The sequence below is a fragment of the Salvelinus alpinus genome, chromosome 30 (genome assembly GCF_045679555.1).
Source record: "Salvelinus alpinus chromosome 30, SLU_Salpinus.1, whole genome shotgun sequence".
Taxonomy (NCBI): Eukaryota; Metazoa; Chordata; class Actinopteri; order Salmoniformes; family Salmonidae; genus Salvelinus; species Salvelinus alpinus.
In genome coordinates, this window is record NC_092115.1 from 12,015,327 (window position 1) to 12,224,089 (window position 208,763).

Below are 208,763 nucleotides of genomic sequence, written 5' to 3' on the forward strand. Positions count from 1 at the left end.
TACTACTGTTACTACTGCTACTACTACTGCTGCTACTGCTACTACTACTACTACTGCTACTGCTGTTACTACTACTACTGCTACTGCTACTTGTGTTGCTACTACTACTGTTACTGCTACTACTACTACTGCTACTACTACTGTTACTACTACTACTACTACTGCTACTACTACTACTACTGCTACTACTGTTACTACTGCTACTACTACTGCTGCTACTGCTACTACTACTACTACTGCTACTGCTGTTACTACTACTACTGCTACTGCTACTTGTGTTGCTACTACTACTGTTACTGCTACTACTACTACTGCTACTACTACTGTTACTACTACTGTTACTACTACTACTACTACTGCTACTACTGTTACTACTACTACTACTACTACTACTACTACTGCTGCTACTGCTACTACTACCTCTACTAACATCAATGAGTAGCACTCACTGGAGAAATAAGAAATTTCGGATTGATGTGTCACGTTACAAAATTATTTTATTGCTAATCCCATTCATACAGTTGAAGTCGGAAGTTTACATTCACTTAGGTTGGAGTCATTAAAACTTGTTTTTCAACCACTCCACAAATGTCTTGTTAACAAACTATAGTTTTGGCAAGTCGGTTAGGACATCTACTTTGTGCATGACACAAGTAATTTTTCCAACAATTGTTTACAGACAGATTATTTCACTTATAATTCACTGTATCACAATTCCAGTCAGAAGTTTACATACACTAAGTTCACTGTGCCTTTAAACAGCCTGGAAAATTCCAGAAAATTATGCCATGGCTTTAGAAGCTTCTGACAGGCAAATTACATAATTTGAGTCAATTGGAGGTGTACCTGTGGATGTATTTCAAGGCCTACCTTCAAACTCAGTGCCTCTTTGCTTGACATCATGGGAAAATCAAAAGAAGTCAGTCAAGACCTCAGAGAAAAAATGTAGACCTCCACAAGTCTGGTTCATCTTTGGGAGCAATTTCCAAACGCCTGAAGGTACCGCATTCATCTGTACAAACAATAGTACGCAAGTATAAACACCATGGGACCACGCAGCCGTCATACCGCTCAGGAAGGAGACGCGTTCTGTCTCCTAGAGATGAACGTACTTTGGTGCGAAAAGTGCAAATCAATCCCAGAACAACAGCAAAGGACCTTGTGAAGATGCTGGAGGAAACAGGTACAAAAGTATCTATATCCACAGTAAAACGAGTCCTATATCGACATAACCTGAAAGGCCGCTCAGCAAGGAAGAAGCCACTCCTCCAAAACCTACGGTTTGCAACTGCACATGGGGACAAAAATCTTACTTTTTGAAGAAATGTCCTCTGGTCTGATGAAACAAAAATAGAACTGTTTGCCCATAATGACCATCGTTATGTTTGGAGGAAAAAGGGGGAGGCTTGCAAGCCAAAGAACACCATCCCAACCTTGAAGCACGGGCGTGGCAGCATCATGTTGTGGGGGTGCTTTGCTGCAGGAAGGACTGGTGCACTTCACAAAATAGATGGCATCATGAGGTAGGAAAATTATGTGGATACATTGAAGCAACATCTCAAGACATCAGTCAGGAAGTTAAAGCTTGGTCGCAAATGGGTCTTCCAAATGAACAATGACCCCAAGCATACTTCCAAAGTTGTGGCAAAATGGCTTAAGGACAACAAAGTCAAGGTATTGGAGTGGCCATCACAAAGCCCTGACCTCAATCCTATAGAAAATTTGTGGGCAGAACTGAAAAGGTGTGTGCGAGCAAGGAGGCCTACAAACATGACTCAGTTACACCAGCTCTAAGGAGGAATGGGCCAAAATTCAACCAACTTATTGTGGGAAGCTTGTGGAAGGCTACCTGAAATGTTTGACCCAAGTTAAACAATTTAAAGGTAATGCTACCAAATACTAATTGAGTGTATGTATGACATGGAATTGTTACTAGGATTAAATGTCAGGAATTGTGAAAAACTGAGTTTAAATGTATTTGGTTAAGGTGTATGTAAACTTCTGACTTCAAATGTATGTAGGTCTCTGAATAAAATCTCAAGACATTCAGTCAGTAGTGCATTCATAACAGTATGGAAAAGTAGCGCCATCTGCTGTCCATTTCTGTCATTACAGAGTACAATGAGTTGTAATGTGTTTACCACACATCCAATACAAAATCATTGGAAAACAGTTATAGGTCAACAGTCTTGCTTTGTTTTAACCTTTTGTCAATAGGGGGAGCTGTTAGCATTATTTTTTTTTTTACATTTCCAAATTAAACTGCCTCGTACTCAATTCTTGATCGTACAATATGCATATTATTGTTATTATTGGATAGAAAACAGTCTATAGTTTCTATAGGAGTTGAAATTTTGTCTCTGAGTGGTACAGAACAATTTCTACAGCACTTTTCATGACAGGGTTCAGATTTCAGAAATTTTTACCTCTGATCTGGGGTCTGTTTATAAGGCCACAGTGAATGCTATGAAGAAACCGACACTACCTACGTCTTCCTCTGGGTGTCTGTACGTCATCACGTTTTCAATGAACTCTATGGGACGTTCACAGCCATTATAAATGACAAAAATGTACAGAGACCCCTCTTTCTCAACGTGCGCCTCAAGCGTGAAGGCCATCGGACCTGCCTCGTTCCAAATCGTTTTCTAACCAGCAGTATTTCTCCGGTCATGTTTTCAGTCGTTATAGTTGTTAAAAACATCATAAGGTAGTGAATTTTAACCGTTTTATAGCAATTTATATCCGTTTAGTGCGATTCTGAGGAATTTATTTGTCGTGCACTTTCTAGCTTTGGGAACGTTTCGCGGTCTCGGTCGTTGTTAGTGGACATTTCGAAGGACAGAGGACATCTATCGACCAAAAGACGTTTATAACATAGAAAGGATACATTGCCCAAGAATATGATGGAAGATCAGCTCAAAGTAAGCAATATTTAATATGATAAACCGTGTTTCTGTCGAAATATTTTAAACGCATACATCGCCATTTTGTTTGGTATAGCTTCACTTGGCCAACCCTGTATTGAAAAGTAAGGATAATTTTAAAAATGTAAATCAGCGGTTGCATTAAGAACTAATTTGTCTTTCGATTCCTGTCAACCCTGTATTTTTTAGTCAAGTATATGATTAGCTTTTAATTAAACTAGATCACTCTGATAGATGACGTCAGACATATTGAGGCTTGATTTCCTAGTATTTTCATTGTGTAACCACGGTTTTGTATGGCTAAATATGCACCTTTTCGAACAAACTGTATATGTATGTTGTAAAATGATGTTACAGGAGTGTCATCGGAAGAATTCTGAGAAGGTTAGTGAAAAAATTAATATCTTTTGGCGGTGGTTACGTTATAGCGCTCTTTGGCTGGAATCGATGCTCTGGTAACGTTGGAACATGTAGTATGCTAACTTATCGATTTATTGTGTTTTCGCTGAAAAACGCTTAGAAAATCTGAAATATGGTCTGAAATCACAAGAACTGGGTCTTTCCATTGCTATGCTTTGTCTATTTTTATGAAATGTTTTATGATGAGTAAATTGGTCATACACGTTGCTCTATCTAGTAATTCTAGTGGATTTGTGATGGTCGGTGCAATTGTAAACTGTGATTTCTACCTGAAATATGCACTTTTTTCTAACAAAAACTATCCTATACCATGAATATGTTATCAGACTGTCATCTGATGTTTTTTTTTATAGGTTATTGGCTATCAATATCTTAGTTGAGCCGAATTGGTGATAGCACCTGAAGGAGTAAGAAACTGATGGAGTTAGAATAGTGGTGTATTTTGCTAACGTGTTTAGCTAATAGATTTACATATTTTGTCTTCCCTGTAAAACATTTTAAAAATCTGAAATGGTGGCTTTATTCACAAGATCTGTATCTTTCATCTGGTGTCTTGGACTTGTGATTTAATGATATTTAGATGCTACTATCTACTTCTGAAGCTATGCTATCTATGCTAATCAGTGTGTGGGGGGTGGGGGGTGCTCCCGGATCCGGGTTTCTGAGGCAGTAAAAGTTTTAAGAATAATGCATGGAAATAAGTAGTTAAATCAACTGTCGGGTTTGTCTACAATGGATATTGATCATAATGAAATCCATTTTTAACAGTATAGCTCAATATTTTACTTCATACAGTATTGAGATTAACATGCAACATATTGCTGATAGTAGGAAACAGTTCAATGTAAATGCACTGTATATTTACTGTAAAGATTCTCTCTAGCTGAAATGCCCCGAGGGTAGCGGTGCCGACCTCAAGACCAACTACATTGTCTTTCTTTGATATTTCAATGAGTCTGATGACACAGCTCTCCTTCCTGCTGCACATAGTACAGCTAGTATAAAGCAGAGTCAGAATAACAGATATCAAAGTCACACATTACGATGTGAAGACAAAAAAAAAACATTTAACACACTGATAGAACATCTTCCCCCAAATGTTGATTTGATTTATTTTTTATTTTACCTTTATTTAACTAAGTCAGTTAAGAACAAATTCTTATTTACAATGACAGTCTACTTGTAAAGCTCCCCCCCCCACCCCCCCGGCCAAACCCTCCCCTAACCTAATACCATACCAGGGGCATAACAGCCATGTTTACAGTACCAGCAGAGCAATCAACCCATCCACCCAATTGGTGGCATTTTATTTGTAACACGCTTTCTCAAAAAACTTTCTCATGGACATAACAGGGATAGACCAAGTCCTCAAGGGCCGCAGTCCTGCTGGTTTTTGGGATGTCCCTTCGTGGCACTTATTGCGTCAATTCATGTCATTGATTGCCATTTGCCCAGGTAAAAAAATTGGCAATTGGATCAAATTTAAAGGCGAGAACAAAAACCAGCAGACAATATCGCCCCCCAGGATTGGAGTTTTGCACAGCTGTCATAATAACACACACACACACACACACACACACACACACACAGTATTTAAAGAAAAAAAAATCCTGTCCAGGAACAAGAAGTGAAGAGCTCAGTCCAATATCATTGACCTCACAACCTGATCCTTAGAGGCCCAAGAGGGAGAGAGGAAAACAGACCGAATCAGACGGGCGGAGGTGAGAGATCTTCATCTGTGTCTGAAATAGCACCTTATTCCCTACTGTATAGTCCACTACTTTTGGCCAGAGCCTAGTAGTCAGCGACTAACGCGACCAGCTGACCTCAGTCATTACTGAGCCAATAGGTGACCAACACAAAGAATGAGAAAAAGAGACAGAAGGAGAAGAGATAAAGAGAGACAGAGGGAAAAGAGAAAGAGACAGAAGGAGAAAGAGAGGAAGACGGAGAGAGAGACAGAAAAGAAGAGAGACAGAAGGAGAAGAGAAAGAAGACAGAATGAGAAATAGGAGACTGAAGGAGAAAGGAGAAGAGAGAGAGAGAAGGAGAAGAGAAAGAGAGACAGAAGGAGAAGAGAAAGAAGACAGAAAGAGGGACAGAAGGAAACAGAAAGAAGGAGATAATTGACCTAAGTTGTGGTATAAAGAAGGGCTCTATATACAGTAGGAAGAATGGCTCTATATACAGCAGGGAACAGGGTACCATTTGGACATGGACATTCCTTGTACTGCGACATCTATGTCTTTGAGTCCATCCACGGGGACAGGGTAAGGGGTCTCAGACAGACGTCTCAGCGTGTGTTTGGTGGGCCTGGAGAAGGGCTGTGATGTCAACGTGGGACCCCTGCTGCGCTACAGACAGTGCCGTGCGACCACGCTGGAGGAGGTGGAGACGAAAAGAGGGGGATGAGAAAGAAAGAAGAGAAGATCAATACTTGAGGTATGCACTATAAATCATTGTGGGTATGCTAAGTCAGTATTTCCTAAACCTCTCCTTGAGTAACCCTAGCTATTCCACATTGGTATATTCCTGAACTAGCACACCTGATTCAACTACTGAAGGGCTTGATGAATCAAGTGTCATGGTACTGAAATGGGTGGGAGTACTGCAGGAGAGGTTTGGCACACACTATACTTAAGTATGCAACCATGCTAAACGACAGTAATATTTTAAAAAACGTGAGAGAAAACGGTATAGTGCACATTCGCCAAGTGAATAAGAATTGATTCAATGAACACTGAGGATAGGCTGGAGTCAATTCAAAGCAGGAGGCCCTAAACTGAGAGAGCTTCGCTCTTATTCTCTACCAGTCTACGGGGAGAATTGGACAGCGTGGAGGATTTCCCTTTTATTTTTGCTCTCTTTCCCTACAGATTTAGCGGATTAGTGATTAGCTTGTCAAAGCCCGGTGAGGTTTGCCTCAACAATAGGCTTCATTAATCCACAGAGAGCTGAGTGCTAGCTCTATTATAGAACAGCCACGCTGTCACTCTAAGCTCAATGAGTCAAGGGCTGCATCCTAAACTGCACCCTATTCCTCGTTTAGTCCACTTCTTTTGACTAGGGCCCATAGAGAATAGGGTGCTATTTGGGACTCAAACCGGGGTATTTGGGCTTTCGAACGCTTTCAATGGCCTAAGCTGCTCTTTCAGCAAAGTCGCTAATTCTAGTGAGAAAAGAGGACTGACATCCTGTTAACATTGAGTCTTATAATGGCAACATAATTGACTTGAGATGGTTGATAATTCCCCCCCAAGAGTGTAGTTTGTAGTCTTGTTCACTAGGTGGCGTAGGAGCAGGTTGTTAGATGTATTGTCGTCTCCTGAAGGTACCGTTGGCCTCGTGGTGAAACCTGATGGCCTCGTGGTGAAACCTGATGGCCTCGTGGTGAAACCTGATGGCCTCGTGGTGAAACCTGAGGCTTTCAGGGGGTGGGGGATTGTGTGTGTGTGTGTTCTGTAGTGTATCCATCCAGCACTCACCCTGTCAGTGACGCTGGTGTCACACTCGGCCGCTTGCAACAGCAGCCGGGCGATGTGTGTGTGGCCCCTCTCGCAGGCGCACACGAGGGCCGTGGCCCCCTGGCAGTCCTGGATGTTGGTGTCGGCCCCGCAGCGCAGTAGCAGACGCACCATCAGGCCCCGGCCATGTCTCACTGCTAGCATCAGAGCTGTTTGACCCCCCTGGAGGGAGAGAGACAGGCAGAGGGATGAGGAGGGCCAAGAGAGGAGAATTATCTCGGCATGCAGAGCTGAAACAGATTGGCCAGGAGGCAGTTTGGGCAAGTCCATCTTTAGTACAGAGGCTGGTCTTATAGGACAATATTTTGTAGTGTGTTTAAAATAGAGAGGGAAATGATGCTGGCGTGGCCCATGGGCCAGTTAAGACATGTTATTATGATTTCTGCGCTGAAAGACTCCATGCTACTCCCCTGTGGTTCAGTTGGTAGAGCATGGTGCTTAAAAACGCCAGGGTTGTGGGTTCGATTCCCACGGGGGACCAGTATGAATTGTATGCTCTGCTAAAATAGTCAAATGTAAATGTGTGAACCAGAAATTCCCAGTGCTGATTTTTGGTCCTAGTCCGGCCATCAAAATAATTGGTGGGAGAAGAGAGACGTGCAGTGATGGAGAGAGGGCTGGATGGGGAAAGGGGCATGAGTTAGTGACTGAGATGGAAGGAAGAACAGGGTGAGACGTTGTGAGGAAATGGAGGAGACTGAGGCACTGTGTGTGAGAGGACAAAGTCCAGGCAGCAAGGGAGAGGAGAGGACAGAGAAACATAGGTATTCATTCTCCAGTACCGTAGCCTGGTTAAACCCCACTATGACAGAAACACAAGGTATTCATTCTCCAGTACTGTAGCCTGGTTAAACCACACTATGACAGAAACACAAGCTATTCATTCTCCAGTACCATAGCCTGGTTAAACCACACTATGACAGAAACACAAGGTATTCATTCTCCAGTACTGTAGCCTGGTTAAACCACACTATGACAGAAACACAAGGTATTCATTCTCCAGTACTGTAGCCTGGTTAAACCACACTATGACAGAAACACAAGGTATTCATTCTCCAGTACTGTAGCCTGGTTAAACCACACTATGACAGAAACACAAGGTATTCATTCTCCAGTACTGTAGCCTGGTTAAACCCCACTATGACAGAAACACAAGGTATTCATTCTCCAGTACTGTAGCCTGGTTAAACCACACTATGACAGAAACACAAGGTATTCATTCTCCAGTACTGTAGCCTGGTTAAACCACACTATGACAGAAACACAAGGTATTCATTCTCCAGTACTGTAGCCTGGTTAAACTACACTATGACAGAAACATAAGGTATTCATTCTCCAGTACTGTAGCCTGGTTAAACCCCACTATGACAGAAACATAAGGTATTCATTCTCCAGTACTGTAGCCTGGTTAAACTACACTATGACAGAAACATAAGGTATTCATTCTCCAGTACCGTAGCCTGGTTAAACCCCACTATGACAGAAACACAAGCTATTCATTCTCCAGTACTGTAGCCTGGTTAAACCACACTATGACAGAAACACAAGGTATTCATTCTCCAGTACCGTAGCCTGGTTAAACCACACTATGACAGAAACATAAGGTATTCATTCTCCAGTACTGTAGCCTGGTTAAACCCCACTATGATAGACACATAAGGTATTCATTCTCCAGTACCGTAGCCTGGTTAAACCACACTATGACAGAAACAGAAGGTATTCATTCACCAGTACTGTAGCCTGGTTAAACTACACTATGACAGAAACATAAGGTATTCATTCTCCAGTACTGTAGCCTGGTTAAACCCCACTATGATAGACACATAAGGTATTCATTCTCCAGTACCGTAGCCTGGTTAAACCACACTATGACAGAAACAGAAGGTATTCATTCACCAGTATTGTAGCCTGGTTAAACCACACTATGACAGAAACAGAAGGTATTCATTCTCCAGTACCATAGCCTGGTTAAACCACACTATGACAGAAACACAAGGTATTCATTCTCCAGTACTGTAGCCTGGTTAAACCACACTATGACAGAAACACAAGGTATTCATTCTCCAGTACTGTAGCCTGGTTAAACCACACTATGACAGAAACAGAAGGTATTCATTCTCCAGTACCGTAGCCTGGTTAAACCCCACTATGACAGAAACATAAGGTATTCATTATCCAGTACTGTAGCCTGGTTAAACCCCACTATGACAGAAACATAAGGTATTCATTCTCCAGTACTGTAGCCTGGTTAAACTACACTATGACAGAAACATAAGGTATTCATTCTCCAGTACTGTAGCCTGGTTAAACCCCACTATGATAGACACATAAGGTATTCATTCTCCAGTACTGTAGCCTGGTTAAACCCCACTATGACAGAAACACAAGGTATTCATTCTCCAGTACTGTAGCCTGGTTAAACCCCACTATGACAGAAACAGAAGGTATTCATTCTCCAGTATTGTAGCCTGGTTAAACCCCACTATGACAGAAACACAAGGTATTCATTCTCCAGTACTGTAGCCTGGTTAAACCCCACTATGACAGAAACACAAGGTATTCATTCTCCAGTACTGTAGCCTGGTTAAACCACACTATGACAGAAACACAAGGTATTCATTCTCCAGTATTGTAGCCTGGTTAAACCCCACTATGACAGAAACACAAGGTATTCATTCTCCAGTACTGTAGCCTGGTTAAACCACACTATGACAGAAACACAAGGTATTCATTCTCCAGTACTGTAGCCTGGTTAAACCACACTATGACAGAAACACAAGCTATTCATTCTCCAGTACCATAGCCTGGTTAAACCACACTATGACAGAAACACAAGGTATTCATTCTCCAGTACTGTAGCCTGGTTAAACCACACTCTGACAGAAACACAAGGTATTCATTCTCCAGTACCGTAGCCTGGTTAAACCACACTATGACAGAAACACAAGGTATTCATGCTCCAGTACTGTAGCCTGGTTAAACCACACTATGACAGAAACACAAGGTATTCATTCTCCAGTACTGTAGCCTGGTTAAACCCCACTATGACAGAAACACAAGGTATTCATTCTCCAGTACTGTAGCCTGGTTAAACCACACTATGACAGACACATAAGGTATTCATTCTCCAGTACCTTAGCCTGGTTAAACTACACTATGACAGAAACACAAGGTATTCATTCTCCAGTACTGTAGCCTGGTTAAACCCCACTATGACAGAAACACAAGGTATTCATTCTCCAGTACTGTAGCCTGGTTAAACCACACTATGACAGAAACACAAGGTATTCATTCTCCAGTACTGTAGCCTGGTTAAACCACACTATGACAGAAACACAAGGTATTCATTCTCCAGTACTGTAGCCTGGCTAAACCACACTATGACAGAAACACAAGGTATTCATTCTCCAGTACTGTAGCCTGGTTAAACCCCACTATGACAGAAACACAAGGTATTATTATTTATTAAAGCTATATTATTCTCTGTGGAAGAAGCCTGACACACCATTGGCCTTTGGTGCAGATTCATATAGTTTATAGCTATATGAAAATCTATTATTATTCTGAACAAATAATCACTACACAGGTCCAGTTTACTGTATATTGATGATCCATACACTACATGACCAAAACTATGTGGACACCTGCTCGTCCAACATCTTATTCCAAAATCATATCATGGGCATTAATATGGAGTTGGTCCCCCCTTTGCTGCTATAACAGCCTCCACTCTTCTGGGAAGGCTTTCTACTAGATGTTGGAACATTGCTGCAGGGATTTGCTTCCATTCAGCCACAAGAGCATTAGTGAGGTCGGGCACTGAAGTTGGGCGATTAGGCCTACTCGTAGTCTACGTCCCAATTCATCCCAAAGGTGTTCGATGGGGTGGAGGTCAGGGCTCTGTGCAGGCTGGTGAAGTTCTTCCACACTGATCTCGACAAACCATTTCTATATGGACCGCACTTTGTGCATGGGGACATTGTCATGCTGAAACAGGAAACGGCCTTCCCCAAACTGTTGCCACAAAGTTGGAAGCACAGAATCGTCTAGATTGTCATTGTATGCTGTCGCGTTAAGATTTCCCTTCACTGGAACTAAGGGGCCTAACCCGAACCATGAAAAAAGCCCCAGACATTTATCCCTCCTCCACCAAACTTTACAGTTGGCACTATGCATTCGAGCAGGTAGCTTTCTCCTGGCATCTGCCAAACCCAGATTTGTCCGTCGGACTGCCAGTTGGTGAAGCGTGATTCATCACTCCAGAGAACGTGTTTCCACTGCTCCAGATTCCAACGGCGGCGAGCTTTACACCCCTCCAGCCGACGCTTGGCATTACGCACATGGTGATCTCAGGCTTGTGTGCCGGCGGCTCGGCCATGAGTTGAGGAGAGACTAACTGCATCACTTATTTTTTTATAAGAAACATTAATGTGTTGAAAATCCCAAATTGTTTGCATAGTCAACTGACACATCGCTCTGACAGTTGATTTGATTTGACACACACACTTACCCCACCATGTCACAAGGGGTCTTTTCACAGTCCCCAAATCCAGAACAAATTTAAGAAAGCATACAGTATTATATAGAGCTATTATTGCATGGAACTTCGTTCCATCTCATATTGCTCAGATAAACAGCAAACCTGGTTTCAAAAAACAGATAAAGCAACACCTCACGGCACAACGCCTCTCCCCTATTTGACCTAGATAGTTTGTGTGTATGTATTGATATGTAGGCTACGTGTGCCTGTATAACAATGAAGGTGATGTAGTTCTGTCCTTGAGCTGTTCTTGTCTGTTAATGTTCTGTATTATGTCATTCTGTATTATGTTTCATGTTCTGTGTGGACCCCAGGAAGAGTAGCTGTTGCTTTTGCAACAGCTAATGGGTATCCTAATAAAATACCAAAAATACCAAATAACATGGAAACTCCCGACAAACAGTTATTGTGCTGATGTTTCTTCCAGAGGCAGTTTGGAACTTGGTAGTGAGTGTTGCAACCGAAGACAGACGAATTTTACACGCTACGTACTTCAGCATTTAGCGGTCCCGTTCTTTGAGCTTGTGTGGCCTACCACTTCACGGCTGAGCCGTTGTTGCTCCTAGACGTTTCCACTTCACAATAACAGCACTTACAGTTGACCGGGGCTGCTCTAGCAGGGCAGAAATTTTATGAACTCACTTGTTGGAAAGGTGGAATCCTATGATGGTGCCACGTTGAAAGCTTTTCAGTAAGGCCATTCCACTGCCAATGATTGTCTATGGAGATTGCATGGCTGTGTGCTTGATTTTATACGCCTGTCAGCAACAGGTGTGGCTGAAATAGCCAAATCCACTAATTTGAAGGGGTGTCCACATACTTTTGTATATATAGTGTATGTAACTCTGAAATATCCACTATGGATTTTGTATCCATTCTTGTCTATTGCTTTGGAATACTGAGATGCTTGGTCCTACAGTACAATATGTACCATATAACAGTGTTAGTATGAGGTGTGTATTTGGTGTCTACAGAGGCAGTGACAGTGACCTGGCTGGCTTGAGCATTGACGTCCCCCAGCTCCATGAGCCTGCCGACCACCTCCATGTCCCCAGAGCTGTCCGGGGCCGTCAGGGACGCCAGCATCACCGCTGTGTACCCCGCCTTGTTCTGAAGGTCCACCTCACAAACACCTGCAGAGGGAACACACACACATTTAGAAACGTGTATTGGACCTTCATGTCAACTTGTGTTTTTGTAGTATTGTTTCAAGAGAGATTATAGATACAATGTGGAACCATGTAGATACAATGTGGAACCATGTAGATACACTGTGGAACCATGTAGATACCCTGTGGAACCATGTAGATACCCTGTGGAACCATGTAGATACCCTGTGGAACCATGTAGATACACTGTGGAACCATGTAGATACACTGTGGAACCATGTAGATGCACTTTGGAACCATGTAGATACACTGTGGAACCATGTAGATACACTGTGGAACCATGTAGATACACTGTGGAACCATGTAGATACCCTGTGGAACCATGTAGATACACTGTGGAACCATGTAGATGCACTGTGGAACCATGTAGATGCACTTTGGAACCATGTAGATACACTGTGGAACCATGTAGATACACTGTGGAACCATGTAGATACACTGTGGAACCATGTACACTACCGTTCAAAAGTTTGGAGTCACTTAGAAATGTCCTTGTTTTGAAAGAAAAGCACTTTTTTTTTGTCCATTTAAAATAACATAAAATTGATCAGAAATACAGTGTAGACATTGTTAATGTTGTAAACGACTATTGTAGCTGGAAACGGCAGATTTTTTAAAACTTCTTAAGAAATTAATGGAATATCTACATAGGCGTACAGAGGCCCATTATCAGCAACCACCACTCCTGTGTTCCAATGGCACGTTGTGTTAGCTAATCCAAGTTTATAATTTTAAAAGGCTAATTGATCATTAGAAAACCCTTTTACAATTATGTTAGCACAGATGAAAACTGTTGTGCTGATTTAAAGAAGCAATAAAACTGGCCTTCTTTAGATAGTTGAGTATCTGGAGCATCAGAAAACAGAGTTCCTCTGTCCAGTACCTGTGTTCTTTTGCCCATCTTAATCTTTTCTTTTTATTGACCAGTCTGAGACATTGCTTTTTCTTTGCAACTCTGCCTAGAAGGCCAGTATCCCGGAGTCGCCTCTTCACTGTTGAGACTGGTGTTTTGAGGGTACTATTTAATGAAGCTGCCAGTTGAGGACTTGTGAGGCGTCTGTTTCTCAAACTAGACACTCTAATGTACTTGTCCTCTTGCTCAGTTGCGCACCGGGGCCTCCCACTCCTTTTTCTATTTTGGTTAGAGCCAGTTTGCGCTGCTCTGTGAAGGGAATAGTACGCAGCGTTGTACGAGATCTTCAGTTTCTTTGCAATTTCTCACATGGAATAGCCTTCATTTCTCAGAACAAGAATAGACTGACGAGTTTCAAAAGAAAGTGCTTTGTTTCTGGCCATTTTGAGCCTGTAATGCTCCAGGTACTCAACTAGTCTAAAGAAGGCCAGTTTTCATCTGTGCTAGCATAATTCCAAAAGGGTTTTCTAATGATCAATTAGCCTTTTAAAATGATAAACTTGGATTAGCTAACACAACGTGCCATTGGAACACAGGAGTGATGGTTGCTGATAATTACGGACAAAAAAAATTGCTTTTCTTTCAAAAACAAGGAAATTTCTAAGTGACCCCAAACTTTTGAACGGTAGATACACTGTGGAACCATGTAAATATCCCATACAGTGAGTTCTTAAGTACACTTACCGTCCTACCTTCACCATTCTCATAATAGTGTAATCACACACACAAACACACAAACACATACACAGTGGTACCTACCTGTGTCCAGTAGCAGGCTGACGACGGGGTAGTTGGTGTGAGACACGCTGTAGTGCAGCACTGTGTTGCCGTTGTCATCTGCCATGTTAACTAAGAAGGGGAGGAGCGACGGCGTGGCCGTCCTCACCTCTCTGAGGTACACAGACAGCGTATTGGCCAGAGAGTCCTCCTCAGCCGCCACCCGGAACCAATGCTGGAACAGCACCACCAGGCCACGCCTCTGGGGAACAGACGATAACCGGGGAGTGTTAGTTCGGGGCTGGGACAAAAGCCTGCACACACTGTGGCCCACCTGGACTGGAGATGCCCTGCCATAGACGCTGATCTAAGATCAGTTTCCTGTTTCCCCCCCAAATGGAGGATAAACTGGTCCTATCTGAAGACTTCTATCCATAACCCTTGGATATTTTAGGGAGAAAATGCGTACAGCACATAGACATGTTAACGACGCTAACAGCAGATAGACATGTTAACGACGCTAACAGCAGATAGACATGTTAACGACGCTAACAGCAGATAGACATGTTAACGACGCTAACAGCAGATAGACATGTTAACGACGCTAACAGCAGATAGACATGTTAACGACGCTAACAGCACATAGACATGTTAAAGCAGATAGACATGTTAACGACGCTAACAGCAGATAGACATGTTAACGACGCTAACAGCAGATATACAGGTAACTGCCAAAATAATGGAAACACTTCGGTAAATGAGGGATATAAAGTATAATGAAAGCAGGTGCTTCCACACAGGTGTGGTTCTTGAGTTAATTAGGCAATTAACATCCCATCATGCTTAGGGTCATGTATAAAAATGCTGGGCAGGCCATTATTTTGGTTACCATGGCTATGCCCCCATAGGATGACAACACCCCCATCCACAGGGCACGAGTGGTCACTGAATGATCTGAAGAGCATGACAACGATGTAAACCATATGCCATGGCCGTCTCAGTCACCAGATCTCAACCCAATTGAACACAGTCAACAAAACCACCAACAAAACACCAAATTATGTATTTCCTGGTGGAAGACTGGTGTCGTGTCCCTCCAGTAGAGTTCCAGACACCTGTAGAATCTATGTCAGGGTTCATTGAAGCTGTTCTGACTCGTGGGGGTCCAACTAAGACACTTTATGTTGGTGTTTCCGTTATTTTGGCAATTACCTGTACATTTTAATGATGCTAATGAAAGTAATGAGGTGTATAACTATGCTCCTCTTCATTAAATGAAAAATGACACAAATGATTTCATCTTTAACACACTGTGTTTTGGTAGTGCCTGCCTTATCTGTGTTGACAGCCATTCATGTTGAATAAGGCTTGTGTAATTAGGTTGTGCCTATGTCTAAGTGTATTTCTGTACCATGCATACCATGTCATCATTGGGGTTATCCATGTTATCCATGTGATCGTTGACGAAATGACATGCTGCTATGAACTCCCCTTCTACAGCCTCCCTATGAGGACACAGAATCATCAGTCCAATTCATATACTCTCACTAACGTCAATAAGTTACAATTAAAGATCGTCATGACACTATTCAAAATTAAAAAATGTATATGCCAAAACAACTGGCCAATCATCAAATTGTATAATTCATGAACGAAATACAATATACTCAGTTCCCCTCACCTGTCTTGTTTGGGATCTGTGTTTGGATCTGGTTCTGCTTCCATGGGTTCCTCTGGTGTTGTGTCTGTCTTGTTATGTTCCTCTGGTTCTGCAGCTTCCACATCCCCACCACTATCTGTCTGTTCGTCTGGTTCTGCAGTTTGAGTAGTCTGGTCCATCGAATCGGTTCCTTCCATCATCTCTTGACCTGGGCTTGGGTCTCCCTCTTTCTGGTCTCCGTGGTTGGAACCCCCATGGTCTGCACGTTTCTCTGCCATCTCCCCAGGGGGGAGTTGTCCTTCTGGTTGTTGCTGTAGGGCTGACATGTCCTCCTTTGCATGGCTCTTACGGTCCAAATCCTCATTTGGTGTTGTTTCAAAGCTAAATACATATCAGCAGGAACCAATGTGTATTAGAAATTATATTATACTATTAGAAAAAAAGGGTTCCAAAAGGGTTCTTCAGCTGTACCCGTATGATAACCGTTTTTGGGTTCCTTTTAGAACCCTCTGTGGAACCAAAAAAAGGGTTCTTCAAAGGGTTCTCCTATGGTGACAGCCAAAGAACCCTTTTAAGTTCTAGATAGCACCTTGTTTCTAAGCGTGTACAGCCATCCTGACAATCTAGCCATGTACAGCCATCCTGACAATCTAGCCATGTACAGCCATCCTGACAATCTAGCCATGTACAGCCATCCTGACAATCTAGCCATGTACAGCCATCCTGACAATCTAGCCATGTACAGCCATCCTGACAATCTAGCCATGTACAGTGCCTTCAGAAAGTACTCATACCCCTTGACTTATTTCATATTTTTTGGTTACAGCCTGAATTCAAAATGGTTTAAATATATATTTTTCTTACCCATAATGACAAAGTCATTTTTGCAAATGTATTGCAAATGAAATACAGAAATATCTAATTTACGTAAGTATTCACACCTCTGAGTCAATACATGTTAGAATCATCTTTGGCAGCGATTACAGCTGTGAGTCTTTCTGGGTAAGTCTCTAAGAGCTTTCCAAACCTGGATTGTACAATATTTGCACATTATTCTTTTTTAAATTATTTTAGCTCTGTCAAGTTGGTTGTTGATCATCGCTAGAAAGCCATTTTCAAGTCTTTGCCATAGATTTTCAAGCCAATTTAAGTCAAAACTGTAACTACGCAACTCAGGAACATTCATTGTCATCTTGGTAAGCAACTCCAGTGTACACTGAATGGACAAAACATTACGAACACCTGCTCTTTCCATGACATAGACTGACCAGGTGAATCCAGGTGAAAGCTATGATCCCTTATTGATGTCACTTGTTAAATCCACTTCAATCAGTATAGATGAAGGGGAGGAGACAGGTTAAAGAAGGATTTTTAAGCCTTGAGACAATTGAGACATGGATTGTGTATGTGTGCCATTCAGAGGGTGAATGGGCAAGACAAAAGATTTAAGTGCCTTTGAACGGGATAGTAAGTGATAGTAGGTATCAGGCACGTCGGTTTAAGTGTGTCAAGAACTGCAACACTGCCTGGTTTTTCACGCCCAACAGTTTCCTGTGTTTATCAAGAATGGTCCATCACCCATAGGACATCCAGACAGCTTGACACAACTGTGTGAAGCATTGGAGTGAATGTGGGCCAGCATTGCTGTGGAATGCTTTCGACATCTTGTAGAGTCCATTCCTGACGAATTGAGGCTGTTCTGAGGACTACTCAATATTAGGAAGGTTTTCCTAATGTTTTGTACACTCAGTGTATATTTGGCTTTAGGTTATTGTTTTAGGTTTAGGTTATTGTCCTGCAGAAAGGTGAATTTGTCTCCCAGTGTCTGTTGGAAAGCAGACTGAACCAGGTTTTCCTCTAGGATTTTGCACATGCTTAGCTCTATTCCGTTTCTTTTTATCCTAAAACAACTCCCTAGTCCTTGCCAATGACAAACATGCCCATAACATGATGCAGCCACAATCATGCTTGAAAATATGAAGAGTGGTACTCATTGATGTGTTGTGTTGGATTTGCCCCAAACATAATGCTTTGTATTCAGGACATAAAGTTAATTTCTTTGTCACATTTTTTGCAGTTTTACTTTAATGCCTTGTTGCAAACAGGATGTATGGTTTGGAATATTTTTATTCTGTAAAGGCTTCCTTCTTTTCACTCTGTCATTTAGGTTAGAATTGTGGAGTAACTACAATGTTGTTGATCCATCCTCATTTTTCTCCTATCACAGCCATTAAACTCTGCAACTGTTATAAAGTCACCATTGGTGTCATGGTAAAATCCCTGAGCGGTTTCCTTCCTCTCCAGCAACTGAGTTAGGAAGGACGCCTGTATCTTTGTAGTGACTGGGTGTATTGAAACACCATCCGAAGTGTAATTAATAACTTCACCATGCTCAAAGGGATATTCAATGTCTGCTTTTTTTAATGTTTTACCCATCAACCAATAGGTGCCCTTCTTTGCGAGGCTTTGGGAAACCTACCTGGTCTTTGTGCTTGAATCTGTGTTTGAAATTCACTGCTCGACTGAGGAACCTTACAATTATCTGTAAGTGTGGGTACAGAGATGAGGTAATCATTCAAAAATCATGTTAAACACTATTATTGCACACAGAGTGAGTCAATGCAAGTTATTATGTGACTTGTTAAGCACATTTCTACTATTAAACTTTAGGCTTGCCATAACAAAGGGTTTGAATACTTATTGACTTAATAAAACATTTCATCTTTTCATTTTTAATTAGTTTGTGAACATTTCTAAAAACATAATTCCACTTTGACATTATGGGGTATTATTGTGTGTTGGCCAGTGACACAGAATCTCAATTGAATCTATTTTAAATTCAGGCTGTAACACAACAAAATGTGAAAAAGTCAAGGGGTGTGAATACTTTCTGAAGGCCCTGTACAAGGGGTTTTCAGAGCTAAACGCAGACTGTACCAAACTCGAGTTTCTGCACAGTGATATCGTTAGCTATAAATTGGTCATAAATTCAGAGGGTGATGCTCAAGTTAGTTATTTGTTAACAACATAAAGGAGACTAGTGTCTTACCCTCCGTTCACACCAACAAAGTGGAGGTTCTTTGACATCCGAGCACTCCCATTTCTCTTCATGGTGGATTTTGGGACTGGGAGAGAAATCGCCAAGATTAGGATTGCAAAGCTACTGGTAAATGCTATGGTAATCTATAGGAACTCTGGTAATTTATACTTGAATAACTTTAAACAAATATATTCACATCTATTATTAATATTGCCAATGAGTTTCTAGTACAGAGGTTCCCAAGCAGGGGAACTAGGACCCCTGGGGGTACCTGGTCTATCCACAGGGGGTACTTGAGAACACTCATTAGACCATAGGCCTGCTGGTAAAATGTACATGAGGGGGTACTTCAGGGGTACTCCGGGCAGAGCAACATTCAGTTGGTGGTACAGCAGGCAAAAAAGATTGGGAACCACTGGTCTGGTGAATAGGCCATAGAATTCAAGAGAAAATAGCCTACTTAAATGAACAAAAAGCATCTAATGAACAATGGCATTATTTTCCATTAACTATGAAACTCTTCCAACTAATGACTTCTTTCACATCTACCACCAGTTTGGCGCCAAAACATTTACAACAAAGACATATTGACATGGTAATACAAAAACAGTATAAAGGATATTTCGTGCTGAAAGTCTCATATTAAACACCCTATGGTATTCACTAAGTTGATGGTTTATATTCATATTTAATATGTGATGAGGCCACACAGAGGGACAGAGATAATTACAGACTCATGTGATAAGGCCACACAGAGGGACAGAGATAATTACAGACTCATGTGATAATTTAAAGTACTCAAAAAAAGGCCACTAGATAAAACTCCTAAAATACCTTGAAAGTTACCACAATTCTGGTTGTTTACTGGTAAACTTCAGAAGTTTCCAGTAATATACCCTCCCTTTGCAACCCTGGATGAGACGAAAGCATTTGTTTTAAGGCGTAGGAGCTGTTAAATCACACGGTCCCACTTTGAATACAGCAACGGCCAAACAAACAACAACAACTAAAGGGTTGGTGAAGCTCGAACCCCTTTATAAAAAATACATCATTGTAAATGCTTTGCAAATGATTGTCGTTTCAGGTGGGACCAACCACACACAGTGTGACATGGTAATAGACAGTCCTTAAACATACTCCATTATACATGGTTGGTAGCCTAATAACAATGGAACTCTATGTGGGAAGTTTGATAATTACATATAAACTGTATTTATGTTCATTTCTTTGCTTTAATAAGACACATGAGTCTGGTGAGTTGTGTCCTCAGCAGCATTGAATTGTCTTTAGCACGAGAACAAAATAATTTCCCTGTAATTATGACCAAAGTGCTAGTATAAAGGTAGAGAAGGGAAGGACTTGTAGGAACTGTAATCATTCCAATATGGCAAAATCAAAAATCTATCATGAATAAAGCCAGGACAACTATAGCCATTCATTTACATTGCATGGTCAATTGTGGGTCTCAATGTGAGAGAGGCAAGGAAAGTTGTCTGTAAGTAGTCTCTGACATGGTAATGGGATTTGTGTGCAGTAAATTCCTGTCATTGACTCATAAATCTGACCTAATCTTTCATGCTAGACGGAGAAATAGCTCAAAGCTATGAGTTAAATGTGCTGACGTGACGTGAATGGTGTTTCAAAACCATTGGGAATCGATTGCGTTGCATTATGACTGTGCTTTGAAATTCAAATGAGTTCGAAAATGTCTGATTTATGAAAGACAAAAGAGCTCTGTTCTATAAAATAAACATTGGATTTCAATTTGCTTTATAAGGAACCTGAGAAAATGATTCCTTGTTCCAAATAATTTTTATTTTTATATTTAATAAAAAATATTTATTGTCAATGTAGACTGTCGATTGTTTTCCAGGTTCCCAGTCCTAGATCAAGTCTTCTCCTGGACTAGAAAGCACTTTCAATGGAGATTCTTCATTGAGCATACTTTTTAGTCCAGCAATAGGCTTAATCTGTGTTCTGGAAATCAACCCGAAAGATCTGTGAAAATAGGCCATACCTCCTTGAGAAACATCTCTGTCACTGGATCCATGGTTGTAGTAGGAGGAAAGAGTATGAACCAGACTCATCATCTCCTCCTGTAGTGAATTGACCTTGGGGTCTGGGTGCTCCAGGGCCTTGCCTCCCTCTGGTGATGTCCCCCCACACAGACACTCCCACTGCTGTTCCAGGAGACACTGGATCCTCCTTATGTGGAGGGCTGCCACAGCTTGATCCATGCTCCCTGGGGGGGCTTCCTCCTGGGGCATGTGCTCCATGGGTACTGCTAGGCCTGGTTCTCTGACGGAGCAATGGACCACCGTTTTTGAACTGTGTTGACCAGCTCCAAGACTGTTCGCTTGGGCCTCCATCATGAAAGAGGTAGCTGCAACACAAACCTGATCATCTTCTAGGTCCTCAATCTGAGTGCCAGGGTTTTGTCTATTTGTTCTAATGGTCACTGTATTTGTCGACAAAGCTTCTCCTACATTCAAACTTTCTCGAATGGATGTACCATGCACACCTGCTAAGACCCACCTAGAAGAATTCTCAGTCTGTTTTTCATCTTGCTCCACAGGGATTCTTTCTGCTCTCCCCCAGTCCCCAGTGTTCCTGATCAGCTGGCACATCCTCTCATCGTTCCTCCGGCCCTCCTCCTGCTGTTCTCTCAGTAGCACGGTAGCCTTCTGGAGGTCCAGGCTGCTCTCATGAAGCCTCTGCTCCAGCATGGCCACTTTGGCCTGCAGAGACGTCACTGTGAGAAGCTCATCCAGGTCTGTGCTTGTCCTCCACTCGTGTGTCTGGTTAGAGTCATCATCGGTGATGTCATTGTTGGCGAGGAAGAGATTACTCTCTTTCCTGGGTCTTTTGAGGTCAGAGGTCACGTAAGAGTGGTCTTTGGCCCTGTTGGAGAAGGTTCGGGATGCGGGTTTGGGGTTCAGTTCAAGACGGAGCATCTCCCTCTCCTCCTGCAGGATGTAGATCTGTGCCTTGAGCTCTGGGATGACACGGACCTCCTCCTCCAGCTTGCCCATGTGCTCCAGGGCTTCATTGAGGCGGCGGAGGGTTCCAGAAAAATCCTGTTTGGACGGACAGTTGGACAAGCGGTCCAGGGAGTAAAGGATGTCTTCCGTGGAAGTGTCCCTTCCTCCGAGACGGTCTCTGGAGCTTCGGAGACTGGCCGGGTCCTCAGTTGACTCTGAACCTTTCCTTAGCAGGACGGTAAGAGGCAGGCTGGAGGCCCGCAGGAGATTGGGCCTGATGTGCTCCCCCAAGGGCTGCTCATCAAAGGCCCTGATACTGGCTTCCATCTCTGCCACAGACTTGTATCCTCCAGGGGAGGCTGGCCATCTGCCATCATAAGCCCAAGAGCCATAGCCTTGGTGGGGGTCGGGGAGGCGAGACCTGGAGGCCAGAGCTCCAGTGGAGCCCCAGGGGTTAGACTGGTAGCCATGCCCAGAGAGGTTGAGGTTCCTGGGGAGAGTGCTGGGCCTCTGCCCCCTGCTCCGGCGCTGGATGGGGACTCTCTTTATGGTGTGGCCCTTCTCGATGTCGTCCACGTACTTGAGGAAGTCCAGGTCCAGGCGGAAGCCATAGGGCGTCTCCACGGAGTACGGAGGAGGCTTCCCCTTCACCCTATTCTCTGGGGCTTTGGGCCCATTTCCTAAAAAAGGATTGCAGAGTTTCTATACTTGTTATCATAACATTGATTCATAATAACCACTACAGTGTGTGGAGCATAAATGTGTTTAGGAATTATCTAACAAACATTTTGTTCCATATAACTATCAAAAAGGTAGCCAATTTTCATTGATACATTTGATATATTTGTAAAGCTGTTACCATTTTGTTTGTCCGTCATTGTCAGGCTTCAGCTGTGAGCGTTGTGTTTTAGCACATTAGGTGTCTGTTGGTAGTCTGAGTGCCAGGCAGTTTCTGCTCGCTTGCCAACTTCTACGGGCGTTGAGACTCTTTTCTCGTGATGGTCAGCAACTTGACTGCCTGGCAAGAGACAGCAAACAGGACAGAGGAGGAGGGGGAGAACATTTGTAGATTATTGTTGTTAATGTCTCTGTTCTGTGTTCTAATCTCTGTTCTGTGTGTTCTAATGTCTCTGTTCTGTGTTCTAATCTCTGTTCTGTGTGTTCTAATGTCTCTGTTCTGTGTTCTAATCTCTGTTCTGTGTGTTCTAATGTCTCTGTTCTGTGTTCTAATCTCTGTTCTGTGTGTTCTAATGTCTCTGTTCGGTGTTCTAATCTCTGTTCTGTGTGTTCTAATGTCTCTGTTCGGTGTGTTCCAATGTTTCTGATCTGTGTGTTCTAATGTCTCTGTTGTGTGTTCGAATGTCTCTTTTCTCTGTGTTCTAATGCCTCTGTTCTGTGTGTTCTAATGTCTGTTCTGTGTGTTCTAATGTCTCTGTTCTGTGTGTTCTAATGTCTCTGTTCTGTGTGTTCTAATGTCTCTGTTCTGTGTGTTCTAATGTCTCTGTTCTGTGTGTTCTAATGTCTCTGTTCTGTGTGTTCTAATGCCTCTGTTCTGTGTGTTCTAATCTCTGTTCTGTGTGTTCTAATGCCTCTGTTCTGTGTGTTCTAATCTCTGTTCTGTGTGTTCTAATGCCTCTGTTCTGTGTGTTCTAATCTCGTTATGTGTGTTCTAATGTCTCTTCTGTGTTCTAATGTCTCTGTTCTGTGTGTTCTAATGTCTCTGTTCTGTGTGTTCTAATGTCTCTGTTCTGTGTGTTCTAATCTCTGTTCTGTGTGTTCTAATGCCTCTGTTCTGTGTGTTCTAATCTCGTTATGTGTGTTCTAATGTTTCTGTTCTGTGTGTTCTAATGTCTCTGTTCTCTGTGTTCTAATGTCTCTGTTCTGTGTGTTATAATGTCTCTGTTCTGTGTGTTCTAATGTCTCTGTTCTGTGTGTTCTAATGCCTCTGTTCTGTGTGTTCTAATCTCGTTATGTGTGTTCTAATGTCTCTGTTCTGTGTGTTCTAATGTCTCTGTTCTGTGTGTTCTAATGTCTCTGTTATGTGTGTTCTAATGTCTCTGTTCTCTGTGTTCTAATGTCTCTGTTTTGTGTGTTCTAATGTCTCTGTTCTGTGTGTTCTAATGTCTCTGTTCTGTGTGTTCTAATGTCTCTGTTCTGTGTGTTCTAATGTCTCTGTTCTGTGTGTTCTAATGTCTGTTCTGTGTTCTAATGTCTCTGTTCTCTGTGTTCTAATGTCTCTGTTCTGTGTGTTCTAATGTCTCTGTTCTCTGTGTTCTAATGTCTCTGTTCTGTGTGTTCTAATGTCTCTGTTCTGTGTGTTCTAATGTCTCTGTTCTGTGTGTTCTAATGTCTCTGTTCTGTGTGTTCTAATGTCTCTGTTCTGTGTGTTCTAATGTCTCTGTTCTCTGTGTTCTAATGTCTCTGTTCTGTGTGTTCTAATGCCTCTGTTCTGTGTTCTAATGCCTCTGTTCTGTGTTCTAATGTCTCTGTTCTGTGTGTTCTAATGTCTCTGTTCTCTGTGTTCTAATGTCTCTGTTATCTGTGTTCTAATGTCTCTGTTCTGTGTGTTCTAATGCCTCTGTTCTGTGTGTTCTAATGTCTCTGTTCTGTGTGTTCTAATGTCTCTGTTCTCTGTGTTCTAATGTCTCTGTTCTCTGTGTTCTAATGTCTCTGTTCTGTGTGTTCTAATGTCTCTGTTCTCTGTGTTCTAATGTCTCTGTTCTCTGTGTTCTAATGTCTCTGTTATCTGTGTTCTAATGTCTCTGTTCTGTGTGTTCTAATGCCTCTGTTCTGTGTGTTCTAATGTCTCTGTTCTGTGTGTTCTAATGTCTCTGTTCTCTGTGTTCTAATGTCTCTGTTCTCTGTGTTCTAATGTCTCTGTTCTGTGTGTTCTAATGTCTCTGTTCTGTGTGTTCTAATGTCTCTGTTCTCTGTGTTCTAATGTCTCTGTTCTGTGTGTTCTAATGTCTCTGTTCTGTGTGTTCTAATGTCTCTGTTCTGTGTGTTCTAATGTCTCTGTTCTGTGTGTTCTAATGTCTCTGTTCTGTGTGTTCTAATGTCTCTGTTCTGTGTGTTCTAATCTCTGTTCTGTGTGTTCTAATGTCTCTGTTCTGTGTGTTCTAATGTCTCTGTTCTGTGTGTTCTAATCTCTGTTCTGTGTGTTCTAATGTCTCTGTTCTGTGTGTTCTAATGTCTCTGTTCTGTGTGTTCTAATCTCTGTTCTGTGTGTTCTAATGTCTCTGTTCTGTATTTATCAAACGGTTCTGCACCTGGAGCATGTAAAACACTGTTATTTTCACCATGATTTTATTTTTACCATTTTGAAAAAATAAGGAAATTCGACAGGGTAATTGATATTTACAAAAGTGGTTATTAAGTAACCTTCTGTTTACATAACCTTTTGTATCATTGTAATTCATACTGAATGCACTAGGGCCTACATTTTTGGAACTGGTGGACTTGTGGTTTCCAAATGAGGACTCGCCCTGGATTTTCGAGTGGACAGCTCATCATGAACTTGTGGCAGTAACATTGATTACTCACTCATTCACTCACTCACTCACTCACTCACTCACTCACTCACTCACTCACTCACTCACTCACTCACTCACTCACTCACTCACTCACTCTCTCACTCTCTCACTCACTCAATCACCTGCTTCATCCATACATCAGAATTAACCCTACTGACTTGCGTAGAACAGTGGAAGGCCTGATGTTCCCTTGATTATATCAGCCTTGGCATTTCTAACACACCGGACCATTATTTTCCCTGAGGCCCCCATTATTAGCCAGATATTGGACCAGCCCATCTGGTATTTTCCCGAAATGCCAAATGGCCAGTCCGCCCCTGATTATAGACCTTCAGTCCAAATACAGATCTCAAAATAACTCCTAGACGGTTGGGACCAATAGCCAGGGAACCCAATACACTCCTACATATAAAAATGTCTCTCCTACTCTCTTGCCCTCCCTCTTTTCTTCCAGTGCTTTCTCTCTGTTTCTCTTCCTCAATATATTTCTCTCCTGTTATCTCACCTCTCTTCTCTCCTTCAACTCTCTTTACTTGTTATACATTCTCCCCTCTTGTCCTCCCGGCATCTTGTCTAGTCTATCCTGACCAGCCATATCTACCCATCTCACTCTTCTTTTAGTCTCTTCCCAAGCTTCCTCCTTCCTTCCCCTCTATAACTCTAAACCCCCCCTCTCTCTCCAGACCCCTCAGTGGGTAGGTTCTAGACTCTAAACCCCCCTCTCTCTCCAGACCCCTCAGTGGGTAGGTGTTAGACTCTAAACCCCCCTCTCTCTCCTGTCCCCTCAGTGGGTAGGTGTTAGACTCTAAACCCCCTCTCTCTCCTGTTCCCTCAGTGGGTAGGTGTTAGACTCTAAACCCCCTCTCTCTCCAGACCCCTCAGTGGGTAGGTGTTAGACTCTAAACCCCCTCTCTCTCCTGTCCCCTCAGTGGGTAGGTGTTAGACTCTAAACCCCCTCTCTCTCCTGTCCCCTCAGTGGGTAGGTGTTAGACTCTAAACCCCCTCTCTCTCCAGACCCCTCAGTGGGTAGGTTCTAAACTCTAAACCCCCCTCTCTCTCTCCTGTCCCCTCAGTGGGTAGGTGTTAGACTCTAAACCCCCTCTCTCTCCTGTCCCCTCAGTGGGTAGGTGTTAGACTCTAAACCCTCCTCTCTCTCCTGTCCCCTCAGTGGGTAGGTGTTAGACTCTAAACCCCCCTCTCTCTCCTGTCCCCTCAGTGGGTAGGTGTTAGACTCTAAACCCCCTCTCTCTCCTGTCCCCTCAGTGGGTAGGTGTTAGACTCTAAACCCCCCTCTCTCTCCTGTCCCCTCAGTGGGTAGGTGTTAGACTCTAAACCCTCCTCTCTCTCCAGACCCCTCAGTGGGTAGGTGTTAGACTCTAAACCCTCCTCTCTCTCCTGTCCCCTCAGTGGGTAGGTGTTAGACTCTAAACCCCCCTCTCTCTCCTGTCCCCTCAGTGGGTAGGTGTTAGACTCTAAACCCCCCTCTCTCTCCTGTCCCCTCAGTGGGTAGGTGTTAGACTCTAAACCCCCTCTCTCTCTCCTGTCCCCTCAGTGGGTAGGTGTTAGACTCTAAACCCCCCTCTCTCTCCTGTCCCCTCAGTGGGTAGGTGTTAGACTCTAAACCCTCCTCTCTCTCCTGTCCCCTCAGTGGGTAGGTGTTAGACTCTAAACCCCCCTCTCTCTCCTGTCCCCTCAGTGGGTAGGTGTTAGACTCTAAACCCCCCTCTCTCTCCTGTCCCATCAGTGGGTAGGTGTTAGACTCTAAACCCTCCTCTCTCTCCTGTCCCCTCAGTGGGTAGGTGTTAGACTCTAAACCCCCCTCTCTCTCCTGTCCCCTCAGTGGGTAGGTGTTAGACTCTAAACCCCCCTCTCTCTCCTGTCCCCTCAGTGGGTAGGTGTTAGATTCTAAACCCCCTCTCTCTCCTGTCCCCTCAGTGGGTAGGTGTTAGACTCTAAACCCCCTCTCTCTCCTGTCCCCTCAGTGGGTAGGTGTTAGACTCTAAACCCCCCTCTCTCTCCTGTCCCCTCAGTGGGTAGGTGTTAGACTCTAAACCCCCTCTCTCTCCTGTCCCCTCAGTGGGTAGGTGTTAGACTCTAAACCCCCTCTCTCTCCTGTCCCCTCAGTGGGTAGGTGTTAGACTCTAAACCCCCCTCTCTCTCCTGTCCCCTCAGTGGGTAGGTGTTAGACTCTAAACCCCCTCTCTCTCCTGTCCCCTCAGTGGGTAGGTGTTAGACTCTAAACCCCCTCTCTCTCCTGTCCCCTCAGTGGGTAGGTGTTAGACTCTAAACCCCCCTCTCTCTCCTGTCCCCTCAGTGGGTAGGTGTTAGACTCTAAACCCCCCTCTCTCTCCTGTCCCCTCAGTGGGTAGGTGTTAGACTCTAAACCCCCCCCCCCTCTCTCCTGTCCCCTCAGTGGGTAGGTGTTAGACTCTAAACCCCCTCTCTCTCCTGTCCCCTCAGTGGGTAGGTGTTAGACTCTAAACCCCCCTCTCTCTCCTGTCCCCTCAGTGGGTAGATGTTAGACTCTAAACCCCCCCCCCCCCTCTCTCCTGTCCCCTCAGTGGGTAGGTGTTAGACTCTAAACCCCCCCCCCTCTCTCCTGTCCCCTCAGTGGGTAGGTGTTAGACTCTAAACCCCCTCTCTCTCCTGTCCCCTCAGTGGGTAGGTGTTAGACTCTAAACCCTCTCTCTCTCCTGTCCCCTCAGTGGGTAGGTGTTAGACTCTAAACCCCCCTCTCTCTCCTGTCCCCTCAGTGGTTAGGTGTTAGACTCTAAACCCCCCTCTCTCTCCTGACCCCTCAGTGGGTAGGTGTTAGACTCTAAACCCCCCTCTCTCTCCAGACCCCTCAGTGGGTAGGTGTTAGATTCTAAACCCCCCTCTCTCTCCTGTCCCCTCAGTGGGTAGGTGTTAGACTCTAAACCCTCCTCTCTCTCCTGACCCCTCAGTGGGTAGGTGTTAGACTCTAAACCCCCCTCTCTCTCCTGTCCCCTCAGTGGGTAGGTGTTAGACTCTAATCCCCCTCTCTCTCCTGTCCCCTCAGTGGGTAGGTGTTAGACTCTAAACCCCCCTCTCTCTCCTGTCCCCTCAGTGGGTAGGTGTTAGATTCTAAACCCCCCTCTCTCTCCTGTCCCCTCAGTGGGTAGGTGTTAGACTCTAAACCCCCTCTCTCTCCTGTCCCCTCAGTGGGTAGGTGTTAGACTCTAAACCCCCTCTCTCTCCTGTCCCCTCAGTGGGTAGATGTTAGACTCTAAACCCCCTCTCTCCCGCCTGTCCCCTCAGTGGGTAGGTGTTAGACTCTAAACCCCCTCTCTCTCCTGTCCCCTCAGTGGGTAGGTGTTAGACTCTAAACCCCCTCTCTCTCCTGTCCCCTCAGTGGGTAGGTGTTAGACTCTAAACCCCCCTCTCTCTCCTGTCCCCTCAGTGGGTAGGTGTTAGACTCTAAACCCCCTCTCTCTCCTGTCCCCTCAGTGGGTAGATGTTAGACTCTAAACCCCCCTCTCTCTCCTGTCCCCTCAGTGGGTAGGTGTTAGATTCTAAACCCCCCTCTCTCTCCTGTCCCCTCAGTGGGTAGGTGTTAGACTCTAAACCCCCTCTCTCTCCTGTCCCCTCAGTGGGTAGATGTTAGACTCTAAACCCCCTCTCTCCCGCCTGTCCCCTCAGTGGGTAGGTGTTAGACTCTAAACCCCCTCTCTCTCCTGTCCCCTCAGTGGGTAGGTGTTAGACTCTAAACCCCCTCTCTCTCCTGTCCCCTCAGTGGGTAGGTGTTAGACTCTAAACCCCCTCTCTCTCCTGTCCCCTCAGTGGGTAGGTGTTAGACTCTAAACCCCCTCTCTCTCCTGTCCCCTCAGTGGGTAGATGTTAGACTCTAAACCCCCCTCTCTCTCCTGTCCCCTCAGTGGGTAGATGTTAGACTCTAAACCCCCTCTCTCTCCTGTCCCCTCAGTGGGTAGGTGTTAGACTCTAAACCCCCTCTCTCTCCTGTCCCCTCAGAGGGTAGGTGTTAGATTCTAAACCCCCCTCTCTCTCCTGTCCCCTCAGTGGGTAGGTGTTAGATTCTAAACCCCCCTCTCTCTCCTGTCCCCTCAGTGGGTAGGTGTTAGACTCTAAACCCCCTCTCTCTCCTGTCCCCTCAGTGGGTAGGTGTTAGACTCTAAACCCCCTCTCTCTCTCCTGTCCCCTCAGTGGGTAGGTGTTAGACTCTAAACCCCCTCTCTCTCCTGTCCCCTCAGTGGGTAGGTGTTAGAATCTAAACCCCCTCTCTCTCCTGTCCCCTCAGTGGGTAGGTGTTAGACTCTAAACCCCCTCTCTCTCCTGTCCCCTCAGTGGGTAGGTGTTAGACTCTAAACCCCCTCTCTCTCTCCTGTCCCCTCAGTGGGTAGGTGTTAGACTCTAAACCCCCTCTCTCTCCTGTCCCCTCAGTGGGTAGGTGTTAGACTCTAAACCCCCTCTCTCTCCTGTCCCCTCAGTGGGTAGGTGTTAGACTCTAAACCCCCTCTCTCTCCTGTCCCCTCAGTGGGTAGGTGTTAGACTCTAAACCCCCTCTCTCTCCTGTCCCCTCAGTGGGTAGGTGTTAGACTCTAAACCCCCTCTCTCTCCTGTCCCCTCAGTGGGTAGGTGCTAGACTCTAAACCCCCTCTCTCTCCTGTCCCCTCAGTGGGTAGATGTTAGACTCTAAACCCCCCTCTCTCTCCTGTCCCCTCAGTGGGTAGGTGTTAGACTCTAAACCCCCCTCTCTCTCCTGTCCCCTCAGTGGGTAGGTGCTAGAGTCTCTGGCCTCCAGGGGGACCACAGTGACAGCCACACTCAGCCACAGACCCAAACAATGTCAGCTATGCAGTAAACAGAGAAACACCACTGACTGAACAGTCCCGCTGTGAATGACGCCCGACACACACGCGATAAGCACAATAACAGACTTGCACACACACACACACACACACACACACACACACACACACACACACACACACACACACACACACACACACACACACACACACACACACACACACACACACACACACACACACACACACACATACACACACACACACACTCTCCCTACATACAGAACATACTGTGCATACATTCATAAAGATCACTTACATACATGTGCATACTACTGTAAATAAACTAAGATAAACTGGACTGTTTTATCTCCATCTCTTCATTCAAAGACTCAATCATGGACAGTCTTACGGACAGTTGTGGCTGCTTTGTGTCATGTATTGTTGTCTCTCTACCTTCTTAATGTTTGTACCATGTTTTGTGCTGCTACCATGTTGTTCTGCTACCATGTTGTGCTCCTACCATGCTGTGCTGCTGCCATGTTGTGCTGCTACCATGTTGTGTTACTACCATGTTGTGTTGTCATGTGTTGCTTAAATCCCAGGCCCCGTCCCCAAAGGAGGCCTTTTGCTTTTTGGTAGACCGTCATTGTAAATAAGAATTTGTTCTTAACTGACTTGCCTAGTTAAATAAAGGTTAAATAAATGTAAAAAAATATATACTGTGTCAATGGTAGGTATTGACATACAGTTCTTGTTACACACACACAACACACAACCTGTGACCCACAACAATCCACACCACAACCTGTGACCCACAACAATCCACACACCACCCGTGACCCACAACAATCCACACCACAACCTGTGACCCACAACAATCCACACACAACCTGTGACCCACAACAATCCACACACCACCCGTGACCCACAACAATCCACACCACAACCTGTGACCCACAACAATCCACACACAACCTGTGACCCACAACAATCCACACACCACCCGTGACCCACAACAATCCACACACCAACCTGTGACCCACAACAATCCACACACAACCTGTGACCCACAACAATCCACACACAACCTGTGACCCACAACAATCCACACACAACCTGTGACCCACAACAATCCACACACCACCCGTGACCTATTCCTTATTCCCCAGGCTACGCACATCATCGCTGACACCAATTGCCCCCAGTATAACCAAACAATACAAATCACAGTACAAAGGTAGATGGAGACTTTGTGGTGCCAGGCCTTTTCACTGAGATGAAAGTCGTCTTTCAACACCTGAGAAGACCCGGAGCTGTGACAGCAGAGTGTATAAACCAGGGCACGTAATCTTAATGTTCACAGGTGACTGTTGACACAAATCTGTAGTATCTTCAATGGGGTGAAACAAACAGAGACATCTCAGGAAGGAAAGAGAAGGGGACATGTCAATGAGAACAAACTGTCTCAGGAGTTGGTGAAGAGAGAAAGAGCAGCGTGTTGACTGAGACGCTCTGTTACCTCTAAGATACTAAACTGTCTCAGGAGTTGGTGAAGAGAGAAAGAGCAGCGTGTTGACTGAGACGCTCTGTTACCTCTAAGATACTAAACTGTCCAGGATAAGGCCGCTGTGTGAAGCTATGTACTGTACATAACTGTTCCCATTGTAACGGGCTTAAACAAACACATAGACCTCCTCAAGCGGTTCAGATGTCTTGGCATAACGGTTAAGGTGTTGGCTTGACATTTGCTGGATCTTGGTTCGAGTCTTGATCGGACTACCCCCCCCCAAAAAAAATTTGCCTCACTATGGTGCATAGCTACATAAAGCACTTAAACTGTGGTGTATTAATGGGTTTCACGTTGTTTCACAATATTGTTTTGGACTGATGCCCAACTGAGCATTCTACTCAATGCATTGTCAATGAGCGCTGAGGAAGATTTCTTGGCCCTCAAAGCCTTTTCCCCATTTTAAAGCTATTTGAAGAAAGAAGTCTCAATATTTTTCATGGGCCATTTTGGGGCCAATTTGAGGGCTTTGTTTCTCTTCCTGTTCCCACCACTGCTCTGTCCTGTGTATAAATGCATTGGTTTCTCCTCACATCGTTATAAACCTCGGAAAACAACAATCTCCAGCCACAGCATTCTTGACTAAAAACCTCAAATGAAATGTGAACTCGTGACACTGTTAAAACGGTCGCCTCCCTAAGACGATATGTTCTAGAACACGAAGGCCGTCATTTTAGTTTCTGGTTTTAGATCCATAATGGGGACACCGACACGTAGTTTAGATTTCTGTTCCTAGAACACTTTGAAGTTAGCCTGGTCCCAGATCTATTTGTACTAACACCTATAATGTATGGTGACACTGACCATTGTTGGCAAGCACAAACAGATCTGGGACCAGGCTACATACGTTGCTACAGTAAGACAAAGGGTTGGGAATTGGGCTCTCAGACAAGTTTTGTGGAGAATGTTGTAGAAGACATCAAGCTGTCATTAACATATGAGTCCAGAAGATTCCTGGTTTCTCAGCTGTTCCTGGACTGATTCCTCTGATAAGATCAGATGTTTCTCTCTCCCTTTCCTTAAAGAGACAATCAGCAGTTGAAACAGTAACAAAGCAAAACAGGAACCGCTACTGGTTCACTATAAAGCTGAGGGATGAAACTGGAGAAATGGAACCACTCTCAAATTCATAGACCACTATGGATGCAAGGACTGACCATCCATGATATCAAAATGATCGTTTTAACCATGTTTAGAGGATTTTTAGTGTTTGTTTACATTTACTTTGTCTACAAACATTGGAGTAAAACAGGCTTATATTCTGGATTCTGATTGGGTACGACTGTTGAACTAAGCTCATGAGCCATTTATAAGTTATATTCTTCAAGAATCAATGGGTACATTTAATTAATTAATTAGTCCAAAAATAGATGTAGCTACTGCAGATTGACCCTTTAGCTGTGGTGGTGTGTGTGCATTTTATTTGTGATTCACTCTGAAGTGCTACTTACAAAGTGCTGTGGACTGGAATGAATGAATGAATGAATGAATGAATGAATGAATGAACGAATGAATGAATGAATGAATGAATGAATGAATGAACGGTTCCATTAACAAAGCAACCCACTTGTCCATCCAGGTGATTGTTTTCTCTTCACTCACGGCACCCTAGTAGGTAGAACAGAAGGTCACGTGTTGGTTTTGCTCTGTAGTCAGTGTACTAGTTACAGGCATGACTACAGATGCATCCCAAATGACCCCCCTTCCCCATTTGGTGCACTACTTTCAACCCGTAGGGCTCTGGTCAAAAGTTGTGCACTAGATAGGGAATAGGGTGCCTTTTGGGACGTACTCTACAACTGGAGTGTGACTTTCTCTGTTCTGTTGTCAGGAAAAGGGATATTTTCTTCCTCCAGTGTGGCCATGCTGACTATGTGGTATTTCCAGTACATAACTCCATTCCTTGTCTTCTATTTGGACTTGGTTTAGAAACTCAAGCCAACGTGTTGGACTCCAACCGCCCCTACCCAGCCACTGTCTTTCTCTTCTCCCAACTTCCTGTGTCTGTCACTCTCTCACACACGCACTCTTTCTCTCCCTCCATCCAGTTTGATTCCCTGTGGTTCTGTAGTGTTCTCTGTGTTCTAATGTCTCTGTTCTCTGTGTTCTAATGTCTCTGTTCTCTGTGTTCTAATGTTTCTGTTCTCTGTGTTCTAATGTTTCTGTTCTGTGTGTTCTAATGTCTCTGTTCTCTGTGTTCTAATGTCTCTGTTCTGTGTGTTCTAATGCCTCTGTTCTGTGTTCTAATGCCTCTGTTCTGTGTTCTAATGTCTCTGTTCTGTGTTCTAATGTCTCTGTTCTGTGTGTTCTAGAGAATTTTGACCATTTGGATCATTCTGCTATCTCTTCAACATTTTGAGGCTTTTGCTTTTGACATGGACTCTGCCTGTTCATGGACTCTGCCTGTTCATGGACTCTGCCTGTTCATGGACTCTGCCTGTTCATGGACTCTGCCTGTTCATGGACTCTGCCTGTTCATGGACTCTGCCTGTTCATGGACTCTGCCTGTTCATGGACTCTGCCTGTTCATGGACTCTGCCTGTTCATGTACTCTGCCTGTTCATGGACTCTGCCTGTTCATGGACTCTGCCTGTTCATGTACTCTGCCTGTTCATGGACTCTGCCTGTTCATGGACTCTGCCTGTTCATGTACTATGCCTGTTCATGGACTCTGCCTGTTCATGTACTCTGCCTGTTCATGGACTCTGCCTGTTCATGGACTCTGCCTGTTCATGGACTCTGCCTGTTCATGGACTCTGCCTGTTCATGGACTCCGACTGTTCATGTACTCTGCCTGTTCATGGACTCTGCCTGTTCATGGACTCTGCCTGTTCATGGACTCTGCCTGTTCATGTACTCTGCCTGTTCATGGACTCTGCCTGTTCATGGACTCTGCCTGTTCATGGACTCTGCCTGTTCATGGACTCTGCCTGTTCATGGACTCTGCCTGTTCATGGACTCTGCCTGTTCATGGACTCTGCCTGTTCATGGACTCTGCCTGTCCATGGACTCTGCCTGTCCATGGACTCTGCCTGTTCATGGACTCTGCCTGTCCATGGACTCTGCCTGTTCATGGACTCTGCCTGTTCATGGACTCTGCCTGTTCATGGACTCTGCCTGTTCATGGACTCTGCCTGTTCATGGACTCTGCCTGTTCATGGACTCTGCCTGTTCATGGACTCTGCCTGTTCATGTATGTGGATGATGATGCCCTCTTGGTTTTACATTAAAACGAGAAGACTGTTGAAAAGCCCTTAAGCAGCCAACTGACTAAAGTCAGTAAGTGGTTTAGGCAAGACAGAATGTATCCTGGTTCCAAACACAAAGTGAGAAACTCTTCCAACTTCTCAGTCAAGTGTAAAGAAGTAGTTGTGAAGGTGAAATGCCCTGTTCCGTACTTGGGATGTGAACTGAGCCGACACAAGACGGGTGAACTCATGGCTCTGACGGTCATTGGAAAGGTTCACTCCAGTTCCTGACAAGAGTAGCCAAGTTCCTGGATACAGAGACTATGAGGACCCTGGCAACATCTCTGATACAGTGCCACTATGATTATGCTTGGCTCAGTGGCATAACCAAAAACCTGAAGGACAAACGTCAAAACGGCCCAAAACAAACTAATGAGATTTATACTCAAGATCAGCCCTAGGATGCTCATTGGTCCGAACCATTTCAGGGAACTGAACAGGCTTCCAGTTGATCTCTGGGTGGTGCAGATCAAACTGTTGATGGTTTATACATGACCTTGCCCACAAGTTACCTGTCTGGTTGTCTTCATTTCATTAGAGACTCTCGTAGCCATCACACCAGAGCCAGAGTTGCCAATATCAGACCGCTGTGCTACAGGAGCCTGGATGTAAAAAATCTCTTTCCTTAATAATGATGCAGAGGAATGGAATTGTGTACCAAACCATATAAAATCTATCCCATCCACACCAAACCATATAAAATCTATCCCATCCACACCAAACCATATAAAATCTATCCCATCCACACCAAACCATATCAAATCTATCCCAATCATACCAAACCATATCAAATCTATCCCAATCATACCAAACCATATCAAATCTATCCCAATCATACCAAACCATATCAAATCCACACCAAACCATATCAAATCTATCCCATCCATACCAAATCCATACCAAACCATATCAAATCCATACCTTAAGAAATGGTTTATAGGCTAAATGCTTTAAAACTGCACAGCCTAAAAGAAAGTATAATTGCTTCAATTAACTTACTGTTACTTGGTAATCTATTTTATTCCTTTAACTGTTTCCTCCCTGTTGATGAAATGTATTTGAGATGTATTTTGTTTGAGATGTGTATATTTCCCCAATGGAAATACGTTTTAAAACTTTTTTTGTGTCATCCTCAATGGATTTAATGCCATTGTACTGTATCCACGTGTGTGGTTGTATTGTGTTTAAAATGGTCAAATAAATCAACTAAAATAACCACAACAGGGTCTCAATCTCCTCTCCGTGTGCAGCAGGACATGGTGCTAAAGCCAATAGGATGAAACAGCTGCCAGTGGGGCTTTCATGCAAGGAAGAAAAACAACATGGTATTTTAAATGGTTAGGCTAAAATAGAAAGTGTGTGTGAGTGAGTGTTTGTGTGTGTGAGAGAGAGGGGTGTGGTAGACATCTGACCTCTAAAAGTCGACTGTCTATCAGACAGTCAGATGAATAACTGTAAAGGCTCCAAGTCCAACCTGTATACCTGATTCGCTCGGACAACTGAATATCCCTTTGCTATCTACTTGTTATTTAAATTCTAAGTTTAAAATGACCCATGTTTAATTAAAGACAATTAAGGACAACATACATATATTCTGAAACATACAACACCTACAAGTATTATCCACCTTGTGATGTATTATAGTACAAGCAAGCAGCAGAGAACGGGAAGAAACAGCCATGTCCAACTTTCCCTTACCTTTTACCAGCTCTGCCCCTGCTTGTTCAGAGTGTTCTACTGTAACCTGATGTCAGAGTGTCCACTCCAGTCTGACTTCCAGTACTTCTCCAGTCGCTTCTCTCAGCCCAGCTTGTCTGAGTCTGTCTCCTAGAGGGAGGTACCAACAGGGAGAATGGGATGCCGGAGCTGCTTGGCAAATTTAGAATCCTCTCATAGCACAGGCTGTACTGTTGTTGTGGGGATGGGTTTCAGAGCATGCCATTCTCCCTCTGTCCAAATAGACTGCGGGTGGGGGCCCACACTGAACAGCCACACCCACGTTATTAGATATCGACCAATAGGAGCTTGCAGGTGGGGTCCTTCACTCAAAGCAGTGGACAGCAGCTCACTCGAGACCCGTGCTGCTGGATGTGAGTTTTCAAAATAAACTCCCCTAGGTTGTCAGTAATGTGTGTCTCCTACAAACAAGCACACTTCTATTTTAACTCGCCTCATGGCACTTCATCTACCCAGGCCAAGAGAAATATAGTCCTCCCAGCAATAGATGAAAACTGGAAAAACGAATTACCATCTCAAAACCGAAATACTGTACTTAAACGAGTTTGTTCAAACTAACAAAACACCTTATTGACAGAGTCAAAATAATATTCTGCTCCATTTCATTACACAGAAAGAGACGCCCATGGAGCAGTAACCACAGCATTTCACTTTCACCGCGTTCCTAACACGTATAGAAAAGGAATTAGCAAAGAAAGGCTCCTTTTCCATTACACACGCCGACATCTGACTCTGAAAGGGATTGTGGTTTAACTGGACCAAAGCACTGCTGAATGTCTACATACTGCCGCATACACAACAGAAAACTCTGAGCTGCCATAGCTGGTCTGCAGAAATGGACTGGCCATAGGGCAGTTTGTGCAAATTCCAGATGGGCTGGTCCATTTTAGCCCAGTGGACCAGTCTAAATTACAGTTTTGTGCAAAATGATCATTATGTGGCTAATAATGGTGAGCCTCAAGGGAAAAAACGGGACGGTGTGTTAAAAATGCCCAGACGGATTTTTGGTCCCAGTCCGCCCCTGCAGGTCTGGGCAGCTACAGTATAAAGGGAAGAGTTACCGTTACTTTACTGTGGTAAGGAAAGGCATACATAAAAAATGTGAATGTAGGCTAGTTGAAGATCACTCTCTCTTGATTAGTACTAAGACTGCAAATCATGTAGATGTTTGTTTTTACCTGTATAAATCCTTGTTCTACATCTTCGGGACATGCACTGTATTTTGGCCTGCAGATAGGTAGCCTAGCGGTTAGAGCATTGGGCCAGTAACCAAAACGTCGCCCGTTTAAATACCCAAACAGACAAGGTAAAAAAAAAAAAGAACTGTCAATATACCCTTGAGCAAGGCACTTAACCCTAATTTGATCTAGGGGTGCCGTACCCTGTAAAACAATACATTTAGCTATGACAATAAAAAAACTATCTAAAATCTGTTCCATGTCAACTTTCCCCAATGCTTATATTGTTCATTTGTCAAGACTGCCCTCTAGTGGTGAAAGGTGATCATCACATAAAGGTTAGGTTAACGAGAGCTCCAATTGGTGCTTTTATTGCGTGCATATTTGATATTGGTGACGGTACCTAAAGCTTGCAGGTATAATACTGTATAATGTGTTTTAAAGCATGTATGACCCTTTTATAACGGAGGCTTTAAGTTAATGTCTTACTTTGAGATTTTGTTGTAACTTTCCAAAACCAGGAGATTTTGTTGCATGTAGTGTTGCGTAATTTGCATAACTGAAAATATCTAAGTAGAAAAACATGTTTATCTAAGTAAGAAATATGTTAATCTAAGTAAGAAATATGTTCATCTAAGTATGACTGAATTCACTCCATAAACATGTATCTATTGGAAGTGATACACAATCCATAGGACTGTGCCATTGGGGTTGACAGTCATGGCAGACTGCTCATTTGATGTGCATTATGTAACTCTATGCTACTGTAGGTCAGTGTGGTTATTGGTCCCTATTAGCAGTATCAGTATAGCCCTCTATGCTACTGTAGGTCAGTATGGTTATTGGTTTCTATTAGCAGTATTAGTATAGTCCTCTATGCTACTGTAGGTCAGTATGGTTATTGGTTTCTATTAGCAGTATTAGTATAGTCCTCTATGCTACTGTAGGTCAGTGTGGTTATTGGTTTCTATTAGCAGTATCAGTATAGTCCTCTATGCTACTGTAGGTCAGTGTGGTTATTGGTTTCTATTAGCAGTATTAGTATAGTCCTCTATGCTACTGTAGGTCAGTATGGTTATTGGTTTCTATTAGCAGTATTAGTATAGTCCTCTATGCTACTGTAGGTCAGTGTGGTTATTGGTTTCTATTAGCAGTATTAGTATAGTCCTCTATGCTACTGTAGGTCAGTGTGGTTATTGGTTCCTATTAGCAGTATTAGTATAGTCCTCTATGCTACTGTAGGTCAGTGTGGTTATTGGTCCCTATTAGCAGTATTAGTATAGTCCTCTATGCTACTGTAGGTCAGTGTGGTTATTGGTTCCTATTAGCAGTATTGGTATAGTCCTCTATGCTACTGTAGGTTAGTGTGGTTATTGGTTTCTATTAGCAGTATTAGTATAGTCCTCTATGCTACTGTAGGTCAGTATGGTTATTGGTTTCTATTAGCAGTATCAGTATAGCCCTCTATGCTACTGTAGGTCAGTGTGGTTATTGGTTCCTATTAGCAGTATTAGTATAGTCCTCTATGCTACTGTAGGTTAGTGTGGTTATTGGTTTCTATTAGCAGTATTAGTATAGTCCTCTATGCTACTGTAGGTCAGTGTGGTTATTGGTCCCTATTAGCAGTATTAGTATAGTCCTCTATGCTACTGTAGGTCAGTGTGGTTATTGGTTCCTATTAGCAGTATCAGTATAGCCCTCTATGCTACTGTAGGTCAGTGTGGTTATTGGTCCCTATTAGCAGTATCAGTATAGTCCTCTATGCTACTGTAGGTCAGTATGGTTATTGGTCCCTATTAGCAGTATCAGTATAGTCCTCTATGCTACTGTAGGTCAGTGTGGTTATTGGTTCCTATTAGCAGTATTAGTATAGTCCTCTATGCTACTGTAGGTCAGTGTGGTTATTGGTCCCTATTAGCAGTATTAGTATAGTCCTCTATGCTACTGTAGGTCAGTATGGTTATTGGTTTCTATTAGCAGTATTAGTATAGTCCTCTATGCTACTGTAGGTCAGTGTGGTTATTGGTTTCTATTAGCAGTATCAGTATAGTCCTCTATGCTACTGTAGGTCAGTGTGGTTATTGGTTTCTATTGGCAGTATTAGTATAGTCCTCTATGCTACTGTAGGTCAGTGTGGTTATTGGTTTCTATTAGCAGTATCAGTATAGTCCTCTATGCTACTGTAGGTCAGTGTGGTTATTGGTTTCTATTGGCAGTATTAGTATAGTCCTCTATGCTACTGTAGGTCAGTGTGGTTATTGGTTTCTATTAGCAGTATTAGTATAGTCCTCTATGCTACTGTAGGTCAGTATGGTTATTGGTTTCTATTAGCAGTATTAGTATAGTCCTCTATGCTACTGTAGGTCAGTGTGGTTATTGGTTTCTATTAGCAGTATCAGTATAGTCCTCTATGCTACTGTAGGTCAGTGTGGTTATTGGTTCCTATTAGCAGTATTAGTATAGTCCTCTATGCTACTGTAGGTCAGTGTGGTTATTGGTTCCTATTAGCAGTATTAGTATAGTCCTCTATGCTACTGTAGGTCAGTGTGGTTATTGGTTCCTATTAGCAGTATTAGTATAGTCCTCTATGCTACTGTAGGTCAGTGTGGTTATTGGTCCCTATTAGCAGTATTAGTATAGTCCTCTATGCTACTGTAGGTCAGTGTGGTTATTGGTTCCTATTAGCAGTATTGGTATAGTCCTCTATGCTACTGTAGGTTAGTGTGGTTATTGGTTTCTATTAGCAGTATTAGTATAGTCCTCTATGCTACTGTAGGTCAGTATGGTTATTGGTTTCTATTAGCAGTATCAGTATAGCCCTCTATGCTACTGTAGGTCAGTGTGGTTATTGGTCCCTATTAGCAGTATTAGTATAGTCCTTTATGCTACTGTAGGTCAGTGTGGTTATTGGTTCCTATTAGCAGTATTAGTATAGTCCTCTATGCTACTGTAGGTCAGTGTGGTTATTGGTTTCTATTGGCAGTATTAGTAAAGTCCTCTATGCTACTGTAGGTCAGTGTGGTTATTGGTTCCTATTAGCAGTATTAGTATAGTCCTCTATGCTACTGTAGGTCAGTGTGGTTATTGGTTCCTATTAGCAGTATTAGTATAGTCCTCTATGCTACTGTAGGTTAGTGTGGTTATTGGTTTCTATTGGCAGTATTAGTAAAGTCCTCTATGATGCAGAGGTCTCCTCTTGATCGAGAGTTCACAGACCTCAAACTGAGCTGGCCTCTTTCAGCAAGAAGGACCAATCACAACTTCTCTTACTAGAATCCACACCCACAAAAGGATTACCTGTCGGTGTAGTATGTGTTGCACTATCCAACAGTTACTATAGCAACGATTCTACTTTACTGCAAAGGTCTATGCAGTTTAGTGTGAAGTCCTGTCGTTTCAGTCAAGGATCAAATATGTTCCATATTTACTTGTCTCTGTGTATCCTTTCCCTGTCCTTACACATTTTTAAATACACAATTATAAATATATAATAATATGAATTATGTTATATAAAATATTTTGGACCTCTCATATTGGATAAGCCCGACTACCAAATGTACCTTACCGTATTTGGAGCAAAAGGGTCCTCTTGCTAGCTGGTATTACCAAGATTTCAAGTCAATGTCTGTGTGACTGTGAGCCTCAGGTAGTGTCATAGCTTACTGCTAGATAAATCACCCGGTGTTGAATGTCAAGTGATGCTGAAACCATAAGTCACTGTGAATGAGGTAGGGATTGTCTCAGGGACAATGGCAATGTAGTATTTGGCCCTGAAAGTTTGACTATGACATGTGAGTTATGATTCGTTATGTATGAGAGGTGATGCAATATGATTTTTTGTTTTAAAGCCATAGTCTAATGACTCACAGAATATGGTGGGGGTTGGGGTCTTGCAGAGACAACCATGTAATATTCTCCACAACTAACATTTGATGATCTACACATCAGACCTGAGTTCAATACAGTATTTGTTTCTTTCAAATACTTAAGCGGCACTTTATTCCATTTTAATGTTCCCAAATTGGTGAGGCAGGTAGCCTAGTGGTTAGAGCGTTGGGACAGTAAGAGAAAGGTTGCTAGATCGAATCCCCGAGCTGACAAGGTAAAAACCTGTTGTGACTGTGAACAAGGCAACTCACTGTTCCTAGGCTGCCATTGTAAAGTAAGAATTTGTTCTTAACTGACTTGCCTAGTTAAATAAATATGTGAACTGGCACTACCGACTTAATAAAACAAGTATTAGAAACAAATCTAAATAACATGTTAACCCAGGTGTGCTTTTATTTAAACATTATTTACCTAGGCAAGTCAGTTAAGAACAAATTCTTATTTACAATGACGCCCTGCCAAAAGGCCTCCGAGGGCCTGGGATTAAAAATACAAATACATAAAAATATAGGACAAAAACACACATCACAACAAGAGAAACAACACAACACTACATAAAGATAGACCTAGGACAACAACACAGCATGGCAGCAACACATGACAACACAGCATGGTAGCAGCACAACATGGTAGCAGCACAAAACAGGGTACAAACTTTATTGGGCACAGACAACAGCACAAAGGGCAAGAAGGTAGAGACAACAATACATCACACAAAGCAGCCACAACTGTCAGTAAGAGTGTCCATGAGTGAGTCTTTGAATGAAGTGATTGAGATAAAACTGTCCAGTTTGAGTGTTTGTTGCAGCTCGTTCCAGTCGCTAGCTGCAGTGAACTGAAAAGACGTGTGACCCAGTAATGTGTGTGCTTTGGGGACCTTTAACAGAATATTACTGGCAGAATGGGTGTTGTATGTGGAGGATGAGGGCTGCAGTAGATATCTCAGATAGGGGGGAGTGAGGCCTAAGAGGGTTTTATTAATAAGCATCAACCAGTGGGTCTTGCGACGGGAATACAGAGATAACCAGTTTACAGAGGAGTATAGAGTGCAGTGATGTGTCCTATAAGGAGCATTTGTGGCAAATCTGATGGCCGAATGGTAAAGAACATCTCGCCACTGCTACACAGATGACATGGACAGGAACATGATGAAGCAAAACGGGTTTATAGGGGGTGATTGACAGCGAGGACAGAAACGTGACATTCATCACTGGTTGGGCTTGAAACGTGACTTAGCGATTGCTCAAACACACATTGGCTTTGGTTTGATTAGCAAGCTGTGTCTACTGTAGATGTGCTGTCTGGCGAAACTGTTTGACTAGTAGATTATAAAAAGCCACTGTAGACTCATATAGCCTGGCCTCGGACAGTTCAAGGGAAACCAGTTATGGACTGTCAAGCTTGTGCCAGATAAAACGTTATCTTACTGAATCTTTCACTGAGTCTTCAAATACAAAATTAGCTTTAAATTCAAGTGTGTAAAATCAGATTTTCCTCCACGAGACAATTCTAAAGCCCCGTTTATTGTCTACATAGATAAAGCTCACAACACAATTAGCTACTCAAAATGACTACGTTGCCTAGTTGCGTCACATTACACTGTGTTCCAGCCTGACTGAGCTACCAACAGAAAGCATATATGGGGCAAGAGTAGCTTGTCTTGCATCACATGAGGCACATGGTTCCACAACCAAAAGTCAAAAGGCTGTTGGCAACCATGACTGGAGTTTATTTTTTTTTTGCATAGCAGTCAGTAACCGGGCATTTTGCGTAGCTAGTTGCGTTTTTCTCACATAGACTATAAACTAGCCTTTATGGTCACTGTCAGGTTAACAGGCACTTCATTTGAAGTGATCAAGCAAAATGTATGGCAACAATGTGTTACTCCTGTTGACCCGTTCCAATGTACTTCTCCGCCCTGCCCCATGAAAGTATCCCAAACTCCAGCACATACGCCCACGCAAACATATGCGCACACACACACACACACACACACACACACACACACAGCATAGAGGGTTAGAGCCCGCTCCCATCCAGAGAGTGACCAGAGACAAGGGCCTCTGGTTCAACACAGGGGTGAGGGCAGTGTTTGCTGTGTCCACACACTAGGGTTTGATGTCAGACCAATCAGTTAACATTTAACAGAGGGACCTCTGGAGCACTGGCAGTTCTTATGTTGCATCAGAGTTGTATATTAGGTTGTATGTAGGTTGTATGTAGGTTGTATATAGGTTGTATATAGGTTGTATGGATCAAAATCACATCAGCATTACTGTACAGGTAGCAGTATTTGCTGTATCAATATCCTATTTTCTATTATACTGGGTGGTGGGAGCCCTGAATGCTGATTGGCTGAGAGCCGTGGTATATGGGATCGGCCGTGGTATATTTTTACTGCTGTAATTATGTTGGTAACCAGTTTATAACAGCAATAAGGCGCCTCAGGGGGTTTGTGGTATATTGCCAATATACCACGGCTAAGGGCTGTGTCCAGGCACTCGGTGTTGCGTCGTGCATGTGAACAGTCTTTAGCCGTGGTATACTGGCCATATACCACACCTCCTCGGGCCTTATTGCTTATTAAGAGTAGAACCAGCCCAGGATGTAATCCTAGCTGTGTAAACTTGTATTTTTCTGCAGATGATTGCATGTATTAATTTACTATACACGATAGAGATGTATGACCTCACCGATGTTTTAATCAGCTGTTAGAGCTAGAATTTTTCAAGGGAGTGTGATTTAATTACTAAATTTACAAGAATTTCAGCGGAATTGATGGCGCCTCTGGCATATACAGTGCATTCGGAACTTATTCAGACCCCTTCCCCTTTTCCAAATTATGTTATTAAGTTATAAAATAAATAAAACATCTCATCAATCTACACACAATATCCCATAATGACAAAGCAAAATTAGGTTTTTAGAAATGTTTGCAAATGTATTAATAATAAAAAAAACTTTAATACCTTATTTACACAAGTACTCAAACTGTTTGCTATGAGACTCAAAATTGAGCTCAGGTGCATCCTATTTCCAATGATTATCCTTGAAATGTTTCTACAACTTGATTGGAGTCCATCTGTGGTAAATTCAATTGATTTGACATGATTTGGAAAGGGACACACCTGTCTATATAAGGCATGTCAGAACAAAAACCAAGCCATGAGGTCGAATGAATTGTCCGTAGAGCTCAGAGACAGAATTGTGTCAAGGCACAGATCTGGGGAAGGGTACCAAAACATTTCTGCAGCATTGTAGATCCCTAAGAACACAGTTGCCTCCATCATTCTTAAATAGAAGAAGTTTGGAACCAGCCAGACTCTTCCTAGAGCTGGCAGCCCGGCTCAATTGAGCAATTGGGGGAGAATGGCCTTGGTCAAGGAGGTGGCTAAGAACTCGATTGTCACTCTGACAGAGCTCCAGAGTGCCTCTGTGGAGATGGGAGAACCTTTCAGAAGGACAACCATCTCTGCAGGACTCCACCATTCAGGCCTTTATGATAGAGGGGCCAGACGGAAGCCAGTCCTCAGGAAAGGCACATGACAGCCCGCTTGGAGGACTCTCGGATTAGGAGAAACAAGATTCTCTATTCTGATGAAACCAAGTTTGAACTCTTTGGCCTTAATGCCAAGTGTCACGTCTGGAGGAAACCTGGCACCATCCCTTACGGTGAAGCTTACGGTAGCGTCATACCCAAGAAGACTCGAGGCTGTAATCACTGCCAAAGGTGATTCAACAAAGTACTGAGTAAAGGGTCTGAATACTAATGTAAATGTGATATTTCTGTTTTTTCTTTGTCATTATGGGGTATTATGTGTAAATTGATGAGTAGAATAAGGCTGTAATGTAACACATGTGGAAAAAGTCACTTTCCAAATGCACCATTATTGCTTGCAAATACACTAAATATACAAAAGTATGTAGACATCCCTTAAAATTATTTCAGCAACACCCGTTGCTGACAGGTATATAAAATCGAGCACACAGCCATGCAATCTCCATAGACAAACATTAGTAAGAGAATGGCCTTACTGAAGAGCTCAGTGACTTTCAACGTGGCACCATCATAGGATGCCACTTTTCCAACAAGTCAGTTCGTCAAATTTCTGCCCTGCTAGAGCTGCCCCGGTCAACTATAAGTGCTGTTATTCTGAAGTGGTGTTGTCTAGGAGCAACAACGGCTCAGCCGCAAAGTGGTAGGCCACACAAGCTCACAGAATGGGACCGGCAATTCCTGAAGCGTGTAGGGCATAAAAATTGTCTTCTCGGTTGCAATTCTCACTACCGAGTTCCAAACTACCTCTGGAAACAAAGTCAGCACAATAACTGTTTGTCTGGAGCTTTACGAAATGGGTTTCCATGGCTGAGCAGCCGCATACAAGCCTAAGATCACCATGTGCAATGCCAAGCGTCGGCTGGAGTGGTGTAAAGCTCGCCGCCATTGGACAATGATCCAACTTTCAAAACAAGTCCTTTTTGGCTAGCCACAGAAGTCAACTAGCTAGCTAGGTAGCTAGTTTTGCTTTCTAGCACATTCCCTAATTTATTTGTAAACAATTAACAAGTTAGTTAGCTACCACATGTGCTTGTCAAAACTGTCAACAGAGTAGCTAGCAAGCAACAAGATATGCCAAATAACAGTCTAAAAGCCACTTGAGGGAAAATAAATCAGATTTGACCGTTCAGACACAAGTCGCATGGCCAGGAATCAGAGGTGGTTTGAAATGGGGCTTGAAATATCTTATTCCATGTGCTTTTTGGCTGTTCAGACTGCAGGAAAAAGAACAGATTCGAATCCGATATTTAACCCCCCCAAAACAATGTGTCACTTCAAACTGCCAATTTGAACAAGGCTTTAGAATCACTGTACTGCACTTCAGTAGCTTAATTTCCTGCAACTCTCCCAATGTAAATGTTATGAATGTCTATTTCAAAATAAAGAAACTCCAATCAGATATAATAATTATACACTGTGGTTGTTGATAATTGCGTGCCATGTTTAAGTCTAAATATATTTGGACTTGAGACTTAAGATGCTTTCTGAGAACCAACAAGAACATCTTATTTGGTCTTCCATGACGATTCCCCGACTGGCACACGGATGTGGCAATTTTGGAATTGGCATCGATGGTGGATTCTTGTACCAGACTGGCACACCAGTGTTTTGAACTGAACATTCCGATTGAATGCATCACACACAGCTGCCCACTCAGTTCTCTTCTTTTGAATTTCAGAATTTGAATTTCAGAATAGAACACTGAAATAATAGTCAGACTCCAGTCATTTCAAACAAAGTCAACTCATGAAAGAGTTAATAAGCTCTTTGTAAATTGGACTCGTGAACGCTGCATCCATATTTGTAGAGGTAAAATCAGTTGAGACCGAGTAAGTTAATAATCAACCTCATCCCAGGCAGCCTATATAGTTTATTAGCTCTGTGTCCTGTGGTGTCTTTTCAAGGGAAGAGAGGACTCAAGGGCCAGCTCACTACCAACACCTTGAAGGTCTCAAGACAGAAACAAACAACATAATGAAGCTGACGCTAACCTTTCTGTTCCTTCTTGTGGCTTTTTGGCCCCTGGTCCTCTGCGCCAAGGAGGAGTCCATGTCCAAAGACTCTCCTCTCCCTCAGGTTCCCGCCGTCGAAACTCGCTCCCGCTTCGCTGCTCTGGATGACGTGCGCCTCCTGGCCAACGGTCTCCTCCAGCTCGGCCACAGCCTCAGGGACTTCGTCCATAAGACCAAGAGCCAGATAAACGACATCTTCCAGAAACTCAACATCTTCGACAGCTCCTTCAACCAGCTCTCCGTGCTGGCCAGCGAGATCAAGGGGGAAGAGGAGGAGCTGAAGAAAACCACAGTGGTGCTCAAGGCCAACAACGAGGAGATACGGAACCTGTCGCTGGAGATCAATTCCAAGGTGGAGAGCATCCTGCAGGAGCGTAGCCAGCTTCGGAGCAAGGTGGGAGGGCTGGAGGTGAAACTGAGCGGCCTGTCTCAGGGCCTGGTCCCCGCCGAGCAGCTGGCTGAGATCAACTCACTGAAGGTGAGCCATTCCAACCTGACCTTAACCCATGGGGGGGGGAAATGAGTTGAACATAGTGTTAAAGCTGATTAAGATTCTCCCAATACTCACTGCAATATCCATGTAGAATACTGGTGTGGTAAGATACCAAGGACAAGGTAAGATTTATGGGGAAATTTTACAAGGTTTTCAGTCACTTCAACCAACCTCAAGAAGATACATTGACCAAAGTCACCTTTGGTTCTAGGGATTAGCCTACTCCCTAACACCACTGTAGTACCAGATAGAACTGTTGAACCCTATAAGGATAAATAGTCCTGTCTGGAGAAATGACCCATCCCTGTTCCCCCATGTGTCTCACAGGATGTGATCCACACCCAGGAGAGGAGCATCAGTGAGCTGCTGAAGGCTGTGAGAGAGCAGAGCGACCAGCTCGACCACCAGAGGAGCAGGATGAAAACTCTGGAGGTGACGGTTGTTATTTGTACAACATGTAGCTTGAGTCTTACAGTCTTACAACCACGACAGCAGGCAAATGACTATATTTCTATGTTCAATCCATTATAGTAAAGATACTTATTTGGATTTATATATCACCAGATGCTCAAAGGGCTTTACATTATATGGGTGAAACTCACCTCATCTACTATGATTATTCAGCAGGTTGACGTTTTTTTGTCATGAATCTTGTCCTGGAGGCAGAACCGAGCGATTTCTGCTAGATGGGCCAGCTGCAAAGTTAAAATTGTAGTGTTTATAGTGTAATTATAGTGTACTTTTTTTTTTTTTTTTAGGTTAGAGGTAGGTTTAAAATCAGATTTTATGACTTTGTGAATGTGCCAGCTAGTGACCACTCTGCAGAGCTGCCTCCAGAACAAGAATCATGACTAAAAACACTAACCAGTGACTATTCACCTCATCTACCGTGATTATTTTTGTGTACGCTTCTATTGTGCAGAGCGACAGAAATGACTGCTTGTACCGTAACAACACTATTCCTTCTCATGTTCAGCTCACCTACAACCCTTTCATGCAAGACACCATTGAGAAACCATCTGACGACTTCCAGTCTGTCCCGCCCACCCTCGCTGGGTATTTGACCAACACCTCCACCAATGGCAGTTTGGACATGACGGGTAAGGTGGCTTAAAAGGGTCATGATCATTTGTTTTTATTTCTATTCCTATTAGCCGCTACTCTTTCAGGGTCCCTACATAACACAAGGTCCACACTAAAACACAATGTTTGAGGAACAACGGGGCTTCTGCAAGGTGCTGCTGATAGACTGTAAAATATGGTTGTGTCACAGATCTCTCATCAGACTGCAGTGAGCTATTCAACAAGGGCGAGAGAGCCAGTGGAGTGTACGCCATCAAGCCCAACCAATCTGAGCCCTTCATGGTCTACTGTGACATGGGTGAAGGTAAGACAGACGAGTAGCGCCAATGCTCCCATTGAAGTCTGCTGAGGGGAGGATGGCTCTTAATAATGGCTGGAATGGAGTGGAATGGAGGGAATGGACTGGAATCAAACACGTGAAAACCATGTTTTTGATACCATTCCATTTTCCACATTCCAGCCATTAGTATTAGCTGAAACCTTGTGTACTAATGTATATTTATTGATTTGAAGTTAAGCATTTCTTCTTTCTGCAGATGGAGGGGCTACGGTCATCCAGAGAAGGAAGGATGGGTCGATGAATTTCCATCAGAATTGGGAGAAGTATGAAAACGGATTTGGAGACTTTCAAGGTGAGTGATGAAGTTGTGAGGTGTAATGTGTACTTCCCATGACCAGTGCACCAGACCAGTCACCTCACGTATGTGTGTACAACTTCAGCACTGAGCCTTATTGATTTGTCTGTGTCACAGGAGAGTTCTGGCTGGGCCTGAGGAAGATCCACTCCCTCGCTAGTCAAGGTGACACTTTCCTGAACATCCAACTGGAGGACTGGAAAAAGGGCAAACGCTTCATTGAGTACAACTTCTCTCTGGATGGACCCGAGGCCCACTATAGAATCCACCTCTCACAGGTGTCCGGAAATCTGCCTGACGCAATGAGCAACCACACCGGTATGATGTTCTCCACCAAGGACCAGGACAATGACAAACTTGAAGACTCCCACTGTGCCTATACCTACACAGGTAAAGTGGTGGGGAGTGGGGAGGATGTTATGGGATTTTATGGATGCATGGTTTATTGTAGGGCTCAAGTACAGGGTTTGTTTGAATGAAAGTGTTTAATTTAATCTAATTTATGAAGCATACGATTTAATGGAACATTAGATTGAATGGAGATTGCTATTTTTCACACCAGCATCCAGTTTAACTAATCCGATGGGTTTTTGCAGGCGGCTGGTGGTTCAACGCTTGCGGAGACACCAATCTGAACGGGAAATATATCCACGTGAAACCCAAGGGACGGTCAGAGCGTAGGAAGGGAATCCACTGGAAGCCAACCCGAGGGTCCTCCTACTCCCTCCGATCCACCCAGATCTCCATTCGCTCCACCCCTGCCGCTACCTTCACTTCAACCTCCTCAGAGACAGGCAATTTCAGCTCAGAATGAACACCAGACATATACCTCTGGATAGAAACAAGACATTGACCAACCTTTGGCAAAAATATGTGATAAGTCTCTGACAACAAGGCCTTAAGGAGATTTAGGAGGTCAGTTTAGTGAGTCTCTTCTGTCGACTGCACAGTCGGACCAAGCTGATTGAATAGGACTCTAAATCTGTGTCTCTAATCCACAGTTTGCCTTATAGCTAGTCTGAAAGGGATTCACTTCTCCTCTTCAGCATTAAAGGCTTTGGGACACAAGGAACCAAATTAATTGTCTTAACATTTTTATACTCAGTTTAGCGTTCTAATTTTGGGGTGAAATTGTTCGACAACATCCTCGTTATTATTACATGCATTTGAGGAATCCTCTATGTAACTGTATTTCAGACTGTATTAATGGCGGATGGTACTCGTACCTGAGATCTGCGCACAAACCTCATAAATATGCAAAAACGTACATCATTCTTTTATGTGAAAATTTGAGTTGAGCGTGCAGATTTTACTGTAAGTCTGAATACAACCAGGTATGAAGTGGTGAGGAGCTGGATGGACAGCACACAGGCAGCCACCTGAATAACAGCAGTTATCACCACTTACTGAGTCACATTGACTCTCAGCACATATGTACTGTAAATACTGTATTTTTAATAAATAAAGCATATTTATGACTACTGGTGTGGTTCTGTATAATTATCCTCGAAAGACTACAACAGTCGGTAACATGACTGTCCAAATGAACAAATCATTTGATTTCTAGCCAGCTCTTACAGCCATGTTCCAAAAACATTGTCATTCAAATGTCTATCTGTAGCTGTTAATAGCTATACCTGTAAATATAAAAGTATTACAGTATTATTACTACTCAATAAAAACGTTCTTGAATGGACTTATCAGAGGCTATGGGAGGGATAAGAGTATCATGATCGGCAGAATAAGTTAAGCCTGGGCACCAGTCTGACTTCGTGTCATGTTTCACAATGACATGAGTACAAGGAGTGGTATGTTAGCTAAACAGACTGGTACCCAGGCTAGAACAAGTTGGTTCCTTTACGTAAACTGAGAGATGGCCTTTAGTGAGGGTACGACAACATGGTGAGTGTCTGACAGGAACCTTTTGGTTTTCCTCTGTTCAGCCTTGACCTGAAAAACATCACATATCTCACTGACCTCTGATGCAATCAGACCTACAATTTTAAAAAAAATCTTAAATCAGGCTAATGAGTGGACATAATGTAACAGTAGTGTGTAACGGATGTGAAATGGCTAGCTAAGCTAGTTAGCGGTAGTGCGCGCTAATAGCGATTCAATCGGTTACGTCACTCGCTTTGAGACTTGAAGTAGTAGGTCCCCTTGCTCTGCAAGGGCCGTGGCTTTTGTGGAGCGATGGGTAACGACGCTTCGTGGGTGACTGTTGTTGATGTGTGCATAGGGTCCCTGGTTCGCGCCCGTGTCGGGACGAGGGGACGGACGTAAAGTTATACTGTTACAAGTGCACTACAGCACTAGTCGTTTTTCACCCAAAACGTGCACTTGGACATCAAAGCAGCTTTCAACTGAGCTGTGGCTAGAAATAGTGTTTTGTCTAACTGGAAGGTCACAAGAAACGTTGAAAGGCTTTAAGGCAGGTCACGACGTTCATAACGTTTGGGAATTATGCACAAGCCTTTCAAAACAAACCACATTAGCCCCAGGAGGCAGTATTGTATTCTACTCTCTGAGAAGAAGTTGACCCTTCACACTGGTCTGCGATAGTATTACCAGCTTCTAAACCCAGAGGAGCAACACTGCGAGACGTACAGGAACGCTTGGGAAGCAGACTCGGCAGACCAGACCGGGGGTTTGGGTTTTGAGAAGTCAATGAGAAGTGAAATATTCTTTGTTCGTTGTTAATTTTCTCAAACTCTAAAGGCATAACCTAGATTTGCGCCAATGTCTTAAGTAGCTAAACATATTACTCCAACCTTATGAAAGTGACAAACAGACACGTTTTCATTTTCGTATTCTTAAAAATGTTATATCGAACTTCATCGCCTTTCATTTAACGACTTGCACATGCGCACGTCGGCCCGAGACGACCGTGAGACCTGACTACGTGTTTCTGTGCATGAGTTTAGCCAACGTCACCATGACATCACATACAAGCGCGATCGGGGATTTCTATTGGAGAAGCAGTTTCTGCCGAACTTCATACTGTACTGTCTTTGGTATTACCATCACAAATCAACACTGACCCTGAATCAGTGCTTAGGGTCTCTCTTACTGGAGACAACAGCCCTGACAGTGATCCCCCTGCACATGTGTGACCTAAGGAGCGTCTTCAGTTACCATCTGCCTCTGCACACATACTAGTCTCCCTGGTTATTTTTGGACCCATAGCTTCCCCCTACCAGCCCGTGAAATACTGGGCGTGGCTAAGACTTTTCCCTCCCGTTAACCCTGTAGTATATTTCATGTGACTGTAGTATATTTCATGTGTTTTTACCACAATGACTGTAGTATATTTCATATGTTTCTACCACAGTGACTGTAGTATATTTAATGTGATTGTAGTATATTTCATGTGTTTCTACCACAATGACTGTAGTATATTTCATGTGACTGTAGTATATTTCATGTGTTTCTACCACAATGACTGTAGTATATTTCATGTGACTGTAGTATATTTCATGTGTTTCTACCACAATGACTGTAGTATACTTCGGTTGGCTAAGTATAACCACCAGCAACCATAGCCTATGGATTTCACATGTTAAAATCTAGAAGTGAATATTAAATAAAATACAATCTATACCATACACATTAAGTCATAAAATGTGTATAACTCCAAGCTATAGTGGCTTTTTTCAATAGCTAAAATAGGCGACCACAACAGAGATACTAACCTGAAAGACCTGTGTCATCTTGGCAGGTTGGTCAGCTCGTAATTGGTCATCACGGGATCATGTCCACACCGGCGGTTTCCTGTGTGATCAGGAAGTACAAGGCCATCGGCGGTATCATCCTCACTGCCAGTCACAACCCCCGGGGGATCCAATGGAGACTGTGGCATCAAGTTCAACACTGCTAATGCAGGTACTGTAACCAGAGAATAGGGAACAGTATGAAAGGTTGTTAGCCAAGAGCATTACAAGATAAGATAGAGACATTTCCCACAAGTATCATGGTCAGTGATGCAGATATTTGACACTTTTGATACAATGTCATTCTATATCAATAATTGGTGACTTCAGAAGCACAATTTAATAGACTAGAGCAGCACAATTAAGATCAACACAAATGAGTGCCCTTGTGTAACACAAGACCTGAAGTCTTGCTTTTTTGTTTGAACCAACCTAAGCCCAGCCCAGGAGGCAGTCACTAACAAAATATCCCTGATCAGTAGATCCATAGAGGAGTACGCCATCTGCCCAGAACTCCGGGTAGACTTGGCTACCCCGGGAAAACAGATGTTTGACCTGGAGAACAAGTTTAAACCCTTCACAGGTGAGCACAAACACATCGCTCATAACATTGACAAGAGTTCTAGAGAAATAAACAGGTACCTGATGTTTGAATAGAAGGAAATAAACTGAATTCCTTGTTGGCAGTTTTAGAGTAGGCAATAGAAAAAAAACTCACTTACATACTTAGGCTAGAATTCAATAAAACTTGCACTATAGAAAAACGAATAAAAACATTCCAAGTTTGCAGTGCAAGATCAATGTGACTTTTTAAACAGCATAGGTTCTGGTTTGATTGAATCTGGCCACCGAACATTGCCTCTGTGTTTATTCTTTGAACTGTTTCCCTTCTTGGATTTCTGAGGATCTTTGTCTTCTCACAGTGGAGATAGTGGACTCGGCGGAGTCTTATGCCAACATGCTGAGGAACATCTTTGACTTTGCTGCACTGAAGAAGCTGTTGTCTGGGGAGAACCACATCAAGATCCGTCTAGAACGGATGGAGGTTAGGAATCTAGCGTGCCAGACCTTCCAGCTACAACGTGTAGTTGGAGTATATGCAATATTTAGAGAGCCACTCGTCTGGCTATGAAACATTAGGAGGTAAGAAGAAGGCTGCTCTATTCCGATGTACAGAACATATAGTTATACCGTTTCTATACGTGCAGATGTTGATATCCATCTTAGGTTGAATCTAATGTCACACAGTGCCACCGTAAAGATGAGCGGAGCAGGATTTGTGAGAGCAGCAGCCTAGTTGAGAGTTCAGCTGTTGTTTCCAACTGTCTGTTACATGTTCCAGTCTCTCAGGAGAGAGGGGAGGAGGGGTTTACACAAACTGTCTGTTACATGATCCAGTCTCAGGAGAGAGAGAGGAGGAGGGGGTTACACAAACTGTCTGTTACATGATCCAGTCTCTCAGGAGAGAGGGGAGGAGGAGGGGGTTACACAAACTGTCTGTTACATGATCCAGTCTCTCAGGAGAGAGAGAGGAGGAGGGGGTTACACAAACTGTCTGTTACATGATCCAGTCTCTCAGGAGAGAGGGGGGAGGAGGAGGGGGTTACGGTCTGTTACATGATCCAGTCTCTCAGGAGAGAGGGGAGGAGGGGGTTACACAAACTGTCTGCTATGGAAAAATCAAGCTACAAAAAAAATTCTAAACTCAAGCTGTTCCTAGAACCATATCACCTCCCCTGTGATAACACTCATTTAGCAGACGCGCTTATCCAAGCGCTTTTCTCAAGGGCACATTGACAGCTTTTCACCTGGTCGGCTCAGGGATGTGAACTAGCCCAACATTCTTAAATACTAGGCTATCTGCTGCCAACTGAACACCAGGGAAAGCACAGGACAAGACTCCATGTGTACCTCTGTTTAATCATCAGAGGTAGGTACCAATGTGAAGAGGATACTGTGTGAGGAGCTGGGCTCCCCTGCTAAATCTGCCATTAAGTATGTCCCCCTGCAACTCTTTGGGGGTCAGCACCCTGATCCCAACCTCACCTATACAGCTGACCTGGCTGAGGCCATGAGAGGTGGCCAGCACCATTTTGAAGCAGCCTTTGATGGTGACGGGGTGCGTGTTCAATCAACCAATAATTTAACGGTCCTTTTAATAATGATCACCATTGCAAGTAATCATCTTTAATTTGTGAATTTGTCATTATATAGAAAAAATAAAATATCAAAGTGCTTAAACAGGCAATGAGGTTTACAGCAGGCTAAGCTGACACAACTGCAAATCTACTGATAATCTATATTTATTTATCTTAGTTATATTTCATCCAAGACTATTACTAAAATAGTACCCATCAAGGTACAAAAATCATCAGTGAATTTCTTTATGCATCTCAGACTGTCTGAAGACTTCAATCACAACTTTAAGGTTTGGGGTTGGATGCTTTGAATTGTATTCAGATGCTGCTAACCCCTCTCTCTCTTGTTGCCTGACCTCTAACCCCTGTCTGGTTTTCCAGGACCGTAACATGATCCTGGGTAAGCATGGCTTTTTCGTCAACCCATCAGACTCGGTGGCTGTCATCGCTGCCAATGTTTTCAGCATCCCCTTACGTCCAGCACACAGGGGTGTGAGGCTACGCACGCAGCATCCCCTTACGTCCAGCACACAGGGGTGAGAGGCTACGCACGCAGCATCCCCTTACGTCCAGCACACAGGGGTGAGAGGCTACGCACGCAGCATCCCCTTACGTCCAGCACACAGGGGTGAGAGGCTACGCAAGCAGCATCCCCTTACGTCCAGCACACAGGGGTGAGAGGCTACGCACGCAGCATCCCCTTACGTCCAGCACACAGGGGTGAGAGGTTACGCACGCAGCATCCCCTTACGTCCAGCACACAGGGGTGAGAGGCTACGCACGCAGCATCCCCTTACGTCCAGCACACAGGGGTGAGAGGTTACGCACGCAGCATCCCCTTACGTCCAGCACACAGGGGTGAGAGGTTACGCACGCAGCATCCCCTTACGTCCAGCACACAGGGGTGAGAGGTTACGCACGCAGCATCCCCTTACGTCCAGCACACAGGGGTGAGAGGTTACGCACGCAGCATCCCCTTACGTCCAGCACACAGGGGTGAGAGGTTACGCACGCAGCATCCCCTTACGTCCAGCACACAGGGGTGAGAGGTTACGCACGCAGCATCCCCTTACGTCCAGCACACAGGGGTGAGAGGTTACGCACGCAGCATCCCCTTACGTCCAGCACACAGGGGTGAGAGGTTACGCACGCAGCATCCCCTTACGTCCAGCACACAGGGGTGAGAGGTTACGCACGCAGCATCCCCTTACGTCCAGCACACAGGGGTGAGAGGTTACGCACGCAGCATCCCCTTACGTCCAGCACACAGGGGTGAGAGGCTACGCACGCAGCATCCCCTTACGTCCAGCACACAGGGGTGAGAGGTTACGCACGCAGCATCCCCTTACGTCCAGCACACAGGGGTGAGAGGTTACGCACGCAGCATCCCCTTACGTCCAGCACACAGGGGTGAGAGGCTACGCACGCAGCATCCCCTTACGTCCAGCACACAGGGGTGAGAGGCTACGCACGCAGCATCCCCTTACGTCCAGCACACAGGGGTGAGAGGTTACGCACGCAGCATCCCCTTACGTCCAGCACACAGGGGTGAGAGGTTACGCACGCAGCATCCCCTTACGTCCAGCACACAGGGGTGAGAGGTTACGCACGCAGCATCCCCTTACGTCCAGCACACAGGGGTGAGAGGTTACGCACGCAGCATCCCCTTACGTCCAGCACACAGGGGTGAGAGGTTACGCACGCAGCATGTCCACCAGCCCTGCACTGGGCAACTAACACCTCGGCCTGGCATTATCCAATGAGAAAATGAGCCATTGACCATTACTGCATCTCATCCCGTCTCAATAAATAACAAACTAGTGGACACAGTAAGGTTTAAATGTACAGAATGATCATAAACTGTAATCATGTAAGATCACCAACAAAAAAAACGAAAAGACTATATCCCCATCTCGTAGTGTAGCCAGAGCGATAAAGATCGAACTCTACGAGACCCCCACGGGGTGGAAGTTCTTTGGCAACCTGATGGATGCAGGCAAATGGAGAAGAGAGTTTCGGCACAGGTAGCTCATCAGTAGGTCCAAATGTCCGGAACTAGTTACCAGAAGAGGTGGCTAACACAGCAAGAACCTCAAGCAAACCTACACTGTTTCTATCATGTCAGATGCTGACCATATCAGAAAGATGGACTTTGGGCCGTGCTGGCATGGCTGTCCATCCTGGCAGCGAGGAAGTAGAATGTGGATGACATCATGAAGGACCACTGGCAGAAGTTTGACAGGAAAGTCTCTACCAGGTGAGTGTGAATCTCTGGTGACCTCTGGTGGTCAAATCATATAATTGCAGAACTTATTTCTGAATCCCCACAAGACTTTCTCAGGGCCAGGGAGTTGTAGTAAGGCAGGCTAGTGCTGAAGTCTGAGTGAAACCTTGAGTTGTATAACAAGCTGAAAATGAAGTCAAAGAGACACTATGCCTGGAAAGAAAAATGCCTTGCAGCCAATAGCCTGTTCCTGCTTGAACAAATTACAAAAGGAGTTGGGCTGCAGAAACAAAGAGGCACACAAGCAATGCAGCCAAAGCTCGTGGTTTTATCTTCTGTTGTGCTGTCTTGGGCAGGTATGACTGTGAGGAAGTCGACCTGGATGCAGCCGTTCAGATGATGGAGGAGCTGACGATGTTGGAGAAGGCCTTCTTAGGCCAGAGGTTCGCAGTGGGCGAGAAGCTCTATCAGGTGGAAAGGGCCGACAACTTTGAACACACTGACCCCGTAGACAGGCGCGTCTCCAGAAACCAGCTGGGGAATGGGGGTGGCTGTTTTGGCGTGCTCACAGAACTGGACATGCTATAAGTCACTTTGGACTTATAGGATATAAGAATGACATCTTCTGTAGCTACTGTAGGAGTCTCCAATACTTTTTAAAATGTACTTTATTAACTGGCTAATCTTGTCTCTGTATTGGGTTAAATGCGGAAGACACATTGCAGTTGAATATATTCAGTTGGACAACTGACTAGGTATCCCCCTTTCCCTTTCCCTATCTGCAGGGCTTGAGGATAATATTCACAGACGGCTCGCGGGTCATCTACAGGCTCAGTGGAACAGGGAGTACGGGGGAAGCAGTTCAGGTCTACATTGACAGCTACGAGACAGACCCAAACAAGATCTTCCAGGATCCACATCAGACAAAGGATGATTCAGAGATTAGATCTCACTGACCAAACTGTGGTGTTTCTGAGACTATCATCATAGAACATGAGCATGTAGCTACATACTAGTGTATAACCTATGTCCGTGTGTATGTGTGCCAGGTGATGCTGGTTACCCTGGTTACCATAGCCCTGAAGGTCTCACAGCTTCATGAGAGGACAGGCCGCACACATGATTGTCCCTTACAACTCCCCTGCCACCTCCTAATAAAATAGTCAAACGACACTGTCTATCCCCAATCCTACCTTCACTTAGATGGCCCTTTAACCCTCTATCAATAGCATCTTTGTGCGATTTTGTAATTTTCCGATTACCCCAACTCAAAACACTCACCACAGGTTCACATTGAGCAAGAGTGAACTGTACCAAAACTAAAACGTGATCAACTTCTTATTTAATTGTTGTCATTAGTCAAATCCCACAAGGTATAAAGAATAGAGAGTCTTTCATAAATGGGTAGCCTAATGAGTAACCTAAATCATTATATCATCAAAATGAAACAAGTGAAAAATGCATCCCAAACAGGAAAACGTATAAATTCTGTGTTCATTATAATGTGATTTAAAAGGCAACCTGCAGTTAAAACAACAACGATGCGCCAACACGACAACTTTTTTTTTTAGGTAAATGGCTTAGAGATGGAGATGGAGAACCACTCTCAAATTCATAGACAGAGCTACAGATGCAAGGTCTGACCATCCATAAGATCAAAATAATAGTTGAAGTTATATGTGAAGCTATACAGTTAGTTTACAATTACGATGTCTATAAACAATGAAGTAAAACAAGGTTATGTTTTGGATTCTGATGGGGTTAGACAGTTGAACTAATGCCATGAGCCATTAATAAGTTGTATTCTTCAAGAATCATTGGCTGTATATCACTCATTTATAAGTCAAAACATGGATGTAGCAATCGCAGATTGCCCCCTTTAAGACGGAGCTTGTTATAGCGACACTAGAAGCGAGTGAAATTGGCTCCATTCAAAGCTGTTCTTCCCACCAAATTGACCGACATGTTGCTTGACAACAGCTTCCAAACATTACATCACCTTGCTCCATTGTTCTCTTGAATAACAATATGTCTATGCGTTGCGCCAGTGTAATATTTGATCATTTCAGACTATGAAAGCATGCGTTTGTTCTATGAATGATTCGCACATACAGTTGTCAAATTGTGAAGGACCGAGTGAAATCCAATGATGCACACCCACGCTCACTTGCTGCGAAAACAATACCTCAAACTGCAGACAGCGAATCTAAAAGTGAGTTTTTAGAACTTTATTTACAAGTATGTTTTATGTATCCATCATATATATCTTAAGATTTTAGCTTATTCTGTGTGCTCATCAACAACAAAAAATCTCTCACAGGAAACAAGCGTGTAATCATGTCACCTTCAAATAACCAGTGAAACACTAAAAGTTATTTTATTTCTTATTTCTTTAATGACAAGGGAGTGGAGGCCAAGCCAGTAAGTCACAGCCTGCTTGAATGGGAGGCTAAAGTGGAAGGACTGAAAGACACGTTGTGGGAAGGTGTGATATGGGCATGAAGTGTTCAGCGTTTACAAAATAATATCGACGATGATGATCAGCTACTGATGATGATTACATGCGGTCTACATTTAGGGCTTGGTGTCTGAACTACCAAAAGTACATTCTGGGGGGGAAGCCATTTTAATTTTCAAATATTTCCGTTCCATAAGGTGCTGTTTTGCTGCTGACATTGCATTTCACTGAGGCTTACAACTCTGTCCCTCCAACTGTCCAATTCAACGCCATCCCTTTCCACCCCAATGGTGAGTTGCTGGCAATAGATATTACCAATGAAAAGTGTCATAAAAAAGGAAAAGTGTTTAATTTCCCCCTGTACATGTCTGTTGTGATTGAAGTGGACAAGGACACAGGAAGCCCATGTATCCCCTGCCTGGACAGCGAGTGGAACCCCAGCATCTCAATCAGCAGTATTCTTCTGAGCGTCCAGGTTTGCACCCATTTTACTGCACATTTTGAAATACAGCAGCCTGGTCTAGATGTAACATAGTAAATGTAAAGCCAGGACACTCAAATTAGTATGATATGTTACGTTTGGTAATTTAAAAAAAAACATAACCTTTATATAACTAGGCAAGTCAGTTAAGAACAAATTCTTATTTACAATGACGGCCAAACCCCAACGACCCAATTGTGCGCCGCCATATGTGACTCCCAATCACGGCCGGTTGTGATACAGTCTGGAATCGAACCAGGGCCTGTAGTGAAGCCTCTAGCACTGAGATGCAGTGCCTTAGACTGCTGCGCTACTAGGGAGCCCCCCATAAGACAGAAGGTTACTTAAGGCAAAAATGAAAGTAGGGTGGTTAGTTGGAACAGATGGCTGGGCGTATAACAGGAACATCTAGCAACCCAAAGGTTGAGCATTTAAATCTCATCACGGACAACTTTAACATTTGAGCTAATTAGCTACTTTGCATCTACTTAGCATGTTACCTAACCCTTCCCCTAACCTTAATAACCTTAATAACCTAACTCTTAACCCTAACCCTTAACCCTTTAACCCTTTAACCTAACTCTTAACCCTAACCTTAACCCTAGCTAACGTTAGCCACAACAAATTTGTTAACGTATTGTAGGAATTGCAATTGATAACATATCATATGAAATGTAATTCGTAACATATCATATGAAATGGATGATGGACATCCACAAATTCATACAAAACATAACATATCATGCTAATTGTAGTGTCCCAGATGTACGTTTACTATGCTACGTCTACCTCTGAGTCCAGGCTGGATACAGAAATGTGTAGTTTATTGTGATAAAGATAGAACTATTACATACTCGTTTTAAAAAAAGCACTGCCACTTGCAGTGTTCATAGACCCATACAGTAGTAGTAGTGTAGTAATATCAAGTCTGTGTGGTCTCCTATGTCCCCTCTAGACCATGCTGTCCAACCCAGTCCTGGAGGGAGCGGTGAACCCCGAAGCTGCTGACATGCTCTGGTCCAGCCCATCCACCTACCACCGTGTGGTGCTGGACTGTGTCAGGGCCAGCCAGGAACTGGAGAGTGAGTGAGCACCACCTAGTACAAGGATTAGCTATTGGTTACATTGGGCTACGTTACAAAGCTACACTGTAAAAAAAAATATATATTATTGTACAATTGCAATAGGATTGTGAGTTTGCTCAACAAAAAGTTTGTGTGTGAAAATGTTGTTGAGCAGAAAGACATGCAATAATTCCCATAAACGTTTATAGTACTGTTAAGACACAAACAGCAGCATTCTTTTTCAATGCTTCCTATTGGTTAGAGAGGAACATTGGAGGCGTTCTGCTCCTATCAGAAAGCAGAGTTCATTACAGCATTACAGAAACGGTGCTTCCCTGTGTGACCAGGAAGCCACTGAAGGTGTTGTAGGTATTAGTACTGTCATAGAGTCCTTTCCCTGAGGGGAGACGTATGTAGACCACACCCCAATGGTTCGGCTCTAGAGACAATGCCTTTGAAACACACTTACCACGATGGTCAGTGCGTACATAATTAAATACAACACTTTTTGGTCATCATGGAACAGGCCTACTCTCATGGTATTCCCAGGCAGTGAATCTGAAGTAGTAGACTCATCTCACTGGTGCTGGGAACATAGCAGTTATTGGGTTATAGGCCGATCCAATGTTGGTGATTACTCTCTTGTAGATCAGTTGGGTTTCAGTATTGAACGGTCCTACAGTTCCTGAATCAGTCAAACCTGCAGAGAACATATTGTCTGTGTTCTCCCTCTTCAGCTCCTCCTCCACCTCCTTCTCATTGGCTGACACTCTGTCCTCCATGGCTGTGTTCTCCCTCTTCAGCTCCTCCTCCACCTCCTTCTCATTGGCTGACACTCTGGCCTCCATGGCTGTGTTCTCCCTCTTCAGCTCCTCCTCCACCTCCTTCTCATTGGCTGACACTCTGGCCTCCATGGCTGTGTTCTCCCTCTTCAGCTCCTCCTCCACCTCCTTCTCATTGGCTGACACTCTGGCCTCCATGGCTGTGTTCTCCCTCTTCAGCTCCTCCTCCACCTCCTTCTCATTGGCTGACACTCTGGCCTCCATGGCTGTGTTCTCCCTCTTCAGCTCCTCCATGTTGTTCTTCTGGAGCTGCAGTTCAGTCTTGGTGACTCTCCTCTCTAAGTGCTGTCAGCTACTTTGTCCTGCTCCTCCACCTCCTTCTCGCTGGCTGTCACTCTGGCCCCCATTGGCGGACAGTCCAGCTGCTTGGGCTGTGTTCTCTGTCTTCAGCTCCTCCTCCACCTCCTTCTCGCTGGCTGTCACTCTGGTCCCCATTGGCGGACAGTCCAGCTGCTTGGGCTGTGTTCTCTGTCTTCAGCTCCTCCTCCACCTCCTTCTCGCTGGCTGTCACTCTGGTCCCCATTGGCGGACAGTTCAGCTGCTTGGGCTGTGTTCTCTGTCTTCAGCTCCTCCTCCACCTCCTTCTCGCTGGCTGTCACTCTGGTCCCCATTGGCGGACAGTTCAGCTGCTTGGGCTGTGTTCTCTGTCTTCAGCTCCTCCTCCACCTCCTTCTCGCTGGCTGTCACTCTGGCCCCCATTGGCGGACAGTCCAGCTGCTTGGGCTGTGTTCTCTGTCTTCAGCTCCTCCTCCACCTCCTTCTCGCTGGCTGTCACTCTGGCCCCCATTGGCGGACAGTCCAGCTGCTTGGGCTGTGTTCTCTGTCTTCAGCTCCTCCTCCACCTCCTTCTCGCTGGCTGTCACTCTGGTCCCCATTGGCGGACAGTCCAGCTGCTTGGGCTGTGTTCTCTGTCTTCAGCTCCTCCTCCACCTCCTTCTCGCTGGCTGTCACTCTGGTCCCCATTGGCGGACAGTCCAGCTGCTTGGGCTGTGTTCTCTGTCTTCAGCTCCTCCTCCACCTCCTTCTCGCTGGCTGTCACTCTGGTCCCCATTGGCGGACAGTCCAGCTGCTTGGGCTGTGTTCTCTGTCTTCAGCTCCTCCTCCACCTCCTTCTCGCTGGCTGTCACTCTGGTCCCCATTGGCGGACAGTCCAGCTGCTTGGGCTGTGTTCTCTGTCTTCAGCTCCTCCACTAGCCTCCATGTTCCTCAGCTCAGTCTTGGTGACACGCCGCTCCACCACCACTGGGTGACCTTACCTCATACCAGGTCATTTGAATGTGTCACTGTAAAAGGCTGTGTGTTAACTCCATGTGTTATTCAGTTGAAGCCCTTCACCCTTTTTGTTCTTACTGGTGGTTGATTTGCATCCTGCAATGTCTTTGCTGATTTTCTTCATTTTGCACCATGAATTTTGGCTACTTTACATTCCACTGTGTTTTGCATTTTTCTTATTGAGTAGAAGAGTCTGTGGTTTCACTTTCAGTCTTCAAAGATTCAATTATTTCAAATGATTTACTGCTGGTAAGGGTGGGATGCCGCTAGTCTATTCTAAGATAAGGCTATCATATCCCATCTCACACTGAGTGGTGACAATGATCTGTCTATTATCACCACCTCCCCTGTAGGGAATAGGAAAGCTGTGCAGTTGGACTCACAAAGCAGGTGAGAGAAATCAAATCAAATGTTATTTGTCACATACACGTGTTTAGCAGATGTTAATGCGGGTGTAATGAAATGCTTTGTGTTTCTAGTTCCGACAGTGCGGCAAAATATCTAACAATTTCACAACATATACCCATATACACACACATTTGAAAGGAAGGAATGGAATTAAGAATATGTAAATATATCACGAGCAAAGTGAATATTTCCACTTTCCATGTGCTCATCTCTTACATTTCCAGAATATTTTTTATCTTGGATTCCCTAGATTGATTATTTAATTCACAATGATACCACAGACATTACAGTATTATATTCTGTTTTATCCTCTTTTTTTGACATGACACATTCAAAGTGAAATCATTATGAATTTCTTGCATAGTATCATGATAGTACGATACTCTTGATTACTGTAGTTACAGTAGTTTAGTGTAATATTCTCTGGTTCATGGCTAAATGTAACGCCTCCAGGCTCGTGAGGAGAATCCCTTTTGAGGATTATCTGAAGACATGGACAAAGATGGCCACCACTAAAGCTGGCTCGTGGATGAAGAAGGAATGTATGTCTTTCTATCTATCTAAATACATGCACTCCTCATGACCTTGGAATGTACATTAATCAAATAAAATTGTATTTGTCACATACACATGGTTAGCAGATGTTAATGCGAGTGTAGCAAAATGCTTGTGCTTCTAGTTCCGACAATGCAGTAATAACCAACGAGTAATCTAACCTAACAATTCCACAACTACTACCTTATACACACAAGTGTAAAGGGATAAAGAATATGTACATAAAGATATATGAATGAGTGATGGTACAGAACGGCATAGGCAAGATGCAGTTGATGGTATAGAGTACAGTATATACATATGAGATAAGTAATGTAGGGTATATAAACATAAAGTGGCATAGGAGTTAGCACTGATAGGCTTGTAACAGGCTATCTGTTGTTGTATTCCAGCCCTGGAGGATCTCATCAAGTGCCCTGAGACCTTTGCCATGTATTATGGGTCACCAGGCAAGGAATCTCCCATGGGCACACAGTGTAAAATGTAAGTCTGTTGACTCTGAAAGATAAAGAGGAGCAGTAAAAATAAGAGATTACCTCTTGGCTTGTAAGATTGCTGGTTAAAACACATGTCTGATTTCCCATAGCGGCTGCCTTTCCTAAATATGAGTGGGTTTTGCGTCGACTTTCCAGAATTCAATGTGTGTTTATAAACCATACTATACAAAGGCAACATGTCACTCATTCAGATGTGCTCTGTGTCAGGTTCAGAGCCTTAATAACCAGATGTGCTCTGTGACAGGTTCAGAGCCTTAATAACCAGATGTGCTCTGTGACAGGTTCAGAACCTTAATAACCAGATGTGCTCTGTGACAGGTTCAGAGCCTTAATAACCAGATGTGCTCTGTGACAGGTTCAGAGCCTTAATAACCAGATGTGCTCTGTGACAGGTTCAGAGCCTTAATAAGCAGATGTGCTCTGTGACAGGTTCAGAGCCTTAATAACCAGATGTGCTCTGTGGCAGGTTCAGAGCCATAATAACCAGATGTGCTCTGTGACAGGTTCAGAGCCTTAATAACCAGATGTGCTCTGTGACAGGTTCAGAACCTTAATAACCATATGTGCTCTGTGACAGGTTCAGAACCTTAATAACCAGATGTGCTCTGTGACAGGTTCAGAGCCATAATAATCAGATGTGCTCTGTGACAGGTTCAGAACCTTAATAACCAGATGTGCTCTGTGACAGGTTCAGAACCTTAATAAAAAGGTGTGCTCTGTGACAGGTTCAGAGCCTTAATAACCAGATGTGCTCTGTGACAGGTTCAGAACCTTAATAACCAGATGTGCTCTGTGACAGGTTCAGAGCCTTAATAACCAGATGTGCTCTGTGCCAGGTTCAGAGCCTTAATAACCAGATGTGCTCTGTGCCAGGTTCAGAGCCTTAATAACCAGATGTGCTCTGTGACAGATTCAGAACCTTAATAACCAGATGTGCTCTGTGACAGGTTCAGAGCCTTAATAACCAGATGTGCTCGGTGACAGGTTCAGAGCCTTAATAACCAGATGTGCTCTGTGACAGGTTCAGAGCCATAATAATCAGATGTGCTCTGTGACAGGTTCAGAACCTTAATAACCAGATGTGCTCTGTGACAGGTTCAGAACCTTAATAAAAAGGTGTGCTCTGTGACAGGTTCAGAGCCTTAATAACCAGATGTGCTCTGTGACAGGTTCAGAACCTTAATAACCAGATGTGCTCTGTGACAGGTTCAGAGCCTTAATAACCAGATGTGCTCTGTGCCAGGTTCAGAGCCTTAATAACCAGATGTGCTCTGTGCCAGGTTCAGAGCCTTAATAACCAGATGTGCTCTGTGACAGATTCAGAACCTTAATAACCAGATGTGCTCTGTGACAGGTTCAGAGCCTTAATAACCAGATGTGCTCGGTGACAGGTTCAGAGCCTTAATAACCAGATGTGCTCTGTGACAGGTTCAGAACCTTAATAACCAGATGTGCTCTGTGACAGGTTCAGAGCCTTAATAACCAGATGTGCTCTGTGACAGGTTCAGAGCCTTAATAACCAGATGTGCTCTGTGACAGGTTCAGAGCCTTAATAACCAGATGTGCTCGGTGACAGGTTCAGAGCCTTAATAACCAGATGTGCTCTGTGACAGGTTCAGAACCTTAATAACCAGATGTGCTCTGTGACAGGTTCAGAGCCTTAATAACCAGATGTGCTCTGTGACAGGTTCAGAGCCATAATAACCAGATGTGCTCTGTGACAGGTTCAGAACCTTAATAACCAGATGTGCTCTGTGACAGGTTCAGAGCCTTAATAACCAGATGTGCTCTGTGACAGGTTCAGAGCCTTAATAACCAGATGTGTTCTGTGACAGGTTCAGAGCCTTAATAACCAGATGTGCTCTGTGACAGGTTCAGAGCCTTAATGTATGGTACCGTGCACCAGCCTAAGAAGACCGAACCAGTGAGTGAGGGGAGACAGGCGAGGATGGACCAAATGAGAAAGATTTACCTCCTCTACAGAACACCAGGTACGTCCATGATGAATTCAGTGTGTGTGTGTGTGTGTTACTTTGAGCAATGACAGAGCCCATCTTTTGTGTGTGTCCTTGTAGACATGCTGACCCCTCAGGTGAATGTGCAGAGAGACTCCATGGCCACCAGGGGTCTCTGTAGAGCACGTGACAGACAGCAACAGGACCTCTGGGAGAACGAGGTGGACAAACTGGTGGCCTGGACACACTCACTGTCATTCGAGGAGTTGGAGGAGGAGTGATGCCTCCACGTGCACGTACATACACGCCTTGCAATTGGATACACTTGTCCAATAAAATTTGAAAACTTGTACTTTATTATTATATATACTACTATTATTATCTATATTATTATCATCAATATCATTATTAGTATTGGTGTCCACATCACCAACGAACTATCATGGTCCAAACATACCAAGACAGTCGTGAAGAGGGCACGACAAAACATTTTCCCCCTCAGGAGACTGAAAGGATTTGGCATGGGCCCACATATCCTCAAAAGGTTCTACAGCTGCACCATTGAGGGCATCCTGACCGGTTGCATCACCGCCTGGTATGGCAACTGCTCGGCATCTGACCGTAAGGCGCTACAGAGGGTAGTGCGAACGGCCCAGTTCATCACTGGGGCCAAGCTTCCTGCCGTCTAGGACCTGTATAATAGGTGGTGTCAGAGGAAGGCCCATAAAATTGTCAGAGACTCCAGTCACCCAAGTTATAGACTGTTTTCTCTGCTACCGCACGGCAAGCGGTACCGGAGCGCCAAGTCTAGGACCAAAAGGCTCCTCAACAGCTTCTACCCCCAAACCATTAGACTGCTGAACAATTCATAAAAATCGCCACCGGACAATTTACATTGTTACCTATGCACAGTCACTTCGCCCCCACCTACATGTACAGATTACCTCAACTAGCCTGTACCCTCGCACACTGACTTGGTACCGGTGTCCCCTGTATTTAGCCTCGTTATTCTTATTGTATTACTTTTTATTACTACTTTTTATTTTAGTCTACTTGGTAAATATGTTCTTCTTCTTGAACTCCACTGTTGGTTAAGGGCTTGTAAGTAAGCATTTCACGGTAAAGTCTACACTTGTTGTATTCGGTGCATGTGGCAAATAAAGTTTGATTTGATTTGAGAGTGTAGGCTGTAGAAGGACTGGGAGAAGGAGTGGAGCTTAGCCAGTAAGGGTTTGTAAGTAAGGGTGAACCAGTTCATTTGTAATCTGCTTGTGAGGGATGGTAGGCCAAACTGGTCATAGAGAGAACAGTGGTGGGTGTGGTAGGGGGCTACAGTGGGAGAGAACAGTGGTGGGTGTGGTAGGGGGCTACAGTGGGAGAGAACAGTGGTGGGTGTGGTAGGGGGCTACAGTGTTGGGTGTGGTAGGGGGCTACAGTGTTGGGTGTGGTAGGGGGCTACAGTGTTGGGTGTGGTAGGGGGCTACAGTGGCTAACCTAAATGGCTGAGTGGTACAGTGTCCAGTTTTCAATCCAGCCTACATTTGTTTTCCTATTGTAAAAAATATATTGCTTGTTATCGTTTGACAAGTGAGCTTTTGTCTGTGCTTTCTGTCCGTCTTTGTCGGCTGTGTTTTCATCCATCCATTCACCCGTCTATCTGTCTGTCTATTTGGATAAAAGTGTCTGCTAAATGGCAGAAATATTATGATATGAATTATATTATTTAGGGATGCACGATATATCAGTGAACATATCGGAATCGGCCGATATTAGCTAAAAATGCCAACATCGGCCCGATGTCTAGTTTAACGTCTGTGCAAAACCGATGTCAAAGCTGACGTGCATACCTATATAACGTAGGTAGATGATGTAATGACGCCACGTAAAATGTAGCGCTACACGTGCAACACAGCATTCCTAACCTAACCCACAATGTCTGCTGTGTGGATCGAGCAGTCAACAAGTCCAGCAGTCATTTGAAAGAGGAAGAACATTTCAGCGAGACAACTCAAAGGTGAAATCCATTAACGCCAAGATAATGGAATTCATTTCCCTTGACAATCAACCGATCTCTGTCATGGGTGATGTTGGCTTTCGCCGACTGGTCGGGCACCGGTACGCACTACCAAGTGCGCTATTTTTCAGATGTTGCCCTACCGGAGTTACACAGTAATAGCGTCACTGCTATTAGCTTCACGACTGACATTTGGACTAGCGATATCAGCCCCATGAGCATGCTGAGTTTGACAACACAGTGGGTCGTCGAGGATTTCGTACTGAGGAAAGTCGTATTACATGCTCATGAATGTGATGGTTCTCATTCCGCTACTACCATTTCAACAGCGTTTGAGAACATGTTTGAAACATGGACACACTAGCTAGCTCCATTCTAACAACTGACTGGAGAAATAAACTCATCAACTGTGTCTGCAGCCGACGTGATACCCTCTGTCATGTCCTCCGACACAGGCTGTGAACAAGCGATTCGGTGGCATTCTCTCTTTACTGTGTCGCCACCATGCTCGATGCTATGTACAAGGACCGATACTTCGATGCAGACAAGAAACAGGGTTTACGTGAAATGTTACATACACAGCTGGACAAGATGGAAACGGATGCAGTGACAGTGCGCACCGAGGAAGAGAGGCCACGGACAGACAGAGCTGAAACTTCACTGCTTGACATGTATGATGAAATCCTGTTTGAGAATGAAACGACTGAACAAATCAACAACGAAACAGCACAGCAAGTAAGTGAAAGAAATAGGTTTTGATTACGTTTTACTGGTAATGGGGACATACGTAAATGCCAACAAAATAACTTTTTGGTCAGTATGGTGTGTGTGTGACCTTTATTTAACTAGGCAAGTTAGTTAAGAACAAATTCTTATTTACAATGACGGCCTACACCGGCCAAACCCGGAAGACGCTTGGCCAATTGTGCGTTGCCCTATGGGACTCCCAATCACGGCCGGATGTGATACAGCCTGGATTTGAACCAGGGACTGTAGTGACGCCTCTTGCACTAAGATGCTGTGCCTTAGAACGCTGCGTCCATGTGTGTGTGTGTGTGTTAACTATTTAACTGTACTATAATGCTTAAAAGGCCGCTAAAATTTTAAATATCGGATTTCATTTTCAGTTTTTTTGGCAAGGAAAATATGGGATATCGGTATCAGCCAAAAATGACATATCGGTGCATCACTAGTATTATCATCTATCCATCTATGTGTCAGCTTTGTCAGGTCAGACAGACAGTCCATCTCCTCCGTGCCTCTTGTCCAGCAGCAGCTTCAGCTTTGTCAGGTCAGACAGAGAGTCCATCTCCTCCGTGCCTCTTGTCCAGCAGCAGCTTTGTCAGATCAGACAGACAGTCCATCTCCTCCGTGCCTCTTGTCCAGCAGCAGCTTCAGCTTTGTCAGGTCAGACAGACAGTCCATCTCCTCCGTGCCTCTTGTCCAGAAGCAGCTTTGTCAGGTCAGACAGTCAGTCCATCTCCTCCGTGCCTCTTGTCCAGAAGCAGCTTTGTCAGGTCAGACAGACAGTCCATCTCCTCCGTGGATCTCGTCCAGCAGCAGCTCCAGCTCTGTGATCAGGTCTTTGAACTGAATCCTGTTCTCCGGGGAACTCTCCCAACACCTCCTCATCAGAGAGTATACCTGCACACACACACACACACACGTGCAAAGACCAGAGACCAGATATAAAAATCTTCAAACTTTTTTGGGGTCGGGAAGCATAAAAAAATGTATATCCTGAAAGCTAGGGGTCAAAATGTTGCTATGATAACACACCTGGGAAGACATGTTTATCCTTGTGGATGCAATTTTCCTTTTTATGCTGATGTACATCGGCTTTGATAACGAGCAACCTGCTCAAAGCCATTAGATATGCAGGTTGTTCTATTCCTACTCATTCCTATTGAGCATCGTTATTTTTATACACGTGTCAGAGCTTAATTTGATCACCCTGTTGTTGCAAGAAATTTCCTGCAGGAAATGCAAACGTAGTGTATTCAAGGTTTAAAAAGGCTTCTAAAGTTTTTAATTTCCACTTTCAAAATGTCAGACTTGATTTGTCCTAACAAAAAATGTATCAACCCCTACAAAAATGTCAGTCGACTATAATCCACATAATAATTCCCATTTCATGTTGCTGTATGATTATTTTCCTGCTGTGAGAAACTGGTCAAATTAAGATCCTACATCTGTAGAGTAACACTAGTGACTTTCTATTTAGAAAGGGTGCTATTAGCTTTGGGGTATGGTGAATTTGCTCCTAGACACTGATCGTGGGTCAGTTAAGCATTTTTTCTCACTAATGATTAAGGTTAGCATCGGGAGAGGGGAAGCTGATCCTAGATCTGTACCTAGAGGAAACTTCACCCCAGAGTATTAGCTTTCAGATGAAAGAAACGGAACGACTACAGCCTTTGGTGAGCAGGTTAAACCATTTCCCAGAGTTCTCTTACTGCATCTGGGCAGTGAGGTGGACAGGGCAGCCTCCTGCCGGCCATCAGCACTTCCACCAATCGGGTGATATTCATCTGACCCTGGTTTGGACGAAGCATCTCCAAGAATACCTGTGAACAACCATAACACATGATCAAAACCAAAACAGATGAAACACTGGCGCTCCAGTTCTATCCCTACCAACACCACAGTCTTTTCTCCCAAACTATACACTTATGCATTCCTCCCATGCATTTAAAAGCATTGGATTGGTACAAGCATGGGGAAGGAGTTTCTAGTAATTTCCTTTCAAATCCATGAAGGGAAGTGGAAAAGTGCACCGCTCAGAGTATTGAACTTCAGAATGATTTGACCCCAAAACAGACAAACGCTAGTTTAATTAACTAAGACTAGGATACATCTCATCAGAGACATCTTAACAGGTCTGGTATCTCATCAGAGACATGTTAACAGGTCTGACCCCTGGTATCTCATCAGAGACATGTTAACAGGTCTGACCCCTGGTATCTCATCAGATACATATTAACAGGTCTGACCCCTGGTATCGCATCAGATACATGTTAACAGGTCTGACCCCTGGTATCTCATCAGATACATGTTAACAGGTCTGACCCCTGGTATCTCATCAGATACATGTTAACAGGTCTGACCCCTGGTATCGCATCAGATACATGTTAACAGGTCTGACTCCCGGTATCGCATCAGAGACATGTTAACAGGTCTGACCCCCGGTATCGCATCAGAGACATGTTAACAGGTCTGACCCCCGGTATCTCATCAGATACATGTTAACAGGTCTGACCCCCGGTATCTCATCAGATACATGTTAACAGGTCTGACCCCTGGTATCGCATCAGATACATGTTAACAGGTCTGACTCCCGGTATCGCATCAGAGACATGTTAACAGGTCTGACCCCCGGTATCGCATCAGATACATGTTAACAGGTCTGACCCCTGGTATCGCATCAGAGACATGTTAACAGGTCTGACTCCCGGTATCGCATCAGAGACATGTTAACAGGTCTGACCCCCGGTATCTCATCAGATACATGTTAACAGGTCTGACCCCCGGTATCTCATCAGAGACATGTTAACAGGTCTGACTCCCGGTATCGCATCAGAGACATGTTAACAGGTCTGACCCCCGGTATCTCATCAGATACATGTTAACAGGTCTGACCCCCGGTATCTCATCAGATACATGTTAACAGGTCTGACCCCTGGTATCGCATCAGATACATGTTAACAGGTCTGACTCCCGGTATCGCATCAGAGACATGTTAACAGGTCTGACCCCCGGTATCGCATCAGAGACATGTTAACAGGTCTGACCCCCGGTATCTCATCAGATACATGTTAACAGGTCTGACCCCTGGTATCGCATCAGATACATGTTAACAGGTCTGACTCCCGGTATCGCATCAGAGACATGTTAACAGGTCTGACCCCCGGTATCGCATCAGAGACATGTTAACAGGTCTGACCCCCGGTATCGCATCAGAGACATGTTAACAGGTCTGACCCCCGGTATCTCATCAGATACATGTTAACAGGTCTGACCCCCGGTATCTCATCAGATACATGTTAACAGGTCTGACCCCTGGTATCTCATCAGATACATGTTAACAGGTCTGACCCCTGGTATCTCATCAGATACATGTTAACAGGTCTGACCCCTGGTATCTCATCAGAGACATGTTAACAGGTCTGACCCCTGGTATCTCATCAGAGACATGTTAACAGGTCTGACCCCTGGTATCTCATCAGATACATGTTAACAGGTCTGACCCCTGGTATCTCATCAGATACATGTTAACAGGTCTGACCCCTGGTATCTCATCAGATACATGTTAACAGGTCTGACCCCTGGTATCTCATCAGATACATGTTAACAGGTCTGACCCCTGGTATCTCATCAGATACATGTTAACAGGTCTGACCCCTGGTATCTCATCAGAGACATGTTAACAGGTCTGACCCCTGGTATCTCATCAGATACATGTTAACAGGTCTGACCCCTGGTATCTCATCAGAGACATGTTAACAGGTCTGACCGCTGGTATTTGTCAAATCAGTCAAGTTTAAGGAATTTGTATTAACATATTTTCATAGTAAGGTTAACAAAGAGACAAAGTTCTTTACCGTGGTAGGACTGCTGCTCGTCTCACAGTAGGTCAACAACTCATAGAGGGTCACTCCGAAGGACCACACGTCAGACGCAGGGTAAAACTTACAGTCCACCAGGCACTCAGGAGCGTACCTACAAGGCAACACATGGGTTAAGGCACACCGTAGCAAAATGTTTTGCAACCGAAAATGAGCGTTTCTTATTGGACAAGTCCAGGTAGTTCCTTCCTGTTTGTTTTCTTCCGTTGGGTGCCAACTGCCTAACGAACACAACCAAGGTTAATATGTACATCTTACATTACGTTTTAGTCACTTAGCAGACGCTCTTATGCAGAGCAAGGGCACATCAACAGATTTTTCACCTAGTTACCTCAAACCTGACATTGTGCATATGCTGTTCTTTTTTTTTTTTAAACTTGAAACATTACAGACAGTGCCTATAAAGCCATATTTAGGCTACATTATGCAGTTTACCTTTCTACATGTTTTTATATGTTTTTAACAGGGATTCGAACCAGCAACCTCTCAGTTACTAGCCCAACACTCTACCGTTAGGCTACCTGCCGCCCATGTGAGTTAATGTAAATACAATGAGCCCCATCCTGTTAACATCATAGGACCGAACATCAGAATTGAATCTGATCCCCTTGACTTTAAAAAATGTTTTTGCATTACAGCTTTATTCAAAAATGTATTCAATCAATCTACACACAATACCCCATAATGACAAAGCGAAAATAGTTTTTTACATAAGCATTCAGACCGTTTGCTATGAGACTCAAAATTGTTTTAAAAATATTTGTATTTATTTATTTAACTAGGCAAGTCAGTTAAGAACAAATTCTTATTTACAATGACGGCCAACCCGGCCAAACCCGGATGACGCTGGGCCAATTGTGCGCTACCCTATGGGACTCCCAATCACGGCCGGATGTGATACAGCCTGGTTTCCATTGATCATACTTGAGATGTTTCTACAACTTGGAGTCCACCTGTTGTAAATTCAATTGATTGGACATGATTTGGAAAGGCACACACTTGTCTATATAATGTTCCACAGTTGACAGTGCATGTCAGAGCAAACACCAAGCCATGAGGTTGAAGGAATTGTCTGTAGAGCTCCAAGAAAGGATTGTATCGAGGCACAAATCTGGGGAAGGGTACCAAAACATTTCTGCAGCATTGAAGGTCCCCAAGAACACAGTGGCCTCCATCATTCTTACATGGAAGAAGTTTTGAACCACCAAGACTCTTCCTTGAACTGGCCTCCCGGTCAAGCTGAGCAATCAGGGGAGAAGGGCTTTGGTCAGGGAGTTGACCAAGAACCCGATGGTCACTCTGACAGAGTTCCAGAGTTCCTCTGTGGAGATGGGAGAACATTCCAGAAGAACAACCATATCTGCAGCACTCCACCAATCAGCCCTTTATGTTAGAGTGGCCAGATGGAAGCCACTCCTCAGTAAAAGGTACATGACAGTCCGCTTGGAGTTTGCCAAAAGGCACCTAAAAGACTCTCCGACCATGAGAAACAAGATTCTCTGGTCTGATGAAACCAAGATTGAACTCTTTGGCCTGAATGCCAATCGTCATGTCTGGAGGAAACCTGGCACCATCCCTACGGCAAAGCATGGTGGTGGCAACATCATGCTCTGGGGATGTTTTTTAGCGGCAGGAACTGGGAGACTAATCAGGATCGAGGGAATGATGAACGGAGCAAAGTACAGAGAGATCCTTGATAAAAACCTGTTCCAGAGTGCTCAGGACCTCAGACTGGGGCGAAGGTTCACCTTCCAACAGCACAACAACCCTAAGCACACAGCCAAGACAACACAGGAGTGGTTTTGGGACAAGTCTCTGAATGTCCTCGAGTGGCCCAGCCGGAGCCTGGTCTTGAATCCGATCTAACATCTCTGGAAAGACCTGTGCAGCGACAGTCCCCATCCAACCTGACAGTGATTGAGAGCATCTGCAGAGAAGAATGGGAGAAACTCCCCAAATACAGGTTTTTGCTTTGTCGTTATGGAGTATTGTGTAGATTAATGAGGACAAAAATCTATTTAATCAATTTTATAATAAGGCTGTAACGTAACAAAATGTGGGAAAAGTCAAGGGGTCTGAATACTTACTGAATATACATAAAAGTATGTGGAAAACCCTTCAAATTAGTGGATTCGGCTATTTTAGCGTATATTTTAGTGTATAAAATCGAGCATAGCACGTAAAAATAATCTGTTCTCGGTTGCAACACTCACTACCGAGTTCCAAACTGCCTCTGGAAGCAACCTCAGCACAATAACTGTTTGTCGGGAGCTTCATGAAAGGGGTTTCCATCGCCGAGCAGCCACACACAAGCCTAAGATCACCATGCGCAATGCCGAGCGTTGGCTGGAGTGGTGTAAAGCGGCCATTGGACTCTGGAGCAGTGGAAACGCGTTCACTGGAGTGATGAATCACACTTCACCATCTGGCAGTCCGACAGACAAATCTGGGTTTGACGGATGCCAGGAGAACGCTACCTGCCCCAATGTATAGTGCCAACTGTACATTTTGGTGGAGGAGGAATACAGCATACAATTACATTTTAGACGATTCTGTGCTACCACCTTTGTGGCAACAGTTTGGGGAAGAACCTTTCGTGTTTTAGCATGACAATGCCCCTGTGCACAAAGCGAGGTCCATACAGAAATGGTTTGTCGAGATCAGTGTGGAAGAACTTGACTGGCCTGCACATAGCCCTGACCTCAACCTCACCGAACACCTTTGGGATGAATTGGAATGCCAACTGACTGCGAGCCAGGCCTAATCGCGCAACATCAGTGCCTGACCTAATGCTCTTGTGGCTGAATGGAAGCAAGTCCCCGCAGCAATGTTCCAACATCTAGTGGGAAGCCTTCCACGAAGAGTGGAGGCTGTTACGGCAGCAAAGGGGGGACCAACTCCATATTAATGGCCATGATTTTGGAATGAGATGTTCGACGAGCAGGTGTCCACTAACTTTTGGTCTTGGAGTGTGACACCAATAGCAATTAAATCGACTGGGATCCAGGCTTTAAAATGCACCTGACCTCATGTTCTTCACATTGATTTGGGAGACAACTATCATGTTAAGTTCTAGGACCTGATCTTGTCATTCAGTGGAGGCTGCTGAGGGGAGGACGGCTCATAATAATGGCTGGAACGGAGCGAATGGAATGCCATCAAACACATGGAAACCATGGAAACCATATGTTTGATGTTGTTGATACCTTTCCACTGATTCTGCTCCAGCCATTACCACGTGCCCGTCCTCCCCAATTAAGGTGTCACCAACCTCCTGTGTTGTCATTCTATTTGTACATTGCTCACCAGAACACAGGGCTGTCGGTCTCCTCTCTGACAGTGTAGTAACTCTTGTCCTCCTTCATGCTCTTGGTCAGGCCAAAGTCTCCGATCTTCACCGTGCTTTCGTTCTCCACCAGAACGTTCCGGGCCGCCAGATCCCGGTGGATGAACCGCTGGGATCCCAAGTAATCCATTCCCTGAGAGAGACACACACATCTTCACTTGTTTTTATAGTTTGTATATTTGTATTGCTATTTACCTGGCAGTCTTGTGCTTTCTATGAGTCTTTGAAACATTTACCACAACATTCCATTTGGTACTAGGCAACAGTTACCAAGTAACAGAAAGTGCATTTAAAGGAGTGCAATGGTTTAGATTCTGTCCAACTCTTTCCATCATCACAAACTGCTGTACATACATAAACACCTAATAGGGTCATATCTGTGGCCATGCTACCATAATATAATGTCAAAGTACAGTGCACATGCTGGCTGTATGTGTTGGCTGTTACATTCTACAGAAATACATTTTTATTTAGAGAGAGAGAGAGAACATGGAACAAAACAATCACTGGTTTCAAATCATATCTGTGGCCATGCTACCATAATATATTGTCAAAGTACAGTACACATTCTGGCTGTATGTGTTGGAGTAGAGTACACATGCTAGCTGTATGTGTTGGCTGTTACATTCTACAGAAATACATTTTTATTTAGAGAGAGAGAACATGGAACAAAACAATCACTGGTTTCAAATCATATCTGTGGCCATGCTACCATAATATATTGTCAAAGTAGAGTATACATGCTACATGCTATACAAACGTACCCTCACTCACAATGAATAGCCCACGTGTACGTTACACATTTCATAAAATTTGCATATATTGCAACTAAAACGTAAAAACAATCACAAATAACATTTTATATTACAAACAACGGCATTAGCATGACAAGAACTTACCAATCCAAAACGATATCCTCTCCTTCCAAGAAATATGCCTCAGTTTCAGAATCAAATGAATCCTCTCCAACAGATTCTTCCTCAGATAACATTTCTGTATCAGTATCACGATCAATTTCCTCTAAAATTGCCTATACATTGCTATATCTAGTCTTGGACTTAGCTTTCCCAGACTTATTCGCCATGATGTTCGATGAAAATACAGTTGAAGATGCACGTTGCCGAAATACCGCTGTGCGTAATAACTGTCAGTCCTTCCTCGTTGAAATGCGATTTGAAAAGACTGCTGTTGCGCACACGTTCTCCGTGTGAGTTCGTCTCCAAACAAATTACCATTTGATAGTGCCATTTACCTCTGTTCATTGGCTATCTAACCAGCTAGATTTCAAGACGATGAGTGGTCATTGGGTTAAAATACAGTCAATCAAAGAGACAGTGGTCATCTGATTGGTGCGCAAATGAGGTAATTGTCTTCCAATCGTTTTTTTCGGATCAATACGTCCCGCAAAATGACCCATCAGTTTGGTTGTGTTACAAACAAACAGTTGATTTCAAGGAAACCAAACATGACTGGATAATGTCAGGTTTAGTCAGTGTATTTAGGTCGGATGTTTCGCCAAAAATTTTATGACATGAAATTCAACGACATAAGCGTTCACAAAATGTTTCGTGTTAGGCTATAAAAAATGGATTTAACCGAACAAAAGACCATTCAGTGTGTAACAATGAGCCTTGGGATTGCAAACAGAGAAAGATTTTCCACAGGTAAACAATTTTTTTCAACGCAATCTGTGATAATGTTACGCTTGTGCTGGTTGAAAAGTATTTATTTATGGAGCGCTGAGCTCAGATAATCGCATCCTATTCTTTCGCAGTAAATAATTTTTTTAATCTGACAACGCAGTTAGATTAGCAAGATTCTAGGCTTTTGAAGCATGTGAGACACTTTTATTTTCAGGAATGTTTAATATGACTATTTGTGGCGATCACCGTATGTTGTCTATTTTCAAACCCGGATCCGGGATCGGTACTAATTAGAGGTTAAAAGGATGAAATTAAAATGTAATTCATTTTGGGGGTATTAATGAAGCTCCATACTACAATACCTGGCAGATCTGGAGGGCGTAGTGGAGAAGTCTCTTGAGGTCAGTCTGGTGTTTCCTCCAGGGCAGATAGTCCTTCAGGCTCCCCGCTGGCAGGTACTCCATGATCAGCCTAATGGTTCTCCCACCTAGACAAACACAGTGTTAACACAAACCCCGTCACTGGGATGAGGTGTGTGTGTGTGTGACTGTAGGAATGCAGAGCTCTCCTCACCCTCCTCGCTACACACTCCTCTGTATTTGACGATGTTGTGGTGGTAGAGTTCTCTCATGGTGTCTATCTCTCTCCACAGCTGACCTCTGCTCTCTGGCTTCAGAGACTTGACCGCCACCAGCTGCCCTCGGCCGTCCCCACGGGGGTCATACTGACACAACTCCACCTTGCCAAAATGACCCTGCGAATAGTACACACACACACACACACACACACACACACCACACACACACACACACACACACACACACACACACACACACACACACACACACAAATGAAAGAATAAAGCCACAGACATTGTGAACAATATTGATGAAAGCCATACAGGTACAGTTTATATCCACACCCCACACACACTGTTACATACCACAATCATCACATTACAGGGGAACAAACTGATCCATAAAACAAAGCCATCACCCCATTATATTTAAATAAAAAATGTAAATTTATAGCTTATATTCTGGGTTCTGATTGGGTAAGACAATTGAACTAAGCTCATGAGACATTTAGAAGTGATATTCTTCAACAATCATTGGCTAGAATTCAAAAGTCCAACAATGGATGTATTGTACCAATCACAGATTGCCCCTTTAATGTGGACAAGCATCCTAAAAGTCTACATGTATTAGGAGTCTCCCTACCTCACCCAGGTCTTTGATTTTCCTGAGGAACCTGGTTTCAAACACGGTGGGGTCCACTTCCTGGATGGGCACCCTACCAGGAGGCAGAGCTGGGTCTGGGGGAGGGGCCACAGAGAGCGTGACCGACAGAAGATGACAATGACAAGAGTGAAGGTGACACAGAGAGAAACAGAGGGAAGGTGACATAGAGAAACAGAGGGAAGGTGACATAGAGAAACAGAGTGAAGGTCACATAGAGAAACAGAGGGAAGGTCACACAGAGAGAAACAGAGGGAAGGTCACATAGAGAAACAGAGGGAAGGTCACATAGAGAAACAGGGGGAAGGTCACATAGAGAAACAGAGGGAAGGTGACACAGAGAAACAGAGGGAAGGTCACATAGAGAAACAGAGTGAAGGTCACATAGAGAAACAGAGGGAAGGTCACATAGAGAAACAGAGGGAAGGTCACACAAAGAGAAACAGGGGGAAGGTCACAGAAACGAAGGGAAGGTCACACAGAGAAACAGAGGGAAGGTCACACAGAGAGAAACAGAGGGAAGGTCATATAGAGAAACATAGAGAAGGTCACATAGATAGAAACTAAGGGAAGGTCACATAGAGAAACATAGTGAAGGTCACATAGATAAACAGAGGGAAGGTCACATAGATAAACAGAGGGAAGGTCACACAAAGAGAAACAGGGGGAATGTCACATAGAGAAACAGAGGGAAGGTCACATAGAGAGAAACAGAGGGAATGTCACATAGAGAAACAGAGGGAAGGTCACATAGAGAAACAGAGGGAAGGTCACACAGAGAGAAACAGAGGGAAGGTCACATAGAGAAACATAGGGAAGGTCACATAGAGAAACATAGGGAAGGTCACATAGAGAAACAGAGGGAAGGTCACATAGATAAACAGAGGGAAGGTCACACAAAGAGAAACAGGGGGAAGGTGACACAGAGAAACAGAACGAAGGTGACACAGAGAAACAGAACGAAGGTGACAGAGAGAGAAACAGGGGGAAGGTCACAGAGAAACAGAGGGAAGGTCACATAGAGAAACAGAGGGAAGGTCACATAGAGAAACAGAGGGAAGGTGACACAGAGAGAAACAGAGGGAAGGTGACACAGAGAGAAACAGGGGGAAGGTCACAGAGAGAAACAGGGGGAAGGTGACACAGAGAAACAGAACGAAGGTGACAGAGAGAGAAACAGGGGGAAGGTCACATAGAGAAACAGAGGGAAGGTCACATAGAGAAACAGAGGGAAGGTCACACAAAGAGAAACAGGGGGAAGGTGACACAGAGAGAGAAACAGGGGGAAGGTGACAGAGAGAGAGAAAGAGGGGGAAGGTACCACAGAGAAACAGAGGGAAGGTGACACAGAGAAACAGGGGGAAGGTGACAGAGAGAGAAACAGGGGGAAGGTACCACAGAGAAACAGAGGGAAGGTGACAGAGAGAAACAGAGGGAAGGTGACAGAGAGAGAGAGAGAAACAGAGGGAAGGTGACAGAGAAACAGAGGGAAGGTGACAGAGAGAAACAGAGGGAAGGTGACAGAGAGAAACAGAGGGAAGGTGACAGAGCGAGAGAAACAGGGGGAAGATGACACATAGAAACAGAGGGAAGGTGAGAGAGAGAAACAGGGAAGATGAGTCCTCTTTGTCCGCTCACTCTGCTCAGCCACCCCGGTGAGGTCCCTGACGATGGCCCTGAAGAAGGGCCTCCTCTTGGGGTCGTAGGTCATGCATTTGGTTATGAGCTCACCCAGCTGAGGGCAGTCTGGGGTCACCAGGGAACACTGGGCCGAGTAGAACATCTCCTTCTGCTCACAGAGAGAAAGATAGGAAACAGATCAGGGACCAAGACTTGGGCTCTGTTCTAATATTGATTCCAATACCTTGCATCTAAGTGGTATGGTATGATTTTTTATTTGATTTTCACATTGTCAAAAAACTAGACAACAACAGGTGTATTCAATTAAATAACTCAAGAAAGACCTCCCCTCTGAAAGAGATATATCACCTGGGTAAATAAGGAATACATTCATGTTTTATATGGGAAGTCTAGGGGTGGTTGTGAGGGAGAGATTGCGTTGTTCACTGTATGTTAGTAATTCTATTGTGTTGTGAGGGGAAGTGTGTGTGTACCTCTATGAGTTTCTTGTCTTTGAGAGGAGCCTCTCCATCATAGCAGATCTCCCACAGCGTGGTGCCGAAGCCCCACTTATCCACCGCAACACTCAGGACCTGACTGTCCCTAACACACTCTGGGGCGATCCACGGGATCCTCTCCACACACTCTGTAATACAACACAGCCTCATCAGACAGGACGGACGGACGGACAGACAGACAGACAGACTTCACTTTCTTATACAGCATGTTGTTATCGTTCTCATCTGAACTTTATTTAGCCAGGAGCAGGGCATTGAGATTGCAAAATATATTTTACAAGAGACTAGGTATATAAGTGGCAGTAGAAATACAAAATCATTTATAGAACAAATCATTTACATATAGACAGAGACACACACACACACACACACACACACACACACACACACACACACACACACACACACACACCTTGTCTGTTGAGTGCAGAGATGGGGACCCCAGGGCTACTGAGTTTGATGAAGGGCCCAGTCTCTCCCTCCAGGCCATCCCGCTCCACTAGGATGTTCTTAGCAGATACATAACCATGGACCAGCTTCTTATCCTCCTGAGAGGGAAATACAGGGAAGGGTCAGGTCCACAGCCATATAGACGTATACCACAGGAGGTTGGTGGCACCTTAATTGGGGAGGACGGGCTCGTGGTAATGGCTGGAGTGGAATGGGTGGAATGGCACCAATAACATGGTTCCCATGTGTTTGATGGCATTCCATTTTCTCCGTTCCAGCTATTATTATGAGCTGTCCTCCCCACAGCAGCCTCCACTGACATATACAGATACAGACAAATATATAGCCACCCTTCCATGATTTCTTTTAAAATAAGTCGATAAAAAAAAATAAAACAATTACACATGTATTTGTTTGATTGACAACGGCACAGGACCAAGAAGGAAAACAATTATAACTGAAATGTAAGATCTTTCACGTCACAGACAAAAATGGCCTGGACTAAATTATTCAAAATTTGGTTGGAAGCAATGATTTTTGTTCAATGTATAATGTATTTTTACCTGTGGTAAGTTGCAGATGCCTACGTGGTAAAAAGAGCCATTCAACCAGTTTTGAAAAGAAAAAAACTGAACATTGTAAAGAGTAAAGGTGACAATATATTCGACTGCATCTGTACAAGTTTTAACAAACTACTGTTTACTCCAGGTTGGCACCAAGTTCCAAGATGCTTACATTCTGGTAAGAATACAGTATGTCATGTTATTATCATGGCACATTGTTATGCCTGTTTTATACTATAGGGCCAACCTGAACCATACTGGACTGGCTCTGATATTTTCCTTGCACATTGTCCTTTCCAGCACAGTTCCATTAACTATGGTGGATGCGTAAGCAGGCCATCCCAGTACAGCTAGGCTTGGCCCTATAGTGTGAATCAGGGTTGATTGATGGTTTCTCACCAGGTAGCTGAGGACGCTGGCCAGTTGTTGGGCCACCTGGAACTTCCAGGAAGTGCTGAGTTGAAGACGACACCCCTTCATGAACACATCCAGAGGACCCAGCTTCACATGCTCCTCCACAATGATATCTGAACAGGGACCACACACAGTTAGAGATCCCCAAAAAAGTCTAGCCCATTTTCAGATGAAAAAGCACTAGCAAATTGCAACTTTTTTTTAACTGTCAGAGATATAAAGTATTTTCCACAACATACGGCATATTGCAAATGTAGACACTATGTCATTACATCTAGGACTTCAGCGAAGCATGAAGTAAGCAACAGTATTGGGCCAACTTCCTCAACATCTAGGAACGCGAAGCGCGAGGCTAAACTTCTCCCTAGTTCTTAGGTTGCAGTCATCAAGTTGTAGCAGATACTCTGTTGCGAGTACATAGTCTTGCATCACAATCATCTACAATAACTTAGGTTCATCCTGCGGCTTGTGGCATATCGCTGAGTGTCAGTTTAAGAATGAAGATAAGAGGAATGGTGGAAGGAAGGGTGACTTACTGTCCTGGTTGCGAACACAGACGCCATGCAGCAGAGCGATGTGTTGGTGGGACAGCTGCTGTATCATACTGACCGTCTCAAAGAAAGCCTGATGGAAAGAGATCAGGGGTAAAGGTCAAAAGTCGAAAGGTCAAAGAAAGCCTGACGGAAAGAGGTCCGTGGTAAAAGATCAAAGTCAAAAGGTCAAAGAAAGTGGTCACAAAGTCAGACAGGTAATGGAGGAAGGAACTGTGTGTGTGAGCAGTGGTGGGAAAAGTACTCAATTGTCATACTTGAGTAAAAGATACCTTAATAGAAAATGACTCAAGTAAAAGTGAAAGTCACCCAGTAAAATTAGCAATGCGCATGGCCCGCCCTCTATCTTTTTCCTGTGGTTGAGGGTCACTTGTCACTTAAATCTCGCTGGATTGATTTATTTCATTTTACTCCTGCGACTCTTTCATACTCTTGCTTGTGCTTGAATTTTTTCCCAGGTAACGCTACAACCGTGGAAATGTTTGTAAAGACCTGTCAGCAGTGGAGGCTCCTCAGAGGAGGAAGGGGAGGACCATCCTCCTCAGTGAATTTCATAAAACAAAATGTTTTTAAACATTTAAAAAGGTATTCTTTTTTTTAGATAAAAGCATACTAAAAATAATCACGTCACCAAATAATTGATCAAAACACATTATTTTGCAATGAAGGTCTACAGTAGCCTCAACAGCACTCTGTAGGGTAACACCATGGTGTAGCCGGAGGACAGCTAGTTTCCGTCCTCCTCTGGGTACCTTGATGTCAATACAGTAATTATGACAACTTCTGGAGGATGTCCGCCAACCTATCAGAGATTTTGCAGCATGAATTGACATGTTGTCCATCCAATCAAAGGATCAAAGAATGAATCTAGTACTGAATACATAAACTACAGCTAGCTAGCACTGCAGTGCATAACTTGTGGTCAGCAGTTGACTCAGAGAGTCAAAATAGAAAGACAATATTTGAACAGTTTTTAACTAATTAATTTATTCCAAAATGAAGGAGAAGCGAGAGAGAGTGTATTTTTTTCCCGTTTTACTTAGCTAGCAAATACAGCTAGCTAGTTTAGCCTACTCAAACACCCTGCTCAAACAGTGGGATACTATGTTAGCTAGCTGGCTATGACTATCCAACACAACACTGGAACTCTTCCATGTCAAGGTAAGCGTTTGGTTTTAAAAATGTATTGCCACTGGACCCCCCGGTGTAGGGGCTAAACTGCTTACTGACTGTACACTGTAACGTTACCGCATGATTGTAGCGGGTTTACTAACGCGTTAGTTCTATTAGCTATGTTGACTATGACGTTAGCTAATACGGTGACAACGATGTAGGCTGTGTGTAGTGGTTATGACATGGTTTGGCTTTGGCCACATACAGCTGATGTGTTGTGCATTGAAGTCCATAAGCGAAGGCAAAAGTTGAGAGGAGGAGACCGCATAGATGCGAGAAGGAATACAACGTGGCTGCTATGACAGAAAAACTGTGTTTACGCATGATCAGGGATGTATTCACTAAAGCCGATTCTGTTAAAAAAAATGTCTGTTGGATTTAATCTGTTGGATTTAAAGTATGTTCATCCATTGGCCAACTGTTTCATTCCTTCAAATTAACAATTTTGATGACCGTTGCTAGTAAAATACTACTTGAGTAAAAGTCTAAAAGTATCTGGTTTTAAATGTACTCAAGTACAGTGGTGGAAAAAGTACTCAATTGTCATACTTGAGTAAAAGTTAAAGTAAATGCTATACATCAAATTCCTTATATTAAGTAAACCAGATGGCACCATTTTCTTTTTTGTTTTTATTTATGGACAGACAGGGGCACACACCAACACTCAGACATAATTTGCGAACTCCAGATCAGAGGCAGTAGGGATGAGACCACGTTATATTGATAAGTGCGTGAATTGGACCATACTGCTGTGCTGCCTAAGCATTCGAAATGGAACAAGAACTGTTTGTGTGTCAGAGAAAATGTACAGGAGTAAAAAGTAGAGATTGTCTTTAAGAATGTAGTAAAAGGCAAATTTGTCAAAAATATAAATAGTGAAGAACAAATACCCCAAAAAACAACCTAAGTAGTACTTTAAAATATGTATACTGAAGTACTTTAAAATATGTATACTGAAGTACTTTACACCACTGTGTGAATTTCAATCAAATATATTTATAAAGCCTCTTATATTTATACAGAACGTGTGAGGGTGTGCACGCGTGTGTTCTCACCATAGAGATGTCCCTGTGTTGGGACCGCAGCACTTTCAGGACCACTTTGACCTGGTGGTGGGTTTGGGAACCCCGTACATCCTTCTCTTCCTCACACTTTATCTTCAGTTTACCAGCATAGATGTTAGTTCTGGTGCCACAGCCCAAGTGCTCCTCCTACATAGACATATGGGAGACACAGACCTGGTTAATGACAGAAAAGCATAACTGTAGATGTCAAACAAATGAATGAAAAGGTAGCATTGCCAGCGTAGGGCATCCTGTGCACACGAACATACTGTACACAGCCTAGCTTGAAAACATACACGCATACATACATTTTTTATTTAAAAAAAAATATTTAACTAGGCAAGTCAGTTAAGAACAAATTCTTATTTACAATGACAGCCTATCCCGTCCAAACCCTAACCCAGATGACGCTGGGCCAATTGTGTGCCGCCCTATGAGACTCCCAATCACGGCCGGTTGTGATATAGCCTGGAATCGAACCAGGGTCTGTAGTGGCGCCTCTAGCACTGAGATGCAGTGCCCACACACACGCAAGCACACAGACACACACACCTGCAATATGTCCTCTTTGAGGATCCTGTGGAAGATGAGTTGACTCTGTATGGGGTGTGTCGGCGCCGCCTCTCTCTTCGTCACGAACAGAAGGTTAGAGATTTCTAAAGAAAACGAAAAACCACGCAGAAATAGGAAACAAAAAAGACACACGCCAAACATGTCCCTCTAAAGTGAGATGAGGTGACAGAGAAAACCACGGTTACTGAGCAACATTTCCTGTTTGATATTGGAACAGAAGAACTCATCCAGCTCTGGGGCCTCATTTATAACCGCTGTGTAAATGTCATACTAAATATCCGCGCGCACCATTTCTCAAAAGACCGCGCACGCACAAAGATATTGAGATGTATACACTTGGCACTCGTCATACAGTGCCTTCAGAAAGTATTCATACCCCTTGACTTATTCCACATGTTGTTGTGTTACAGCCTGAATTAAAAAATGACAATAACTACACTACCGTTCAGAGTTTTGGGTCACTTAGAAGTGTCTTTGTTTTTGAAAGAAAAGCACATTTTTGGTCCATTAAAATAACATCAAATTGATCAGAAATACAGTGTAGACATTGTTAATGTTGTAAATGACTAATGAAACGGCTGATTTTTAATGGAATATCTACACAGGCGTACAGAGGCCCATTAGCCGCAACCATCACTCCTGTGTTCCAATGGCACGTTGTGTTAGCTAATCCAAGTTTATAATTTTAAAAGGCTAATTGATCATTAGAAAACACTTTTGCAATTATGTTAGCACAGCTGAAAACTGTTGTTCTGATTAAAGAAGCAATAAAACTGGCCTTCTTTAGACTAGTTGAGTATCTGGAGCATCAGCATTTGTGGATTCGATTACAGGATCAAAATGGACAGAAACAATTAATTTTATTCGGAAACTCGTCAGTCTATTCTTGTTGTGAGAAATGAAGGCTATTCCATGCGAGAAATTGCCTGTAGAAACTGAAGATCTCATACAACGCTGTGTCCAACTCCCTTCACAGAACAGCCCAAACTGGCTCTAAACAGGATAGAAAGAGGAGTGGGAGGCCCCGGTGTACAACTGAGCTAGAGGACAAGTACATTAGAGTGTCTAGTTTGAGAAACAGATGCCTCACAAGTCCTCAACTGGCAGCTTCATTAAATAGTACCCACAAAACACCAGTCTCAATGTCAAAAGTGAAGAGGCGACTCCAGGATGCTAGCCTTCTAGGCAGAGTTGCAAAGAAAAAGCCATATCTCAGACTGGCCAATAAAAAGAAAAGATTAAGATGGGCAAAAGAACACAGACACTGGACAGAGGAACTCTGCCTAGAAGGCCAGCATCCTGGAGTCGCCTCTTCACTTCACTGTTGACGTTGACATCATTCACCTTTTATGGTGACAATAACGCCCTTATGTGCTGTATACTTTGGAAGTGTTGGAATTAGACCTAGTAATGGCAAACTTGATCAAATGTCTTTGGAGGTGTTGGCAGAATGTTTTCTTTTGTAATGACATTTGTTGTATCTGACCGTTTCTGAAAGACAAAAACAACTACAAATTGTTGTGGACCTGTAAACAGATCATTTGAACGCAATAATGTTTGGCATTTTCCGGAACCTAAATATGCTGCACTGCCCGCGAATTCTGAAACATTGATCTACTCTGATGAAAACTACTGTAGCCCTACTTAAAGTGGTATCCTACACACTTCCATGTTCAATTCTACTGTATGTTATAAACCACACTCCCTGCCTGATGAGATTATAATAGCCTATCTAGTTTCTTATAAAATCCAACTTTTGCGTGGAAACTGGCACACGCATGTTTTGGGGGCATATTTTGTGTGTACGTGATGTTTATAAATGAGGCCCCCTGGTGTATTGTATGGTATAATGTACTAATGCCCGTACGGTAAGGAATTCATTGCCGTGATGATAGTTTTGGACAGGGTATCATACCAAACCTCTGGGCAGGACTATGGTAAGGCATTAGTTGCCATGGTGATAGTTTTGGACAGGGTATCATACCATACCTCTGGGCTGGACTATGGTAAGGCATTAGGTGCCGTGGTGATAGTTTTGGGGCAGGGTATCATACCATACCTCTGGGCAGGACTATGGTAAGGCATTAGGTGCCGTGGTGATAGTTTTGGGGCAGGGTATCATACCATACCTCTGGGCAGGACTATGGTAAGGCATTAGGTGCCGTGGTGATAGTTTTGGGGCAAGGTATCATACCATACCTCTGGGCTGGGGAGGGCAGGCCTTGCGGAGCTGGAAGGTGACTCTGTCTGTACTGAGAGTCTGGCCCCTCAGGTGTTCCATCAGCTCCCTGAGGGAGGGCTGCCTCAGGTCCGTACCATTCAGACTGTAGCCCTCCGGCCCCACCTCGATCTTAAAGCTACGGTACAGACGACTATTGGTCAGGTCCACCTACAGCAGCCAAGAGGAGAAAGAGGTTAGAGAGTAATACATCAGTCCATTTATTAACACAGGAATTCATACAGCAACGAATTATCACAATTCAGTTCAGGCAAATTATGGTGACTAACAAGATAGGGCGGACCTGTTTTCAAAAGAAATAAATGTACGATTGTCTTAAAATGAGAGTGGCTGTATACATGTCTACATGACTGTGGGTGAGGCAGGTGGTGTTTGTGGTACTGTACCTCGTTGCCTGTGACAGTCAGGAGGATGTGGTCATAGTTGATGCAGCTCCAGCGCAGGACATACATGCCCTCCTCCCCGCCCTCCTGATGCAGCTTGTGGGAGGTGTAGTCCATGCTGGAAGGGGAGGGGCCAAAAGGCTTGGATCAACTCAGTTCTACACTAGTATAGAAGTATTATTATATCAATATCTGTATAATCGAACAAATTGACTATAGAAGTACTACATTTTTGCATTGTACTAATATGTACATGTTCTCTATCCAATGACAACTGTATGGGGATATTTAAACTCACCTGATTGGCCCATGACAGCCTTCCTGCAGGTTCCGCACCACAGAGGGAGGGGCCACGTCTGTACACAGGAAGTGATGTGCGTCCACCGTCAGACGGAAGTATCCATCAATAAGGGCGGCAAAAGACAACGCCTCTGCGTGGAAAACCAGGCTCAGTTCCTATGGAAACAAAGTGACAACAAACGATGAAAGGTGGATGTCCAATGTAAAAATTGGTACAAAAGAATACACAGACGTAATGTAAAGCAATGGAACTTAGCCTCGATCAAGATTGATCATTCAGATATTATTAAACATTTTGCTAAATAAGTTTCCCCTGAAACTTCAAACAATGAAACTCTACCATTTTTTTGTTGTCCTGCTTGTGGACAGTGACTGTGGAGCCCTTGATGTTGATGTGTGTGATCTCATGGAAGTCGGAGAAGGTTTTCCATTCGTTCGAAACGCCTTCAGGTGGTTTGTTCGTCCAGTTGATGTTGGTTTTGTGCTTTGGGGATTTTTTCTTCTCTTTGGCAGTCCATGCATTCTGAGAAATAGATGAACATGACATTTTTTATCTCTTGATAAACAAAATATCAGACGATGATCGTGGACTACAGGAAAAAGAGGACCGAGCACGCCCCCATTCCCATCGACGGGGCTGCAGTGGAGCAGGTTGAGAGCTTCAAGTTCCCTGGTGTCCACATCACCAACAATCTAACATGGTCCAAGACAGTCGTGAAGAGGGCAAAACCTATTCCCCCTCAGGAAACTGAAAAGATTTGGCATGGGTCCTCAGATCCTCAAAAGGTTCTACAGCTGCACCATCGAGAGAATCCTGACTGGTTGCATCACTGCCTGGTATGGCAACTGCTCGGCCTCCGACCGTTGTATTCAGCATTTCACTGTAAGGTCTACACCTGTTGTATTCAGCATTTCACTGTAAAGTCTACACCTGTTGTATTCAGCATTTCACTGTAAAGTCTACACCTGTTGTATTCAGCATTTCACTGTAAAGTCTACACCTGTTGTATTTAGCATGTGACTAATAAGATTAGATTTGGTTTAATTCAGATAATAATGATAGATACAAGGTGTACCATCATTTACACATTATATGTGCCAAAATAATATACTCACGGTCACATTCTGTTGCATCCTCCGCCACTTGATCCCTGTATTTCCAGACACAAGGACTTGGTACTGGGTGGGCTGACCCTGGTTACAGGAAGTGGGTGTTCCTTGGATCTCCCCTTCGCTGTCCATCACACGGAGCACTTTGGGCTCGTAGTCCTTGTATTGATGAGACAGGACACCATTTTGTTAGCTTCAGGAACTTCTTTACACAGACCTTAGACAGACTATCGGAGTACCACCTGGTTCTGTCTTTGGCCCAGTGCAATTTTTTTTCTGAGAGTGTGTCTGCAAACACGGTTACAGAGAGCATTATGGGTACTGTAGTACATCTTGCTACACACCTCACAGCCGAACCCACAGGTGAGAGTTTCCAATGTAGCTAGGTATTTGACCTTGATGTCGTGGGTGCTGACGTTGTCGCTCTGCACTGTCTTGTTGTTGAACTCGTTGAGGAAGTCCTGGAACACCCGGGAGATACGGAGTCGTGTCAGGAAGTTGCGCTGCTTGATGATTTGGTTCACTCTATCTGGGATATATTTCTTATAGCTGGGTGGGACGAAAGGAGTCGTGTGTGAGTCGGGTCTGTGTGTGTGTGTGTGTGTGTGTGTGTGTGTGTGTGTGTGTGTGTGTGTTTGTGTGTGTGTGTGTGTGTGTGTGTGTGTGTGTGTGTGTGTGTGTGTGTGTGTGTGTGTGTGTGTCTGTGTGTGTGTGTGTGTCTGTGTGTGTGTGTGTGTGTGTGTGTGTGTCTGTGTGTCTGTGTGTGTGTGTGTGTGTGTGTGTGTGTGTGTGTGTGTGTGTGTGTGTGTGTGTGTGTGTGTGTGTGTGTGTGTGTGTGTGTGTCTGTGTGTGTGTGTGTGTCTGTGTGTCTGTGTGTCTGTCTGTGTGTCTGTGTGTGTGTGTGTGTGTGTGTGTGTGTGTGTGTGTGTGTGTGTGTGTGTGTGTGTGTGTGTGTGTGTGTGTGTGTCTGTGTGTGTGTGTGTCTGTGTGTGTCTGTGTCTGTGTGTGTGTGTCTGTGTGTGTGTGTGTGTGTGTGTGTGTGTGTGTGTGTGTGTGTGTGTGTGTGTGTGTGTGTGTGTGTGTGTGTGTGTGTGTGTGTGTGTGTGTGTGTGTGTGTGTGTGTGTGTGTGTGTGTGTGTGTGTGTGTGTGTGTGTGTGTGTGTGTGTGTGTGTGTGTGTGTGTGTGTGTGTGTGTTTGTGTGTGTGTGTGTGTGTGTGTGTGTGTGTGTGTGTGTGTGTGTGTGTGTGTGTGTGTGTGTGTGTGTGTGTGTGTGTGTGTGTGTGTGTGTGTGTGTGTCTGTGTGTGTGTGTGTGTCTGTCTGTGTGTCTGTGTGTGTGTCTGTGTGTGTGTGTCTGTGTGTGTGTGTGTGTGTGTGTGTGTGTGTGTGTGTGTGTGTGTGTGTGTGTGTGTGTGTGTGTGTGTGTGTGTGTGTGTGTGTGTGTGTGTGTGTGTGTGTGTGTGTGTGTGTGTGTGTGTGAGTCGGGTCTGTGTGTGTGTGTGTGTGTGTGTGTGTGTGTGTGTGTGTGTGTGTGTGTGTGTGTGTGTGTGTGTGTGTGTGTGTGTGTGTGTGTGTGTGTGCATGAGCGTAAATGGTTGTGTATTAAGAAAGATGGTAAACCGACAGTAATAAAGGGTTTAATTTTGAGCCTCTGGGATTGTGACTGGTTACCTGATTTGCCCTGCTAGACCAGGGATGACGATGTTGTTGTCCAGGGCATGGTGTGAGATAGACAACACTGCCATCCCCAGGCACTCATTCTCAATATAGTGGACCTCTTCTTCATCCTGAGGGTTACACAGTGTGGCCCACCCCTTCAGGAAGTCATGCTGACCCTGGGAAAATCAAACGCACAAACACATGATTCAGGATATATGATTGTGTATGCTAGAGCTCTCCATTTGAGTATATACCGGTTTTAAACTGTGTGAAAATGTGTTCTGAGTGTGAAAGGATACCTGGGCAAACAGATACTTCAGTGAGGCAGTGTCAAGGAGGGGATTACCCTCTGGTTCGGTCTTCGGACAATTGCTGTTCTTTCTCTTGAGGGCGTGTCTGCAAACACGTGGCACACTCTCATTCGCACCATGCCAGTTGGTGAAGTAGAACCTGAATAAAGAGATCAGGGTTATTTTTAAAAAGGTATTTCACTGTCAGTATGAACATTTTGTAAGGAAGAAATGGTTTAACTCAACAAGTTTGTTGAATTTGCAGACCAAATAGCTGCTGCATCCTAAAATGGTTCTCTCTGTTTTGTTACTTCAATATTTGCGACAAACTGAGGAGTAGCTTATCCTAATTCTCACCTCATGCGATAGTGGAGCTTTAAGCGGCTGCTTTCCTTGAAGGTGTGATTAGGAGGGAACCAGATTTTCCTGACCTCATCATACAGGGCAAACAAATTGCAGCAAAGAGGGGAAATGCCTAAAAAAACAAAGAGAGAGACATGATTTCCCTCAACAAGAACCAGCCAGGTGCTATATGACAATGTCATATTCATGATCCATGACAAACATTCAAATAAGTCAGGAGGCAGAAGGAAGACTTTTGGAATTTCTCGAGAACACGGTCTGAGAGAAAATATCCTGCTGAATGTTCTACTCTGAAAAGAAGGATACAAACAGAGGAGAACAAACTGAGATGGGGCACCAACTAATAGTGTGTGTGTGTGTGTGTGTGCATTTGTTGTGTGTGCTGTGTGAGAGAGAGAGAGAAAGAGAGAGTGAACAGAGTCAGGGGACATACACTGAGTTTACCAAACATTAGGAACACCTTCCTAATATTGAGTTGCACACCCCATTTTGCCCTCAGAACAGCCTCAATTCGTTGGGGCATGGACTCTACAAGGTGTCGAAAGCGTTCCACAGGGATGCTGGCCCAGGTTGACTACTTCCTACAGTTGTTGTGTCAAGTTGGAAAGAGCAGGTGTTCCTAATGTTCTGTACACACTCAGTGTATGTGCCAACACTAACGTGACTCAGACTCACCGCACTTCTTAGCTGCCTTTGTGCACAGCTCCTCAGCAGTGTAACAACCCCGGAGAAACTCCAGCCGGGGAGAGTGTTCCAGGTAGAGATGGACCTCGAGGCCCTGCGCTATTACAGGAACTGAGGTGAACTCGCCCTTCCTCTTCATCCTCATCTTTACCAACAGTTGCCTGCCCACTTCCATTGCCTTGCTTCACTAAAGGAGATAAGGTGAACGTTGACCGGGTGAAGAAGGAGGTTACTCTATGTGGCTTTAATACATTACATGACCAAAACTATGTGGACACCTGCTCGTTGAACATCTCATTCCAAAATCATGGGCATTAATATGGAGTTGGTCCTCCCTTTGTTAATATGGAGTTGGTCCTCGCTTTGTGCACAGGGCATTGTCAAGCCAAATCCAAACTGGCCTCTCTTGAGAGGCATTTTGCTACACCAGGACAACCCACAGTTGAGCTCAGTGCAACGCTGATTGGCTAATTATTTTATTTTAAAAAATGATCAAGGGAGGAGGCCAAACACTCACTGGCATCAGTCAATCAAATGCTACGGCGGCAACATGTCATACTCTTTTGTTCCAGACAGCATCAGATACATGGGCTACACATACAGAGACAGAGGGGCGCTGTTTCCCTCACTCGGATTATTTCTCCAGTGAGATTCAGCCACTTGTGAATTGACAGAAAATTATGAAACAGAGAGACGAAAGATAAATAAAATAATAATAATGATCATTTTTTTATTGGTCAAATATTTGAATATTTACTTCCCTTGGAATCCATGAATACACTCCACTGCGGTGGAAACGCTTTTATGCGCAAATATTGATATAATAACCATTTTATAGACGTAAACTTGTAGTCACGCGAAAATATGTTGTGTAGTCCTCCCACCACCACTCCGGAAAGCATACAATTTATTCGGCTACAGATTAAATAAATTATGATGAACTTCACAGGGTGGTGAAAGTGCAAGGTGATGAGCTTGATGCTCCAAATCCAATAAATATCGAGAGTCTTATTCTGGTGACATGATGATTGATGCTTGGCTGCCATTTGACAAATTAAAATAATCTCGCTCTTTTTGTCCATAGTAATCTCAATGTGTAGGCTATATCCGCGAGCTGATGGCAACAGCTCACTTGCCAATACCAGAGGGGGCACATTCCCTATTTAATGCTACACATTTTGTGACAAAACCATCAGTAGAGTTGAAAATGCGAAGGAAACCCATGTAACAATGTTTTATTCGGTACATGGGGATTTAACCGCAAAAGTTATCTGCAACAAGTCAATTTGATGGAAACACATCTCTAGTGGGAAAACGCGCATATTTTATTTATGTGGATTGTAGATTATTTTCATGAAAATCTGTCACCAATTGGATGGAAACCTAGATACTCAACACTTCTGCGCATTACTTGTGTTTGGGTAGGCTATTAAATACAACAGAATATGCCTTAAAATAAATAAATAAAATTATAGTGATAATAGCTAGGTTTACATCCAATTAGCGACAGATTTTCATGTGAATATTCTAAAAAATCCGCATAAAAACAATATGCGCATTTCCCCACCTGAGATGTTTCCATCAAATTGACTTGTTGCAGAAAAAAAGGGCTGCACGTGATGACGTAGTAAATACTCTTTGTGGTTAAATTACCATGTACCGAATAAAAAAAATACAAGTTAAATAGGTTTCCATTGAATGAACTCTACTGATGGTTCTCACAAAAAAAAGTTGTTATATAGGGGCCCGCTCTGTTATTTGTACGTGCGGCTCTAGCCAACATTGCTATCTGGGTGTTGTTGGCTAGAGCCGCACGTATAGCCTACATGATAAGATTATTATCATGGACAAAAGAGCGATATTCTTTTTATTTGTCAAACGGCAGCCAAGCATCGATTATCATGTCACACCAGAATATACCCTCGATATTTATTGGAAAGGAGCATCAAGCTCATCACCTTGCACATTCGGACATTCGGAAAGTTTACCGGAAAATGTTCTGTTTCCATAAGGCTTGTCATTACTTTTATTTTTATCCGACATGTACTTTACTCACATATGGGGGATGGAAACCTGGTTAAAGAAACGGAAATACACTGGGTAGAGCGTGCCCAGAACTCGTGGCTGAGCGCTACTGCTCCCCGTTCCACTCCGCTCACATGTTTTGTGTAGTATATATTAAAAAAATAATAACTGCTTGCCTCCAGTCATGTAAAATGACTTAGAATTGCATGAAATTAATTCATAAAAGGCAATTTTTTTTCTGGGACGCACAAATAAAATGATAGATTAATTCAATGTTTTTGTTATAAAAGATATCTTGTCTTGGTCTTCGAACCCACAACCTTCTGGCTTGCAGCACTGTCAAAAATACTATATTGCCATGCAATGCATAATGCGTATAAGAACAGTTCCTAAAACTGCACATCTAAGGCTCGTGTCTGCCCTAAGAGTGAGGGTAAACGGTAGGCATGTTCCCTGCTATCCACTTTAGTTTTTAATTATTATTTTGGGTATAGGGAAGGGTCACTTGTTTCTTTTAAAAAGCGTTCAGGGGGGGGGGGGGGGGTCACGTAAAACATATGTATTGTTGAAGGGAGGGCCATCCATTTTCATTTCAGAGAAGTTCGATTTGTTACAGGTATCCGTCATTATACATAACATACAGTCCTTTACAGTATACAGTTGACCTGTACCAATAATACATGATGAAACAACTCATGAAACTCACCTATGTATTGCCGTCCACGAATCTCTGGAAAAACAACCCTGTCGTTCATCAGTGCCTCAATATCAATGTACTATTATTACTATGTATTATAATGACTTTCTCAGCATTTACCATTGATAAAGGTGTCCAGTCCTGCGTAATGCAGTTGGCAAATCTCGGTCATGGGTCTTCCAGGCAAACGTTGTGTCAATTCTCGAAAACGCTTTCGAAAATCCACGCCCAACTACGTCTATTGGTTAAACAATCTAGCGGAAACAGAATGAACCCGTGTACTGGATTACAGAACCAGGAGGACTACAAGGCTATTTCAATTAGTTACGATGAAATACTTCAATTCAGGAGCAATTTTACAGCAAGGAATATTTTGCACAGTAGGTGTCAAGAACATTCCGTAGCTGAGCTCAATAATACAATTGTGAAATACAGTGTAAATAGAAACGTAGACTAAACGTAGCGAAAACAAATGGCTCCTTTAAGAAAGTCAGCTGATGCAAATAAAAAGTTCGAAGGAGGAAATAGGAAGTCGTTTACGAACAAACCAAGCACAAAGAAGAGAAATTGACAATTTAAGACATAAGACAATGGCGGGTATTAAAGGTAAATTGATTGATACTTGCTCTACACAACTCTCTTGTTTCCATAAACGTGTTCTCCCCGCCACTGGCAAGCCAAGTGCAACATTGTATCGATTCCACGTATGCTACGAACACTTATTATGGGTCTTGGCTAGAAGGGATCTAGCTTTTGTCAAATTAACGTCAAAAGTAGATTTTGATTTTAGCGAACCTTTACCATTTTCATAACCGTAGCCCTATTTTCCTAACCTGCTACGTTAATTACCCTAACTTGCTACAGTAAAATCTGATGTTAATTTCTTAAAAATGTATTCGTTCTAGCCATGATCCTTGTTATGGTGTCACGTATAACTTTTGCTTTGTTGTGATACGTTGCCGTGGCGTACACTGTCACAATGACATGTTAGTTTGTTATCCAGTATTGAAATATAAAATAATTATACAATGTGCTTGTGTATTTCCCTACAATTAAGACTCAAGTACGATTTATTTGGCTACTTGAGAGTTCGCAACAAATGCAGGCTTGCTTCAAACGCACCGACACCATAATTACATCAATTTCCAATGAAACGCTGCGTTTTCCTTGCAGCATTGCCTACAGATACAGTTGTGGTGCATACGTTGATTTATCTAATGTATACGTAAAACTGTATGCGTTTAACGGCTTGACAGAAATGGTAGCAGAAGGTGAATGTTGAACTTTTATTGCATACATATCAAGATGATGCGTGCTATTTTGCGCAATGACGCTATCGGTGTGTTCGAAAAACGCCTCGATCACACCGACAGTGTTTACATTTTGGTACACCAGAAGTACATTTCATTTCCAATGGAACGTTGCGTTTGCCTTGCAGCATTGCGTTGCAGTGCGTTCTGTGTTTTGCATATGTTGGATTTATGCGTCAGGCTTAGAACACACCTACAGTGTGTTACGCAAAGTAGCACGCAACTTCATCAGGATATGTATCCAGCAAAAGTTCAACATTCACCTTCTCCTACCGTTTCTTTCAAGCCGTCTATGCATAGTTTGATTTTATTTAACCTTTATTTAACTAGGCAAGGCAGTCAAGAACAAATTCTTATTTACAATGACGGCCTAACCCGGACAACATTGGGCCAATTGTGCGCTGCCCTATGGTACTCCCAATCACGGCCGGTTGTGATACAGCCCGGAATCGAACCAGGGTCTGTAGTGACGCTGAGTGGAGTCACTTAGAAATTACTTGTTTTTGAAAGAAAAGCACTTTTTGTTTTTGTCCATTTAAAATAACATCACCAAATTGATCAGAAATACAGTGTAGACATTGTTAATGTTGTAAATGACTATTGTAGCTGGAAACGGAAGATTTTGAGGACTTGTGAGGTGTCGGTTTCTCAAACTAGACACTAATGTACTTGTCCTCTAGCTCAGTTGTACACCGGGACCTCCCACTCCTCTTTCTATTCTGGTTAGGGCCAGTTTGTGCTGTTCTGTGAAGGGAGTAGTACACAGCGTTGTACCAGATCCTCAATTTCTTGGCAATTTCTCGCATGGAATAGCCTTCATTTCTCAGAACAAGAATAGACTGACGAGTTTCAGAAGAAAGGTCTTTGTTTCTGGCCATTTTGAGCCTGTAATTGAACCTACAAATGCTGATGCTCCAGATACTCAACTAGTCTAAAGAAGGCCAGTTGTATTGCTTCTTTAATCAGAACAACAGTTTTCAGCTGTGCTAACATAAATGCAAAAGGGTTTTCTAATGATCAATTAGCCTTTTAAAATGATAAACTTGGATTAGCTAACACAACGTGCCATTGGAACACAGGAGTGATGGTTGCTGATAATGGGCCTCTACGTCTATGTAGATATTCCATTAAAAATCTGCCGTTTCCAGCTACAATGGTCATTTACAACGTTAACAATGTCAACACTGTATTTCTAATCAATTTGATGATATTTTAATGGACAAAATTAGCTTTTCTTTAAAAAAAAAAAAGGACATTTCTAAGTGACCCCAAACTTTTGAACGGTAGTGTGTATTCACGGGCAGTGAAGGCAATCCACACTGCAAACGGTCGACCAGCTCTCTCTTGAGAAAATAAAATGTAACTTAATTGTGTAAATTCCATTTATCCTTTTATTCACGTTCATGATGGCAGAACCTTATTATTAGTTGCATAATACATTATAAGTTGCATGCTACCTTTTCTTATATTTGAGTATTTATTTGGATGGGACATTTGGCTGCTTAGAGTGAGTAGACTACTGAGTAGGATCCATCTTTGCTGGATAGCCAGTAAGAACCCTGTCTGTAAAAGTGACAACTGCCTCACCATCTCTGTTTCTGTCGTCCTATAGCGCTGGTTGGCTTGTCCTTCGGTGGAGCTATTGGCTTGACTTTCCTGCTGTTGGGCTGTGCACTGGAGCAGTATGGGTATGTATTTACCCCCTTACCTCTGAAATCTGTGAAGACACTTGTTAAATGGGACCACATATGGAAGTTAGCGGTGTAGCTAACTCTGGTGCAATGCGTCATGATTTTCTCCAAGGTGGTTAACCATACCGGAGCAGTGGTTATGTAACGGATGTGAAATGGCTAGCTAGTTAGCGGGTACGCGCTAGTAGCATTTCAATCAGTTACGTCACTTGCTCTGAAACCAATATGTAGTGTTGCCCCTTGCTCTGCAAGGCCCGCGGCTTTTGTGGAGCGATGGATAACGACGCTTCGTGGGCGACTGTTGTTGATGTGTGCAGAGGGTCCCTGGTTCGCGCCCGTGTCGGGGCGAGGGGACGGTTTAAAGTTATACTGTTACATTGGTGCCGTGACCCGGATCACTGGTTGCTGCGGAAAAGGAGGAGGTTGAAAGGGGGGTGAGTGTAACGGATGTGAAATGGCTAGCTAGTTAGCGGGTACGCGCTAGTAGCATTTCAATCAGTTACGTCACTTGCTCTGAAACCAATATGTAGTGTTGCCCCTTGCTCTGCAAGGGCCGCGGCTTTTGTGGAGCGATGGATAACGACGCTTCGTGGGCGACTGTTGTTGATGTGTGCAGAGGGTCCCTGGTTCGCGCCCGTGTCGGGGCGAGGGGACGGTTTAAAGTTATACTGTTACAGTTAGTGTGTTTCCATATGGGCTGGGTGACCCAGGTTCAAAACCGGGGTGTCATGTTCTGCATCTCTGATAATTAAATGAATATGAACACAACTGATTTGAACCGGTTTTCTTTTCATTGTTTTCACAGGGTGTACTGGCCTCTCTTCGTCCTCATCTTCTACATACTGTCTCCTATCCCCACCTTCATATCCAGAAGGCTCAGTGATGACAGTGACGCCGCCAGCAACGCATGCAGAGAGCTGGCATGCTTCTTCACTACGGGCATTGTGGTGTCTGCGTTCGGGCTTCCCATCATACTGGCCCGGGTTGCATTAGTGAGTCCTGCCTGATATTTTCTATGGCCAATTAGTGTCAATTTAGTTGCTTTATGCCATTTATAAGCTGATTTAGGGTCAATTTAAGTGTTGATGCTCATAATGGTCATAATGACTTGGGTAGGTAAAGCTGATCCTAGAATTAATGTAGTTGTGAATGATAGATGCTGGTACGAGTCCTGATGATACCCAATAATAGCTCAGGTAACTGAACGTTGCTCCCGAGTGGCGTAGCGGTCTAAGCCACTGCTAGAGGCGTCACTACACAACCTGGAATCAAACCAGGGTATCACAACCGGCTGTGATTGGGAGTCCCATAGGGCCATGCACAATTGGCCCAGCGTCGTCCGGGTTTGGCCGGGGTAGGCTGTCATTGTAAATAAGAATTTGTTCTTAACTGACTTGCCAAGTTAAATAAAGTTTAAATAAAGGTAAAATACTAGACCTATATTACTTGTTAGCAGAGCTGTAGTTAACATCTAATAAATCAAATTGATAAGACACAGTCACTGGTTGTGCTCTATTTAGGTTTTGTTCATAACGTCACGCAACAGAAACACTTTTCAAAATGTTGCACTGGGAGGGAAGAAGGAAGGGAAAAAAGGCAATTTTGTCATTGGACAGGTCCAGGTAGGTTCTCCCTGTTTTATTCCGTCTGGTGCCTAATGAACATGGCCCTGTTCTCTTACAGATCCAGTGGGGGGCCTGTGGCCTGGTGATGGCCGGCAACGCTGTCATCTTCCTCACCATCCTGGGCTTCTTCCTGGTGTTCGGCGGGGGAGACGACTTCAGCTGGGAGCAGTGGTAGACCGTCTGTGGATCTCTGGCACAATCCCAAATGGACCCCCTAGACCCTATGGACTTGTGGAGATTTGACAGGTGCAACCAATATGGTAGTAGCTTCACCTTGCCCTCTGATAGGCTAGGTGGAAGTTTCACCATATTGTTTAAACCAATCAAATCTACTCTGATCTCTAAAAGTGCATAGGGTCTAGGGATCGATTGGGAGACAGAGGGAGTCAGTCTTTCCTGTTAACAGCAAGTTTACAGTGGTGGACGACAGATATGATAAACCCAAAAGCTACTATGGCCTAACGTCGCTACTAACTGACGTTTTAAGAAGCTGATGCTGACTATTTAATGTCCTATGAGAAAGGGATTGGTTAGTGAGGAGAGGGTGGCACTGAACAGTGTGTCTGGGATGTTAATGGACAGTGACACTGCGATGTCTGTCCTTTTTTTTATAGTATTCGCTCCATTATTCCCTTCAACCTTTTTTGCCTTTTCTGTCCCCTATGCTGAGGGAGAGTCATTGAAAACCAGTGTCCCGTCCAGAAACCCCCCCTAGGAACCTGTTGATCTCAGTGAGAAGACTGGATAGGTGTAAGCATATGGTGAAATATCACCAAGGGGAAACGTTCTTTTAACATCTACACAAGTGTCTAGGGCTAGAGTGGTTGTTTCTGGACAAGGCCCACCTCTCTACAGTCATATCTATAAAGCCAGAGGCTAGTTTAAGGATAGTAATAACTTGTACATGTGTTATGAAGGATACTGTTGAATGATTTTTGTTGTAATCACCACTACACCGTCTATTTCTAATTAATTTAGGGAGTATTCTGTTTGTGAAAATATCTTATTTTAAGCGTAAGCATTTCAAATGATCAACTAATTTTTTCAGTTGATTACGTGTGTACCTTTTTTTTGGTTTGTATGTATCTATTTCATATGCTCACTTTGGGTATGACTACATAACCAGGTCAAGGTTTCTGTCTAGTTTTCAACATGTTGCCCTTCTGCAAATATTTCCACCAATACCAAAGGCCATTTTAAGAAAATAAGGTATACATGATTCCTTCCCCCCCCCACTAAGGTTTCTGATGTGTCTATGATTATGAAACACACAGTTCATATTAATTATGAAAACTACATTGTTATGCCATTATAAGCTGGTTGTCTTCACTGAGGACAGAAGCTAACATAAGGGTTTGTGAATCATTGTCTACATTTGTACGGGAATGTTGATTTCACACATGGAATGTAAACACTATATATTTTGCGGTTTTTAGACCAGATCTGTTTGTGTTCAAATTAAGTGCCTAAGTTTCTATTCACCAACAAACACTAAACACATTGACAAGTGCCTGTTAAATATCTATTTTTTACTAATTCAAAAACGTTTTTATATAACTTATAAAAGCCAATTTTTACATTCTGTACTGGTAAAGCTTGAGAACCTATATATATATAGTACAGTATAGAATGATGTATTGCAATTAGTGACCAAATGTAACCAGACTACTTTATACTTAGCTATAGCAACATGCAATCACTAAGTATAAAGTAGGCCTACTTCCAATCAATGTCTTATTTTCACTGAAGGGTCAATTGAAGAGTGTTTCAGGGAGAGTGGCCATATGCAACAACAACAACCAAAATAATAGACGTTTCCAATTCACTCGTACGTATAAATGATACACTTGTGCGTGTGTAATAGGACAAATATAAGCACCCACCAAAGAAAAACATATTGAACATTGCTACATGATCTTATCTCATGAATATAAACATAGCTCATAAAACAATCGTTCATTATGACGCCTTTGTGTTGCACATGTACTGGTCAACTCGAAATGTAACATCACTTTCAAAACACTAGAGGGCACCAGAGAGAACTGTTTTTTAAACTATGACAAAAAAAAACCTATACACAGTCTTGTTTTCTAACATTAATTAAAACACTATTGAAATAAAATATTTCTTGTTTTCTTTTTTAATATGTAAATATTTCAATGGCCATCTTTTGAGTCCAATGTTTTTGCAGTTTTACATCACAAAGGGGTTGGAATGGAGAGAGAGCATTGGGACAGAAAGCCAGAACACAAGTGCAGGTTGCTGGCACAGTCACACAGGAGACTTGGTAAGTAAAGAGATATCCATTTTAGGAAACCTTATTACTGAATCAGATATACTTAGACTTATTAATAATGGTACAGTTGTAAGTTTCTTCTGAGATTGTTGTACTGTATGCAACATTTAACAAATAGAGTGATATGCTATATTCACTTGGACACTTTTTTGTTGTTGTAGTCAACCACAAAAATAGTTTCTATACAGAATCATTGTATCTGTATACCATGGCCATTCCCTGAGTATTATTAATGGATGGAGCATTTTAGTAGACACCAGGATTTACACAGCAGAGATACAAAAAGAGAGACAGACAGAGGGAGGATGTCAATTGGAGGCTGACCCTAAATTCAGATGATAGGCCTAAACATTGTTTTTCTTTAGTATGAGACATCACAAATAGACTTAACCTTTCAATCAAATCCATTTTTTTGTTGTCATGTACACAGTTTTACAGCAGGTATAAAAGGTGCATTGCAGTGCTTGAACACTAGGATATACAGAACAGATCATGAACAATAGGATACACAGAATAGATCATGAACAATAGGATATACAGAACAGATCATGAACAATAGGATATACGGAATAGATTGTGGATGGATATACAGAATAGATCATGAATGTGCCATGTCAAGTATGACTATTTATTTACAAATATAAAGTGGGTATTGTCTTGGTCGTGCAGTATATAATAGAATGGCACTGTGGAGAGAGAGAGAGTATGTGCATGTTTGTTTATGGATGGCTGTGTGTGCCTGTATGTAGGGGTTAGATGTGTGGAGAGTCTGCAACTAGGTTCTAAGGTGCAGCTAGGCTCTAAGGAGCAGCTAGGTTCTAAGGGGCAGCTAGGTTCTAAGGTGCAGCTAGGTTCTAAGGGGCAGCTAGGTTCTAAGGGGCAGCTAGGTTCTAAGGGGCAGCTAGGTTCTAAGGGGCAGCTAGGTTCTAAGGTGCAGCTAGGTTCTAAGGTGCAGCTAGGTTCTAAGGTGCAGCTAGCTTCTAAGGTGCAGCTAGCTTCTAAGGTGCAGCTAGGTTCTAAGGTGCAGCTAGGTTCTAAGGTGCAGCTAGGTTCTAAGGTGCAGCTAGGTTCTAAGGTGCAGCTAGCTTCTAAGGTGCAGCTAGCTTCTAAGGTGCAGCTAGGTTCTAAGGTGCAGCTAGGTTCTAAGGTGCAGCTAGGTTCTAAGGTGCAGCTAGCTTCTAAGGTGCAGCTAGGTTCTAAGGTGCAGCTAGGTTCTAAGGTGCAGCTAGCTTCTAAGGTGCAGCTAGGCTCTAAGGTGCAGCTAGGTTCTAAGGTGCAGCTAGGTTCTAAGGTGCAGCTAGGTTCTAAGGTGCAGCTAGGTTCTAAGGTGCAGCTAGGTTCTAAGGTGCATGTCTGCGCAGGGAGACAGCTAGAGTTAGCTGTTCAGCAGTCTGATGGCCTGGCGGTAGAAGCTGTCTCGGAGCCTGTTGGTCCGAGACCCGATGCTCCAATACCGCTTGGCAGATGGTAACAGCGAAAAGTCTGTTGCTCGAGTGACTGGAGTCCTTTATGATCTTCCTCAAACACACAGATGTCCTGGAGGCACAATTCAACGTATTTACATAACGAATTCAATGCCAATTCAATTCACGAACGAAGTAAAAGAAACATGAGTTTAATGTTTAATTTTTTATTTAATTAGATAGAAATCAATGGCTGTTTTATTTCAGGCTGTCTTTGTGTTGCCACTTTGTGTTTAGCAAAGTTTAAGAAGACAAAAGGAGATTTAATGATACACATCTGTCACTGTGCTTTGGGTTTATCAGAATTGGCATGTCATTGATTATAGGATGCATTGGGCTGTGAATGGGAGTGTGATGACGCAGGATCGAGGGATTGTATTATCAGACAGACATGTCCTTATTTGGTTGGGAAACATTGATGTGGTGTGGAACTTGACTGGTGGCTGTGTTCACGATATCCATTTTGTTCTGTCAGAGAGAGAGAGAGAAAGAGGAGACTCTGTAGGAGAGAAAGAGAGAGAATGTGTGTGTGAGAGAGAAGTAGTAGAGAAACTGTATAAGAGAGTGTTTGTGTGAAACTGTGTGTGTGAAAGAGATGAAGGTGCAGTTGGATGAATGATGTAAGGCATCATGATGGAGTTCACCAGGTTCAACTAAAGCAATATACTGTTGAGACTCAGAGGTACTAACCCCATCTGGCCTTGAAGCTGGGAATACCTCCATGAGGGCTTTGGTCAAAAGCAGTGCACCACTGTATGTTGGGGAATACGATGCCGTTTGGGATGGAGCAATTCAAAGCTGCAAGGCCAGATGGGGTTTGTATACGTCAAGCATAAACTTCAGTAACTTGTTTTAGTTGACCCTGGGCCCATAGGATTCTGGCCATAAGGCTTTTCAGACTTGACCAGCCTCTGAGGCAGATATCGATGACACAATGATATACTGTGTGTGTGAGCGTACATGTTTGCGTGTGTGTGTGTGTGTGTGTGTGTGTGTGTGTGTGTGTGTGTGTGTGTGTGTGTGTGTGTGTGTGTGTGTGTGTGTCTCTCGTGCGTGCCTGTACATATGTGATTAACGGGTACTATATAGGTCAGGGTATAGGTATAGGTAGGACGACGGTAGGATGAAAAAGAAGGGGCCCTGGAATGACCATCCATCATTGGCACCTGGGACAACTGTTGCCTGGCAACAGCCTAGAAACGGATCAAAACTGTTTGGACTGGCCCCTCTAGCCTTGAACATAATAACTCCTCAAAAAGGTATAAACAGATGGTTATAGCCAGTGCTCACAGTTACCATGCAGGTGCCCGTCTTTGGAGTAGGGTGAAGTTGCCCCTAGACACTGATCTTGGGTCAGTTTTGTATTTCCCCAACTAATGGTTAAGGTTAGGATTTGGAGCAGGGGAAGCTGATCCTAGATCTGCATCTGGGGGGAAAATTCACCCCCGTAGCGCTCACAGCTGGCTGCCCAACAGTTACAATGGAGGTGCATGTCTTTAGAGTTGGCAGGATATCCTGGCCAGTGGCCGCTGCTGGATCCAAAAACTCAGCAATCTAGATGAGATATGCAGGGAAAGTTAGGAGACTGGGGGGCCCTGCTATGTGGGATGGCTTATGCAGTATAATGACTGCAGGATATTTTTAATAGACTGGCTGGATGGCAGCTGGATTGGCAGAGACAGCCTATCAGATTCATGAATGTTGATGTCAGTTTGGTGTGATTTCTTCTGTAGGCTGGCCAGCATCAACACTAAAAGAGGGAGGGAGAGAGCGACGCTTGTCAACAAGAACAGAAAGAGCGAGTGGGGAAGCACGGGCAACGGCCAGAGAGAGCGAGTGGGGAAGCACGGGCAACGGCCAGAGAGAGCGAGTGGGGAAGCACGGGCAACGGCCAGAGAGAGCGAGTGGGATTCAGGGGTGTGTTTCTTCTGTAGTGTGCATCAAAGCTAAAATAGGTCCTGCGAGAGAGAGACCAAAATCCACCGCGAATAGAGAGAAGCACGCGACGGAGCACATAGGATAGTGCGCTGAAGTCAAGAAGGTTAACAGAGACCGTATGTTCATACTTCATAATTACACTTAAGTAATCTTATAAAGTGGACTACTCTCCGGGTAAGGCGTCTTCTACTTTGTTTTTGTGTGTCTGGGGGGTCGCTCAGTTAGTAGTAGGCTACCGCCTTTTGTTCGAGGGGCTGAGGATGATTTTAACATATCATAGACGTAGCTGTACGTAGGCCTGGCTACCTTATCTAATAATATATATTCTAAACCATTAAAGCACCCATGTTGTCCCTTTCAAGTCCAGAAACCTATAGCTGTCGTCCATGCACCTCACGTTGTTAGTTTTTCCACGTAGATGTTGCCCGGTGCTAACAAATGTCATCTTGCATTCGACTATTACCAAGGTGTGCCAAATTAGAAGTTGCTACAGTGTAGCCTAGGTATGCTAACATCTCAAATAGCTAGTTTGAGGACTGCTTTCTGTTCGACTCATCCCATAATCTTGTGTAGGTTACTAGGTTGTCTGTTTTGCATAACTCTTTCACATAAAACAGCGTAAATCTGTGCCATTCACCGAGTATGCTACCATTAGGTTAAACTAATGAGAGGAGCCAAGTTTATTGAAGGGTAAAAGTAACTAAAGGAAAAACAAACCGAGTCTTTATAGGGCGTTGGGCCACCACGAGCCAGAACCGCTTCAACGCACCTTGGCATAGGTTCCACTGGAACTCTATTGGAGGGATGCGACACCATATTTCCACAAGAAAGTCCATCATTTGGTGTTTTGTTGATGGTGGAAAGTGTTCAATTGGGTTGAGCTCTGGTGACTGAGACGGCCATATGTTTTTCATGCGCATCAAACCAGTCAATGCCCTGAGGCGGCAGTCATACTATGTGGGCATAGCCATGATAGCCAAAATAATGGTCTACCTAGCCAGCATTTTTATACATAGCCATGGTGCCTCATTATCTCAGGAAACACACCTGTGTGGAAGCACCTGCTTTCAATATACTTTGCATCCCTCATTAAGGCAGTTACCCTAAAGTGACGTAGAAGGGTGTATCTCTAACACACACAAGGTCAAATCCAATTTTATACTTCATAAACTACAGGTGTGGACTAACAGGGAAATGCTTACCTAAGGCCCTGCCCAACAACGCAGAGAGAAAGAAAATAGAGAAATAATAGAAAAGTAAAACACATAATAATGAAAGTAACAATAGATACACAATGAGTAATGATAACTTGACTATATACAAGAGGTACCAGTACCAAGTTGATGTGCAGGGCTACGAGGTAGATATGTACATATAACTAGGATTAATGTGACAGAAAATTAACTAGCAGCAGCAGCGTATTTGATGAGTCTCAAAATGTAGTGCAAACAGGGTCAATGTAGATAGTTAAATAGTTAACCAAATAGCTACCCGGACTAACTCTTTAGCAGTATTATGGCTTAGGGGTAGAAGCTGTTCAGGGTCCTGTTGATACCAGACTTGGTGCATCAGTACAGCTTGCCGTGCGGTAGCAGAGAGTACAGTCTTATGACTTGGGTGTCTAAAGACACCGCCTGGTATAGATGTCCTGGATGGCAGGGAGCTCGGCCCAAGTGATGTACTGGTCCGCACACACTACCCTCTAGCCGCACGGGTGGGCAATTCCAGTCCTTGGCGGCCTGATTGGTGTCACAGTTTTGCCCCAGCTCCAGCTAACACATCGGACTCCAATGATCACCTGACTCATGATCTTCAGTTTAGAATGCAATTTGATTAATCAGCTGTCTTTTCTAGGGATGGAGAAAAAGTGTGACACCAATCAGGCCCCCGAGGACTGGAGTTGCCCACCCCTGTGTCTAGAGCCCTGCGTCAGCTGCTAAGCAGGTGCCATACCAAGCGGTGATGCAGCCAGTCAAGATGCTCTCAATGGTGCAGCTGTTGAACTTTTTAAGGATCTGAGGGCTCTTTTCAGCCTCCTGAGTGAGAAAAGGTGTTGTCGTGTCCTCTTCACGACTGTGTTGGTATGTTTGGAACATGACAGATCCTTAGTGATGTGGACACTGAGGAACTTGAAGATCTCGACCCGCTCCTCCAGCTCCGTCAATGTGAATAGGGAGAAGAAGACTCAAGGCTGTAATCGCTGCCATAGGTGCTTCAACAAAGTACTGAGTAAATGGTCTGAATACTTATGTAAATGTGATATTGAAGTAATTCATTTTTTAAAATAAATTTGCAAACATTTTGAAAAACCATTTTTTCCCCTGTCATTAAGGGGTATTGTGTGTAGATTCAGTATTTGTATTATAAAAATAAAAAATCTATTTTAGAATAAGGCTGTAACGTAACAAAATGTGGATCAAGTCAAGGTGTCTGAATACTTTCCGAATGCACTGTACCCATGAGTTTACCATTCAAATTGCTAGGGTTAGAGGTGTCCAACTTCCAAGCCCATTCTATTCATACGTGTGCTACTGCAGAACTCGTTTGCTTGTTTCAGAAAGGAGCAACAAAGTTTCATCACTTTGTTATAGAGTCCATGTTTCGGCTTAGGGCCCCAAAAAGGCTAGAGCCCTGGTCTTCATCCATAACCGTCAGTTATAAGGTCATTGTCCCAGCCCTAAATCAGGAGAGTGAAAATTAAATCCCAGATCCCCACTCCGTCTCAGGCTGGTCTCTGATATGAAATATCAAGTCTGTGGCTGCTGGAGCTGAAGCACCATAGTGTGCGGTGCCTTTTGACGAATCAAAATATATGCACAGAGGGAATATGCTCTTTGCCTAAAGGCCATCTATGGTACAGTTGAAGTCGGAAGTTTACATACACTTAGGTTGGTGTCGCTAAAACTCGTTTTTCAACCACTCCACACATTTCTTGTTAATAAACTATAGTTTTGGCAAGTCGGTAAGGACATCTACTTTGTGCATGACACAAGTAATTTTTCCAACAATTGTTTTTACAGACAGATTATTTGACTTATAATTCACTGTATCACAATTCCAGTGGGTCAGAAGTTGACTGTGCCTTTAAACAGCTTGGAAAATTCCAGAAAATGATGTCATAGCTTTAGAATGATTTATTTCTGATAGGCTAATTGACATCATTTGAGTCAATTGGAGGTGTACCTGTGGATGTGGATGTATTTCAAGGCCTACCTTCAAACTCAGTGCCTCTTTGCTTGACATCATGGGAAAATCTAAAGAAATCAGCCAAGACCACAGAAAAAAATTGTAGACCTCCACAAGTCTTGTTCATCCTTGGGAGCAATTTCCAATCACCTGAAGGTACCACGTTCATCTGTACAAACAATAGTACGCAAGTATAAACACCATGGGACCACGCAGCCGTCATACCGCTCAGGAAGGAGACGCGATCTGTCTCCTAGAGATGAACGTACTTTGGTGTGAAAAGTGCAAATCAATCCCAGAACAACAGCAAAGGACCTTGTGAAGATGCTGGAGGAAACCGGTACAAAAGTATCTATATCCACAGTAAAACGAGTCATATCGACATAACCTGAAAGGCCGCTCAGCAAGGAAGAAGCCACTTTTCCAAAACCGCCATAAAAAATCCAGACTACGGTTTGCAACTGCACATGGGGACAAAGATTGTACTTTTTGGAGAATTGTTCTCTGGTCTGATGAAACAAAAATAGAACTGTTTGGCCTTAATGACCATCGTTATGTTTGGAGGAAAAAGGGGGATGCTTGCAAGCCGAAGAACACCATCCCAACCGTGAAGCACGGGGTGGCAGCATCATGTTGTGGGGGTGCTTTGCTGCAGGAGGGACTGGTGCACTTCATAAAATAGATGGCATCATGAGGCAGGAAAATGATGTGGCTATATTGAAGCAACATCTCAAGACAGCAGTCAGGAAGTTAAAGCTTGGTCGCAAATGGGTCTTCCAAATGGACAATGACCCCATGCATACTTCCAAAGTTGCGGCAAAATGGCTTAAGGACAACAAAGTCAAGGTATCGTAGTGGCCATCACAAAGCCCTGACCTCAATTATATAGAACATTTGCGTGTAGAACTGAGAAGCATGTGCGAGCAAGGAGGCCTACAAACCTGACTCAGTTACACCAGCTCTGTCAGGAGGAATGGGCCAAAATTCACCCAATTTATTGTGGGAAGCTTGTGGAAGGCTACCAGAAATGTTTGACCCAAGTTCAACAATTTAAAGGCAATGCTACCAAATACTAATTGAGTGTATGTAAACTTCTGACCCACTGGGAATGTGATGAAAGAAATGAAAGCTGAAATAAATCATTCTCTCTACCATTATTCTGACATTTCACATTCTTAAAATAAAGTGATGATCCTAACTGACCTAAGACAGGGATTTTTTACTCGGATTAAATGTCAGAAATTGTGAAAAACTGAGTTTTTAAATGTATTTGGCTAAGGTAAACTTCCGACTTCAACTGTAAATTTGATTCACATATGGATTCACATAGCTGAAGCTTTGACAGATGCCGGGTAGGTCGGCCAAAGCTGCACTTTGAATTATGTTCCCATCTGCAGACATTTTGAGGTGCCGTGGACCTGATTTCAGTACATGTCATCTATTGAAATTCACATAGGACTTGCTCCATCCCTGGTCTCCCGGTTGACAGTTCCTCCGTTATCCTTCTCTGTCTGTCACTGTGACTCAGGAGGGATTTTAATCCGTAGGGCAACACAGTCCACAGCCATTGAATTGAGGTCATTGACTAAATTCTTACACCGTCAGTATATTAAATCAGTGATACCTCAATGGAGTTTTAATGGGTTGCCCTCAATATGATAGATCAAAATGTGTGTTAGGCAGTGACAGACTTAGTTACCATGCTGATTTTATTGTGCTTATTCAGCTCTCCTATCAGACGATAACTCACCAAGATCATAAATGTGTTCGCGCAATTAGATTTTCCTGCGACGGGTGGCCGGGTCACTTAGCTACAGCGCTCTGCGTTAGCGCACTAAAAGCCTGTGATGAATTAGTCCCTACCGTAACTACTGTTCTCCAGTTGTTGGAGAAGTTTAATGTCCAATTGTCTTAGAGACAAGTGCTCTACAAAAGGGGGCAGTTGGTGGCCTAGTGGGAGAGGCGAGCCAGCCAGCACCCGGAGGGTTTCCTGTTCAAAATACCGGTCCGATGGGAAAAATCTGTCTGGAACTGAGCTGGCAACTGAAAGCTGGTATCAAATGCTCGATGCCATTGTGCCCTTGAGCAAGGCACTTAACCCATCACAACACAGATGCCCGTATGGCAGCACCTCTCCTTCTCTTTTTGTGTGTGCTGGAGGGGTTGGATCAAAAGCCAAAGTCAGATTTCAGTTGGACCTTGTGTGTAATTGATCAATAAAGTGACCTTGATCGTATACATTTTTGTGCACATAAAAGCTTTCTCCAGCCTTATGTCAAAGAGGACAGGTAGTAAGCACATGCTTTATGTAGTTTCTGGGTGTGGGTACTCAATGGGTCTACTGCAAAAAATGAATCCAAAAAGATCCCAAAACTGGCATACTACATGTCCTAAAAATATATATATATATTGTCATTGGGAATGTGGAATCATGCCAATCCTATTGGCTTGCTTTGGGACTCATTTGGAGGAGACAAGTGTCAGTCATTCCAGATCTCTGTAGATGTACAATGGCAACTCAGTTTGAGTGTTTGACCATTTTAGTACTCATCGTTCAAAGACCATTACATTTTACTAAGGATGTAAATTACAATGTTATTGTCATGGAACATTTGGTTCCAACATGGCCAAAACTAGTTAACAACCCAGTATATCTCTGGCAGTACCCTGGGGGAGTCTGTCTTGTCCAGGCTGTGCCATATACAGTAGCCCAGCATTATCTCATCTCACAGCTGCTACACACTGCTGTCTCTCTTTCCCTCTCTGTCTTTGTGTCTCTCTCTCTCGCTGTCTGTTGCTCTCTGTCTTTGTGTCTCTCTCTCTCGCTGTCTGTTGCTCTCTGTCTTTGTGTCTCTCTCTCTCGCTGTCTGTCGCTCTCTGTCTTTGTGTCTCTCTCGCTGTCTGTCGCTCTCTGTCTTTGTGTCTCTCTCTCGCTGTCTGTCGCTCTCTCTCTTTCTGTCTCTCTCTGTGTCTGTCTGTCTGTCTGTCTTGGTGTGCCATCTGTCAGTGGCCTACATCTCCATGCTCTCTCTTTCCATCAAGCATGGCTAATTCTGTCTCTGTTTGAAGAAACAAACTGCTGTCCCTGTCTTTGTCTGTGTGTTGTCTTGTTAACATGTAGATAAGCATTTTCGAGACACTTGGAAACACTTATTGATGTCTATAACAGGCCAAACATTGAAGACCAGTCAACTGTCTTGGGATTTGTGGTCACAATGTTTTAAGTGGCCTACAAAGGTCATGTGCTATGACTTTTGGCTTTGAGCCTTTGTGATATGCATTGCAGTCAGTGCCGATCTTCTGAAATAGATTAGGCCTAGAGAGGATAATTCAATGTACAGTAATTGATCCATGATCAATAAAAAAAAAACGTCATCAATCAAGAAAGTAAATTGGGATAACATGTTCAATTCATGATCTGGAGGCAGTTGACATTGGCATTGATAGGCTGAGATGATCAGATAGAAGTTAAAGGATGTATTCATAAATTATATCCTTTAACTTCTATAACATTAAACAGGTTTCCCGTGATACAATTATTTATATATACTTCGGAAAGTATTCAGACCCCTTGACTTTTTCCAAATGTTATTTTACAGCATTATTCTAAAATTGATTAAATAAAACATCCTTAGCAATCTACACACAATACCCCATAATGACAAAGCAAAAACACATTTTTGGAAATGTTTGCAATTTTATTTTAAATAAAAAAACGATACCTTATTTACATAAGTATTCAGACCCTTTGCTATGAGACTCAAAATCGACCCTTTGTGATATCAAATCAAATCAAATTTATTTATATAGCCCTTCGTACATCAGCTGATATCTCAAAGTGCTGTACAGAAACCCAGCCTAAAACCCCAAACAGCAAGCAGTGCAGGTGTAGAAGCATATGATTTGAAAAAACACACCTGTCGATATAAGGTCCCACAGTTGACAGTGCATGTCAGAGCAAAAACCAATCCGTGAGGTCGAAGGAATTGTCCATAGAGCTCGGGGACAGGATTGTGTCGAGGCACAGATCTGGGGAAGGATACCAAAAAATGTCTGCAGCATTGAAGTTCCCCAAGAACACAGTGGCCTCCATAATTTTTGGAACAACCATGACTCTAGCTGGCCGCCGGGACAAACTGAACAATCGGGGGAGAAGGGCCTTGGTCAGGGAGGTGACCAAGAATCCGATGGTCACTCTGACAGAGTTCCAGAGTTCCCCTGTGGAGATGGGATAACCTTGCAGAAGGACAACCATCTCTGCAGCACTCTACCAATCAGGCCTTTATGGTAGAGTGGCTAGACGGAAGCCACTCCTCAGTAAAAGGCACATGACAGCCCGCTTGGAGTTTGCCAAAAGGCACCTAAAGACTCTCACACCATGAGAAACAAGAATTTCTGGTCTGATGAAGCCCAGATTGAACTCGTTGGCCTGAATGCCAAACGTTACATCTGGACGAAACCTGACACCATCACTACGGTGAAGCATAGTGGTGGCAGCATCATGTTGTGGGGATGTGTTTCAACAGCAGGGACTGGGAGACTAGTATAGATTGAGGTAAAATCAACAGAGCAAAGTACAGAGAGATCCTTGATGAAAACCTCCTCCAGAGCGTTCAGGTCCTCAGACTGGGGCGAAGGTTCACCTTCCAACAGAACAATGACCCTAAGCACACAGCCAAGACAACGCAGGAGTGGCTTCGGGACAAGGCTCTGAATGTCCTTGAGTGGCCCAGCCAGAGCCCGGACTTGAACCCGATTTAACATCTTTGGACAGAACTGAAAATAGCTGTGCAGCTACGCTCCCAATCCAACCTGACAGAGCTTGTTGAGGATCTGCAGAGAAAAATGGGAGAAACTCCCCAAATACAGGTGTGCCAAGCTTTATACCCAAGAAGACTCGAGGCTCTAGTTGCTGCCATCGGTGCTTTAACAAAGTGCTGAGTAAAGCTAAACAATTTAAAAAATATTTTTTTTACTTTAGTTTATTTAGTAAATATTTTCTTAACTGCATTGTTGGTTAAGGGCTTGTAATTAAGCATTTCACTGTAAGGTGTACATCTGTTGTATTCGGCAGGTGTGACAAATATAATTTGATTTGATACTTATGTAAATGTGATATTTCTGTTTTTTATTTTAAAACATTTGAAAAAAAATCTAAAAACCTGTTTTTGCTTTGTAGGGTTGCACATTTTGGGGAATATTCAGAGGTGGAAACTTTCCATGGGAATTAACGGGAATATATGGGAATTAACGGGAATATATGCAAATTTAATATTAATACCATTTAAATGTAGATGTTTTTTTGCATTGGATATATATATACCATATCATATGGAGACAGAAACATAAACCTTTTACCTTATCATAAGTAGACATAATTGCAAATGATTAAATCCTTCCAATAGAAAAAATAAATAAAACATTTATGAATTGAACTTTAATTAAATGAGTTGACTCTTCACATGGGATGATTTCACTGAACAACAAAAGAAAGGGAATATTGAATGATCCCCAATGATCCATCGCATCTCCCAAAAACGTTTTCAACATACATCTGTAAAATGATAGTCTAGAAACTAAAGCTTTGGTTGTCTTCCTCTCTGGCTTCCATGTCTTATCCCTGGACCTCCTCAATGTCCACTTCTTGAACATCAGACTCTGAGGCCTCATCTTCACTGTCACTTTCCAACCTTGTTGAGGATGGCTTGTTGTCAGGCTCAAAAAGCCTCAAATTTGCCCGGATGGGCACCAATTGTTCAACCCTTGTATTGGTCAGCCTGTCGAGTGCTTTGGTGTGTGTGTTCCCAAACAAGGACCAGTTGTGCTCTGAGGCGGCTGATGTTGGTGGGATTTGGAGGAGGATGGAGGCAACAGGGGAAAGAGCCTCAGATCCACAAAGTCCCTTCCACCAGGTGGCTGATGAGATATGTTGGTACGACTGCCATATTGCATCTCCATCCCAAAGCCCTTGCTTGGAAGTGTACTTCGCTAGACTGCCAAGAACCTTGCCCTCATCCAGGCCAAGGTGGCGAGACACGGTAGTGACGACACCATAGGCCTTGTTGATCTCTACACCAGACAGGATGCTCTTGCCAGCATACTGGCAACATGTATGCTGCGGCGTGTATGGGCTTCAGGCAGAAGTCTTCACGCTTTTTGATGTATTTCAGAACTGCAGTTTCCTCTGCTTGGAGCTACAGTGAAGTGGGCAGGGGAGTGCGGATTTCTTCTCTTACATCTGCAAGCAGAGTCTGAACATCAAACCGGATGACATTGTCTCCCTCAATCCGTGCAATGGCTACTGATATAGGTTTCAGGCTGCTTACCACTCTCTCCCAAAATACATCATTCAGGAGGATCCTCTTGATTTGGGCTGTCCATATCGGCAGTCTGTGATATGGCCATTTCTTGGAGAGACTCTTTCCCCTCCAGGAGACTGTCAAACATGATGACAACACCACCCCAACGGGTGTTGCTGGGCAGCTTCAATGTGGTGCTCTTATTCTTCTCACTTTGCTTGGTGAGGTAGATGGCTGCTATAACTTGATGACCCTTCACATACCTAACCATTTCCTTGGCTCTCTTGTAGAGTGTATCCATTGTTTTCAGTGCCATGATGTCCTTGAGGAGCAGACTCAGTGCATGAGCAGCACAGCCAATGGGTGTGATGTGAGGGTAGGACTCCTCCACTTTAGACCAAGCAGCCTTCATGTTCGCAGAATTGTCTGTCACCAGTGCAAATATACCTTCTGTGGTCCAAGGTCATTGATGACTGCCTTCAGCTCATCTGCAATGTAGAGACCGGTGTGCCTGTTGTCCCTTGTGTCTGTGCTCTTGTAGAATACTGGTTGAGGAGTGGAGATGATGTAGTTAATTATTCCTTGCCCACGAACATTCGACCACCCATTAGAGATGATTGCAATACAGTCTGCTCTCTCTAGGATTTGCTTGACCTTCACTTGAACTATGTTGAACTTTGCATCCAGCAAATGAGTAGATAAAGCATTTCTGGTTGGAGGGGTGTATGCTTGGGGAAGAACATTCAGAAATCTCTACCAAAACTCATTGCCAGTGAGCATCAGAGGTGAACCAGTTGCATACACAGCTCGAGCAAGACCTTCATCAGCATTTCTCTGACTACATTCCTCCATTGAGTCAAAAAAACTTCTGATTCCAGGAGGACCATGAGCTGTTGCTATCGATAAGGTGTCTGATTCATCATTTTCACCTCGAATAGAAGTAGAGGGACTTTTGTCAGAAGTTTCTTGTTGTGAGCACTGAGGGAACTTTCTGCACTTGGCCAGATGATTCTGCATCTTTGTTGCATTCTTCACATATGATTTGGCACAGTATTTGCAAATGTTCACAGCTTTTCCTTCTACAGTAGCTCCAGTGAAATGTCTCCACACATCAGATAGTGCCCGTGGAATTTTCCTGTAAAGATTAGATTTTTTTGTTGTAAAAAACCCAAATACAATTCCAGGTACAGATAAATAGTTAAGCAGTTAGATTAAACAACTCCTTTGTAAGATAAATGTTTTTAAATGAAACATGCAAGCAAAAACCCACATGGTAGCAAAAACTAACTAGCAGAAATTGTTAACAAGTTAGAAATGATTTAAACACACTTTGCTGTAGGCTCCTATTTACTAGTTAACAAAAAAATCATGTATGTTATATAAAATATATTCACCCCACCCAGTATTGTAATCAAAACCTACCAGAAAGCATGTAGTCCTTGGCTCAGACAGTGTAGTAGTGTGGGCTCAACAGCATCTCATTAGTGTGCAAGATCTTGAGAATCAGCTGTACATGTGATGGAAGAATGCACTATGCATGTAGAGGGTTGCAATTCTATTGAATTAGGAATAGTTTAACCAAAATATGCCACAAGACCTAGAATTGCCTCCTGTGTATCCCACAAAAAAAGGTTTGCTGTTATAAGCTAACTTTTTTGATGAATTTAAGCAAAATTCCCGGGTTTAACTTCCCATGAAAAATTTCCGGAAATTTCCGGGAAAGTTTGCGACCCTTTTCAACCCTATTGCTTAGTCATTATGGTGTATTGTGTGTAGATTGATGGGGGGGGGGGGACTATTTCATACATGTTTTAATAAGGCTGTAACGTAACAAAACGTGGGAAAAGTTCAGCAGTCTGAATCCTTTCCAAAGGCACTAGGTGTGTATATATAGAGGTCAGGGAGAGATTTTTTATGACATTTTAATGTGCATCAGATGGCAACAAGATCATATTTTACAGCAATTTCATCAGATAACATGAATACAAAGCTGGCGAGAGGTGGTTAGAATAGGATGGGAGGCCAAGAGTCTGTGTAACCAATAGTCTAGAGTCCTGAGTGTGGGAACAAACAGTCTGTCCCACGGTTGGGTAAACAAGCAAGTTCATAGTCAACAAAGCACGCAGGAGTCATGAGACAAATAGCATAAAGCACAAGAAAAATATATATAAAGACTTGGGGCTAGCCTTTGTAAGTTCAAAGAGTCACTCGCCCCAACAAGAACTTAAGAGAGTAGCTCTCTGTCAGTCCAGTAGGCTAACATAGCTAGTATGTTTCTGTCTACCGTTTTCTTTACACTTGCAAAAGGAGGTCTTTAGCTTGCTATATTTTTTCAGTTTTGGCGAATGCTCCTTTACGACATAGATAATTAATGGATAGCTGGAACTATAGCCATTTAATGTCTTAATGGGCACAGATCTATACTCAATGATAATCTGCTACTAATCCCTGAATATGGCCAAGCCCATTCTAGTTTAGTACCCCATGCAGCAATGGAAGATGGTTCTTCTTTGGTTTGATTTCCATTTAATCTGTCTGTATATCTGCAGCATCCATCAATTCTTGACCTGTTTTCTTTTTTTAAATCGTGCAGACGGCGCCTTTTCCTCAAGGACAGATAAAGATGTTTCATATACCCTAAAAAATAAGTGAATTAATATTAATGATTGTGCCAAGATAGCCTTGAATGCAATCACTGTTCTTCACATGGTATTTGAACGTAATGTTAACGCAATTGAACACATGACGTCTTTAAACTCCTTTGTTTTGGTTTCACAAAAACAATCTTTGTATGGATGACTGGGTGTCCAATGACCTGGAGTGTGTGTTGGGCATTGCATCACCCTCTACACAGTCTTCCTTTGTACACTTATGTCTTGTGAGACAGAGGATGTTTTCTCTTTACTGTAAACATTATGATTGAGGTCTCATCTGATATTCGTATTGTCTGACTGAGCTCTGAAACCTAGCCCCTCTGGTGTACGGCAACGGATATCCCAATGTTAGTTCATGTGAATTCATAGCAGGTCTCAAATGGTTATTTATGACCCAGGGGATTTGAGTGGAGATTGGGGGTGTATGGCATCCCCCTTGTTGACTAAAAAAACCACGTTAACAGAACCGCCCACCACCACCCCTACACAACTAATACCACCCCCCTTGTTAACTTTTTGAAAATTCGTCCTCTGTGTGTACCCCATCATTTAGTGTGTGGCTTGTGTGCTAATCAACACGGAGGCGGCATTTGACTGCAGTTAGCCTAGATCAGTGGTTCCCAAACTTGGTATAGTCCAGTACCCCTTCAAACATTCAACCTCCAGCTGTACCCTCTCTAGCACCAGGGTCAGCGCACTCTCAAATGTTTTTTTTTTTGCCATCATTGTAAGACTGCCACTCACACACTATACGATACACTCATTCTTATGTTTAATAAATGTGAGTTTTTGTCTCAACCCAGCTTGTGGAAAGTGACAGAGCTCTTATAGGACCAGGGCACAAATAATAATAATCAATAATTTTGCTCTTTATTTAACCATCTTACATATAAAACCTTATTTGTTCATCGTGAATTGTGAATAACTTACCACAGGTTAATGAGAAGGGTGTGCTTGAAAGGATGCACATAACTCTGCAATGTTGGGTTGTATTGGAGAGAGTCTGTCTTAAATCATTTTCCACAGACAGTCTGTGTCTGTATTTAGTGTTCATGCTAGGGAGGGCTGAGAATCCACTCTCACATAGGCACGTGGTTGCAAAGGGCATCAGTGTCTTAACAGTGTGATTTGCCAAGTCAGGATACTCTGAGCACAGCCCAATCCAGAAATCTGGCAGTGGCTTCTGATTGAATTCAATTTTCACAGAACTGCTTGTTGCAATTTCGATGAGGCTCTCTTGTTCAGATATCGGTAAGTGGACTGGAGGCAGGGCATGAAAGCATAACGAATTCAGTTGTTTGTGTCGTCCATTTTGGGAAAGTACCTGTGTAATTGCGCACCCAACTCACTCAGGTGCTTCGCTCTATCACATTTGACCCTGTCCGTAAGCTTGAGTTCATTTGCACACAAAATATCATACAATGATGGAAAGACCTGTGTGTTGTCCTTGTTAATGCAGACAGAGAAGAGCTCCAACTTCTTAATCATAGCCTCAATTTTGTGCCGCACATTGAATATACAGTGGTTGCTCCACTAAAAGTTTTGCGATTATGCTGCGGGATTTAGAGGTCATTTGTGGTTTAGTACGGTACCCTGCGTCACCACTTCATTGCTCCAGACCACCACAAGGGGGAGTTAGAGCACTGATTATGTTTTTGGGTCCTACTGTGTCTCTAACTGACAATGAATGGGCGACATAAACCTACATAGAAACGGATAATTGTGCACGACTTCAGTATTACTTACTAAAACTGTTGTTACACTAATTTTCTTTTGTTAGGATTATTTTGCTCTTACTGTAGTACTGTAGCCTACTCCCAACAGGTCACATTGTACAGTGCCTGAGTGACGCAGCGGTCTAAGACACTGCATAGCAGTCTAAGACACTGCATAGCAGTGCAAGCTGTGTTGCTACAGATGCTGGTTCAATACCCATGCCGGCCTTAACTGGGTGAACCATGAGATGACTGTAGCTTTTTGGTTTCTCTCTCTAAAAATAGAAATAAATAATTCTAAATAACAAACTGGCTTTAATTACAAATGAGTAACAATGTCACACCCCATGTTCAAGAATGGCCTTTTTCTCGCGCATTTTACGTTATTTGAAAACGAAATCATCTCCAAAATATAGTTATTTTTCAAAACAAAACAATTATTATTATTATTATTATTATATAAAAGCCCCTTGGATATTCTCACAGATATATTATTAACCCTGTTATTAGCAGGACAATATATATTGGTCATATTGGTCATGGCACCTGAGTGGCACACAAAGAGATTGCCTTGCCGTTCTCCAGCTGTATCCACTGAAAGCTTGCGAGGTTCAAGGCACGAGGGCAGGGGGCACGGGATGGGCCGCAGAGCCGGGAACAGAAGACGGACCTAGCCCATGGGGGTGGGAGGGTAGCACAGAGCAACACTTTAAGAGGCATTACACTAATAATGGGGCTGACTAGGGAAATGTTTCCGCTGTTCTTAGTGCCAATGGCATCTTTATGCTTTCGTTAATAAAATAATTATATAAATACTCTTTCAAAATGCCAATGTTTGTTTATTTAGTTATGGATCCATAACGAATTACTATGGGAATAAATATCACTGAATTACAGAAATATTGGAACAAAGTTGTCTAATAAAGGTAAACAAATTGTTGCATACTGGAAAATTATCTTTCAAACACGCACGGTCACGTCGTACAGCGCCATTATGGCTACTTGCCTAGGAGGGTAGGGGGAGAATTCTATCGTCAAATGTATTTCTAAGTTAGGTTGGCTGCAATTTCAGTTGAATCCACCAGAAAAGACTAAACAAATAATACAACAATAAGTATTATTGTGATTATGTATCACATCCGACCATGATTGGGAGTCCCATAGGGCTACGCACAATTGGCCCAGCGTTTCACTCCCTCTAAAAACATAAATAAATATATATTAAATATTAATTTGGCATTTATTCAGATTACAATTGCTCACTTTAGTTTTTTTGAAAACAAAATAACCTCCAAAATATCGTTATATATTGTCAAGTTGATGGCACAGTCATATAGCGGCACCTACATAAACCTGAGTGACTCAGTCATATAGCGGCACCTACATAAACCTGAGTGACTCAGTCATATAGCGGCACCTACATAAACCTGAGTGACTCAGTCATATAGCGGCACCTACATAAAGCTGAGTGACTCAGTCATATAGCGGCACCTACATAAACCTGAGTGACTCAGTCATATAGCGACACCTACATAAACCTGAGTGACTCAGTCATATAGCGGCACCTACATAAAGCTGAGTGACTCAGTCATATAGCGGCACCTACATAAACCTGAGTGACTCAGTCATATAGCGGCACCTACATAAACCTGAGTGACTCAGTCATATAGCGGCACCTACATAAAGCTGAGTGACTCACTCATTCATGGCTTTGGATCAAAATAAAGAAGTACCAACATTCTTTCTGATAGTCTTTAATAAAGAAATGTTTTGGTTATCCTGACCTGGACACCATGTACAGTATTATAATAGCCCATTATGGGCTGTTTGCAGGACGATATACCTCTACCAACACCTCTCTGTGTTTTGATACTTTGTGGATGGGGCCTCCCCAGTGGCGCAGATGTCTAAGTCAGCGCATCTCAATGCAAAATGCGTTGCTACAGATACCCGTGCCGGCCGCCACCGGGAGACCCATGAGGCGGCTTTTGGTTTTAATTTAGAATCCACCAATCCTCTATATGTAATTATTGACAGAGAGTCACGTCATATTTTTCTAAATACTGTAGGCCCTACCGTAGGCGACATGAGTCTCACTAGTGTTGAGTAGAGATGAAACGGTATGAAAATTTCATATCACGATTATAGTGACCAAAATTATCACGGTTATCAGTACTATCAGTGTTATCACGTATTGTTCAAACGTACTGGAAATATTGAAAAAGTACAAACACTGAAATCATTTCACCAAGTTTTATATTGAAAACCAACAAACAACAAATAAAATTAGCAGCACTATGCGCTTTTTGTGTGCATAAACATTTAACATAATAACATTAACATTAAAGATGGCACCATGTGGCCATGAGAGGTAAACGTTTCCCTAGTGCAGGTTTAAATGAACACAACCTTAAGTAAGCAAATCAAATAAAGAAACAAATACAATTAGCAGCACTCACTTTGTAGTGAGACACGGCAACCTTTATCAGCCTCAGAAAGCCAGGCCTCTCCTTTATCAGCCTCAGAAAGCCAGGCCTCTCCTTTAGCAGTCTCAGAAAGCCAGGCCTCTCCTTTAGCAGTCTCAGAAAGCCAGGCCTCTCCTTTAGCAGTCTCAGAAAGCCAGGCCTCTCCTTTATCAGTCTCAGAAAGCCAGGCCTCTCCTTTATCAGCCTCAGAAAGCCAGGCCTCTCCTTTAGCAGTCTCAGAAAGCCAGGCCTCTCCTTTATCAGCCTCAGAAAGCCAGGCCTCTCCTTTAGCAGTCTCAGAAAGCCAGGCCTCTCCTTTAGCAGTCTCAGAAAGCCAGGCCTCTCCTTTATCAGCCTCAGAAAGCCAGGCCTCTCCTTTATCAGTCTCAGAAAGCCAGGCCTCTCCTTTATCAGCCTCAGAAAGCCAGGCCTCTCCTTTAGCAGTCTCAGAAAGCCAGGCCTCTCCTTTATCAGCCTCAGAAAGCCAGGCCTCTCCTTTAGCAGTCTCAGAAAGCCAGGCCTCTCCTTTAGCAGTCTCAGAAAGCCAGGCCTCTCCTTTATCAGCCTCAGAAAGCCAGGCCTCTCCTTTATCAGTCTCAGAAAGCCAGGCCTCTCCTTTATCAGTCTCAGAAAGCCAGGCCTCTCCTTTAGCAGTCTCAGAAAGCCAGGCCTCTCCTTTAGCAGTCTCAGAAAGCCAGGCCTCTCCTTTATCAGCCTCAGAAAGCCAGGCCTCTCCTTTATCAGCCTCAGAAAGCCAGGCCTCTCCTTTAGCAGTCTCAGAAAGCCAGGCCTCTCCTTTAGCAGTCAGAAAGCCAGGCCTCTCCTTTAGCAGTCTCAGAAAGCCAGGCCTCTCCTTTAGCAGCCTCAGAAAGCCAGGCCTCTCCTTTAGCAGTCTCAGAAAGCCAGGCCTCTCCTTTATCAGCCTCAGAAAGCCAGGCCTCTCCTTTAGCAGTCTCAGAAAGCCAGGCCTCTCCTTTATCAGCCTCAGAAAGCCAGGCCTCTCCTTTATCAGCCTCAGAAAGCCAGGCCTCTCAACAATTTGAAATGGCATCATGTCCTTTTTATTTATTTATTTATTGTCCTATTTGTTACTTTTATTTCTCTTTTAGCGCATAAAATGGCTCCGCAATACATAAAATATGGATCTGTTGTTCAGTCGACATCAGGGCTTGACTTGGACTGAAATAGGTTCATGGACTGAAACCGAATACAGGATGTAGACCGTACAGTGAAATGCTTACTTACGAGCCCCTTAACCAACAATGCAGTAAGCATTTCACTGTACGGTCTACATCCGTTGTATTCGGTGACAAATAAAATGTGATTTGATTTGAAGCTATTTCAGTCCAAGTCAAGCCCTGATGCCGACTGAACAACAGATCCATATTTAGGGTATTGCGGAGCCATTTTATGCGCTGGGGTAAAAAATATAATCCACTAACCCTTACCTGCCACTTGAACGTCCCCAGCGAGTGGTCGTGCATTTTGCCCGGTGCATTTAAGTGCCGTTGCCGTGGTAACCGGTCTCCTTTCCACATCAACAGGCAGTCGGTGTAGAGCTGGTCTTGATGTTGAGGTTATGATGATTCCTCAGGCTGTAGCAGTTAGCTGGGTGTGGTCTCTGAGTTGATGTTGAGGTTATGATGGTTCCTCAGGCTGTAGCAGTTAGCTGGGTGTGGTCTCTGAGTTGATGTTGAGGTTATGATGGTTCCTCAGGCTGTAGCAGTTAGCTGGGTGTGGTCTCTGAGTTGATGTTGAGGTTATGATGGTTCCTCAGGCTGTAGCAGTTAGCTGGGTGTGGTCTCTGAGTTGATGTTGAGGTTATGATGGTTCCTCAGGCTGTAGCAGTTAGCTGGGTGTGGTCTCTGAGTTGATGTTGAGGTTATGATGGTTCCCCAGGCTGTAGCAGTTAGCTGGGTGTGGTCTCTGAGTTGATGTTGAGGTTATGATGGTTCCTCAGGCTGTAGCAGTTAGCTGGGTGTGGTCTCTGAGTTGATGTTGAGGTTATGATGGTTCCTCAGGCTGTAGCAGTTAGCTGGGTGTGGTCTCTGAGTTGATGTTGAGGTTATGATGGTTCCTCAGGCTGTAGCAGTTAGCTGGGTGTGGTCTCTGAGTTGATGTTGAGGTTATGATGGTTCCTCAGGCTGTAGCAGTTAGCTGGGTGTGGTCTCTGAGTTGATGTTGAGGTTATGATGGTTCCTCAGGCTGTAGCAGTTAGCTGGGTGTGGTCTCTGAGTTGATGAACCCCGCATGAAACCTTTGTCGTTTCCCACCTTTTCTCATCACCTTGACACAAGATCACAGCATCCAGATGGGGCGGCAGGTAGCCTAGTGGTTAGAGCATTGGGCCAGTAACCGAAAGGTTGCTGGGTTGAATCCTTGAGTTGACAAGGTAGAAATCTGTCGTTCTGCCCCTGAACAAGGCAGTTAATCCACTGTTCCCCGGTAGGCCGTCATTGTAAATAAGAATTTGTTCTTAACTGACTTGCCTAGTTAAATAAAGGATAAAAAAAGATGGGAAAACTGTTGTTTTGAGTTCTTTTCATCCTATAGACCAGGGGTGGGCAACTCCAGTCCTCGGGGGCCTGATTGGTGTCCCACTTTTTCTCCATCCCTAGAAAACACAGCTGATTAATCAAATTGCATTCTAAACTGAAGATCATGATTAGGTGATCATTGGAGTCAGGTGTGTTAGCTGGAGCTGGGGCAAAACTGTGACACCAATCAGGCCCCCGAGGACTGAAATTGCCCACCCCTGCTATAGATGGATATACATTTTTTTTTTGTGACGGCTGTTTTACAAAGGGTCTCTTATAGACATTATGAGATGGAACTTCGTTCCATCTCATATTGCTCAGATAAACAGCAAACCTGGTTTCAAAAAACAGATAAAGCAACACCTCACGGCACAACGCCTCTCCCCTATTTGACCTAGATAGTTTGTGTGTATGTACTGATATGTAGGCTACGTGTGCCTTTTTAAAACATTTATGTAGTTCTGTCTTTGAGCCGTTCTTGTCTAATGATGTTCTGTATTCTGTCATTCTGTATTATGTTTCATGTTTAGTGTGGAACCCAGGAAGAGTAGCTGCTGCTTTTGCAACAGCTAATGGGGATCGTAATAAAATACTAAAAAAATCCCGATGTCTAGTAATGCTTTTCACACAGGTTTTGCTTTTGATGTGTCTGCCAAATCATATCTGGGTATGCCTTTACCGACTACATTTGTAAGTGGTTTAACTGGATGAGACGCTGAAGGCTGTGTTGGCGTGCTCTGTGCATGGTCTTAATTGACACAGTGAGACTGAAATAAATTTAAGTAAAAGCGGTGGCAATGTAGCAGATGAAAATATCTGAAGAACTTGGCCAACGTTTGATGGGCATGAGAGACTGCTCGTGGTGACTGCGAATGAGAAAGCCTCTCAAGCGCACCAAAGGCAATTTGCCTCAAGCACCCTGACAGGGAATTGGTTATCATTTAAGGTTATCCTCAGTGTTTGAATTATTTATGTTATACAGTTATCTGGCTCCAAAGTGGTGCAGCGGTCTCACTGCATCTCAGTGGTAGAGGTGTCACTACAGACACTCTGGTTCGATTCCGGGCTGTATCACAACCGGACGTGATTGGGAGTCCCATAGTGCGGCGCACAATTGTCCCAGATTTTGCTGGTGTAGGCCGTCATTGAGTTGCCTAGTTAAATAAATATTAAATTAAATAAATACTATTTTGCGCAATGACTCTGTGCGATCAAAGCTTTGCGCCTCGATCAGACCTACAGTGGTTTGTGCAAAAAATGGTACGCAGCATCATCTGAATATGTGCGCAACAAAAGTTAAATATTCACCTTCTGCTACCGTTTCTGTCAAGCCGTCTACACATACAGTTTGATGCATACGTTCAATACATCCATCCTATGCACCACACAGAACACACTGCAACTGCCTCTGCAACGCTATGCTGCAAGACAAACACAGCGTTCCATTAGAAATTAATGTAGTTCCGGGGTAGGCCGTCATTGTAAATAAGAATTTGTTCTTAACTGACTTGCCTAGTTAAATAATATATATATTATTTTTTAAATTGACGAAAGGAAAAGGTGCAACACTCGCTCACCATTAGAAAATGCATTGTTTTTTATAATATATATATATATTTTATCCCCAATTTTGTGGTATCTAATTGGTAGTTACAGTCGTGTCCCATCGCTGCAACTCCCATACTGACTCGGGAAAGATGGAGGTCTAGAGTCATGCGTCCTCAGAAACACAACCCAACCAAGCCGCACTGCTTCTTGACACAATGCCCACTTAACCCGGAAGCCAGCCGCACCAATGTGTCGGAGGAAACATCGTACACCTGGCGACCGTGTCAGTGTGCATGCGCCCAGCCCGCCACAGGAGTCCCTAGAGCACAATGGGAAAAGGACATCCCAGCCGGCCAAACCTTCCCTCTTACGACGCTGGGCCAATTGTGCACTGCCCCATGGGTCTCCCGGTCACAGCCGGCTGCGACAGAGGAACCAGGATCTCTAGTGGCACAGCTAGCAACTGCGATGCAGTGCCTTGCGCCACTCGGGAGGCCAGAAAGTGCATTGTTTTATTGATGCAAGGTTAAAAGAGTAACGTTTCGGCCTCCAATGGCTGAAATGATGAAATGAACGTTTAGATGAAGGCCATTGAAAGCCGAAAAACATGAATCTTTTAACCTTGCTTCAGTAAAACTAAGAATGTTTTAAGGTGAGTTGTGCGCCTTTTCAATGACAGTCGTTATTGCTCATTTTCATCAATCATTTCAGACCCCAACTGTATGTATATCAATATGTCGTCACTGTCAGATGAAACCTCCCATCTCCAAAACAGAAACTTTTCAGGAAAAGGAGAAAAAAATGCAATTTTTGCCCCCTTCATTAATGAACATACAATTATGAAACTTACGAAGCTATTTTGAATAATTATTGAATTCCATCATGACAACTACATAGTACAGTGGAATATGTTCGGCGGAAAATGTAGGAATCTGAATGGCAAGAAAACTGATTCAGAATGAGGCTACTTGATATTTTATGGATAACGGGTATACATAGTCAGTCATTTGCTTATAAATCCGCAATATATAATTTCCCTAGATACAGTAGCACTCCTATTGCTTTCTTGTTTAAAAAAATTAATAATGTACTCGCTCCAACATTTCTACCTGATGAAATTCAGGGCCACATTCACAAACATGCAATATTGCAGTGACGCTATGTCAGACACTGCAGTACAGTTCAATGTATTGGACTGGTAAGGTCATTTTAACAACTGGGTCAGTTGACAAGGGAGTGAGTGGGCTGACCTCTCAGTGATCCTACCACCTAATTGTTTACAATAGCCACTTTAAAGTAACTGTCCATGCTTCCACATTTCTATTAAATATGACCTATAATTACAATATGAGTGAAATAGTTTTCCTTCCATTTTTTACATTTAAATATTAAGTTATAAAGACGCTTTATCCTGAGAATGCCTACAAACCCTACAGTGCCCCTAGCAGAGCCCCTGTCAGTTGTGTTTCCAGGTCACTCACCTCGACACTAGCCTTGGAGCACCAGACAGGCCAACATATTATATGGACTTTTTGTCAGCTTTATCACTATGACGCAAATTCTCCCTGTCACTAAAAAAAAATCCATAATGGTGTCAGATATTGACTTGGTCCTGTCACAAAGATGTATTGCCCCTTCCTGATTTATTATTGAGCACTTTCCAAGCCCCCAGCTGAAGTCCTGTAGGTCAAAGATTACAGACAGGGTGTACTGTACAGGCCAAGACCTTCAGGCACAGTGTGTGACGGTACAAGATTGATTGCTGTAGCTTGATTAACTGTCACACCCTTAAACCTACTTTGTTCATTATTAACCCCATTGTTTTCTAATGGTTCTGCTTCACTTAATTTTCTACAGAGACCCAGCATGTCATGTAAACAGCAGGGCTACCAAAGGTATTACAGAAAGAGGCAGATCTTGTTCAGAGAGGCTGCGAAAAGCATTTGTGTAATTGGAGAGGACGGGCTCATAGTAAAGGTTGGAACGGAATAAATGGAACGATATCGGACACATCAAACCATTCCATTCACTCCATTCCAGCCTATGAGCCGTCCTCCCCTCAGCAGCCTCCACTGAATCACCCACATGCTCTGGTGTTCACTCTACTCTCAAGCAGTATGATAGCTGTGTGACGTAAAATTCCTAGAAGAGTAGAAGAAGAAGAGTAGCCTCTTGTCGTTATACGCTCTTGGTTTGTGTCAGAAGTCATCCCACCACTTCTGATAACTTCACCACTTAAAGGGATACTACTGTCTGATTACCTAACTTAATTATCTTCTTTTTTTTCTCCCTCCCTACCTCCCTCTCCATGGTCAGGTGCGTTGGTAGAGGTGCCCAGTGAAGAAGGGATAGAAGAGGAGTTTATGAAAGAAGAGAGAGACTGACTGATTGACACCACCGAGGATGAAGAAGAGCAGAAGTGTGTTAGCGGTGTCACCAGGCGGTGTGAGTACATTAGCTACTTACACCATGTTTTGACAGTGTCGTTCCATTCAGGTTGTGCAGCAGTCTGCTTTAGGTAGTCATTGTTTGCCAGGCAACAATGTAGCAATGTATCCATTCATTACTTTTGATACTAATTTACGCCACTGAGTGAAATGGCATTAGCTTCCCTCTCAAATGGCTACAAAACCCAGTGTGAAAGTGTTAGCTAGCTAGTAAGTTCTTCCATTCACCCTTATCGGTAGCCTTACACTTTACATGAAGAGTACCTACAGTGCATTCGGAAAGTATTCAGACCTCTTGACTTATTCCACATTTTGTTACGTTACAGCCTTATTCTAAAATGGATTAGATTGTTTTTTTTCTTCATCGATCTACACACGATACCCCATAATGACAAAGCAAAAACACGTTTTTAGTCATTTTTGCAAATTGAAAATAAACTTAAATATTACATTTACATAAGTATTCAGACCCTTTACTCAGTACTTTGTTGAAGCATCTTTGGCAGTGTGACGCAGCAATCTTTTCACACCTGTACTTTTGGGGAGTTTCTCCCATTCTTCTCTGCAGATCCTCTCAAGCTCTGTCAGGTTGGATGGGGAGCATCGCTGCACAGCTATTTTCAGGTCTCTCCAGAGATCTTTGATCGGGTTCAAGTCCAGGCTCTGACATTCGGAGAGTTGTCCCGAAGCCACTCCTGTGTTGTCTTGGCTGTGTGCTTAGGGTCGTTGTCCTGTTGGAAGGTGAACCTTCACCCCAGTCTGAGGTCCTGAGCTCCCTGGAGCAGGTTTTCATCAAGTGTCTCTCTCACTCGATTCCTGACTAGTCTCCCAGTCCCTGCTGCTGAAAAACATCCCCAGCTGCCATCACCATGCTTCACCGTAGGGAAGTTTCCTCAAAAAGTGATGCTTAGCATTCAGGCCAAAGACTTCAATCTTGGTTTCATCAGACCAGATCATTTTGTTTCTCATGGTCTGTGAGTCTTTAGGTGTCTTTTGGCAAACTCTAAGCGGGCTGTCATGTGACTGTTACTGAGGAGTGGCTTCCGTCTAGCCACTCTACCATAAAGGCCTGATTGGTGGAGTGCTGCAGAGATGGTTGTCCTTCTGGAAGGTTCTCCCGTCTCCACAGAGTAACTCTGGAGCTCTGTCAGAGTGACCATCGGGTTATTGGTCACCTCCCTGACCAAGGCCCTTCTCCCCCTATTGCTCAGTTTGGCCGGGTGGCCAGCTCTAGGAAAAGTCTTGGTGGTTCCAAACTTCTTCCATTTAAGAATGATGGAGGCCACTGTGTTCTTGGGGACCTTCAATGTTGCAGACTTTTTTTGGTAACCTTCATCAGATCATCAGATCTGTGTCTCGACACAATCCTGTCTCTGAGCTCTACTGACAATACCTTTGTCATGGCCCTGACAAGACCCTGTCATGGCCAGCCCTGGAGGGTTATTCCACCAAATATTGATTTATGAACTCTTCCTAAGTTAAAACATTAGTATTGCGTTGTTTAAAAATGAATATGAACTTATTTTCTTTGCATTATTCGAGGTCTGACAACACTACATCTTTATTTTCCACCAGTTGTCATTTTCTGCAAAGAAATGCTCTAAATGACTATTTTTATTTGGAAGAAATGTTGTCAGTAGTTCATAGAAAACGAATGTTCATTTTACCCAAACACACATACCTATAAATAGTCAAACCAGAGAAACTGATCATTTTGCAGTGGACTCTTGTTTTTTCAGGGCTGTATGTATATATCCCTTGTACTTCTGACTTTAAGCTGATTTCTAACAGGTGCATTTTCTGACAAGATTTGAAAACCTTGATCATCCCCTTATAAAAACGTGACCATTTTGATGTTGTAACAAAGACGAAGGGAGTTAGGAAGCAGGTGCAGATGTTGAGTTTAATAATAACGAACATGGATTTACAAAACAAGAGAAGCGTCTGGACATGAAAACAGAACCAACACTGCCTAATGACGGAGGTTGGCGAGGGCTATATGAAGGGAGTGTAATCAGGGTGGTGAGGAAGTCCAGGTGTGCTTAACAATGGGGAGCAGGTGTGCGCAATGTGGGTTGCCAGGACTGGGGTTTAGTAGACCGGCGACAGCCAGCACCGGAGGGAGGGAGCAGGAATAGGCGTGACAGTAACCCGACCTCATGGCTTGGTTTTTGCTCTGACATGCACTGTCAACTGTGGGTCCTTTTATAGACAGGTGTGTGCCTTTCCAAATCATGTCCAATTAATTGAATTTACCACAAGTGGACTCAAATTGTAGAAACATCTCAAGGATGATCAATGGAAGCAGGATGCACCTGAGCTCAATTTCGAGTCTCATAGCAAAGGGTCTGAATACTTATCTAAATAAGGTTTCTTATTTGTAATACATTTGCAAAAACATTCTAAAAACCTGTTTTTACTTTTTCATTATGGGGTATTGTGTGTAGATTAATGAGGAAAAAATGTATTTAATACATTTTATAATAAGGCTGTAACGTAACAATGTGAAAAAAGTCAAGGGGTCTGAATACTTTCCGAATGCACAGTAAATAAGGACTTCATAACAAATTCTTAAGCAGTACATAAGCATTTCATGATTACTTAAGTGCACTATGTAGCTAAATAAGTATTTCATATCACATTCATAAGAAATACACTGAACAAAAATATAAACGCAACATGTAAAGTGTTGGTCCTATGTTTCATGATCTAAAATAAAAAGATCCCAGATTCGCACAAAAAGCTTATTTCTCTCTAATTATCTGCACACATTTGTTTACATCCCTGTTAGTGAACATTTCTCCTTTACTAAGATAATCCATCCACCTGACAGGTAAACTGATTAAACAGTATTTATTAGGGATCCCCATTAGCTGCTGCCAATGCATATCAAGAAGCTGATTAAACAGCGTGATCATTACACCTTTTTCTGGGGACAATAAAAGGCCATTCTAAAATGTGCAGTTTTGGTATGGACAGGCATTAGCTACGGACACAATTGCGTTTTATCAATGGCAATTTGAATGCACATAGATATTGTGACATTATCCTGAGGTCGATATTTGTGCCAGTCATCCACCGCCATCACCTCATGTTTCAGCAGGATAATACACAGCCCCATGACGCAAGGATCTTTACACAATTCCTGGAAGCTGAAAATGTCCCAGTTCTTCCATGTCACCCATTGAGCATGTTTGGGATGCTCTGGATTGACGTGTACGACACCGTGTTCTAGTTTCCGCCAATATCCAGCAACTTCGCACAGCTATTGAAGAGGAGTGGGACAACGTTCCACCGGCCACAATCAACAGCCTGATCAACTCTATGCAAAGGAGATGTGGCGCGCTGCATGAGGCAAATGGTGATCAGATACTGACGGGTTTTCTGATCCATGCCCCTACCTTTTTTTTAAGGTATCTGTGACCAACAAATGCATATCTGAATTCCCAGTCATGTGACATCCATAGATTAGGGCCTAATGTATTTATTTCAATTGACTGATTTCCTTATATGAACTGTAACTCAGTAAAATCGTTGAAAATGTTTCTTAGTTGCGTTTATATTTTGGTTCAGTATACGTAAGCATTTTATAAGTAGTTCTGTATTAACGTGTTACTCTGGTGTCAGTGTTCGTCAGCTAGCTAGTTCATCCTTCCTCTCTAACAGAAATAAAGGAAGGTGCTGTCTGGGAGGGAGGTGCTGAGTCATGAGCAGATGACCGTCCAGAAACAGACGGGTGTCCGACAGGGCAGACTGCAGAGAGGGAGGAGGAGAGGAAAAGAGCAGGGTAGGGGAAAGAGAGATGTGGAGGGAGGGATAGAGTGAAGGAGGGAGTGAAGGAGGGAGTGAGGGAAGGAGAGGGAGCGAAAGCGTAAGCGAGAAAGAGAGCAACGGGGAGAGAGGGAGGAGGGGTGAGAGAGAGAGCAAAGGGGAGAGAGAGAAGGGCCCATCTGTTTGTCCTCACTCTTCAGAGGGATGAAAGCTCGGTGTATCAGATGGGCAGGCCAGCTCATTGAGTGCGACAGTTTCCAGAAAGACCACTTTGAATCAGGCAACTCCCAGGTACACCCAAGGTACCGTCAGCCACCCTCTCTTATAGACCTGTACCTCCTAACATGTTCTATGTCCTTGTGTGATTGTTTGGCAAAAAAACAATCAAAAGTTGGCATAAGCCGCAGAAATCATTTTCCCGCTTTTTGAATTCACATCTAGCAGATCTGCATGTCTGTACATTGTAAACAGCCTTATCTCCACCCCTCAGAGCCTGGTTCCTCCCTAGGTTTCATCCTAGGTTCCGGCCTTTCTGGAGTTTTTCCTAGCCATCGTGCTTCTACATCTGCATTGCATTGCAGTTTGGCGTTTTAGGCTGGGTTTCTGTATAAGCACTTTGTGAAATCCGCTGATGTATAAAGGGCTTTATGAATACACTTTGATTTGATTAGTATAGTTGAAGTGATAATCTGTATACCTGTTTTATCCGTTCTCCTTTACACAGCAGCACACCGTTGTGATACAGTTTTCAATAATTGATGCCAAACAGCCTTATGGGTTACTATTAGAGTCAATAATTCAGTTGTTACAGCAGGAATTGTTCCAACACACCATGATCCTGAGGCCTGGTTAAGTGATTATGCCACTGTTTGTTTTGTTTCCAAAACCTCCTCTAAGATTTAGGAGCTAAGACATTGGGCTTAATTGAGTCAAACACACATGCGGTATTTACGCAGTAGCACATTTTTTGTTATGTTCCCTAACCTTTTAAGACAGAACGACATTGGGCTCAATGCAGTCAAACGCACATTGCTGTATCCACATTTCTTATGGTCAAATATAAACTCACTATATACAGTGGGGCAAAAAAGTATTTAGTCAGCCACCAATTGTGCAAGTTCTCCCACTTAAAAAGATGAGAGAGGCCTGTAATTTTCATCATAGGTACACTTCAACTATGACAGACAAAATGAGAAAAAAAATCCAGAAAATCACATTGTAGGATTTTTAACGAATTTATTTGCAAATTATGGTGGAAAATCCATATTATGGCAAGAACAGCTCAAATAAGCAAAGAGAAACGACAGTCCATCATTACTTTAAGACATGAAAGTCTGTCAATCCGGAAAATTTTAAGAACTTTGAAAGTTTCTTCAAGTTCAGTCACAAAAATCCATCAGGTGCTATGATGAAACTGGCTCTCATGAGGACCGCCACAGGAAAGGAAGACCCAGAGTTACCTCTGCTGTAGTTGATCACCACAGTAGGTGATCAAATAGACTGTAGGACTACAGAATGGTGTTACTGCCTTATTGTGTTTTCAAATGTATAAGTTAAAACCTCTAGGTGCCTTGGTAGTAACCTTTCCTTGATAGTAACCTTACCCACTACTCATCCTTTTTCATTCAGTCTGTGTGTTTCCGTGCACGCCACGCTCTGTACTGTGGCTAGGGGTTTGTGTCTCTTGGGCTTTGTTCGACCCGTGGCCGTGTCCCTGCCACCGTTGAACGCGGCTCCATTTTCTACCCCATTCAAACTCCAGTGATTTGAATCTTTAACTTAAGTCGTTGGTTTTCTTGTTCTTTGATGGCCGATTTCATTATATACGGTGTATTCAGACCCCTTGACTTTTTCAAAATGTTGTTACGTTACAGCCTTATTCTAAAATGGATTAAAAAAAAAAAATCCCAATCAATCTACACACAATACCCCATTATTGACAAAGCGAAAACAGGTTTTTAAGAATGTGAAAATGTATCAAATTAAAATAAACTGAGTAACATAAGTATTCAGAAGCTTTGCTATGAGACTTGAAATTGAGCTCAGGTGCATCCTGTTTCCATTGAACATCCTTGATGTTTCTACAACTTGGAGTACACCTGTGGTGAATTCATTTGATTGGACATGATTAGGAAAGGCACACACCTTTCCACATTACCGGTCAAAGGTTTTAGAACCCCTGGAGAGGCCTACAAGCCACAGTGTCTCGCACCCACTGTGTAATCTGGAGGAAGATCGGTGATGATCTGGGGGTGCTTCAGCAAGGCTGGAATGGGGGCAGATTTGTCTTTGTGAAGGACGCTTGAATCAAGCCACAAGGATGTCCTGGAAGAAAACCTGCTTCCTTCTGCTCTGACAATGTTCCCCAACTCTGAGGATAGTTTTTTCCCAGCAGGACAACGCTCCATGCCACACAGCCAGGTCAATGAAGGTGTGGATGGAGGACCACCAGATCAAGACCCTGTCATGGCCAGCCCTGGAGGGTTATTCCACCAAATATTGATTTATGAACTCTTCCTAAGTTAAAACATTAGTATTGCGTTGTTTAAAAATGAATATGAACTTATTTTCTTTGCATTATTCGAGGTCTGACAACACTACATCTTTATTTTCCACCAGTTGTCATTTTCTGCAAAGAAATGCTCTAAATGACTATTTTTATTTGGAAGAAATGTTGTCAGTAGTTCATAGAAAACGAATGTTCATTTTACCCAAACACACATACCTATAAATAGTCAAACCAGAGAAACTGATCATTTTGCAGTGGACTCTTGTTTTTTCAGGGCTGTATGTATATATCCCTTGTACTTCTGACTTTAAGCTGATTTCTAACAGGTGCATTTTCTGACAGGATTTGAAAACCTTGATCATCCCCTTATAAAAACGTGACCATTTTGATGTTGTAACAAAGACGAAGGGAATTAGGAAGCAGGTGCAGATGTTGAGTTTAATAATAACGAACATGGATTTACAAAACAAGAGAAGCGTCTGGACATGAAAACAGAACCAACACTGCCTGATGACGGAGGTTGGCGAGGGCTATATGAAGGGAGTGTAATCAGGGTGGTGAGGAAGTCCAGGTGTGCTTAACAATGGGGAGCAGGTGTGCGCAATGTGGGTTACCAGGACTGGGGGTTAGTAGACCGGCGACAGCCAGCACCGGAGGGAGGGAGCAGGAATAGGCGTGACAGTAACCCGACGCATGGCTCCATTCGCAGGACGACACCGGCCAGGAGGACGGCCCTGAGGGCAAGGAGTGGGCCGGTCGGCGGAGATGGAAATCCCGGGTTGATGTTGGGGTCCAGGATATCCGCCACCGGGACCCAAGAGCGTTCCTCAGGATTGTACCCCTCCCAGTACACCAGGTACTGTAGCCGACCCCCACGACCCCCATACAGTAGTTGGTGGGGAGTTCTAAACGATGGGTTACCTCATTGACCCTCCGGAGGACTTTGAGTGGCCCCACAAACCTCAGCTTCCGGAGGGGCAGGCGGAGCGTTCCTGGTGGAGACCCAGACGCTATCACCAGGATGGAGCACGGGAGCCTCACTGTGGTGGCGGTCCATCTGATCCTTCTGACGGTGCGCTGGAGCCTCACGTGTGCGGCATTCCACACCTCTTGTCAACTGCAGAGACCTTGGTCTGGCTCGGAGTCCACTGAGCTAGGGCCGGCTGATACCCCAGGACGCACTGGAAGGGAGTCAGCCTGGTGGAGGAGTGATGAAGTTCTGGTCGTATTCCGTCCAGGGAAGGAAGCGGGCCCACTCCCACTGCTGGTCCTGGAAATCACTCCTTCGGAACCTCCCCAGCTTCTGGTTGGTCCTCTCCACCTGCCTGTTAGACGGAGACCGGTACCCAAATGTGAGGCTGGCCATGGCCCCTAGCTTCTCCATAAAGGCATTACAGACCCACGAAGTGAATTGGGGACCACGGTCTGAAGCGATGTCCTCCGGAAGGCCCTAGTGCCAGGAAGACCTGATGGAATAGTGCCTCAGCGACCTGGAGTGGTAAGTAGACCAGAGAGAGGGATAAAACGGCAGGATTTGGAGAATCTGTCAACCAGAATAGTGGTAAAACCATCAGAAAGTGGGAGATCTGTTACAAAGTCTATGGACAGATGTGACCAAGTCCGCTGAGACACGGGAAGTAGTTTACCTGCTGGAGCATGCCGGGGAAATTTGGATTGAGTACATACCGAACATGAGTTGACATAGTGGGCTACGTCCTGCGCCAAGGTAGGCCACCAGTATTTATCGGGGAGGGATTGGATGGTGCAGGTGACCAGCGGTGAGGAATGTGTGTGCCCAGGTCAACATCTGATCTCTCACCCCCGTGGGGACATAGATGCACTCTGGAGGGCAGATGGCAGGAGCGGGTTCCCTCTCCAGAGCCTGGCGGATGTCCACATCTACGTCCCAAAACACAGGGCCAACAAAACGGGAGGACCACTTGATGGGATGGAGGACACTCACAAGACCCTCCACCGATGTGGAACCACAGGGTGCGGGAAAGCAGGTCCTCGGCATCCTGGTTCCCAGGCGGTGATTCTCAGCTCCAGCTGTCTCCGGCAATGCCGCTCTGCCGCGGAGAGGTGTGGCCCCTACCTCCATGGGTTCAGGCTCTGACTCAGAACATCCAAAGGAGGGAAGTGAGTGGCAAGGTGGACGCCGACGATCCTGAAGAAGGTTATCCAGACAGATAACCATCGAGATGAGAGCGTCCAAGGATATGTTGTCATCCGACATGCCAACTCCGTCTGGACTTCTTTGCGCAGTCCGGAATAGAGTGTGGAGCGCCGGCTCATCCCATCCACTGGAGACCCATGTCTCCATGGCGCCGGCTCATCCCATGCCACAGTCCGAAAGGTGAGGGCGTACTCCGCAGCAGTCTGGGCACCCTGCTGGAGTTGGAATAGTCTCTCACTTCCCTCTCTGCCCTCTGGAGGATAGTCGAAGACCGCCCTGAACAGAGGCATGAACTTCTCATAGGTACCCAGCTCCTCCTCTCCCAGACGGTCATAGCCCTCTCCAACGTCTGTCCGGTCAGCAGGGAAATGACAGTGGCAACCTTGGACCTCTCGGTGGTGGGGGTTTATGTCTGATAGGCAAATAGAGGGAGCACTGAAGTAGGAAGCCACGTTATTTCGATGGGCAGATGGCTGGCTCACTGTGACGACCTGTGGTATGAGGCCCTCCGTCAGCGGTATGAAGAACCTCGCTGGTGGTGTGGAGACGCAGAGGACCTCCTTCATGGTCGTACCCAGTAGAGCCAGCTGGTCGTGGTGTTGGGGGAGTAGATTACCCTGTTTCTCGACCGTCTGGAATATGGTGTAATCATCTGCTGCTTCCATTATTTCTTGAGGCAGTATTCTGTAATGGAGACGCACGGAAGCAGGTGCAGATGGTGAGTTTAATAATAACGAACATGGTGTGTTACAAAACAAGAGCAGCGTCTGGACATGAAAACAGAACCAATACTGCCTGATGACGGAGGTTGGTGAGGGCTATATGAAGGGCGTGTAATCAGGGTGGTGAGGAAGTCCAGGTGTGCGCAGTGATGGTTGCCAGGACCGGTGGTTAATAGACTGGCGATGTCGAGCGCCGGAGGTAGGGAGTAGGCGTGACAGATGTATCTATTTATTCACATTTTACCACAGTGAACTAACTCATTGATGATATGACAATAATGCCAATGCTCATTGATATGTCTATCAAAGATTCAGATGAAAAGGGAAACATGAAAGCTGATTCATTTGAAAAGAAGATGAAACTCAGTACACAGAGTAATTAACTTCCCATATCTAAAATGAACCTTGACACCCAATGCGGGGAAAGGGATGTCTTTTTAAACCCAATGCAGGGAAAGAGATGTCTTTTGAAACCCAATGCAGGGAAAGGGATGTCTTTTGAAACCCAATGCAGGGAAAGGGATGTCTTTTGAAACCCAATGCAGGGAAAGAGATGTCTTTAGAAACCCAATGCAGGCAAAGGGATGTCTTTTGAAACCCAATGCAGGGAAATAGATGTATTTTGAAACCCAATGCAGGGAAAGGGATGTCTTTTTGAAACCCAATGCAGGGAAAGGGATGTCTTTTTGAAACCCAATGCAGGGAAAGGGATGTCTTTTTGAAACCCAATGCAGGGAAAGGGATGTCTTTTTAAACCCAATGCAGGGAAAGAGATGTCTTTTTGAAACCCAATGCAGGGAAAGGGATGTCTTTTTGAAACCCAATGCAGGGACAGAGATGTCTTTTGAAACCCAATGCAGGGAAATAGATGTCTTTTTAAACCCAATGCAGGGAAAGAGATGTCTTTTGAAACCCAATGCAGGGACAGAGATGTCTTTTGAAACCCAATGCAGGGAAAGGGATGTCTTTTTAAACCCAATGCAGGGAAAGAGATGTCTTTGGAAACCCAATGCAGGGAAAGAGATGTCTTTTGAAACCCAATGCAGGGAAATAGATGTCTTTTTAAACCCAATGCAGGGAAAGAGATGTCTTTTGAAACCCAATGCAGGGACAGAGATGTCTTTTGAAACCCAATGCAGGGAAATAGATGTCTTTTGAAACCCAATGCAGGGAAAGAGGTTTCTTTTTTTCCTTTCCTTTTTCCAATTCAAAGTGACAACAGCTTATCGATCACGGATTAGAATAACACACGTCTGGCTCCTAGAAATGACTGCACAATACATGACAAATACACAGCACGGTAAAACACACCATGAATACAATTATAACATATTGACATTTTGCTACTGAAATATCTTATGGCTCTTTTGTGACACAAGTGGAACACGATAGGAAAAAGTCTATCACGCCATAAATACATTGTAATGTGTTGACATTTTGCCATTGAAATATCCTGTTTTTAGGGCGGTGAAACTTAATGGAAAAAGCCCATCTCAGGGTCGGGCTGTGATTTGCGGGTTGTCAGGTTGTATTGCCACTCTCCCACTGCAGACAACATGGATAAATCAGACAAATTACATTTCCTAGAAATACAAGAGGACTCAGCACTGCTGTGTTTACTGTCAGTCAATTACTGCAGGGACTGACTGCAGAGCAGGTGGGGTGACAGTTCGTCCTCTGTCCGCTCTCTCGCTCCCTCCCTCTCACTCCTCCCTCCCCGCCTTCAGCCTCTACTCCTCCCTCCCTCCCTCCTTCTTCCTCTCCTTTTAACTTCCTTCTTTGCCTGTCTACTCTTTCTAATCTATTTCATGTGTGTTGGTCTCTATCTTTCCCTTGTGTTTGTTGGTCTCTATCTTTCCCCTGTGTTTGTTGGTCTCTCCGTCTTTCCCCTGTGTTTGTTGGTCTCTATCTTTCCCCTGTGTTTGTTGGTCTCTATCTTTCCCCTGTGTTTGTTGGTCTCTCCGTCTTTCCCCTGTGTTTGTTGGTCTCTGTCTTTCCCCTGTGTTTGTTGGTCTCTCCGTCTTTCCCCTGTGTTTGTTGGTCTCTGTCTTTCCCCTGTGTTTGTTGGTCTCTCCATCTTTCCCCTGTGTTTGTTGGTCTCTATCTTTCCCCTGTGTTTGTTGGTCTCTCCGTCTTTCCCCTGTGTTTGTTGGTCTCTCCGTCTTTCCCCTGTCTTGCTAAATCAGTGTGTTCTCTCTGTCTTTCTCTAACTCTGCCATTTTTGCCATCTTGCTCTCCCCAATGCGTCTTCACTGGGTCAGAGAGTTGTGGACTGCTATTATTCTTGTGATCTCAGCAGGAGGTGTTGGAGAGAGGAGCAGAGAGGAAACTACAGTCTTATGGCACCAGTGCAAAATGCACCAGCCAGTATGAGAAAACCCTAATAATAGAATGCATGATAGGCTACAGTAGTGATAAATGTACCCACTGTAGCGACAGATCTAGGATCAGTTTATCCTCCCCAAATCGGTAGTCCTTAACCATAAGTAGAGGGAAACTGGTGCCATTGTCTAGGGGCATCTTCACCCTACTCCCCACTGACGCATAGTGCAGTATAGCATATCCTGTACTTCTCTCCCCTGCAACTTATTACTTCTGACCAAGTTATTTCTCTGAGGTGCCCTGAGGGCAGAGCAGTGTGGTCTGTGTTACTCTGACAGGGGGTGACCTGAGGGCAGAGCAGTGTGGTCTGTGTTACTCTGACAGGGGGTGACCTGAGGGCAGAGCAGTGTGGTCTGTGCTACTCTGACAGGGGGTGACCTGAGGGCAGAGCAGTGTGGTCTGTGTTACTCTGACAGGGGGTGACCTGAGGGCAGAGCAGTGTGGTCTGTGTTACTCTGACAGGGGGTGACCTGAGGGCAGAGCAGTGTGGTCTGTGCTACTCTGACAGGGGGTGACCTGAGGGCAGAGCAGTGTGGTCTGTGTTACTCTGACAGGGGGTGACCTGAGGGCAGAGCAGTGTGGTCTGTGTTACTCTGACAGGGGGTGACCTGAGGGCAGAGCAGTGTGGTCTGTGTTACTCTGACAGGGGGTGACCTGAGGGCAGAGCAGTGTGGTCTGTGCTACTCTGACAGGGGGTGAACTGAGGGCAGAGCAGTGTGGTCTGTGTTACTCTGACAGGGGGTGACCTGAGGGCAGAGCAGTGTGGTCTGTGCTACTCTGACAGGAGATGGGGAAACATGGGGATGCTACCCCACTGAGGACAAGGAGTAGGAGATGATCCTGAGGCCTTATTTCAGTGAAATGCAGTTAGTATTTTATTGTCTCCATAGGGGACATTGGTATGACATACATACAACACTACATGAAATGGAGAGATCCGGCCAGGCAGATCCAGGTACTTCTTTTAGAGACACAATAACAGGACCCATGTTCTCCCAAGTCATTTTCCTCCTCAAAGCCCCATAGCAGGACCCATGTTTTTCCTCAAAACCTTATGTAATCCTGAACATGAATCTGTGCCAGATCCCCCCTACAACAGCACTAAAACCTTATGTAATCCTGAACATGAAGCTGTGCCAGATCCCCCCTACAACAGCACTAAAACCTTATGTAATCCTGAACATGAAGCTGTGCCAGATCCCCCCCCACAACAGCACTAAAACCTTATGTAATCCTGAACATGAAGCTGTGCCAGATCCCCCCCACAACAGCACTAAAACCTTATGTAATCCTGAACATGAAGCTGTGCCAGATCCCCCCACAACAGCACTAAAACAACTGGCACCAGAGAGGATTTTCTTATGTACAGTGCATTCGGAAAGTATTCAGACCCCTTCACTTTTTCCACATTTTGGTATGTTAAAGCCTTATTCTAAAATGTATTATATTAATTTGTTTCCTCGTCAATCTACACACAATACCCCCATAATGACAAAGCGAAAACAGGTTTTTAGAAATGTTTGAAAATTTATTTAAAATAAAAATACCTTATTACCATTAGTATTCAGACCCTTTGCTATGAGAAATTGAGCTCAGGTGCATCCTATTTCCATTGATCATGCTTGATGTTTCTACAACTTGATTGAGTCCACCCGTGGTAAATTCAATTGATTGGACATGATTTGAAAAAACACACACCTGTCGATATAAGGTCCCACAGTTGACAGTGCATGTCAGAGCAAAAACCAATCCGTGAGGTTGAAGGAATTGTCCATAGAGCTCGGGGCACAGATCTGGGGAAGGGTACCAAAAAATGTCTGCAGCATTGAAGTTCCCCAAGAACACAGTGGCCTCCATAATTTTTGGAACAACCATGACTCTTGCTAGAGCTGGCCGCCGGGACAAACTGAACAATCGGGGGAGAAGGGCCTTGGTCAGGGAGGTGACCAAGAACCCGATGGTCACTCTGACAGAGCTCCAGAGTTCCTCTGTGGCGATGGGAGAACCTTCCAGAAGGACAACCATCTCTACAGCACTCCACCAATCAGGCCTTTATGGTAGAGTGGCTAGATGGAAGCCACTCCTCAGTAAAAGGCACATGACAGCCCACTTAGAGTTTGCCAAAAGGCACCTAAAGGACCCTCCGACCATGAGAAACAACATTCTTTGGTCTGATGAAACCAAGATTGAACTCTTTGGCCTGAACGCCAAGCATCACGTCTGGAGGAAACCAGGCACTGCTTATCACCTGGCCAATACCATCCCGACGGCGACGCATGGTGGTGGCAGCATTATGCTGTGGGGATGTTTTTCAGCTGAAGGGACTGGGAGACTACTCAGGATCGAAAGATGAATGGAGCAAAGTACAGAGAGATCCTTGATGAAAACCTGCTCCAGAGCGCTCAGGACCTCAGCCTGGGGCGAAGGTTCACCTTCCAACAAGACAATGACCCTAAGCACACAGCCAAGACAACACAGGAGTGGCTTTGGGACAAGTCTCTGAATGTCCTTGAGTGGCCCATCCAGAGCCTGGACTTGAACCCGATCGAACATCTCTGGAGAAGAAACCTGAAAATAGCTGTGCAGCGACGCTCCCCATCCAACCTGACAGAGCTTGAGAGGATCTGCGGAGAAGAATGGGAGAAACTCCCCAAATACAGGTGTGCCAAGCTTGTAACATCATACCCAAGAATACTAGAGGATGTAATCGCTGCCAAAGGTGCTTCAACAAAGTACTGAGTAAAGGGTCTGAATACTTATGTAAATGTCATATTTAAGTGTTTTATTTTTAATACATTTGCAAACATTTCTAAAAACCCTGTTTAGCTTTGTCATTATGGGGTATTGTGTGTAGATTGATGAGGGGGAAAAAACGATTTTATCAATTTTAGAATAAGGCTGTAACGTAACAAAATGTGTAAAAAGTGAAGGGGTCTGAATACTTTCTGAATGCACTATGTGTTATGTATAATTGTTTTCTCAGTAATGTGTGAACACAGATAGCAGGTTAGGCCCACCCAGTGGCTCTGCTGTTTCTTCTTCCATTTACAATGGGATGTTAAGCAGTGCTGAGATTGGCTTGTGTTAGGAAAGCATCAGATCCTGCTGACAGGAGGGAAGCAGCTTTTAATGGTTATTATTTATTTCTGCTACTTGTTCAGTCTCTCTGTATTATTCATTATCTCTCTTTCTCATCTTTCTCATTATCGCTCTCTCTCATTCATTTTCTCTCTCTCTTATCTCTATTATTCATTATCTCTATCATTTATTCTCTCTTTCTCTCTTCTTTATTCATTCTCTCTCTCTACGGACATGCGCTGCGTACGTAATACATCTTGCATGCAGGGCACGTGGGCGTTCAAACACACACACTCTCTCTTCATCACCCCCCTCATTCTCCTCAAACACCACCACACCTATCTCTGACTCGAATTCCTCGATAGCCTCCCTCTCCTCCATCCCTCTCCTTTGTTTATTTGGCCGTATCCCTGGTTCAGTTCCAGTTGGACGGAGTGAATATATAACAGAGGGTGATGTATGACCCCACTCTGTCAGGAGTTGGTAGCTGAAACCACCATTACAGAGAAACGCACCAGACAACCTATCTGACGTCATAACATCGAAACAGACACACACGTGTACAGCACGGGAGGTTGGAGGCACCTTAATTGGGGAGGACGTGCTCGTTGTAATGGCTGGAGCTGAATTAGTGGAATGGTATCAAATATATCAAACACACTGTTTCTATGTGTCTGATGCCATTCCATTCGCTCTGTTCCAGCCATTATTATGAGCCGTCCTCCCCTCAGCAGCCTCCACTGGTGCACGTACATGCACACACGTACTGCATCCATCAACTCCCTCGTCACACACACGCCACCGTCTATAATAAATACTGTTCAGTCAGTGTCGCTGTTTTGAATGGTCTTTGAATAGAACAAAAAGAATCCCCACCAAATTGATACTGTTATTTTGTTTATAAATATCACGGACATGTTTGTGTGTTGACTTTTGTAATCAAATTGGTCATTGTGTTAGAAAACATTTTTCTAAAGAAAAATTATATTACATTTATTTTTTATTTTTTTGGAGAACCTGATCTCAAACATTGAAGGAAACATATTTAAAATCCAGTACTCTGTACCCAACATGACCAGTATGAATATATTATCTGTAAAAATATCAACACTTCCTGTATGTCTTGGGAGTTAGGATACTGTAGTCTCACAGTAGGTCATAGAGTGCCCCCTAGTGCTATGTGCATGGAACTGGCTAAATATTAGGATTTGACATCCAATGTAATAGTCAATGTATTCCCTTGAATGAACGTCCTCTGCAATGTGTCAACGTAGTGGCTGGTTTGGGTTTATCAAAGCAGTACATGCTCATGTAACATAATATGGAAGCAATAACACTAAATGCCTTTTTTGTAGTCTCATCTATGTCCACTGAACATTTTTGTAGTCTCATCTATGTCCACTGAACATTTTTGTAGTCTCATCTATGTCCACTGAACATTTTTGTAGTTCCATCTATGTCCACTGAACATTTTTGTAGTTCCATCTATGTCCACTGAATCTTAGCCATAATCTTCTATCAACGTTATGTATCAACATTCTGTCAGCTTTCCCATGACTTTTAGTCTTCGCTATAACCATAGTTCTGTCAACCCTCATCTTATAACCCTCTTATAAGTCCCTACATCAGCTTTCTTTCAACGTCTCTACTGCCTCTTGCTATTAACCACAACCTTCTATCAACGTTCTACTAGCATTCTCTCAACCTTTGCCTTTCAGGACAGCAATGAGACCCTGGGAGTGCCCCTGTTCGGCAGCACTCTGGGAGTGGACCTTTGCCGGGGCCGCAGGCGTCACTCGGGCACGCTACAGCTGCCCCCGTTGTCATGGCGACAGGCGGAGAGGGATCTAAGCCGCACGCCAGAGGGGGACACCATGGCCCGGCCCACCACCCTGCCCTTCCACCCGCTGCCACAAATCAACATCATCCACGCCGACCCTGACAGGTTAGGTCAGAAGCTAGCAGACACTGCAGTCCTGGAGGACTCAAGTTGTGCTTCCTTAACTTGAGGTTAAACCCAACATGTTTTCTCCTGTCTCTATTAGAGCATTCTATGTTCATGTTTTGGTGAACCAATCTTACTCTATACTAAGGTATAATATGTGTTGGTGGAGTCCTAGAAGCTTGTCTCTCGAGTGGCGCAGAGGTCTAAGGCTCTGCATCTCAGTGCTGGAGGTGTCACTACAGACCCTGGTTCGATTCCAGGCTGTATCACAACCGGCAGTGATTGGGAGTCCCATAGGGCGGCGCACAATTGGCCCAGCGTCGTTAGGGTTTGGCCGGGAAAAGGCCGTCATTGTAAATAAGAATTTGTTATTAACTGACTTGCCTGGTTAAATAAAGGTTACATAAAATAAAATATATATCTGTTCTGGACATTGTATCAGCAAAGTGCACTTTTATCCAACAACCACTGGGTGGAGATAAAGGGCTCTTATGCCATTTGTGGTACCTGCTGAATTCTCGGCTTGGGCGATATTCTGTATACCGGGGTATTTCAAAATACTGATGGTATGATTTTCAATACTGTGTACTACAGAGGGGGTGGACCTTAAAAAGGTCTGGGCTTGAATGGAAAGAGAGAGAGAGAGATGGGACTGTATGGAAGAGGGAAAGTGGGGAGAGATTGTTTAAGTGAAACAGAGAAAGAGTAGGTAGGTAGAGAGTACTTGAGAGGGAGTGAAGGAAAAGATGGAGGGAGAGGCACAGAGTGTCACCCCTGGCGAATCCTTGAAGTCCTGACAGAATAATAGAGAAGAGCTGGCCAAACAGGTCTGCCAACTAGAGCTGTCGGACGAACCTTTTTCTGTTCTCTCTGGTGTGTCGTGTCGTGTATCCTCTCTGTTGCGTAGTGACCTGTATCCTCTCTGGGGCGTCGTGTCCTGTATCATCTCTGGTGCGTCGTGTCCTGTTTCATCTCTGGTGCGTCGTGTCCTGTGTCATCTCTGGTGCGTCGTGTCCTGTATCATCTCTGGTGCGTCGTGTCCTGTGTACTCTCTGGTGCGTTGTGTCCTGTATCCTCAGTGGTGCGTCGTGTCCTGTATCCTCTGGTGTGTCATGTCCGGTATCCTCTCTGGTGCGTCGTGTCCTGTATCCTCTCTGGGGCGTCGTGTCCTGTATCCTCTCTGGTGCGCCGTGTCCTGTATCCTCTCTGGTGCGTCGTGTCCTGTATCCTCTCTGGTGCGTCGTGTCCTGTATCCTCTCTGGTGCGCCGTGTCCTGTATCCTCTCTGGTGCGTCGTGTCTTGTATCCTCTGGTGCGTCGTGTCCTGTATCCTCTCTGGTGCGTCGTGTCTTGTATCCTCTCTGGTGCGTCGTGGCCTGTATCCTCTCTGGTGCGTCGTGTCCTGTATCCTCTCTGGTGCGCCGTGTCCTGTATCCTCTCTGGTGCGTCGTGTCTTGTATCCTCTCTGGTGCGTCGTGTCCTGTATCCTCTCTGGTGCGTCGTGTCCTGTATCCTCTCTGGGGCGTCGTGTCCTGTATCCTCTCTGGTGCGCCGTGTCCTGTATCCTCTCTGGTGCGTCGTGTCCTGTATCCTCTATGGTGCGTCGTGTCCTGTATCCTCTCTGGTGCGTCGTGTCCTGTATCCTCTCTGGTGCGTCGTGTCCTGTATCCTCTCTGGTGCGTCGTGTCCTGTATCCTCTCTGGTGCGTCGTGTCCTGTATCCTCTCTGGTGCGTCGTGTCCTGTATCCTCTCCGGTGCGTCGTGTCCTGTATCCTCTCTGCTGCGTCGTGTCCTGTATCCTCTCTGGTGCGCCGTGTCCTGTATCCTCTCTGGTGCGCCGTGTCCTGTATCCTCTCTGGTGCGCCGTGTCCTGTATCCTCTCTGGTGCGTCGTGTCCTGTATCCTCTCTGGTGCGTCGTGTCTTGTATCCTCTCTGGTGCGTCGTGGCCTGTATCCTCTCTGGTGCGTCGTGTCCTTTATCCTCTCTGGTGCGTCGTGTCCTGTATCCTCTCTGGTGCGTCGTGTCCTGTATCCTCTCTGGTGCGTCGTGTCCTGTATCCTCTCTGGTGCGTCGTGTCCTGTATCCTCTCTGGTGCGTCGTGTCCTGTATCCTCTCTGGTGCGTCGTGTCCTGTATCCTCTCTGGTGCGTCGTGTCCTGTATCCTCTCTGGTGCGTCGTGTCCTGTATCCTCTCTGGAGCGTCGTGTCCTGTATCCTCTCTGGTGCGTCGTGTCCTGTATCCTCTCTGCTGCGTCGTGTCCTGTATCCTCTCTGGTGCGTCGTGTCCTGTATCCTCTCTGCTGCGTCGTGTCCTGTATCCTCTCTGCTGCGTCGTGTCCTGTATCCTCTCTGCTGCGTCGTGTCCTGTATCCTCTCTGGTGCGTCGTGTCCTGTATCCTCTCTGGTGCGTCGTGTCTTGTATCCTCTCTGGTGCGTCGTGTCCTGTATCCTCTCTGGTGCGTCGTGTCCTGTATCCTCTCTGGTGAGTCGTGTCCTGTATCCTCTCTGGTGCGTCGTGTCCTGTATCCTCTCTGCTGCGTCGTGTCCTGTATCCTCTCTGGTGCGTCGTGTCCTGTATCCTCTCTGGTGCGTCGTGTCTTGTATCCTCTCTGGTGCGTCGTGTCCTGTATCCTCTCTGGTGCGTCGTGTCCTGTATCCTCTCTGGTGCGTCGTGTCCTGTATCCTCTCTGGTGCGTCGTGTCCTGTATCCTCTCTGCTGCGTCGTGTCCTGTATCCTCTCTGGTGCGTCGTGTCCTGTATCCTCTCTGGTGCGTCGTGTCCTGTATCCTCTCTGGTGCGTCGTGTCCTGTATCCTCTCTGGTGCGTCGTGTCCTGTATCCTCTCTGGTGCGTCGTGTCCTGTATCCTCTCTGGTGCGTCGTGTCTTGTATCCTCTCTGGTGCGTCGTGTCCTGTATCCTCTCTGGTGCGTCGTGTCCTGTATCCTCTCTGGTGCGTCGTGTCCTGTATCCTCTCTGGTGCGTCGTGTCCTGTATCCTCTCTGGTGCGTCGTGTCCTGTATCCTCTCTGGTGTGTCGTGTCTTGTATCCTCTCTGGTGCGTCGTGTCCTGTATCCTCTCTGGTGCGTCGTGTCCTGTATCCTCTCTGGTGCGTCGTGTCCTGTATCCTCTCTGGTGCGTCGTGTCCTGTATCCTCTCTGGTGCGTCGTGTCCTGTATCCTCTCTGGAGCGTCGTGTCCTGTATCCTCTCTGGTGCGTCGTGTCCTGTATCCTCTCTGCTGCGTCGTGTCCTGTATCCTCTCTGGTGCGTCGTGTCCTGTATCCTCTCTGCTGCGTCGTGTCCTGTATCCTCTCTGCTGCGTCGTGTCTTGTATCCTCTCTGGTGCGTCGTGTCCTGTATCCTCTCTGGTGCGTCGTGTCCTGTATCCTCTCTGGTGCGTCGTGTCCTGTATCCTCTCTGCTGCGTCGTGTCCTGTATCCTCTCTGGTGCGTCGTGTCCTGTATCCTCTCTGGTGCGTCGTGTCCTGTATCCTCTCTGGTGTGTCGTGTCCTGTATCCTCTCTGGTGCGTCGTGTCCTGTATCCTCTCTGGTGCGTCGTGTCCTGTATCCTCTCTGGTGCGTCGTGTCTTGTATCCTCTCTGGTGCGTCGTGTCCTGTATCCTCTCTGGTGCGTCGTGTCCTGTATCCTCTCTGGTGCGTCGTGTCTTGTATCCTCTCTGGTGCGTCGTGTCCTGTATCCTCTCTGGTGCGTCGTGTCCTGTATCCTCTCTGGTGCGTCGTGTCCTGTATCCTCTCTGCTGCGTCGTGTCCTGTATCCTCTCTGGTGCGTCGTGTCCTGTATCCTCTCTGGTGCGTCGTGTCCTGTATCCTCTCTGGTGTGTCGTGTACTATAGCCTTACACTTGAGCTCCACTCATTGGGACTGAGTGAACTGGACTCTGTTCTAAACCAAGACCCTGGCTATGGAGGCTCATGGGGACAAAACAGAACTGGAATAGAATATAGACTCACGTGGGAATACCAAATTGGACAAGAGGACGAGCGTTTCACCCCACATCTCCCCGAGACTGTTTCGTAAGCAGGTGGTGAACAAGCGCCGTTACAGGCGCTTCACTGTGGACCACACCTGGTAAGGCCCTGGAGTTGTGTGAATGTGTCCACATGCACGTGTGTGTATAGCATATAGCATGGACCCTGGTCACTTCAGTGTGATTGTTTCACCCTTTCTGTAACATTTAAGCAACTTATGTCTGCTGGAAATATCACTTTTAAAAGTATATGTACTGTTAAGTCATGTTGTTGACTCGTCTTGTACTCATATATGTGGCCAAATCATAAATTGGAGAAAACACTTTAAGAAAAACACCTCAAACTTGTATCTCAAACAGACTGTTTCAAAAATGCTTGTCAATGTATGGCCTGTCTCATTGTCTGAGCTGGGCCATCAGGGGTTTACTCACATGAATGTTTTAATGACCGGTATACACCCACACCATTCTGTTGTTTGGGTACACCCACACCATTCCAACACAGAAAAGCTGCTTTTTAAAATAGTTCATTAAAACGTCTTGGATGGAAAGGTATTTCACTTATAGGTCATATTTAATAGAAATCTGGAGACACTGGACAGTTACTTTACAACCAAATCTCTATTTTGGATTTAAATGGCATGTTGTAGAAGGGTCCAGACACCTTTTTGTTGTTGTTGTGAATTCACATGTTTTTGAGAAACACCCCAAATAGCAAATCACATCCTCAACGTCATTGTGTAGTATGGGGGCCCCAAAATGACATGAACAAAGGCTCAAAAAAGTAATTTTAAGCAACTTATTCCTCGATTGATAAGTAATTATGTGGAATGGGACAACTGTTGAAACAATGTTTGCCTCAGGAGGAGGATATACCAGTTCCAGGAGAAAAAAATGTGAACTGAAACCATTACCTCAGAATCTGTAACCTGGCCAACAAATCATACAGGTTTGCTCATTAACATGTCTGTCGTCATTCTTAGAGGAAAAACATATCTGGTTATTGTTATTATTCAACTTTAAAGCTTTTTACAGAATTTTTTTAATAATAATTTAAAGCTGCAATATATCACTATTTGGGAGACCTGACAAAATGTACATAAAAATGTGACTTATAGATCTATCATTCTAATTGAAAGCAAGTCTAAGAACGGGTAGATCTGTTCTACGTGTGCCATTTCTATGCTTCCCGTTTTAGGTTTTGTTTTTGCATCTTTTACTTTGGGTTTTGTACACCAGCTTTAAACAGCTGAAAATACAATATTTTTGGTTATGGAAAAGATATTTCCCAACGGTTTAGATGATTCATTGATTCTCTACACTATACTTGCTTGTTTTGTCACAAACTGAAATTAGTCTTAACTATTTAAAAAAAATTGCAACCAGGAAATGGCGGAGTGATTGCTGCATAGTGCATCTTTAAATGTATTTAAGTCATTTTGCAGACATTCTTATCCAGAGCGACTTAGTATGTTCATCTTAAGATAGCTAGGTGAGACAACCACATGTCACAGCCGTAGCAAGGCTAATAGAAACAGATTGTATATTTTAGCGGCACATTCAAAAGCATGGGGAAAAAGCTATGCTCTTATTCTGGACAGAGATGAATCTGGACTTCTCTCTTTGCGCTATACAAACCTCTTTACTTAATGTTATGCCATATTCAGCAATCATCAGACAGTTGTCTTTTGCGTGTGTACTGTAGTATTCCATTGTTCAATCTTACCTCCCGAGTGGCGCAGCGGTCTAAGGCGTCACTACAGGCCCGGGTTCGATCCAAGGCTGTGTCACGGCGCACAATTGGCCCAGTGTCGTCCGGGTTAGGGGAGGGTTTGGCCGGCCGGGATGTACTTGTCTCATCGCGCTCTAGCGACTCCTTGTGGCGGGCCGGGCGCCTGCAAGCTGACTTCAGTCGGCAGTTGTATGTACAGTGTTTCCTCCTCCACATTGGTGTGGCTGGCTTCCGGGTTAAGCGAGCAGTGTGTCATGAAGCAGTGCGGCTTGGCAGGATCGTGGATGCATGACTCTTGACCTTCGCCTCTCCCGAGTACTCAGGGGAGTTGTGGTGATGATGGCACAGAACTGTAACTACCAATTGGATATCACGAAATTGGGGGAAAAGGGGGAAAAAAAGCTTGGCTTGGTGCGGTGCGGTTGAGGAGAAGAAAGGCTGCCTGACTGTCCCCTTGTCCCTCTCCTGACTGTCCCCTTGTCTCTATCTCGTCTGCTTCCACTCAGACGACAACAACAGTTAGTTCTGGTTGCTCTCTAACGTTCACACGTTGCTTGGGCCCCAGCTGAACCTGAAGTCTGCCTCCTGCATTTTCCCATAGATAACTCTATCCAGATACAAGCAATACGCAGAGACTTGAGAGAGAGAGATGTACAGTCCACTCCTGATCAATGGCTTGGGACCGTTACTGGGACTGTCTGGGACTAAACTTGCTTGGGACTAAATATAAAAACACGAAGACAAATAAACCAAGAAAAACGTTTTATTTGAATTGGGACTGGTGAATTGCAATGCATTTATCCATGTGCATTTATCAGGAGTCGACTGCATTGAATTAACCTGGTCATTGGGGTTTAATAAAAATAGTCATTTTGGCTGTGTTTGGCCCAAGGCCCCCTTTACTGAGTGTCTCCTAACCTGTCCCTCTCCCTACTCCCCTCTACTTCACCTCTCTGGTTGGACACTGTCTGCAGTACCTCAATCCCTCCTTCCTTCTGAAGAGCATCTTGGTTTTCCACTGCTGTAACATAGTGATGAACATCATTTTGTTTAAAGCAGGGATCTCATGACCTGGTGTCCAACGTCAGTCTTTCAGTTATCATGGGGCCCACAAAAAGCAGTGTGTCAGCCTGATAGTTTGAGACCCCGGTGGAGAAACACGATAGGCCCTGTAAACACTGTTGATGCCTAATCACTTCTAGGATTGCTATTTCACGTGTTGTCACCTTTGATACTTGACACCAAGCGTCAACTATGGAGGGGGTGGGGACACAAGCTAGCGTCATCATGCTTTTTCGCCGTACTATTGGCACTCTCTCTCTCTTTTAATCACTCTCTGTCTTGCTTGTGATACCAGTAACCGTGTAATGTTCCATTATATACTGTCATGCAATTTAGACACACAGTGGAACCAAGAGTCAGATGACTGCACTGACTACAGGAACAGAAGAAGAGTCTATCCTCTGTAGTCCAGCCCAGATCTACCTCTGAACAAGCCAATCCTGTGCCATCACACTGTTGGCCTCTGGTCAGGGATAGGGCACTCAGTGGCAGGGTGTGTTTTTGTGAGTGTGTGTGGTCAGAGGGGTGTGTGAGTGTGTGTGGTCAGAGGGGTGTGTGAGTGTGTGTGGTCAGAGGGGTGTGTGAGTGTGTGTGGTCAGAGTGGTGTGTGAGTGTGTATGGTCAGAGCGGTGTGTGAGTGTGTATGGTCAGAGCGGTGTGTGAGTGTGTGTGGTCAGAGGAGTGTGTGTGGTCAGAGGGGTGTGAAAGTGTGTGTGGTCAGAGGGGTGTGAGAGTGTGTGTGGTCAGAGTGGTGTGTGAGTGTGTATGGTCAGAGCGGTGTGTGAGTGTGTGTGGTCAGAGGAGTGTGTGTGGTCAGAGGGGTGTGAAAGTGTGTGTGGTCAGAGGGGTGTGAGAGTGTGTGTTTCTGGGAGGAGGAGGGGTGTGGAGGGAGGAGGTGTAGGGGAGAGGAAGGAGGTGTAGGGGAGAGGAAGAAGGTACAGGGGAGAGGAAGGAGGTGTAGGGGAGAGGAAGGAGGTACAGGGGAGAGGGAGGAGGTGTAGGGGAGAGGGAGGAGGTGTAGGGGAGAGGAAGGAGGTGTAGGGGAGAGGAAGGAGGTGTAGGGGAGAGGAAGGAGGTACAGGGGAGAGGGAGGAGGTACAGGAGAGAGGGAGGAGGTACAGGAGAGAGGGAGGAGGTGTAGGGGAGAGGGAGGAGGTGTAGGGGAGAGGAAGGAGGTACAGGAGAGAGGGAGGAGGTGTAGGGGAGAGGGAGGAGGTACAGGAGAGAGGGAGGAGGTGTAGGGGAGAGGAAGGAGGTGCAGGGGAGAGGAAGGAGGTACAGGGGAGAGGGAGGAGGTGTAGGGGAGAGGAAGGAGGTGCATGAGGGAGGAGGTGCCTGGGGGAGGAGGGAGGAGGAGAAGTGAGGTCTCCTATCTGTCACAGCAGCAGAGTGCACTTTGACTTCAGTGAGGAGGTGGTCCCGAATTAAGCCCCCTCCACTACCAGTTGACTTTCTTATTTTCTCTCTTTCATATTTTTTTCTAGGTGTGTGATAGTTTGTAGAATGGTTGTGTTGTAGGGTAACCGGGATCCTGGGACTGTCCCGGAAAAACGACACATTTCCTGAAAAAATTCAATGACAATATCTAATGCAATTCCACAAAATACAAAAACATGCACAGCAGCAGATTAGCAAAAAATGTAATGGCACAATATCCAGACAGGTTGTAGAATAGAAGCTTTTAGCCTAGCGTATTTACTTCACACAGTTACCATAAATTCAAAGCACACACATAATTGACACTGCTGGACTGCACACAAGACCCGAATGCAGTTAGTAAACCCTACATGAAACCCCCACGTATAGCCTATAAAATAACGTGTGCCTCTTTTTAGCTGTCATTGTGACTCTTCAGACAGTCACAAATTTGATAGGCTTATGCAATTCCCTACATAGTCATCTCTTGTCACAATTCAGAGGCATGAGGGGAAATTATATATTCTCCTGTCCTAGAGCCTAGGCTATTTTATATGCAGTCTCCTACCCCACTGAAACCCCAATTCCTGACTCCGGTCTCGCATGAAAATTCCTAACTTTATTCTGTAATCCATAGTCAGCATTATCAAAGCACATCTCTTGCCTATTCATGTCGAACCGCTATAACGTTCCCTCCGCTTCTTTAGACTGTCTCTTACTTGCTGCTGATATGAGAGCTTCGGTGATCAACAAACTGTATGAGAGAATAGATATGGATGTTTTTGAACAGTGTTTGCCCGGTTAAGATGCCTTGATATTTAAACTAGGTTCACACTTCATCTCCCCGTTATTCATGAGCTGATCTGTATAATCATCAACTCGATTTAGCCAAATATAGAAGATATTCTGTCATTCGCTGGAGTAGCAAGCTTAGCAACTTTGGTCATTTGACTGCTTTTACAAAGTTTGTATGATTCGACAACGCTGTTTTTTGAAATAGTCTACATCTGAAATGCGCTGAATTAACTGAGGAACATGATAACCCTCGGAATTTATGAACGGCCTGTTTCGCAATTCACAACAATGTCATTGGCGTTCAAAGACAGTTACTCTATCATTACTAAATATCCGTTTGATTTGCTCTGAAATCTTTTCCTAGTGGCGCAGCGCCCCTCTTATTTTAGGACAACCCTGGCATAGTGACCATATCTTTGTTTTAAACACTTTAAATGGGCGCTTCCGATTTTCCCGGGACACCTTCGGGATAAATATGAATTAATCCCGGTATTGAAACTTGGTAGATTTTCAGGAAATGCCTCCGTGGGATATGGATAATCCTACACATAGGGATTCCAGTGGGGGTGAATGCTGCTGGGCAAATATTGAGATGTTGAGTCCATCCAGTCACAATGGACAATCCCCACAATTCATCTGCCTCTCCAGTCCCCACAACTGAATCCTCAAAGAAATAGTGTTATACTGTATATGGCTCTACCTCACAGACCTTTGGGTCCTTGAAAAGCGCTATGTAAATATGACATATTGTTAAGAGGTATAGGCACAACAAGGATGCTGTAGTAGTGAAAAGATCCTTGACCCATAGAACAACACAGCCAATTTATCTGATCAGACTACTGGCAATCTCATTTGTCATGACCTGATTGGCTAAGTCATTATTTTGTCATGACCTGATTGGCTAAGTCGTTATTTTGTCATGACCTGATTGGCTAAGTCATTATTTTGTCATGACTTGATTGGCTAAGTCATTATTTTGTCATGACCTGATTGGCTAAGTCATTATTTTGTCATGACCTGATTGGTTAAGTTATTACTTTGTCCTGGCCTTAAGTAACCCAAGACATATTCCCACTGGACAATTTTACTGTACTTTACTCTGTGAGTCTCTGCTGTGTGTAAGCCTAAAATAGGTATATTTCTCTTTCTCCCGTGTCCTAGCTTTGATGTGGAGAATGGCCCGTCTGCGTGCTGCAGCCCCTCGGGTCTCCAGGCGTCCCCTGGCTCCGGCCTGGTCCTACACCCCAACCTGGGGGCCCACGGGCAGCGCCGAGAGTCCTTCCTCTACCGCTCCGACTCGGACTACGATCTGTCGCCCAAGTCTCGCGAGTTGTCCCGGAACTCCTCCATCGTCGGAGAACTGTGAGTCAGCTTGACACATCCTGACAAATATATACTGTATTGGAATAGATTTGCATCTTGTTCCAATGTGTATATGCTTAGCTCAACCATGTCACTGAACCACGTTGAAACCCAGGGGAAAGTGGTTGGTTGTATAGTAATCGCATTTTATTACTATCCAACCAATGGCTTTTATTGGCAAAGACATTTAATTTGAGGGATTTTTCAGGGTTTATATTTGAATCGCTGTTTATCCCATTTTGATTGCTTTTCTTCAGGCATGGAGAAGACCTGATCGTGACCCCTTTTGCTCAGGTAAATATTTTCTCTATTTGTGACTCTACACGGAAATACATTTTCAGAAACGTATGGATTGTATATTTATTTTAAATGACTGTGGAATGATCACGTGTAAGTGAACGTTAGATGTGCTCTGGCTTTAGGTTCTGGCCAGTCTTCGCACGGTACGGAACAACTTCACCACCTTGACCAATGTACAATGTACCTCCAAGTAAGTGTCCCTACAGTTGTTGTTTTGTCATAGGGGTGTGACGTATGATTGCGCACCTGTACTAAAAATGTAAATACAGCACCAATTAACCTTTTGGATGTTAAGGCTTCAGCCAACCACTAGGTGGCACTTGGGTCCAGTTTGATTTCATGCTGAGACACCACACCCCCATACTTTATGGTGGAACGCAAGCCATGTCTTATTTTACAAGGAATGATTGAACAAAACGTATTACTTTTAAGCTATTTCTTTAATTTTTTTCATGAGGATTGATTGTACAAAACGTGTCTTAGTTTTGTATCGCTGCCAAGCATGTGTACTGTTGTACTTGTAATGTTGAAATCCAAGTAGTTCTGATGTATGTAGATATGAATTGTTAAAGCATATGTACAGATATGATATTACTGTATATACACTGAGTGTAGAAAACATTAGGAACACCTGCTCTTTCCGTGACATAGACTGACTGACCAGGTGAATCCAGGTGAAAGCTATGATCCCTATTGATGTCACTAGTTAAATCCACTTCAATCAGTATAGATGAAGGGGAGGAGACAGGTTAAAGAAGGAGTTTTAAGCCTTGAGACAATTCAGACATGGATTGTGTGTGTGCCATTCAGAGGGTGAATGGGCAAGACAAAATATTTAAGTGCCTCTGAACGGCGTATGGTAGTGGGCAAAAGGGGGTGCAACTTAATATTAGGAAGGTGTTCCTAATGTTTTGTACACTCAGTGTATATTGTAGTGTGTGTATGAGAAGTGTATGATATACTGAACAAAATTTAAAAAACACAACAATTTCAACGATTTTACTGAGTTACAGCTCATATAAGGAAATCCGTCAATTGAAATACATTAATTAGGCCCTAATCTATGGATTTCACATGACCGGGCAGGGGCACAGCCATGGGTGGGACTGGGAGGGCAAAGGCCCAGCCAATCAGAATACGTTTTTTCCCCCCATAAAAGGACAGAAGGGCAGAAATAAATACTCCCCCGTTTCATCAGCTGTGGCTGGTCTCAGTCGATCCTGCAGATGAAGAAGCTGGATGTGAAGGTCCTAGGCTGGCGTGGTTACACGTGGTCTGCAGTTGTGAGGCCAGTTGGATGTACTGCCAAATTCTATAAAATGACGTTAAGGTAGAGAAATGAACATTCAATTATCTGGCAACAGCTCTGGTGGCATGCCAATTGCACACTCCCTCAAAACTTGAGACATCTGTGGCATTGTGTTTTGTGACAAAACTTCACATTTTAGAGTGGCCTTTTGTTATCCCCAGCACAAGGTGCACCTGTGTAATGATCATGCTGTTTAATCAGCTTCTTGATATGCCACACCTGTCAGGTGGATGGATTATCTTGGCAAAGGAGAAATGCTCACTAATAGGGATGTAAACAAATATGTGCACAAAATGGGAGAAATAAGCTTTTTTGTGCATCTGGAACATTTCTGGGATCTTTTATTTCAGCTCATGAAACATGGTACCAACACATACATGTTGCGTTTATATTTTTGTTCAGTATAGATACACACAGTAATATCAGGTAGATATATTTCAAAACTTCACATACAATAAGATAGGAGTCTTAAACAACCACTGTCTGTATGCAAGGCAAAGTGATTGTATCATTGAATACTAAATCCTAAAATACTCAATACTTAAGCTTATTACCTGTTGAAAACAATGACCTGTGAGTCAAACTCTGCCTTTAAAACCTATTGTAGTATAGGTTTTAAAGTCGGTTTTAAAGGCAGTTTGACTCACAGGTCATTGACTGTTGTATGTCCTTCAGACCATGAGTCAATATTGACCACAGACATGTGGATATGAGGGCTACCTCAGAGCTCATAGTAATGAATGATAAGGAACTCCATTCAGATGCCATCAAGGTAAATATTTAAGAATAAGTGTACACTAAAGAGGGCGAGAGACAGAGAGTGTGTGTGTGTGTGTGTGTGTGTGTGTGTGTGTGTGTGTGTGTGTGTGTGTGTGTGTGTGTGTGTGTGTGTGTGTGTGTGTGTGTGTGTGTGTGTGTGTGTGTGTGTGTGTGTGTGTGTGTGTGTGCAGTCCTTTTAATCTAGATCCCGTGTTTCTCTCCCCCTTTTTAGGAGATCACCTGCTGGCCCCCAGCCTCCCGTCACCAGAGTCTGTCAGTCAGGTGAGCTCTCTGATGATGCCCATTTCAAACTCCAAACACTGTATACTTAACCCGTCCCTGTAGTCACGTGACGTTAATGAGGAATCACTGAAATTTAAGTTTTTAAAGCTAATTTTGAATTGACATTCAAAGGATGAGTGTAATTTTTTTGACTTGCTATAAGCAAGTGTATGGTGCCAAAAGGCAGGGTGATTTGGTGCCAAAAGGCAGGGTGATTTGGTGCCAAAAGGCAGGGTGATTTAGTGCCAAAAGGCAGGGTGATTTGGTGCCAAAAGGCACGGTGATTTGGTGCCAAAAGGCAGGGTGATTTGGTGCCAAAAGGCAGGGTGATTTGGTGCCAAAAGGCAGGGTGATTTGGTGCCACAGACAGACAGACTGACAGGCAAATAAGACAGAGCCAAAGGGGGAGGGATGGAACACAAAGAACGTGGACACTGGACATAAAAACAAGCTGCCCTCCAGACCTGGGTTCAAATTGTAGTCGTTTTCCTTTCAAACACTGTGTGTTTTCATTGAGCTTCCCTGGCTCAATGGAACCAATGGAATCATTACAAACGTGCAAACACTGCCCGTCTAACACTCCAGACTGGCTCAAGTATATGTTAATTTAAAAGAAAACAAACAATTTGAACCCAGGTTTGCTACCCTCACAGCTGAAGGGTGCAATGTCATAATCACAGGAAATGAACCGTGATGACTAAACAACAACACAAAACTTCCCTTGCTCTGATGTCACAATCAGAGATGAGATAGAAATTCTGAAAAGAGAAAAAGTGAAAGACAGGAGAAGTCTGCCCAGCTGGAGGATGGAAAGGTGAAGGAAGAAGTGATGAAGGGAAAGGGGGATGTTTTGGTTTCCTGTTTGGTGGGTCTGTCCAGGTCCATTGACGTCAGGCTGGCCCACATACGGCCACTTCCTATCACCACAGATGTGTAGACGTTCAAGAAAAAAATACAAGATAAGACAGTTGTGAGGAGTGTTGAATTGTCCTTCCCTCGTGTGCACACGCAGATGCAGGCACACATACCGCCACACCAACTCTGTGGAAAAGGGTATGCTGAAACAAACCAATGGAGGGTGCAGTACCCACAAGTTAACACAATGATGAAGATACAGACACTGTACAGATACAAAATGGAAAGCTTGGTGTATAACTTCCGCCGCCGACAGAGATGGCCGGCGCCGACAGAGATGGCCGCCTCGCTTCGCGTTCTCAGGAAACTATGCAGTATTTTGTTTTTTTATGTATTATTTCTTACATTGTTACCCCAGGAAATCTTAAGTTTTATTACATACAGCCGGGAAGAACTATTGAATATAAGAGCAACGTCAACTCACCAACATTACGACCAGGAATACGACTTTCCCGAAGCGGATCCTCTGTTTGGACCACCACCCAGGACAATGGATCGGATCCCAGCAGGCGACCCAAAACAACGGCGCCGCAGAAGGGGCAGACGGAGCAGTCTTCTGGTCCTGCTCCGTAGACAGACACATCGCTCACCGCTCCCGAGTTTACTACTCGCCAATGACCAGTTTCTTGACAACAAGGTAGACGAAATCCGAGCAAGGGTTACCTTCCAGAGAGACATCAGAGAGTGTTCTTTGTTTCACGGAAACATGGCTCACTCGAGACACGCTATCGGAGTCGGTACAGCCACCTGGTTTCTTCACGCATCGCGCCGACAGAAACAAACATCTCTCTGGTAAGAAGAAGGGCGGGGGTGTATGCCTTATGATTAACGAGACGTGGTGTGATCATAACAACATACAGGAACTCAAGTCCTTTTACTCACCTGACCTAGAATTCCTTACAATCAAATGCCAACCATATTATCTCCCAAGAGAATTCTCTTCAATTATAATCACAGCCGTATATATCCCCCCCAAGCAGACACATCGATGGCCGTGAATGAACTTCATTGGACTCTATGTAAACTAGAAACCACATATCCTGAGGCTGCATTCATTGTAGCTGGGGATTTTAACAAGGCTAATCTGAAAACAAGACTCCCTACATTTTATCAGCATATCGAATGCGCTACCCGGGCGGAACAAGTCCTGGACCATTGTTACTCTAACTTCCGCGACGCATACAAAGCCCTGCTCGCCCTCCTTTCGGAAAATCTGACCATGACTCCATTTTGTTGCTCCCAGCCTATAGACAGAAACTTAAACAGGAAGCTCCCGCGCTCAGGTCTGTTCAACGCTGGTCCGACCAATCTGATTCCACGCTTCAAGATTGCTTCAATCACGTGGACTGGGATATGTTCCGCATAGCGTCGGATAATAACATTGATGAATACGCTGATTCGGTGAGCAAGTCTATTAGCAACTGCGCCTGGAAACATGACCGAATACAAACAGTTTAGCTATTCCCTCCGCAAGGCAATCAAACAAGCTAAGCGTCAGTATAGAGACAAAGTAGAGTCGCAATTCAACGGCTCAGACACAAGAGGAGTCTGTAGTCAATCACGGACTACAAAAAGAAATCCAGCCCCGTCGCGGACCACGATGTCCTGCTCCCAGACAAACTAAACAACTTCTTTGCTCGCTTTGAGGACAATACAGTGCCAACGACACGGCCCGCTACCAAAACCTGCGGGCTCTCCTTCACTGCAGCCAACGTGAGTAAAGCATTTAAACGTGTTAACCCTCGCAAGGCTGCCGGCCCAGACAGCATCCCTAGCCGCGTCCTCAGAGCATGCGCAGACCAGCTGGCTGGTGTGTTTACGGACATATTCAATCAATCCTTATCCCAGTCTGCTGTTCCCACATGCTTCAAGAGGGCCACCATTGTTCCTGTGCCCAAGAAAGCTAAGGTAACTGAGCTAAATGACTATCGAAGGTAGGACTCACCTTCGTCATCATGAAGTGCTTTGAGAGACTAGTCAAGAATCATATCACTGGGGCCCCACAAGGGTGCGTTCTCAGCCCTCTCCTGTACTCCCTGTTCACCCATGACTGCGTGGCCATGCACGCCTCCAACTCAATCATCAAGTTTGCAGACAACAGTGGTAGGCTTGATTACCAACAACGACGGGACGGCCTACAGAGAGGAGGTGAGGGCCCTCGGAGTGTGGTGTCAGGAAAATAACCTCACACTCAATGTCAACAAAACAAAGGAGATGATCGTGGACTTCAGGAAACAGCCGAGGGAGCACCCCCTATCCACATCAGAGAGAGAGAGAGAGAGAGAGAGAGAGAGAGAGAGAGAGAGAGAGAGAGAGAGAGAGAGAGAGAGAGAGAGAGAGAGAGAGAGAGAGAGAGAGAGAGAGAGAGAGAGAGAGAGAGAGAGAGAGAGAGAGAGAGAGAGAGAGAGAGAGAGAGAGAGAGAGAGAGAGAGAGAGAGAGAGAGAGAGAGAGAGAGAGAGAGAGAGAGAGAGAGAGAGAGAGAGAGAGAGAGAGAGAGAGAGAAAGGAAAAAAAGGTGCTCTCTAGAACCTAAAAGTGTTCTCTTATGGGGACATTTATTGGAATACTATCACGGCATGTAAGCTAGTTGAGGGATACGTGGTTGGGTCTGAAAACATGAGCTGGGATTGTGGCAAGCTGGCTTGTTAATCTTCTTAAGAGGGGATAGTTTTAACTGATGCCCTTTGAGCAGCCTCTTAGAAAATTAATGTTTACTGTACCAGTGACTGTATGAATGGGACCCTTAGGGATGTTTATACAGTGTCTCTGTCTTTCCAATGCCATACATACTACTTAGAATGTATGCCCAATAAGTTACTTAATTGTACTAGTGTGGACTTTGGAACAGAGTATGTGTCTTGAAGAGTTTATATTTGTGTAGGGTTTGATGGGGGAAGTCGTAACCGAAGATATGTGCATGAAACTCAAGCTCAAATTTTCTCAGGTGTTGGGTAGAATGTTTGTGCATACTTTGTGCGTGCGTGTGTGTGTGCGTGAACGTGAATGTTTCTGTGTCAGACAGACCTCAGTGTGAGACCTTTTGTATGTGCACTGTATATTTGGAGGCGGCTGTGTGTTTACATCTGTGCAAACAGACTAAACTAGAGTTCCCGAACATGGCCCCCAAAGTTTTCTGAGGCCAAAAAATCTTATTGTTTGGGGGACATACAAAACTGTAAAAAATAAATTAAAAAACAGCAAATCAGATTTTTAATTTTGGAAATCTATTCCCAAGTATTCCTATGCATAATAGGGAAACGTGATCGTATACAAATGTAAACAAGGTTTGAAATGATTATGTTTTAGTCAAACATTATATCTGTTCTCGCGGTCAATTTTCAGTCTACAAATTATTTGTAATTATGTTCCGGCCCCCTGACCATCCGCTCAAGAAACAACGACTGAACCTAGTTGATGGCCCTTACCTCTACTGTATGCTTAATGTTTATCTCAGTATGCCTTTTCTCAAAGTTGCTCAGACACTCACTACACTCTGTAAAATGAGTTAACTCAACAAGACAACACATACACATTCCTAGCCCAGAAACCAAACACACACGTGACTGTTTGCGTAGTTTCCCATGGGTGTGGGCCCCACTCAAAACATTGGTCATCCATCTTTTGTTTGATATTGTAAACTACGTCATGAGAGGATAATTATTGCATAGCGGAATGTAAAGTGGGTTACTGAAACAGGGTGGTTTATTCTTTCAAATTCTGCTTTGATGTCACTAAAGCAATTACAGACAAGTATATGCAATTATAGGCAATTCAAATGTCTGTATATATACAGTATGCCTAAATTGGGCATATTTGTGCATGTCCTCATTGTCTGTGTGTGTGTGCGTGTGTGCGTGTGTGTGCGTGTGTGTGCGTGTGTGTGTGTTGTCGAGTCAATTGACAGCACATAAGACTTCACTCTTCAGTCAGTTATACAGCGGTCCTGTCCAGTGTTAGTTAATCCACTCCTTCATGTGAAAACCCGTGTTGTGTTTTCCCTGTATCGGGCCCAGAGGACAGGGGATCCTGAGGTGTGAGTGTATTTGTGGTGTCAAACTCAGCAGACTCAACTGTTATTTTGATAGTTTAAAGAAATTGTGCCGCATTTGTAAATTCCCCCAGTTGATGAACTGATGATGAGCGTTTGAAAAATATTTGTTTTACTGTGCATTCAGTGGAGGGGATTTGTGTAAATTTCCCCAATACACTCATCAGCTGTCCACATCTTGACATTTAGGTTGTCGATGAAGGTGCTTATTGCTTTATTTTGTCCATTTCTCCTTCTGGATGATTCCTAGGTGATCAGTACAGGTCTGCCCCTCACGTCTCTATTAGAAGAAATCAGACTATCAGGCTGAAGGTGGAGGCCTCTCTCACTCTTTCTCTCACCCACACGCTCTCCCTCTCTCTCTCTCTCGCCCACACGCTCTCCCTCTCTCCCTCTCTCTCTCTCTCGCCCACACGCTCTCCCTCTCTCCCTCTCTCTCGCCCACACACTCTGTCTCTCTCCCTCTCTCTCTCTCTCTCTCTCACCCACATGCTCTCTCTCTCTCTCTCTCTCTCTCTCTCTCTCTCTCTCTCTCTCTCTCTCTCTCTCTCTCTCTCTCTCGCCCACACGCTCTCCCTCTCTCCCTCTCTCTCTCTCTCGCCCACACGCTCTCCCTCTCTCTCTCTCTCTCTCTCTCTCTCTCTCTCTCTCTCTCTCTCTCTCTCTCTCTCTCTCTCTCTCTCTCACCCACACGCTCTCCCTCTTTCCCTCTCTCCCTCTCGCTCACATGCTCTCCCTCTCTCTCTCTCTCTCTCTCTCTCTCTCACCCACACACTCTCCCTCTCTCTCTCGCCCACACGCTCTCTCTCTCTCTCGCCCACACGCTCTCCCTCTCTCCCTCTCTCTCTCTCGCCCACACGCTCTCCCTCTCTCCCTCTCTCTCGCCCACACACTCTGTCTCTCTCCCTCTCTCTCTCTCTCTCACCCACATGCTCTCTCTCTCTCTCTCTCTCTCACCCACACGCTCTCCCTCTTTCCCTCTCTCCCTCTCGCTCACATGCTCTCCCTCTCTCTCTCTCTCACCCACACACTCTCTCTCTCTCTCTCTCGCCCACATGCTCTGTCTCTCTCTCACCCACACGCTCTCGCTCTCTCTCAATTCAATTCAATTCGCTTTATTGGCATGACGTAACAATGTACATATTGCCAAAGCTTATTTTGGATATTTACAATATAAAAACAAATTTAAAAAATACATGAGAATCAAAATTGTCAACGGGACAACAGTAACAACAATAACCAAGGTTCAAAATAACCATACATTCAACAATAACAATAAGCATACAGTAGAGGACATGTGCAGGTTGATTGGTCTGTCAGACACTGTCCCTCAACTTATGGCAGGCAGCAATGTAGTGCGCTGCCAACCCACAGCTCTCTGCGTCCTCCCCCAACAGGACGGGTAGCCTACTCTCATCAGAGAGGTCTTTGAAACCTTGAATAAGGGTTTCAAATTTGGGAAAATGACACTCTCTAATTGTTTTATATTTTTGACATTTTGTCAGGAAATGCAGCTCCGTCTCAGGTTCTGCTGTTGTGCAGTGGTTGCACAGCCTTTCCTCTACAGGGAGCCAGGTTTTCCTGTGTCTATCCTTCTCAATGGCAAGGCTGTGCTCACTGAGCCTGTACTTTGTCAAGGTTTTTTTAAGGTTTTGATCAGTAACCATGGTCAAATATTTATATTTAGGGCCAGATAGCACGGTGTGATCGTCTGCTGCAATAGTCCATCTGTGACAAGGACCGACGAGTTGTGCGTTTTGAAATGTCGTTCTGCACACCACTGTTGTACTGAGCCGTTATTTGCCTGTTTGTGGCCCGCCTGTTAGCTTGCACAATTCTTGCCGTTCTTCCACCTCTCATCAACAAGCTGTTTTCACCCACAGGACTGCCGCTGACTGGATGGTTTTTGTTTGTTTCACCATTCTCTGTGAACCCTAGACACCGTTGTGCTTGAAAAGCCCAGGAGGCCGGCCGTTACAACCAATTCTAACGTTCAATCTAACAGTAACTGAATGCCTGTCTGCCTGCTTTATACAGCAAGTCACGGCCACGTGACTCACTGTCTGTAAGAGCGAACCATTTGGATCGCTCTTACAGACAGTAAGTAATTGTCCGTGACTTGCTGTATAAAGCAGGCAGACAGGCATTCAGTTACTGTTAGATTGAACGTTAGAATGGGTAAAACCAGTGACCTAAGTCACTTTGAGTGTGGCACGATCAGCGGTGCCAGGCGCTTTGGATCCAGTATCTCAGAAACCTCCTCCCTGGGCTTTTCAAGCACGACAGTGTCTACGGGGAGAATGGTGCAACAAACAAAAAACATGGCAAGAATCGTGCAAGCTAACAGGCGGGCCACAAACAGGCAAATAACAGCACAGTACAACAGTGGTGAGCAGAACGACATCTCAGAATGCACAACTCGTCGGTCCTTGTCACGGATTGGTTATTGCAGCAGACGACCACACCGGGTTCCACTCCTATCAGCTAAAAACAAGAAGAAGCAGCTCCAGCGGGCACATGATCACCAACACTGGACAACAGAGGAGTGGAAAAACATTACCTGCAACATGACAGCGAGTTCAGTTTACTTGAGTGGCCTGGTCAGTCCCCAGACCTCAACCCAATAGAGCATCTTTGGGATGAGATGGAACGGGCTGTTTGCAGCATGAGTGTACCGCTGTCCAATCAGCAGCAACTGCAGGATGCCATCGCGTCAGCACGGACCAACATCCCTGTGGAACGTTTTCGACACCTTGTAGAATTCTCTGAAGAATTCAGGTTGTTCTGGAGACAAACGGGGGGCCAACCCGGTACTAGATGGGTGTACCTAATAAACTGTCCGGTGAGTGTATACATATATAACATTAATAATTGATTGCTTAGCCACCCTATACATTGGCAATAGATTTAAACTCCAAGACACTCCAGTTCATATTTATTAGCTTTTCCTATAAGCTCTTCTTTCTCAGAACGCTTGTTAATGTGATATAGTCACTCAGGGCTCAGAGTTCTTTCCTGACCACATGACCTGAACAGGAAAAACTCCCAGCCCCATGTTATAGTACATTTACTAGGTTTTGGTGCATGGCTACTGCACTATCCTGTAAATGAACTGGTACATAGCGTGGCCCATATAATTTAACTTGGCAAGTCAGTTAAGAACAAATTCTTATTTACAATGACGGCCTACACCGGCCAAACCCGGACGACGCTGGGCCAATTGTGCGCCGCCCTATGGGACTCCCAATCACAGCTGGTTGTGATGCAGCCTGGATTCCAGGGTGTCTGTAGTGACGCCTCTAGCACAGAGACGCAGTGCCTTAGACCACTGAACCAGGGTGTCTGTAGTGACACCTCTAGCACTGAGATGCAGTGCCTTAGACCGCTGAACCAGGGTGTCTGTAGTGAGGCCTCTAGCACAGAGATGCAGTGCCTTAGACCGCTGAACCAGGGTCTGTAGTGACTCCTCTAGCACAGAGATGCAGTGCCTTAGACCACTGAACCAGGGTGTCTGTAGTGACGCCTCTAACACTGAGATGCAGTGCCTTAGACCGCTGAACCAGGGTCTGTAGTGACTCCTCTAGCACAGAGATGCAGTGCCTTAGACCGCTGAACAAGGGTCTGTAGTGACCCCTCTAGCACAGAGATGCAGTGCCTTAGACCGCTGAACAAGGGTCTGTAGTGACCCCTCTAGCACTGAGATGCAGTGCCTTAGACCGCTGAACCAGGGTCTGTAGTGACTCCTCTAACACTGAGATGCAGTGCCTTAGACCGCTGAACCAGGGTGTCTGTAGTGACGCCTCTAGCACAGAGATGCAGTGCCTTAGACCGCTGAACCAGGGTGTCTGTAGTGACGCCTCTAGCACTGAGATGCAGTACCTTAGACCGCTGAACCAGAGTGTCTGTAGTGACGCCTCTAGCACTGAGATGCAGTGCCTTAGACCGCTGAACCAGGGTCTGTAGTGACGCCTCTAGCACAGAGATGCAGTGCCTTAGACCACTGAACCAGGGTGTCTGTAGTGACACCTCTAGCACTGAGATGCAGTGCCTTAGACCGCTGAACCAGGGTGTCTGTAGTGACGCCTCTAGCACTGAGATGCAGTGCCTTAGACCGCTGAACCAGGGTCTGTAGTGACTCCTCTAACACTGAGATGCAGTGCCTTAGACCGCTGAACCAGGGTCTGTAGTGACTCCTCTAACACTGAGATGCAGTGCCTTAGACCGCTGAACCAGGGTCTGTAGTGACTCCTCTAACACTGAGATGCAGTGCCTTAGACCGCTGAACCAGGGTGTCTGTAGTGACGCCTCTAGCACTGAGATGCAGTGCCTTAGACCGCTGAACCAGGGTGTCTGTAGTGACGCCTCTAGCACTGAGATGCAGTGCCTTAGACCGCTGAACCAGGGTCTGTAGTGACTCCTCTAACACTGAGATGCAGTGCCTTAGACCGCTGAACCAGGGTCTGTAGTGACTCCTCTAACACAAAGATGCAGTGCCTTAGACCGCTGAACCAGGGTGTCTGTAGTGACGCCTCTAGCACTGAGATGCAGTGCCTTAGACCGCTGAACCAGGGTCTGTAGTGACTCCTCTAACACTGAGATGCAGTGCCTTAGACCGCTGAACCAGGGTCTGTAGTGACGCCTCTAGCACAGAGATGCAGTGCCTTAGACCGCTGAACCAGGGTGTCTGTAGTGACGCCTCTAGCACTGAGATGCAGTGCCTTAGACCGCTGAACCAGGGTCTGTAGTGACTCCTCTAGCACTGAGATGCAGTGCCTTAGACCGCTGAACCAGGGTCTGTAGTGACGCCTCTAGCACAGAGATGCAGTGCCTTAGACCACTGAACCAGGGTGTCTGTAGTGACCCCTCTAGCACAGAGATGCAGTGTCTTAGACCGCTGAACCAGGGTCTGTAGTGACGCCTCTAGCACAGAGATGCAGTGCCTTAGACCACTGAACCAGGGTGTCTGTAGTGACCCCTCTAGCACAGAGATGCAGTGCCTTAGACCACTGAACCAGGGTGTCTGTAGTGACGCCTCTAGCACTGAGATGCAGTGCCTTAGACCACTGAACCAGGGTGTCTGTAGTGACGCCTCTAACACAGAGATGCAGTGTCTTAGACCACTGCACCACTCGGGAGCCCGTTAATTACATAGAACTGATTTATAAGATCACAATGGTCAGCCCTCCAGTTAGCTTCCTTCACTCAGTTTAGTCTAATGTATAGGTTTGACCAGTTATGTCATGTCTTCATTGAGGCATGAAGGTAGGGGTGGAGAGGGGGGTTTAAGGCGAGAGAAAGGGGCAGTGTGAGGTGGCTGGTGGACAGAGGTGGGCTATGGGGGCAGGCCTGCCCTAGTTCTTTATTTATTTTAATGTGTCTCTCAGGTTCACTGTTATTTAATATTATTTTTACTGTTTTAATTTGTTTAATTTAGGAGACGTATTGTGTGTTATGTCTCACCTTTTATTATTTGATTTGTTAAGGACTTTGAAATTAATCCTGTGTAAGAAATGTGCTCTATAAATAAAGTTAGATTTGATTTAGTGGGTGCTACTGATGGGTCTCTGACAGAGGCTGGTTTGTGGGCCGGAGAGAGGGAACGAGAGAGAGAGATGGAGAGGAGAGAGGGAACGAGAGAGAGAGATGGAGAGGAGAGAGGGAACGAGAGAGAGAGATGGAGAGGAGAGAGGGAACGAGAGAGAGAGAGATGGAGAGGAGAGAGGGAACGAGAGAGAGAGATGGAGAGGAGAGAGGGAACGAGAGGGAGAGAGGACAGCGGGCCGAGTCCACACTGAGGCCTGTTGTCCTCCCAGGCTCCCAGCATATGGCCGAAGCATTAAGACCGACTGTGTCTGGCTGCGAATAAAAGAAAACCTCAGTCTGCCTGAAAAAAAAAGGCCTGTCATCTGGAAAAGTATGTTGCGATCTGTCTCTCTGAGTTCATTTTCAGAACCCAGAAATGCGTCATCCACGCCACCGTTGACATGGTGAAATATCTCCTGACCCATATAGCTGTGCATTTAAAATCAAGTAGTATTAGGGTCCTTTCTGTTCTCGGTTCAGGTCAAACATTACAACTCCATATTACAAGAAGTTAAACATTTTGTGTCAAAACCTCATCGCATAACTTGTCACGATGACTCATAACACTATATTGTGCAGCACATTTTGCAAACACAAAACAAGTCTTTAGCCAACTGCTCAGTTCTGCTTTCATCCCAATTTACCTTTCCTGTAAATGATGCTTTTCCTGACCACATGACCTGACTCTGAAATACTCTGGGCCCTAAGTAATTCACCTACCAGAGTTTGTGGTGGTTAGCAGACTGTCATGAACACCTCCCTAATAACTCGTGTATGTGAACAGAAGGAACCAACCGACCGCCACTTATTTATCCTATGAAGGGAATCACATAACAGGCAGTTTAGATGATTTCAGTCAGTGGTCTTTGATGTTGGTGGACCAACTGCACAATGAAACCCTCTAATATATCTTTATACATCCTCCATAGAGGGAAAAGGCAGGATGTGGTTGCATCTTGGCACGTCTCGCCGACCCCGAGCGCTCGGGCCAGACAGCTGCTTTGTGGTACTTGTCGTGTTTCAGCTACAAACCCCCCTTATGAAGGCTCCCCTTTGATGAAGTTGTTGCACGTTTCTTGCTCAGCTTGGGGATCTAACAAAAGTCTTCAGATCTTAGTCAAGGTTGCACATCACCTTTTGATGAAGCTGTGGCACATTTCACTCTGGTCCGCCGCTGCAACACCTGTGTAAGACCGACCACGATTCAAACCCGGGTCTCCTTCATGCCATAAGACTCTTAGGAGCTAACACAAGTCTTCAAGTCTTAGACGAGGGTATTCATCAAGCATACAGTAGTTGGCCTAACCACCCCTGTTATACATGGGTGTAGTCCAGTCTCAATGAAAGAGGTAGAGCGAACATAGCTGCCTCTGCAGGAACTCACCTTGTTTTTTTTTAGGGGGAATTCCGATTTCATGGCTGCGCTTTTTGACATTACACCAGTTTATAGGTGACATTTCTAAGTGACCCCAAACTTTTGAAGGGTAGTGTACATTTAAAAACATTAACATGTAGTGTGTGTGAATCTATGGGTTATAGTTTTGATGTCTTCACTATTATTCTGCAATGTAGAAAATAGTAAAAATATAGAAAAACCCTTGAATGAGTAGGTGTGTCCAAACTTTTGACTGGTACTGTGCATGTCAGTACATACACATAACAAGTAGGTCAGGATAGTTTGTACAGTTGAAGTCAGAAGTTTACATACACCTTAGCCAAATACATTTAAACTCAGTTTTTCACAATTCCTGACATGTAATCCTAGTAAAAATTCCCTGTCTTAGGTCAGTTAGGATCACCACTTTATTGTAAGAATGTGAAATGTCAGAATAATAGTAGAGAGAATGATTTATTTCAGATTTTATTTCTTTCATCACATTCCCAGTGGGTCAGAAGTTTACATACACTCAATTAGTATTTGGTAGCATTGCTTTTAAATTGTTTAACTTGGGTCAAATGTTTCGGGTAGCCTTCCACAAGCTTCCCACAATAAGTTGGGTGAATTTTGGCCCATTCCTCCTGACAGAGCTGGTGTAACTGAGTCAGGTTTGTAGGCCTCCTTGTTCACACACGCTTTTTCAGTTCTGCCACACAGATGTTCTATAGGATGGAGGTCAGGGCTTTGTGATGGCCACTCCAATACCTTGACTTTGTTGTCCTTAAGCCATTTTGACACAACTTTGGAAGTATGCTTGGGGTCATTGTCCATTTGGAAGACCCATTTGCAACCAAGCTTTAACTTCCTGACTGATGTCTTGAGATGTTGCTTCAATATATCCACATAATTTCCCTTCTCATGATGCCATCTATTTTGTGAGGTGCACCAGTCCCTCCTGCAGCAAAGCACCCACACAACATGATGCTGCCACCCCCGTGCTTCACGGTTGGGATGGTGTTCTTTGGCTTGCAAGCATCCCCCTTTTCCCTCCAAACATAATGATGGTCATTATGGCCAAACAGTTCTATTTTTGTTTCATCAGACCAGAGGACAATTCTACAAAAGTCCCCATGTGCAGTTGCAAACCGTAGTCTGGCTTTTTTATGGTGGTTTTGGAGCAGTGGCTTCTTCCTTGCTGAGCGGCCTTTCAGGTTATGTTGATATAGGACTCGTTTTACTGTGGATATAGATACTTTTGTGCCTGTTTCCTCCAGCATCTTCACAAGGTCCTTTGCTGTTGTTCTGGGATTGATTTGCACTTTTCGCACCAAAGTACATTAATCTCTAGGAGACAGAACGAGTCTCCTTCCTGAGCGGTATGGCAGCTGTGTGGTCCCATGGTGTTCATACTTGCGTACTATTGTTTGTACAGATGAACGTTGTACCTTCAGGCGTTTGGAAATTGCTCCCAATGATGAACCAGACTTGTGGAGGTCTACAGGTCTTGGCTGATTTCTTTTGATTTTCCCATGATGTCAAGCAAAGAGGCACTGAGTTTGAAGGCAGGCCTTGAAACACATCCACAGGTACACCTCCAATTGACTCAAATGATATCAATTGGCCTGTCAGAAGCTTCTAAAGCCATGACATCATTTTCTGGAATTTTCCAAGCTGTTTAAAGGCACAGTCAACTTAGTGTATGTTAACTTTTGACCCACTGGAATTGTGATACAGTGAATCATAAGTGAAATAATCTGTCTGTAAACAATTGTTGAAAATGACTTGTGTCATGCTCAAAGTAGATGTCCTAATCAACTTGCCAAAATTATAGTTTGTTAACAAGAAATTTGTGGAGTGGTTGAAAAACTAGTTTTAATGACTCCAATCTAAGTGTATGTAAACTTCCGACTTCAACTGTAGTTGATGTGGACACCAAGGAATTTGAAGCTCTCGACCCGCTCCACTACAGCCCCGTCAATGAGAATGGGGGCGTGCTCTGCCCTCCTTTTCCTGTAGTCCACAATCATCTCCTTTGTCTTGCTCACATTGAGAGAGAGGTTGTTGTTCTGGCACCACACTGCCAGGTCTCTGGCCTCCTCCCTATAGGCTGTCTCGTCGTTGTCGGTGAATTAGGCCTACCGCCATTGTGTCGTCGGCTTAATGATGGTGTTGGAGTCTGGCTCGGCCACGCAGCCGTGGGTGAACAGGGAGTACAGGAGGGGACTAAGCACGCATTCCTGAGGGGCCCCTGTGTTGAGTATCAGCGTGGTGGATGTGTTGTTACCTTTTCTTACCACCTGGGGACAGCCCGACAGGAAGTCCAGGATCCAATTGCAGAGGGAGGTGTTTAGTCCTAGGAACCCTGGGAACCCTTTAGTCCCAGGAACCCTAGGACTAAACACCTCCCTCTGCAACTGGATCCTGGAGAAGAACTTTGAGGTCACTATGGTGTTGAACGCTGAGCTGTAGTCAATGAACAACATTCTCACGCAGGTGTTATTTTTGTCCAGGTGGTAAAGGGCAGTGTGGAGTGCAATAGAGATGGCATCATCTGTGGATCTGTTGGGGCGGTATGCAAATTGGAGTGGGTCTAGGGTTTCTAATAATAATAATGGTGAAGATGTGAGCCATAACCAGTCTTTCAAAGCACTTCATGGCTACAGACGTGAGTGATACGAGTCGGTGGTCATTTAAGCAGGTTACCTTGGCGTTCTTGGGCACAGGGACTATGGTGGTCTGCTTGAAACATGCAGGTATTACAGACTGTCAAGGAGAGGTTGAAAATATCATTGAAGACTGACCGTGAAATCTGAGTTCCCCCTCAAAAAAACTATATATTTATCTTTCCATAATCAGTCTCTCTTTCTCTTTTTCTCTGTTTTTGTATCCTAATTTCTAAGGTCCCCTATCTCCCCCTTTTTTTCTCTTCCTACAGATGTAGGATCTTAATTTGATCACTCTTTTGTTGCTGAGAATTTGCTTGAAATGCAGATGAGCTTTGTAATTTACATAAATTCAGTGAAAACCCGCACTAAAACCTGGTTATATTAACAGTATTGCACTTTTCATGCAGTCTAATTTTGTCCAGCTAATAGCCTAGCCACTGATCAAGCAACATTATGGACAAAATGTTCAAATCCTGTTGCTGCAGAATTATATTGCTGCGACAATACTGGTCAAATTAAGATGCTTCAGTACATCCGTATGTCTCCCTATTTCAACCGTCTCTTTCTATGACTCTCCCCTCTATCCGGGAGCAACAGTGTAGTTTTCCCAGGTGAAGCCTCCTAGACATACAGCATGTACAGCAGTTAACACGTGTGTGAGTATTAAGGACCGGGGCCATCCTCAAACTAACCCCACTAGCCCTTAAGGCTAAACAGTATATGCTACAGTGTAGCCCTGGTGTTCTGAGTTTCCAAGTTGTATTAGTCGTATGTACGGGACACGCATGGTATACATCGTCCAATGAAATGCTTACATGCAGGTTCCTGCTCGACAATGCAACAACAATAAGAACTAATGTAAATGGCTCAGTAGAATAATACATTTTAGCATAAAGTACAATACAGGAAGGAACAATTTATAGTCCAATATTTACACATGTATTGGGGAACGTGGGCGGTATATAAACTGAGCAGTATAATAAGAGTCTGATAGCAGTAGTTGTGGTGTGTGTGTGTGTTTGTGTGTTTGTGTGTGTGTGTGTGTGTGTGTGTGTGTGTGTGTGTGTGCGTGTGTGCGTGTGTGCGTGTGTGCGTGTGTGCGTGTGTGCGTGTGTGCGTGTGTGTGTGTGTGTGTGTGTTTGTGTGTGTGGCAGTAGTTGTGATGTGTGTGTGTGGTGCAGTGAAGCATCTCATGCGAGGAGGGTGAGTATGTTGGCAGCGCTCCACCCCCCTCCCCCAAACGCCCCTCAGGCAGGAGGGGGGTTACTGACACATCAATAACACAAGGGGAGCAGAGTAGCGAGGGAGGGAGGGAGGGAGGGAGGGAGGGAGGGAGGGAGGGAGGGAGGGAGGGAGGGAGGGAGGGAGGGAGGGAGGGGACACATTGCCCCAGAGAGACAGAAACACTATTGCGACTCTTAGCTGCTCTCCTTGCCTGTGAGTTAACCAGACCACCACGTACTATGAAAGAGCACTGCTCACCTCTTCACGCCTCCCCACCCGGACATCCTGGGACCCCCATACGGCATGGCCAGCCTGCCCTGGGACCCCCACCATGCTCCGTGTCGGACATGGAGCCGCTGGGTCCTGAGTTTGTTTCTGCTGTGTGTCTGTTGACAGACGAGTCGTACCAGAAGCTGGCCATGGAGACGATGGAGGAGCTGGACTGGTGTCTGGACCAGCTGGAGACCATCCAGACGTACCGCTCCGTCAGCGACATGGCCTCCAACAAGGTAAGACTGAGCCGTAACGTTGTTATTATGACCATAACACAAACACAAAATAACTCATTAACGAAACCACAACACAACTTGGCCGTATGGCAACCACAACGTGATTGTAACGCATCCAGAACACAACCATTATGCAACCACTACACAACAGGACCATAAGTCAACCATAACATGAACGTGACGAAACCACAACACAACCACACACCCCCCCCAAAATAACACGTTGAGTTGCAGTTGTGTTGACCGCAACATAATTGCAGCTCAACATGACCCTAATGCAACCGTACTCCTTACAACACAAAAACTTACCACAACACAATGTGAAACGAACCATCGAAGTGTGTTTAAGACTATGGCTGAGATGATATTGTGTGATGTGGTCAGTAGCTCGTCAGTACACAGAAACTAGATATGACTTGGCTGAGATGATATTGTGTGATGTGGTCAGTAGCTCGTCAGTACACAGAAACTAGATGTGACTTGGCTGAGATAATATTGGACTAATGTTACTTCTGCTTGGTGACAGCACAACAGGTCTTTGTTAGTCTTCACTGTGCAATGTGTGCAATATGAAGACTGCTTTGATTAACATTGACGTAGTTGCAAAGCGACTAGCATCCTGTGGTTGTGTGTGTCAACGGCTACTGGCGTTTCATGGCTCTGCTGTAAAATGCGTAACCAGTGGCTAGTTTGCATAGAGGACCATAGACTACTGTTCTCGTTGAGTAAGACGCCTATCTGAATACCAATATGTCCATTTGTTGTCTTTTCTGCGTAAGACTGTCATTCACGCATTATACATACAACGCTGCATAAAATAATGAAGAATAAGAGTCCCTATTGTGCGTGACATTCTGTGTGTGTCTTTCTATAATGCCGACGTCACTAGGCCATTGGTGTTTTTGTCTGAAGACGTCCTGGCGTCTGGGATAGCTCATATTAGCCAGACATTAGTCAACGGCTAAAACCTTTGTCGGAATTCATGACCAAAACCTGACCTTTCTTGGTATAACTCTGGTATTTCTAACTGGTTTTAGATTGAACTATCATGATGTCAGTCTGGTTTGACAGTAGGGTACTAGGCTCGCTGTTACAGTTGATTGCCGTGTTGGTAAGCCATATAGCAATGGAATAGTGAGTAGCCACCCTTTGCCTTGATGACAGCTTCGCAGACTCTTTTAGTTATTGATTTTTTTTTACTTCAGTTTATTTTAGTAAATACTTTCTTAACACTTATTTTTCTTAACTGCATTGTTGGTTAAGGGCTTGTAAGTAAGCATTTCACTGTAAGGTCTACCTACACCCGTTGTATTCGGCGCATGTGACAAATACGATTTGATTAGATATGATTTAGCATTCGATTGCCTGGAGTGCCAGATGTGCAGGGTGTTCACATTGGGGACGATTCCATTGGTTGATCCTAACCCTGGTCCACTGGGTGTGGAGACTTTTGTTCCAGACCGGCATAAGGAGCAATGTGCAGGCCTACATCCCCAATGAAAGAGTGACCCTATCTAATCCAATGATTTCAGGGTGGAACTAATTACCATATGAATGGTGTTTCTGGGGGGGGGGGGGGTCCAAGGACACAGGTGTATCCTAGGCTTGGCCCACACAGTCCTGTAGCTGCTGTTCTACTGTCATGAAGTTCCCCACACGTCCATACTGACGTTAGCTCTGGACAACTCTGGGCCTTAGACAAACACAGCCATCTGAATCACGTTAGCGAGAGTGGCTTTGAAGGTTAGTGTAGCATCCAAGTGCCGGTAGGAAACTCAAACTCACGCGCCGCGGTCTTTAGACCTGAATGACGGAATTATAGACACAGATGTGCAAGTTTTTGAGTCAGTGTCTTGAGGGAGGGTAAAGGTTGTTAAGATGACAGTTTGATAATGATAGTGATCGACTAGTATCCATACTAATGAGACTCCTTTATCTATAGTTGTAGACCCTTTAACTTTAACTGCACAGAAATTGTCTTTGTATCTACAAACTGCTTCTCGAACCATCAAGATGTATCCAAAACAACATACTTTATTCGATTTTCTTACCAGACAATTTTCCACATGCCCTGTGCAGGAAACAGGCTTTGTTAGAGGCTTTATTAGAGACTTTGTTAGAGGCTTTATTAGAGGCTTTGTCAGCTTGGGTCAGTATTTTTGTTAACCTTTATTTAACTAGGCAAGTCAGTTAAGAACAAATTCTTATTTACAATGACGGCCTACCATGGCCTCCCTTAACCCGAATGATGCTAGGCCAATTGTGCGCCACCCTACGGGACTCCTGATCACAGCCGGTTGTGATACAGCCTGGGATCAAACAAGGGTCTGTAGTGACGAGATGCAGCACTGAGATGCAGTACCTTAGACCGCTGCGCCACTCAGGAGTAGTGCTAACATTGCAATCTGTTGTATCTCTTTGCTTTAAATCAACCAACCCTCAAATCCAGTTTCACTGTGAGATGAGAATGAGGCCAGGACATCTTATATTGCAAATAGAGAGAGGGAAAGATACAATACATGACTAGAAGTATGTGGACACCTGCTCGTCGAACATCTCATTCCCCCAAAAAATGTACTTACCTCCCTAATAGTCTACAATACAGTGCATCAGTATGACTGTCAGGTATTCTGTAATGAGAGACTTCACCTACATTACAGATCTAGGTCTATGTGTTGAGTCTAGGTAGGTGTGGTGTGTTTAGTCTAGGTGGGTGTGGTGTTTTTAGTCTAGGTAGGTGTGTTTAGTCTAGGTAGGTGTGGTGTGTTTAGTCTAGGTAGGTGTGTTTAGTCTAGGTAGATGTGTTTAGTCTAGGTAGTTGTGGTGTGTTGAGTCTAGGTAGCTGTGGTATGTTTAGTCTATGTAGGTGTGTTTAGTCTAGGTAGATGAGGTGTGTTTAGTCTAGGTAGATGTGGTGTGTTTAGTCTAGGTAGATGAGGTGTGTTGAGTCTAGGTAGATGTGTTTAGTCTAGGTAGGTGTGGTGTGTTTAGTCTAGGTCGGTGTGGTGTGTTTAGTCTAGGTCGGTGTGGTGTGTTTAGTCTAGGTAGGTGTGGTGTGTTTAGTCTAGGTAGGTGTGGTGTGTTTAGTCTAGGTAGGTGTGGTGTGTTTAGTCTAGGTAGGTGTGGTGTGTTGAGTCTAGGTAGGTGTGGTGTGTTGAGTCTAGGTAGGTGTAGTGTGTTGAGTCTAGGTAGGTGTGTTTGGTCTAGGTGTATGTGGTGTGTTTAGTCTAGGTAGGTGTGGTGTGTTTATTCTAGGTAGGTGTGGTGTGTTTAGTCTAGGTGGGTGTGGTGTGTTTAGTCTAGGTAGGTGTGTTTAGTCTAGGTAGGTGTGTTTGGTCTAGGTGTATGTGGTGTGTTTAGTCTAGGTAGGTGTGGTGTGTTTAGTCTAGGTAGGTGTGGTGTGTTTAGTCTAGGTAGATGTGGTGTGTTTAGTCTAGGTAGGTGTGGTGTGTTTAGTCTAGGTAGGTGTGTTTAGTCTAGGTAGGTGTGGTGTGTTTAGTTTAGGTAGGTGTGGTGTGTTTAGTCTAGGTAGATGTGGTGTGTTTAGTCTAGGTAGGTGTGGTGTGTTTAGTCTAGGTAGGTGTGTTTAGTCTAGGTAGGTGTGATGTGTTTAGTCTAGGTGGGTGTGGTGTTTTTAGTCTAGGTAGATGTGGTGTGTTTAGTCTAGGTAGGTGTGGTGTGTTTAGTCTAGGTAGGTGTGGTGTGTTTAGTCTAGGTAGGTGTGGTGTGTTTAGTCTAGGTAGATGTGGTGTGTTTAGTCTAGGTAGGTGTGGTGTGTTTAGTCTAGGTAGGTGTGTTTAGTATAGGTAGGTGTGGTGTGTTTAGTCTAGGTGGGTGTGGTGTTTTTAGTCTAGGTAGATGTGGTGTGTTTAGTCTAGGTAGGTGTGGTGTGTTTAGTCTAGGTAGATGTGGTGTGTTTAGTCTAGGTAGGTGTGGTGTGTTTAGTCTAGGTAGGTGTGGTGTGTTTAGTCTAGGTAGGTGTGGTGTGTTTAGTCTAGGTAGGTGTGGTGTGTTTAGTCTAGGTAGGTGTGGTGTGTTTAGTCTAGGTAGGTGTGTTTAGTCTAGGTAGGTGTGTTTAGTCTAGGTAGGTGTGGTGTGTTTAGTCTAGGTAGGTGTGTTTAGTCTAGGTAGGTGTGTTTAGTCTAGGTAGGTGTGTTTAGTCTAGGTAGGTATGGTGTGTTTAGTCTATGTAGATGTGGTGTGTTTAGTCTAGGTAGGTGTGGTGTGTTTAGTCTAGGTAGGTGTGGTGTGTTTAGTCTAGGTAGGTGTGGTGTGTTTAGTCTAGGTGGGTGTGGTGTGTTTAGTCTAGGTAGATGTGGTGTGTTTAGTCTAGGTAGGTGTGGTGTGTTTAGTCTAGGTAGGTGTGGTGTGTTTAGTCTAGGTAGGTGTGTTTAGTCTAGGTAGGTGTGGTGTGTTTAGTCTAGGTAGGTGTGTTTAGTCTAGGTAGGTGTGGTGTGTTTAGTCTAGGTAGGTGTGGTGTGTTTAGTCTAGGTAGGTGTGGTGTGTTGAGTCTAGGTAGGTGTGGTGTGTTTAGTCTAGGTGGGTGTGGTGTGTTTAGTCTAGGTGGGTGTGGTGTGTTTAGTCTAGGTGGGTGTGTTTAGTCTAGGTAGGTGTGGTGTGTTTAGTCTAGGTAGGTGTGGTGTTTTTTAGTCTAGGTAGGTGTGGTGTGTTTAGTCTAGGTAGGTGTGTTTAGTCTAGGTAGGTGTGGTGTGTTTAGTCTAGGTAGGTGTGGTGTGTTTAGTCTAGGTAGGTGTTTTTAGTCTAGGTAGGTGTTTTTAGTCTAGGTAGGTGTGGTGTGTTTAGTCTAGGTAGGTGTGGTGTGTTTAGTCTAGGTAGGTGTGGTGTGTTTAGTCTAGGTAGGTGTGTTTAGTCTAGGTAGGTGTGGTGTGTTTAGTCTAGGTAGGTGTGTTTAGTCTAGGTAGGTGTGTTTAGTCTAGGTAGGTGTGGTGTGTTTAGTCTAGGTAGGTGTGTTTAGTCTAGGTAGGTGTGGTGTGTTTAGTCTAGATAGGTGTGGTGTGTTTAGTCTAGGTAGGTGTGGTGTGTTTAGTCTAGGTAGGTGTGGTGTGTTTAGTCTAGGTAGGTGTGGTGTGTTTAGTCTAGGTAGGTGTGGTGTGTTTAGTCTAGGTAGGTGTGGTGTGTTTAGTCTAGGTAGGTGTGGTGTGTTTAGTCTAGGTAGGTGTGGTGTGTTTAGTCTAGGTAGGTGTGGTGTGTTGAGTCTAGGTAGGTGTGGTGTGTTTAGTCTAGGTGGGTGTGGTGTGTTTAGTCTAGGTGGGTGTGGTGTGTTTAGTCTAGGTGGGTGTGTTTAGTCTAGGTAGGTGTGGTGTGTTTAGTCTAGGTAGGTGTGGTGTTTTTTAGTCTAGGTAGGTGTGGTGTGTTTAGTCTAGGTAGGTGTGTTTAGTCTAGGTAGGTGTGGTGTGTTTAGTCTAGGTAGGTGTGGTGTGTTTAGTCTAGGTAGGTGTTTTTAGTCTAGGTAGGTGTTTTTAGTCTAGGTAGGTGTGGTGTGTTTAGTCTAGGTAGGTGTGGTGTGTTTAGTCTAGGTAGGTGTGGTGTGTTTAGTCTAGGTAGGTGTGTTTAGTCTAGGTAGGTGTGGTGTGTTTAGTCTAGGTAGGTGTGTTTAGTCTAGGTAGGTGTGTTTAGTCTAGGTAGGTGTGGTGTGTTTAGTCTAGGTAGGTGTGTTTAGTCTAGGTAGGTGTGGTGTGTTTAGTCTAGATAGGTGTGGTGTGTTTAGTCTAGGTAGGTGTGGTGTGTTTAGTCTAGGTAGGTGTGGTGTGTTTAGTCTAGGTAGGTGTGGTGTGTTTAGTCTAGGTAGGTGTGGTGTGTTTAGTCTAGGTAGGTGTGGTGTGTTTAGTCTAGGTAGGTGTGGTGTGTTTAGTCTAGGTAGGTGTGGTGTGTTTAGTCTAGGTAGGTGTGCTGATTCTGTGGACCAGTGCCAGAGGCATTGTCAGCAGGCTGGGATCTTACCAGTGAATTTTCACCAAAGGAGGAAGTGGGAGGGAGGGAGGGGTTGGCAACAGGCATGGGGCTACATTATGATTGAGTGAGGAGTTGTTTAGCTTAGTCTCTGTGTGGGCCAGCCAGCCAGTCAGGTTTTATCACTTTATGTTTCCCGACTGTCGCCAGAAGAGAATAGACTTGAATACAGAGAGGAAGCAGACACAGGAAGATAAACAGAGACACGCTCACGTATTTCAGAGAAGTTTTGTGAAGTTTCAAGTTTTGTGAAGTTTATATTGTACATTGCCTTTGCAAGAATGGGGCTATGCTGCTCTGAGACCAAGGAGAAATCGTTTGGGATGCTTACTCACTGGAAACAGGTGAGTTTGTGCACAACTAGTTTTGCTAGAGAGTCTCTACTCTCATTCCAGTTAAATTTTGAAATGGCTTTACTTAAAACAACTTGTCCAAAAGTAGGGACTTGTGTATAGTCAGATTGTATGAATGGGTGTGGGTCATACACTTGTGCTGCCATTATAATTAATTTACAAAAAACGTTCACTTCACTTTAAACGTTGGTCTTTTGAAGTCCATTCAAGTTCAATAGTTTGTCTGTTGGCTTGGATTTTTATATTCATAGATCATATTGTAATCAATTGCATAATAAATATTAAATACCAAAGAACTTCTCAGTGGGTTGGGATTAGGCTTCATCCAGGGATTTAGATTCTGCGTTTCCGATTTTGTGTCTTTCTTATAGATAGGGCCAGTCGGAACATAATCTCATATTGTGTTTCAAACTTGGAAAAACTTGTTCACCAGTTTATAATAATAGTACTTGATCATGTCAGTCTTTTGCAGACGCTCAAAGCGCTATAGCCTACAATGTAAGGGGGAAACTATCAATGTGCATTCATGCACACAACATAATGTACTGTGTGGGATGGATAGGGGTTATCTGAAAATAATACATTGACATTATTGCAACAATGAGCCTGTTGAAAGCTCTGAGGTTTTTCCATAGCTTGCAGTGGCACACACCTTATCACTGCCTACTTTGAATAATGCACTTGTGGACTATTCAGTGTGTTATGACATACAGTATGTTCACTTAACACTGTGTTACTATTCAGAAGTCATTCACTGCGCAAATGCACACTCAATTTCTGGAAGCTCCAAACAACAACGTATTGTTTCGAGTGTGTGTCACAAGTGTGTCACAAGAGTGTGTTCCCCCAGTCCAACAAAACAGGATGTGTGAGTGATGGCGCACGTTGAGTAGTGTGTCCTACCGAACACACTCATGTTCCTGTCATCCTGTGCCAACATATAGTACATACGGATGTCAGTATGACCACCGTACGTCTATATGACCACCGTACGTCTATATGACCACCGTACGTCTATATGAGTACCGTACGTCTATATGAGTACCGTACGTCTATATGAGTACCGTACGTCTATATGACCACCGTACGTCTATATGACCACCGTACGTCTATATGAGTACCGTACGTCTATATGACCACCGTACGTCTATATGAGTACCGTACGTCTATATGACCACCGTACGTCTATATGACCACCGTACGTCTATATGAGTACCGTACGTCTATATGAGTACCGTACGTCTATATGAGTACCGTACGTCTATATGAGTACCGTACGTCTGTATGACTACCGTACGTCTATATGAGTACCGTACGTCTATATGACCACCGTACATCTATATGAGTACCGTACGTCTATATGACCACCGTACGTCTATATGACCACCGTACGTCTATATGAGTACCGTACGTCTATATGACCACCATACGTCTATATGACTACCGTACGTCTATATGAGTACCGTACGTCTATATGAGTACCGTACGTCTATATGAGTACCGTACGTCTATATGAGTACCGTACGTCTATATGACCACCGTACGTCTATATGAGTACCGTACGTCTATATGACCACCGTACGTCTATATGAGTACCGTACGTCTATATGACTACCGTACGTCTATATGACTACCGTACGTCTATGCGACTACCGTACGTCTATATGAGTACCGTACGTCTATATGACCACCGTACGTCTATATGAGTACCGTACGTCTATATGACCACCGTACGTCTATATGAGTACCGTACGTCTATATGACTACCGTACGTCTATATGAGTACCGTACGTCTATATGACTACCGTACATCTATATGAGTACCGTACATCTATATGAGTACCGTACGTCTATATGAGTACCGTACGTCTATATGACTACCGTACGTCTATGCGACTACCGTACGTCTATATGAGTACCGTACGTCTATATGACCACCGTACGTCTATATGACTACCGTACGTCTATATGAGTACCGTACGTCTATATGAGTACCGTACGTCTATACGAGTAACCGTCCTCCTCCTCCATGGAACCCCCGTCCTCCTCCTCCATCCCTCCTTCAAGCCACCGCTGGAACCCTCGTCCTCCTCCTCCATCCCTCCTTCAAGCCACCGCTGGAACCCCCGTCCTCCTCCTCCATCCCTCCTTCAAGCCACCGCTGGAACCCCCGTCCTCCTCCTCCATCCCTCCTTCAAGCCACCGCTGGAACCCCCGTCCTCCTCCTCCATCCCTCCTTCAAGCCACCGCTGGAACCCCCGTCCTCCTCCTTCATCCCTCCTTCAACCCATTAAGCATACTTGCCTCATCTCAGTCTCACAGAGGATGGATGGATGGATGGATTATATCACTGGAATCTCCTCTGCCACCCACTACCATTGGCCCTCTGGGATGGATAGGGATGTCATAGAAATACAGGACTGGGATCTCCTCTTTGACTGCCATTTGTCTTCCATTTGCTTCCACTTCATCTGCCTGTATAGAGATATCTTGGTTAAGAGATCCACTTACTGTACCTCTACCTACATTGCTGCAAGCTTCTTACCTAATGACGTACCGCCATACTGCTGTTCAGGAGAAGACCGTCTATCACTAATGGAAATACAGTCACTATCAAACTGGCCGTTGTGACTGAGGAGATTCCAGAAATGATGAAGAGCGATCGGGAGGGGGTCTTAGGTGCTCGCTCTCGGAGGGGATTATCATTGATCTGTCATCTGTGACTTGATACGAAGAGAGAGAGACGAAATGAAGGCAGGGCTGTTGGTTGTTGAGTAAAGACCACCTTGGTTTTGTCTTCAGAAAGGACTATAAATAAATAATTCAGAGAAAAGGAAAAAAGAAAGCGCCTGAAATGAACTGAAAAACCTCAACAATAAGATGTACAGCTGTAGTTCTAACAATAGTATAATAAACAATAATAATAACAACAACATGTATGTATAGATATGTAGGTACTAGAGGAGAGGGTTATTCCAGTTATTTATCTTCTTCTCAGATAGATGATGTTAGCTAGTTAGGGTTCTGCTGAGGACAGCTAGGAGCGACAGCCAAGTACAGAACCATGCCTGAAGCCAACACCATGCTCTGTCTCTCCTGGGGGTACATCAAGGTGTGTTGGGGACTGGGATACATCAAGGTGTGTTGGGGACTAGGGTACATCAAGGTGTGTTGGGGACTGGGATACATCAAGGTGTGTTGGGGACTAGGGTACATCAAGGTGTGTTGTAGACTGAGGTACATCAAGGTGTGTTGTAGACTGGGATACATCAAGGTGTGTTGTAGACTGGGATACATCAAGGTGTGTTGTAGACTGAGGTACATCAAGGTGTGTTGTAGACTGGGATACATCAAGGTGTGTTGTAGACTGAGGTACATCAAGGTGTGTTGTAGACTGGGATACATCAAGGTGTGTTGTAGACTGAGGTACATCAAGGTGTGTTGTAGACTGGGATACATCAAGGTGTGTTGTAGACTGGGATACATCAAGGTGTGTTGTAGACTGGGGTACATCAAGGTGTGTTGTAGACTGGGGTACATCAAGGTGTGTTGTAGACTGGGGTACATCAAGGTGTGTTGTAGACTGGGGTACATCAAGGTGTGTTGGGGACTAGGGTACTTCAAGGTGTGTTGTAGACTGGGGTACATCAAGGTGTGTTGTAGACTGGGGTACATCAAGGTGTGTTGTAGACTGGGGTACATCAAGGTGTGTTGTAGACTGGGGTACATCAAGGTGTGTTGTAGACTGGGATACATCAAGGTGTGTTGTAGACTGGGGTACATCAAGGTGTGTTGGGGACTGGGGTACATCAAGGTGTGTTGGGGACTGGGGTACATCAAGGTGTGTTGGGGACTGGGATACATCAAGGTGTGTTGGGGACTGGGATACATCAAGGTGTGTTGGGGACTAGGGTACTTTTCAATTTGGTTGAAAACCTACTGCAGTAATTTGGTTGAATACCTACTGCAGTAATTTGGTTGAAAACTTACTGCAGTAGTTTGGTTGAAAACCTACTGCAGTAGTTTGGTTGAAAACCTACTGCAGTAGTTTGGTTGAAAACCTACTGCAGTAGTTTGGTTGAAAACCTACTGCAGTAGTTTGGTTGAAAACCTACTGCAGTAGTTTGGTTGAAAACCTACTGCAGTAGTTTGGTTGAAAACCTACTGCAGTAGTTTGGTTTAATACCTACTGCAGTAATTTGGTTGAATCTGACCCTATGCTGTACATATTTATCTAGAAATGGTTGATTTGTTTACCAAATATCTCAAAACAGGTCTGTCATAACGCCTATACCCAATAAGAAGACATCATCCTTATATGGTATCAAACAAACAAGCCTATTCCCTTGGGGTCCGATACTCCCATGTCAACGGAAAGTTCCTGGAAACTATTTATGCTGCCCCCGGGACAGCCATATCCTGCTGGTCTCCATTGAGTATACCTAATACGGTGTCGTGTAATTTTCTGTTTCCCCTGTTAGATATCTTGCTGGTCTATATGCATTATATCTACAGTTAAATGGTGTCCTGTCATGTTACTTAGTTCATTGTCTTGTTGGTCTATATACATTATATCTACAGTTAAATGGTGTCCTGTCATGTTACTCAGTTCATTGTCTTGCTGGTCTATATGCATTATATCTACAGTTAAATGGTGTCCTGTCATGTTACTTAGTTCATTGTCTTGTTGGTCTACACCAGCATTTCCCAAACTTGGTCCTGGGGACCCCAGAGAGGTGCACGTTTTGGATTTTGCCCTAACACAGCAATTATCAAAGCTTGATGATGAGTTGATGATTTAAATCAGCTGTGCACCCCTTGGGATTCCGAGGGCTGAGTTTGGGAAACGCTGGTGTACGTGTCGTGTATCTAACCTAGTGTTGTCCTCCTTTTCTGTTACTCCAATTCAAGAGGACACAGTTGATGCCACTACCAGGGCAGCCATGTCCTATTGGTTTTCATACAGTCTATATAATAATATAACAACAATATATGCCATTTAAGCAAACGCTTTTATCCAAAGTGACTTAGTCATGCGTGCATACATTTTATATACTAGTAGGGCCGGGAATCGAACCCACTTTCCTGGAATTGCAAGCTCCATGCTCTACCAACTGAGATGCAGAGTCTATCTAATGGCTATCTAACATGGTGTTGTGTCATTTTGTGCCTCCCCAGTTCAAGAGGATGTTGAACCGGGAGCTGACGCAACTGTCGGAGATGAGTCGCTCCGGCAACCAGGTGTCAGAGTTCATCTCCAACACCTTCCTTGGTAAGTCAACACACACACACTATTACATACAGTACAAGTACACTTGAAACTAAATAACCCATGTTATTTATTCCACTGCTGTGCTGATGGACACTACATGTTCCTCCTCGGCCTGAATGGGGATGTTTTGGCTATTATTAGCTTTTACACCGAGAGAATGAGAAAGAAGGAATACCTGATTAAGCAGGAGAAGGAAAAAGGCTGGAGGGACAGAGAGAGAGAGAGAAAGAGATGTTGCTGAGTGGGGTATCGGTGTGGAGTTGCTCTGCACTAGTTTCAAACCAGTCTGATCTGGTCTGCTGGAGTGTTCCCTCTCTCACTGCAGAGAGAGGGAGAGGGAGACTTTCTACCCTTCCCAGGGACTCTGGAGTGTTCCCTCTCTCAGTGCAGAGAGAGGGAGACTTTCTACCCTTCCCAGGGCCTTTGGAGTGTTCCCTCTCTCACTGCAGAGAGAGGGAGACTTTCTACCCTTCCCAGGGCCTTTGGAGTGTTCCCTCTCTCACTGCAGAGAGAGGGAGACTTTCTACCCTTCCCAGGGCCTTTGGAGTGTTCCCTCTCTCACTGCAGAGAGAGGGAGACTTTCTACCCTTCCCAGGGCCTTTGGAGTGTTCCCTCTCTCACTGCAGAGAGAGGGAGACTTTCTACCCTTCCCAGGGCCTTTGGAGTGTTCCCTCTCTCACTGCAGAGAGAGGGAGAGGGAGACCTTCTACCCTTCCCAGGGACTCTGTCGTTCTATCGAGAGAACGCGAAAGAGAACGAGAGAGAAAGCGTGTTTGTTCTGCGTCTGGTGTCGCCTCATCTCTAAAAACCCAGTGACACATTCCATAACTCCCAGCCGATAAGCAAGCGCTAGCTCACACCACCACTTCTCCACAGCACAGAGAAAACTGCGCAGTGCTCCCACTTGTAAACAAGCCTCCATCTTTCTGACAGATGAAAAAGCAGATGGATAGAAAGAGAGGGAGATGGTGGGAGGAAAGGAGGAAGAGAAGGAAAGACATTGATAAGATATGAAGAGACATTGACAATAGATAGAATATTTGTATTTTATTTAACTAGGCAAGTCATTAAAGAACAAATTCTTATTTACAATGATGGCCTACCAAAAGGCAAAAGGCCTCCTGCAGGAACGGGGTCTGGGTTTAAAAATTAAAAATAAAATAAATACATAGGACAAAACACATATCACACCTGTATCTATGTAATGTTGTTGCATGTTAGGGACCACAATGGAAATAAGTCACTGACTATCCCTGTCACTTTTTAAAATGTATGTACTGTGTGTGTATGGATTTTTTAAACTGGCAAATATAATCAATCAAATGAGGGAGAACGTGAGAGAGAAAATAATGGATAGTGATTTGAGGCAAAAAAAATGGTGTTCTGCATTGCTGCTTGCACCTGTCAGGTTGAGGCAAACCATCTCTATGCCTCAGAGAGAATAGAGTAGTGTGTGAAACAACACACACACACACACACACACACACACACACACACACACACACACACACACACACACACACACACACACACACACACACACCACGTGTTACTCACATGTAGCGCCTCAAGAGAGGTCACTTCACCGCCACCACAACAAGCCACCTGCATACAGCCCAGCCCCTCCTCCAAACTATTCTGCTTAATATGACACATTTCTACGGATTGTTATGGTTTGGAAAAAAAGGCTTTTATTTATCCACAACAGTATTCAATCACTTTTCTTGTATTTATCCATAACAGTATTCATTCACTTTTATTTATCCACAACAGTATTCATTCACTACTCTACTTGGAATTGATGCCTCATTAAATATCATGGGAAGTTCCAGGAATCTCTCAATAGCTAATTTGCAACAGGTTATTTCTTCGTCATAAGTCATTAATAAAGTATTTGCTACTTGTTGGCTATTTGCTTCTGGATGTTTCCTGGAGAAGAACAGATAAAGGAAAAGGAGAGTGACAGAGATGCGTGAGAGCTAGTAAAAGGGATTGATTTTGTGTGTGTGTGTGTGTGTGTGTGTGTGTGTGTGTGTGTGTGTGTGTGTGTGTGTGTGTGTGTGTGTGTGTGTGTGTGTGTGTGTGTGTGTGTGTGTGTGTGTGTGTGTGTGTGTGTGTGTGTGTGTGTGTGTGTGTGTGTGTGTGTGTGTAACTGAATTATTACCATGCTAATTGAATGACTATCAGTAGATTGGAAGGAAGGTCTGGTCAGGGGTGTGACAAATGAAATGCGTCTCTGCAAGGAAACTAATACAGACCACTTATACATAGTCATATACAGATGTTGGATCTTAATTTGATCACCCTGCTGTTGAAGGAGATTTTCTACACAGCAAACTTGTAGTGTATTCAAGGTTTAAAAGGCTTCTGAAGTGTATAATATCCACTTAAAAATGTATCAGCCCATACAAAAATGTCAATTAATTATAATCCACACAATAATTAATAATGTCCTGTTGTTAAAGGATTATTTTCCTGCTGTGAGAAACCAGTCAAATTAAGATCCTACATCTATAGCATCCCTCTCACGTTTGTTGTTGGTATTTAAATAATAAATGAATGTGCCATATCGAGGTAGATGTCCATATGCACATACATTGTGCTTTATAAATGTACATATCAATATAAATGTTATGCTTTGCGATCATGACTTCACCATTGTTGTTTGAAAATCTGTATTTTCATTTTACGATGCAGTAGTTTAACCTTCCTTCCTCCCTCCATCCCTCCCTCCCTGCAGACAAGCAGAATGAGTTGGAGTTACCGTGCCCCATGGCCAAGACCAGAGAGTGGAAGAAGAGGCCCCACCACCAGACCCAGCTGGAGGGTCAGGGGACCTTGACCCAGATCAGCGGGGTCCGGAAGCTCAGCCATTCCACTGGGCTCCAAGGCAGCAGCATCAGCCGCTTTGGGGTCAAGACAGATCAGGAGGACCTGCTGTCTAAGGTACTGGGGAAGTCTGTATTAATAAACACTATGGGCCTGTACAGGAGGATACACTGTTACACAATACATAGAAATGTATTGTCTAGCACTGGTATGACTGTCTTTCATATAGAATAGGGAATCATGTCATCTCTATTCATTCCATTTCTTTCTGCAACATTCAGAATGTTTCACCTCATTTCATTCACCCCAGAGGAGGTTTATTCTATTTAAATTCTATTTAGGAAATTAAGGGAACTTCAGATTCAAGACTCATTAAAAATAAATGGCACTTTTTGATTGGTGAATTGAAAATGTGAATCTCTCTCTCAGGACCTTGAGAACATCAACAAGTGGGGTTTGAACATCTTCAGAGTGGCTGAGCACTCCCACAACCGCCCGCTGACATGCACCATGTACACCATCTTCCAGGTCAGTGTTCTTCCTCTTCCTCCTCTTCCGTTACTGTCAGAATGCAGTGTTTCCCCTGCAGGCGCGCGCACACACACACACACACACACACACACACACACACACACACACACGCACACGCATCACGCAGTTTGATGTTTTACTCAGGTTGATAGGTTGATGTTTTACTCAGGTTGATAGGTCGATGTTTTACTCAGGTTGATAGGTCGATGTTTTACTCAGGTTGATAGGTTGATGTTTTACTCAGGTTGATAGGTTGATGTTTTACTCAGGTTGATAGATTAATGTTTTACTCAGGTTGATAGGTTGATGTTTTACTCAGGTTGATAGGTTGATGTTTTACTCAGGTTGATAGGTCGATGTTTTACTCAGGTTGATAGGTTGATGTTTTACTCAGGTTGATAGGTTGATGTTTTACTCAGGTTGATAGATTAATGTTTTACTCAGGTTGATAGGTTGATGTTTTACTCAGGTTGATAGGTCGATGTTTTACTCAGGTTGATAGGTCGATGTTTTACTCAGGTTGATAGGTCGATGTTTTACTCAGGTTGATAGGTCGATGTTTTACTCAGGTTGATAGATTAATGTTTTACTCAGGTTGATAGGTTGATGTTTTACTCAGGTTGATAGGTCGATGTTTTACTCAGGTTGATAGGTCGATGTTTTACTCAGGTTGATAGGTCGATGTTTTACTCAGGTTGATAGGTTGATGTTTTACTCAGGTTGATAGGTCGATGTTTTACTCAGGTTGATAGGTTGATGTTTTACTCAGGTTGATAGGTTGATGTTTTACTCAGGTTGATAGGTCGATGTTTTACTCAGGTTGATAGGTTGATGTTTTACTCAGGTTGATAGGTCGATGTTTTACTCAGGTTGATAGGTCGATGTTTTACTCAGGTTGATAGGTTGATGTTTTACTCAGGTTGATAGGTCGATGTTTTACTCAGGTCGATGTTTTACTCAGGTTGATAGGTTGATGTTTTACTCAGGTTGATAGGTCGATGTTTTACTCAGGTTGATGTTTTACTCAGGTTGATAGGTCGATGTTTTACTCAGGTTGATAGGTCGATGTTTTACTCAGGTTGATAGGTTGATGTTTTACTCAGGTTGATAGGTTGATGTTTTACTCAGGTTGATAGGTTGATGTTTTACTCAGGTTGATAGGTTGATGTTTTACTCAGGTTGATAGGTTGATGTTTTACTCAGGTTGATAGGTTGATGTTTTACTCAGGTTGATAGGTCGATGTTTTACTCAGGTTGATAGGTTGATGTTTTACTCAGGTTGATAGGTCGATGTTTTACTCAGGTTGATAGGTCGATGTTTTACTCAGGTTGATAGGTTGATGTTTTACTCAGGTTGATAGGTTGATGTTTTACTCAGGTTGATAGGTTGATGTTTTACTCAGGTTGATAGGTCGATGTTTTACTCAGGTTGATAGGTCGATGTTTTACTCAGGTTGATAGGTTGATGTTTTACTCAGGTTGATAGGTTGATGTTTTACTCAGGTTGATAGGTTGATGTTTTACTCAGGTTGATAGGTCGATGTTTTACTCAGGTCGATGTTTTACTCAGGTTGATAGGTCGATGTTTTACTCAGGTCGATGTTTTACTCAGGTTGATGTTTTACTCGGGTTGATGTTTTACTCAGGTTGATAGGTCGATGTTTTACTCGGGTTGATGTTTTACTCAGGTTGTGGGTTACATGTCACATGTGTGTCCCGTGCAGGAGCGAGACCTGATGAATACGTTTAAAATCCCTGCGGACACCTTCGTGACCTTCATGATGACCCTGGAAGCTCACTACCACTCAGACGTAGAATACCACAACAGCCTCCACGCTGCAGACGTGGCCCAGTCCACACACATCCTGCTCTCTACACCTGCTCTGGATGTAAGTCACCTGACCTAGCTCTACTTATTTTACTGCTGTTTTCTCTTCTCCCTCCTCTCCCTCTCTTCCTCCACTTATTGTCAGAGACCGAGCTCACATCAGCCCAAATGATAAAGCCCACAGCCACAGCTTGACTGCTCAGTGTTGTTGCTATTTTTCATCTGTTGTTTATCCAGTCAGATCTTGAATTACGATTCTGTTGTCTAGCAACCTGTCTTCTTCATTTGTTTTGAATATGCCGACTAAAGGGAGTGACTAACACCATCTCACATAACAGACCTTAAAGTCATAATAAATCATGTATACGAGCAAGTGACACCACTCAGCCGAAATATGTCATCGCTGCTCAACCTAGATAGGTCACACAATAATGAGTTACTACCAGATGAATGTGTTACTCTATCTTGCCAAGCAGATTTTCTTACTGCAATGTGAAGCCTTTTACTATCAATGTGGAAAACTCATCAATTCTCTCCGGTTTCCTTTCCTTTTGCTCTGCCCCCGTGACTTGTCCTGTCCAATCACAGGCCGTCTTCACGGATCTGGAGATCTTGGCGGCCGTCTTTGCGGCAGCCATCCATGACGTGGACCACCCTGGGGTCTCCAACCAGTTCCTCATCAACACCAGTAAGTACTTTCTCTCTCAAAGGCTAACAGTGCATACTTTATCCCTCAAAAGCGAACAACAGTGTGTACTTTATCCCTATAAAGATAGCAACAGTGAGTACTTTATACCTCAAAAGCTAACAACGGTGCTGAATGAATAAGTTCTGCTCCTTTAGTACTACTTTATGTTATCCTTTACTATATCTTTGACTATATTCTATCCCCTCAAATCTTCCCCATTGCTTCTAATAGTCCATCTCTCTCTCTCTGTGTCCAGACTCAGAGCTGGCCCTGATGTACAACGATGAGTCTGTCCTGGAGAACCACCACCTGGCTGTGGGCTTCAAGCTGCTGCAGGAAGACAACTGTGACATCTTCCAGAACCTGACCAAGAAAGAACACCAATCCCTCCGCAGGATGGTCATAGACATGGTGAGAGAACGTCCAAGTTCTGACCAAACATATTTCATTCTGATGTCCCATTCAAATGAGTCTTCGACCGTGGGTCGGTCCAGTTTTTCTATCCCTGTCTCAATTAAATGAGATATATTAGGTTTCTTGGCATCAAAGATCACAAATCATATATTACTGCAGCATAAACATGTAGAAATCACTAACAACAATCTCTCTCTCTCCAGGTACTGGCCACTGACATGTCTAAACACATGAGCCTGCTGGCTGACCTGAAGACCATGGTGGAGACCAAGAAGGTGACCAGCTCTGGAGTGCTGCTGTTGGACAACTACACAGATAAAATACAGGTAGGAGATCACACTCCTGCATAGGAACGCATGTGTGCCTCACACACACACACACACACACACACACACACACACACACACACACACACACACACACACACACACACACACACCACACACACCACACACCACACACCACACACCACACACACGCACACACACACCAATCCTCTCTCCTCCCCTCTGTTGCAGGTGATGCGTAACATGGTTCATTGTGCTGACCTCAGTAACCCCACTAAGTCTCTGGACCTGTACCGTCAGTGGACCGACCGCATCATGAACGAGTTCTCCCACCAGGGAGACCGCGAGAGGGAGAAAGGCATGGAGATCAGCCCCATGTGTGACAAGCATACGGCTTCAGTGGAGAAGAGCCAGGTAGGTTACTAATACATACTGTATAGAGGTAACACACACATACACTCATACGTACAGTACTCACACTGCTCACATATACACATTCTACACAAACATACATACTGCTTGCATACACACACACACACACACACACACACACACACACACACACACACACACACACACACACACACACACACACACACACACACACACACACACAACCCCCTCTAGTGTGGTTATTACAGTATGTACACTATTGTATCTTTAAATCTCCTCTCTCTTCTCTCTCTCTTCTCCCTCTCTGCAGGTGGGTTTCATAGACTACATCGTCCACCCGCTGTGGGAGACGTGGGCCGACCTGGTGCACCCGGACGCCCAGGACATCCTGGACACCCTGGAGGACAACAGGAACTGGTACCAGAGCATGATCCCTCAGAGGCCTTCTCCCCCCTTCTGCACCGGTGACGGAGAGGGGGACAGAGAGGGAGGACACAGGTTCCAGTTTGAGCTGACGCTAGATGATGAACAGGATGGAGAGATGGGAGTGGAGGAGGGCGAGAGAGGGACGGAAGAGGGGTGGTCGCCAGTTGACCAGGGCGCAGTGTAGATGAACACACGTGGGGCTTCCCCCACATAATGAGCCGTGACCTGTTATCTTCATAAATGGAAGCACCGGTTTTAGGTTGTGTTCCACATCTTGTTTTACTGCAGTGGAGGAATCCTGCAATCTGGCTCTTTGGCGTTGCTCTGCTTATGCACTAGGGCCTGACTGGCTTTGGGCCCATGCAGAAGAGGGTGGGGAACCACAACACTTGATTTGGGAGCACTCAGGAAGAAGAGTATGAAGAGTTGAAGAGTGATGCTTTGAAGGAGTCCCGTTGAAAATGCTAGTGTGTGACAAAAGTACCGTATCTTGGTTTTTGGTAGCCAGATAATACAATCTTTGTTCTGACAAATACTGAAGATGAAACTAAGCTTGGCGAAGAGACTCTGTTGCGTTCAATTGGGACAAGATGAAATACTTGCACTTCAGAGCGATCTTTGTTCTTCGTGACTATTTTCGAGTTCATGTTTTGTTTTGTAACAGGATGGGATGTTGCCGAGTAGCATCCAATGTTCAAACTAGTGATCCACAGGTGTTTATAACAAAGAACATCTACCCTTTTTGTGACAAGTGTTTAAAGACTTTTGTGTGCCTTTTTTTTACGACAGGGTATTTTGGACGTGATTTTATAATTTATTGAACAGGTTTGAACATGCAGTCTTCCTGATGTCTAAGGGTAGGAAGGGAGTGTTTAAACTAAAGAGTCAATAAATCTACTAATGAGAGGTTCTTCGTTAACACCCAATTCATGACTCTATACATGTATTGTTATATGGTACCTCACACATTTCAAATCAATATCAACAAATGCCACAGAACCTACAAGTTCCATATTCACAGCAAAAGGCAGTTACAAACCTGTTACTTTTGATTTGACATATTTGCTTAACCGTAAAGCAATGATCTCGATCCTTTCCCATGTAATCTGTCAAAACCAATACGCTCCAAAGATGTCCTGATTAATGCACATTAACAGCAGAATGAAACTCTGCCCTAAGAGAGGTGTATTGCCATACCTGATTAAAACTTCAATAAAATTTCTTCATATATATATATTTTTAAAATATTTGTAATTTTCCATATCACCCTTCCAAGAATGGAAGAGGTGTAAATTTGATCTCTTAATATAATGAATGCATATAATTAAATAATTGAGGCCAATCAAAGTAAACCTTTGAATGGTTTCTTTCCAGACAGAGAGAGAGAGACATCCCCATGACATGTGATATTCTGAAGCCCCATACCAAAGTCAAAAAACAAACCTCCATTCAACAATGTCTGATGTCAGCTAATGTTATTATTTTGGTTGCCAGATCCTCCTTGAGCTGACACCTCACACGTTTAGGCAGAAATGGCAGAACAAAAACTAAACCAAAAACAAATGGCATCTTTTTAAAGGTTGATTCAATGATAATTTAATGTCATCTAAAATGTCCCCTGTAGTTTTCTCCATCATTTCTGTCAAGCACTTTGACCAGCTGGAGAGCTCAGCGCCTAGTCGCTAGTCTGTCAACAATACATCTAAATGGTACTGTCTTGTAAACTGCAGCTCTCAGCTGTGGGGAGATCAGCAGAACATCACTATGTGACAACATGTCCCACATTGACTCTGCGGGGGCACGCGTGTGTGTGTGTACAGTGTGTGTGTGTACAGTGTGTGTGTGTACAGTGTGTGTGTGTGTGTGTGTGTGTGTGTGTGTGTGTGTGTGTGTGTGTGTGTGTGTGTGTGTGTGTGTGTGTGTGTGTGTGTGTGTGTGTGTGTGTGTGTGTGTGTGTGTGTGTGTGTGTGTGTGTGTGTGTGTGAATGAGGAAAACTTAGCCACTCAATCTCCTCTTCTTTGCACCTAGTCCTGTGTCAAACCTTGAACTGTCTGAAACAGTTTATTTATGATCTTTCATCTGTAAATATAATAATATTTATAAAATGTACATTTGGTATAATTTATATGCACTACTATTACCTGTCAAAACAAGTCAAACATTTGTTCAACTGTATAATCCTCAAGATTTAAACAGCCTTTCAGATTCACAATTCACAATGCTGACATTGTGAATTGTTAAACTGATTGCCAAGAAATGTCAATTGCCAACTTGAATTTCTCAATGAATTGTTTTGGGGAAATACTCTCAAACTAAATAATTCCAGGATTTGAAATTCAAATGGTTGGTTAGGATCTGGAAATCCCCAAATCTACAGTAGTCTACAGTAGTGTACAAAAGTCTACAGTAGTCTATAGTAGTCTATAGTAATGTACAGTAGTCTATAGTAGTGTACAGTAGTCTATAGTAGTATACAGTAGTCTACAGTAGTCTACACTAGTCTATAGTAGTGTACAGTAGTCTACTATAGTCTACAGTAGTCTATAGTAGTGTACAGTAGTCTACAGTAGTCTATAGTAGTGTACAGTAGTCTATAGTAGTCTATAGTAATGTACAGTAGTCTATAGTAGTGTACAGTAGTCTACAGTGGTCTATAGTAGTGTACAGTAGTCTACAGTAGTCTATAGTAGTGTACAGTAGTCTACAGTAGTCTACAGTAGTGTACAGTAGTCTATAGTAGTCTACAGTAGTGTACAGTAGTCAAACGCACAACATCTCTTGGGAGGTGCTTGGCAGAAACGTAATTCCTTGGTTTCTATTGTTTTCCTGTTGTTATCTGGAGCCATATGAAGGCTGCATTGTTCCTATATTAAGTACGGTGACGGGTCATTGTACAGCGTTATGTTTATTGAAATATTACATTGTTTACGATGTACTTATATTTCCCATGTATTTCTCAAAAGTCTCACACAATGTATTGTATTGTATATTGTGATCAACAAATATTTTGTATGAAATGATTAAAATGAGCATGAATTTGTCTTGTTTTGTGTCTTACTTTTCTGTAATTGTAGTGTCATAAAGGATGTCAGTCACAGAACAGCATACGGTACATTTAAATGAAGTAGACTTGTGGTAATAGCATCTAGTCCAGCCTTTTTCAAACCTCTCCTCGTCAACTAATCTCCCAGACGTTTCAGCGTGTTGTGGTCCTGAACTAGCACACCTGAGTCACCTATTCAAGGGCTTGATGATTCAGTGATGAGCTGAATCCGGTGTGCTAGGTCATAAATACATAGAACGTCTGGGGGGTTCCCAAGGAGAGGTTTGAAAAAGGCTGCATTAGTCTACTCACTGGCTGCCCTCCAATACAGTCACAATGTATCCTTCCTTCCTCCCATCGTTGATGTAATCACAGATCTGACATGACTTGATGGGTAAAAACAACATAGACCAATAGAAACCTTCCTTTCACCTACTATGCAGCGGTGGGGTGTCCCCTGTCCTCATCCTGTCTAGACCGGAAGTGATGAGTGCATCACAATAGCATGTAGCAGTAGCATGATTACCTCAAGGACCTCAAGGAAGCTAGCAAAGAAGGGATGATTTATTTTAAAAGTGTTGGGACAAGGCTTCTCTCCACTGGGATGTTGTTTGACTTTGCTGTAACAGACTGCTGCTGGATGCAGGAAAGAATGTAAACAGGAACAGTGATGCTATGCGTTAGGCCCTGTGGGCGCTAACCTCTCTGACATTGCCACCAGACACAGTATCACAGCCCAGTGAGGTATAGATGGTTGTTAACGTAAGGGCTGAGCCGTTCCCTACGGGGTAGGGTGTCTTTCCAGAGAAACCATCATTATTCATTGTCATGTTGATGCTGTCACTATGATAGATACTGTAGTGGGACAACTTCCTCTACTGTTCCTGTAACTCATTGCCTTTTTATTTATCCAGGGAAGTCACATTAAGATTTATTTCTCTTTTTATAGTGAGTCTCTTCTGCTTTTTCTTCTACTTTCATAATAATACTAAGAAATAGTTATTCAGTATTTCATTTGATTAATTAGTTAGAAATAGTTATATCATGTCATTTGATTAATTGAATGCCTGTCACTCTCTCTTCTACAATAACTATTCATATGTACTGTAGTCATGGTACCAACTCATCTATTCATATGTACTGTAGTCATGGTACCAACTCATCTATTCATATGTACTGTAGTCATGGTACCAACTCATCTATTCATATGTACTGTAGTCATGGTACCAACTCATCTATTCATATGTACTGTAGTCATGGTACCAACTCATCTATTCATATGTACTGTAGTCATGGTACCAACTCATCTATTCATATGTACTGTAGTCATGGTACCAACTCATCTATTCATATGTACTGTAGTCATGGTACCAACTCATCTATTCATATGTACTGTAGTCATGGTACCAACTCATCTATTCATATGTACTGTAGTCATGGTACCAACTCATCTATTCATATGTACTGTAGTCATGATACCAACTCATCTATTCATATGTACTGTAGTCATGGTACCAACGCATCTATTCATATGTACTGTAGTCATGGTACCAACTCATCTATTCATATGTACTGTAGTCATGGTACCAACTCATCTATTCATATGTACTGTAGTCATGGTACCAACTCATCTATTCATATGTACTGTAGTCATGGTACCAACTCATCTATTCATATGTACTGTAGTCATGGTACCAACTCATCTATTCATATGTACTGTAGTCATGGTACCAACTCATCTATTCATATGTACTGTAGTCATGGTACCAACTCATCTATTCATATGTACTGTAGTCATGGTACCAACTCATCTATTCATATGTACTGTAGTCATGGTACCAACTCATCTATTCATATGTACTGTAGTCATGGTACCAACTCATCTATTCATATGTACTGTAGTCATGATACCAACTCATCTATTCATATGTACTGTAGTCATGGTACCAACGCATCTATTCATATGTACTGTAGTCATGGTACCAACTCATCTATTCATATGTACTGTAGTCATGGTACCAACTCATCTATTCATATGTACTGTAGTCATGGTACCAACTCATCTATTCATATGTACTGTAGTCATGGTACCAACTCATCTATTCATATGTACTGTAGTCATGGTACCAACTCATCTATTCATATGTACTGTAGTCATGGTACCAACTCATCTATTCATATGTACTGTAGTCATGGTACCAACTGATCTATTCATATGTACTGTAGTCATGATACTAACTCATCTATTCCTGCTACAATTGTGATATTTTGTTATCTTGTTATCTTTCTACCTTCTTGTCCTTTGTGCTGTTGTCTGTGCCCAACAATGATTGTACCCTGTTTTGTGCTGCTACCATGTTGTGCTGCTGCCATGTTGTGTTGACATGTGGTGTTGCTACCATGTTGTTGTCATGTGGTGTTGCTACCATGCTGTGTTGTCATATTGTGTTGCTACCATGTCGTTGTCATGTTGTGGTGCTACCATGATGTGTTGTCATGTTGTGTTGCTACCATGTTGTTGTCATGTGGTGTTTCTACCATGCTGTGTTGTCATGTTGTGTTGCTACCATGTTGTTGTCATATTGTGTTCCTACCATGTCGTTGTCATGTTGTGTTGCTACCATGATGTGTTGTCATGTTGTGTTGCTACCATGTTGTTGTCATGTGGTGTTTCTACCATGCTGTGTTATCATGTTGTGTTGCTACCATGTTGTTGTCATGTTGTGTTGCTATAATGCTGTTTTGTCATGTTGTGTTGCTACCATGCTGTGTTGTCATGTTGTGTTGCTACCATGTTGTTGTCATGTTGTGTTGCTACCATGCTGTGTTGTCATGTTGTGTTGCTACCATGCTGTGTTGTCATGTTGTGTTGCTACCATGTTGTTGTCATGTTGTGTTGTTGTCATGTTGTGTTGCCACCATGCTGTTGTCATGTTGTGTTGCTACCATGCTGTGTTATCATGTTGTGTTGCTACCATGTTGTTGTCATGTTGTGTTGTTGTCATGTTGTGTTGCCACCATGTTGTTGTCATGTTGTGTTGCTACCATGTTGTGTTGTCATGTTGTGTTGCTACCATGTTGTTGTCATGTTGTGTTGCTACCATGCTGTGTTGTCATGTTGTGTTGCTGCCATGCTGTGTTGTCATGTGTTGCTGCCATGCTGTGTTGTCATGTTGTGTTGCTACCATGTTGTTGTCATGTTGTGTTGCTACCATGCTGTGTTGTCATGTTGTGTTGCCACCATGCTGTTGTCATGTTGTGTTGCTACCATGTTGTTGTCATGTTGTGTTTCTACCATGCTGTGTTGTCATGTTGTGTTGCTACCATGCTGTGTTGTCATGTTGTGTTGCTACCATGTTGTTGTCATGTTGTGTTGTTGTCATGTTGTGTTTCTACCATGCTGTGTTGTCATGTTGTGTTGCTACCATGTTGTTGTCATGTTGTGTTTCTAACATGCTGTGTTGTCATGTGTTGCCGCCATGCTATGTTGTCATCTAGGTCTCTCTTTATGTAGTGTTGTGTTGTCTCTCTTGTCGTGATGTGTGTGTTTTGTCCTATATTTCTATTAAATAAAATAAAAGATGTAATCCCGTCCCCACAGGGGCCTTTTGGTAGGCCGTCATTGGAAATAAAAATGTGTTGTTAACTGACTTGCCTAGTTAAATAAATGTTAAATAAAAAAATGTAATAAATACCAATACACAGTATTAAAATGACCGTAGTAGGCCTTTAAATCTGACATGTCTGTTCAGTCTAGTCTGTGTTGTCCCCATCTCAGCAGGATGTATTAGCTGTATCTTGAGACGCTGGAGGAAATTCAAACCCTTTTCCTTTTTCCTGCCGATTCAGAGAAACTCCACTGTTTACCGTACACACGGTCACACAGGCCAGCTTTTTCCATGTTGCCTTGGCAACGAACTTTGTTTTGAAACTCCCGACAGAGGTCTTGTGGTGTGTGGGTGACTGACGTCAATGGGCTGGGGATGGGCTACTCAACTTCCCAAACCCAGCAGCCAGCCCATCACCAGGGGTTGAAGCATGTGGTGGTGGAGGGGCCTGTGGAGCCAGGATCCCAGCTGCCAGTCCTCGCTACCCAGGCTTGGGGCCTCAGGGGTCGGGCCAAGGGGGTGGGGATTGGGGGAAGAGAACCACTTCCAGCAAAACAAACTGCATTCTCTGGTTCCACATATGAAAATAAATGTCTTCATGGAGCTCGCCTTGCTAGTTGAGATGTTAGTTTAGAGTTAGCTTGACAGGAGAGGCTCAAGTCCGCTGTGGTCAGGCAGTGGGACTTCATTGGAATGACTGGTTCAGGAAATGAGTCAGAATTCAAGTCAAGGTTTTGACTCAGAGGAACATCCCTTTCTTATCAGGCAGATGTGTGTACTTTACCCCTTTTTACACTCAGATCCAGGTACAAATAATAAGATTTCTCCCTCCTCACATCATCAGTGCTATCATGCTGCAATTCCACCTAAGACTTACACCACACCAGTGTGTTGCCAGTGTTTTATGTTAATGTCAGCTCCAGTGTTGTGTTTCCAGTGTTTTATGTTAATGTCAGCTCCAGTGTGTTTCCAGTGTTTTATGTTAATGTCAGCTCCAGTGTTGTGTTTCCAGTGCTTATGTTAATGTCAGCTCCAGTGTTGTGTTTCCAGTGTTTTATGTTCATGTCAGCTCCAGTGTTGTGTTTCCAGTGTTTTATGTTCATGTCAGCTCCAGTGTTGTGTTTCCAGTGTTTTATGTTCATGTCAGCTCCAGTGTTGTGTTTCCAGTGTTTTATGTTCATGTCAGCTCCAGTGTTGTGTTTCCAGTGTTTTATGTTAATGTCAGCTCCAGTGTTGTGTTTCCAGTGTTTTATGTTAATGTCAGCTCCAGTGTGTTTCCAGTGTTTTATGTTAATGTCAGCTCCAGTGTTGTGTTTCCAGTGTTTTATGTTAATGTCAGCTCCAGTGTTGTGTTTCCAGTGTTTTATGTTAATGTCAGCTCCAGTGTGTTTCCAGTGTTTTATGTTAATGTCAGCTCCAGTGTTGTGTTTCCAGTGTTTATGTTCATGTCAGCTCCAGTGTTGTGTTTCCAGTGTTTTATGTTAATGTCAGCTCCAGTGTGTTTCCAGTGTTTTATGTTAATGTCAGCTCCAGTGTTGTGTTTCCAGTGTTTATGTTAATGTCAGCTCCAGTGTTGTGTTTCCAGTGTTTTATGTTCATGTCAGCTCCAGTGTTGTGTTTCCAGTGGTTTATGTTAATGTCGGCAAACAAAGTCGTACCTGCTGGGCAGGTCTGTCTCAGTGTCTATGCTATTGGATAGAGAGCAATCACTGCAGCTGTTCACCCCATGTTAGTTGTCAAATGGACATCCTCAAATCAAAATCCAACCTTCATTTACCCGTTGTGACGCACAGATGTTTCAAACTCAGTTTTGGATGAGACTGACTTCTTGATCAAAATTATTCTATTTAGACTTTGCAGTCAATTTTGACATTAGAATAAATGTTTCTGACTCATATCGATGTCACACAGGCTGTTTCCAAAGAGATGAGTTGCTTTTTAAAGGCAGTCCTCTTTAACCCCTAGAGTCGATTGACGCACCTGTGCGTCACAAGGGGACATCATTTTGAATATTTAATAGCACCCTATGTGTTTATGGTAGAAGCTTCCCGTTTCTATGGGCTACAGCAGTAAATATCATTCAATGTTTTATCAAATATGTATATTTTTTCATACCTACAGGTGTCCTAAAATTCCAAATCAAATGGCAAAATTATACATTTTATGACCATCTTAAAACAATTCCATATGTTAGCTTAGTAGATATTGCAGTCTAAGGGCTTAAACCTACTTAAAGTTCACATTTAGCTTTTGTTATGGAAATGCCAGCTGAAACGTATCAGTGGCCTGGCTTTGGCCCCAAGTGAGAGCAGGTCCGTCGGAGCCATGGCTCAGAGAGACACGGGTGCCGGCCTGCGTAGATGGAACAAGAAAAGTCTGAGCTTTTTGGGTTAAACACTGGGGAATCATAGAAAGCTTGTCTGTAATGAATGTCTCTGTGCACATGGAATAAAGAGAAGATATCCATGAAAATGACATACAGGGGGGAAAAAACGACAACCAATCAAAACGTACACAAGGCCTGTTCTGTTGCACCAGGCAAAAATACTTGATTGAATGGCTTCGAAAAATAGTCTGTTTGATTCCCATACTAAAAACACATAGCTGCAATATAAACAGTCTATATCAATCCATCAATGGCTCAAAGCCAGGCTAGATGTAGCTAGTAGTAGCCTGCACTGGAAGTGTGCAGAGTAATAGTGGATGGTGTCATTTCAGTTCATTCTTTTAGGTTATTGCACCAGTTTGACAGTTGGAGGTTCCTAGGGGCTTCCTGTCCTCAATCGACAGAGAGTCTGGATGTAGAAGAGAACATCCCTATGAAGATAGAGCAAAAGGCGCGCACACACACACACACACACACACACACACACACACACACACACACACACACACACACACACACACACACACACACACACACACACACACACACACACACACACACACACACACACACACACACACACACACACACACACACACACACACACTGTCATGCTCGGTCAACGAGGACTTGACAATGAACATCACCTCTGGGTTTAAGCATATTATGTACACACACACACACGTACACACGTACAGTAAACACACAAACACACACATACAACTAAAAGGTCATCAAGGACAACAACCACCCGAGCCACTGCCTGTTCACCCCGTTACCATCCAGAAGCCGAGGTCAGTAGAGGTGCATCAAAGCTGGAACCGAGAGACTGAAAAAATGCTTCTATCTCAAGGCCATCAGACTGTTAAACACATAGAGGCTGCTGCCTACATACAGACTTGAAATCATTGGCCACTCTAACAAATGGATCACTAGTCACGTTATTAATGCCACTTTAATAATGATGTTAGCATATCTTGCATTACTCATCCCATATGTATATACTGTATTTTATACCATCTATTGCATCTTGCCTATGCCGCTTGGTCATTGCTCATCCATATATTTATATGTACATATTCTTATTCCATCCCTTTACTTAGATTTGTGTGTATTAGGTAGATTGTTAGATTACTTGTTAGATATTACTGCACTGTCGGGAACTAGAAGCACAAGCATTTCGCTACACTCGCAATAACATCTGCTAACCATGTGTATGTGACCAATAAGATTTGATTTGACATGGAAAATGGAGATGATTTGTGACATACGAGGCTGAAGGCCTGTTCTTTGTCCTTATAAACTATTGGCAGATTCAGAGAACACAGTTTGCTGACAAATGTATACTCAGTAAATACTGCCTAGGTTTTAAGTGAAAGTATTGTTTTTTATAGCACAAAGTATAATCCCTATCATGCATTCATGGTGAAATTTTACTTGGAATTCCGATTTCTGCCGACTCAATTTATTTGAAATATTTTATGAAATATTGCCTTGGCTTTGCAGCTTGCCAGACCTGTAAATCGTATAATTTTTTATGACACTATGACGTTTTTGGCTATCACTAGCAGATGAATGCTTGTCCTTGTTTCACATTAGAAATAGAGAGAGTGTTCGCGTGTGCCTTCGAAAAGTATTCAGACCCCTTGACTTATTCCACATTTCGTTACGCTACAGTCTAAAATATAAGTATTCTAAAATGTATTCATTCGTTTTTTTCTCTCATCAATCTACACACAATACCCCATAATGACAAAGCAAAACAGGTTTTTAGACAGTTTTGCTCATTTATTAAAAGTTTTTAAAAAATTATTTCACATTTACATAAGTATTCAGACCCTTTACTCAGTACTTTGTTGAAGCACCTTTGGGAGCGATTACAGCCTTGAGTCTTCTTGGGTATGACGCTACAAGCTTGGCACACCTGTACTTGGGGAGTTTCTCCCATTCTTCTCTGCAGATCCTCTCAAGCTCTGTCAGGTTGGATGGGGAGCTTTGCTGCACAGCTATTTTCAGGTCTCTCCTGAGATGTTCGATCGGGTTGAAGTCCGGGCTCTGGCTGGACCACTCAAGGACATTCAGAGACTTGTCCCGTAGCCACTCCGGCATTGTCTTGGCTGTGTGCTTATGGTCGTTGTCGTTTTGGAAGGGGAACCTTCGCCCCATTCTGAGGTCCTGAGCACTCTGGAGCAGGTTGTCATCAAGGATGTTATGCTGATGAATGAGGACCCAACAGCGACGTAATAGTAACAGAGTCTTTATTCCAGTATCAAACAAACAATGATTCTCCTGGATATATCAAAGGTAAATCCAAAACAGGAAACTGAAATCCTCTCGTCAGTAGAGAGGAACGACAGGAGACGCGACCACAGACTGCAGGTCGCTTCAGGAAGGCACAGGCCGTAGCTGACATAGACACCTGCTCACACGCAGCATCTGAAGAAGGCAAAAACACGACAGGGCGGAACAAGGACACAGGAACAGCAAACATCAAACAAGAATCCGACCAGGCAGAAGCGGAAAACAGAGGGAGAAATAGGGACTCTAATCAGAGGGCAAAATAGGGGACAGGTGTGAAAGAGTAAATGAGGTCGTTAGGAAAATGAGAAACAGCTGGGAGCAGGAACGGAACGATAGAGAGAGAGAGCGGGAGAGGGAGAGAGGGAGGAGGAGAGAGAGAGAGAGAAAGAGGGAAAGAACCTAATAAGACCAGCAGAGGGAAGCACAGGGACAAGACATGAAGATCAAAGACAAAACATGACAGTACCCCCCCACTCACCGAGCGCCTCCTGGCGCACTCGAGGAGGAACCCTGGCGGCAACGAAGGAAATCATCAATCAACGAACGGTCCAGCACGTCCCGAGATGGAACCCAACTCCTCTCCTCAGGACCGTAACCCTCCCAATCCACTAAGTACTGGTGACCACGTCCCCGAGAACGCATGTCCATGATCTTTCGTACCTTGTAAATAGGAGCGCCCTCGACAAGGACGGGGGGGGGGGGAGGGAAGACGAACGGGGGCGCGAAGAAAAGGCTTGACACAAGAGACATGGAAGACAGGGTGGACGCGACGAAGATGTCGCGGAAGAAGCAGTCGCACAGCGACAGGATTGACGACCTGAGAGACACGGAACGGACCAATGAACCGCGGAGTCAACTTGCGAGAAGCTGTCGTAAGGGGAAGGTTACGAGTGGAAAGCCACACTCTCTGACCGCGACAATACCTAGGACTCCTAATCCTACGTTTATTGGCGGCTCTCACAGTCTGCGCCCTGTAACGGCAAAGTGCAGACCTGACCCTCCTCCAGGTGCGCTCACAACGTTGGACAAAAGCCTGAGCGGAGGGAACGCTGGACTCGGCGAGCTGGGACGAGAACAGAGGAGGCTGGTACCCAAGACTACTCTGAAACGGAGATAGCCCGGTAGCAGACGAAGGAAGCGAGTTGTGAGCGTACTCAGCCCAGGGGAGCTGTTCTGCCCAAGACGCAGGGTTTCGAAACGAAAGGCTGCGTAATATGCGACCAATCGACTGATTGGCCCTTTCTGCTTGACCGTTAGACTGGGGATGAAACCCGGAAGAGAGACTGACGGAAGCACCAATCAAACGACAGAACTCCCTCCAAAACTGTGACGTGAATTGCGGACCTCTGTCTGAAACGGCGTCTAACGGGAGGCCATGAATTCTGAACACATTCTCAATGATGATTTGTGCCGTCTCCTTAGCGGAAGGAAGCTTAGCGAGGGGAATGAAATGTGCCGCCTTAGAGAACCTATCGATAACCGTAAGAATCACAGTCTTCCCCGCAGACGAAGGCAGACCGGTAATAAAGTCTAAGGCGATGTGAGACCATGGTCGAGAAGGAATGGGAAGCGGTCTGAGACGACCGGCAGGAGGAGAGTTACCTGACTTAGTCTGCGCGCAGTCCGAACAAGCAGCCACGAAACGGCGCGTGTCCCGCTCCTGAGTAGGCCACCAAAACCGCTGGCGAATAGAAGCAAGCGTACCCCGAACGCCGGGATGGCCAGCTAACTTGGCAGAGTGAGCCCACTGAAGAACAGCCAGACGAGTAGAGACAGGAACGAACAGAAGGTTACTAGGACAAGCGCGCGGCGACGCAGTGTGAGTGAGTGCTTGCTTTACCTGTCTCTCAATTCCCCAGACAGTCAACCCGACAACACGCCCTTCAGGGAGAATCCCCTCGGGGTCGGTAGAAGCCACAGAAGAACTAAAGAGACGGGATAAGGCATCAGGCTTGGTGTTCTTATTTCCCGGACGATAGGAAATCACGAACTCGAAACGAGCGAAAAACAACGCCCAACGAGCCTGACGTGCATTAAGTCGTTTGGCAGAACGGATGTACTCAAGGTTCTTATGGTCAGTCCAAACGACAAAAGGAACGGTCGCCCCCTCCAACCACTGTCGCCATTCGCCTATGGCTAAGCGGATGGCGAGCAGTTCGCGGTTACCCACATCATAGTTGCGTTCCGATGGCGACAGGCGATGAGAAAAGTAAGCGCAAGGATGGACCTTATCGTCAGACTGGAAGCGCTGAGACAGAATGGCTCCCACGCCCACCTCTGAAGCGTCAACCTCGACAATGAATTGTTTAGTGACGTCAGGAGTAACAAGGATAGGGGCGGATGTAAAACGCTTCTTGAGGAGATCAAAAGCTCCCTGGGCGGAACCGGACCACTTAAAGCAAGTCTTGACAGAAGTCAGAGCTGTGAGAGGGGCAGCCACTTGACCGAAATTACGAATGAAACGCCGATAGAAATTAGCGAAACCGAGAAAGCGCTGCAACTCGACACGTGACTTAGGAACGGGCCAATCGCTGACAGCCTGGACCTTAGCGGGATCCATCTGAATGCCTTCAGCGGAAATAACAGAACCGAGAA

General features: G+C 44.1%; 6 protein-coding genes, 2 long non-coding RNA genes and 1 pseudogene across 10 annotated transcripts; 6 read left to right on the forward strand and 3 right to left on the reverse strand.

Annotated features, from left to right (window-relative positions):
• Nucleotides 1–4,952: 4,952 nt before the first annotated feature.
• LOC139560063 (KN motif and ankyrin repeat domain-containing protein 4-like) lies at nucleotides 4,953–36,923 on the reverse strand. Its single transcript, XM_071376556.1, has 10 exons — nucleotides 36,725–36,923; nucleotides 22,748–22,906; nucleotides 20,925–22,568; nucleotides 18,917–18,992; nucleotides 15,889–16,248; nucleotides 15,628–15,712; nucleotides 14,250–14,469; nucleotides 12,399–12,541; nucleotides 6,830–7,030; nucleotides 4,953–5,723 (listed from the first exon to the last, which is right to left on the reverse strand). Exons 2-10 carry the CDS (start codon nucleotides 22,764–22,766, stop codon nucleotides 5,625–5,627), a joined length of 2,847 nt encoding a protein of 948 aa, XP_071232657.1. The 5' UTR covers nucleotides 22,767–22,906; nucleotides 36,725–36,923; the 3' UTR covers nucleotides 4,953–5,624.
• A 10,348-nt stretch (nucleotides 36,924–47,271) lies between these two features.
• Nucleotides 47,272–51,092, forward strand: LOC139559697 (angiopoietin-related protein 3-like). The gene is made up of 7 exons (XM_071375914.1): nucleotides 47,272–47,878; nucleotides 48,221–48,325; nucleotides 48,870–48,993; nucleotides 49,167–49,280; nucleotides 49,513–49,608; nucleotides 49,729–50,001; nucleotides 50,208–51,092. The coding sequence occupies exons 1-7, from the start codon at nucleotides 47,363–47,365 to the stop codon at nucleotides 50,423–50,425; spliced, it is 1,446 nt and encodes a 481-aa protein (XP_071232015.1). The 5' UTR covers nucleotides 47,272–47,362; the 3' UTR covers nucleotides 50,426–51,092.
• A 3,187-nt stretch (nucleotides 51,093–54,279) lies between these two features.
• LOC139560322 (phosphoglucomutase-1-like) lies at nucleotides 54,280–58,847 on the forward strand (annotated as a pseudogene).
• Nucleotides 58,848–59,513: 666 nt separating this feature from the next.
• LOC139560323 (ubiquitin-conjugating enzyme E2 U-like) lies at nucleotides 59,514–67,564 on the forward strand. Its single transcript, XM_071376987.1, has 10 exons — nucleotides 59,514–59,895; nucleotides 60,087–60,168; nucleotides 60,339–60,431; nucleotides 60,525–60,616; nucleotides 61,578–61,704; nucleotides 64,154–64,190; nucleotides 64,662–64,750; nucleotides 65,156–65,246; nucleotides 67,133–67,251; nucleotides 67,336–67,564. Exons 1-10 carry the CDS (start codon nucleotides 59,830–59,832, stop codon nucleotides 67,494–67,496), a joined length of 957 nt encoding a protein of 318 aa, XP_071233088.1. The 5' UTR covers nucleotides 59,514–59,829; the 3' UTR covers nucleotides 67,497–67,564.
• A 2,485-nt stretch (nucleotides 67,565–70,049) lies between these two features.
• Nucleotides 70,050–97,015, reverse strand: LOC139560321 (tyrosine-protein kinase JAK1-like). Its single transcript, XM_071376985.1, has 26 exons — nucleotides 96,877–97,015; nucleotides 96,766–96,789; nucleotides 94,026–94,221; nucleotides 93,345–93,462; nucleotides 92,997–93,147; nucleotides 92,710–92,873; nucleotides 91,384–91,588; nucleotides 91,046–91,198; nucleotides 90,270–90,452; nucleotides 89,928–90,085; nucleotides 89,633–89,747; nucleotides 89,207–89,396; nucleotides 86,987–87,090; nucleotides 86,426–86,581; nucleotides 84,183–84,270; nucleotides 83,632–83,759; nucleotides 82,632–82,767; nucleotides 82,196–82,347; nucleotides 81,720–81,870; nucleotides 80,064–80,158; nucleotides 79,417–79,597; nucleotides 79,206–79,330; nucleotides 77,161–77,333; nucleotides 73,831–73,948; nucleotides 71,686–71,796; nucleotides 70,050–70,873 (listed from the first exon to the last, which is right to left on the reverse strand). The coding sequence occupies exons 3-26, from the start codon at nucleotides 94,207–94,209 to the stop codon at nucleotides 70,748–70,750; spliced, it is 3,465 nt and encodes a 1,154-aa protein (XP_071233086.1). The 5' UTR covers nucleotides 94,210–94,221; nucleotides 96,766–96,789; nucleotides 96,877–97,015; the 3' UTR covers nucleotides 70,050–70,747.
• Nucleotides 78,598–79,871, forward strand: LOC139560325 (uncharacterized). Its single transcript, XR_011671913.1, has 3 exons — nucleotides 78,598–78,864; nucleotides 79,213–79,298; nucleotides 79,496–79,871. It is a non-coding gene; the product is annotated as an uncharacterized lncRNA (long non-coding RNA).
• Nucleotides 97,016–97,208: 193 nt separating the features above from the next.
• LOC139560324 (leptin receptor gene-related protein) lies at nucleotides 97,209–103,504 on the forward strand. Its single transcript, XM_071376988.1, has 4 exons — nucleotides 97,209–97,362; nucleotides 99,679–99,754; nucleotides 100,563–100,749; nucleotides 101,441–103,504. The coding sequence occupies exons 1-4, from the start codon at nucleotides 97,254–97,256 to the stop codon at nucleotides 101,555–101,557; spliced, it is 489 nt and encodes a 162-aa protein (XP_071233089.1). The 5' UTR covers nucleotides 97,209–97,253; the 3' UTR covers nucleotides 101,558–103,504.
• Nucleotides 103,505–106,787: 3,283 nt separating this feature from the next.
• On the forward strand, nucleotides 106,788–197,870 carry LOC139560487 (3',5'-cyclic-AMP phosphodiesterase 4B-like). Of its 3 annotated transcripts, none has more exons than XM_071377312.1 (17): nucleotides 106,788–107,253; nucleotides 129,800–129,928; nucleotides 146,287–146,513; nucleotides 156,665–156,865; nucleotides 157,123–157,159; nucleotides 157,288–157,355; nucleotides 159,466–159,515; nucleotides 175,726–175,838; nucleotides 187,340–187,433; nucleotides 190,174–190,379; nucleotides 190,692–190,790; nucleotides 192,518–192,682; nucleotides 193,210–193,309; nucleotides 193,566–193,720; nucleotides 193,927–194,049; nucleotides 194,242–194,424; nucleotides 194,714–197,870. In XM_071377312.1, the coding sequence occupies exons 2-17, from the start codon at nucleotides 129,887–129,889 to the stop codon at nucleotides 195,011–195,013; spliced, it is 2,163 nt and encodes a 720-aa protein (XP_071233413.1). In that variant the 5' UTR covers nucleotides 106,788–107,253; nucleotides 129,800–129,886; the 3' UTR covers nucleotides 195,014–197,870. The 3 variants fall into 3 exon arrangements, with proteins under 3 accessions (XP_071233413.1, XP_071233415.1, XP_071233416.1); XM_071377314.1 differs by having other exon boundaries at nucleotides 106,788–107,195; XM_071377315.1 differs by having other exon boundaries at nucleotides 106,788–107,058.
• On the reverse strand, nucleotides 158,151–176,285 carry LOC139560488 (uncharacterized). Its single transcript, XR_011671948.1, has 3 exons — nucleotides 176,148–176,285; nucleotides 175,588–175,844; nucleotides 158,151–158,477 (listed from the first exon to the last, which is right to left on the reverse strand). It is a non-coding gene; the product is annotated as an uncharacterized lncRNA (long non-coding RNA).
• Nucleotides 197,871–208,763: the final 10,893 nt, after the last annotated feature.

What these genes read in the sequence shown, in the direction of transcription:
- LOC139560321 (XM_071376985.1), bottom strand. Translation starts at nt 94,209, where the DNA reads ATGGAAGTGGGCAGGCAACTGTTGGTAAAGATGAGGATGAAGAGGAAG. An exon ending in TGACTGTCACAGGCAACGAG is followed by an intron (nt 89,397 to 89,632) that starts GTACAGTACCAC and finishes TGGCTGCTGTAG; the next exon opens with GTGGACCTGACCAATAGTCG. An exon ending in AACACAGGGACATCTCTATG is followed by an intron (nt 84,271 to 86,425) that starts GTGAGAACACAC and finishes TCTTTCCATCAG; the next exon opens with GCTTTCTTTGAGACGGTCAG.
- LOC139560487 (XM_071377312.1), top strand. Translation starts at nt 129,887, where the DNA reads ATGAAGAAGAGCAGAAGTGTGTTAGCGGTGTCACCAGGCGGT. An exon ending in ATCCACGCCGACCCTGACAG is followed by an intron (nt 146,514 to 156,664) that starts GTTAGGTCAGAA and finishes CCCGTGTCCTAG; the next exon opens with CTTTGATGTGGAGAATGGCC. An exon ending in TCCTCCATCGTCGGAGAACT is followed by an intron (nt 156,866 to 157,122) that starts GTGAGTCAGCTT and finishes GCTTTTCTTCAG; the next exon opens with GCATGGAGAAGACCTGATCG.
- LOC139560323 (XM_071376987.1), top strand. Translation starts at nt 59,830, where the DNA reads ATGATGCACACCCACGCTCACTTGCTGCGAAAACAATACCTCAAACTG. An exon ending in GTATTCTTCTGAGCGTCCAG is followed by an intron (nt 60,617 to 61,577) that starts GTTTGCACCCAT and finishes TGTCCCCTCTAG; the next exon opens with ACCATGCTGTCCAACCCAGT. An exon ending in GGCCAGCCAGGAACTGGAGA is followed by an intron (nt 61,705 to 64,153) that starts GTGAGTGAGCAC and finishes CCTCCCCTGTAG; the next exon opens with GGAATAGGAAAGCTGTGCAG.
- LOC139560324 (XM_071376988.1), top strand. Translation starts at nt 97,254, where the DNA reads ATGCAAATAAAAAGTTCGAAGGAGGAAATAGGAAGTCGTTTACGAACA. An exon ending in GACAATGGCGGGTATTAAAG is followed by an intron (nt 97,363 to 99,678) that starts GTAAATTGATTG and finishes GTCGTCCTATAG; the next exon opens with CGCTGGTTGGCTTGTCCTTC. An exon ending in TACTGGCCCGGGTTGCATTA is followed by an intron (nt 100,750 to 101,440) that starts GTGAGTCCTGCC and finishes GTTCTCTTACAG; the next exon opens with ATCCAGTGGGGGGCCTGTGG.
- LOC139560063 (XM_071376556.1), bottom strand. An exon ending in CAGAGATGTTTCTCAAGGAG is followed by an intron (nt 18,993 to 20,924) that starts GTATGGCCTATT and finishes TTTCTCTCCCAG; the next exon opens with TCCCAAAATCCACCATGAAG. An exon ending in TTTGTTGGTGTGAACGGAGG is followed by an intron (nt 16,249 to 18,916) that starts GTAAGACACTAG and finishes ATATGTATTTAG; the next exon opens with CTTTGAAACAACACCAAATG.
- LOC139559697 (XM_071375914.1), top strand. Translation starts at nt 47,363, where the DNA reads ATGAAGCTGACGCTAACCTTTCTGTTCCTTCTTGTGGCTTTTTGGCCC. An exon ending in CTGAGATCAACTCACTGAAG is followed by an intron (nt 47,879 to 48,220) that starts GTGAGCCATTCC and finishes TGTGTCTCACAG; the next exon opens with GATGTGATCCACACCCAGGA. An exon ending in CTACTGTGACATGGGTGAAG is followed by an intron (nt 49,281 to 49,512) that starts GTAAGACAGACG and finishes TTCTTTCTGCAG; the next exon opens with ATGGAGGGGCTACGGTCATC.